Source organism: Nomascus leucogenys, chromosome 13 (assembly GCF_006542625.1).
Source record: "Nomascus leucogenys isolate Asia chromosome 13, Asia_NLE_v1, whole genome shotgun sequence".
NCBI classification, from domain to species: Eukaryota; Metazoa; Chordata; class Mammalia; order Primates; family Hylobatidae; genus Nomascus; species Nomascus leucogenys.
This window is the reverse complement of record NC_044393.1, coordinates 7,572,944-7,860,202: the sequence shown is the minus strand read 5'-3', so window position 1 is coordinate 7,860,202 and position 287,259 is coordinate 7,572,944. Positions and strand designations below refer to the sequence as shown.

General features: G+C 44.6%; 8 protein-coding genes, 1 non-coding gene and 1 pseudogene across 25 annotated transcripts; 7 read left to right on the top strand and 3 right to left on the bottom strand.

Moving 5' to 3' along the window:
* Window positions 1-67,755: 67,755 nt before the first annotated feature.
* Window positions 67,756-77,549, top strand: FAM210B (family with sequence similarity 210 member B). Its single transcript, XM_003252958.2, has 3 exons — window positions 67,756-68,064; window positions 73,960-74,135; window positions 74,947-77,549. The coding sequence occupies exons 1-3, from the start codon at window positions 67,879-67,881 to the stop codon at window positions 75,161-75,163; spliced, it is 579 nt and encodes a 192-aa protein (XP_003253006.2). The 5' UTR covers window positions 67,756-67,878; the 3' UTR covers window positions 75,164-77,549.
* A 714-nt stretch (window positions 77,550-78,263) lies between these two features.
* Window positions 78,264-101,436, bottom strand: AURKA (aurora kinase A). Of its 11 annotated transcripts, none has more exons than XM_012511925.2 (11): window positions 101,041-101,313; window positions 99,654-99,763; window positions 97,792-97,889; window positions 97,272-97,318; window positions 95,380-95,656; window positions 93,140-93,194; window positions 91,851-92,042; window positions 90,304-90,442; window positions 82,268-82,416; window positions 79,355-79,529; window positions 78,265-79,210 (listed from the first exon to the last, which is right to left on the bottom strand). In XM_012511925.2, the coding sequence occupies exons 4-11, from the start codon at window positions 97,311-97,313 to the stop codon at window positions 79,028-79,030; spliced, it is 1,212 nt and encodes a 403-aa protein (XP_012367379.1). In that variant the 5' UTR covers window positions 97,314-97,318; window positions 97,792-97,889; window positions 99,654-99,763; window positions 101,041-101,313; the 3' UTR covers window positions 78,265-79,027. The 11 variants fall into 11 exon arrangements, with proteins under 11 accessions (XP_012367378.1, XP_012367377.1, XP_030681278.1 ...); XM_030825419.1 differs by having other exon boundaries at window positions 101,266-101,313; XM_012511924.2 differs by lacking the exon at window positions 97,792-97,889 and having other exon boundaries at window positions 78,264-79,210; window positions 101,252-101,436.
* Window positions 101,437-101,469: 33 nt separating this feature from the next.
* CSTF1 (cleavage stimulation factor subunit 1) lies at window positions 101,470-113,462 on the top strand. 3 transcript variants are annotated; one of them, XM_003252966.4, is made up of 6 exons: window positions 101,470-101,638; window positions 104,626-104,826; window positions 106,308-106,585; window positions 106,745-106,942; window positions 108,069-108,459; window positions 112,675-113,462. In XM_003252966.4, exons 2-6 carry the CDS (start codon window positions 104,658-104,660, stop codon window positions 112,932-112,934), a joined length of 1,296 nt encoding a protein of 431 aa, XP_003253014.1. In that variant the 5' UTR covers window positions 101,470-101,638; window positions 104,626-104,657; the 3' UTR covers window positions 112,935-113,462. The 3 variants fall into 3 exon arrangements, with proteins under 3 accessions (XP_003253014.1, XP_003253013.1, XP_030681277.1); XM_003252965.4 differs by having other exon boundaries at window positions 101,589-101,813; XM_030825417.1 differs by lacking the exon at window positions 101,470-101,638 and having other exon boundaries at window positions 104,443-104,826.
* An 8,042-nt stretch (window positions 113,463-121,504) lies between these two features.
* On the top strand, window positions 121,505-169,676 carry CASS4 (Cas scaffold protein family member 4). Of its 4 annotated transcripts, XM_003252969.2 has the most exons (7): window positions 121,505-121,681; window positions 121,804-121,961; window positions 146,755-147,177; window positions 155,448-155,549; window positions 160,159-160,239; window positions 161,372-162,682; window positions 167,637-169,676. In XM_003252969.2, exons 2-7 carry the CDS (start codon window positions 121,926-121,928, stop codon window positions 168,042-168,044), a joined length of 2,361 nt encoding a protein of 786 aa, XP_003253017.2. In that variant the 5' UTR covers window positions 121,505-121,681; window positions 121,804-121,925; the 3' UTR covers window positions 168,045-169,676. The 4 variants fall into 4 exon arrangements, with proteins under 4 accessions (XP_003253017.2, XP_003253016.2, XP_030681606.1 ...); XM_003252968.3 differs by lacking the exon at window positions 121,505-121,681 and having other exon boundaries at window positions 121,725-121,961; XM_030825746.1 differs by lacking the exon at window positions 121,505-121,681 and having other exon boundaries at window positions 121,727-121,961; window positions 146,755-147,015.
* Window positions 168,725-168,881, bottom strand: LOC105740666 (annotated as a pseudogene).
* An 8,177-nt stretch (window positions 169,677-177,853) lies between the features above and the next one.
* RTF2 (replication termination factor 2) lies at window positions 177,854-237,691 on the top strand. 2 transcript variants are annotated; one of them, XM_030825359.1, is made up of 10 exons: window positions 177,860-178,034; window positions 182,550-182,644; window positions 183,922-184,015; window positions 186,243-186,382; window positions 193,343-193,421; window positions 227,145-227,258; window positions 230,716-230,770; window positions 230,887-230,982; window positions 231,886-232,096; window positions 237,348-237,691. In XM_030825359.1, the coding sequence occupies exons 1-9, from the start codon at window positions 177,966-177,968 to the stop codon at window positions 232,062-232,064; spliced, it is 921 nt and encodes a 306-aa protein (XP_030681219.1). In that variant the 5' UTR covers window positions 177,860-177,965; the 3' UTR covers window positions 232,065-232,096; window positions 237,348-237,691. The 2 variants fall into 2 exon arrangements, with proteins under 2 accessions (XP_003253019.1, XP_030681219.1); XM_003252971.4 differs by lacking the exon at window positions 237,348-237,691 and having other exon boundaries at window positions 177,854-178,034; window positions 231,886-232,680.
* LOC115838151 lies at window positions 184,890-184,993 on the top strand. The gene has a single exon (XR_004033192.1). It is a non-coding gene; the product is annotated as a small nucleolar RNA U13 (small nucleolar RNA).
* Window positions 204,655-237,468, bottom strand: LOC115837920 (beta-1,3-galactosyl-O-glycosyl-glycoprotein beta-1,6-N-acetylglucosaminyltransferase 7). The gene is made up of 8 exons (XM_030825358.1): window positions 237,327-237,468; window positions 227,908-228,119; window positions 227,622-227,661; window positions 225,361-225,362; window positions 218,039-218,281; window positions 209,865-210,894; window positions 208,448-208,543; window positions 204,655-205,018 (listed from the first exon to the last, which is right to left on the bottom strand). Exons 6-8 carry the CDS (start codon window positions 210,832-210,834, stop codon window positions 204,792-204,794), a joined length of 1,293 nt encoding a protein of 430 aa, XP_030681218.1. The 5' UTR covers window positions 210,835-210,894; window positions 218,039-218,281; window positions 225,361-225,362; window positions 227,622-227,661; window positions 227,908-228,119; window positions 237,327-237,468; the 3' UTR covers window positions 204,655-204,791.
* On the top strand, window positions 235,849-237,694 carry LOC100581623 (protein FAM209A). The gene is made up of 2 exons (XM_003252973.4): window positions 235,849-236,606; window positions 237,348-237,694. The coding sequence occupies exons 1-2, from the start codon at window positions 236,358-236,360 to the stop codon at window positions 237,612-237,614; spliced, it is 516 nt and encodes a 171-aa protein (XP_003253021.1). The 5' UTR covers window positions 235,849-236,357; the 3' UTR covers window positions 237,615-237,694.
* Window positions 237,695-244,690: 6,996 nt separating this feature from the next.
* FAM209B (family with sequence similarity 209 member B) lies at window positions 244,691-248,058 on the top strand. Its single transcript, XM_030825357.1, has 2 exons — window positions 244,691-245,124; window positions 247,705-248,058. The coding sequence occupies exons 1-2, from the start codon at window positions 244,876-244,878 to the stop codon at window positions 247,969-247,971; spliced, it is 516 nt and encodes a 171-aa protein (XP_030681217.1). The 5' UTR covers window positions 244,691-244,875; the 3' UTR covers window positions 247,972-248,058.
* The last annotated feature ends 39,201 nt before the right edge of the window (window positions 248,059-287,259 follow it).

The window sequence follows — 287,259 nt, the reverse complement described above, 5'->3', positions numbered from 1 at the left end:
TCCTCTGCGCACACACATTGTGCCATCAGACTTCACTTACAAAACACAAGTTCAATGACAAAACTGTTAAGAGTTTCAAGATGGCCATAGCAGGGCATTAAAACAAGAGTAAGCGCCCCTTTGAACATAGACCCCTGAGCAACTGTGCAGGTCAGATGCCCATGAAGCTGGCCCTGACTTAGGGAGAAAAAGCACTCCTTGTATGAGCACAGACGTTCTCTGTATTATTCCAGATATTTCAACCCTATCATCACCACCCAAAATCGGCAGAAAAATAAAAGGTGATGCTAAACTCAACAATCTTGCCTATCTGGTTAATTACATGTTGTTCTGCTCTCTAATGCTCCTTTTATATCCAACATCATTGAGTTGGTACAGACAGAACTGTGTGGTCCATTTGTTTCCTTGCGGGTAAATGTCCAGAAACAAATCAAGCCACTTTGTGTACCTTTGCTAAAGTTAGCTAAAGAATACTGGGCATCTGTCCCTGACCGATGGTCCACAAAGGGATGTCTCAGATTGAATGCATCAGGAACAGATCAGCCCTTATTTAGGAAGTGCCATGTAGCTTCGGCTCAGTGCTGACAACTGTTCTAAACATTTTACAAATTATCTTACTAATCCCCAGGACAACCCCAAAAGGTAAGAAATTATGATTATCTCCCATTGTATCGATGGGCAAACTGAGGTACAGAGATTAAACAATATCTGGCAACATAACTAGTAGGCAGTTGTTTAAAAGGCAGTTACAGCGGTCAAAAAGTCCAGATTATAAGAGAACCAGTCCAGTTTTTCTGACCGTGCATAACACAACCCATCTGAAAAAGGTAAACCTTCACTCAGCTCATCTGAAGCCAATTGAGGATTCCTCGAGCCCACTGGTTCTCAGCCCTTATTATACATTGTAATCACCTGGCAGCTTTTAGATAGCTGGGTGCCTGGCCTCACCCTACACCAATGAATCAGAACCTCTAGGGGTGGGACGCAGTCACCAGTCATCTGGAAAGCTCTCTAGGTGATTGCAATGAGCTGCCAAGGTTAAGAACCAGGCAAGTCTGGCCTGTTCTTCCTAGTACAGTGATAATTGACCCCCAGAAAAAGCAGATCCTCCATTCGGGAATGACATATTTTAATATAACCTGCCCACCTCTTGTTTTGTTATTGTTTTGTTTGTGTGTTTAAGAAAATACTTATTGCAGCAGAAAGAGTACTGATCTTAACATTGGCAGGACCTAGAGCAAAAGTGCAAATTGAGGTCCACATACATAAGTCTCAATACTTCAATGTTACAAAGTAGGGTAAGAAATCGTTAAATAAAATTAGTTCTATTCTCCGACCTTGACAAACATACCCACCTAACAACAAAATGGAAAATGAAAACAAAAACATATGTGTGAAGCAACAGTTCATCCAAATAACTGTGGATAGTACAAATTCAACATCAATTGTATATTCTGCCAAAGACAATGATTTCCTCTTGGGCAGGAGTGGGAATGGGAAGATGGGATTGCAAAGAATTTCTCCCTCCCTCACCAGGTCACACCATCTGGCCTCTTCCACTTTCTCGTGAAACTCACAGAAAACATGTTCTTTTCCTCATTTTGAGAGGGGAGGTCTTTCACCCCCCACCAAGATTCATCTCTTCCCCTACCTTCACCCCCACAATCTACATACCAGTGAAGAGCCCCAACATCAGGCCATGAGACTTCCCTCACCTCCTTCCACCCAAGCCTAAAACTTCTGCTCATGAGGTGCCGCAGCCCCCAACCTGCACTGACCACACCCCCAAACTTACCACCTGTTCTTCCTTTCCCTGACTCAGTCCTGCACCCTGAAGGGCCTTAGCCTCCCCTCAGGCTGATGGGGGCATCCATGGATGAGGCACTCTGGAAGAATGGATCAGGGAAGAGACACGTTCAGCCCTGGGAGAAGACATAGGGATTTAGCAAGAGGGAATTCCTTCCAGGGTCCTGGTACTAGAAGGCAGCACAAAAGAGAGGGCACGGGCTAGGGCAGGCATGTCCCCTTGACTCCACAGAATCCTCACCCCAATGTGGCCCCCACCCTGGGAGTGGGAGGGCATTGCTGGGCACAGGGACCACTCTTGCCCTGAAGACTATGCTAGCCTGAAACCTTGTCTTTCATTGTCTCTGTGGGATCTTGCAAAGAGCCTAAAGTTGCAAATAACATTTTTATCCCCACTTTGCAGTGAGAAACAGAAGCCTATTAAAGTGAATAACTTTCCAAGATTCTGCACCCACTGGATGAGGCCAGGATTTGAATTGAGCTCTCACTCTAAAGCCCACATCTCTCCCCCTCCCTGCTGTCCAAATTGGACCTCTCGTACTCGGGTCTCCACAAAACCCAGCTGCCTGGCAAACCTTCTCCCATTCCCCATACCCACTATGGCCTACTCAGCCTGAATTCACGTTGCCTATAGCAGCAAGCTTCAAATTGGAGTGTGCACACCATGAAGACTCTGGAGTCAGCCTTGAGGATAGTTTTGCTGTTGTTGTTTGGTTTGGGGGTCTTTGCTTGAGACACGGTCTCTATATTAGTCCATTCTCACACTGCTATTAAGAACTTCCCAGAGACTGGGTAATTTACAATGGAAGGAGGTTTAATTGACTCACAGTTCCACCTGGCCAGGGAGGCCTCAGGAAACTTACAATCATGGTAGAAGTGGAAGCAGGCATCTTACATGGTGCCAGGTGAGGGAGACAGTGTACATGTGAAGGAGGAACTGTCAAACACTTATAAAACCATCAGATCTTGTGAGAACTCACTATCAAGAGAACAGCATGGGGGAAACCTCCCACTAGGTTCCTCCCTCCACACATGGGGATTACAATTTGAAATGAGATTTGAGTGGGGACACAGAGCCAAACCATATCAGTCTCACTCCGTCACCCAGGCTGGAGGGCAGTGGCACGATCATGGCTCACAGTAGTCTCAACCTCCCCAGGTTCAGGTGATCCTCCCACATCAGCCTCCTGGAACTACAGATACAGCTAGCTGGGACTACAGGCACATGCCACCACACCCAGCAAAGGAATAGTTTTCAAATTATCAGTTTCCAGGTTCTCAAATCTCAAACGTGCTCACTCTAAAACTGACCTGAGAACATTCCTTCTGCCCAGGAATGCTCAAGAATCCTGCATCAACTTTTCCTCTCTCCTCCTTATTTATCTTGTTCCTTCTACATACACAGGCACGTACACACGCACACATGCACACACACAGCCTACCTCTCCCTACCCATAATTTTACTATGGTGTATCGTCCCCAGGTCCAAAAAGTCCAAAGGCATCACACAAAAGGATAATTCTCAATACTGGAGTTAAGCGTTGAGAAAATGAATAACTCTACAGCCTAGGGAATAAATCCTTCCACAATTCCAATAGCTTCCAATTCTTTGCTTTCAAAAATATTGCAGCAAGACCTAATTGAGCTGTCAGCTCATAGATCATTAAGAATAAATTTTATGGCAAATTGCCATGTGATTTTTGGCATATAGCTCAGGAGGAGCTTAAATAATTGAGTGGCATTGCTGTAACAAAATTATTTTCACGTCTATCGATTTATTCATGTGTGAACAAGGTTTCTCAGCATTTACATCTATAAAAATGCATAGTAAGAACAGAATTAATGCTGATCCCTGTATCATTAGAACAATAAGTAATTTCCTCCTTTTGAACAGCCTTTTTTAAGAAGCTGTATCCATCTTATTAAACAATGTAGTCTAATAAAATGTTACATTTATGCTTAATAATTATTTCTCAGCCAGGCGTGGTGGCTCACTCCTGTAATCCCAGCACTTTGGGAGGCCAAGGCGGGTGGATCACTTGAGGCCAGGAGTTCGAGACCAGCCTGGCCAACATGGTGAAACCCGGGCTCTGCTAAAAATACAAAAATTAGCTGGGTGTGGTGGTGCACGCCTGTAATTCCAGCTACTTGGGAGGCTGAGGCAGAGAATCGCTTGAACCTGGGAGTCAGAGGCTGCAATGAGCTGAGATCGCACCACTGCACTCCAGCCTGGGTGACAGAGCAAGACACCATCTCAAAAAAAAAAAAAAAAAAAACTCATATTGTTAATAAATTTGTGTTATGTGGCTCAATTATATTAATAACAATTGAATTTCAAATCCAACCTAGAAGAATTTCTTTAGGCACTAAAAATCTTATGGTACTAGAAAAAATATATACCATCTCCAATGTGTGTGTGTGTGTATGTGTGTGTGTGTGTGTGTGTATGTATATGTTTGCTTGTAGAGAATCATAACAGAATGATCAATAAAAGTCTTTGAAGCAGAAATATAAATTTCATTAGAGTAAGACTTTGTATGGAAATTTTTTAAATAGTAACTTCAAAGAAAAAAGAGACTGTAAAATTTTAAATAATTTTTTATACATTTTTAAATGAATAATGATGGGTTTGAACTCATTGGATATATTTAAACATGTAACTTTTTTATTTTAAAATGTCAATATTTATAATATGCCAGAAGTAATATTTTTTGCAAGGATTTGAACCTACAAATAAAAGTTTTGAATGTCAACCTCAAAATGGGTAAACAGGGGGCCAGGTTTGGTGGCTCATGCTTATAATCCCAGCACTTTCAGAGGCTGAGGCGGGCAAATCACTTGAACTCAGAAGTTCAGGACCAACCTGGGTAATATGGTGAAACCTCATCTCTACAAAAAATATAAAAACTAGCTGGGTGTGGTGGCACACACCTATATTCCCAGATGCTCGAGAGGCTGAGGTGGGAGGATGGCTTGAGCCTGGGAGGCAGAGATAGCAGTGAGCCAAGACAGCACCACTGTACTCCAGCCTGGTTGATAGAGCCCAGACCTTGTCTCAAAATTGAAAAAAAAAAAAAAAAAGGGTAGAGGGAATTCAAGTGTTATGAACTAAATGTTTGTGTTCCCCAAAATCCATATGTTGAAACGCTAATCCCCAATGTGATGGTATTAGGAGGTAAGTCTTTGGGGAGATAATTAGGTCGTGAGAGTGAAGCCCCCATGAATGAGATTACTATCCTTATAAAAGGGACTCCAGAAAACTCTCTAGCCCTCCTTCCAATGAGGAGACTGGGGTCTGCAACCTGGAAGAGGGTCCTCATCAGAACCTGACCATGCTGACTCCCTGATCTCAGATTCCCAGACTCCAGAACAGGGAGAAATCAATTTCTGTTGTTTCTAAGCCACACAGTCTAGTATTTTGTTATAGCCCCCTGACTAACACATAGCTTTTCTAAATAAGTTTGGGGTGATTTGCAAGTAAAAAACTGTGCCATTCACTTAGCCACCAGTCCCCTCCTTGGGATATGCTCTGGATTCAGGAACTATTTGGCTGACATATTTGTTGAATTTCCTTCCAGCAGCATTCTCTTCAACTAGACTTGAAGCAAAGAGTCATATGCTTTGTCATGTCCCTGTTCTCCAAAATATGGAATCAAATTGAGCCCTGATTCTAATGCCTCTTGATCCACCCTCTTGGAACCCATATATGAAGATCTGAGTTGAAATATCTGGTTATTACATGTGCACCATGGGCACTTGCTAAGCTTCTTGGGGTCACAGTTTTCTGTTTCTGTAAAACATAGACAAGGCCATGCACCTACTATATCTAAGTTACGGAATTTTTACAAGACTCAAGTAGGATCATTTTTCCTTCTAGTTTTAACTCTGATTTTTCAAGTATTACCTTGCAGCCTATTTGCCTTGTTCTGAGGTCACAGAGCCTCAAAAAAAAGTAATAAAAATCCCTTCCTGGAAAAAAAGCAATGAACCCTAAAACAAGTAAACCTATTCCCCTTTTCTTGCACAATAAGCCAAATACGGCCTAAAATTCCTTCACAAAACCCACTGATACGGTTTGGCTGTGTCCCTACCCAAATCTCATCTTGAATTGTAGCTTCCATAATTCCCACATGTCATGGGAGGCACCCAGTGGGAGATAGTTGAATCATGGGGGAGGGTCTTTCCTGTGCTGTTCACATGACAGTGAATAAGTCTTACAAGATCTGATGGTTTTATAAAGGCCAGTTCCCCTGCACAAATTCTCTCTTGTTTGCTGCCATGTAAGATGTCCCTTGCTCTTCCGCCATGATTGTGAGACTTTCCCAGCCATGTGGAACTGGGCCAATTAATTACCAGTTTATAAATTACCCAGTCTTGGATATGTCTTTATCAGCAGCATGAGAACAGACTAATACACCCACCCTCTCTAAGCTACTACCCATTCATCTGTAAGCCTACTTTCCCTCTGATGTGTTGATTATTGATTATTGAGTATGAAGTGTTTTAACCATTAAGCTTTTGATGACACCACCCTCCAGGGGAGGCAGAGCTTCACACACAGGGTCCACTACCAGAAGCGGGGGAAGATGATACCTTTTCCCTGCATCCTGGGGAAATGCGTAGTCTCCTGAACTGGAAACAAAACTGAATCCATCGAGGGCTCAGACCAAAATGCGGGGTGAAGGCACGAGGATCAGCCAGGAAGAGATCACGCTTATTTCTCAGAACCCAAGAGGTGTATCACAGATCTGCTGTCACTCATGCGGGCAAGCACAACTGCTCTCAGGCAGCAGCAATAACCTACCTGTGTCAGCGCAGGATGTTCAGAATGCAGGCACTGCCACCTGCTTTGATTTATCTCATCCCAAGCAAGGAAACAATCCAGACAGAAACTCCAGACATTCCCTCTGAAATTCTATATATGGGTTTGCTGTTAAGTCAAAGTTTGGGACTAACTGTGCTCGCATCGTTTTGGGATGAATGGAACTAACATGAACAAAAGGTGAGGATGGTCCAATCTTAGAACAGAAATGGGAGGATGGATGAAAAATCTTTTGAACATAAAATCAAAATGTAGCAAAGAGCCTCCGAGGGCTCCCCTAGGCCCTCATAAGCTCTGCATCTACCACCTCCTAGCTAAGTGACTTTGGACACATTATTTTAGCCCCTCCCCAAGCTTGTTTCCTCATCAGTAAAATGAGATAACTATAGTGTGCACCTCAAGAGGCTGTGGAAGGATTACATGAGATAAATCCAGGTAAAGTGCACAGCAATTCCTGAAGGATAAATCGAAAGTGCTTAATACACATCAGCTTGGGGATGGGGATAGTGACATTTATTCATCCACCTAATGTTCCACTACTCCCGACCTCAATCCAATAACAAGGAACTGCATTGATTTCCAAAACACAGCACAAACTGTCATGCTCCTACGTAATTTCTTATGTGGCTCACTCTGCTCAGAACCCCTTGGGCTGGCTAAGTCCTACTGGGCTTTCAAGATTCAGGTCCTGTGTCACTTCCTCCAGGAAGGCAGTGGTACATACTCTTCTTCCTTCTCATCGCCTCATAGCACCTGGCACATAACTTCATTACATTCATGTGGATCCTCTAGATTCTAAGAGGCAGAAACACTACTCAAAATGACTTAAATTGAAGAGAAAGTCCAGGGGGTAAGATCTGACTTCAGGCACAGCTGGAAATAAGAACACAGATGATTTCAGCAGGAGCCTCAGGCTGGTGTCACTCTCAGGCACCTCTCCCCTGCCAAAGCAATGGTACTGCCAGCAGTTTCAGGCTTCCATCTTTCCAGCTTACCCACCCCAGAGGATGATGCCTGTCTTTTGTGATGGTCCTAGTAGTAGGCCCAATACTGACACTCATTGGCTTAAATCGTGTTCTCATCCTGGAACAATTACTGCACCAGGAGGCAAAATGTTTTGACTGGCCACACCTAAATCATATGCCAACCCTTTGATCTAAACTGGAGGGCCAGCCACATCCAAGCTACATGATCTGCAAGTTGGAGTATATGGGGCCCCAAAGGAAAGTAGCAGCTTATAACCTGAAAAGGAGGCACAGATGGCAGGAAATCAAAAAAGCAAAAGCTCAAACACCAGATGCCAAAAACTCATCATCCTACTAACCACAATCTACTCACCATTGGTGTGCACACCCCTCCCCGCCATTGAAAACTGTTTCCCTAGGTTGGAAGCCATGTCTTGGTCATGCTTCCCCAGGGCCTAGGAGAGGGCCTGGCATAACATAGGTATGCAGTAAACATTTGTGGAATAAACAAGATGCCTTCAGTTCAGCAGTCTTTGGATTGTACCATAAATAAGAAAATAGAAAATAGAACTGGAACTCAAATATCAACCTGGAAAATGTCAAGTACCAAAATTCTCAAAGGGCGGAAATGAGTCTTCCTGGAACCTTCTTGAAAAAAAAAAAAAAAAAAACTGGCCAGTGAGTCCTAATCCCAAATTAGATACCACCTATAGACCAACAGACCCTAACTCTTCCCCCATCCACTACGGTCCCTTTCCAGGGCACGCACCCCTCTGAACAAGTGCATCCCAGCTGAGCTCATCAGGCATGTGCCAGGAGGAGATTCCTTTATTCCAGGAAGTGTTTTCCTACCTCTGAAGACCCCAATTAACTCCAGTGTGAATTCTTGCTAGTGCCTCTAATTCTTGGTGGAAAAGTTTTAGGGTGCTGTGTCTTGTACCATGGCAGGTTTTCATCAACTGCAAGACAAACTGCTCTCAATAGCTATTTAATAACAGTCACCTGCTTGCTTTTTGATGTACTGGGGTAATCCACTTTACCTTCCAAAGCCAGAAAGGTATAACCAGTTTGGAGAAACAGAGGAGAAGAGTATTAGTGCCTAAATAGTATCCCTGGTGATTGCCAGGAAAACGAAAGAAATATGCATGTATGTTTAGAATAATTTTTTTGTATAATTGCACCAGAAGAACCATGTGGACTTGGCCAAAATATGGCCCAGAGCTTATAATTAAATACTGAGAAATGTGGTGGATTTGTACAGCTTCCTTTTAGAAATGCTATTTAAATTAGCTTAAGTCACAAAGGAACATGAAGGCTCTTATATCTGGGAAGATTGCTGGAAAGTCATGGACTTATGATAAGACTGTTTGTCCCAACATTGTCAATCATTCTCTTTGCCTCATCATCTTCTCGTGCAGAAAGGCTCTTTCTGAGGCAGGACTACAGCACAAGTTTAGGCGCTCCCACAAGAAGAGAACTCCTTTCAACCATGTCAAAAGTCTATTCCAGGAAACGCTCTGATTGGACACATTTAGGTCACGCGCCCTTGGACCAATTACTGTTATCAGAAGCATGACATCCTACGATTGGCCAAGCCTCTGTAGTCAGGAGAGAGCAGGGTGATTGGTGGCCCCATAGAAGTACATAGAATAATTGGGGCGGGGGGGGCACAAAGGAGAGGCAAAGGATGCCTTGACAGAAGAGGAAGGTAGAATGCTGGGAACACACACACACTTGCACAAAACAGATGACAAACCCCTCAGAAACCACCAGTATAACAGTAACTTTTCCAGATTCCAAAGTTTATAACTCCAAGTGAAAAAGAAATTCGGTTGACAACTCAGCAATAAGGGTGCACACATTATTGTTGCTACTACCCAGTTATGGAATTATTAATATATGCCAGGCACTGACCTAAGTGCTTTGCACACATTATCTCACTCAGTATGCTGTGAAGTACTTATTATTATCCTCAGGACACAGAGGGGGAAGCTGAAGCTTAGAAAAAGGAAGTGGCTTCTTCAAGCTTACACAGCCAGTAAGTGTGGCAGCCTGGATGCAAAAACAAGGCACTTACTACAGTGCTATACCTGCTATACCATAGAGTAAAAAACAAATAAATAGAAGGCTGCAGGCACCCAATTCCCTAATACACACGTTCCCTCCAAAAGGATCAAGGGCAAAAGACAACACAATACAGAACTGAGAACATAGATTTTGAAGTCAGACAGACCCCAACTTACTAGGGTGACCTTGGACAAATTACTTATCCTCCCTGGTCTTCAGTTTCCTCATCCATAAAATGGGAAAGTAACGCCTATCCCACAACAGTGCTAAGGATAGAGATTACACACATGTATCTCAAAAACACAATGTGTCCCTTCTTCTTCCCTACTCTTCCTTGAACAAGAGGATAAATAAAAGAAAATATCCAAAATGGTCCTGATCACTTGAATAGGCAAATAAGCCCCTGACTACTGTGCAAGCTCATCTACAGATAAAAAGCCTTAAACATGCAAGTCAAAAATAATGGTAACACTTTTTGGTGGTTGGCAACTTTTCTTAAATACGAGTGTCTGCTTATGACTAGGGCATAGGGAAATAGGAATACTGGTTATTGTTCACTGGGCACCTACTATATACCAGACACTGTGATGCATGTTTTACATTTGCTATCTCATTTCATTTCACAGCAGACTTCAGAGCTTCAAGCTTAACACCTGCTCTAAATCCCTCTGTGGCTGACGGGACTATCAACTGGTCAAGCATTTACGTGCATACACTTTGCTCCTGCAACCCTCTATCTAGAAGTTAATCTTAGAGAAATAATCAGACATGCCAACAAAGATTTCTGCACAAGAAAGCTCATCATATCAGTGTATATCATTTAAAAATTCAAAAACACCCAGACATCCAACTATAGTAAAAATTAAATTAGTTGTGATCCATCTGCAGAATGAGTGTTATACAGCCCTTAAAATCAAGTTTTCCACTACCTGACTGATCGCTATCATTGCTGCTACAAGTCAAGTATTTTGCCTCTGCCAGCCACAAACAGACCTAACCAGCTGTGCCCTGAACAGAAGATCCCTTATTAAGGGCAGCCCTTAGGCAGCCATATTTTATATCACATGACCTCCATGGCCACAGTTGATTGGACCTTTGGCAAACACTGTCCACAAGAGCAGCCAATCCAGGAGCTGCCTAGTAGTGGACACCACAGTCTGGCATGAAAAAATGAAGTGGACAAACCAAAGAATACCTTCAAGAATGTGAACTAGGAAATAGGGAAAAATACTACAATTCGCTGTGGGAGCATAGCTGGGAATGCAATAATGTAGACTGGTGTAGAAATGGTACGCCAGGGTAGCCTGGATGGGTCATCCCTAATTTAAAGTTACACTGGCATGGAAATGGATTGGGTACAAATTATATAAATGGAGTGTAGTGAATGCACAAATTGGCAACCTGCTGATTTCATCAGGCCAGTAGATGTGATTTATTTGGTCACACGATGTTTTTTATATAATTTGCACTAGTTAACAACATTTAAAATTAATTTATGTAAAAACTCAAATTTCTGCCAGGTGCAGTGGCTCACGCCTGTAATCTCAACACTTTGAAGCCGAGGCGGGTGGGTCACCTGAGCGCGGGAGTTCGAGACCAGCCTGACCAACATGGAGAAACCCCGTCTCTACTACAAATACAAAATTACCCAGGCATGGTGGTGCATGCCTGTAATCCCAGCTACTCGGGAGGCTGAGGCAGGAGAAGCGCTTGAACCTGGGAGGTAGAGGTTGCAGTGAGCCGAGATCGTGTCATTGCACTCCAGCCTGGGCAACAAGAGCAAAACTCCGTCTCAAAAAAAAAAAAAAAAAAAATCAAATTTCTGATGATTTCCCCCAAAGATCAGGAACAGGCCAAACTAAACTATATGGGAGAAAAAAACAATGGTGATTGTCCCTGGTGGGGTAGGGGTGGGGAAACACTAGAAAGGCAAATGAAGGAAATTTCTAGGGTAATTATAATGTTCTACATCTTGACAGCTATTTACGTTACATAGATACATGTATTTGTCAGAATTCATTAAATGGTATATTTAAAGTATATACACTTCACCTATGTATATTTTAACTCCAAAAAGGGAGGGGAGAACTGTAAATCAATATTAAGCTCTAGTTAATGACATGCATGCTGAAGTGTGCAGGTGCAAAGTGTACTGATATCTGTAACATACTTGGAAATGCATCCAAAAATAAAATGAAATGGTAGGTAAATGCAAGGACAGATGAATACTTATGTGGTAAATCAAATAGTAAAATATTAATTCTAGCATCTCAATTTGAAATTTTTTTATAACAAAATGAAAAAGAGGCAAATTTCTAGTGGCTGCCCTCTTTAGAGAGGGCAGGTGTTCTCCAGATCAACACAATCCCCACCCACTCTTTAATGCCTGTATCAGCCTACTTCATCTCCTTATGGGACCTTCCTGTATTCCAGTGGGCAATTTCTGAAACAGAGAGCAAACAAGGCAACTAGAGAGGTGATAGAAGCAGGTACCCCAATACTAGAGTACAGACCTGTACCCTCCTATTCCCGAGGTACCCGTCACCAGGCATCTCTATCTGCCTTCTAGTTCCTTCCTTTCCAGAAGTCCAGTTGGTTGGTGTCACAGCCTGTGCTCCTCTGGAATCAGAGCCTGAGATGAAAGCTGATACGTGAGTAGTTTATTTAGAAGTGAGATTATCAGGGAGTAAAAGGAGGGACAGAGGAAACAAACAGTGACAGAGAAAGAGTCAGTACAAAAATGTGTAACTGAGTTGTCCACTGCTGAGGTGACCAGTTGCTCCACTCATGGCCCTTTCTAGAAGTCTTACAGAATGCACCTGAGAACTATCTACCTAAGGGACAAAAGAGAAGAATGTATCCCAAGAGATATCTGTTATAATCATCATGGAGGATTCCATCCAATCATCGTTGGAAGATTCCTTCCCAATATCCACTCCTCTCATTGCTTCCCTGCTGACAAATTCTCCTCGCCCCCGACTTCTTTTTTTTTTCCAGGTAGCAGCAGAGATATCTTGATCCTGGCTCCAGAGGGTGAATCATGATTGGTTAAATGTCCCATAATAATTTTATATCCTTTGCCCACTGATTTGCCTAAAGATGACCGTGAAACCCAATTCCAGTGAAAGAAATGTAAGCAAACATCTTCTAGGGCAACTTCCAGAAAACCTTTTGATTTTCTGACAAAGAAAGACTAAGTTGGAAGTATCCAAAGCCCATTTACTCATCTTTGTTCTTTCTACCTGGTACACGGAATTTATGCTTGGAGGTACAGCAGCCACATTGCAATTGGGAGGTGACAAATGTTATAACAAAGATTCTGGAAATGGTGGAGCAGAAAGGGAGAAAAATCCCAGGTCTCTGACAGCACTGGGTGTGGACTTCTACCTCTGGACTTCATATGGGAGAAAATAATACCCACTAGTTCAACCCTCTGTAGTCTGCCTTCTCTTTGCCGCTAAATGCATTCCTAACATATACTCTTGGAATTTCCCAGGTGTTCAAGAACTTACTATCAACCTTTTCCTACCCACCATTCCTTGAAGCACTTGAGCAACCATGGCCTTGTATCCAGAAAAAAAGATAATCAAAGATTTTCCATCTCAATAAATGATCTCAACTTTTTTTTGTTTTGAGACATGGTCTCGCTCTGTTGCCCAAGCTGGAGTGCAGTGGTACAATCACAGCTTACTGCAGCCTCAACCCCATGGACTCCAGTGATCCTCTGACTTCAGCCTCCTGAGTTGTTGGGGTCACAGACATGCACCACCATGACTCTTTGATGCTTGGTGACGGGGACCTCGGGAATAGGAGGGTACAGGTCTGTACTCTAGTATTGGGGTACCTGCTTCTATCACCTCTCTAGTTGCCTTGTTTGCTCTCTGTTTCAGAAATTGCCCACTGGAATCCAGGAAGGTCCCATAAGGAGATGAAGTAGACTTTTTTTTTTTTTTTTTTTTTGTAGAGACAAGGCTTTACCATGTTGCCCAGGCTGGTCTTGAACTCCTGGGCTTAAGGGATTTGCCCACCTCAGCTTCCCGAAGTGCTAGGATTACAGGTATGAGCCACCACGCCCTGTCTCTCAGATGTTTTTAAACTCTTGCCTCCTCAAAGAGTCATTGCACCCAAAGTTAGACCATGTGTGACCTGGAAGAAGACTTGATTTAGCTAAGGCAGCTGTAATAATACAGAAGAGAAAGAAACAAAAGCAAGCACCTCCACAGGGCTCAAAGCACCATTCACGAAAGAAAGTCACCTATTCCTGCTTCTCCTGGCAGTCGACTGAATTTGGAAACCTCCCATAAGGAAATCAAGCAGAAGAGTATGACATTCTATCTACCCACCCAACATGCCCATTGCTGTGAAAGATAGGGAAGCAAATGCAGACAGAGGATTTATTTAAAGAGCTGTTAGGAAAACTAGAGAAAGGCACATGAAAGTAGAGAAGAGCTTATGGCAACAAAACACCATAAAAACGCAGAAAACAGGAAAAGCTTCACTGAGTGGGACAGAAAGAGGATTATCTTGAGAAAGGCCAAAGAAGAAGTGATACTTGAACAGCAGCAAGTGGGAAGAACTGAATAGGGGCTTTAGGAGATGTGGGTTCTGGTCAGAATTCTTCTGCTTATCTTTGGGACCATGATTTCACCTCTCGAATCTTCACTGAGCATCTGCTGTGTGTCAGCTCTGCTCAGCACTTGAAAGACAGGAAGCCAGGTTCCATTAGCTGGGTGTGGTGGTGCACACCTGTAGTCCCAACTACTTTAGAGTGAGATGGGAGGACTGCTTGAGCCCAGGAGTTGAAGGCTGTCCTGACCTACAACCACACCACTGCACTCCAGCCTGGGCCACAGAGTGAGACCACGTCTCTAAAATATATTCTAAAATAAAAAACAAACCAGGTTCCTACACTCAGAGAGCTCATTTTTGCTTCTTGATTTCTCTTATTTTTCCTAGAGATCCTTGATTCTCAAATGTCCTACAAGGTGGAATATTCTGCACCAACTTCCCCAAGGTGTGTCCTGTGAAACATGCTCTTTTCTCCAGAAATGCCACAGGGAAAAAGAAAGATTCTGTGAACAGATCCGTTGGAGACAGATGTCAGTTTACGCCTTCCTCTAGACCTGTCCTGTCTAGTATAGACAAGAGGCTGTTTAAAGTTAAGTTAAAATTAAAAATTCAGTTCCTTGGTCTCAATAGCCACACTTCAGTGCTCAACAGCTATTCATGGGTAGTGGCTACCTTATTGGACAGTGCAGAGAACACTTCCACAATCACAGAAAGAACTTCTGGACGCCACTGCTATTGAAAAGTCAGGCTGACTCTGGGCATATTGCCTATGAGTTCACCCTGTTCTGCAAGGTTAAAATATATTTAAACGATAAAAAAAACTAAAATGAATTAAAAACATGTATAAGGCACACTGCCCCCATTAGAGGCTCTGAAAAAAATGATCTGCAGTAAAATAACATGCTAAATATTTCAACTGTCTTTGACATTTATTCTTTCCTACTACCGTTTAACATTACACAGTTTGATACTTCACACAAGCAGATTTTTGCAGGACATGTTTTACAGAAGGAAAACTGAGGCCAGGTGTGGTGGCTCACACCTGTAATCCCAGCACTTTGGGAGGCTGAGGCAGGTGGATCACCTGAGGTCAGGAGTTCAAGACCAGCCTGGACAACATAGTGAAACCTCATCTCTACTAAAAATACAAAAAATTAGATGGACGTGGTGGCACGCGCCTGTAATCCCAGCTCCTCAGTAGGCTGAGGTACAAGAATCGCTTTGAGGTGGAGGCTGCAGTGAGTGGAGATCACGCCACTGCACTCCAGCCTGGGTGACAGAGCGAGACTCTGTGTCAAAAAAAAAAGGAAAACTGATCAACTGCTCCTCAGTGCCTAACCACCTCTTTTCCAAGAAGCTCTTTTTTGTATTTAGATAACTTGCTATTTGCTCATTTTTTCTGGCTTTCAACTCTGCCATTTGATGAGTGCAATCAAAACCCAAAGAAAAACAACTTAAGAGAAAATGCACAAAGACAATGTTGACAAGAGCTGCTATATTTGGAGAGAAAATGAGGAACAACTAATCTACCTAGAACAAGGAAATAAATCATGAAATCAATTCTCATACATTCACTGGATAGAATACTATCTTTCCCCTACAAGTAATAGTTCTAATGTACATATGAAAAGTTGGAAATGCTTATAACCTGATATAAGTGAAAAATGAGGACACCGGGTTGCACATGTGTTATGATACTGACTGCCTAAAAACAAACTATATTTGGGGAAAAAAAGCCAAAATGTGGGCGTGTTTGTGTTTAGGTCTTAGAATTTGGGTATTTTGTTTCCTCCTTTCCTTTATTTCTCAAATGTCTTTTCAAAGCACCTAGCACTTCCAGGAAAACAATTAAAAAAAAAAAAAAACCACTGATAGAATGACAGCCAAGACGCAAGTGGGGGCTGGAGGGTTGCTGCTGATTCACTTTGGTCCATGGATTTTCTGACGCTGTTTTTATTCTATTGAAGCAATTCGGGCAGTGTCAGCTCTCCACCCCTGCTGTAAAAATGCAAAATGAGGTGGCCTCTCCCTACTCCCACTGCTCTGAGCAATTCTACATCACCCATGGCACAGAGAAGTCGCTAGGGACTCCTGTCTCCAGGCTTCCCTGATAGTTGCCTTCTCGCACCATTTCTTCCCCTTGTGGAAGCCACTACCAGCCCCATGGTCCCGCCCTCCGAGCACTGGGCCCCAAACCCTAACTGCCTCTCAAAACTCACCTCCAATTCCTCTTCATTTACATCTTTCCCATCCACTCAGCTGGATGAAGTATGTGCCCAAACTCCCAGCCCTAATTCTGGTAGAGAGTGAATAGTCAGTTTCTCTTCGCTTTCTCCCTCTTCTTTTAAAAAATTAAACACTTGATTAAACAAACAGAAAATCATTTCTTTGCAAATGCCAGCCTGCAGAAGTGTCTTCGGCAGATAGTTTTTCCAGCCAGTTCTTCTCTAATTTTTCCTTGAAACACCCACAGTTCATTTCTGCTCCCCCTGCGCCTTCCCCTAACGCCCACGACTTGGTAATAATTGGGAGGCCAGCGCCAGACTGAGTGGATTCAACAGTCATTAAGCAAAATGCAAAAGTTAAACCAGAGCCTCACTGGATCGCACAGCTGTTTCTACACCTGAAGGGGAGCCACTTTTATTAAATTATGCATCTGGTGTGCCTTTTATTTCCTCAATGAGAACATGGTTCATAAGTGGTTATGGGGATTACCTTAACCAATTAATTTCAACAATTTATAGCCTTGAGGCAATTTCACTGCATTATGTAGTGGGTGGATTGAGCATTTGAGCTTGTGAAAGAATAATGATTTGTTTTTTGAACGCTGGACATTCCGTGGGTCAGGGAACATGTCATTTGGTATGCTGTACCTGCCCAACTCTTCCGAGGCATTCTCTCACTCAAGCTGGGTTACCCCCTCAGGAGACAGAGTCACAATGTCCCTCTTTGCAGGGTTCTAATTGTGTCTACTAATCACAAAAGCCTCATATGCTCAAGAAGAAAAATAATCAATAGCTTCCTGGTTAGATTGACCAGGATAATGGGAAATGGGCTTGAGGAGGGATAGCAGATGCCAGGAGCTTGGCAGGCAGGCTTCTGGAAGGGTTTTGCTTTCAAAATCATATATAAGTAGCTGGGCCAGGCAACCTGACCTGTTGAGAAAAAGTCCTCCAAGGCCAACAGTGAAGAGTCTGACGAGCATTTCTTTTGGTTCTACTATGCACTGAGGGCAGCACAGGATGTAAGAATGAGTGAGACCCAGAGCCTGCCTGCCCTCAAAGGGCTTACAGTCTCCCAGGAACAGCTCTTGGCATAAAATAGGCTCCCATTTGTATTTGAGTACAGAAATCCTACAATTCAATGTGGTAATACAGTAAAGAAACTAAAAAGATTTCAGTGGCGGTCTGGCTTCCCTATCTACCAGCCCTGTGACCCTGGGAAATATTCTTAGCCTTTCTGCTCCTCAGTTTCCTCACCTTTAAAATTAGGATAATGACAACGTCCACTTCGTGGGGTTGTTATGGGGAGTAAATGTGTTGAGATTTTAAAAGCACTGGAACAGTATCTGGCTTAGGTTTAATTTTTTCATTCTGCTTAATGACTTGAAGGTAGATTGAGCCTGGTACTGGCCTTCCAATTATTATCAAGTCATGGGAGTTGGAGGGTACAAGGATGGACTGCAGGTGGTCCAGGAGAAAACTGCAGAGGAACCGGCTGAAAAAAAAAAATCAAAGATACATGTTCAGCCTGACATTTGCAAAGAAATTATGTTCTATTCACTTAATATTTGAGGCATAATTTAGAAATAAAAAGTCATCGAATAATTGATTATCAAATTTAAAAGTAAAGTACAAAATCAAATGCCACCATATCCTCAGTACCCAAGGGAGGGATTTTCATTATTAACATAGCTCCTGCTTCTAGAAATTCTCAGGACATGATAAATATCGAATAATATGATGAAAACCACAATATAGACAAGGCATTTAGGAGAAGCAACTATTAAAAAAAAAAGTCCTTTGTTGTATCTTGTCTATCACTCAGGATCCAGGCATTAAATAAATGGCATGCTCAAGAGAGACAATTAAAGAGGATTTAACAAAGGATCAACTTACAAAGTCATGGGCATAATTAAGGAAAATCAACAAGGAGTGGGGAAATCCCCAGGAGCCGGAAATAGCAGGAAGCCCTCTCCAGCCTGGACCTGAAGAGGCACGTGGTTGTGGGGCCCAGGACCTGGAGAGACCCAAAGCTGGAGGAAAGTGTCACCTGACAGGTGCTGTTACTTAAGGGGAGGAGCTCAGTCTGCCGTCATATGATACTGTGGCTCGAGCTTCAATCTCTTGATGGCTCCCCTTGGACAAACCCAACTGGAAACCAGGGGACGAAGGGCCATGATTGATGCAGCACACATAGGTCGTCCTGCCATGACCAAGAGCATTATGGGATTAAGAGGCACACAGAGAAAATGTGGCACATCTCAACTGTAAAATTAGCATAACATTAGTACCCTTGTCAGAGAACTATTCTGATCATTAGATAAAAAGATACATAAAGCACAGTCTCTGATACATATTAGTGCTCAATAAACGTTAGCTTATTATAGGATTATTAGTCCATATAATCAATTTACCTCTAAAGTATGGGGTATAAATACTGATGTTTTCAAATAACTGTAGAAGTGAATTCCTTCTAAAAGCCCATCTTATAATGGCCTCAGAGATTTATATTAATTAATTTATCTCTATTTATTTGTTTGTAGTGAAAAATTTGCCAAAGAAGTCATTTCAAAGGTGGCTGTTTCACCACACACACTCAAAGGAAAACATTCCTTATTTATGAGGATTTTTGTGCCTTGAATTAACATCCCCTGACCATCGAGAAAGAAACTGTTCTTACACAATAGAAATGATTTTTCCGCAAAGAACCTGCTGTTCCAAGTTTACGGAAATTGATTCAATATTTGCCCTAATTCCTGTGTCAAAATCTGGTGTAAAAAGCTTTAGGTTTATCTACAGCCTGAGACATACAATGGTCTGAGTGGTATTTCACCACAAGGGTTCCTGAAGAAAGTTTTACTAGATCTTCCCCCCCTTGAAAGCAAAAGATGAGTTTTTGAAAACTAAACTACTGATCTAAAGCTCAACACTCAAATGTAACACATAAGATTAAGATTGCTATCAATACTATTTATATTGGACGATTTTCATTTCTTGTGGTCAGTAATGCCAGGTATATCCAGGGATTTGTACCAGCCTGTGGCAACCCTAGCTGTACAGTGCGAGCAACCTATAGTTATAAGCCCTAGGTACAGAGTCTTACTAACTTTCTACTTGCCACCTGGATTCTGTGTACCTTCATCTGGAATGGGAGCCAGAGTGCCTACTTCAAATCATACCTCTACAACTTAATAACTAAATGACCTTGGGCAAATTACCCTTTCAGGGCCTCGGTTTTTCTGTCTATAAAACAGGAATAATAATAGCATGTGCCTCAAAGAGCCACTGTGAAGATTAAATGAATAAATGAATGCAAAGCACTTAGCATGGTGCCTGGCATTCATTCATTGAACAAATATTTACTGAGCATCAACTATGTGCTAAGTACTGTTTTAGGCACTGAGGTTGCAGGTAAAAAGTCCTGCCTTCCTTGATCTTCCCCAAGTAGAATTACTTGGGGAAACCAGGCTAAAAAAATAATAAACAGGCAAATTATAGAGCATGTTAGAAGGTAATGAATTTCATAGAAAAAGTAAAGCAAGAGAAAGGGCATCCAGGCAGCCAGCAAGTGTCAGGATTGTGATTTTAACAAGATATGAGGGAAGACTTCACTGAGATGACATTTTAGCTATAGCATTTGAGGATGATGAGGTGTGAGCGATGGGGATATTTGGGGAAAGAGTGTTCCAGGTGGCAGAAAATTGCCAGTGCAAAGGTCCTGAGGCAAGATACTCTCTGCCACATTCAAGGAACAGTCAGGGGGTCAAAGGGGTCAATAGTAATATATTTTGAAGGTAGAATCAGGAGGATTGGGTCAGGTGAGATGTGAAAGAAAGAGGAGTCAGGAGCGATTCCAAGGGTTTGTCTTGGGCAAGTAAAAGGGTGGCATTACCCTTTCCTGGGGACCCTTTTGTATTTTTTTTAATTTACATCCACTTTTTATTCCTTCATAGATTTTAACAATTATACACAACTTTTAACATAAAGGTAGTGAAATCTCAAGGATAAGGAGGCTATATATATATATATATATACACACACACACACACACACATATTTACACATGTATATACATATATATACACACACATACACACAGACACACACACACACACACATATATGGCTTCTTCTGTTCGTTCTTCAGGATGGAAGGAAATTTCCAAAGGGTTACAATGTGTGAGATTTAACAATGGTAAAATACATAATGAAACTTGTTTAACTGGCTCCACTTAAGACCAGGCACAGCACAACAAATACAGAACTGCATCATCTTTTTAAAATTTTGTATTGTTTTATAATGAAAAATTCCAGGATTTGATCTGGACTCTCATCTAATGCCAAAGCTGGTCCTCCACTCCATATTCCCATTCATTGGCAATTAAACCTCAGTTCCTCCAGGACACCGTGGACACAGTGGCTGAACTAACCCATCAACAGAGTATATTGAGGACACTTTCCCACTCAGCATTAATTCCTGGGCTAAGTTAGCTTGAATTAAACTCAGTGAGATGGAAGTGATTAGCCAAGGGCCCCATCACAAGTCAGAACTGGAGTTTCCAGCTTATAAAAACTCATCCTGCTTGGCATGAATAATACTTCTCCTCTAAAGCAGCAGTTCTTAACCTTCTGGAGATCTTGGGCCACTCTGAGAATCCAAAGGAAATGATAGGCCACATGCCCTGGAAACGCACCTAAGCATTCACGACTGCATAGGTCATTTCTGGAGGTTCGTAGGCTCCTCTTGAAAGCTCACCTGTAAACCTGCTCAGGAAACCTGGGCTATGAGGCAAAGTTGAAAATAACTACATTGGCTGGGTGCAGTGGCTCATGCCTGTAACCCTAGCACTTTGAGAGGCCGAGGCAGGAGGATTGCTTTAGGCTGAGAGTTCAAGACCAACCTAGCCAACACAGCAAGATCCTGTCTCTTTTAAAAAATGTTTTTTAATTATTAAAAAGAAATTTAAAAATAAGAAAATAACTAAATTTTTCCTAGATATTTGTTATTATTTTGAATAGATGATAGATATACAAGGTAGAAAAATACCAAAATAAAATAGGATAAAGGGTATTAGATGGCACACTCCTTTCTTTTAGCATCTCAGTTCTCGTGACCAGATGCATTCACCCCTAACAGGTCCTTCTGTAGACACCCAGAGATGAAGGGAGGGCTGTCCCTTGCCTTTCGCACAGAAGGTAGGTTCTTGGTATTTCTTCACTTAACTAGCTCTTATTGATCAAGACTTAGGGATCTTTTAATCTCTTGCCATTAAAGAAAATATTATGATAAATAACCTTGAACATCACTGTTTGTGCTCATTTAGGAGTATATCTGTAGCAAAAGCTCCCAGAAGTGGGATTGCAGGTCCCTAGGATGTGTGTATTTTACATTTAATAGATCTTCCAAGTTGCCCTCCAAAGGAGCTCTACCAATTTACGCTTCCACCAACAAAATTACCAAGTATTTTAAAAATACTACCACATACTTCTCAGAACTCAAACTATTAAATTTTTTAATAAAAGAAATCCATTATAATAAAATCTTTCCTGACTTCTCTTAAATAGTCCATGTTCATTCCACAAATTATTCTCACAAATAAAAAACAACAGTCTAACTCACCCATTCACACTTACCTCCGGCCAAAAAGCAAAGGCAGGCACACAGGTAAGCCTTCAGAATGCTCATCTGTTAAGAGGTACTCTTTCTTGACAACAACCCCTCCACCCCACTATTAACGGATAGATACCCAATTGTTAATATCTTATGAGAACTGAAGTTTGTTTCAATTCCAAAGGAACTTCATATGAAGAGAGAAAAGTTTAAAAGATCAAAATCCCCAGGGAAAAGAAAAAACGTCAAGGCCAGAATTCATTGTCATGTCAATTCGTTACAGTGAAGAGCTACCGACCCACAATTTCCAATGTTGCCAAAGCAATTGCTCATTAAGACAAATTGAGACCATGTCTAACCCTTCTGTTTTCCCTTCAGAGTAGAACAACCAATGCTTTCAGAATTGGATACATGGAACCAAGCACATTTAAGAATGAACAAGAAATGTATCAAATAAAGTGTATGGGGAGAAAAGTACATTTGAATATGGATGAATCAGACAAGATTCTGTCCATGAGTTGCAAGGGACTAAAGATTCAACTCTAACTGGGTTAGAAAAAAAAAAAAAGTTCATAGATAGATCACCTATCAGGCATGTTTCGATTCAGGCGTCAAACAAACACCGTCCAGGAATGGTCTCCCCCCATCTCTTGGCTCTGCCCTTCTTCACACTGACATTCTCAAAAAAAATGGTTCCCAGCAACTGCGGACGTAAATCCCATCATGGGAAAGACAGCATCTCCTCTTCTGAACACCTGAGACAAAACTGCTGGACTCTGAACCAGACCCCGAACCATGCCCATCATTGCACTGGTCCTGCACCTTAGGGGAAGGAGGAGGACAAAGTTTGTTTCCACTCTTCTTATTCCACTCTCTCTTCAGAAACATCCTCCTGGGTAAGGGAAGAATGGTTCGAAGGAAATACACTGGCTTTTTATTAGCAGGTGCTATTCGTTGTTCCCTCCTGACTCTCAAATGTCCCATTGTTATGGTTTTGCTGTGTTCCCACCCAACACTCATCTTGAATTGTAGCTCCCATAATCCCCACGTGCTGTGGGAGGGACCCGGTGGGAGATAATTGAATCATGGGGGCAATTTCCTTCTCATGGTAGTGAATACGTCTAATGAGATTTGACGGTTTTATAAGGGGAGACTCCTTTCACTTGGTTCTCATTCTCTCTTGTCTACCACCATATAAGACGTGCCTTTCACCTTCCGCTATGACTATGAGGCCTCCCCAGCCACATGGAACTGTAAGTCCATTAAACCTCTTTTTCTTTATAAATTACCCAGTCTCTAGAATATCTTTATCAGAAGTGTGAAAACAGACTAATACACCTATCAAGGAGAGCATCCTAATGCCAGCTCCATCAGGTAGCATGCCAGGGAATTATTTTAAAAATGCTCACTCTCACTTTTATTAGGGCCCCCTGATAATGCACCATTTCCTAACAGAGTTTATGACTTTCTGGTCTACACCTTGTAGGCTCCCTTAACTCTTGCCTTAAGGTTACTCTTTGGAGTCCGTTGCCCTGACTGACATCCCACTGTGGCTCACAGCCAGTTGCTTGCCACAGCATCTTCTTGACCCATGGGAAAATGGGCATTACAGTCCCAGCAACCTTAGCAAGTGCAGGGAGCTTCCTCTGCTACCTTTTCTTTCTTTCTCCTACCATTTGGAGCTGCTCTAGACAGCTCCCTGCCTTCAGGCTCCTCTAGGCAAGGAGCAGGCACCAGTACCCTTGGTCCCCAAATGCCCAAATGCCTGCATGTCAGGCTCTCCTAAACTCTCGCTTGTGTTCTGCTCCAGAAGTACTGGGGGTATGGGGTGTAAGGTCCACAGACTGTAATAATAGCCAAAAAGTAGAAACAATACAGAGGCCCATCAACTGATGATGAATGCATAAATTGTGGTACATTCATACAATGAAATATCATTCTACACTAAAAAGAAATAAAATTGGAACAACTGGATATCCACATGCAAAAGAATGAATTTGAACCTCTACCTCACAACATATACAAAAATTAACTCAAAATGGGTCAGAGACCTAAATGTAAGAGAGAAAACTATAACGCTTTTAGAAGAAAGCATAGGGGTAAATCTTCATGATTTACCCCTATGGCAATGAATTCTTAGAAATTATAACAAAAGCACAAACAACAATGAAAAAAATAAATTGGACCTCATCAAAGTTAAAAGTTCTGTTCATCAAAGGACACTTTCAAGAAAGTGAAAAGACAACTTACAGAATGGGAGAAAAAATTTAAAAGTTATATATCTAATAAAAATCTAGTATCCAGAATATATGAAGAATTATTGCAACTCAGCAAAAAGAAAAACAACCCAATTTTTAAAATAGGCAAAAGACTTGAATTGTTGTTTCTCTAGAGAAGATATACAAATGGGTACTAAGCACATGAAAATTGCTTATGACATGACATCATTAGTCATTAGGAGATGCCTTCTTACACTCACTAGAATGGCTATAACCTAAAAAATAGAAAATAAGTGATCGCACAGATGTAAACAAATCGGAACCCTTGCACGTTGCTGGTGGAAATGTAATATGGTGCTGTCACTTTAGAAGAAAATAGTTTGGCAGTTCCTCAAAAAGTTAAATATAGAATTATCACATGACTTAGCAATTCCACTCCTAGGTATTTACCCTACGGAATTGAAAACAAGTATTCAAATACTTACACACAAATGTTCACAGCAGCACTATTCACAATAGCCAAAAGGTGGAAATAACTTAAATGTCCATCAGCTAATGAATGGATAAACAAAATGTGACATATCCATACAATGGAATATTATTCAGCCACAAAAAGATAAAATACTGATATATGCTAAAACATGGATGAACCTCAATAACATTACACTAAGTGGAAAAAATAATCTAGATACAAACAGTAACATTGTATGATTCCATCCAGAACAGATAAATCCATAGAAACATAAAGCAGATTAGTGGTTGTCAGGAACTAGGAGAAGGAAAACAATGGGTAATGACTGCTTCCTGAGGATGGGGTTTCTTTTTGTACAGATGAAAATGTCTTGGAACTAGATAGAGGCAATGGGATGGTTGCAAAATATTCTGAAAGTACTAAATGCCACAAAATTGAACACTTTAAAATAGTTAATATTTTTATATTATATGAATTTTATCTCAATTTTTTAAAATAATTTTTAAGAAATAAATGAAGTACTGACACATTCTATGAAATGAATGTGCCTTGAAAACATCATGCTAAATAAAAGAAGCCCGTCACCAAGCATCACATACTGTATGATGCCAGGATAGGCAAATCTAGAGACAGAAAGCAGATTAGCTGCAGGGAGATGCAGGGCCTGGGGCATGACAGCTAAAGAGTGCATGGTTTATTTTTTAAAGAATAAAAATGTTACTGTAGCCTTGTAGTATAGTTTGAAGTCAGGTAGCGTGATGCCTCCGGCTTTGTTCTTTTGGCTTAGGATTGACTTGGCAATGAGGGCTCTTTTTTGGTTCCATATGAACTTTAAAGTAGTTTTTTCCAATTCTGTGAAGAAAGTCATTGGGCTTGATGGGGATGGCATTGAATCTATAAATTACCTTGGGCAGTATGGCCATTTTCACGATATTGATTCTTCCTACCCATGAGCATGGAATGTTCTTCCATTTGTTTGTATCCTTTTTTATTTCATTGAGCAGTGGCTTGTAGTTCTCCTTGAAGAGGTCCTTCAAATCTCTTGTAAGTTGGATTCCTAGGTATTTTATTCTCTTTGAAGCAATTGTGAATGAGAGTTCACTCATGATTTGGCTCTCTGTTTGTCTGTTATTGGTGTATAAGAATGCTTGTGATTTTTGTACATTGATTTTATATCCTGAGACTTTGCTGAAGTTGCTTATCAGCTTAAGGAGATTTTGGGCTGAGACAATGGGGTTTTCTAGATATACAATCATGTCATCTGCAAACGGGGACAATTTGACTTCTTCTTTTCCTAATTGAATGCCCTTTATTTCCTTCTCCTTCCTGATTGCCCTGGCCAGAACTTCCAACACTATGTTGAATAGGAGTGGTGAGAGAGGGCATCCCTGTCTTGTGCCAGTTTTCAAAGGGAATGCTTCACATGGTACTGGTACCAAAACAGAGATATAGACCAATGGAACAGAACAGAGCCCTCAGAAATAATGCCACATATCTACAACTATCTGATCTTTGACAAAACAGACAAAAACAAGAAATGGGGAAAGGATTCCCTATTTAATAAATGGTGCTGGGAAAACTGGCTAGCCATATGTAGAAAGCTGAAACTGGATCCCTTCCTTACACCTTATACAAAAATTAATTCAAGATGGATTAAAGACTTACATGTTAGACCTAAAACCATAAAAACCCTAGAAGAAAACCTAGGCAATACCATTCAGGACATAGGCATGGGCAAGGACTTCATGTCTAAAACACCAAAAGCAATGGCAACAAAAGCCAAAATTGACAAATGGGATCTCATTAAACTAAAGAGCTTCTGCACAGCAAAAGAAACCACCATCAGAGTGAACAGGCAACCTACAGAATGAGAGAAAATTTTTGCAAGCTACTCATCTGACAAAGGGCTAATATCCAGAGTCTATAATGAACTTAAACAAATCTACAAGAAAAAAACAAACAATCCCATCAAAAACTGGGCAAAGGATATGAACAGACACTTCTCAAAAGAAGACATTTACGCAGCCAAAAAACACATGAAAAAATGCTTATCATCACTGGCCATCAGAGAAATGCAAATCAAAATCACAATGAGATACCATCTCACACCAGTTAGAATGGTGATCATTAAAAATTCAGGAAACAACAGGTGCTGGAGAGGATGTGGAGAAAAGGAAACACTTTTACACTGTTGGTGGGACTGTAAACTAGTTCAACCATTGTGGAAGTCAGTGTGGCGATTCCTCAGGGATCTAGAACTAGAAATACCATTTGACCCAGCCATCCCATTACTGGGTATTTACCCAAAGGACTATAAATCATGCTGCTATAAAGACACATGCACACGTATGTTTACTGCAGCACTATTCACAATAGCAAAGACTTGGAACCAACCCAAATGTCCAACAATGATAGACTGGATTAAGAAAATGTGGCACATATACACCATGGAATACTATGCAGCCATAAAAAATGATGAGTTCATGTCCTTTGTAGGGACATGGATGAAGCTGGAAACCATCATTTTCAGCAGACCATCACAAGGACAAAAAACCAAACACCACATGTTCTCACTTATAGGTGGGAATTGAACAATGAGAACACATGGACACAGGAAGGGGAACATCACACACCGGGGACTGTTGTGGGGTGGGGGGAGGGGGGAGGGATAGCATTAGGAGATATACCTAATGCTAAATGACGAGTTAATGGGTGCAGCACACCAACATGGCACATGTATACATATGTAACAAACCTGCACGTTGTGCACATGTACCCTAAAACCTAAAGTATAATAATAATAATAATAAAATGAATTAAAATGTTCTAAAATCGATCAAGGTGATTGCTGCAAAACTCTATGAACATAATAATAAAAGCCATTGAATTGTATATACTTTAAATGGGTGGATGGTAAGTGAATTATAACTCAAAGAAGCTGATTAAAACTAAAACAAACAAACAAACAAACAAATGAGCTTAGAAGAAGATTGTGGCCCAGAGCCTCTGGAGAAAGAGAAATCCTGGCTAACACTTTGCATTCAGCCTGTGTATTCAGGCCCCAGTCACACTGGGCCAGATTTCTGAACTATAAAACTATCAACTAATAAGTGAGGGTTGTTTTAAGCCACTAAGCTTGTCGTAATTTGTTACACAGCAATAGAAAACTAATACATGTGCCCTTGAGCTGCAGGAGAAATTTCCAGATGGTTCTATGCATCTATGAGTTCCCAGTTTGCAGAGGAGGAGGGACTGCCGATCGATGGGATTTGCCTGGGAGGAAGACAGCCTCCCTCAAATTACTGAGCTCCACAATAATGAGAGATAGGCAGGAAGGCAGCCACCACAACCAGGCTGAAAATTGAAACCATGGAGCCACACAGCTGGGCCGATGGCACAAGGAAAATTACAAACTCAGTCCCTCTTTCTCATACACTGTCCCTGCACTTTGTTTCTTTCCTTCATAGGACTCGTGAGAATTTACACACAGATCATGTATTTTCTTCTTCCTTTATTCACCTCTGTCTCCATCACTAAAATGTAAACACCAATGGTGGACAGTTCATGTCTACCTTATTCAATATCTACTTTCCCAGCTCCCCAGAGACTGGGGAGGGGAAGGGAGAAGTAAGGAGGAGAGACGTTGGTCAACAGGTACAAAGTTATAGTTACATAGGAGGGATAAGTTCTGGTGTGCTATTGCACAGTGGGTTGAACAGCAAGGCACAGTATATTACAAAACATCTAGAAGAAAGGCTTTCTAATGTCCTTGCCACAAAGAAATAAGTGCATGGGTGACCGTTACACTAAGTACCCTCATTTGGTCATTACACAACTATATATGTATTGAAGCATCAAATTGTACACTTACCCAAAAATTACATTAAAAGTATATAAATAAGAAAAAGAGATCATGGCGGATGGGAGACAGGACTAGATTGCAGCTCCAGACAGCAGCTTGCGGAGGCTCACATTGTGAATTTCAGCTCCAGATCGACTGCAAGAACAAACCAGCAATTCCGAGAGGACCCACAGACCCTCTCAAGGAAGGGGACTGCTCCTGCAGGACCCAGGAGACACCCCAAATACTGTGAGTGCCCCAACTGTGGAAGTGGAAAAGAGAGACCCTCTTCTCCCGAACACCCACCCTCACTGGAGTAAGCTGAAGATCTGCTTGCAGCAGAAGTTTCTGACTTTACCTGGAGCTGAGGTCAATTTAGAGAGCTGAGCAAAATACAGGGGTGCAAGAAGCAGCGGAAAGGCCCTGGGAGGTCGTTGCGTCTCCTAGCAGGTCATTCCTGCCTGGCACCACAAGGATCCATCAGGAGGCTGACCAGAGGAGCAGCAGGTAAAATTCTACAGGGAGAAGGACTTCCCTAGCTGAACTTTGTAACAATTTGAACAGGGCGAGAAGCCTCCTGGCCAGAACTTGGGGGAGGATGCAAATCCGGTGTGCAGACACCACAGGTGGGGAAAGAACCAAGCCCTTCTCTTTCGCAGCTGGGAGGCGAGTAGCCTGGGGAAAGTTTTCAAGTCCATCAGGCCCTCCACCTGGAAGCGGACTCAGGACTGTTGGGGGCGGGAGGATGGGCACAGCAGGAGTGAGACCGGTCCTTCGGTTTGCATAGGAGCTGGGTGAGGCCTTTAACTGCTGACTTTCCCCCACTTCCCTGACAACCTGCATGACTCAGCAGAGGCAGCCATAATCCTGGGTACCCAACTCCAGTGATCTGGGAATCTCAGCCCTACCCCCCACAGCAGCCACAGCAAGACCTGCTCAAGAAGAGTCTGAGTTCAGACACACCTAGCCCCACCCCCACCTGATGGTCCTTCCCTGTACACCCTGGTAGCAGACGACAAAGGGTGTCCTAGGGCCCCGCTCACTGCCAGTCCCTCTCTATATTACTACAGCTGATGCTTTCTGTAAAGCACCACCTCCTGGCAGGAGGCCAACCTGCACAAAAATAGAGCATTAAACCACCAAAGCTAAGAACCCTCATGGAGTCCATTGCACCCCACTGCCACCTCCACTGGAACAGGCCCAGGTATCCACAGTTGAGAGACCCATAGATGGTTCACATCACAGGACTCTGTGCAGACAACCCCCAACACCAGCCTGGAGCCGGGTAGACTCACTGGGTGACTAGACCCAGAAGAGAGACAACAATCACTGCAGTTTGGCTTATAGGAAGCCACATCCATAGGAAAAGGGGGAGAGTACTACATCAAGGGAACACCCCATGGGACAGAAGAATCTGAACAACAGCCTTCTGCCCTAGACCTTTCCTCTGACAGAGCCTACCCAAATGAGAAGGAACCAGAAAACCAACCCTGGTAATATGACAAAACAAGGCCCTTTGACACCCCCAGAAAGTCACACAAGTTCACCAGCAATGGATCCAAACCAAGAAGAAATCCCTGACTTACCTGAAAAAGAATTCAGGAGGTTAGTAATTAAGCTAATCAGGGAGGGACCAGAGAAAGGCAAAGCCCAATGCAAGGAAATCCAAAAAATGATACAAGAAGTGAAGGGAGAAATGTCCAAGGAAATAGATGCTTAAATTAAAAAAATAATAAATTCAGGAAACTTCAGACCCACTTTTTAGAAATGTGAAATACTCTGGAAAGTCTCAGTAATAGAATTGAACAAGTAGAAGAAAGAAATTCAGAGCTCAAAGACAAGGTCTTTGAATTAATCCAATCCAACAAAGACAAAGGAAAAAGAATAAGAAAATATGAACAAAGTCTCCAATAAGTCTGGGATTATGTTAAACTAGCAAACTTAAGAATAATCGGTGTTCCTGAGAAAGTATTCTGGGGAATAATCGAGGAAAATTTCCCCAGCCTTCCTAGAGATCTGCACATCCAAATACAAGAAGCACAAAGAACACCTGGAAAATTCATCACAAAAAGATCTTCACCTAGGCACATCGTCATCAGGTTATCCAAAGTTAAGGCAAAGGAAAGAATCTTAAGAGCTGTGAGATAGAAGCATCAGGTAACCTATAAAGGAAAACCTATCAGATTAACAGTAGATTTCTCAGCAGAAACTCTACAAGCTAGAAGGAATTGGGGCCCTATCTTCAGCCTTGTCAAACAAAACAATTATCAGCCAAGAATTTTGTAGCCCCCAAAACTAAGCATCATATATGAAGGAAAGATACAGTCATTTTCAGGCAAACAAATTCTGAGAGAATTTGCCATTACCAAGTCACCACTACAAGAACTGCTAAAAGAAGCTCTAAATCTTGAAACAAATCATGGAAACACATAAAAACAGATCGTCTTTAAAGCATAAATCACACAGGACCTATAAAACAAAAATATATGTTAAAAAGCTAAAACACAAAAACAAAAACACCACAGTACACAGGCAACAAAAAGCATGATGAATGCAACGGTACCTCATGTTTCAATACTAACATTGAATGTAAATGGCCTAAATGTTCCACTTAAAAGTATACATATGTAACAAACCTGCACATTGTGCACATGTACCCTAAAACTTAAAGTATAATAATAATAAATTTTTAAAAAAGTACAGAACCGGCCTGGCACAGTGGCTCATGCCTGTAATCCCAGCACTTTGGGAGGCTGAGGTGGGTGGATCATGAGGTCAGGAGATTGAGATCATCCTGGCTAACACGGTGAAACTCCATCTCTACTAAAAATACAAAAAATTATTCGGGCATGGTGGCCGGTGCCTGTACTCCCAGCTACTCGGGAGTACAAGAGAATGGCGTGAACCCGGGAGGCAGAGCTTGTAGTGAGCAGAGATCGTGCCACTGCACCCCAGCCTGGGTGGCAGAGCGAGACTCCATCTCAAAAAAAAAAAAAAAAAAAAAAAAAAAAAAGATACAGAACCACAGAATGGCTAAGAACTAACCAAACATCAGCTGCTGTCAGAAGACTCACTTATCACATGAGGACTCACATAAACTTAAAATAAAGGAGAGGAAACAGGCATTCCATGGAAATGGACACTAAAAGCAAGAGACAAAACAAATTTTAAAGCAACAGAAGTTAAAAGAGACAAAGAGGGACGTTATATAATGGTAAAAGGCCTTCTCCAACAGGAAAATAACACAACCCTGAACATACGCAACTAACACTGGAGCTCCCAAATGTATAAAACGATTACTAATAGAACGAAGAAATGAGATAGACAGCAATGCAACAATAGGGGGGGACATCAATACTCCATTGACAGGTCATCAAGACAGAAAGTCAACCAAGAAACAATGGATTTAAACTATACCTTGGAACAAATAGACTTAACAAATATGTACAGACCATTTCATCCAACAACTGTAGAATACACATTCTATTCAACAGCACATGGAACTTTCTACAAGATAGACCATATGATAGGCCATAAAACGAGCCTCAATAAAGTTAAGGAAATTGAAATTATATCAAGCACTCTCCCTGACCACAGTGGAATAAACCTGGAAATCAACTCCAAAAGGAATCTTCAGAACCATGCAAATATATGGAAATTAAATAACCTGCTCCTGAATGAACATTGGGTCAAAAACAAAACCAAGATGGAAATTTAAAAATCATTCAAACTGAATGACAATAATGACACAACCTATCAAAACCTCTGAGATACAGCAAAGGTAGTGTTAAGAGGAAATTTCATAGCCCTGAGTGCCTACATCAAAAAGACTGAAAGAGCACTAATCGACATTCTAAGGTCACACCTCAAGGAACTAGAGAAACAAGAACAAACCAAACCCAAACCCAGCAGAAGAAAGGAAATGACCAAGATCAGAGCAGAACTAAATGAAATTGAAACAACAACAACAAAAAGAATACATAAGATAAATGAAACAAAAAGCTGGTTCTTTGAAAAGATAAATAAAATTGATAGACCATTAGCAAGATTAACCAATAAAAGAAGAGAGAAAATCCAAATAACCTCACTAAGAAATGAAACAGGAGATATTACAACTGACACCACTGAAACTCAAAAGATCATTCAAGGCTACTATGAACACCTTTATGCAAATAAGCTAGAAAACCTAGAAGAGATGGATAAATTCCTGGAAAAATACAACCCTCCTGGCTTAAATCAGGAAGAATTAGATACCCTGAACAGACCCATAACAAGCAGTGAGATTGAAATGGCAATTTTAAAATTACCAACAAAAAAAAAGTCCAGGACCAGACGATTTGGAACAGAATTCGACCAGACATTCAAAGAATTGGTACCAGTCCTTTTGACACTATTCCATGATATAGAGAAAGAAGGAATCCTCCCTAATTCATTTTATGAAGCCAGCACCACCCTAATACCAAAAACAGAGAATCAAATCAAGAACTTAACCTTTTTTACAATAGCTGCAAAAAAATAAAATAAAGTACTTAGAAACATACCTAACCAACCAGTCGAAAGACATCTACAAGGAAAACTACAAAACACTGCTGAAAGAAATCATAGATGACACAAACAAGTGGAAACACATCCCATGCTTATGGGTGGGTAGAATCAATATTGTGAAAATGACCACACTGCCAAAAGCAATCTACAAGTTCAACACAATCCCCATCAAAATACCACCATCATTCGTCACAGAATTAGAAAAAACAATTCTAAAATTTATATGGAACCAAAAAAAGAGCCCCCATAGCCAAAGCAAGACTAAGCAAAAAGAACAAATCTGGAGGCATCACACTACCTGATCTCAAACTATACTATTAGGCCATAGTCACCAAAATAGCGTGAGACTGGTATAAAAATAGGCACATAGACCAAAGGAACAGAATAGAGAACCCAGAAATAAACCCAAATACTTACAGCCAACTGATCTTCAACAAAGCAAACAAAAATATAAAGTGAGGAAAGGACACCCTTTTCAACAAATGGTGCTGGGATAATTGGCAAGCCACATGTAGGAGAATGAAACTGGAACCTCATCTCTCATCATATACAAAAATCAACTCAAGATGGATTAAGGACTTAAACATAAGACCTGTAACTGTAAAAATTCTAGAAGACAACAATGGAAAAACCCTTCTAGACATTGGCTTAGGCAAGGATTTCATGACCAGGAACCCAAAATCAAATGCAATAAAAACAAAGATAAATAGCTGGGACCTAATTAAACCAAAGAGCTTTTGCACAGCAAAAGGGACAGTCAGCAAAGTAAACAGACAACCCACAGAGTAGAAGAAAATCTTCAGAATCTATACATCTGACAAAGGACTAATATCCAGAATCTACAACAAACTCAAACAAATCAATAAAAAAAAAACAAATAATCCCATCAAAAAGTGTGCTAAGGACGTGAATAGACAATTCTCAAAAGAAGATATACAAATGGCCAACAAACATATGAAAAAATGCTCAACATCACTAATTGTCAGGGAAATGCAAATCAAAACCACAATGCGATATCACCTTACTCCTGCAAGAATGGCCATAATCAAAAAATCAAAAAACAGTAGATGTTGGCATGGATGCGATGTACAGGGAACACTTCTACACTGCTGGTGGGAAGGTAAACTAGTACAGCCACTATGGAAAACAGTGTGGAGATTCTTTAAAGAACTAAAAGTAGAACTACCATTTGATCCAGCAATCTCACTACTGGGTATCTACTCAGAGGAAAAGAAGTTGTTATTCGAAAAAGATACTTGCATACACATGTTTATAGCAGCACAGTTCACAATAGCAAAATCGTGGAACCAACTCAAAGGCTCATCAATCGACAAGTGGATAAAGAAACTGCGATATATAGATAGATAGATAGATGATAGATAGATAGATAGATAGATAGATAGATAGATAGATAGATATAGATATAGATATATAGATATAGAGAGAGAGAGATACATATATATAGAGAGAGAATATATATAGAGAGAATATATATATAATAGTAGAATACTATGCAGCCATAAAAATGAATGAATTAACAGAATTTGCAGTGACCTGGATGAGATTGGAGACTATTATTCTAAGTGGTAACTCAGGAATGGAAAAGCAAACATCATATGTTTTCACTGATATGTGGGAGCTAAGCTACAAGGACGCAATGGCATAAAAATGATACAATGGACTTTGGAAACTTATGGGGAAGAGTAGGAGGTGGGCAAGGGATAAAAGATCACAAATATGGTGCAGTGTATACATACTGCTTGGGTGAAAGGTGCACCAAAATCTCACAAATCACCATGAAAGAACTTACTTGTGTAACCAAATACCATCTGTACCCCAATAACTTATGGAAAAACAAATAAAAATTAAAATATATATGAAAAGGCTTCTTAAGAAATCAAATATTCTCAGTTTTCACAGCATCTAGTCCATGCCCAGCCCAGGTAGAGAAGAAGAGGGTCAGGGACATCTGGCTGATAGGAACCTGAGGCAGCTCACAAGGGGGAGCCCCCACTAGACAAAAAGTGCTCCCCTGCAGACCATGGGCTCCATGTGGACAGGGACCTTGTCTTGTTCACTGCTGTGTCTTCAGCACTAAGAATAGTGCCCAGTACACGATGGGCATTCAAGAAATATTGCTGAAAGAGCTAAATATTTAAACTAAAATACTAGGAGATTGTAGGTATGGGCATAGCAAGGATCTCCCCTCGAGTGGAATTCCAACTTGCAAGAGCATGCTGGTCACACTGGCAGTCCTATTAGGGTGTCTCAACCTGAGCACTATTGACATCTGGGGCCGGTCATCCCCTACAGTGGGGACTGTCCTGTGCGTCGTGGGGTGTTAGCAGCATCCCTGGCTTCTATTCTGTAGATGCCAGTACAACAACCTCCGCAAGTTGTACCAACTACATGGGTCTCCAGACTTCTCCGAAATGTCTACTGTGGGGCAAGATCACCTTCTCTTCCTCTCCACGCTCACACAGTGAGCCACCGAGTCCTACACAGCAGTGCCTAATCCATGTTAAAACATGGTCTGAGAGCCTCAGAGACTTTTGCTGGAACAAGGAAGTGCACACCAGGATGCTCTGCTTGCCTTCCTTTCCTGTATGAAATTGATCAACTCTGTTTCAGAGAAATGAGCAGGAGGCAGGAGGACTCTGCAGCTCACCACAAGGTGATTCTTGTTCCAGGCACCACCGGGGCTGGGAAAAGGCCTTGAAGCTCAAGCCATGTTGATTTCTGCAAAACTTGCCAAGTGCATTTTTCCAAGTGTATGGCTGTGGTAACATCTGGATTTGATCTGAAATAAGGACTCTCTGTCTTCTCTCACCTTGGGATGCAAAACTAATTCCAGTCTAAACCACGGTGTTTAACATTTAAAATGAAAGTTGCTAGAACAGAAGGAGTAAGCCACACCACTTTTGTGGTTACAAAAGGCTGGAGAGGAAAGAATGCTTCTTTCATCAAAAATATTACTGAATTAAAGAAAAATAAAGATCATGGTTTCTCTCACTTTGTATGTGTGTGATATTAACAAGGAACAAGCAGTGAAGAGAGCCTACAGACATCAAAGAATTTTCTAAATGACACAGTGAAGCAAGCCCCTGTACACTTAGAATCTCATTGCCCCAAGACGGATTCTTCTCTGAATTTTCTCTTTAAATACACGTGTTTAGCAGAACCGAGTCCACCTTCCTAATGAACTGCAAGGAACAGCACAGAAGTCAGTGAGGGCCTTGAGTTCAAAACAGCCTCTCACATTCACCCTTCCTCCCCTCTTTCAAACTCAAAGAGGAACAAGGGCGTTTTGATCTTAAATGTCACATCTGCTCTGTGGGGTTCCTCATCCTGCTCCTTGACAGAATATCAGAGGAAAGGTCAATCACAAGAGAATGTTCAATTCCAGATTGTGAAAGGAAAGTTCAGGTTGGTGTTCATGGAGCATTTTGCTTGAACGCGACCTATAACTTACAGGCAAGGGAGCATGCAGGGGTTAGAGAGTACTCTAGAAGGTCATTTTAAAAATATATTTCTAAGGCACAGGACATTTTCTTCGGACAAAATGTTACATAGATACTCAGTAAAAAGAAGAAATAAAAGGAGCCTTTTTCAGAGAAATGGAATGTCTAGAATCCAATGCTCAGCCTGCCACTGTTCCAAAACCTCAGCACATGTGCAAAAATAACCTGGGGCTCTCTGCTCTGGGATCTGAGGTTTCTCCTTTGGTGTTTGGTTGCTCCACAGACTTGCAAGTCACCCTCCCTGCATCTCAAGGTAGCGACTGTCTACTCGCCCTCCCGCTGCCATCCCCTTCTCACCTTCTCCACCCTGCTCTGTGCCCTAGGAGCTGACCTCTAAGAACTGTCTTGCCCAAGCTCCCTTTAACCCTGGTTTCCAGCTGGAAGTGGCCAATGGGAGGCAGCAGCAGGAGGAAAGAATGGCCACAGTATTTCTTCCCCACACATTGGTCTGCTCAAAGCACCATGGACCATGGGACTTCAACAACGGAAGTGTATTTTCTCATGATTCAAGAGGCTGGAAGTTCAGTATTAAGGTGCTGGCATGGTTGGTTTCCTCTGAGATCCCTCTCCTTGACTTGCAGGTGGATATCTCTTGCTGCCCCTTCACAGGGTCATCCTCTGTCTACGGTGCCTCCTTCGCTTCTTAGAAGGATGCTAGGCAGATTGGATTAACAGCATTCTTTTAATTCTGTCACTTTGTTAAAGACGCTATCTCTAAATACAGTCACATTCTGAAGAACAAAGGGCTAGGACTTCAACATACAAATTTGAGGGGACACCGTTCATTCCATCACTCCCCTTTCCCACCTTTCTAGGCTCTGGCCTGACAGTGGCCACACCCCCCACAGATACAGTATCTGCCAAGCAGGCCCTGCTCATGGAGACAGTTCTCCATTTCTTCCTCCACCCCCGAGTGAAGCATTTTGAAAGTTTCCTATAAAGAGTCCCTGGGAGGGACATCCTATATTGGTTCCCTCAACCCAGCCCATAGCATTGTGCATAGGTTCTTCATTCATTCTTCTCAGTTAAGCCCTTTTGAGTGGGTCTTCTAAGGAATGGCTAAGGAATGGGCTTGACCCTTCCCTAAATTGTCCCTATAATTTTGCAGCAAGATGAAAGGACCCAGGGAAGCAAGTGGTAGGTATGCGTGGGCAGTGGAGGGATTCTCAACACATTGAAGGCCCTCTTTATAACCACATCACTGGGTGATGACTTCACCTCCAATTCCAAAGTTCTGTGAAAAAACTGTTTAGATGTGTACCTGGCTGTGCGTGTGAAAGTTACAGAGCACAAAGGTATTTGCAGTAATGTGCATTTGCAAGATACGTCATCTCTATAATTTGCCTAAGACAAGGTACCTGTTCCCAACCTTGGAACTATCACACAATTAACATTTTGGCCCAGATAATTCTCTTTTGTGGGAGCTGTCTTGTGCATCATAGGATGTTCAGTAGCAACCAACTCCCAAGTTGTGGCAACCAAAAATTAAGGTTGGTGGCTGTGTGTCCTCCATTTAGGCAAGACTTGGGCAAAAGGAACCTCTGCCACAATCCCAGTGCTTTAGAAAGCCTGGCTCTCATCTTCCTCCACCCTCCCCATATTCCCCTTTCCACTAGAGGTGTCCATGCAACCAAGAGGATGTACCCACCCAGGGCCCAGAGCCCTCTTCAAGAACCCCCTCTAGTTACTTGGGTCCAGAATTCCCTGCCAAATGACCCACACCCTCTTCCAAAGACTGAGTGGGTCTCTTTCCTGGGTTTGATACCTGCTAATGTGTACAGTGACAAAGGGGTGGCTATTTGTATGGGGTATGGATGAAGCTTGGGTGTACCTGCTGATCCAGTTATTTACACGTGCATGTCCAAGCTTGCCCATGATGCAGAACAGAGCAGGAAGATAAACGGGACGTGGCCAGGCGCAATGGCTCACGCCTGTAATCCCAGCACTTTGGGAGGCCGAGGCGGGCAGATCATGAAGTCAAGAGATCTAGACAATCCTGGCTAACACAGTGAAACCCCGTCTCTACTAAAAATACAAAAAAAAATATCCGGGCATGGTGGCAGGCACCTGTAGTCCCAGCTACTCGGGAGGCGAGGCAGGAGAATGGCGCGAACCCAGGAGGCAGAACTTGCAGTGAGCCGAGATCGCACCACTGCACTCCAGCCTGGGTGACAGAGCGAGACTCTGTCTCAAAAAAAAAGATAAACGGGGAGAGCCAAGGGTAGAGGCCAGCCCTCCTCACACTGCCAAGGTCTGAGGTGAAACTCTGAGGAGTCCAAGAACTCTAAATTTAAACTTTACCTACTAGGTCATTATGGAGGTGTATTCGTGAAAGTAGAAGGCCCAGATGGTGCTATTTAGCACCCTGTCAGATTGATGCATGACTGTTAAACATGTAGATGTACAGAATGTGGATCTCCATTTATACTCTAGACAAATGTCTTATTCAAATGGCCACACAAATGTTAGGGGCAGGTGCCTGGTGCTCATATCTGAACCATCTTAGAGAGCAGGGAAGGACTGGTTCCTGGGCCATCTGGGCATATGGGGTATCTAGAAGAGCAGCCATTTTGGTACCCCAAAGTGACACATAAACATCACATTGAGCACCAAACCCTCAAGGGTGGCACTGAGGTTAGAAGAGATTTCAAGAAGCCTGGCAGCCAGATGTGAGGAACAGCACAACAGTGACCTGTGTGCATCAGTGTGTGGAGACCAGAACAAGGGGCAGTGGGCGTCTCAGAGGGCACCCAAATTAACAATGGCATCCAGAGCCATATAGCTGCAAAGTTTAATTGCTCAGCGCTGCGTAAGCCCCCAGAAACACAGACACAACATCAGAAGAGATCAATGTTCTACCACATCGGGACCAATGGGTCTTAAACTAGAAATTAAGTGGAATCAGAACAAAGTCAAGGTTTATCGCCGGCACACCTGAGTCATGTTCGAAGGGGCACTCAGGCTACACACAGGCTTTGTGCTCAGCCTCACAGCACTGTCCAGCATAGGGTACATATTTAGCAATGGTTTTTGAACTGTTGCTACTAAACCCGGGTTTTTTAATCTATCTGCATTTCAAAGTGCTTTGTTTGGATTTAGGGGTAAAAAATGTGGTCCTTGATATACCAGTGCATTAAGGTCAAGCCTTACCTAAAAACATTCACATTTTTTTCTACATAGAAGTGGAATCTAGCTTGTTGGTTGTCTGAGAGACAAAATGTATTGCTTTGTACCATTTAAATGTTAAGAGGGTTTTCATGTTTTTCTGCAAAAAACCTATTTACCCTGCACTGAGTTCCCCCGGCCTCACAGTATCACAGGTTAGGGAGTTCCCTTTCATTGGAAAGTTCTTTAGAAAATGAAATTTTCTTGCTTTGCTTTCTACCAAATTCCAAATTAATTCCAGCCCAAGGTTGAATAGATCAGATCCACGAGGTCATTGTAACTTTATATTTTATATTAAGCCTGACTACTATGAATTGAGGGCCAGCTTTGTGATATGCATGCTCCATACATTGTCTCTAATCCTCCTAGATCCCCCAAGGTAAGTAGCATTTTTCCTAACAACAGAACTGAGGCCAAGTGAAATCACATAGGAAAGCTAGAACCTGAACATAAGTCTCCATGGTCTCAAAGCCTGAACTTGCTACTACAGCATACAGCCATTGTACCCTCATTATCTGAGGTTTCAATTTGGCAATGTCCATATTTTGAGTTTTACACCATTTTCCTGCTCCTAATTGCCCAGAGTCATAGTGGACTGTGTACAAGCTTCATTTCTCCCTCCAAGGGTTTGCAGAGAAAAATTCTATTGTTTGGCCCAGGAGCCTCAGGTATCATTTAGGGTGTGGGAACAAAGTGAAATAGGTACTTCCTTTACGATGATGCCAGGCGCCTCTCCTCCATCCAGGTACAACACATCTCTGTGTCTTAGATCTTAGCTGCACCTGGGACAAAGGCTATTCTCTGCAGAAAGAAGCTAAGAGATCAGAGTAGTTGAAGGTATTGCAGGTGTGCCCATTCCAACACTGGGGCATGCCCAGCTCCTTTGGAAAACTCTTGTGAACAAGAGCCTCAGCAATTCAGGAAACTGAAGCATGCTGACAAGCAAGGGTCAAAGTAAAAAAGGTAAGAAAGAATACTTCTTTTTTTAATTAAATATGATTCATTTAGCATCGAATTCACCCTTTTAACATGTATGATTTATTCGTTTTTAGAATATTCATTAAGTTGTGCAACCATCAGCACTATCTAATTCTAGAACATTCTCATCACAACAAAAAGAAACCTCATGGCTGGGTGCGGTGGCTTATGCCTGTAGTCCCAGCACTTTGGGAGGCTGAGGCAGGTGGATCACTTGAGGTCAGGAGTTCAATACCAGCCTAGCCAACTTGGTAAAGCCCTGTCTCTGCTAAAAATACAAAAATTAGCCAGGCATGGTGGTGTGGACTTGTAGTCCCAGCTACTCATGAGGCTGAGATGGGAGAATCACTTGAACCCGGGAGGTGGAGGTTTCAGTGAGCCAAGATCGTGCCACTGCACTCCAGCCTAGGTGACAGCGAGACTCTGTCAGAAAGAAAGAAAGAAAGAAAGAAAGAAAGAAAGAAAGAAAGACCTCATGCTCATTCATAGTGACTCTCCATCTTCCTTGTCCCCCAACTCCTGTGGACCATTAACCTACTTTCAGTCTTTAATGGAGTTGCTTATTCTAAACTCTTTATGTAAATGGAATCATGCACTATTTAGCCTTTTATGTCTGGTCATTTTCACTTGCCATAATATTTTCAGTGTTTACCTGTCTTGTAATGTGTGTCCGTACTTCAGTCCTTTTTTGGCTGGATAATTTTATGGATATAGCACATTTTTAAACCATTCATTAATTGATAGACATGTAGGGTTTTTTTCCACTTTTTTACTATTATGAAAAATGCTACTAGGAAAATTTGTGTACAAGCTGTTATGTGGACATATTTCCACAATTCTTTCGGGCATATATCTAGGTTTGGAACTTCTGGATCATATGATAACTTTACGTCTATAACTTTTTGAAGAAATCCCAAACTGTTTTCCAAAACGGCCGCACCATTTTATATTCCCACCAGCAAGGCATGAAGGCTTCCATTTCTCTATATCCTTGCCAACATTTGTCATTGTTCACCTTTTTTATTATAAACACCCTAGTGGGTATAAAGTGGGTTTGGTTTTTATTTGCGTTCCCTGGAAGACTAAAGCCAATATGTGCAGTGCATGCCTTCTTTTGCAGGGAACTGTCCGTCACAGAGGTGCTGAAATCATCTGGGTTGAGGAGATGTGGCATGAGGCATCACAGCCTCTGCCTTCAAATGCTATGCCAGAATAAGACATCAGAGGAGTCTTGAAGGTACAGAAAGAATTTACCAAGTCAGCCAGGCATGGTGGCTCATGCCTGTAATCCCAGCACTTTAGTAGGCTGAGGCAGGCAGATCACTTGAAGTCAGGCATTCGAGACTAGCCTGGCCAAGGTTGTGAAATCCCATCTCTACTAAAAATACAAAAATTAGCCAGGCATGATGGCATGTGACTGTAATCCCAGCTACTCAGGAGGCTGAGGCACAAGAATCACTTGAACCCAGGAGGCAGAGGTTGCAGTGAGCCAAGATCGCGCCACTGCACTCCAGGCTGGGCAACAGAACAAGACTCTGTCAAAAAAAAAAAAAAAAAAGAATTTACCAAGTAGATGAGAGATGAAGAAGAGCATTTCAGGCAGTACAAACAGGATATGCAGAAATGTAAAGGCAGAACACAGAATGGCACATTCGACATGTTACATTAGTTCTGAAGGCTCGGTGTAGAATATGCATATGAATAGTCTCACTCTGTCACCCAGGCTGGATTGCAGTGGTGCAATCTCAGCTCACTGCAAGCTCTGCCTCCCGGGTTCACACCATTCTCCTGCCTCAGCCTCCCGAGTAGCTGGGACTACAGGTGCCCACCACCACACCTGGCTAATTTTTTGTAGTTTTAGTAGAGACGGGGTTTCACCATGTTAGCCAGGATGGTCTCAATCTCCTGACCTCATGATCCACCCACCTCGGCCTCCCAAAGTGCTGGGATTACAGGTGTGAGCCACTGTGCCCAGCCATACATAACAATATTAACCTTAAATGTAAATGGACTAAATGCCCCCAATTAAAAGACACAGACTGGCAAATTGGATAAAGAGCCAAGACCCATTAGTGTGCTGTATTCAGGAGACCCATCTCACGTGCAGAGACACACATAGGCTCAAAATAAAGTGGTGGAGGAAGATCTACCAAGCAAATGGAAAGTAAAAAAAAAAAAAAACGGGTTGCAATCCTGGTCTCTGATAAAACAGACTTTAAACCAACAAGGATCAAAAGAGACAAAGAAGTCCATTATATAATGGTAAAGGGATCAATTCAACAAGAAGAACTAAATATCCTAAATACATAAGCACCCAATACAGGAGCACCCAGATTCATAAAGCAAGTCCTTAGAGACCTACAAAAAGACTTAGACTCCCACACAAGAATAACAGGAGATGTTAACACCCCACTGTCAATATTAGACAGATTAATGAGACAGAAGGTTAACAAGGATATACCGGACTTGAACTCAGCTCTGCACCAAGCAGACCTAACAGACATCTACAGAACTCTCCACCCTGAATTAACAGAATATTCATTCTTCTCAGCACCACATTGCACTTATTCTAAAATTGACCACATAATTGGAAGTAAAGCACTCCTCAGCAAATGTAAAAGAACAGAAATCACAACAAACTGTCTCTCAGACCACAGTGCAATCAAATTAGAACTCAGGATTAAGAAAGTCACTCAAAATAGCACAACTACATGGAAACTGAACAACCTGCTCCTGAATGACTACTGGGTAAATAACAAAATGAAGGCAGAAATAAAGATATTCTTTGAAATCAATGAGAACAAACACACAATGTACCAGAATCTCTGGGATACATTTAAAGCAGTGTGTAGAGGGAAACTCATAGCACTAAATGCCCACAAGAGAAAGCAGGAAAGATCTAAAATCAACACCCTAACATCACAATTAAAAGAAACAGAGAAGCAAGAGCAAACAAATTCAAAAGCTAGCAGAAGGCAAGAAATAACTAAGATCAGAGCAGAACTGAAAGAGATAGAGACACAAAAAACCCTTCAAAAAATCAGTGAATCCAGGAGCTGGTTTTTTGAAAAGATCAACAAAATAGATAGACCGCTAGCCAGACTAATAAAGAAGAAAAGAGAGAAGAATCAAATAGATGCAATAAAAAATGATAAAGGGGATATCACCACCGATCCCACAGAAATATAAACTACCATCAGAGAATAGTATAAACACCTCCATGCAAATAAACTAGAAAATCTAGAAGAAATGCATAAATTCTGGGACACATACATCCTTCCAAGACTAAACCAGGAAGAAGTTGAATCTCTGAAGAGACCAATAACAGGCTCTGAAATTGAGGCAGTAATTAATAGCCTACCAACCAAAAAAAAGTCCAGGACCAGATGGATTCACAGCCGAATTCTACAAGAGGTACAAAGAGGAACTGGTACCATTCCTTCTGAAACTATTCCAATCAACAGAAAAAGAGGGAATCCTCTCTAACTCATTTTATGAGGCCAGCATCATCCTGATACCAAAGCCTGGCAGAGACACAACCAAAAAAGGGAATTTTAGACTAATATCCCTGGTGAACATCAATGTGAAAATCCTCAATAAAATACTGGCAAACCGAATCCAGCAGCACATCAAAAAGCTTATCCACCATGATCAAGTGGGCTTCATCCCTGGGATGCAAGGCTGGTTCAACATACACAAATCAATAAATGTAATCCAGCATATAAACAGAACCAAAGACAAAAACCACATGATTATCTCAATAGACGCAGAAAAGGCCTTCGACAAAATTCAACAGCCCTTCATGCTAAAAATTCTCAATAAACTAGGTATTGATGGAACATACCTCAAAATAATAAAAGCTATTTGTGACAAACCCACAGCCAATATCATACTGAATGGGCAAAAACTGGAAGCATTCCCTTTGAAAACCAGCACAAGACAAGTATACCCTTTCTCACCACTCCTATTCAACATAGTGTTGGAAGTTCTGGCTGGGGCAATCAGGCAAGAGAAAGAAATAAAGGGTATTCAGTTAGGAAGAGAGGAAGTCAAACTATTCCTGTTTGCAGAGGACATGATTGTATATTTAGAAAACTCCATTGTGTCAGCCCAAAACTTCCTTAAGCTGATAAGCAACTTCAGCAAACTCTCAGGATAAAAATCAGAAGCATTCCTTTACACCAATAACAGACAGAGAGCCAAATCATGAATGAACTCCCATTCACAATTGTTACAAAGAGAATAAAATACCTGGGAATCCAACTTACAAGGGATGTGTAGTATGTCTTCAAAGAGAACTACAAACCACTGCTCAATGAAATAAAAGAGAACACAAACAAATGGAAGAACATTCCGTGCTCATGGATAGGAAGAATCAATATCGTGAAAATGGCCATACCGCCCAAGGTGATTTATAGATTCAATGCCTTCCCCATCAAGCTATCAATGACTTTCTTCACAGAATTGGAAAAAACTACTTTAAAGTTCATATGGAACCAAAAAGGAGCCCACATTGCTAAGACAATCCTAAGCAGAAAGAACAAAGCTGGAGGCATCACACTACCTGACTTCAAACTACACTACAAGGCTACAGTAACCAAAACAGCACAGTACTGGTATCAAAACAGATATATAGACCAATGGAACAGAACAGAGGCCTCAGAAATAACAGCACACATCTACAACCATCTGATCTTTGACAAACCTGACAAAAACAAGAAATGGGGAAAGGATTCCCTATTTAATAAATGGTGCTGAGAAAACTGGCTAGCCATATGTAGAAAGCTGAAACTGGATCCCTTCCTTATGCCTTACACAAAAATTAATTCAAAATGGATTAAAGACTTAAATGTTAGACCTAAAACCATAAAAACCCTAGAAGAAAAGCTAGGCAATAGCATTCAGGACATAGGCATGGGCAAGGACTTCATGACTAAAAAACCAAAAGCAATGGCAACAAAAGCCAAAATAGACAAATGGGATCTAATTAAACTAAAGAGCTTCTGCACGGCAAAAGAAGCTACCATCAGGTGAACAGGCAACCTACAGAATGAGAGATCTTGGTTCACTGCAACCTCTGCCTCCCCGGTTCAAGGGATTCTCCTGCCTCAGCCTCCTGAGTAGCTGGGATTACAGGTGCCCACCACCACACTGACTAATTTTTGTATTTTTAGTAGAGATGGGGTTTCACCATGTTGCCCAGGCTGGTCTTGAACTTCTGACATCAAGTGATCCACCCGCCTCAGCCTCACAAAGTGCTAGGATTACAGGTATAAGCTACTACACCTGGCTAAGACTCTATTTTTAAACAGGACCAGAGATCATCTTCAACAAAGGAACTCACCCACTGGTACATATCCCAAGAGGAAAGCATAAATATACTGATACACTTTGGCATCTTGAATTAATTTTTGTATAAGGTGTAAGAAATCATTCCATACACTCACATTCTATTAGTATTTATTCATTTACTGAGACTTACATATGCCAAGATTGCTGCAAGCAGCCAAACGAGATTCATTCCCATCCTATAGACTTTATAGCAAGCTTGTCCAACCCACAGCCCGAGGGCTGCATGGGCTTTGAATGCAGCCCAACACAAATTCATAAACTTTCTTAAAACATTATGAGTTTTCTTGTGATTATTTGTAACTCATCAGCTGTTGTTAGTGTTAGTGTATTTAATGTATGGCCCAAGACAATTCTTCCAATGTGGCCCGGAGAAGCCAAAAGATTGGACACCCCCGCTTTATAGCATTGTTTGCAAATTGGTGATTGCCGGGGCCCCATGTAGCATTCAGAAATATTTGGTTTGACCTGTAGATTTTCTTTTTAAACTCACTGCCAACATTTAAAAATCAGGAGATTTTACATTCTTAAAACCCAGATATTCAGCTTGGATCAGTTAGCATTTTCTGTGTAACAACCAACCATTTACTCTCTCTCGATTTTGTCGTTCAGCAATTTGGGCTGGGCTCAGCCAGATGGTTCTGCTGGCCGGGGCCAGCCTGGCTGATCTCAGCTGGGCTTGTCCATGCGTGTGTAGTCAGCTGCCAGATCAGATGAGGCAGGCTGGTCAAGGGTGTCCTTGGCTGAGATGCTGTACGTGGTCTCATCTTACAGTGGACTAGCCTGGGCTTGTTCACATGATGTCACAGTTTCTAAAGACAAAAGCCGAAGGGTGCAAGACATTTTGAGGTCTGGGCTCAAACGCATGTGCCATCATTTCTGCTGTATTCTATTAGCCAGAGCAAGTGTTAGGCCAGCCCAGACTCAAGGGGTGGAGAAAGAGACTCTACCCTGGATGGGAGGGAAAGAATTTGTGGCCATTTTTGCAATCTACCACACAGTTACCTTAAGAGACCAGTGGATGTGGCCACCTCAGGCCACATGGCCAGCAGTATCCATGTGCTAGAGCCCAGAAGCAGCTTCCCTCCTTAGACGGGTGTGTTTCTCCTGCAAAAGCCTTGTCCTCGCTGCTTCACTCATTTATACGACCATCTGGCCCCATGGGCAAGGGAGGGCTTGCCATTCCTGATCCCAGAATGACCTCCCTCCTCAATGTATCCCAAAGCCATGCGCAGCCATGAACGCAACTGTTGTGCCATACCCAGAAATCACTTTTCACTTCTCAGAAAATCTCTCCCTCTACTTCCCCTATTTCCTTCCCCTGCCAATAGATGGTGGAAGAACCTGCAGTAGAAGTAGGGAGAGGTTATTCAATAACCTGAGGATTTAGAAAAAGGGCAGTTTGGGAGCCAGATAGCCTTGGGTTCTATGTTGGTTCCACTCCACTCATCATCTCTCAGTTTCCCCATCTGTAAAACTACCTGCTATGTTGCCATATTCCTCTTTGAAGATATTGTGTCAAGTCGTACGTAGTGTGTAAATGGGGACCCATTTTGACGTAATGGAAAAAATTAAGAAAAAAAGAAAACAGAAGAGTAGTTAATGTCAGTTCTCTGTTTAGCTCTGCAGCGCCCAAGCCTGATGAATTTATGACAAGCTTCCAAAAAAAGGCAAATCTGTGGCTTGCGGAGGGTCTAGAGGTTCAGTTGCCCGAGGCTGTCTTGAGGAGTTGCCTTTGGGACTCCACGAAACCTCGAAGTCTTGGGCTGCGCCTCCCCTTGCGCGGTCGGAGCCTTGGCAGAGCCTGCGGCGCCACCTCGTGGGCGAGACTGCCTGGTGCAAGGTGGTCCGGTGCCGGGACCCGCTCCTCGCCCCGCCAGGACCCGCGCTCACCTCCAAGCGGGATGCCCGCAGAGTCCTGATCCCCTAACGCCCGCTTCCGAGGCCTAGCTCTGCAGCCCCCTGCAACCATCAGATCCAGATTGCCTTCCTGCACGAGCGCGCAACTCTCAGCCTCGGAGCATGCTCGAAATGCTGATGGGAACCGTTTGAATGACTGGGCATGGGTCTACAAGAAACTCAGCTCCCAGGCCAGCCGTGGATCAGGAAGCCTCCCACGTCGGGTAGAATCCCAGGAATCCCCCCTTGCCCCCATCCTCCCTTAACTTCCCCAAGCCTGAGTTCCTTCATCTGCAAAATCGAAATGGTGATAATTCCAACACCATAGGGGTGTGACCATCTGCACCAAGCACTCAGAGCCTGGCATAGAAAGTGCAGCTCTTCTTATTAATTAGGCCTGACACTCCTCTGCATAATAGTAATGTAATAACAATAATAAAAAATAGTAGTCTTTACTGTCATCATAGTAAAATGGTAGCAGGTACGTGGGTTATGCACTTACTATCTCCCAAGCACTACGACTCTTCCGTGTATGGAACGTTTTTTGTTTGTTTTGTTTTTTGAGACCTAGTCTTGCCCTGTCACCCAGGCTGGAGTGCAGTGGCGCAATCTCGGCTCACTGCAACTTCCGGCTTCCAGGTTCAAGCAGTCCTCCTGCCTCAGCCTCCCCAATAGGTGGGATTACAGGCATGAGCCACCACTCCTGGCTAATTTTTGTATTTGTAGTAAAGACGGAGTTTCACCATGTTAGCCAGGCTGGTCTCAAACTCCTGACCTCAAGTGATCCGCCTGCCTCCGAAAGTGCTAGGATTACAGGCGTGAGCCACCACGCCCGGCTGGAACGTTTTTAAGTATCAAGCATTCCCATAAAGTCAAGAACATTGTTACCACCATTTCACTGATAAGAAAATAAACTCAGAGATATTAAGTAATTAATCCAAGGTCAACTAGCAAGCAAGCAGCAGGACCAGAACTCAAATGCCAGGTTTTCTTCTTGGACAGATATTGGCAGACCAAATCTCTCCCCACTTCCTGCCGTTTTTCTTGGTTATCTACTAAAAAGCAGAAACTAAACTAATCAAGTGGCTTTGTTTCTTCTCCACCTGTCCCACCACCCCCGCCGACACCCTTCCATGACGTTCCTCATTGCCACGCTGGCAGGGTAGCCCTGGGTACTTGTTCCCATCTTACAGAGAGAACATGCAGAAGCTAAGTGGGGCTGAGGAGTTCAGATCACTCACTTGCCACACCCAGAAACCAGTAAGTTGTTGGGGGGTGGTGGGGGGCGAACTGGAATCCAGAGCTCCAAGCCATCTCTCTCCCCAACACAGACCTGGGTCACAACCCTTGTGATCAAACCTGATTCTTTCCAAGGTGCTGCCCTTTGCAACCTTGTGAAGCTGACTGAGGGAGTTTGCTGGGCAATGCTTCCAAATTGCTGAAGGATAAATGGGAGACAGGGTATACACACACACACACATGCAAACACACACAGATATACCCCACTCCCTGGTCATCTGAGAATCAACATCACCTTACAATGTCCCTGTGTCTGAGCATTGGCCCACAGTGTTGAGGAGCTGACTAGGATGTGATTTTAGAGAAGATTGGAGCCCTGGGTTCTCACCCATTAGCTGCCTCCCGACACGTCCACTGATGTCTCACACCAACCCTGGAATACAACTTGTCCAAAGGGACAATCTTGATTTACTTCCACATGGCAGCAGTTCCCATAAATGCCTGACCATCCAGCTGGGTGCTCGGACGTGAAGTCTCTAGGGCCTCCGTGGGTCCTCCTTTCCTTGTCCCACCTCCAGGCCATCAACATTGTCACCACTAGAGCCCAAGTCATATCCTCTCTCACCCAGAATTCTGCACAACCCTCTCAATGGGTCTCCCATTTCCTGTGTTGCCTCCTCCAACTCATTCTCTACCCAGCAAGCGTCATTGGATTGTGTCATTCCCCTGATTAAAACCCCTCAACAATTACCCCCTGCAGCGAGGCTGAAATCCACATGGCCATGAGGACCTGCAGATCCGGCTTCTGGCAGTTTTTCCAAGCTGTCTCATGCTTCTTGCATCATTGCCACGCTGGCCTTCCCAGAGTGCTGCCCCCACCTCCCAACACACCAAGTTCTCTTCTTCCTTTGGAAATGCGCCATGCCATCCCCATGCTTGGCAGCCTCTTCCCACCGCAACCCCTATGTGCTCCTTCTCCCGCTCCACACAGCAAGTGCATCCTTCTGGATGAGGCCTTTCTGATCACCCAATGCCACCACAATTCATGATGCTTTCCTCACTTGGCTGTTAGTTTGTCGTGCATCACCCACACCCAACTCTAAGCTCCATAAGAGCAAGGGCCAAGCTGTCCACCCCATCACCCAGCGCCTGGCATAGCACTGGGCAAATTACAGACTCTATAAATACTTGATGAGCGAATTAATGATACAACAGCTACAAGCCCTTATAGGAGAATCACACGTGCTGACAATCAATTCTTAATATATTTTATAATAATAATAACCAACACCAATACAGCCCTGCTCTGTGCCAGGCACTATCCTAGGCACTTTACATGTGTGAATGCATTTAACCCTCCCAATAACCCCATCATGTACCCAGCATTACTATACCCATCTTGGATATGGGGTGCTGGGTACATGATGGGGTTATTGGGGGGATTAAATGCATTCATACATGTAAGGAAATTGAGGCACAGGTTAAGTAACCAGCCCAGTGTCACACAGCAAGCAGGTGGTGCAACTTTCAGCCCGAGCTTCACTCCAGGGTTCATGCCCTCAGCCTCTAGGCAACAGTGCCTAAATGTTCATCCACTAAGGAAAGGGGTGAATCCATTCTAGCACAATGCAGTGCAGCCATGTAAAGAAAGATTAAGCTGCCGGGTGAGGTGGCCCACGCCTGTAATCCCAGCACTTTGGGAGGCCGAGGCAGGTGGACAACTTGAGGTCAGGAGTTCGAGACCAGCCTGGCCAACATGGTGAAACCCCGTTTCTACTGAAAATACTATATATATATACACGTATATATATACACGTGTATATATATGCATATATACACATATATATGTGTGTGTGTGTGTATGTGTATATATATATATATATATATAGCCAGCCATGGTGGTGCACGCCTGTAACCCCAGCTATTCGAGAGGCTGAGGCAGCAGAATCTCTTAAACCCAGGAGGTGGAGGTTGCAGTGAGACAAGATCGCGCCCCTGCACTCCAGCCTAGGCGACAGAGCAAGACTCCATCTCAAAAAAAAACGCAAAAAAAAAAAAAAAAAGAAAGAAAGATTAAGCCCCTCTGCCTTTACCAGCATGGACAAATATCCCGATAGGACAGTGGGTGAATAAGCGAATACAGATCAACATGTTTTAATCCCATTTGGGGAAAAATCAAACAAAGCAACAACCAGGTATGATTGTTCATACGTAGCAACAGGGCTGGAAACACACACCGCAAGCAGCTGACTGGCCACTGCTGTGGCCTCCCGTGGTCCCTCCCTCCAGGCTCTGGGCAAGTGGTGCTCGCTCTTCAGTGAGACCCCCTGACTGCCCTTCAGAACATCTCCTGTCACGCTCTGGGCCTTTGCTCAGCTTCCTCATTATAGCACGTATTTATTTTTTTAATTCCTGTCTCTGTAAGGGTGAATAAAAATTGCGAAAGAAAAAATAATAATTTTCTGTGATGTAAAAAGAGAAAAAGACACCCTCTTTCTGTTAGAGCATTTCCTTGAGAAAACATGTAATTATCCATTCTTCCTCTGGCCTTTTGAGATGTAAATCTCTTTAAAGGCTAGATAAGCCTCTTGCAGGTTTTACAACCCAGGAATGTTTTTCTTACGGGTCTAAGAGCCTTCACTTTGAAATGTAAACATCAAGGAAGGTCATCCTTCTATCTTCCAGTCTAGATGAGAATTAAATTTAGGTGACTAGCTGCAAGTTATAACTATGTCCTTGTCACAGAGATACAAGAAGTTTATTATTCCTTTGAATAATGACAATTAACAAGCACAAATCAGCCACCCCAATTACCAAGTGAATGTAAGATAAACTATGCGTGACAAATGTGCTGTCAAATCCCCTTGCTTGAGGGTTGCATATTGTTGATCTCGGGAACATGGATGTAATGGGTCGTATCTGCTTGGCTACATGAAAGGGTGAGATTTCTTGCTGTCTTTGCAGCTTTTGAGCAGATTGCCAGTGACGTGCATTGCATTCTGGCTTAATATTTACTCACTGATAACACTGTGTTCTTTCTCTTCTGCTTTTGTGGAAGGGCTTCCTGTCTTGGCAGGGGATTTTGTCTTTCATTATATTTCCTCAACATCTCTTCCCTAGTACAGCATAAGATCCATAGGCTTTTTGTCCTTCTTGTTCACAGCCGTCCCCAGCATCGTGCCTGGCATTGAGTAGGCGCTCAAAACATGTTTATGGGATAAATAAATAAACCGACTCCCAATGTGGTTTGAATTTTTTCTTTAACAATGAGCAAGTCTCACTTATTATAATAAAAAAAATCAATTGAGCTTTTAAAAACTCTACAATTGCTAATAGAACAGGAACTGGTTTGCTTTACAGATAAAGATTTCATTTCCTGTTAATCCCCATGCTTCTCAGACATGAGTCAGTGTGCTTCAGATCGGTGTTAGTAACTACTTCAGACATTGTCATTAGCAGCCTCTGCAGACATCATACAAAAGAAAGAATACCTTCAGAACTCACACTCCCAGTTGCCCAGGTCCTTTCTAAGTACTGAGAATTGATCCCTTTCTATCTCAAAAGCACTGCAGAGAAGATTCTCAGAATGCTCAGTATCAGTACCTCAATCCTCCAAGAAGCTACCAATTTTCAATTTTCACAGTGATTGGGTTGTTTTTTTGTTTTGGTTTTTTGTTTGTTTGTTTTGGTTTTGTTTTTTTGTTTTGGGGTTTTTTTTGGTTTTTTTTTTTTTTTTTTTGGAGATGGAGCCTCGCTCTGTCACCCCGGCTGGAGCAAAGTGGCCAGTAGCTCCACCCCCGGCTCACTGAAGCCTCTGCCTCTCAGGCTCAAGTGATACTCCCATCTCAGCCTCCCAAGTAGCGAGTAGCTGGGGATTATAGGCGCCTGCCACCACGCCAGACTAATTTTTTGTATATTTGGTAGAGATGGGGTTTCATCATGTTGCCCAGGCTGGTTTCAAACTCCTGAGCTCAAGCGATCTGCCCACCTCAGTCTCCCAAAGTGCTGGGATAGCAGGCATGAGCCACTGCGCCTGGGCCACAGTGGTGTTTTTATAAGTAGCATCTCTCCCTGAGTGGTCTCATCAAATTGGACCGCTCAGGTCCTGTGCACTTCGCCCCTGCACCCACCCCAAAGCCTTCCACACTCTTCTCAGAATGAGTGGATGAAGAAAACCAAAAATGGTCATAGCACATTCTATGGTTAGTTTCCAGAAGACAGTGTACGCGCCAGGCCCTGTACCAAGCACCTTAGGTGCATTAACTCGCTTAATTCTCACAACCACCCCATGAGTTGGGTACTATTAATATCCCCAGTTTACAGATGAGAAAACGGAGGCTGCAAGATGTTGAGTGACTTGCCTAGTCACATAGTTATTGGAGGCTAAAGTGGGGACACACTCTCAGATGGCCTTGACCCCAAAGTCTCAGCTCTTAACCCCAAGCCATAAAATGCCCTTAGCCCCAAAGCAAGGAAACAAAAAAGAAAAAACTCAACCAGGCAGGAACCTGGCCAAGAGGAATCAGAATTTGTCTAAGTCACATTTTCTGAGTTCCTACCAAGTGCCAAGTATTAGCCTACACACGCTAAAGATGTCACCCAATGCGAGCCGCCCAACAGCACTGAGAGGTGTGTACTATAGCCATCGTCATTGCAGAGAGGGGACTACGAAGCTGAGGGAGGGACAGGGATCTACTAAGGCGTCACAGTGAGTTAGTGGCTAAGGCAGAATCCAATTCAGGTCCGTCCCTGCGGCCAATGTTCTTAGCCACAACTCTCCCAAAGCAATGAAGGAAAACAGAAATGACCGTCCAAATCAGTCCAAGTTCAAACAGGGACAGAGCTCCCTCAAGGCGGGCTGAGAGGAGAAAGGGGTTGTCCTGAAGTGGGCGGTGGTAGCTATCACTGCTGATGTTCTCCACACCAGCTTAAGGGACAGAGTGAATCCTCTGTCCTGGCAGTGAAGAAGCTCAAGGGTTCTTTTTGTATGCCGTCTCGTGGACAAGGGCCCCCGGCCTGTGTTTCTGCTCTGTCTTCTTTTGTGCCTAGCGCCTTGCAGATGCTCAATTAATAGTTGCTGAATTGCACGCTGACCACAAGGAGGTGAAAAAATTTTTTTAAAATAGTTACTGAACAAAGGAATTAATGCACACGTTCCCTTCTACAAGAGACCTATAGCTGGTGCTTCCACAGTGGCCAACTGAGAAGTGGTCTGCAGGGGCCTGGAATCCAGGTATCCTCCTTTGCCCTCCTCCCTTCCATGTGGCCTACAAGGCCATTTGTGTGGAGAAGGATGAAGCGGGACAAGGAGGAAAGCCTTGTGAGTGCTGATATCCTGCCTGTCCTGCACACATAGGGTTGCTTTTAATCCTTGCAGGAAGCCACAGAGGCACTTGTCATAATTTGTATATTACAGAGTAAGAAATCTGAGGTTCAAGGAGTTTACATCATTTCCCTATGGCCACTCAGCCAGTAGTTATGCCCTCTGGAAGGCAACTCTGACCTGTTTGCCTCCAAAGACCCTGCCAGTTAACCACAGAGGGAGAAGAATGAGTAGGTACTGCGCGATGGACACAAACCACACACATGATCAGTACGCAGCAAGTATGCGGTGAATGAATGAATAAATGAGTGAACAAGAATATTTCAAGAAGAGGATTACTAACAGGATTTGTTATTATAAAACGTCATGAAAAATGGAGACTGGACAAAGTCTAGTAGATTTGACAGTTAATTTCAACTTACAGTAGCAAAAAAACCAGAGGAAATCACCTATATTTCCATCTCCAGGAGATTAGGTTAATTATGGTGTATCCATACGACAAAATGCTCTACAGATTTTAAAATAATGTTCCACAATTATGGTTTTGACAGGAAACACATTCGTGATCTTTAAAATGAAAATACTGGCCGGACGCGGTGGCTCACCCCTGTAATCCCAGCACTTTGGGAGGCCAAGGCAGGTGGATCACCTGAGGTCAGGAGTTGGACACCAGCCTGCCCAACATGGGGAAACCCGGTCTCTGCTAAAAACACAAAAATTAGGCAGGCGTGATGGCATGTGCCTGTAGTCCCAGCTACACTCAGAAGGCTGAGGCAGGAGAATTGCTTGAACCTGGGAGGCAGATGTTACAGTGAGCCGAGATCGTGCCACTGCACTCCAGCCTGGGTGAGAGAGCAAGACTTGCTCTCAAAAATAAATAAATAAGCAAATAAATATAAACAAAATGAAAATGTTATGTTAGGATGCATGTGTACAGCACGACCCCATATTTATCCATGGGGTACCCTAGGACATGGGGTGCTCTGGTGCATTCTCGGTCATGTGCCCATCCCCATGACCAAAGGCCAGGTGGGAGCTGGGGCTTGCCAGCCTCAACTAACTATAGTAGGGAGGGAGGTGCATTCTCCATCAACAGAAACTCCTGGCCAAACAAAAATATCAAAACAAGTGCTAGCCATATTTCCATGGCTTGAGTCCTGTGCCCCGTGTCAGGCCCAATGCTAAAAGTACTTAGACATGAGATCTCATTTAACTTTCTGGCAACCCTTTGAGATAAGTATTATTATTTGTACCTCTTACAAGTGAGGAAGCAGAGACTTAGGTAGTTCAAGTCATTTAGCTGAAGTTCAGAGCAGAGCCGGGTTCTAAGACAAGTGTGCTTCACACCAAGGCCAGGATGTTAACCACCAAATCTTGATACAATAAGGCCTTCCTTTTACTGTATCACCCACTGCTAGGACAGTAGGGGTTTGGAATAATGAATGCAGATTGGAAATTAACAGAGAGGAGGCAAGAAGTGACATGTAGGCACAGGTGGTTGGGTGTGTCTTGGAAGGAGGGGAGGGGTGGGCGGAGGGAAGTATGCAGGGGAGTGGGGGATCCCCTTGGTCAGTCTCGGGCTTTCCCGGAGGAGGAGGGAGTGAGGGTTTGCGCTGAGAGGGCAAGCACCAGGGCAGGAAGGAGGACCTGAGGGCAGAGCTCGTCTGGAACAGTTACTGTAGAACCTGACAAAGAGAGAAGGAGAATTGGAATAAAAAATGTTCCTGCCCTCAGAAAGATTCAGGTATGGTCGGAGAATATGTAGTGGGGGAATACACAGAGCAGTTTGTCCCAAACACTGTCCACTTTTTATTTCATCAGAGTTCCTCTGCTTCTTCTCCAGAATCTGTCTTCCCACATTCCTGGGAAAACAAGCCACAACGAGCAATCAGAAGGCCCTTGGCCCCAGAGAAGATGAATAATGTGTTCTCTTAGAAACTGGGAACAAGTCGCTTCTCCCTCAAAAAGGGAACAATTCTTCCTTCTTCCTTCAGTACCTTGTCCCCTTTGCATCTCACCCCCTCACATGCACAAAGATACACACACACTCACGCACTCATGAGACTGCTTCCCACCTGCACACACACACTCCTTATCTTAACCACACTCATTACACTCATTGCTACACAGGTGTGAGTTCCTCTACCTCCCTGCCAACAGAATCCCCATTTTGTTCAGGAAGACAATGCACCTGTTCAGACCTCAACCAGGTCTGTTTCCTTTCTCCAGATCCTCAAATTCCTGACTCCCTCACAGCTGAGAATGACCATGTGACCCAGCACTCTGAGAATGACCATGTGACCCAGCACTCTGAGAATGACCATGTGGCCCAGCACTCTGAGAATGACCATGTGGCCCAGTACTCATCAATAAAACAAAGGGCTTCTCAAGGTGGGAGTAGGGCCGGTGGGGATTCCTAAAAGAGTTGCAGTTTGCTGAGGTATTGAATATGGGCACATGGATTCCCATCTCTTCCCAGTGTACCTTCCTGGAAGAGAGGTCAAAACTTTCCAGGCTCCTTTGCAGCTAGGTGTCTGGATAGGAATCTGCTCCTGCTGGTTACATGCTGATATAGTTTCAGTATTTGTCCCTGCCCAAATCTCATGTGGAAATGTAATCCCTCATGTTAAAGTTGGGGGCCTCATGGCAGGTGATTGTATCACCAGGGTAGATTTCTCATGAATGGTTTAGCACCATCCTCTTGGTGCTGTTCTTGCAGTAGTGAGTCCTCACAAGATCTGGTTGTTTAACAGCATGTGGCACCTCCCCTTCTCTCTCTTGCTCCTACTTTCACCACGTGACATGACCGCTCCTGCTTTGTTTTCCACCATGAGTAAAAGCTCCCTGAAGCCCCCCTAAAAAGTGAGCGGATGCTGGCACCTTGCTTGTACAGCCTGCAGAACCATAAGTCAATTAAACTCTGTTCCTTATAAATCACCAAGTCTCCAGTATTTCTTTTTTTTTTTTTTGGATGTGAAGTCTCGCTCTGTTGCCCAGGCTCAAGTGCAATGGTGTGATCTCGGCTCACTGCAACTTCCGCCTCCCGGGTTCAAGCAATTCTCCCAACTCAGCCTCTCGAGTAGCTGGGATTACAGGCACCCACCATCACGCCTGGCTAATTTTTGTATTTTTAGCAGAGATGGGGTTTCACCATGTTGGCTGGGCTGGTCTTGAACTCCTGACCTCAGGTGATCCACCCCCCCCCCAACCTTTGGCCTCCCAAAGTGCTGAGATTACAGGCATGAGCCAGCGCGCCCGGCCTCAGGTATTTCTTTATGCCAATGCGAGAACTAACTAATACAGATGCACTTGCACAGTGTTCCAAAGGCAGATATGAGGTGGGGGCGTCTTCCTGCAGCTTGGGCTGTCTGCTGCTAGTAAATGGTTTGTGGAGATGTGAGGGGTTTTCAGGAGCAGGTGGGCTGTTAAGACTGGGCCAGCTGCATGGTTCTACTTTCCAAAGCCCAGGATCCTGTTCTGTGGGAGCTGGGGCAGTGGCAGCGGCAGCAGCAGCCGCCTCCTGATCCCTGGATCATAGTGATACAGGGTGCACTGCCATTCATTCACTTCAGTGGTGGGCCCCTGCTGCTCTCCTGCCTGCTGGCAGCTGAAGGGCAGTTCCATTGGCTGCCCAGGGTGGCTGTGTCCAGGGAGTCTTTCCTGGGAGCCAGACTCGTGTCTACTTCTCCAGCTTTTTGAATGATTTTTCAAGCACCAATTCTCTGTGCCTAATTGCACACCAATTTTTTCCTGCCTAAAATGCAAACTCTAAAAACATTTTGTTTTTACATTTTATTTATTTTTTTGAGACAGGGTCTTACTCTGTCACACAGGCCAGAGTGCAGTGGCATGATTATGGGTCCCTGCAGACTCAACCTCCTGGGCTCAAGTGATCCTCCCAGCTCAACCACCTGAGTAGCTGGGACCACAGGTGTGCACCACCACGCCCAGCTAATTTTTGTATTTTTTGTAGAGACAAGGTTTTGCCTCTAAAAACATTTGGTTGCTTCTAATTTAACCAAAAATTGCTAGAAGGCATCAGACATGAGAAGTGTGTAAGGATAAGAGGACTCGGGGAAGACTCTATTTCTTTGATCCTCAGTTTCTTCTTCTGCAAAATGGAGACAAAGATTAGCATTATCATTACCATCAGCTAATAGTTACCGAATACTGTGGGAGATCGTATTTCCCAAAGATGATCAAAACAATATTTCCAAACCTACAAGCTCTTCCACATGAATCCTTGCCACTTTCCAAGAGGAAGAGTCTCATCTCCTCTCCCTTGAATCTGGGCTGACCTCTGACTTACTGGTAACCAATAGAGTGTGGCAGAATCAATGCTGCATGAATTCTGAGGCTAGGTCAGAAGAGGCCATTTATCTTCCTCCTGGTTCCCTTAGAAGGTTTACTCTCCAGCCGTCCATTGTTGGAATCCAGAGCCCAGGAGGTGAAAATCCTAAGCCACACAGAGAGCCCACATGCCCAACAGTCCCAGCTGAGCCTGCCCTTTGAGGCATCACAGCCCAGCTACCAGCTCATATGAGCGAAGAAACCACCAGGTCATTCCAGCCCCCAGCTGTTCAAGTCACCCCCAACCATATGAGTCTTCCCAGCTTGGGTAGACAGAGACTTTAGGTCATTGACCCTCAATAATTCCCACCTCCTGGTATCCACATCTTTCTGTAATTCCCTTCCCTTGAGTAGGAGCAGAACCTGTGACTTGTTCTAACTAATAAAATATGGCAAAGGTGATGGGATATAACTTCCTTCACTAGGTTACATTAAATGGCAAAGGTGATGATATCACTGATAATTGCATTACGTTACGTATGATTCTATCTTAGCAAACTGGAGCAATAGGCTCTCTCCCTCCCTTGCTGGCGTCAAAGCTGCCATATTGTGAACTGTATATAAAGAGGGCCATGTAGTAAGAAACTGAGAGGAGCCTCTCAGAGCTGAAAGTGGCCTGAAGACAACAGCTAGAAAGAAAGTAGGAACTTCAGTCCACAGCCACAAGAAGATTAGTTCTGCCAACAACATACAAGAGCTTGGAAGTAGATTTTTCCCAAGTTGAGCCTCTGATGAGACCACAGCCCCAGCTGACTTCTAAGTGTAGTTTGGTGAGACCTTAAGCAAAGAACCCAGTTAAGCCATATCCTGACTTCTAACCTACAGCAACTATGAGGTAATAAATGTGTGCTCTTTTAAGCCACTAAATTTGGGGTAATTTTCTATATAACAATTGATCATCCGTATACCAGCTGAGGCCCAGACACTGTGAAGCAGGAGCACATCAACTCCATGGGCCCTGTCCAAATTCCTCACCCAGAGGTTTCAAGAGCTTAGTAGATGATTGTTGTTTTTTACCACTGAAGTTTGGAGTAGTTTATTAACCAACAACAGATAAAGGGCACAAATACATTCTCTGTGCCTGTGCTGAGCCCTTTTCAACACAGGCTCTTTTAGACCTCTCAGCGAGGCTGTGGGTCAAATACGGTTATTTTCTTCATTTTATGAATGAGGAAGCTGAGGCTCAGAGATGTTAAATAACTTGTTCAAGGTCACACAAATCACATATGGATGGGATACTAAAATGAGATTATTGATATGCAAGTCTTTAACACAGCATACATTCAATTAATGACTTGACTCCTGTACCAGTTATCTACGACCACATAACAAACTACCTTCAAAACTTAGCAGCTTAGCCAGGCGCAGTGGCTCATGCCTGCAATCCCAGCACTTTGGGAGGCCGAGGTGGGCAGATCACTTGAGGCCAGGAGTTCAAGACCAACCTGACCAACATGGTAAAACCTCATCTCTACTAAAAATACAAAAATTAGCCAGGCATGGTGGTGCATGCCTGTAATCCCAGTTACTCGGGAGGCTGAGGCAGGAGAATCACTTGAACCTGGGAGGCAGAGGTTGCAGTGAGCCAAGATCGCACCATTGCACTCCAGCCTGGGCAACAGAGCAAGACTTTGTCCTCTCTCCCAACTTAGCAGCTTGAAATGATATTTATAATCTCAGCTTCTGGGAGTCAGGAATCCAGGCATGGCTTAGCTGGGTGCCTGTGGCCCAGGGTCTCTCACAGGGTTGCAATCAAGGTGTTGGCTAGGACTGTGGTTATCTCAAGGCTCAGATGGTTGAGGGGAGGGTTAATCTAATTAGCAGCTCACCTGAAGTGGCTAGCAGGCCTCAGGTCTTTGAGGGGTATTGCCCGGAAGCTGCTCTCTGTTCCTTGCCACATGGGGCTCTCCATGGGGCAGATCATGGACAAGAGAGCCAAAGGGGGTGCCCCAAACCAGAGGAGCCCCAATCTTTTGTAACCTCATCACAGTAGTGGCATTCCATCACTTTTCTGTATTTTATTTATTAGATGCAAAGATCTAGGTCCAACCTTGACCCAAGAGAAGGAGATTACACAGGAACATGAACACCAGGAGCTGAGAGTCACCAGCTTCAGGTTGCCTGCCAGAGAGCTCTGCTGGGCACTGGATTTGGCATTAGCCTTGAGTGGGTGAGAGTCAATGGTCCCCCTTTGAACACCATTGAGAGTCCATCTAAGAGTTCAAGCCAAGCCAGACTCCCTGACTTCCTGGTGTTGATTGTCTGACTTGGGAAAATGATTTTCTCTAATGAAGTTTTCATATTGCTTCTGTAAGAAAGAAAGTTGATTACCACTCTCAGCCTTTGCTCAATTGCATTTGTGACATGGAGCTAATTTTCTTTGATGACACATTATTCTCTCACTGCCATGCAAGTGTGCTTCTCATTTGTAAAATGCTGTCACCTCATTACTTGGCCATTGGAGGGTTTTAAAAGTGGCTTTCTAGAAATTATACTTCAGTTTCCATTTCAAGTAAGAACGAGATTAAGCATGAGACTTTAGTGATGCTATTTTCATATGCTTCTTTTGCCTTTCACCTCTAAAAGTCTTCCCAAGTGAGCTACATGTACTGCATACACCTCAGTTTGGGTCAGTAGTTCTTTATTTCCTCCTTACTTCACCTTCCTCTCTGAGTCTATGTTGGACCAGATGCTGGGCAGCTGCAGAAATCTCGTAGTATTTTCCTACATTTTTTCCAGGATGACACATAAAAGCCCAAGAGCCACGTGGATAACACACTTCCAGATACAGACAAAATAAGACACACACAAAATTACAGGATATAGTTCTTAACCACCACAGCAATAGTTCTTAACTACCACAGGCATTGATCACACATCAATTACAGATCAATTACGGATGCCCACTACAGGGTGCAGAGAGATGGAATGGCACATGTGGGTGTTATGGGCATGAAGTCTAATTGACCAGCTCCGTGGTGTATGAGCAGTCAGGATTTTTTTTGAAACTAAACTAAATCACAATCATCTAATCTGTAATGGCCAAAAATTCCATCCTTGTACCATGCATCACCCTCCATGGGTCAAGCAAAGATGGGGCTTCATGCTGGACAGAAGATTCTAGAATGATTCTGTCTGGACTCTACACCAGTAATGGTGGCACCAAGGGGTGATTTGAGATGTGGGGGAGCTAATAGGTGTCTATTTTGTTATTACATTTATCTTAAATATACATATATGTTATACATTATTTGTTTTTTAAAAACTGCATCATAAAAGGTTAAAATTTTAAGATCAGTTACTATTTCAAAACCTATTATCCCATCTAGGTCCTCAGAGTCCCACCACTGTGCCCCTCAGCAGGTGCCCGCACACATCCACACACACACACGTGCCCCTGCATACCCCCGGAGATTCAGCTCTAAGTAATGAATAAGCCACTTCCCACCACAGTCCCTGCCTTAAACTAGAGGAACCTGCCCCCTCCCGCTGCTCCTGCTTCTCACTCCCCAAAGGCACTGCCTTCTCTGGCTTTCTCCTTCCAAGACATCTGGAGTATTCTCCTCAATTTGCTCAAACTGCTGCAAAAGATAGCAAGAGGGACCGTCTTTAAACAACTTCTGCTGTTAGCTCCAGAACACAAAGAAGCTCGAAACTGAAAACTTAGACAATATAAAGGACTAGGCTGGGCATGGTGGCTCACCTCGGTAATCCCAGCACTTTGGGAGGCTAAGGCAGGAAGATCACCTGAGGCCAGGAGTTTGAGACCAGCCTGGCCAACATGGGGAAACCCCGTCTCTACTAAAAGTACAAAATTTAGCTGGACATGGTGGCACGTGCTGTAATTCCAGCTACTTGGGAGGCTGAGGCATGAGAATCGCTTGAATCTGGGAGGCAGAGGTTGCAGTGAGCCAAGCTTGTACCACTGCACCCTAGCATGGGTGACAGAACGAGACCCTGTCTCAAAAACAAGAGACTAAATGACTACCTAACAAATAAGGCTTTTTCATGGCATGTGCCAGTATAAGTCTTAGAACTGACAAGAAAAAAACTTTACAAATGCACAAAGTATTTCAGCAGAAATTTCACAGAAAAATAAATCCAAATGGCCAAGAAATACACAAAAAGTTTCAAGTACGTAAGTAATCAAGTGTGGTAGACAGAATAACTTTCCCCCAACAAAAGATGTGCACGTCCCAATCCACAGAAACTGTGAATGTGTCATGTTACAAGGCAAAGGAATGAAGGTTGCAGATGGAACCCTGTGACCTTCAAAAAGTTCCTTTTGGCCTGGCACAGCGGCTCACTCCTGTAATTCCAACACTTTAGGAAGTCAAGTCAGAAGGATCGCTTGAAGCCAAGAGTTCGAGACCAGCCTGGGCAACATAGAACCCATCTCTATAAAAACTAAAAAAATTAGCAGGATATGGTGGCATGCGCCTGTAGTTCCAGCTATTCAGGAGGCTGAGGCAGGAGGATTGCTTGAGCCTTGGTGGTTGAGGCTGCAGTGAGCCATGATCGTGCCACTGCACTCTAGCCTGGACAACAAAGAAAGACTCCGTCTCAAAAAAATAAAAATAAAAAATAGGACACTGTTAAATAGGCAGTAAAAATCACCATGACAACTCAAGGGAGAGAGATTAAGAAAAGAAGAAAACAGCTTCATATTTTAATACCTTGAAAGGCACTTCTTGCCTGCTTTTTTAATTATTATTTTTTATTTTACAATTTTATTTTATTTTGAGACAGGGTCTCACTGTCACCCAGGCTGGAGTGCAGGGTGTGATCATAGTTCACTGCAATCTCTGCCTCCTGGGCTCAAGCAATCCTTCCACCTCAGCCTCCGGAGTAGCTGTCACTATAGGTGCTGTCACCCCTGAGACAGCAGGAACAACCCCTCCTCTTCCTCTTCCTCTTCCTCTTCCTCCTCAGCCAACTCAATGCAAAGATGACAAGGATGAAGACCTTTTTTTTTTTTCTTAAGACGGAGTTTCGCTCTTGTTGCCCAGGCTGGAGTGCAGTGGCACGATCTCAGCACACCGCAACCTCTGCCTCTCGGGTCCAAGCAGTCCTCCTGCCTCAACCTCCCGAGTAGCTGGGATTACAGGCATGTGCCACCACACCGGGCTAATTTTTTGTATTTTTAGTAGAGATTGAGTTTCACCATGTTGGCCAGGTGGGCCTCGAACTTCTGACCTCAGGTGATCAGCCTGCCTTGGCCTTCCAAAGTGCTGAGATTACAGGCGTGAGCCACCGTGCCTGGCCTTATATGGCTGCTTTTAATGTCAGATTCTCAAATTAAGAACATAAAAGTCAGTCCTACATTTCTCTGCTAAAGACACCATTTAGAGTCAGGGTAAATAGACACTCTTGGCCGGGCGCAGTGGCTCATGCTTGTAAGTCCAGCATTTTGGGAGGCGAAGCGGGCGGATCACCTGAGGCCAGGAGTTTGAGACCAGCCTGGCCAACATGGTGAAACCCCGTCTCTACTAAAAATAGAAAAATTAGCCAGGCGTGGTGGTGCACTCCTGAGGTCCCAGATACTCAGGAGGCTGAGGCAGGAGGATCACTTGAGCTTGGGAGACAGAGGCTGCAGTGAGCTGAGATCGCACCACTGCACTCCAGCCTGGGTGACAGAGCAAGATTCCATCTCAAAACAAACAAACAAACAAACAAAAAACTCTCATTTGCTGTACTCTGCAACCTTTATGGAGTGAAATTTTGCCATTTATTCAAATTTACAAATACACATATCTTCTCACTAAGCAATTTCACTTTGAGGAATTTATTACATAGGCATACTTAAACACGGCAAGTGACAGAAGTACCCGCTGGTTCATCACAGCATGGTTTATGATCACAAGGACTGGAAAATACCCTAAATACCCTAATTGTCCACCCACAAGGGATCGGTTAAAGCATTACAGCACCCTGGAATACACTGGAACGCTAAGCAGATTTTTTTAAGAATAAGGAAGATTTTTGTGTACATATTCGGAAAACTCTAAAATATATTGGAAGCAAAAAAGTCCAGGTGAAGAACACCGTGTATACTATGCCTCACTTGGGTAAAAATAGCGATGAAAACCATTTGTAGGAATTTGCCTGCACACATGTAAAGTTTTCTAGAAGGATACGCACAAGCAACTGGTAACAGTGTTTGTCTCTAGGGAGAAAAAAATGAGGAAAACTGGTCACTGGGATAGGAAGGAAACTTGCCATTGTGTAGACTTTTTGTACCTTTAAAAATCTGAACCATGAGAATACATTATCTATTCATGAAAATGAAGAAATTAAAATAAATATAGCTCATGCATGAGCTGCTGCTCTAGAGAGACAAAGAGAGCTGACACAATAAGAAAAAAACAAAACTGTCACAAGTTCAGGCAGGCAGCAGCTCCAATACATTTTGTTAAAAGGAAAAGTTTCTTCACTTTTAGAAGAAGAAAAAAAGAACCTAAAGTCTATAATTACAGTATTATATTTACTGTCAAATTTAAAGGGAAAAACAAAATTAACTTTTTCTCTTCTCTAATAAGCATATAGCATGAATCACAAACTCAACTGCCCGTGAAGCCTGGGCAGGAAACTTAAATGAATGAAGAAGGCCTGGTGACAAGAAAATCACAGGCACTTTGGGAGGCCGAGGCAGGCGGATCACGAGGTCAGGAGATCGAGACTATCCTGGCTAACATGGTGAAACCCTGTCTCTACCAAAAATACAAAAAATTAGCCGGGCATGGTGGCGGGCACCTGTAGTCCCAGCTACTCGGGAGGCTGAGGCAGGAGAATGGCATGAAACTGGGAGGCGGAGGTTGCAGTGAGCCGAGACCACGCCACTGCACTCCAGCCTGGGCGACAGAGCGAGACTCCGCCTCAAAAAAAAAAAAAAAAGAAAGAAAGAAAGAAAATCATGGGAACCGTGAGGAAGTCGAGATCAGCTGCTATCTGGAAGCGGCACCGTCACTGGGTGACAGAGGGGCTTCAGGCAATGCATCTCTACAACATCACAGCTAACCTGTGTGCCCTCTCTGTGCACCAGGCACTGAGCGAAACCCTTTCCAAGAACTGTGTCAAAGAATTATCTCAACAATCTCATGGGGGAAAACTATTATTATCTTCATTTTACACATGAAAAGACCAAGGCTCAGAGAGGTTGAGTCACTAGTCCCAAATCACACAGCTGGACTTATAGGGCCAACCTGACAGACAATCTGCACCCTTAAGCACTCTTCCCCAGCTTCTTGCAGGCACTTAAACGGAAGGACTCCCATCCAGGGGCACTTTAGGATCTCCCTCCAACAGACCCTGTTACTTTCACAGCTATAACTCCATCTTATGTAATAAACATTTTTTAATGCATATGTGTTTAATATCATTTCTGTGCCTGTGTAAGAGCTTGGTTGAGTTGAATTGCAGTTGACTAATAGAATATTACATCTTTTGTAAAATATATTTTTCTTTTTCTAGAGAGACAGGGTCTCACTCTGTCACCCAGGCTGGAGTACAGTAGCACCATCGTGGCTCCCTGAAACCTGGACCTCCTGGGCTCAAGCAATTCTGCCTCAGCCTCCCAAGTAGTTGGGACTACAGATGCGTGCCATCACACCCGGCTAATTTATTTTTATTTTTGTAGTGACAGGGTTTTGCTATGTTGCTCAGGCTGGTCTTGAACTCCTGAGCTCAAGTAATCCTCCCACCTCAGCCTCCCAAAGTGCTTGGATTATAGGCATGAGCCATTCCACCCAGCCAGAACATCTTTATTGAAGTATAATTTACACAGCATAAAATTCATCCATTTTAAGTGTTTTTTTAAGACATAAAAAAAAGTCCCACGAGTTTTAGTTACACAGCTGCCACCATCCCTACAATCTGGGTTTAGGATCGTTCCCTCACCCCAAGACGTTCCTCCCGCTCCTTGGCAGTCAATCTCATTTCCCACTCCCAGCCCTAGGCCACCACGGATCTGTTTTAGGTCTCTATGATTTTGCCTATTCTGGGCACTTCATGTAGTGTGACTTTTGTGCCTAGATTTTTTCAGTTGGCATAAGAATGTGTGACTTTTGTGCCTAGATTTTTTCAGTTGGCGTAAGAGCTTTGAGATTCATTTATATTATGCATGTGTCAGTAGTCTGTTCCCTTTAATTGTTGCATAGCGTTCCACTGAAGGCTTGTGCCACAGAGTGTCCCAGTTTATGGACATTCCTAATTGTTGACTAATATTTATAAGATCTCTACAAACATTGGTGTCTTCACATTTTAGTCTTTGAGTGTCGAGCCTTTGTTTCTCTTGAGAAGCTACCAAGGAGTGGAGTTGCTGGGTTATATGGTTAGTGTATGTTTAACTTTTCAAGAAACTGCCACACCATCTTTCGCTTTACGTTCACGCCAACAATCTATGAGGGTCATTTAGAGGACTTTTTATTAAACATGTACTAATGTCAATTCTCATATTTACTTTCTTCTTTGGAGCTAACACGTAAACATATCTGTAATTTTTTTTCAGGTTTCACCCATTTCTGCAGGGAGAAAAGCTCATAAGCCACGGCCCTACGCCCACCTTTGTGCCCGCAGAATAAGGAAACCCACCAACTACACACCGCAATTAGAAAGCCCAAGACCCTGCAAAGACCGGCACCCACCTCCAAAGGGGCGGGGCTTGTGGGCGGAGAGGAGGCGGGGCGCGCTCCTTCAGCCCCGCCCACCAGCCCTGGACTCCGGCTCTCGAGGAGCGGAGCTAGTGGGTGAGCCAAGGGGATGTGCACACGCCTCCTCAGCCCCGCCCACCGCGCGCGCGGCGGCGCCCCTGGCGGGCGGGGCCGGGGAGGGCTCTCGCGGGGTCAGCTCCGCCCACCCTCCGCGGCCTCCGCCCGCTTCCTGGGTCAGCGGCGCGGGTGCTGCGCCTAGCTGCGCGCCATGGCCGGGTTGCTGGCGTTGCTGGGCCCGGCAAGCAGGGTGGGCGCCCGGGTCCGGCCTCGCGCCACCTGGCTCCTGGGCGCCACCGCCCCCTGCGCCCCGCCGCCCCTGGCCCTGGCCCTGCTGCCGCCCAGGCCAGACCCCCGGCTGCTCCGCACGGCGCGCGGGGACTGCCGCGGCCACCAGGTAAGCACCCCACCCCGACCCTGATCCCGGGCGGTATCCAGGTCCCCAGACGGCCGCAGCGCCGCGCCGGGGTCCGGCCACCTCCGCCAAGGACGCCTTTGCGCTTGTGGCTGCCCGGGACCGAGCTCTTCCAGGGTCCCTGAAACCCCAAATCCTTACAAGCCAAGGAAGCGATCCTCCTAGTTGACAGCCAGAGAAACTGAGGCTCGGGAAGGTGTAGCGCTCTGCCCAAGGTCGCGCAGTCTTCGGCCGAGCCCCGGGTCTGCAGAGCCTCAGCCAGGCTGGGGCGCAGCCGACTGAGTTGCAGATGGGCCTGGACTTGGTCTGAACTTCCACACGCTGCCTGCGGGGTTGTTGTCCAGGCCTTCTGGCTGGGTCTCGCTGTGTTTTGAACGCCTCCCGACGCTCGCTGCTCCTCCCTTTTCTTCTAACTGGAAGAGCAGGCGTCCTCAGGGAAGCCGCGGGCAAGGAACCCACAGTGCTGCTGATGTTTCATTTCCGTCACCTTCCGTGGGTGCTTAGTGAAAACTGGTTTTCCTTCAGAGCAGCCATACCAGCTTTCCTTTCAAGAAATCTGTCACTTTCTTCCAAGTGGGGCTTTTTAAATAAAAATAGTAGTAAATAATGAAGTCTGGCGGTCCAGGAATGGCAAGCCCAGACGCGCGCATCCGGCCTCGCAGTCTGGAGCCTCTTTGTTTGCTTGGGTGCAGACAGGGCCCCTCCATTCACCGCCCGGTGACCTCAGACCGAGCTCTGAAGGCTTTTGAGCTTGTTTTCTGACCTTTTAGAGGGCCAAAAATAGCACCTTCCCAGCAAGAGTTTGGGAGACAACTCCATGAGCTGGTGCAGGCCTCAGCGCGGTGCCGCCGGCCCAGCGAGCATCTCCTGACCGTCGTTGCCTAGCTTTTCGGTAATGAGCGGATGGGGATTGGACCCAGGCTTTCACCATGCCTCCTGCCCAGGTCAGCTTCCTTCCTTGCCTTCTCCAGTCCGACAGGTGGCGCACAGGTCTTGGGGATCCTCTCCAGAGTGGCACCTTCTGCACACACCGTGCCGCCTCCTGATGATTCTTCAGGGCCCAGCCCAGCTGTTCCTTCCTCCAGGAAGCCCTCCCTAACCACCTGTGAGGCCTCGGATGCCTCCACTGGGCCTGCTTCCACCCCATGGCTGTGGGTCTTCTCTGCACTCATCTGGAATGGCCTCTTGTCCTGCCTCTCTGTCGGCCACATTGACCTTGTCCCCAGCTCAGGCCCTGGCACTGGAGCGGTGTGTGTGTATACAGTAGCAAAGAGTTGGCCTCAGACTCCCTGGATTCCTCTCTCTACTCACTTGTTGTGTGACCTTGATCAAATTCCCTTCTCTCTATCTCAGTTCCCTCATCTGTAAAATGGGACGTTAATAATTCAGACTTCATAGAATATGAATGTAAAATGAGATATGTTCATACCTGGCATCTGGTGTGTCCTAAATTAAGGTTAGAAATGGTTATAATTGCAGTAAATATATACAGTCACAAGGCCCCAGGGCCCCGTGAGCTGTCCTTGTTTCTTCTGCACCGTGGTAAAATCAGCAGAATCCCAAGTGGGATCAGAACCTCAAAGGAGATTAGGACAAAAGATCACTCATCTGCCTGAGAAAATGCGTCCACAGCAGGGCCTGGGAGCAGTGCAGGGAGGGTCTAGGCTTGGCCAGAGCCCAGAACCTCCCCTGTTGGCTATTCTGGCCGCCCTCGTTGGGAGATAGGAGTGTGCTGCCCAGCTGGGATCGCCACATTTGCCAGGTGTTTAATTAAGAGCCAAAGAGGCCCACCCACCTCTGCCTTGGCAGGGGCGTCTCTGTAAGAGGGGTAGGGAAAGCCACAGAAGAGACCTGCCTTTTTGTCTTAACGTGATTCCATGTCCTGTAAACCGCCTAGCAGCCCTGCCTGCCTGTGCCACTTACTCCTTCCAGGGACGTAGGGGGAGCTCAGGCAGATGACTTGCTCTCCCAGAGCCCCAGTGTCCTTTTGTCTCCATCGGTTCTGGTTCCAGTGCCACCTTTTCAGGGAGACCTTCGCTGATGGCCTTATTTAACATTCCTCCTACTCCGTCTCCCGCCCCGTTGGTGTTTCTCTATGGCACTTGTCACAAGTAGCAGCCCTGGAATTTTAGTCTTCTGTTTATTGTCCCTGCCTTCCCATAAGACCATAAGCTCATTGAGGGTGGGGTTTTGTCAGTTTTTTCCATTGCTCTGTCCCCTATACTTAGAACAGTGCCTGGCACAGAGGAGACACTCATGAATACACGAGGAGTAACATAGCATGGTTGTTCAGAGCAAAGGCCTTGGACCCAGACTCAGCAAGTTTGGATCCCAGCTCTGACAGTAATCCTGTGTGATCCTCGGTAAGTTACTCAACCTCTCTGGGCTTCTCAGATCCTCTTCTGTTAAGTGGGGTTGACAGTAGTAAAGGTTGTTGTGAGGCTTATATGCATTAATATTTCCTTTTTTTAAAATTAGAGACGAGGCCGGGCGCAGTGGCTCACGCCTGTAATCCCAGCACTTTGGGAAGCCAAGGTGGGTGGATCACCTGATGTCAGGAGCTCAAGACCAGCCTGGCTAACATAGTGAAACCCCATCTCTACTAAAAATACAAATATTAGCCGGGCATGGTGGCACGTGGCTGTAGTCCCAGCTTCTCGGGAGGCTGAGGCAGGAGAATCGCTTGAACCCGGGAGGCGGAGGTTGCAGTGAGCCAAGGTCGTATCACTCCACTCCAGCCTGGGCAACAGAGCAAAAATCTGTCTGAAAAATATAAAATAATAAAGTAAAAGATATGTTGGCCAGCCTGGTCTTGAATTCCGGGCCTCAAGCAATCCTCCTACACCTCGGCTTCCCAAAGTGTTAGGATTACAAGCATGAGCCACCGTGCCCAGCCAATATTTTCAAAGTACTCAGAACAGTGCCTAGTACAAAATATACACAATATAGTGTTTATTGTTAGTATGATTTATCAACTGAAAGAAAACATGTCACTCCAAACACTGTGATCGACTTGGCAAGGTCCTTGGCTCATTCTTTAAACCTTCCTACCCCTTCTCTATTACAGGTTTTTGTACTTTAAAAAATGTTGGGGAGAGGCAGAAGGGGCATCTCACACACACTCTCACACACACTCACACATACTCTCACACACATGTGCATGCACATTGAGTACAGACAGAAGATGTGTCACGTCCTCCTGTGCATTCAGGACAGTGCCTAACACATCCCGGGTACTTAAGGCAATGTTCCACGAAGAAATGAATGTCTAAAACTTTTCCATTGCCTGCAAGTCACGCCTTCATAAATTCTTTTATTTCAGCTTCTTTAGTCTCCCCAAAGGTTAGGAAGAAAAATGGCGTGGCTCACAGTGCTTACAAATGGGTGTTTTTATCAAAACAAAAGAAAGAAAATTGTCCGGTAACTGGGTGTTCTCTAGAATATCAGAAGCCAACTGTGGTGCCAGCTAACCCGAGATTGTCCCTGTGTCTGAATGTCTTGTCCCTACCACAGTCTTGCAGTAGATTCTGCTCATTCTATAGCTGGAATCCTCGCGGCCTTTTTATTTTTATTTTTTGGCCAAAAGGAATTTCGCCAAAATAAAGACCATAAAGAAAAGGGCCCTCGCAGAGACAGCTGCACTCAGTCCAGTGAATGGACAGAATGGGGCCAGGTGTCAAGGGCATGGGTGTTTGGCCCTGTGAGGGGCTGTAGGTGGCCTCCTATCAGTCCCCACCGCCTGGCTGCTGCCCCCTCTGCCGCCTCCCTCAGCAGCTGGAGGTGGGTGGGGCTTGTTTATCAGGGAGAACCGATGCTCTCCACAGCCATCCTGGCTGGGGGTGGCAGGACTAGTCAGAAGGCTTCAAGCAAATGGGAGGTCACATGTGCTGGCCAAAGAAAGGGAGGCTGATGACATCTTCCCTCCTCCCCTCCAGAGCCTGGACGTTCTGGAAAAGTGTCTTCCTTTAAGAATGGTCATTCTGGCAGGACAGGAAAGGGGAGCCTGATGAGTACCACAGAGGCTGACACCTGGTGGTCACCTACCCAGTCACCAGTCCATGCTGCCAGTTAGCCGTCCCTCCCTCCTGAGCCTCAGTCATCCATCTGTCAAAACAGGAGCGACAAAGGTTCCTGGGTCATGAGGCAGTGAGGGATTTATGAAATGACGCCTTTGAAGTGTAAGCTCAGCTCCTGGCTTAGCAGAAGGGACCTGTCATCGGGACACTGAGGGTTTTCCTCAAATGTTCTAAAAAATCTTATGCCTCTAAAAATAACAGGGTAAAAGTGGGCCAGCTGCAGAGCCCATAACAAGAGCTGACTTCCAGCCAGGTGCTCATCACCTGCCGGGACAAGCCCCAGGACTGTCCTTAGAGAGGTCTTTTGATTAAAGTGCTCTGTTATTGAGAAGTGGTTTTTTTCCCTCCCCTAATGCGGGTGTGGTTGGTATTTTTGTTTCTCCCACAAATTCCAGGCTTGGTAGGTGCTCAGTAACTGTTAGCAGATGTCCCATGCAATCCATGATTTCTGTACAAGTCCTGGTAGGGTACTGTGCAAGAGTCGCGCCCGCTTTGTGTTTCAGGTGTCAGGTGTAAATCTTGGTTCTAGGAGTAAATCTGCCATCGCTTTTGCTGCATTAATTTTGTGTGCACCGTCCTTTTTTGATGGCATATAACATGGTTGTCACATGCTCAGGCTGTGGCCTTGGAGGGCCTGGGTTCTAATCTTGGTGACGTCAGGCTGATGACCTCACCTCACCAACCCTGTGTTGCTCCTTTGCAAAATGGGAAAAGCAGTAGTATCTACCTCTGAAGGTTGGCATGAGGGTGGAAGGGGAAAGGGTTGGAGGACCGCCTGGCTCAGAGAAAATGCTTGATAAAGGATCATTGTCCCCAAGCTTGTGAGCCCTGGTGTTTTAGTTACTATTGCTGCTGTAACAGATGAGCACATACCTGGTGGTTTAAAACAATCCACATTTACTATCTTACACTTCTGGGGGTCAGAAGTCCAAAGTGGGTCTTAATGCACTAAAGTCAAGGTCTCAGCAGAGATGGGGTCCTTCTAGAGGCTCGAATCCATGTCCTGCCTTTTCCAGCTTGAAGCTGCTTGCATTCCTTGGCTCATGGCACTTGCCTCGATTAGCCAGTAGCACCGCATCTTCAGCTCTCTCACTCTGCTTCTGTCCTCACAACCCCCTCCCCAACACTGAGTTTCCTGCCTCCCTCTTTTCACTTATAAGGACCCTTGTGATGACGTTGGTAATAATGTAGCCCAGGTAATCCGCGATCATCTCCCTATCTCAAGACCCTTAATCACATCTGCAAAGTCCTTCTGCCATGTAAGGTGACATATTCACAGATCCTGGGATTGGGACATCTTTGGAGCCATCATTCTGCCGGCCATACCTAGTTCCAGGCTTGCATTGCACTTAGTGACTAAGTTGGCTCAAACTCGGCTGACTGAGTAAGAAAGGGGTAACTGATCCACGCCTATAATCCCAGCACTTTGGGAGGCCAAGGCAGGTGGATCACCAGGTCAGGAGATCGAGACCAACCTGGCTAACACAGTGAAACCCCATCTCTACTAAAAATACAAAAAATTAGCTGGGTGTGGTGGCACGTGCCTGTAATCCCAGCTACTTGGGAGGCTGAGGCAAAAGAATTCTTTGAACCAGGGAGGCGGAGGTTGCAGTGAGCCACAATTGCGCCACTGCACTCCAGCCTGGACGACAGAGCGAGACTCTGTCTCAAAAAAAAAGGAAAGGGGTAACTGATCTCTCATTCAGCAGGAGAGAGTGTAACATTGCATGCGTGTATAAAAGCCGGTAATGACTGCCCATGCCTGCCCAAAAGCACCTCCTCTTCTCTAATTCGTACATAGGACCCCAGCCAGGCCACGGAGACAACAGGCAGCAGCGTCAGCTGCACAGAGGAGAAAAAGCAAAGCAAGACACAGCAACTGAAAAAGATTTTTCAAGAGTATGGCACTGTTGGCGTGTCATTGCACATTGGAATCTCATTAATCTCCTTGGGCATATTTTACATGATTGTGTCAAGGTAAGATTTTTGACAGTAATTAATATTTGTTTTTTCCTGTCATGTAAGATTCTATGTGAATAAGAACGTGTTTGCTAAGGCTTTTTTTTTTAAGACAGGGTCTCACTCTGCTGCCCAGGCTGGAGTGCAGTGGCACGATCACAGCTCACTGCAGTCTTGACCTCCCTGGGCTCAAGTGATCCTCCCACCTCAGCCTCCCAAGTAGCTGACACTACAGGCATGCACCACTGCATCCAGCTGATTTTGTTTTTTTGTTTTTTTTCGGGGGATGGACTCTCGCTCTGTTGCCAGACTGGAGTGCAGTGGCGTGATCTCGGCTCACTGCAAGCTCCGCCTCCCAGGTTCAAGTGATTCTCCTGCCTCAGCCTCCCAAGTAGCTGGGACTACAGTCGCATGCCACCAAGCCTGGCTAATTTTTGTCTTTTTAGTAGAGCCAGGGTTTCACCATGTTGGCCAGGATGGTCTCAATCTCTTGACGTAGTGATCTGCCCCCTCAGCCTCACAAAGTGCTGAGATTACAGGTCTGAGTCACCGCGTCAGGCCGATTTTATGTTTTTTTGTTGTTGTTGAGACAAGAGTCTTGCTATGTTGCCCAGGCTGATCTTGAACTCCTGAGCTCAAGCGGTCCTCCCACTCGGCCTCCCAAAGTGCTAGGATTACAGGCGTGAGCCACTGCACCTGGCCACTAAGACTTTTATTCATTCGGCTACTTCATTACATTTTTTAAAATACTGTAAATCTTATAGCCAAATCAATTTCTTCATTTAATCCCTTGCTGTAATAATTGTTTTCTTTGCTTCTTCCCCCCTAGTGGTGTGGACATGTCTGCAATCCTGCTGAAACTCGGATTTAAAGAGTCCCTGGTACAGTCAAAAATGGCAGCAGGCACAAGTACCTTCGTGGTGGCCTATGCAATCCACAAGCTGTTCGCGCCAGTGAGAATCAGCATTACGCTAGTCTCTGTGCCCTTGATTGTCAGATATTTTCGAAAAGTGGGATTTTTTAAACCTCCAGCTGCAAAACCTTAATGAACTCTTCAGTCGTACATACTGAAAACCTATTTCTTCTAAATTACACAATTTGGATTGGTTTTAGGGTTTTAGGGTTGTAGGGTTTCTTTTGGAGAGTTAGGGGGCTAATTGCTATGTTCTCATGGATAAACTTTGCCAGCAAAAATCAGGCTTTTGAACAATTTTAATTTTTTTGCCTCATAAATTTTGTGAATGCTATTCATTATAGGGCTTGTATATATAATCTAAAATGTCAGCAAGACATCGCAGATGGGTTAACGTCTCAAAACAAAATAGCCTACAAATGTTCCTTGTGGGAGATTTTGGCGAGGGTCTGGCTGTAAAAGCTCCAGGGGGTTAATCTTGGCTCAGTTTCCTAAAAAGCAATGATTAATTTAACTGGCTTTTAAATATCCCCTTCTGCTGATATTTGTTGTCAGCTGCCTACAGTTCAATATGCAGTGTTCACAAAACAGCTGCCAGTGCTACAATTAATGAAGCAAAACTTAATATGTAATCACAATCTAAATTAGCATCAATACTTCGACATTCATTACATTTGTTTTGGGGGAAGAAAAGTATTTCTGATATGTTTCATTGATCCCCAAACACCTTCCAATCTGGACATGATGGGGCTGATTCCAGATGGTTTTTCTGAAATTTCATTAAGGTAGGTCAGTGTCATTTGTCTCTGTTTAGGTAAAATATAAAAACCCTGCCCAGTAGCAGTGGCATCGCTTGGTTCCTGATGCCCATGTTCCAGAGGAATTTGGATACCACAAACAGCTAAGACAATCTTAGCTTTTCTAAGACAATCTTCTATCTCAAACTTCAGACATTCCAGAATTGTCATGATGTTTACACTGTCTCATTGAGTTAAAAATCCTGTTCAAGAAAAAAATATTTTGTATCACTTCTCAAAAAGGAATATTCGTAGCACTTGTCACAAATAGAAGGCAACTATGAGATAATACAAGCCAGGGAGAGGCTTGTATTACACGGCAGGTGTAATTAGTCTACTGAGCCAGCTTTACCCAATGAAGGGCATGTGTGTTAGACAGATTAGCTAAGAGTAGAAATTCAAGCATAGAGGCCAGGTGCGGTGGCTCACGCCTGTAATCCCAGCATTTGGGAGGTTGAGGCAGGCGGGTCACTTGAGGCCAGGAGTTCGAGACCAGCCTGGCCAACATGATGAAATCCCATCTCTACTATAAATACAAAAATTAGCTGGGTGTGGTGGCACACACCTGTAGTCCCAGCTACTGGAGAGGCTGAGGCAGCATTGCTTGAACCCAGGAGGTGGAGGTTGCAGTGAGCCAAGATCACACCACTGCATTCCAGCCTGGGCGACAGAGGGAGACACTGTCTCCAAAAGAAAGAAATCCCAGCGTAGATCCAAACTGAGGCACTGAGACTTCCTCCTTATAGTAGTCAGGAGCAGGGATTGAGGTAATTCTGTCCTGCGGGGTTCGGCATCATGCACGTTCCCCCTGGGCCATTCTCTGATGCAGGGCACTTGCTCCACACTCTGGGAACCCAGATTCACCAGTCTGCCCTGTCATGTAGGTGAAGGAGTTGCATTTATCTTTCTGGCTCCCAATTCCTTTAAAATTACATTTGTTGCAGAACCTCCACAAGGCTAAATAAAATAAAATTACATTTGTGACCATCAGAGAACTGAAGAAACAATTACCTGGCCGTCCTGGTTTTGCAGAGATCGGGTTGTTGACAGTTCCTGGTTGGCCCACAGCTACCCATGTCAGTTATCTCCACTAACATTTCCAAGAATCTTTGTAGGACAATTTCTCCACCTGCAAGTTCTTTCAAGTAGAACTCTTCTTTCTTTTAAGGCAATTAGCCCATTGCCAAAAGGTTTAACTGTCTTAAAGCTGTCTTTCTGAGATCTAATTCCAAGGACTTCTCCACAGCTAAGTGTGAGATGCCTCACACCAGTATTAGGTGATTCTATGGACAGAACAGAGCATTTTCATCTTGTGTTTAAAGCAATTTCTTGGCTTCGGCTCCTCACCACTTTCTGTGCCAGTCTCCCATTTACGTCCCTAGTAATGCCTATGCAAAAAAAAAAAAAGAAAAAGCTGATGGTGAAACCTGCGGGTTTAAGGGCTTAAATCTCAAATTTTGTTAGGAGTAACAGGAGTGTGCTGAGAGGGCAAGCAATAAGACAAATCATACCAAAAAGCCACATTGCTCTCTCCTAAGCCCCAACCCCACTCCACTCCTGTAGCCAGTGGTCCAAACGGAAAATAACCGAAGAAGACAAGGAGGTCAAAGGATCAGGGAACTAAGCATTATGTGAATTCACCAGCAAGATGTACAGAACGCTTGTGTTTACATTGTTTTTATGGAACTAGCAGAATAAAACTGATCTATTTTAAAAATGAAAGCCATTGTCTCTAATTTATCTGACAAAGTGAGCAGCTTAAATTCTGTGAAACATCTTTATAGTTTATGAACTTTTTTATATTCCTTCTGGTAAGCCATGGTTGTTGCTGATGAAGTGGCACTGTGACCAGTGTATTAATGTGCTACTACAATGAGCTTTTTTTTTTTTGCTTGTGTGGGATTGTCTGGGGAAACGTCCCAAGTCTCACTGGTGTCACTGGGAAAGTTAGTCACGTGATAGTAACTATAGCTTGGGAGGGTGGCACGTGAACTATTTGGGAATGTCAAAGTCAGTTCAGCTCAAGACTGAGAACCAGAAGCTCCTTTGTCCCAAGAGGGCTGGAAACTGCAGTTTTACTGAGTCGTGTTTTTAAGTTTCTCTATATTGGCCACTTTGTTATGACATATCCTGACACACCTGCTGTCCAGTTTCTTGCACTGAGCATTGGCCATGCAAGCAGATTTCTCTACTAGCCCTAAGTTCAACACTTCTACTTTTCCTTCATCACGGTCACTTTCACCGTATCTTTAGTCCCTGGACAGATGACAAAGATATAACAAATATATAAACACTATATATAATGAAGTATTAGGAGTACACCCAACAGGAGAGACCAGAAGGCTAGATGAAGGCGAGACCTGCTCCTCTCAGCCCCTGCTCATTTCCAGGCCAACAATGAACAGATGGTGGAAAGAATTACACAGTACTCCACACTGACATAGATACTTATTTATTTGCATATTTAAAGTTTACACACATGCTATGACTCCAATGTTTTAAAAAAATAAGCTCTTAACAGCTCTGAGACACATGGCGTCTTCTGTATCCCAAGCAAATCCCTAAATGGAGGTAGAGCATGTGTTCCTATTTTACACACTCTCATATGGGAGATAAGTGGTTAAGGAGGACTAGAAACCCCATCAGGCCTACCGGGGTGCCGGACAGACACACAGCATTCCTAAGGGAATGCCACCAGAGAAAAAATACAAGTCTGTACAAATATATTTTCATACTTAAAAAGAATCACATACTCATTCCAACAGCTTTACCAGGCTTGGCCAACCCAATAAGTTACACACTCACTCAGGTACTGGGAAGGTTATTGCACAGCTCCTTAACTGATCGGGTCAGGGCAAAGTGGTCACTTTCCCCAGAGCCAGACTCTGGATTTGCCTCCTGTGAAGACACCAGGCCTGGCACAGGCTGACGGGGTGGCTGCAGTCGAACTTTGCCTCCAGATTATGAACCAGTATAAGTAGCACAATTCTCGTGGCTACTTTCACTTCAGAGTGTCATGTTTATTGATGTGGAGCTTTCTGAATAGGGAGGTTAAGGCACACCTGCTCAGTAAAACAAATGTTTCTTTTGTAGCGTTCTAGATTGAGGGCAGCAGTCAATGGTAAAATAAACTTCAGTAGCATGTTCCTGACAGGTTATACGGCAGCCCTGGCTCAAGGATTTCTCCCCCTGCACGATTCCTAAGACTGTTTGCTAGTTGATTCTTTGTTTTGGCAATTTGGTGGTTTTGATGAATTTGCTGTGATCCAGGGGTGTTCAAGTACTCCTCTGAGCATTGGCCTCTGGCTGGGATTATGCTTCAACAGTCTTGAAATGAGGTCCCTGGCTCCGTCTGTTACAAAGTCAGGGAATGTGAATTCAACCTGGAGTACAACAAATGAGAAAATATGACAAAACACAGGTTAGAGAGATCAAATAGTATAGATATTCGGATCTTGGCCTGCAGTTCAGGCTGATAAGGAAAGAATTCCAGCAGATGTGCTGGGTCCTTTTCAGTTGCGTCTTACCCGTGATATTCTTTTGTAGGTCTCTTGGTATGTGTTTGCCTCAAAAGGAGGCTTCCCAACTAAAAATTCATAGCAAAGAACTCCAAGGCTCCAGAGATCCACCTTCTCATCATGCATCCGACCTTCAATCATTTCGGGGGGCAGGTAGTCCAGGGTGCCACAGAGAGTGGTCCTCCTGAAAACAGAGGGAGGCTTAGGTTGATGTGCTTCTGGTTTTATGATCACAACAGCTGCTAACAATCATTAAAGAGTCCACTAACACTGAGGACTTCCCCTGGGCCAGACCCTGTGCCCTAGGAAGTAGCTACTATTATAAATTCCCATAGGAAACCGATGAAGGGAGGTGTGTAAGGTCACACAGCTAGCCGCCAAGCTTAACCCCAAATCTGTCCAACTCCAGAACTTCCCTGAATGATCTAGAATGTAAGAAATTGAATGTATCACTACCCTATAAAAGCTGCCATGCAAAGTTCTCTGTAAATACGATTTGGATTCTACATCTGCATGTGGATATTACAGATATGCTAAGAATCTTAAGAGCCTGGTCACAATGACAACACACTAGAAACTGCCCCATTGTAACAGCACTGGGGTGGAGATGTAGATACATGCTGCCTTGTGATAGATACTTGGTACGAGTGATGCTGAAATTTTGAGGGTGGCCTATGAAGTACTCTTGCCAAAAATATTTAACCTGGCTGGGCGTGGTGGCTCATGCCTGTAATCCCAGCACTTTGGGAGGCCAAGGCAAGCGGATCATGAGGTCAGGAGATCGAGACCATCCTGGCTAACATGGTGAAACCCCATATCTACTAAAAATACAAAAAATTAGCTGGGTGTGGTGGCATGCGCCTGTAGTCCCAGCTACTCAGGAGGCTGAGGCAGGAGAATGGCGTGAACCCAGGAGGCAGAGCTTGTAGTGAGCCAAGATCGCACCACTGCACTCCAGCCTGGGCGAAAGAGCAAGACTCTGTCTCAAAAAAAAAAAAAAATGTTTTTTTAACCTGAATCTCTTCAGGCCCTGAGACCTACATTCCAGTTTTCAGCAAATACAGGGAATAAAGGTCCAAGTTAAGTGGCAACACAATCAGAAAAGTCCTCTTTAAAGTGGGAGACTGGTCTGGCTTTAGACCACAGAGACATTCCAACCACAGAGACAATCCAGCCACAGAGACAATCCAGCCACAGAGACAATCCAATACAAAGCATGGGCCTTGGTTGAGTTCTGATTTTACAAACCAGCTATAAGATGTCATGGACAATAGGAGAAATCTGAACGTGGACTAAATATTAGATACTGACAATGCTGTTAATTTTCTTAGGAGTGATCATGGTTCTAGTTATATAGGAGAATATCCTTATTTAGGAAATGCATTCTATTATAGTGCTTAAGGTTGAAGCATCATGATGTTTGCAACGTATTTTCAAGTGTTCACTAAAAAAGTAGATGCAGCCCATCTGACTAAATGGGAAAAACTGCTGAACGTAGGCACTGGATAGACAGGTATGCCATCAACTACCAATTCCGCATTTTTATCGGTTTAGGTTTTTGTAACGAAGGTTGGAAAAAAGCTGGGGACAGCAGACACCAAGCCAGAACAGTCCGTGTGGGTTCGTGTTGCTTTGTTATCAGCTGTTCTTCACCATGGATGCTGACGTGGTCACAGCCCTGGTGCTGTGTTCAGCCAGGCCTGGCACCCACTGAGCACACAAACAGTCACTCACCACTGAATTGTGACGTAGGATTAAGAAGCTACCACTCTGGTCATCTAACCCCTCCATCACCACCAACGGACTGAATCGGGGGTTCTCAAACTGAGGCAATAACCAGGAAATGATGATGATTAACATCTGGGATTCGGAGTGAAGTGACTATCGGTTATGTAAGTAATCTTTTCAAAAAGCAAGAAGCCATCTTTTCTATCACAATTCAACCGGTTAAGATACAGTTTAACTCTGCGATTCCATGAAGCCTATAATTCTTTATTCTGGTTTGTCTCACCAGATAACAGCTCCCACTAATGACAACCAGTTTAAAAAAAAAAAAAAAAAAAAAAGACTGCAATAGCAGATTCAATGCATTGCTGGGAACAATTAGAAGTGCTCTGTAACAAAAGCAAAGGGTTTCTCCCTCATAATCTATTTTAGGCTATACTTTTTTTTTAACTAGCTTGATTTTTAAGTCATCTGGCTATAATTTGAGTCCTCCTCCAAAGTTGACAAATCTTCGTCGGTAGATATATGTTTTAAAATGCCCCACTTCATGTGAAGTTTCAAAGCTTATTAAACTCAAATTTAAAACAGTAAAGATATTGTAGTTCATTTGGAAAGCTAAGATTTGAATTGTTTTGAGATTGACATCTCTGCTTCAGCTGTGAGAGGGGGGGACAAGAAAGGACTATCCCTACTACTGACAGAGGCAGACTGAAGAGAATCTCTCACCACTGCCCTCAAAGCTCCACCAAACTAATTTAGTGTGTAAAGTTCCCTGCTATGGCCTGCACTCGGAGCACTAGATCTTTGTCGGTGCTGTCCTCTGAACCATCTGCCCATCTCCTCATCCAGGAAGCAGCAGAGGTGAAGAGTTCCTCCCCGTCAACACGTGGGCACTTCACCTCTGTCATATACTTGTCCTATCTGTTGACTCATTCATCCCTTCATTAGCCTCTAAGGACATTAAGCATCTTTAACCCTAGGCCTAGAACACTGTAAATAGCCCCAAATCACCACAGAATAACATTTTCTTGCAAACCCTAGTTTATTTTGAAGCCTAAATTACTCCAAAGTACTTCTGGGTTAGCCACCTACCCCTCTTATAGCACAAAATCTACACTGAAATATTTTACATTTAGCTCATGATTAGCTCCCAGGGCTTTGGTAAACCAAACAACTTCCACCTCTAAAGTTACATACCTGGAAGATGGAGCATGTACTGACCACCCAAAATCTGCAATTTTAAGCTCTCCAGCTGATCCAAGAAGTAAGTTCTCTGGCTTAATGTCTCTATGAATAACTCTCTTCGAATGACAGTAAGACAGGGCATTTGCCAATTCTGTTATATACTGTTAAAACAATATTGAAAGCCTATGTTTTAGATTTTATATAACACAAGTTAATATTAGACATCTCTTCCGAAAGGAACACAACATAGATTTAACATGGTTTGCAGGTTTTGGCCAGGCGCAGTGGCTCACACCTGTAATCCCAGCACTTTGGGGGAACTGAGGTGGGAGGATCACTTGAGCCCAGGGGTTCAAGACCAGCCTGGGAAACATAGCAAGACTCCATCTCTACAAAAATTTAAAAATTAGCTGAGCGTGATGGTGCATGCCTGTAGTCCCAGCTACTTGGGAAGCTGAGGCAGGAGGATCGCTTGAGACCAGGAGGTCAAAGCTGCAGTGAGCCATGATCACACTTCAGCCTGGGTGACAGAGTGAGACCCTGTCTCAAAAAGGAAAAGACAAAACAAAAAATACATTTTGCAGGTTTTAAAGCAAGCATTGTAGAAATTATATAGGAGTCTACACACACACACACACACACACTCAACTGAACCAATTTACAGTGGTTAGCATGAAGTGAAATTACCCAATGCTTAGTCATCTCTGCTAATATAGCTGGTGTGATGTTGAAAAGACATTCAGCTAGTTAGAGCTAGCTCTTAGGTTGGTGCCATTTCAATGCAAAACACAGTTACTTTTGCACCAACCTCAAGTTACAACACCATACGGCAACAAACGGCCCCGCAGCCAGGAAGTAAGACAGTGCCGAAGAACTGGTAGAAATTAAGGATTCAGATGTGTAAATACTGCCTTTTTCTTTTTTAGAAAAAAAAATGAACTTTTCAAGTATAGTCAATTCCCTTTTTTAAAACCAAGATCATTCTATGACAGAAGAATTTGTTTAATGCTAAAAATTTACTTCAAGAATATCAGGAGAAAAAATTATCCTGAACAATAAACAGAAACTAAAAAGCAGTTGCACTGACATATTAAATAGCATGTTAAATTTTGGGTTACACTAAGTCAGCATAGAAGTACATAAGAAATCAGTCCTTTTGTTAATTTTATTTCCTTAAGTTACTATCTTTTTTTTTTTTTTAATAGAGGTGGGGGTCTTGCTGTGTTGACCAGGCTGGTCTCAAACTCCTGGCCTCAAGTGATCCTCCCATCTCAGCCTCACAAAGTGCCAGGATTACGGAGATGAGCCGCTGCACCCGGCCAAATTACTATCTTGTAAGAAAAGTTTTCCTGGCCAGGTGCAGTGGTTCACGCCTGTAATCCCAGCACTTTGGGAGGCCAAGATGGGTGGATCACCTGAAGTCAGGAGTTCAAGATCAGCCTGACCAACATGGTGAAACCCTGTCTCTACTAAAAATACAAAAATTAGCCAAGCGTGGTGGTGCATGCCTATAATCCCAGCTACTCAGGAGGCTGAGGCAGGAGAATTGGTTGAACCCGGGAGGTAGAGGTTGCAGTGAGCCGAGATCATGCCATTGCACTCCAGCCTGGGCAACAAGAGTGAAATTCCGTCTCAAAAAAAAAAAAAAAAAAAGCAAGAAAAAAGAAAAGTTTTACAGTCCCTATTGCTAAGACTTAGCAAACAAGTCCAGTATGTACGTATTTACTTATTTAAGAGACATGGTCTCACTCTGTCACCCAGCCTGGATTGCTATGGCATGATCATACCTCACCACTGCAGCCTTGAACTCCTGGGCTTAAGCAATCCTCCCACCTCAGCCTCCTGCCAAGTAGCTGGGACTACAGGCATGTGCCACCATGCCCAGCTAATTTTTAATCCTTTTTTTTTTTTTTTTTTTTTTTGTAGAGACAGCCTCCCCATGTTGCCTACGCTGGTCGCTAATTCCTGACCTCAAGTGATCCTCCCACCTTGGTCTTTCCAAGTGCTGAGATTACAAGCGTGAGCTACCATGCCTGGCCCAGAATTTATTTTAACATACAGATAACTTTGAATATTGAAAAAATATATTTAGCTCTGCCTAAAGTTTGAGAAGAGTTTGCTTTCTAAAGCGATTTCTAGACAGGATTGAACATTATTTTACATCAAAAAGGTTTACTAAACAGATGAGTAAAAACCAAATGTCACTGTCAGAAAAAACACTTTTCATTCTTTCAGCCCAAAACCAGAGATCAAAATTCAGACCAAAATAAACTGAAGGCAAATACAAAGAAAGCTGATCTTCTGACTACACCAACTTTTGAGTTGCTGATGCTTTAATTGCACACATTAAAGTTCGAGAGGGCAATGGATTTTACTCCTCAAATCATTTCCAGACAAGAAGCTATTAGTTTCATGATAGCCCTCTGGCACTGCCACTTCCTCCACACCTCACATGTTGTTAGATTGCAGATATGGATAGGTCACTGACATGTCACTACAATTAGTTTTATTTGAATTCATCTGAAAACGAAAACAGGTACATGTGTATTCATTCTAACTGCTAAGGAATCTAGACAGAAATGATCTTTCATTTTCTTTCAAACAGCTATCTGCTTACACCAAAACTCCATCTAGATTGAAGCCTTGGGTGTGAGGAGAGAAAACAGGGAAGTAGTATAATGTGTAATTTTGTAGTGTTGGTATAAGGTGAATCTTTTAAAGTAGGATATCAATATCAGAAACTGAAGAAAAAGATTAACTGACCCAAAACAACAAACTACAACCCACCATAAGCAAGATTACCAGGAAAAACACCAAGGGTAAAATGTGAATACCTGAGGCAGAGTCACTACCATTAATGAGCATAGATTTCCTTATTGATTTGTAAGAGAAAGTTGGCCCAAAAGATGAACTCAAAGAAATATTAACTGCCAATTAAATAAGAAGCTGATTTGTTTAGCTAATATTTTAAAAAGCAAATTAGAGATCTATTTCTACTTAGGAGATGCATAAACATTTAAGATTAAGTCTTTAAGTTTAAAACAGCATGTCATTGTTGCAGAGACAAGACCAAAGGGCCATTTGTCCATAGTAGCGTGATTTCATCAGATACTGAAAGCAAAATTACTTGAATTTAAATGCCATTTACATCAATGCCAAAAAGAAAACTAATGTCCACACTACCCGGAGATCTCCATCAAGAAACAGAAAAAAATCAAAGTAACCACCATTCAACATGCTTTATCAAGCTGCCAATCCAATAAGAAACGGCCCAAACTAAGACTCTTCAACTTCTTAAAACAAGTAATTTTAATCACATAAAAAAGAAGCAAAAAAGCACAATCATGAAAGAAAAAACTGACACATTTGGACTTTTATTAAAAATACAGCCTGGGAGGCCGGCTACAGTGGCTCACGCCTGCAATCCCAACACTCTGGGAGGCCGAGGTGGGCAAATCACCTAAGGTCAGGAGTTCGAGACCAGACTGGCCAACACGATGAAACCCCGTCTCTACTAAAAATACAAAAATTAGTTGGGCGTGGTGGCTCATGCCTGTAATCCCAGCTACTCGGGAGGCTGAGGCAGGAGAACTGCTTGAACCCACGAGGTAGAGGTTGCAGTGAGCTGAGAACCAAGATCACCCCACTGCCCTCCAGCCTAGGTGACAGAACAAGACTGTCTCAAAAAAAAAAAAAAAAAAAACAACCTGGGCAACATGGTGAGACCATGTCTATACAAAAAATACAAAAATTAGCTGGGCATTGTGGCCCCGCCTGTAGTCTCACCTACTCAGGAGGATCACTTGAGCTCAAGAGGCAGAGGCTCCAGTGAGCAGAGATTGCACCACTGCACCCCAGCCTGGGTGACAGAGTGAGACCCTTTCTCAAAAAAATAAATAAAATAAAAACAGCCTTGTGAAAGACACAGATAAGAGAACAAAAATACAAGGCACGGATTGGGAGAAAATATTTGCAAAACATGTGACAGATGACCTGCATCCAAAATATACAAAGAACTCTTAAAACTCAAAACTCAAAAAAAAAAAATGAGCACAAGATTTCAACAGGTGCCTCAAAGACGATACACAGATGGCAAATAAACACATAAAAAGATGTTCAAGGCCGGGCGCAGTGGCTCACACCTGTAATCCCAGCACTTTGGGAGTCCGAGGCAGGCGGATCACAAGGTCAAGAGATCAAGACCATCCTGGCCAACATGGTGAAACCCCATCTCTACTAAAAGTACAAAAATTAGCTGGGCATGGTGGCACATGCCTGTAGTCCCAGCTACTCAGGAGTCTGAGGCAGGAGAATCGCTTGAACCCAAGAGGCGGAGGTTGCAGTGAGCCAAAATTGCACCACTACACTCTAGCCTGGTGACAGAGCGAGACTCCACCTCAAAAAAAAAAAAAAAAAAGAGATGTTCGACATCAAATGTCATTAGGAAACTATAAATCAAAACAATGAGATACCACCACATGCCAATTAGAATGACTAAAATGCAAAACAAGAGGCCAGGTATAGTGGCTCACTCCTATAATCCCAGTATTTTGGGAGGCATGAATTACTTGAGACCAGGATTTCGAAACCGACCTGGGCAATAAGGCAAAATCTTGTGTCTACAAAAAAATACAAAAATTAGCCAGGCACGGGAGCACATGCCTGTAGTCCTAGCTACTTGGGAGGCTGAGATGGGAGGATTGCTTGAGCCAGAGAGGCAGGGAGGTTGAGGTGGGTGATCATGCCACTGCACTCCAGTCTGGGCGACAGTGAGACCTTGTCTCAAAACAAACAAAAATCCAAAACACTGACATCAAATGTTGGCAACTATGAGAAGCAAGAGGACCTCAATTCATTGGTTCTGATACCATATTACCATTGTATAATGGCATCAGGATTGTTAACCAGCTGCCCCACGGGAACCAACTTTATCAATTAGAGTGCTTATGTGCACTTCCTTTGGTCTTATAGACTCCACTCATTTCCAAAGCTGCTTGGATCAACACTTTACCCTCATGCCCTTTGGTAAGGTGGTTTCCTACATTTGTAATGCAATGTAAAATAGAATGTAAAAATCACTTGGAAGACTGACAGTTCCTCACAAAGCAAAATATAGTCTTACCATATGAGCTGGCAAAGCACTCCTAGATACGTGCCCAACTAATTTGAAGACTTATGTTTCACAAAAACCTGCATGCAAATGTTTACAGCCAAAACATGATAACTGCCAAAAACCAGAAGCAGCCAAGATATCCTTCAGTAGATGAATAAACTGAGGTACTTCCATATAATGAAACAATATGATTTTGTGATAAAAAGCAATGAACAAGCTCTCATGCCTCCAAAAATATATAGATGAATCTTCAATGCATATTGCTAAGTGGAAGAAGCCCATCTAAAAAAGCTACATACTGTTATGATTCCAATTACATGATATTCTGGAAAAGGCAATAGAGACAGTAAACAGATCAGTGGTTGCCAGAGATGGAAGGGTTGGAAGGGATGAGTAGCTGAGACACAGGATTTTTTTTCTTCTTAAGAGCAGTGAATCTATTTTGTACGTCGTAATGGTGGATACATGGCATTGTGTATTTGTCAAAATTCATAAAACTTTACAGCAAACACACAAAAATCAATCTCAGGATATGAAAATGTAAATGATTCCATCCTGGGCATGCAGATTGTGACAAAAAAAATCTCATTGCATTACAAATGTAGGAAACCACCTTACTAAAGGGCATGAGGGTAAAGTGTTGATCCAAGCAGCTTTGGAAATGAGTGGAGTCTATAAGACAAAGGCCAAAGAAAGTGCACATAAGCACTCTAATTGATAAAGTTGGTTCCCATGGGGCAGCTGGTTAACAATTCCAATACCATTATACATGTATATTGGAACTGAATAATTAAGTAAAAGGATGGTGGGCGGTGAAATCCAGGTTTCACACTTTTGGAGTGGGAGTTTACAGGTAAACAGGAGGAAGTTAAAATGAAACATGGTAATGTATTCAAGTTGAAGACGTCGGTATGAATTCATGGTACGCTTAATGAAGAGATAGATGGATACATCCATACACAGTTTACTATCCACATATATTCCCTTGCTCTGTCAGCTGAAAGCCTAGAAGTAGTGACACCATAGTAGCAATGAGTACACCAAGTGCCCAGATCTTGGTTTCTAATAACATTCTCCAAGAAAAGTTACGAGGGCTTCTCGGAGAAGTGGTTCAATTCTAGAACTGGAGCAGGAAATATACAAGATGAGGCTTGAGCATCTTGTATCAGAAAGTAAGGAAGTACAAGGCCAGGCGTGGTGGCTCACATCTGTAATCTTAGCACTTTGGGAGGCTGCGGCAGGCAGATCACCTGAGGTCAGGGGTTAGAGACCAGCCTGGCCAACATGGCAAAACCCCATCTCTACTAAAAATACAAAAATGAGCTGGGTGTGGTGGTGCATGCCTGTTAATCCTAGCTACTCAGGAGGCTGAGGCAGGAGAATCGCTTGAACCCAGGAGGTGAAGGCTGCAGTGAGCCAAGATTGCGCCACTGCACTCCAGCCTGGGTGACAGAGTGAGATTCCATCTCAAAAAAAGAAAAAAAAAAAAGTAAGGAAGTGCAAAAACAAAAACAAAAAAACCGCCCCCCACACACACAAGACAAAACTGCAATGATTTTCCCAGGAACCTGGTAAAAGAAAAAGAGCAGGCCAGGCACGGTGGCTCATGCCTGTAATCCCAGCACTTTGGGAGGCTGAGGCGGGTGGATCACAAGGTCAGGAGTTCAAGACTAGCCTGGCCAATATGGTGAAACCCCGTCTCTACTAAAAATACAAAAATTAGCCAGGCGTGGTGGCGGGTGCCTGTACTCCCAGCTACTTGGGAGGCTGAGGCAGGAGAATCGCTTCAACCTGGGAGGCGGAGGTTGCAGTAAGCCAAGATCATGCCACTGCACTCCAGCCTGGGCAACAGAGTGAGACTCTGTCTCAAAAAGAAAAAAAAAAAAAAGAAAAAAAGCTCCCAGTGGCCAAAGTTGCAATGATCTGAACCACAAAATAAAGTATTGGATTATAGCTCAAGGGATAAAATAAATACCCAGGAGTCTACATCTTTAAATAAATAAATGATTAAATAAAATAAGGGAGAACAGCCTTATCTCTGGCACAGAATTCCAGATAACTTATGGCAATACTCCATCCACTCTCTACTCCTTAAGTGTGGGCTATTCATAGTAACTTCCTTTGAAGAAATACAGCACGGAAAGGGGAGAAAATAGTAACTTTACAGTGGAGAAACTAGACAAACACTCTGTCAGTCAGAAGATCAAGCTGATATCCACAGTTAAAAGTCATAAGAGTTTACATCCCTGGTATGTGATAAGAATGCACTTTACCTCTGATCTCCCTCTCAAAAACCCCTAAGCCCAATTTAATCATGAGAAAAAACTAAGAAAACCTGAATAAAAAGTGCACTTAATAGTTATATATCAATATTGGTTCATTGATTGTGACAAATGTACCATCTTAATGCAAGATGTTAGTAGGAGAATTAGTAGGAAATTCAGTGTGGGGTATATGGGAACTCTCTGTACTGCCTTCACAATTTCTGTAAATCTAAAACTATCCTAGCCAGGCACAATGGTGTGCACCTGTAGTCCCAGCTACTTGGGAGGCTGAGGTGGAGAATCACTTGAGTCCAGCCTGGGCAACATAACAAGACCCTGTCCCTTTAAAAAAAAAAAAAAGTAAAAACTATTCTAAAATAAAACATCTATTAAAGAAAATGAGGGTGACTATCTATATACATCATGCACATTTCCATAGAAAATAGCTGTGCAAACTAGGCACAAAAGCAGACACAACATTCTACTTGGTTCTAGGCTTTATCTGTACATATGGTACAACTAAGCTATTTTGATTTTTCCACTTCAAATATTTGATATTAAGCCATCCTTACGTCCAGACAAAGCCCACTCTACTATAATGAAAGGTACATTGCTATGGAGGACAGGTATAAAGGAAACACAATTAGCCTGGACAATAAATGAACACTTACAGTAGCAGTTCTCTGCTCATCAAACTTTGCAAGTTTCTGAAGTTCTCGATAGACTGTTCCAAGTGGTGCATATTCCAGAATGAGGTAGACTCTGGTAGCGTCATGGAAATAACCATACAGTCTGAGAATATTAGGATGCCTGCAACAAAGGATAAACATTCTAACACCTGGTTTGGAGCTGACAGAAGACTATGTACTAAATGTCAAACAAACGCTTCATGAAAAACCAGTGATGTTTCACATGAAACCACACTCCAAACCCCACTTTAGAATCTGAAACTATAAATCCACTCCAAGAAAAATACATAGACCCACATATCATTTTAAAAGCATTTCAAAGTATTAATGGACCTCTGGCTTAATTAAGACTATTTCCCTCCTTTAGGCACCTTTATTCTTAGGAGGAAATTCAGCTGAATATTAATTATCTACATATTTAAAAAAGGACATGGCTGGGCACAGTGGCTCACGCCTGTAATCCCAGCACTTTGGGAGGCCGAGGCGGGAGGATCACGAGGTCAGGAGTTCGAGACCAGCCTGGCCAACATGGTGAAACCTCATCTCTACTAAAAATACAAAAATGAGCTAGGCTTGTTGGTGAATGCCCGTAATCCTAGCTACTCAGGAGGCTGAGGAAGGAGAATCGCTTTAACCTGGGAGGTGGAGGTTGCAGTGAGCCGAGATTGCGCCACTGCACTCCAGCCTGGGCAACAGAGTGAGACTCCACCTCAAAAAAATGGAAAAAAAAAAAAAAAAAAGACACGGCATTGCCACAGTAGTTTGACACCCAGACACTGTGACAGATAAAATCAGCTATCAGTAATGGCAGTAGATGGGTGCTGAGCAGACTGGGCAGGTGCAGACTGTGGCCAGCAGGAAGCAGGCAATGGGAAGCACAGCCCATGTGAGATGCCTGCCCCTCCCAGCCCTGGCCAGGTGTTGCCAGGTAGAGACAACAGGCCTGATGTGGCCAGACTTGAAGTATTAGCATCTGATTCAAATTTGAAAAACACTGAAAGAAAAAAAGGAAAAACAAAAACCCACCAGCCGTAGTCAACCTGCAGGTGGCTGCTTACAACTCCTGCATACCTCAGAATAAGGGATGCCATTACCCTTCACTGTCCACCAAAAAGACTTGCCCATATAAACTATTCCATTAACAAAACATTAAATCCTCAAGTGATTTTTCAGGATCAGAGCACTTAAGTGCTCTCTGAAAGATGACAAATTTAATCATTTTTTGTGGTACTATGAAAAGCAGGCTCTCTAAATTTATACTTTTTTTAAAAAAAAAAAGGAATACAATTTTATTTTAACATGCAGAGCATGGGAGAATCACAGGAGAATGATTATAACCCAGTGCAGTACAGAAGCTTATCTAATCTTTTTCATAGGGGAGGGGGAGGTGAGGAATGGGGCCATGCGTTTGAAGGCAGTGCCTCATAAGAGGGAGTGAATGGACCTGGGCAGTGGGAGGCTGACATTACAGGAGGGGGAGGGGTGCAGCATCGGTGAACATTCTTTTGAACATGAACCTGAAAACTCACCGAAGGTGGGACTGTATTTCTACTTCTCTTCTGAGCTGATGCTCCACTCCGGCTTTCTCCAGCTGAGCTTTAAATAACACTTTAAGAGCCAGAATAAACTTGCTTTGCTTTTCTCTTGCCAAATAGACATTACCAAACTTTCCTTTACCCAGAGGGCGACCAATTTCAAAGTCTTCCAAAGCCCACTGCCTCCTAGGAAGGAATTTGAACATTTTAGAATGTGAAGAAAACAAAGCTTTTCTAACAAATTTTCAATGAGTAGTAGACACATTCTGTAAATAATTTTATATTCCAACTTTACTCAATATGTATCCTCAGCAAGAACCAAGGCAATAACCACTATCAAAGAGCTGCCACAACATGAAACCCTGATGTCCCTAGCTGCCATCAGGGGTGAGAGTCAGTGACAAGGAGCAGTCTTGGGTTTTAGATCTGAGGCACTCTATGGGAAATGTCCCAAGCCCGTATTGTGCTCGGAGGAACAGGGCCATGACAACGCTGAAGACCATAAAAAGGATAAGTGACCAGAGAGGGAGACATGCTTCCAGATCATCTGGGGGCGTGTTTCAAACTAACCACAGCCGCTCCCTCCAGTCCCAGAGGTGCTAATTTTCTCTGGGTGGAGAAGCACTCTGGTGGTAGAGACAGAGCCACTGTTACTAATGGAAGCGGGATGGAGCCCACAGGCTAGCTGGGGCATGAGAACCAGTGGATTTAGACTCTTAGCCTCTGTTAGGCCGCTAAAAGCGAAAAGTGTCTGTGGGTTCATTCCTCGCTCCTCCCCGTACATTCTAGAGTCCAGATAGTTCAGAGACTGAGAGTAGGCTTTTAGAAAAGCCCTGGGGAAGACATTACAGCCAACCTTTATAATAAAGAACTAAAACTATAATACTGTCAAAACCCTCAGTCATATATGAGTATATAGTTCTGCAACATATTCTATTTTTTAAAAACTTGCACTTTTGTACAATAAAAAAGTACAGACACATAAACCATACGTAGTGGTTATTTCTAAGGACAGAGAGGAACTTCCACACATTTCTATAACAGATTCATACAAGCTTTTTCTAAATTTGAAAGCCATTTTTTAAAGCACTTGAGTTCCTAGTAAAATACCTCATTACACAAAATTCCATTTTTCTTTAAGATTGGAAATCTGGAAACATTTATAGCCTCTAAATGAAAATAAAGGCCTCATTTTTTTCTCCAAGAGTTCCCACAACTAAATTTGCAACGAAATAATATATTCTAGTAGAATAGTACAGAACTTTGTAAATAAGAAAGCTTACTTTTTTGATTCTTCATTTTTCTGTTTTGATGCCAGTTCCTCCTCAGGATTATTTTCTATATGGAATAAGTTAAAAACCTGTTTTTAGAATAACTATATAGGATAAGCTAAGCTGTGAATAGAGGTGAATCAAAGAATTGGTCACCAAAATATTAATGGTATGTCAAGAATGATAAACCTGGTTTTTTGGGTTTTTTTAAATTTTCCTTATAGATAAAAACGACTACTACACCCTGACTTCCATCATGTGAAGTCTTTATAGAATTTCTAAAGACGAGCAGACGTATATATAGACAGGCCCTTCTCTGACAAATTAAAGGCAGACTATGCAGGCTCTTCCGAAGCCTCAGTTTCCAAATGAAGAGCTTTTGTGGCAGAAGTACCAATCTTCCCATGCATGACAAGCTGCCACCTCGTCAACTTTTTCCCCTTACTAGGTGGGCCAGCCAACAGTCCATACCCTACATACAAATTATCACCAACATGTAGCAAAACATAAGCCAGCCACCCTCCATTATATTAGTTGCCAAGGGGAAATATAAAAATAAAAGCCACAAATTCAGCAAAATGCACAATGAACAGTTGTGCAGCAGAGGACTGGGGTAACTATTTCATTAGCCACAAGGACATATGAAACATTTCCACTGGTCTGTCTCCAACATAGCAAACTCGAACAGCATATGATGCTCTGCTCAGATATTTGCATGCAGGTCCAAACTCTTCCTCCAGGTGCCCCTGTCACATGTGCACCCCCCAACCCCCAGTTCACTAACTCAGTTAATATCAATCTAATCACCATCCCTAACTCCTCTTTACTCATCTTTCAGGTACAATTTATTGCCCAGTTCTAATGAGTCTGCATCATAAATGAGCTCTCAAATTTGTGTGCACCTTTCCATCCTGGCTTGTCTTTCGATAAGTTAACTGCTTCTGAGTCTTCGCTTCCTCCAAAGGTAAAACTGAGTTAATAACTGGCTACCTTCATGAAGTGGTTACAAGGATTGAAAGAGATGACGTGGATGAAGCACGCACTTATCTCAGAGCCTGCAGGGAATGAGCTCTCAACAGTTGGTAAATAACAGCATCCACTCTGCTCCACACAGAGGAGGTTATTGCCATCTCTGACCTCAACCTCCTTCCTGTCTGGTACTCCTAAATCCAGCGTTCTACTCCAATTTATTCAGTACTTCCACAGTAAATTTTTTTTTTTGAGACGGAGTCTCGCTCTGTCGCCCAGGCTGGAGTGCAGTGGCGCAATCTCGGCTCACTGCAAGCTCCGCCTCCCGGGTTCACGCCATTCTCCTGCCTCAGCCTCTCCGAGTAGCTGGGACTACAGGCGCCCGCCACCACGCCCGGCTAATTTTTTGTATTTTTAGTAGAGACGGGGTTTCACCGTGGTCTCGATCTCCTGACCTCGTGATCCGCCCGCCTCAGCCTCCCAAAGTGAAATTTTTTTTTTTTTTTGAGATGGAGTTTTGCTTTCGTCGCCCAGGCTAGAATGCAATGGCACGATCTCGGCTCACCACAACCTCCGCCTCCTGGGTTCAAGCGATTCTCCTGCCTCAGCCTCCCGAGTAGCTGGGATTACAGGCATGCACCACCACGCCCAGCTAATTTTTTATTTTTAGTAGAGACAGGAGTTCTCTGTGTTGGTCAGACTGGTCTCCAACTCCTGACCTCAGGTGATCCACCTGCCTCAGTCTCCCAAAGTGCTGGGATTACAGGTGTGAGCCACCGCACCTGGCCTTCCACAGTAAACTTTCTAATAGGCAAAGTTCCCTTCTGAGTTCAAAAAACCTTCAATAGCTTCCAAATGCCCTAGAGATGAGGCCCTATTCCTTAACATGGCCAGCAATGCCCATGGTGACCTCACCACAGCCTACCTCAGTTCATCCACTTCTCTGGATTTCCCCCAAACTTTAGATCTCAGTCCCTCAAGTCACTTACTACAAGCACCCTACATCCAGACTCACTAACAAGCAATCAAAAGGACACCGATTGGTGCTGTGTCCTCCCTGGGTGCCCAACTCTTCTAAGAGGGTGAGAATCAGGTCTGTATTTTTAGCATAGGTCTGGCCCATGGGCAGACACTGTTACTTCAACCCAGACACCATATTCTCTCCCCATCCTCAACAGATATAAAAGCTAAGGCTCCAAACAATAAGTGCAAGTATATACACTTGCTTTTTTAGCAACAACGACAAAGAATGACTATCCAATGAGTCTCAAAAGCTAGTTTACCAGGTGCCGATGGCAGGGGCTGCTTGCTCTTTTGGGTGTTATTCAGTGGCCTGGAGACAGGATGAGGTACACTGGTTGCCTGCAATTGCTTCTGCTTCTGATTCTGAACCGGCTTGTGGCTGGAGACAAGCTTTTGTGATTGCAAAGGAACGCGCTGGGAAGAATTTGAAGGACACAGGACCCGCTGAGCCTGGCCACTATTTGCAGGTAATGGATTCTGACAAGGAAATTGCTGAGTCACGAGAACACGTTTTGGACCTCCAACTGGAGCTGTAGCCTAGAATGGAAGAGAAAATAAACTTTCTGGTATTCATGAACACAAAAGATGATTTTGAGAATTGCACAAAGTTTGTTCTCTAGTATAGCAAAATAATGAATGTCACTGATAAGAGATGGCAGGGAAAAGGTATTTTAATCAGTACTTCCAGAGGATAGTTGGTATGTGGCTAAGAATACCCGAATGATACCTTCTACCCCCTCCAACTTCTCACCCCTAAAAATCATGCTTTATTAACAAATATCCATTAATGAAGGAGACAAACACTTTCTAAAATTTCTCAATAATTTGGAAATAGGCACTTAATTGCTATTGGCAAAAAGCTATGATACAAAAACTTTATGCCAAAATCTCAGTTCCATTGAAATTTCTTTGATAATATACGTTTAAGAAAAAGACCAAAAAAAAAAAAATCTGTCAAAACGTTCAGCAGTGGTTATCTTCATGAAGTTTTGGAAGAGTCTAAGTTTTCATATATCCAAGATTTTCCACAATAAGCTTATTACTGTACTATTGATTAACCAATGTTTCATTTTCCAAGTATTGACAAAATGGACTTGAGCAAAAAACTGACAAAGAGGAAACAAATGTAGGCACTTCAAAAAGTTATTACTAAAATGTATTATTATTATTTTTGAGATGGAGTCTCGCTCTGTCACCCAGACTGGAGAGCAGTGGCATGATCTCGGCTCACTGCAACCTCTGCCTCCCAGGTTCAAGCAATTCTCTGCCTCAGCCTCCCAAGTAGCTGGGACTACAGGCGCCCACCACCACACCTGGCTGATTTTTGGTATTTTTTAGTAGAGACAGGGTTTCACCATCTTGGCCAGGCTGTTCTTGAACTCGACCTTGTGATCCACTCTCCTTGGTCTCCCAAAGTGCTGGGATTACAGGCGTGAGCCACCGCACCCAGCCTTGAAATCTATTATTTATACGCCTGTAAGTACTGTATTACAAGCTTAAATAGTTAACTCTAACATTCTCAGCTAATCAAATTAAAAGGGGTAGGAGGGATGAGATTTCTTTCAGCTTCAACAGCTCATTTTAAGTGAGGGGCAAGTGCTAGAAATGAAAGCCTCAAAGTCCATCCCCAGCTCAATGGAATGAGTGCTCTACAAAGAGAGGGTGTTAAGACTTCCAAATACAAAGTCAGTTACTCCTGAAATTAGCACACTGTCCACAACATAGCAGGCATTCAGACAAAGACAAATAAAAAGAAACATTTTAAATGTAGAGCAATTTTGTAAATGGCCGTTATCATAGGAACTGAGAATCAAATACAGTAATTCAAGGTAGCCTTTTTCTAATTATTTTATATTTATGGCCAATTTTAAAAGTTATGAACTCCTGCTGGATGCATTATTACTATTATCCTGCATACAGTGGAGGGATATAGAAACTTAAGCAGCCAATTATAAGACAAAGCAGAACAAAAAAGCTACTCTAAGAATCAGCAAAATGTTACTCAACACGAGAAAAGTGACTAATTCATATCCGGGATCGCAGCAAGGGATCTAAATTTATAATCCAAAGTAAAGGTGGAAAGAATTCCCGACAAGACCAACCTCCATGTGGGTTTATAAATGTGAATGAGATTACAGATTATTCAATTTACCTTAACAGGCCCTGAAATGCAGTTTTCTTTAGATCGGTCCATGATGCCTGAAAAGAAAAAGAAGAACCTTTAATTTGAATAAAGCCACCTGCTTAAAGTGCTGTTGCTTGATAGGCAGTGTTACAGTTCCCTGATCAAAAGGCCTCCACAACACACAGGATTATACACTTTTTGTCCAAATGAAGCTAATGAGAGAGAGACAGGCATGTGCTTTCCCCTTCCCCTTGGGCACTGCGTCCCATCCTCTCTCACGGAGTCTTCACTCCTAATGGTCTTGCTGCTCCATCATCTCTCCTCTAACGGATCACTTCCATCCCTGTGCAGCCTGCTGACATACCTGCTACCTTAAAAAATTCCTCTTTAGGCCAGGCATGGTGGCTCACACCTGTAATCCCAGCACTTTGGGAGGCCAAGGCAGGCGGATCACCTGAGGTCAGGAGTTCAAGACCAGCCTGGCCAACATGGTAAAACCCCGTCTCTACTAAAAATACAAAAATTAGCCGAGCGTGGTGGCAGGCGCCTGTAATCCCAGCTACTCGGGAGGCTAAGGCAGGAGAATTGCTTGAACCCAGGAGGCAGAGGTTGCAGTGAGCTGAGATCACGCCACTGCACTCCAGCCTGGGGCACAAGAGCAAGATTTCATCTAAAAAAAAAATAAATAAATAAAAGTCCTCTTTATTCTATTATCATTGCTAACCATAACCCCCTCTCCTCTCCAACAGCAAAGCTCCAGAAGAACCGTCCACACTTGCCACCTCTACTCCTCTTCTCCCCTTCCCTGAGCCCATCCCCACCTGGCTTTTTTGTCTCGACCACATTGTCAGGCTCATGGCTGACACCTACTGTTGCCAAACCCAAGGGTCAATTCCACCTTCCCCGTACTTGAATCCTCAGCAGAGTCTGACAAGGTTGTCACATCTTACACTTTTTTCTTCACTTCGCTTCCAGGTTTATCTACCACCTGGTCATCCTGTCTTTCCCTCCTTGCTGGGTCAGTCTTATTTTTGCCTGATCAAGGGTCTAAGGTGACTCAAGAACGAGTCCCTGGACCCTCCACTTCTCCATCTACACCTTCACAGGGATCCATATCACCCAGTGCCTCAGCTCTAAATGCCTTCATGAGGACCACTCAACGTGCATCTTCTGCCCTAATCTCTCCTTGGACTGTCAGACTTGGATATCCAAGGATTTGCCCGGGATCTCCCAGAAATGTCTGCCAGGCACCTCAATCCTAACATATCCAAAACCGAACCTCTTCCCTTCTCCGCTTCTCACCTCCCTATTCATGGGTGCGCCCTGAGCTCAGGCCTAGAACGACTCCTCCATCTCCAATTACTCCCTAGCCGAGTACATCCGGTCTCTTTGCCTTCAATACCATCTACAGGCTGAAGACTCCCAAATATTCATTCTTCAGCCCAGACCTCTCCCCTGAAATCTTGATCTACATTTTCTACTTTCTATGCAACATCTGCACCTGATCTCAGGCATCTCCATTTTAACATGTCCCACACAGAAGTCCTAATCCCTCGCCACTCTCACCTCCCCAAATCTAGTCTCTAGACATCCCCATCTCAGTGGATGGCAAATCCATCCTGTCAGTTTCTCCGGCCAAAAGCCTTGGCATAATAACCCTTTAAGAGGTTCTCTCTCTCAAACCCTTCATCTAATCCACCAGCATATTCTGCAGGCTCTGCCTTCAAGATCACTGCTCACCACCTCTACTGCTACCACCTGGTCAAACCATAATTCTCTCACCCTTCAGTTTTTTCCAGCAGCCTCCCAGTGGCTTCCCTAATTCCACCCTTACCTCGTCATGGTCCATTCTCAACATTGAGGCCAGCAATCTCATTAACAAGTCAGATGTGTTGGTCCTTGGTTCAGAAGACCCCCATGGCTCCCAACTCAATCAAAACAATGCAAACTCCTAACCTGCATAGACAGGCCTATTGAAGTCTCACAGAACATGGACCCTAACTGCCTCTCTGACTTCATCTCCTCTTCTTGTCGACTGTGCACCAGCCACACAAGGCTCCTTTCTTTCCGCAAATAAGTCCCCTGCCATAGGCATTTGCACTTCTTGCTCCCTTTATTAGCCTCTTCCCCCAGGTGTGTAGTTCAGTCTTTCATTTCACTGAGGTTTCCTTTTTTTTGAGACAGAGTTTTGCTCTTGTTGCCCAGGCTAGAGTGCAATGGCGCAATCTCGGCTCACCTGCAACCTCCACCTCCCGGGTTCAAGCAATTCTCCTGCCTCGGCCTCCGGAGTAGCTGGGATTACAGGCATGCACCACCACGCCCAGCTAATTTTGTATTTTTAGTAGAGATGGAGTTTCTCTATGTTGGTCGGGCTTGTCTGGAACTCCCGACCTCGGGTGATCCACCCGCCTCAGCCTCCCAAAATGCTGGGATTACAAGCATGAGCCACCGCGCCCGGGCTTCACTGAAGTTTCTTATCAAATGTCCCCACACTCCAGCCTGGGCAACGGAGTGAGACCCTGTCTCAAAAAAAAAAAAAATTAAGATTACCATTTTACAATTAAGCAAATAATTCCATGATGAAGCCAGGCCCAGACTACAGGTGGGAGCCCTTATAAAAAACAGTGGGTAAGTAAAAGTTGATAAACAACAACAAGGAAATGCACACTTGTGTTAATCAAACATTTAATTTCACACATGCTCTAACGCTTTACTTCTCTTACAATTCCAAGTAGCAGTCTAATGAGATCACATAGGCCTAACAGCATTTATTCAACATTCTTCTGACAGAAGCTACAGGCATTTGCTCCAATTTATTCTACTTTTCTTTCTGGGGAAATTGAATAACAAGCAGAATGGAAGAAGATTCTAATCCAGAATTCTGGAGACAACTCCAAGGGGACTGCCCTTCAGGTGACTGTAATCTGCAACCAGATTGAAGAACCAGATGACTTTCACAGGATCCATTCAGTTCAAACCAGAAATCCTACTACTCTGAATAGAAAAGCTGATAGGCTAATAGTGCAGGAGGTTTATACGGTTTATTCCTTCCTCCCTCAGACCTGTGCATGTCTGCAGAGATGAAGGGAAGGACGAACTGAGTAGGTTGCTGAAAAACGTTTAATTCAAGGGACTAGGAAGGTTAAGGAAGAGGAGGAGACATTAGGAGAGTTCAGGACAGTGGCTACGTCTACCTCAGCCCGATGGTTCTTAGAAATGGAGACTGAGGCCTAACCCCAGGTCTCAGAAAACAGATTCTGCATTTTAACGTCCCCAGACGATTTGCATGCACCGGTCTGCATCCCTAGTCCTCAATGAAACCTAAGAATCATCTGCAGAGTTTGTTAATAACTACACACCTGGGTCCTATCCCTCAGAGATTCTGATTTACCGGGCTCTCGGTGGAGCTATATTTTTAACAAGCACTCCAAGTTGTCCCGATATAACTGCTCCAAGGTCTATGGTCTGAGAAGTACGGACCGGGAAGGCCTCTGCAAGGACGTTCTCATTCATCAATTCACCCACTCATCCAGCCAGGACAAGGGCCTTCCTAGGCTATTCTATCTAAGGCGGCCCCCGTTCAACCGCACTCCTGCTTTTCCTTTATAACGCCCACCCCAGCAGCGGGTTCTCCCTACGCTTACCGTCTGTCTCCCCACCCACTAGAACGTGAACTCCAACAGAGCAGAGACCTTCTGTGCTTTTCTTACCCAGGTGATCTCGGAGGACAAAATCCAATCCGAAGCCCACCCACCCCTCCCGCGCGTGTCAACACCACTCAACAAACCCCTTCTACCTCTAGCTGTAATAAGTAACAAGCAGTATCCTACAGGGCGCCTCGGTGCCCAGGAGCGGATGCAAAGGCGCTGGGCGGGCACAGGGCAGCGCCAACGACACTCAGGGACGGAGGAACCGACAGGGGACTTCACGCTCCGCCACTCCGACCAGCCGCCCCTTGTCCCCGCCACCCTCGTCCGCCACTGAGATATCCCCCACGGTCTACCCACCCATCGGTTCCCACCTGCGACCCAAGGACCCGAGTCTTCCAAGAGCTCAGCCGTTAGAATTCAAAGGTTCTTCTTTTTTAAATAGGAGTTAAACCCTCTAGCCAGAAAGCCGATTGGCCTGAGCTCGAGCGAGGCTGCCTTGTGATTGGTTGACAACAAACCCGACGCCTTGAGTCGCGTTTAAGGGCGCACACCGCGCGCAGGCGCACTTGCTCCCTAAGACCCCGGAAGTGGTGGAGCCAACGGCCAGCCAGACCCGTGGCAGTCCTAGCCCCAGGGTGCTCTCCGGCGTCGGCCATTTATCGGTGAGGCAACAGCTCCTTGACGTCAAGGTTGTCGCATTGGAGATAAAGTCCGAGGAGGTGAACTAACCTTTTGAACGTGCCAGTAAGTAAGATGCCGAGAAAAGCAAGAGAGAGCGGGACCGATCGATAGCGCAGCGGTCGGCTTGGCGCCCTTTCAGCGTGCGCAGTGAACGTGCGCTCGGAGCGGTCGATTGGGCAGGATTCGCGCCTCCATTTTTCCAGGAGAGAGCGGGATACCGAGAGAACCGGACCAGCTGGTACTGGGGCACGGGGAGAGTGGCCGGTGCGGTCGGCTAGGGCGTTTAGAGAAAACCATAGAAACGACTGGGGCGAGACTGGAAGAGTCGAGAGTTAGCAAGGTGGCATGCGCCTCTACTTTGTGCTTCCTAAGTTGCCCGGCTTGGCCTGCACCCCCTCCTCTTCCTCAAAGGGCCTCGCTTCCATTCCCACCCAGTCCTTAGTTCGCCTCTGCATCCAGATGGTCGCGGCGCATATAGTGAGGTGGCGTCTGTGTTCTAGCTTTTCCAACTGCGTTGTATCCGGTCCTGGATCGGGTTCTTGTCCTCGTGTGCTCACCTGCAAATTGGAGATAATTAGGCTTCTGTTTACCTGGCGAGTGAACGTTCTGTGGGAGTTGAGAAGCTAGGGCTGGGCCACTTAAAAAAAAAAAAAAAAATATATATATATATATATATATATATATATACACACACATATATACGTATACACACACGCATATATATGCACATATGTGTGTGTGTGTGTATATATATATATGTTTTTACACCCGGGATGTGCTCAGCAGAAGTGAAGAGACCGGATAGAATAGTGGTGTAAGGGAGCCAAAAATGGCTTCCCTCCATCCTTCTAGCTACCTTATTAGGACTAAGAGTTAAATTAACATAAGACAAATTAACAGATTACTGCAGGGTAAACCGGATGTGCATGTAAAGCATTGAGCTGGCATACGGAAATTATTCGAGTCATATTAACCCAACATTAAAAGTAGAATCTCTCATCAACCTTTCTTTGCCAGTCTACCCACTTGTGATTTTCATTCTTTATTGGTACTTAAGAATCTCCCATTTTTTTCGAGTAACTAAACATTGTCCATGGGACAAAAACGATATTTAATTACGTACAGGAGTCCCACAAAATACGAGACTAAGAAGTTGAAATCAGATGATTAAAGACTACATGGCATCCTGAGCTACTGAAAGGAATGAATAGAGGATTGGGGGCGGCGCGGGGCGGGGAGCAGCTGTAACACAAGTTATGGGAGGGTGAACGGAAGAAGTGTATGGTGAATCAAGTTATGCAGACAGAATAGGTGATCTTCTGGGTGGTGTCAACCTCTAATCTCTCATGTGAGTGATCCGAGTTAATCTTCCCTGGTTTATAAGGATTCGTGACAATTGAGGTATTTTTGGAGGGTCAGACTTTAGGCAGGTAAGGAAAGCATAGGGAAAGCCTCTTCCCGCCTGCTCTTCTCCAAGTGCCCTCAGTTCAAGATAATCAGCCAGCCAAAGCATCTTGTTTTCGGCTAGCATTTCCTGAACTCCTTCAGTGGTTAAGCTCAGGGATCTGGAGTTGGCAATTCTGGTGTACTTTAACCTTGGACAAGTAACTCAGCCACTTTTTACCTTGAATAGGTGTCCTGACCTCCTTGAACCCATTTCATCATCTTTATTGTGTCCCAGGATTTTCTACTCAAGCATAGAATTACTATGTTCATGTACTACTTCATATACTTGAATACATTGAATGATTTTATTCAGTGAACTGATGCTTACAAAGTACTTAACATGATGGTATCTGGCATGCAGGAAGTGCTTAATGTTATTGGTTATTAACATCATCAGTGTCATACAGTGTGTAAGAAATCAGGCTCTGGGCCAGGCGCAGTGGCTCGCGCCCGTAATCCCAGCACTTTGGGAGGCTGAGGCAGGCAAATCACAAGGTCAGGAGTTCGAGACCAGCCTGGCCTGGTGGCGGGTGCCTGTGTAGTCTCAGCTACTCGGGAGGCTGAGGCAGGAGAATAGCTTGCACCCAGGAGGTGGAGATTGCAGTGAGCCGAGATCGCGCCACTGCCCTCCAGCCTGGGCGACAGAGCAAGACTCCGTCTCAAAAAGAAAAGAAATCAGGCTCTAAGGTCACTTTTATTCTTTATTGCTGTCCCCAGACACCTGTAGCCTTTTAATACAGGTCCAAACATACACATACATAAAGGCATTGATTTTTGATAAGCAAACTATCATGTTCAACAGTTGGAGTTCTTTTTTGAATAAGCCAGAAACCATTTACAGTTTTTTGTCTCTTAAGACTGAAGGAAAACTTAGACACTTGTAAGTCAGTGCATGCACAATCCTTCCAGATTTTTACTGTTGTTTTTTTTTTTTTTTTTTCATTTTTATTGTTTTGACCTTGATTGGCAATATTTTATTGGGCAGCTCACCTATGAGCCTTTCTAACACATTTAACTTGGTTGAGTTTTTGTAGTACAGTTGCTTTTTTTGCTTCATATTTTGATTTACTGTCTAATTAGATTATATAATTACAGTAACAAGCTCAGTTGCCTTAAAACAGGTTTTGAGAATGAACATAAAAGATATTAGTAAACATACAGCTCAGCTAGTGGAACCAGCAGTCTAGGTCTTGACAAAATAGCAGCTATCTTGCATATTGCAGGTACCAGTCAATGTTTAATTAACAGAAGAAATGGAAGATTCTGGGATAGCAATAAAGAACAAAAATCCTAGGTAGGTAGTTTGGTGGAGAAGAAAAGTTGATGAGGGATTGTACCATAAATATTGGCTAACATGACTTGAATAATTTCTGTTTGCTGGGCACTGTGCTCAGGGCTTTATATGTACCACCTTGTTTAACTTCCAGTAACTTAACAGCTGAAGAACCTGAGGCTTAGAGAAATGAGGTCTCTGACCAAAGATAATGCAGCTAGTAGAGATGGGATTTGAGTTCTGCAAGATTGAGTCTGACCAAAGAGTCCTATGTTGCTTCTGTGATTTACTAGAGCCTCTACCCTTCACCATCCGTTTTCCGTTTTTGCAGCTGGCAGGGAAACTGTCTTCCTCTTCTCTAAGATGTACAGAACCAAAGTGGGCTTGAAGGACCGCCAGCAGCTCTACAAGCTGATCATTAGCCAGCTGCTATATGACGGCTACATCAGCATTGCCAATGGGCTTATCAATGAAATCAAGCCTCAGTCTGTGTGTGCACCCTCGGAGCAGCTCCTGCATCTCATCAAACTAGGTAGATTGTGAACACAAATCCATACATCCCATGGCAAGGTTTTAGATGTTTTCATATGGCAGAATTTTTCAAGATTATTCTTACTTCGTTTTAGTGCCTAGTATGTGCCGGGTACTTCAGTAAGTAAGTAGTTCAGCGTGAGTTCAGGAAGTAGCTCAGTAAGTAAGCGGTAAGCAAAGTTCAGATTATAAAGACCTTAAGCTGGTTCTGGCCTGAGGGTCTTTGTACACATTATCTGGAACACTCTGTCGTATTACTGACTTCCTTCAGATTTTACATCAAATGTCATCTGAGTTCTCTTAACCCCTTCTAAAATAATCCGACTCTTTCCTGCATTTTCCTGGTTACCCTGCCGTAGCAATCCCATTTGTTTTATAACAGTCGTTTTGAAATTTCCTTTATCATTTGGATTGTTTCCCATATGATCCTTTCCTCCCCACTTCCCACCTACTGCCCCCTTGTCAAAAAAGACTACAAGTTCCGTAAGGATCAGGACCTTGTATTATTCAGCAGTATATCCTGGAGCCTACCAGGCTAATAATAGAAAGCACTCAATGAAATATTGAATTACCAAACATGTTAATACCCTTTGACTTGGCAGTGCCAATTGTGAGCATTTCTCCTGGGGAAATAAAATGGACAAACCGCAATGCCCAACAACAACATGGAATTAGCTGTAAATTTTTAAATATCCATAAAAGTAAATACTACAACATAATTATATAGATGAATATTTATTAGCCAAGATACACTTTTGTTGTGCTTGATTAAGTGAACAAGTGAGTCACAACATGTTACACAGCATTGCTCTATTACTGTTTTGAAAAGTAAAACAGCTGTGCATGGTGAAGGATCCCTAAGAATTTATACCAATATGTTAACAGTTATTATCTCTGGGTGGTAAAATTCAAGGTCATTTTTATTTTCTTGTTCATCCACAGTGTTAATTTTTCCTCTACTAATCAACATATTATTTGATTTGTCAAGTTATTTATAAATTTTAAATGCATATTCTTGATAAACCAGTTTTTTAAAATATCAAATTTATTTCAAAAACATTTCACTAGCATTCATGTTAACAATGTAGCTCACTTAATGAGCATCAGAGCTGCTAATATATCTCAACCCTAAACATATTAAAATTTGGAGTGGAAAAAAATGGATAATTTAACTACAGAACTGCTATTTTTTGAGGTTCTGTAGTTGTAGATAAAGTAGTAAACTCCGGAGGCAAGAACCTGGGGAAGTGACTTTGTCTATTGGAGCCTAACCTTCCAGCAACCCACGTGGCCTCACAGCATGGTGAACTTTGAATAGCATGGGCAAAATACACAGTTTTGTAAAGCATTAGGTGTCATGCGACTCCAAGAAATAGGAAGTTGACACTGGTGAGCATCTTTCCAGTTTGGATCTAGAATTTTATCTTGGCCTTTTTAAAAAAACACTTGTTTTGTTACACCTTTAATTTTGATTTCTTTCAGGAATGGAAAATGATGACACCGCAGTTCAGTATGCAATTGGTCGTTCAGATACTGTTGCCCCTGGCACAGGGATTGACCTGGAATTTGATGCAGATGTTCAGACTATGTCCCCAGAGGCTTCTGAGTACGAAACATGCTATGTCACATCACATAAAGGACCGTGCCGTGTAGCTACCTATAGTAGAGATGGACAGTTAATAGCTACTGGGTCTGCTGATGCTTCGATAAAGATACTTGACACAGAGAGGATGTTGGCCAAAAGTGCCATGCCAATAGAGGTAAAAATTCCAGTCACATGCTTGCTGATTGCCTTCTGTTTTTCATTTTTGGAAAAATGAGAGCATGGTTCAAACCAGCTTTAGTTTGCTGTAGCTGTAAATTGTGTACTTGGATTCAGACATATTCTGTACCTTGAGCATCTCTTCTTGTTGGTCTAGGTCATGATGAATGAGACTGCACAACAAAATATGGAAAATCACCCAGTGATTCGAACTCTTTATGACCATGTGGATGAAGTCACATGCCTTGCTTTCCACCCAACAGAACAGATCCTGGCTTCTGGTTCAAGGGATTATACTCTTAAATTATTTGATTATTCCAAACCATCAGCAAAAAGAGCCTTCAAATACATTCAGGTAGGAATCTTTGGAACAGAGCTTTACGTTTTTTCTTAAGTACAATGAGCCATTGTACGACTGTTCTCTCTTTAAAAGTAGTCTCGGTGATCATCCTGTAAGATGCCTACAGACAGGATGCATGCCAGATGGCACGTGGATCCGATTTTTTTGGCACATAGGTCACATGCTGTCACGTACCTGCTCCCTCTGCCTGGTCAGAGGTTATAATCTGACCCTTTGGAGGGTTTGGAATCCATATCACTCTTTAAAGGGTGCAGATCCCTGTTATAAACAAAACAAGACCAGCTTCACTAATGTATAACTTACAGGAATAAAAAGAAATTCAGTTGAAGGTATTAAGTGTTTCCTGGCAGGGTGACATTTGGTGCCCTATTTTGAATATGCATTGCATATTCAACTAACGTTTTAGTTGTGGCTTCTGTCTGTTTGATAATTAAACTAGGCTGGTTGCAGTGGCTCATGTCTGTAATCCCATCACTCTGAGAAGCCAAAGTGGGAGGATCACTTGAGCCCAGAAGTTTAAGATCAGCCTGAGCAATGTGGTGAGACCTCATCTCTACAAAAAAATTCTTTTAATCAGCTGGGCATGGTGGCACGTGCCTATAGTCCCAGCTACTCAGGAGGTGGATGCAAGGATGATCATTTGAGACCAGGAGGTTGAGCCTGCAGTGAGCTATGACCATGTCACTGCACTCCAGCCTGGGCAACAGAGCAAGACCCTGTCTGCAAAAAATAATAATAAACTTAATTTTTTATTCAATATTTGCAGCCCTAGAGCAAATTAAAGAAGCTCTTAGGTACAAGTTGTACTGCAGTAACCATGCATGAATGTTGTCATTGTCTGATAATACTCCATCCTTGGTTTACTCAGTGTTCATTTGTAAATAATGAAGCTCACTTCTGTAGTTTTTGGAATAATATAACCAGTAAATATTTAGTTTTGGAAATCTATTCAAAAAATACTTTCATATATTCCAGAAAGCACTTTTTTTCCTTATGATACCTGTGTAATATCTAATAATTGTTTTATGGATTCTTTTCGTCAGGCAGATATTTTCCATATTTCCTCTGGATTTAATTGTTCACCAGTTGGTCACTTGTGTTAATGTCTCTGTCCTAACAGGAAGCTGAAATGTTACGCTCCATCTCTTTTCATCCTTCTGGAGACTTTATACTTGTCGGAACTCAGCATCCTACTCTTCGCCTTTATGATATCAACACCTTTCAATGTTTTGTCTCTTGCAATCCTCAAGATCAACACACCGATGCTATCTGTTCCGTTAATTACAATTCTAGTGCCAATATGTATGTAACTGGAAGCAAGGACGGCTGCATCAAATTATGGGATGGTGTTTCAAATCGATGCATCACAACTTTTGAGAAAGCACACGACGGTGCTGAAGTTTGTTCTGCCATTTTTTCCAAAAATTCTAAGTACATTCTCTCAAGTGGAAAAGACTCTGTAGCTAAACTTTGGGAAATATCAACAGGACGAACACTGGTCAGATACACGGGTATGTGAGAAGTTGATGTCACTTAACATTTCTGTAGCGTTTACATTTTCCAGAACTCTCTTTTAGGACCTCACAATAGAGCAACACAATAAGTCTATGCATTGAGCAAGGCACATGTTATCCCTTTCTTAGATAAGAGGAAACCAAGACTTACAGGTTAAGTCGTTTAGCCAAGGCTACACGACTTGGAAATAGAGCTGGAAATAGAACTGTGCTTTCTTTGCTCTTCTGAGCATCTCACACTGTGGACTAGGGCTGGATTCCATGCAAGTAACACTTGAGAACCTGGTGATCCATTTGTAGACTGGCCTGCCCTCTTCCCACAGAAACGTGAAAGCAATCCAGAGAAAAGTTTCCAATAGTAGATCTCAGTATTATTAATATATGCGTTCAGGAAAGAATGGCTGAGAGGGAAGATCTTATCCCATTCCTAAGAGAGCAGAGCTAACCCCCAAAGGAAACCACGTTAATTGTGAATGCAGATATAAAGTAGGCTCTGCAGACAGAAAAAAATTGCATCCATTGAATTCTCATTAATGTATGTTGGTCTCATTGGTAACAGTAGTGCCTGTGGAGTCTTTTTATAATGAAATCTATTTAAATTTATCCTATCACTAGTAGGGCTCAAGTCTGGTTATTTGATAATGTTAAAACACTGTGTCTTCTGTTCCTTGTAGCAGCAAAGACTGTTGTTTGGTAGAAAACCTCCAGAAAATTTCTGATTGTTTCCTCCATTGTGACTTATGTTTGTATCATACACTAAAATTGGCATGAGCATAACTCAGAAAAAAATCACAAGAAAACAGTACTGGAAGGGACTGGACTGTGTTAAGTTTGCGTTGAAGAGTCGGTGAAATCTCACCCACTGGGGGGCAGCATAACCTGCCTTAGATTTGTCTCATTGTAACCAAAGTTCGCTTCCCCAGCCACGTTTCTGGCTTCTGGTACAACTAGCAAATCTTAGGAAGAGCCATTTTTATCATAATTCTTGGTGACTTCATTGAAACACTTGTATAAAGTTGTTCTGAAAAATATTTATTATAAAGAACTACTTTATAATAGCGTTTGTTGCAAAAAGAAGATACAAAAGTGATCAGAGTAAATGTGAAAGTATTCCCCCTATAGAAATTATAACTATTTTAAGGGGTGTGCTGTATCTGGACAGATACACACCAGCCTACTGACAAGAGCTTATATATTTGCTCTAGGAATGTTTTGGATGTTTTATAGTAGTATGAGGTTGATTGGCTTGTTTTAGCGGGGAATAGCAGTGTGGTTTTTCAAAAATGTGATTATGCTGAATTTATGTGCAAATTCCCCTTTGCCTTTTTTCTCATTTCACAGGTCAAGCCCCTGTCATGTCAGCATGTTAAGATTTCTGTTCCCAGTTTTAATAATTAGTTAGAATTTGGGCCGGGCATGGTGGCTCACGCCTGTAATCCCAGCACTTTGGGAGGCTGAGGCGGGCAGATCACAAGGTCAGGAGTTCGAGACCAGCCTGGCCAATATGGTGAAACCCCATCTCTATGAAAAATACAAAAATTAGCCGGGCGTGGTGGCGGGCACCTGTAGTCCCAGCTACTCGGGAGGCTGAGGCAGGAGAATAGCTTGAACCTGGGAGGCGGAGGTTGCAGTGAGCCGAGATTGCGCCACTACACTGCAGCCTGGGCGACGGAGCGAGACTCCGTCTCAAAATAATAATAATAATAATAATAATAATAATAATAATAGTTAGAATTCAAAGGGTTTTTGAAATGATGAAAAGGGAAAAACTATCAAGAAAACTTTAGAAATTTGGATGCAAAAAATTAAAAGCAATATAAATAATTAAAATACAGGACTGGGGGAAAATAGTTACAGCATATATACAGATGTTAGACATTGAGTTAATATCCTTAATCTATAAAGAGAATTCAAATAGGAAAAAGATGAGTCCAAACTTGAGAGAAAAGGAGCCAAAGGACAGGAGGCTGCAGAAGAGATAAATGGTCAGGAAATGTAAGAAGCGGTGGCCAGCCTCGCCGCAGACCCGAGAAATGAATATGGGGACCTGGTTTTGTTCATCAGATTTCAGGAGTCTTAAAGTTTTATATTATCTACTGTTGATAGAGATTTGAGGAAATCATATTTTGTTGGTCAGAGAGTCAGCTGGTAAAATATTTCAGCACAGTTTGGTGTCATATCAAAATTTTAAATACACGCTTTTTGACCCACTATATCTACTCTTAGAAATTCAACCTAAAGAGGTAATTGGACAAACATGCACATGCCCATAAAAGGATGTGTGTCCCAACATCATTTGGAGTGGCTGAAAGTTAGAAACAGGATAGATGTCCAATAAGAAGCATTTAGGAAATCTGTTACGCATCCATGGACAACATACACCTTTAAAAATAAGTATGCATGCTAACATGGGCTGAGCACTCGCACACCAAAGCCCCCTGTGCATTCTCTTATTATCCTCACAGCCTTATGGGGTAGGTTCTGTAATTACCCCATGGAACAGATGAGAAAATTAAGGCTGAGGGATGTTAAGTAATTTTGCCCAGGGTCACATTAGTAAGTGTTGAACCCACATCTGACCACAGAGTTTGTGTTTTTATCCACTAAGCTGTATTCTGTCTTTACAGATCTGCACTACATATGCTTGAATATTAATAGTATATGACAAATGCTTTGACTTAAAGAAGTTACAAATGAAGCTAGGGGCTGTGGCTCACACCTGTAATCCCAGCACTTTGGGAGGCCAAGGTGGGCAGATCATCTGAGGTCAGGAGTTTGAGACCAGCCTGGCCAACATGGTGAAACCCCATCTCTACTAAAAATAGAAAAATTAGTTGAGTGTGGTGGTGCATGCCTGTAATCCCAGCTACTCAGGAGGCTGAGGCAGGAGAATTTCTTGAACCTGGGAGGCAGAGGATGCAGTGAGTCAAAATCACACCATTGCACTCCAGCTTGGGCAACAGAGTGAGACTCTATCTCAAAAAAAAAAAAAAAAAAAAAAAAAAAAAAAAAAAAAAAAGAATTTACAAGTGAGCACATAACACTTAGATATTTCGAAAGGGTATTCACCAAAGTATTGACTGTTACCTCTGATGAGTGCAATTATCAGGCAGTTTTTATTTTCCTTCTTATACTTTATTTGGTACTTTTAAACATTAAAATATGTAATTTATAGTCATAAAAAGGCTTCCTTTTGGAAAGTAGATATTCATATACTTTGTCTCAGTAATTCTGTTTATAGGAATTTACCCCTAAGGAAATAAAGCTTTCTGTACAAAGGATGTTCATTACAATGTTACTTATAATTGATATAAACTAAATGTCAGGAAGTAAAAGCATTGTTAAATAGGCCAGGCACGGTGGCTCACACCTGTAATCCCAGCACTTTGGGAGGCTGAGGCAGGTGGATCACGAGGTCAGGAGATTAAGACCATCCTGGCCTACTTGGTGAAACCGTCTCTATTAAAAATACAAAAATTGGCCAGGTGTGGTGGCGCACGCCTGTAGTCCCAGCTACTTGGGAGGCTGAGGCAGGAGAATCGCTTGAATCCGGGAGGCAGAGGTTGCAGTGAGCCGAGATCACGCCACTGCACTCCAGCCTGGTGACAGAGTGAGACTCTGTCTTAAAAAAAAAAAAAAAAAAAAAAAAAAAAAAAAAAAAAAAAAAAAAAAAAGAACACACACAAAAGAATTGTTAAATAAGTAATGGGGCTTCTAAACATGAGGCACTTTGCATCTAGTAAAAAAATTGGAAAAATGTACTCAACACAAAGTTGGTTAAAACTATAATAGAAAAATATAGTGGCACCAATTTTATATGTATTTTTAAAATGTGTTTTTATGCCTCGAAGTACATTAGGACAGTAACAGTATTGCTTCAGGTGGTCTGCTGATCTCCTTTTTTTTTTTTTTTTTTTTCCTGATACAGTCTTGCTCTTGCTCTTGCTCTTGCTCTGTTGTCTGTTGCCCAGACTGGTCTTGAACTCCTGGGCTCAAGCAGCCCTCCTTCCTCAGCCTCCCAAAGTACTGGGATTACAGACGTGACCCACTGTGCCTGGTTTGATTTTCTTTTTTGTACTTTTTCAGAGTTTCTGAAAGTGTACAAGGTGTATCACTGCAACAGGTTTAAAATCCTTTTACATTGAATGCTAGAATGTTCTGAGGGTCTAAGATGTGGACTTAGAAAGCTATCCCTCTTGGTCTCTGTGGCAGGCGCGGGTTTAAGTGGACGCCAGGTGCACCGGACACAGGCTGTGTTTAACCACACCGAGGACTATGTGTTGCTGCCCGACGAGAGGACGATCAGTCTTTGCTGCTGGGACTCGAGGACAGCCGAGCGGAGAAACCTGCTCTCACTGGGGCACAACAACATTGTACGCTGCATAGTGCACTCCCCCACCAACCCCGGGTTCATGACGTGCAGCGATGACTTCAGAGCGCGGTTTTGGTACCGGAGATCGACCACCGACTGAGCCACCCTCTCCATAGGGTTCTTTCTCGAGGACTGTGCCCTCCCCCACGTCCTGTCTCAGCTGCAGTCGTAAGTCAGTGCACCATCCTTGGCAGTTTTGCTGCCACCTCTGTCCGCGTCCTTCTTGGATTTGTATAAAAGAATCTTTTTTTACCTTGATGTAGAATCATGGTGGAAAAAGTTGAAAACACAGATCTGTGCAGTTCTACATTCACTGATTATTACAGTGTGATTTTCATCAGTTTTGTAAATACAGGACTTGCCATTTCTTTTGATCTCTTGATTGAAGGAGGATAGGGTATTAAAGTGCTTTTGACATGAGGAATTTTCATTTGGTTCTTTTGTCAACTTTCTTGCTTATTCTGCTAAACCCTCTGTGTATTTCCTTTCCAGATATATTTGAACAGATAAGTAGGCATGCAGCTCTGAGACTCCAGTTTTATGCCATATCAAAAGCATTTTCGAGAATCCCTCAATTCTATCCTGAAATGATGTTATTCTGATAATAAAGCTCAGATCTGCAACTTTATTGTTATATATTTTTCACTTCTATAAAAATTAATGGCCAGTTTTTCCTGACAATTTATAGGAACAGTATCTTTCAACATACTCCCTACATTATCCTTCAATATCTGCAATACTTGTCTTTAGTAAGTGTATTTCTGGTAAGATTATGATTTGATGAGAAACAATTGAAAAGATATCCGATCTAATTAAATTAGGTCAGCCTGCTATTGCTGTCAGGTATTGCCTGTCTTCACGAATGATTAGTATTGATTGACCTCTTAAGTGGTTTTAAGTCTTCAGTTCTCTTCAGCATGAACTAACTTCTCATCATGGAGGCACATAGTAACTGCATTCTCAGAAGATTTATGCAGTTAACCAATTGATACAAGTTTTCTTTTTCTTGAATTTTTTTTTTAATTGAGACAGAGTCTTGCTCTGTCGTCCAGGTTGGAGTGCAGTGGCGTGATCTCAGCTCACTGCAAGCTCCGCCTCGTGGTTTCACACCATTTTCCTGCCTCAGCCTCCCTAGTAGCTGGGACTACAGGCGCCCGCCACCATGTCCAGCTAATTTTTTTTTTTATTTTTTATTTTTTTTATTTTTAGTAGAGCCAGGGTTTCGCCGTGTTAGCCCGGATGGTCTCGATCTCCTGACCTTGTGATCCACCCGCCTCAGCCTCCCAAAGTGTTGGGATTACAGGCATGAGCCACCACGCCCAGCCTTCTTGAAAGTTTTTAGAACATGCCAGTACTTCTCTGGATTCAGCACTAGCAGAGTCAGATAACTCTGAACTCCCCTTGTACAAACATAAACTTTGCTTTATATTTATCCCAAAAAACAAATACCTTATGATCTGTGTAGGAGTACCTAGAAATATAATCTGGGATCATTTGATAAAAATAGTAAATAGATTGAAGTAAAAGTGATTGCTTTATATTATAGGAAGTTTTGTTTTGTTTTGTTTGTTTTGTTTTTGAGACGGAGTTTCGCTCTTGTCCCCCAGGCTGTAGTGCAATGGCGCGATCTTGGCTCGCCGCAACCTCCGCCACCTGGGTTCAAGCGATTCTCCTGCCTCAGGCTCCTGAATAAACTAGGATTACAGGCATGCGCCACCATGCCTGGCTAATTTCGTATTTTTTTTAGTAGACATGGGGTTTCTCCACGTTGGTCAGGCTGGTCTCGAACTCCAACCTCAGGTAATCCGCCCGCCTCAGCCTCCCAAAGTGCTAGGATTACAGGCGTGAGCCACCATGCACGGACCCGTTATAGGAAGTTATTGAAGTTATTGCATAAACATTCTGCTTTAGTCATCCTTGAGGATCGTTTTAACCCCTTGATCTGTAAGATTGTCTTAAGCATCTTAACATGTTACATCATAGGGTTTTAGCTCAGATTTCCAAAGAGCCATATTTTTTGGTCCATAGTGAGTGTAAATTTCCAGTTGTACTTTGCATTCTGATTCTTTGATACTTGAACTTGGCCATCTGTGGGTGCTACTCTTGTAAGACTAAAAGGCACCTACTAAATACGAACAAGGATAACCAGTATTACCAAAAACATCAACCAAACCTCCCCAGTTCTTTTTTCAGACTTTCCTTTTGCTTTCAAACTATTAAACTGAAAAGCAGAGATTTAATGTTTCCCTATTATTCTGCTTTGACTCACATACTAAAATGACCACATGGCACTCCATTGGATCTTTTCAGTTGTTCTTGAATTAAAATAATGCCCATGTTTTACAGTTTTTGGAGTAGTCTCAGCAATGGATCTGTAGTTTCAGGACCTGTATTTAAAAGATCAAGATACTTTTAGGTGTTTCAGAAGTAGCTGTTTTTTTGGTTTTTGTGGGTTTGTTTTTCATGTTTGTTTGTTTGGTTGGCTTTTGGTTTTTTTCCTTTTTAAAGGTCACAATGTTGTGAGCCTGGTGTAAATGCCAGGAATATTATATGGACTTAGTATCTCTATCTTGTTAATTGTACCACACAACACTCTGCCATTCAAATAATGAATAATATCTGGTCAGGATACGAACTTACACCCTCTGTGTTTTTGTTTTTTTTTTTAAAGATACGTGATTTCTGAAATAAACTTTGTATACAATGATAAGCTAGTTTATTTTTTTTGGAACTTACTTTGAACATTTCCCACATTTGAACATCTGTTCTCAAACAGCAGTTATGACTTTGATACTGTTCACACTTTCTTTAGTGCTTTGTTACAGAAGTCAGGTTTTGATAGCTGGATCACCTTTAGCTCTTTATCTTTGCTCCTCTGCTCTCTATGAATTTTTCTTTTTTTGAAACGAATTCTCACCCTGCCGCCCAGGCTGGAGTGCAATGGCGCGATCTGGTTTCACTGCAACCTCTGCCTCCCAGGTTCAAGCGATTCTCCTGCCTTAGCCTCCTGAGTAGCTGGGATTATAGGCGCGTGCCACCATGCCTGGCTAATTTTTTGTATCTTTAGGAGAGACAGGGTTTCGCCATGTTGGCCAGGCTGGTCTTGAACTCCTGACCTTCTGATCTGCCCGCCTTGGCCTCCCAAAGTGCTGGGATTACAGACGTGAGCCACTGTGCCCGGCCGCTCTCTATGAAGTTAAAGAACTTGAGTATAATTCAGGTTTTTGGCTTATTCAGAGAACGCTATCTTTGCTTACGCTTTGGTTTTCCTTAGGAAGAGCAATGTGAGAGAGTCCAGCCTCAGCTCTGTTACCGACTTGGTAAGTAATAGGGCAAGTCATTTTTCTGGGATACAGCTTCCTTTTCTGTGATTAAAGGGCTTAATGAAAATAATCTCCAACATGCACTTCAACCTGTAAAGCTCTTTGTTTTCACGCCTGATAATACAAACAGACTTCAGGGAGGGAGGAAGCCATTGTTCCTAAGCGGGAGACATCTGTTTCTAAAAAGGTGGCAAACCAGATATTTCGAGAGCCCTTTCAATTCAAACTTGGATAGAACTTTTTTTTAATCTCTAATAGATAGCTGAGATAGCAAGAAAAAAGGAATTCCTGAGAGGCAGAACAAAGCACAAATCCAGAGGATTCACAGTCCTGGAGCACTGAGTAGGTCAGTTCCTGTAACCTACTCATCTCTGAGCAGAAGTCAAAGCTCTGAGTCTTCATGGAGGAGGAACTTTGGTCAAGACCCAGAAAGCCTGGAACCCCAAAGGTGCCCCCTTCAGTAAAAGGATGAACTTGACAAAAACCTGCCTCAGAGAAAGACGAGGAATCTGCCTGCTTGGTGCTGGCTCGGGGGTTTTCGGAGAGAGGGTGTCTGGTGTTGGCACAAGGGAGGGTCCCCTGAGAATTCGGTCCACACGCTGTTCCTCATGCAGGTTTGGAACAATTTACGCTACCTGTACTGCTCAGAGAAAATGGGGATCTTAAAACAGTCTCCAACTGATGGTGGCCACAAGTATCTGGCAGAGGCCAGCACAAATTTTCTGTGCAAGAACACGTCTTAACCCCAGTCCTCTCTCTATCCCAGATAAACGTCTGAGGATCATGAACTCACAGTCAGGTATGTGAGGAAACAAGCCACCCTGATGAGAATCAGCAAAAATAACAGAATCAGACTTGCAAGGACCTAGCAGAATTACCAGACATAGATTATATTCAGAGCTAAAATGGGACCAAGGGGCCCGGCGTGGTGGCTCATGCCTGGAATTCCACACTTTGGGAGGCCGAGGCTGTGAGATGGCTTGAGGTCAGGAGTTCGAGACCAGCCTGGGCAATAGGGCAAAACCTCATCTCTACCAAATATACAAAAATATTAGCCAGGTGTAGTGGCGCACACCTGTAGTCCCAGCTACTCAGGAAGCTGAGGCATGAGAATCACTTGAGCCAGGGAGACGGAGGTTGCAGTGAGCCAGGATCAAGCCACTGCACTCCAGCCTGGGCAACAGAGCGAGCCTCTATATCAAAATAAAATGGGACCAAGGATTACAAAACTTGCACAAGGCCAGGCGCTGTGGCTCACACCTGTAATCTCAGCAATTTGGGAGGCTGAGACCGGCAGATCACCTGAGGCCAGGAGTTCAAAACCAGCCTGACCAACATGGAGAAACCCCATCTCCACTAAAAATACAAAAACATTAGCCGGATATGGTGGCACATGCCTGTAATCCCAGCTACTCGGGAGGCTGAGGCAGGAGCATCACTTGAACCCGGGAGGCGGAGGCTGCGGTGAGCCGAGATCGCACCATTGCACTCCAGCCTGGGCAACAAGAGCGAGACTCCATCTCAAAAAAAAAAAACTTGCACAAGGGACTGGGCAGGTCTGAGTTAAAGAATAAAACTTGTGGGCCGGGCGCGGTGGCTCACGCTTGTAATCCCAGCACTTTGAGAGGCCGAGGCGGGCGGATCACGAGGTCAGGAGATCGAGACCTGTTGAAACCCCGTCTCTAATAAAAATACAAAAAAATTAGCCGGGCGTGGTGGCGGGCCCCTGTAGTCCCAGCTACTCGGAGAGGCTGAGGCAGGAGAATGGCATGAACCCGGGAGGCAAAGCTTGCAGTGAGCCGAGATTGCGCCACTGCACTCCAGCCTGGGTGACAGAGTGAGACTCCGTCTCAAAAAAAAAAAAAAAAAAAGAATAAAACTTGTGGAAAACCACCCTATTGGAATGTTTCTCTAGCTTTCATCGTGAATTGCTTTGGCCTTTCCCTGGAGCTCTGACTGTTGGCCTTCCTGCTCCCTGACTGGGTATTTGACTCTGTGAAGCCTCTTTGACAGGCGTCTTTTGGCCAAGCGACTCCTCGCCACTGTCTGCTCCCCAGTAACGACTGCTTGCCTGGGGCATCATTTTCCCTCTGGCTTTTTCTTGCTCTCCCGCCAGCACTCAGCCTTTCCCTCCAGCTTCCTGTCCCCACTCTGTCCCCGGAGCATTTCCTTTGCATCCTTGTTTTCAATTCTTGCCCTAATTCCTTTTCCCTCCCAACCTGGGGGTCAAAACTTGGGTGATAAAACTAATCACTAATAAGTAGAGTGGCTGCAGATTCCCCAGCGCTCCCAGTATATCCTTGCACCAGAATATTTGGTGAATTTGTGGGCAATTCATGAAATTCTTTTTTTTTTTTTTTTCTTTAAGACAGTCTCACTCTGTCGCCCAGGCTGGAGTGCAGTGGTGTGATCTCCGCTCACTGCAGCCTCCACCTCCCGGGTTCAAACGATTCTTGTGCCTCAGCCTCCCAAGTAGCTGGGATTATAGGCATGCACCACCACGCTCGGCTAATTTTTGTATTTTTTGTAGAGACGGGGCTTCACCGTGTTAGCCAGGCCTGGTCTCAAGTGATCTGCCCGCCTCAGCCTCCTAAAGTTCTGGGATTACAGACCTGAGCTATCTTGCCCAGCCAATTCACGAAATTCTGCTTTGACCGAAAGAACTGTTTTTATGAATAATCTTCATGAGATTACAGCCTGAAACTTCCCGCCATGCCTTTAATGTTTTGAACATTGTAAGTCTGGTGTTCAGCTGTCCTTTATAATTCAAATATCAAGTGCCCAGTGTTTCACCACTACCAGTCAGGGAGCTTGATAGTCACATGAAAATAACATAAAAGCATACAGAAAAACATGCAAAAGCAATTTTCCTCCCTGTGCATGTATAAGGCACTATAGAAGTGAATTGGTCAGACTCACTTGTCTCAGAAAAGAAAATGTAGTCCAAAATACTGTTCTTGATCGCACATTTACCAAGAGCATTAAGATTACCTCACTAGAGTCCTCCTGACGTGGTTCCCTTGAACTCCAGCTGTTTCAGCCTTCAGACAACCGGATATTATGCAAGCACCCAGTCTCCTAGAATAATAGTTCTTGCAATGTTTGTCCACATTAAAGACTCATTTGCCTTAAAATACTAATGGATTGCAGCAAAATGTCTAAGGCGGTTTCTCATACCTTTCATTCAGAAAAACCGTAGAGGGCTCAAATAACAGACCGAGAGGTCAAGTTCCTTATTCACAAAATATCAAACTAGGTATGTAGGAGCTAGTTGATATAATTTCAGGACCAAAGCCTATCACTTTTGTGTCTTACTTTTATTTTCTAGTTCAGGTTATTTTCCCTAGAAAAAAAAAACATGCAAATTATAGCATTCTGATCTGTATTACGAGCTTAAGGGCAGGCTCTTCAGTATGGGGAAGAATCACTGCCGGGAGCTTGCCAAGTTGATGGAAACCATCTGAACTTGAGTTACTGTGGAGTCTTTTCTAAGAGACTTGAATTCAGATTCTGGGTCTGTTACTTTACTATGTGACCTTGGGCAAGTTTATCCATCCTTCCTTTTTATTACAGAGAATTTCAGACATAAACAAAAGTCAACAATACAGCAGAAACAGTGGTTTCCAGGGGCTGGGGGAAGAGGGGAATAACAAGTAACTGCTAATGGGGTAAATGTCCAGGAATTGAAAGAGGATTACTTTTTGAAATGGTTGTTGCACAACTCTGAATGTACCAAAAACCACTGAATTGTATACTTTAAAAAGGTGCATTGGCCAGGTGCGGTGGCTCACGCCTATAATCCCAGCACTTTGGGAGGCTAAGGCAGGTGGATCACAAAGTCAGGAGATCGAGACCATCCTGGCCAACATGGTGAAACCCTGTCTCTACTCAAATACAAAAAAATTAGCCGGGCATGGTGGCACGCACCTATAATCCCAGCTACTTGGGAGGCTGAGGCAGGAGAATCGCTTGAAAGCTGGAGGCAGAGGTTGCAATCAGCCAAGATTACACCACTGCACTCCAGCCTGGTGACAGAACAAGACTCCGTCTCAAAAAAAAAATAATAAAGGTGAATTTTCTGGTACCTGAATTCTATCTTAATGTAATATTAATATATTAATTATTATTAATATAATTTATATCTTAATATCTCTATGGATCTCCTCCTTGAACCAAACTGTTCATTCTGTGGGGTCATTGTTCCCTCCCTGTTGTCTGCTATCACCTGCAGCATGTCAATTACTTGGCCCTGGAAGTTAATTTCTAACAATGATAACATTTAAAAATGTGGACTGTCTTGGCCAGAAATCAGTCAGCTACTTCAGTGGGTAAATACGTCCTGGTGCTCAGACTTGTGGGGACGACACATGGGACAACCAGAGGACAAGACGCTAAGTGCTGTCTGTTGAACTTGTCTCAGAGGCGTGGTAAAAGAAAAGAAGAAAATTTAAAAAATAAAAAAATGCTGTCTGACAAGAAGAGAGTGGTGAGCGGAGACACAGCTGGCTGGGGATGGAACTTGAGCCTGGCTTGGAAGAATGGGCACCATTTTGTCTAAATAAAAATGCAGGCCGGGGCCAGGCGTGGTGGCTCACGCCTGTAATCCCAGCATTTTGAGAGGCTGAGGTGGGTGGATCACTTGAGGTCAGGAGTTTGAGACCAGCCTGGCCAACATGGTGAAGTCCCGTCTCTACTGAAAATACAAAAATTAGCCAGGCGTGGTGGCAGGTGCCTGTAATCCCAGCTGCTCTGGAGGCTGAGGCAGGAGAATCACTTGAACCCGGGAGGTGGAGGTTGCAGTGAGCCGAGATTGCGCCACTGCGCTCCCGCCTGAGTGACAGAGAAAGACTCCGTCTCAAAAAAAAAAAAAAAATGCAGACTTATTTCGCACAGTGTCTGCTATGCTGTAGGTCCTCTCTAGAGATTGGATCTGAATTTAGGAAAAGTAAAAAGAGTTGGCAAGTGATGATAAAGTGCATGAGCTAGCAGGGGTTTCAAGTACAGCACACACGATAAGTTTATTTGATTTAAGAGAGAGAATACAGGTGTGGGGCTCAGCGTAGCCCTCAGTGCAGAGCCAGTACCCAGAAGATGTTATTCATTAGGTACCGTGAGCAAAGACCAGGAGGTGAGCATGGGGTTCCGAGCAGGGAGAATGCACAACTGACAGGGTGGGTAGAGTGGAGACTGTGTCCTTTAAGGCAGCCTGCTTGACTGCTTTTATCCTGGCTGTCATAAGGCAAGTTTTAGGGAGCAGGAAGGAAGAAACGCTGACCGCCATCAGAAATTTGGCCTAGTGGCCTCTCATCAGGGAAATGAGCTTGGTCTGCTCGGTGGGAGTTGTTCCACAGAGTTCAAAGGACAAGAATGCTGTGTGTTCATACACTGAGCTCTTCAAAGTAGGAACTTCGCCCTATAAAGCAGAAGAGTGGTGTTTTTTTTCTTCTTCTTCTTTTGTGGTTTCACATAGCAGATGAGTGACAGTCTCTACTCAGAGACAAAGTGAGACGTCAGGCATTGAGGCGTGAGTGTGGCTTGTATTTCTGGTCCTCCCCTCCTTCACTGCTTTCATTTTACTCTTATCGTGCTTTCCAGAAAGTTTGCCTGCTGGGAGAGTCTTTTTGATGGTTTCCCATGTGTGGTCAGATAGCTCCATAGAATTGAGTTTCTGAGAACCAGCCAGCAGCATGCAGTGACATTGCACAATCTGCCTCTGAAGCTGGAGATATTAGCTGTAGAGCTCAGGGGAGCTGCTCCACATCACCGACATGAAGGGAACAGGCGGCGTGGACGGTGCACCCAAGGTGAGTGATGTGGGGCTGTTTGAATGGGCTCTGGCGGGGAACAGGCGGCGTGGACGGGGCACCCAAGGTGAGTGATGTGGGGCTGTTTGAATGGGCTCTGGCGGGGAACAAGCTGTGATGATTAAGGGTGTTGAGCAGCTTTAGTTGTGACTTTCTAATAAAGGCAAAGGTTGAATACCAGTGACGTGTGAGTTGGAGAAGGGAAAATTTAGCGTAAGTTTAAGTGTGGGAAATAGATGTGCTGTAAAGCTCCTTACCAGTTTACATCCAAGATGGGTGAAAATGACTTTGTAGTAGAAATCAGCTTACTTGGTTGACAGCACCGTCCATCATTTTGTGTCCAGCAAACTTCTGAAGCAAGATGTGAGTCTGCCTCAGCCCCCGCTAATTCCTTCTTTCTCTGGACGCCAAAGACGCTCAGTGCTGCTCTAACTGTCCTATTTGGTTTCTGCGCTCACCTCCCAACAGCAGAGCCCAGACCCTTGCCTGCAGCCTCCCGTGCTGAGCCCACAGTGGGCACTTACATGTTATTTTCACGTTAACTTGTGCATTATGTGAGCAAAGCTGGAGCTTTCAGACAGACTTCACGCCTGTCATGAATCAAAAAAGGTTCACTATTTAGAAAGGTGAAAGAAGCCAGGCACGGTGGCACATACCTGTACTCCCAGCTACCGGAGAGGCTGAGGTGAGAAGATTCATTCAGCCCAGAAGTTTGAGTCCAGCCTGGGCTACCTAGTGAGACCCCATCTTAAAAAAGTTAAAATGGCTACCATATTAAAAAAATTTACCCAGACATAAAGAAAGTGAAGCTCAAGGTTGTATTTTCATCTTGCTATGCCCTTTTTAAATTTTAAGTAGAACAGGAAAAAAGAAATGAAACAAGCAGTAAATGGGGAGCTTGCTTATAAAAATCAATGCTTATTTTTCATTATAATAAAAGTGACTAGTGTGGCTGGGTGCAGTGGCTCATACCTGTAATCCCAGCACTTTGGGAGGCCAAGACAGATGGATCACTTGAGGCCAGGAGTTTGAGACCACCCTGATCAACATGAAAAAACCCCATCTCCACCAAAAATACAACAATTAGCTGGGCGTGGTGGCGCATGCCTGTGATCCCGGCTACTCGGGAGGCCGAGGCACAAGAATCGCTTGAGCCTGGGAGGCAGAGGTTGCAGTGAGCTGAGATTATACCACTGCACTCCGGCCTGGGTGACAGAGCAAGACTCTGTCTCAAAAAAATAAAAAATAAAAAATAAAGAAAAAAATTGTAAAAGTCACTAGTGGAATGTGTGACTGAGTAACCCATGATAGTCTCTCTTGTATAGATTATATGTAAATATCTTAGCTACCCTAGAATTTTGTCCCCAACTACTTACTTTGAAAAATTTCAAACCATTGGAAAAAATATGGGGGGCTTGGGGATTATTCAGTAAATCCCTGCATATCCTTCACCTAGATCATTGGTTTCTGGTACTTTGTCATATTTGTGTGCATTTATTTGTGCATATTTAGACACTGGAACACACTTCGTTTTTATTGTTGTTGTTAAACTCTTTGAAAATAAATGGCCAATACAATGACGCTCCACCCCTAAACTTCATTGTGTGTCTCCAAAGAACAAGGACATTCATCTACAGAACGTAGAAGAATATCTACATATCATCATACCCAAGAACATTTCATATTTATTTAATAATGCCATTCTACTATTCAGTCCAATTCACGTTGATTTAATAATGCCATTCTACTATTCAGTCCACATTCACATTTTCCAAAATTATCCTTTTTAGCTTTTCTGGCTGTTGTTGTTTGTGTGTGTGTGTGTGTGTCTTTCTGATCCAGGTGTTGTTTGTCAATTCTCAGTTCTTAATCTAGAACAATCTACTACCTTTTTCTCTTTCATAACATTGACCTTTTTTCTAAATAGCCTGGATTTTTTTATGATTTAGACTTCTTTTTATGTACTGCTTATTCTGCCTAAATAATTTATATAGCACTTTACAATTGGGTGGGGTTTTGTTATTTAAAAAAAATATTTTTAGCAATGGGGGTATCACTCTGTTGTCCAAGCTGGACTCAAATTCCTGAACTCAGGTGATTCTTCTGCCTCAGCCTCCCAAGTACAGACTACAGGTGCACATCACCGAGCCCCACTGCAATTTGTAAATAACATGCATGTTTGCACAGAACATGTAATTGATATTCCCAGCATCCCCATGAAATTCTGCTATTAATATTATACAGATAGGCCAGGAGTGGTGGCTCATGCCTGTAATCCCACCACTTTCGGAGGCTGAAGCGGGTGGATCACCTGAGGTCAGGGGATTAGCCTGGCCAAAATGGTGAAACCCCATCTCTAGTAAAAATACAAAAAAATTAGCTGGGCATAGTGGTGCATGCCTGTATTCCCAGCTACTCGGGAGGCTGAGGCAGGAGAATCGCTTGAACCCAGGAGGTGGAGGTTGCAGTGAGCCAACATTGTGCCATTGCACTCCAGCCTGGGCAACAAGAGCGAAACGCCATCTCAAAAAAAAAAAAAAAAAAAAAAAAAAAAATATATATATATATATATATATATATAAAATAGTAGCCAACCCTTACCAATTGTCTACATGTGAGGCCCCGTGCTGAGTGCTCTACTTGCGTTTTCTCATTATTACATCCTCACAACATCCTCATGAAGCAGAGGTATTATTCTCCTGTCACAGACAAGGAAATGAGGCCTCGCTGACTTGCCCAAGGCCGTACAGCTAGTAGGTGGCAATGCCAGGAATCAACCCCAGGCAGACTAAGCTCAGCGCTCCATTCTTACCTCATTATATTCTCTCCCTTGGACCAGGGGTTGGCAAACTCTTCATAAAGAGCCAGATAGTATTTTATGCTTTGCAGGCCAAATACAATCTCTGTTGCATATGGTTGTTTGTTTATGCAATCCTTAAGATATGTACAATCATTCTTCACTCATGGGTCATCCGTCTAGATTTGGTCCACAGGCCCTTGTGTAGCAGCCTATGTCATCTCAGTTTACGTAGGCCACCCCCACCCACCCACGCAGTACCAAGAAACACCCAAGTTGTTGACGCCTAGTTCAGAGGCATCCTCAGTTAACCATTTTTTGGGTGTCCCTACAGAAACTATCAATATATCTATAAGATGCATGTTTTAAGGTTTTACACAAATAGGAGTTGTAAGTAAAGAGCTGTTGAGCTTCTTGCCTTTAACAACTACCGATACGTACTGGTGTTCAGTTCACGTTAGTGCAGTTGATCCATCTCATTAATCTTAATGCCTACATTGTTGCCCAATTGCTTTATAAATGGTAGCACAATGCTTTAAGGGGTCGTGTCATGTCAGTGGTCTTAGCTTCGGGGCATTCGCCTTTAAAACAGCCACCGCAGATAGCCTTTCAGACCCTTAAGTTCGCCTTTGTGCATCGTATGGTAAACAGGGACTGTTCTCACAAGCTGTTCCTAATTCTACCCGCTGGCCAGTAGCTCCATTGCCAGTAGAGCTGCTTTCACCTTTGTGCATGGCAGATTTTGTGTAATATGCAGACCGATTTATTCTATTTTTAAAAAATTGTTTTATAGAACGAGGCGAAATTTTTTTAAAACACATGATATTAGTGATAGGAGACACTGGCCTCAAAGGTGGTAAATTTAACACCTCATTCATTGGTTTATTGGACTCTAGCCAGCTAGTCAACTCCATTCAAGAAATACTAGAAATTTAGTTTTTGTGGTTTTTTAAAGATGGAGTTTCACCCTGTCGTCCAGGCTGGAGTGCAATGGCATGATCTTGGCTCACTGCAACCTCCACCTCCCAGGTTCAAGCAATTCTCCTGCCTCAGCCTCCCAAGTAGCTGGGAGTACAAGCATGTGTCACCATGCTCAGCTAATTTCTGTATTTTTAGTAGAGATGGGGTTTCACCATGTTGGCCAGGCTGGTCTCGAACTCCTGACCTCAAGTTATCTGCCTGTCTCAGCCTCCCAAAGTGCTGAGATTACAGGCGTGAGCCACCGCACCCAGCCAGAAATTTAGTTCTAAAAGACAAGGAGGATAAGTGGGCTTATTATATGTAAGTTCTTATTTTGGATTTTTGGTAGTTTCAAGATGCCTTAGTTATGAAAATAGAGTCTGCAATGTACTTTAGTGATTCAGTCCTGTTTGCTATAAATTCTGTTTACTTCCACGCGCGCGCGCGCGCGCGTGTGTGTGTGTATGCACACATGCCATTACAGGTAATATTGAAATTAACATCTTCATACACAGCCCTTTTTTTCCCCAATAACATTATTTTCTCACTGGAGTAAATGTCCAGGAATTGAAAGAGGATTACTGAATGAAGTAAGCATTGGCACTTATTTTCCATCATTTTCTGAGAATTTCTGATATTTGATTCTATTTTAAACCTACTTTCCCCAGTATTTTCTCTACAATCTGTACTTTCTTTTATAAAGACAGCTATGTGCTCATTCAGTTTTCTGAAGGCACTTTTCAAGCAAGCATCTTTACTATGTTACTGAAGAGTGGATGGTCCAATATTTATACCGTAAGAACATTTAAATGTGTTTATCTTTCACATTTTAAATTCAGCCTCAGTTAAAGAGCAAATCTTTTTTGTCTCTCTTCCATCTCAACTCTGAGTGGCATGGTTCTGGACCCACTCAAGAAAGATCAAGGTAAAGACGTAGAATTTTTTAAAAATTTGTCCACATTCTCAAGGTTGGTTTAAACACGACAAAATGTGGTGGCTTGGAAGTGTCTGCCACTTGCTGGGACTTGGCTTGCTTCAGTGCTTCTGGGCAAGAAAGCCTGGTGAGGCTTCGTTTGTGAGTGGAGAGCAGCTTTAGGTTCTCTTTGTACCTTTAGCAGCTCTGAGGTGGTGAGCAAGACATTTCACACTCAGTCTTTGTTGAAGGGCAAATGGGATTGTGTGCAGAAAGCTGACCTGGCCCTTGAGGGCCCATTAGATCCCACTCCCAGCAGCTCTCCTGCCTCAGTTCCTTCCCCTTCTCCCCTGCTGTTCCCCGCCTTGGATTCTCCTCTCTCTAGCAAGCGTCACCTCACCCAGAGGCCTCTCAGGACCACGCTGTGCAAATCACTTCCCCCCTACACGGGCCCACCGCCATCACTCTCATCTATCTTATCTTCAGTTATTAAGATCTGAAATTATCTCACTTTGTTTGTTCATCTGTCTTCCTCTCTGGAAACGAAATTCCATGAGGGACAGACCTGGGCTTTCTTACTCAGTGCTGCATCTCTGGTGCCTACAGCAGTGCCTGCACAAAGTAGGTGCTCAATACATGCTTTGTGGTAGTGTGTGAACGAATGGGAGCTTACAGGGAGTGCAGGTGGAGCCCTGGCTGCAGCCCCGCTGTGAGGATAGGAACAGCACTGCTTTCTAGTCAGCAGGTGTTTGGCAATGGAGGTCATTCCTGACTCTCAGCTCTCTAACCCCTACCTGGCCTCAGCCTAAGCCGCCACTCAGCCTGTTCTCTTGACAATTGTCCTCCTCCTTGTCCGTGGTCAGATGTTGCCTTAGATGCAAGCTGTTGCTATTGAAATCAAGGTCACAAAGACCTGTAGCCTCCCTCCAGCATTTCCCAGCAACTTCCTCCCTTCATCTATTCCACGAGGCAAAACAGCCCAGACACAACACCCAACTTGAAAACACAGCTCACCATCCATGGCTCAGCCATTCACCCAATACATAGTTATTGGGCTCTGGGGGTTCAGGGTAATCAAGACAGAGCTGACATTCCAATGGAGTGAGCATGACAGTGAGTAAATAGACCCATGGTTTCAGGTGGTGAGAACTGCCAGAAAGAGGAGAAAACAGGGGGATCTGACGGAGGCGATGGATGAATAAGGCCACTCTGAACACCCAAGAGATGGGAAAAGCATTCCAGGCAGAGGGAACAGCAGATGCCAAGGCCCTGCAGTGGGAAGGCATTCAGCATAGTACAGGGCCTCTATAAAGACCCATGGGGTCAAAGAAGAGTAAACCAAGAGAGAGAGTAGTCAGAAGTGAGATCTGAGGTGTAAGCAGGATAACGTAGAGCCTGGTCGGCCGTGAAGAGCTTTGAAGCCATTCTAATTGCAAAGGAAACCACCAGCCCACTTAAAGCAGGAGATGACATGATCTGATTTATGTTTTCTAGATCACTTAGGCTGCTGTGCAACAGATGGGCTGTAGGTAGGAAAGAGCAAAATCTGGTAAACGTGGAGACTTCAGTGTAAGTGGCTTCATTTTCCACTGGGGCAGTGCCCTGCTCTTCTCCATGGACACAAAGGAGAATCGTGTACTCTGTCTTTAGAAAAAATAAAACTTTTGGTGTTTGAGACTGCTGGTCGCCGTGTGGGGTGGGGAGTGGTTGTGAGCAGAAAAAATAGTAAATCAAGTAGTAGATAGCTTCTATTTATGTGTGCTATGTTTGATTCAGGAACACAATGTACCTTTCATTCCGTCAACAAATATTGAATGCCTGCTGCATGCCAGGCACTGTTCTAAATGCTTCCAAGGCCAAGTGCCTGGTCCCCTTTCTCCATATGTAGTAAATAATTATTATGACTAATAAAAAATCCATCACATACTCATTATTGGTTCCCCTGTTTAATCACCTGTAGTCTTTGAACATTTTATTTCCTATAGAGCACACTTAGGGGGAAAAAAAAGCTAAGGAGAATGCCACCATCACCCCAAAACTTAAAAGGTCTGAGAATAGACAGGCGCTTGGCTGACACGATAATGGAATGGGGAAGCAACTGTAGAATCAAAACAGGGCCGTTTTGGAATTGCGATGACTAAGGGAGGAAATGACAGGGGCCTGAAGGGGAAATAGCTTAAAAGGAGGAAGGTGGGAGGCTGGTAAGAGAGCTGCCGTGGAGGGGGAGATTAGAACACTCCAATTTGAGTTGCAGAAAAAGGAAATACGTTTTTTAGGAACCATTTCCAAACATAACACCTATAAAGCGTTTGTTCAGGGGAAGAATAGCCTTGTACACACACCTACGAAAAGCATAGTTGACACTGAGAAGACTGAGAAGAATACACGTGGCCGCCTGTTCCTGGGAAAGCATCCCCAGCTCTCAGCGTGGGAGATCCTGCACTTCCCCCGCACCACCCCCGCTCAGGCTGGAGTACCGTGGCACAATCTCAGCTCAGTGCAACGTCAGCCTCCTGGCTTAAGTGATCCTCCCACCTCAGCCTCCCAAGTAGCTGGGGCTTCAGGCATGCACCACTGTGCCCGGCTAATTTTTGTATTTTTAGCAGAGGTGGGCTTTTTTTCACCATGTTGCCCAGGCTGGTCTCGAACTCCTGTTTTTAAGTGATTTGCCCACCTCAGCTTCCCAAAGTGCTGGGATTACAGGCATGAGCCACCGTGCCCGACCAGGCTCTGCACTCTTAAAATTCCTCTAGGAGGCCAGGCACGGTGGCTCATGCCTGTAATCCCAGCACTTTGGGAGGCCAAGGCAGGTGGATCATCTGAGGTCAGGAGTTCAATACCAGCCTGACCAACATGGAGAAACCCCGTCTCTACTAAAAACACAAAAATTAGCTGGGCTTGGTGGTGCATGCCTGTAATCACAACTACTCAGGAGACTGAGGCAGGAGAATCTCTTGAACCCAGGAGGCGGAGGTTGTGGTGATCCGAAATAGCACCATTGCCCTCCAGCCTGGGCAACAAGAGCGAAAACACCATCTCAAAAACAAACGAACAAAAGAAAGCTCCTCTAAGAGATGAGTGTGGACCGTGAAAAAGTTATTCACAGGCAATTCTAGGCCACTTACCTGGCCACTCAGAGAGTTTCTCCACGAGTTTATGAGTTAGTGAATGTATTGTTCTTTTCCTTTGAACAATTGCTTCACCTTATCATCAAGAGCAGCTTTTGTTTGCTCTACGTGTTCTGGACAGCCCAGGCAGTCTGTCTTTTGTGGGGTTAGCGAGGGACGGGGGGCAAAAAAGCAGTAGGGTCATCCCTGTGTCTTGGAGGTGTTTGCCATCTGGTTAACAGTAAGTGAAAAGTGCTTTGTGGAATGTTCACTTTGGGTTCAGAAATTTTCTTTTAGAGACAGGGTCTCACTTTGTTACCCAGACTGGAGTGCAGTGGCGTTATCATAGTTCATTACAACCTCAAACTCCTGGGCTCAGGCAATCCTCCTACCTCAGCCTTCCAAGTAGCTGAGACTACAGGTGCACACCACCATATGCCCATCTAATTTTTTTTTTTTTGTAGAGATGAGGGGCTCTCCCTATATTGCCCAGGCTTGTCTCGAACTCCTGACCTCAAGCAGTCCTCCTGCCTCAGCCTCCTAAAGCACTGAGATTACAGGAGTGAGCACCACACCCAGCCCAGGTTCAAAAGTGAGAGTCTCCCCACAGTTGAAAGGGGAACAGAAGCACAAGAGTCAGTAATAATAACAAGCAACTCAAGGTCCTCCTTCCTTACACTGGTGTCCCCCAAAGTGAGGTGATTGCCAGCCACTGGGAGTCAGGGCCAGTTACATAAGACATTCTCCCTAAGCTCCCTTTGGGTATCCCAAATAAGGGTTGGGATGGGTTTATGTGTAGTCCATTATTAACAACTAAACGAACAAACCTAGTGAATTGCAATAAATTCACACCAACAGAACAAAAGAAGAAAAGCTTAAACAAAAGAGTGGCTCCTTGCTTTCCTGAAGCACCTCTAAAAATGGCCATAGAAAAATGGAAAATTTGGTGAACAAGCCTGAACCTTCACTCATTTCTCTGTGATACATTAAACAGCTTGAGCCAGCTTTGAATTCTTCCTGGTCAATCAAATGGAAAAATCACAGCCTGCAGGGGCCCTGACTGCGGGCATGCCAGAGGATTTCAAGTGTGGTGCACAGAACAGTTTTTGTACGATACTGGTGTATCTTGATGTGCATTCAAACAAACTAAAACTAGCTCATCAAACCTGTAATTTCATGGGTAACATTGCTGAGGGAGAGTTGTTTTTTAATTGACTCAATTTATTATTTTACCTAAAAAATTGTAGTGGCGCATGGCTATGACAAGAAGCAGGCAGTTGCTAGACACAACGCTTTAGAAACACAGGCTGGGGGCTGGGTGTGGTAGCTCACGCCTGTAATCCCAGCACTTTGGGAGGCTGCAGTGGGAGGATTGCTTGAGCCCAGCTGTTGGAGACCAGCCTGGGCAACATAGTGAGACTATCTCTACAAAAAATTTTAAAAATTAGCTGGGTTTGGTGGCTCATGCCCGTAGTCCTAGCTACTTGAAAGGCTGAGGTAGGAGGATCGTTCGAGCCCAGGTGTTCGAGGCTGCAGTGAGCTGTGATCGCGTCACTGCACTCCAGCCTGGGTGACAAAGTGAGACCCTGTCTCTAGAAAAGAAAAGAGAAAAAGAAACACAGGCTTAGACAAAGTTTTCTTCTAATTGGAGTTGGCATAATTGCTTATGACCCATCAAATAGCACAAAACTCCTTCTTTGTTTATACCTTTCCTCACTTTTTTCCTTAAAAAAAGAAAAAAGAAAAAGGAAAGAGGGAAGGAAAGGAAGTTAGAGAGGAAAAGCATCTGCATGTTATTTTCTCTGTAATCCCTCGGATGGCTTTCATGAACTAAGAGGTAAGAGTAAGAAAAGAAGTCATGGGAAATGTAGAATTTGCAGCTGGATGGGAACTTGGCGATTGCCCTGGGAAGCTGTCTCACTTTCAGGTGAAGAAACTGAAACCCAGAGAAGTTCTGTTACTTGCCTCCTCCTTCGGTGGGTTTTTCATGAGCATGGGTGAAATTGTCAGCCCCTTAGTATCTTAAGCAATAACTCAGGGACTTAGCTGGCAAGGAATAGACTTGGCGGTGGCAGGCAGTGGCAAGGCTGTGAATGAACACACTAGGATCTCTGGAGCACTTTGAGTTGGAGAATGCAGTCTGGTATGACATGGGCCCATCTTGGGCCACATCCATGATAATCAATTATGTGAAGGCCTGAGAGACCTTTATTGTTGCATCATTTCAATCCTGAGCTTAGATCAAGGAAACCAGTTACCTGTTCCCCCGGTGTATATTGTCAGACATACAGTAGGTGCTTGATAAATAATTGCCAATTCAATGAAGCCTTAAGTGCAGCTTAGCAAGGTCTCCATGAGCAGGGGAAGTATATTAAAGCATGTCGATCTGGGTAAGACCCAAAACTGCTGGAAAAGCACAGTATTCAGGTATCACGGAGGCAAATGTTTCATTTCCACTGGGTGGCTTTGGAATTTTCTTCTGGCCACAACCTCCTCTTCAAAGCCCCAGTAGTAGGCAGTGCCTCCTACAGCTGCAGAAGTTCCTTTAATGTGTGGCTTTTTCATCTGAATCATCACGAAGAATTCAAAGCTGACTGGGTCAGAGTTCAATGTTATCATGGAGAACCCAGTCAAAGTTTGTGCTTATTCACAGCATATGCCATTCTCCAGGATTATTTTTAGAGGTGCTAAGAAAATAAGGAACTCTCTTTTCATTAAAGTTTTTCTTTTTCTCTCATATCCCTCCTCATATCCAAGTTCACCAGGTTAATTCACTTCTTTGTCCCTGGTTTCTATGGATAAACCGGCCACAAAGGCTATTTGCATCCATTTGGATGGGAGGGAACCAATGGGAGTGTGGGAGAGAACGCGTTATGTAACCAGCCCATCCTTCCCCATGGCTGGGGTAGCAGGAAGGGCAGTGAGCCTCCCCCAGGAGCTTAGAGACCCACTGGCCAGATCCACAGTCAAGGACAGCTGCAGAGAAAGTTTAGACCCAGACCTCAGAGCATTCCTGCACAAACTTCAACAGAAAGATTTCCCTTCCCAAGCGACTTCTGCTGTTATCCAGGATATGGATAGTACTTTTTAAAATAATTTCTTTAAAGGATCAAGATGAAGGTGAATGTGAGTATCTGAGTTTCTGTCTTCTGACGTCCATTTCCTACAACTATTTGATTGCGTGGGACTCTGAGTTAACTATATAAAGGGGTCTAGAGCTTGTTATTTCCAATGCTCTCCCCTATATTAAGGAAGTAGGTAATGATGGTTTCCAAATGGCTGTCACACCATGGGAAACAATTGAAAGTTGCATCAGGTTTTGAAACCAAAAAGGAAGACCTTATATTTTTGTTTAGAAAGTTCTATTCTATTCTATTAAGTTTTGTTTTAAAGCTTAAACATTACTTTATTTTATTTATTTATTTATTTACTGAGATGGAGTGTTGCTCTGTTGCCCAGGCTGGAGTGCAGTGGAGCAATCTCAGCTCACTGCAACCTCCACCTCCCGAGTTCAAGCAATTATCCTGTCTCAGCCTCCCCAGTAGTTAGGACTACAGGCGCGCACCACCATGCCCAGCTAATGTTTGTATTTTTAGTAGAGTCTGGGTTTCACCATGTTGGCCAGGCTGGTCTTGAACTCCTGACCTCAAGTGATCCGCACACCTCGGCCTCCCAAAGTGTTGGGATTACAGACATGAGCCACTGCGCCTGGCCTTAAATGCGACTTTAAATATAAGAGTAGTTGGGAAAAGGGAGTTTCAGTTCACACTTCCAGTTAAATAACTTTCAGATCATTTTATGCACATTCTGGAGTTTTTCATTCAATAATTTTCACCTTTTTCAAAAACGGGGCTGAAGCAGAAACTCAGTTCTTTTCCTAGCCTATTTGGCAAATTAATATTAATCACAAAAAAAGGCAGCAGTTTCCCTTCAGCATGTCTCACTTAACTACTTTGCTAAGTTTTTTTTTTTAAAACAGCTCCAAGAGAAACAACTGTCCTTTATGTGAGATGATGCAAGAAACCACTTAGCTATCACCTCATTAAAAGAATTCAAAATATTTCCGATAATGAGATGCAGATTATTGAAGCAAAGCTGTCTCAAGTTTTACAACCTCATAAACTAATTCTCTCACATATTAGACATGACAAATTAAAGAGATAGTTTAATCTACTTGCAAATTCTTAAAGCAGGTTCTGGTTATGAAATATACCATTTTGCTATTTTAAGTGACAGTTCCTCATAACTTAAGGAATTTTACTTTTAAATGTAAATATTGATATGGAAAGCCACTGCAATTCAAGGGGGAAAAGAAAAGTTAAGATTACAGCTTCGGCCAGGCATGGTGGCTCACACCTGTAATCCCAGCACTTTGGGAGGCCAAGGTGGGTGGATCACCTGAGGTCAGGAGTTCGAGACCAGCCTGGCCAACATGGCGAAACCCCGTCTCTAATAAAAATACAAAAATTTGTCAGGTGTGGTGGCATGCGCCCATAGTCCCAGCTACTCGGGAAGCTGAGGCAGGAGAATCGCTTGATCCCGGGTGGCAGAGGTTGCAGTGAGCAGAGATCGCACCACTGCATTCCAGCCTGGGTGACAGAGCGAGATTCTGTCTCAAAAAACAAACAAACAAACAAAAACACAGGTTCTTTCTTGGATAACTATGTCAAAGGGGAAGGAGGCAGACGGGACAAAGAGAAGACAGGAATGAGCTGGCAAAAATGAAGGGAGGAAGGGAGAGAGAAATGAATGTTAGATGAGGGAGGAGGTGGCTGGTTGCCTGGTGCTCCCTTCTCAACTGCAGACCTCACAGCACGACTTCAGGAGTTGTAGGAGGTTTTCCAGAAGGAAAGTAGGGACATGGTTATTCTGAATGTTTTCCCCAACATCACACACATGCAATACGCAGCTACTGTGTCCTGATACTGCACATCCTAACTTTGGCCTTGGGGAACATGTCCCATCATGGGAGGCCCTCCTCTCTGGCCTGGATCTTTGTGCACAGGACCCAGATCATTCTGCAGCTGGCCAAAGGAGAGTTCAAGGAGCACTGGGATAGCAGGAAGGGCAGCAAGCCTCCCCCAGGAGCCTAGAGATCCACTCAGTGCCTCGTCAACTTGCCCGGACCAGGCCAGACAAAACTTTAAAACACTTTGAGTCTAAACTTCTGTGACTCTTAATGCACCTGCAGTTAGATCCCATTTAACAGCCATTCGTTGCCCTCTCCATGTGCTTCCACTCTGGGGCCCTACTCTCAAGGAAGAGGTAAATGCTCACAAAATCAGCTAGTTCTCAAAAACCACTCAAGTACCTTTCAGCGTCCTCCATGCTGTACACGGTCCAGGCCCTTTGAGGGATGGCCAGTGAGAAGTAGTTGATGATGTTTGGCATCCCGGAAGTTCAGGGAGGTGAGAAATCTTCCTGCGTGTGACAAACTGCTTTTGGCCAAGATTAAGATGGACTCAAAGTCAAAATTTCTTCCTATCTAATCTAGGAGTAGAAAGGGCTTGCGTAGTAACGACAAGCAGCTGCTTAAATTCACCAGCGCAGAAGTCCTCTTCTTCCAATAGAACAGGATCCTTTGTAAATTAGATTTTTATGTTGAAAAAGAGCATTTACACATGGTTTTAAAAATTCCAACTCTACAAATGAACATGGACTCACAGTGTTTTTATCTAATCCCAAACCTCTAGCTCCCCAGACCCCTGTTTCCTACCCAGAAGGGACCCTCAGTGAGTGACATAATCTTCCAGAAAGATGCTATACTTATAAAAGCATCAATGCAGAGCTATGCTCATCTTGCTCTTTTTAAAAAATTTAGTACTACATTTTGGAGACTGTCCCATTTCCATTGATATAAGCTCTACCTCATTCTTGTAATGGCTACATTGTACTCCATTATACAAATGTCTCTGTTTCTCAGCTTCATCTCCCTCTCCCAGGAGGCACTTTGCCATCTTGTATCTGCTAAGATGTCCACACCGTCTTGTGATAGAGTCTGTGCTAAGCAGAGTGGTTTGTAGGCTAAAAGAGCACACTCCAGACCCAAAACTGCCTGCCTTCCAATCCTGGCTTTGGCCCTTGATCGCTGAACTACCTTAAGCTACTTTCTCACCCTCGCTGTGCCTTAGCTTACTCATCTCCTAAATGAGATGTTAGTTATAATACCTGCTTCATAAGGTTTTTGAATATCAAATGCGGTCATCAGTGCTGACTGCTTATCCCAGTGCCTGACACAGAGTTTAGAACCCGCGAGCCATCCTGATTCCCGAGGCATTGGCTAAACAGTGGACAAGACTAACACAGTTCCTGCGTAATTAGAGTGCGACGGACACTCCTTTCAGGGCGAACAGAATGGTTTCGTGAGGGGCTACATTGAATCTAAAAGATTAAAGAGGATTTTTTCCCTCTTCTTCTTCTTCTTCTTCTTCTTCTTCTTCTTCTTCTTCTTCTTCTTCTTCTTCTTTTCTTTCCCCCTTCTTCTTCTTTCCCCCCTTCTTCTTCTTTCCCCTCCCCCCTACCCAAGACAAGGTCTCACTCTGTCTTCCAGGCTGGAGAGCAGTGGCACAATCCCGGCTTATTGCAGTCTCCACCTCCCATGTTCAAGCCATCCTCCAGCCTCAGCCTCCCAAGTAGCTGGGATTACAGGCATGTGCCACCATGCCCAGATAATTTTTATATTTTTTGTAGAGATGAGATTTCACCATGTTTCCCAGGCTGGTCTCAAACTCCTGAGTTCAAAGTGATCTGCTCACCTCAGCCTCCCAAAGTGCTGGGATTACAGGCGTGAGCCACCGCACCCAGCCAGCTTCTCCCCCTTATTTGGTTAGTTATAGGAAAGTAATACTAGCTGACACACACAGTGTGTGAGAAGTCTGTATTGTTATGTGGGGTTTGCAAAGTGAGGACCCTTTCCAGATCATCTTTGCTATAACTCCTTAAGCTAGGCATGGTGATGTGTGCCTGTAGTCCCAGCTACCTGTGAGGCTGAGGCAGGAGGATTGCTTAAGACCAGGAGTTTAAGGCTGTAGGGCACCATGATCATGCCTGTGAATAGCCACTGCATTCCAGCCAGGGCAACATAGCTAGACCCTATCTCTTTAAAAAAAAAAAAACCCTCTCTCATCCTTCTGGAGGTGACTTCACAGAATGTTGTTATGCACCAGAAATCCCTCCCAGAAGAAGTGTCTGTAGATACTTTGATTCTTCCTCAGGTTGTCCTTCCTCCTTCTGTCTTCCCTTTTTGGAGAATGTGGGTGGGAAAAATGGAGGTGGTGAGGGGATTTTTCTTATGCTCTTGGAAACTACTTTTTTTAAATAATGTCCTTTTAAAATGATGGAAAGTAAACATTCACAAGCCAACAGATAATACCGTTCTCTCTGCATTAATCTTTCCTAGCCTGTATTTGAATTTACATGAAATGAAATACTTCCAAGTACATTTGAAGGGAGACTATTGACTTGAAAGATGATCAAAGAGCCCTTTCTCCATTCTGCACTCACTCTCGATATTGAGTCTGGGCTCAGCTACCTCATAAAAATAGATGACAGAATATGTCACTGATCTCAACATAAAATATTTATAGTATATGCAGTTTTTAAAATGTGGTTTCTCTATAACTCACTATCCTCTCCTGGCCCTCAAAGGGGAAGTAGGAAGCATTCCATCACCTCGCCTGAATACTAACTAAGAATTCTTGGAAGGAAGACATGGAATCTGTGAGAAGGAAGCTGAAATGCGGAACATGGACAATTTTCAAAGAAGGATTTTAGTAGAAGAAAAATGTCCTTCTTGACCTTGGAGATCTACATCTTTGTACAGAGCAGGAGCCTAGACATCACTTACTACTCTGGCTTCTTCCACAGTTACCATCTCCACCACTAGTTTGGGGAACTTCCTTATTTACCACCTCCCACTACGGACTGGTGACCTCATTGTATGGTTTACCTTCCCAAAGGAAGAATGATATTCTAGGTTACTTGGATGGAAATGGTCTCCTGACCTCTACTTTACTATCCCATAGTTACTACTGTTTTAATTTTAGGAGCATAAGTGTTTGGTGTGGGGTGGGCTGTGAAAGATAAAACAAAGAGGAAGCAGGAAGGGGCCATGATGCTGCTCTGACCCCTGTGACAGGAAAGAGAGAAGGAGCTGGACAGAGTAGAGAGAGCCTCAAACTGTGGGGCAGCTCAGACACAGTCTTGACAACTCGACAGGGGCTTTGGGGTAAAGATTGCCCATTCAGTGAGTCCTGCATTGGGCAGAAACACCCAGGCCCCCTGACTATTAACGTTCAGTTTGCAAAGGAAATCTGGATGGGGCCTCTAAGACCTCAGCAGCGGGCTGGACTCAGCAGCAGAATGCTTCACTGGGCCCAAGGAGTGATATTTTAAGATCTGCCTGAGCATGCCACAGCCTCCACCACACCTAAATGTCTTACGCCTGACCTGTCTCACTCATGTATATTTCTTGCCCAGCTCCTATAATCCTTTGAGTTTGCTGCTCCTCCTTATAGCCGTCTCTAAACCAGCTCTTTCTGGATTTGCACACATTTGGATGTAAGAGTTGGCAGATGAGAGTAGGAAACGGACTTGGACTTGGGAAGGCCATGCAGAGTATTGGCAATAGTAGGCTTCAGTCAGATGGACGCGAGTTTGAATCCCCACTCTGCTACCTGCTGCTGCATGACCTTAGGCAGGTCATTAATCTCCCCTAGTCTCAGGTGCCACAAAGCACTAAAATGAGGCCAACAAAGCAATCAGTGTACCCCCCGACCTGCCCCCCAGCCCTGACACTCTTGAGTTTCTGTAGCTTTGCTCTTTTGAGTCAACTAAAGAGAAAGAAAATTGAAGGTAAAGCAGAGAAGAAGGCTGTGCATGTGGGCGAGTGCGCGTGGGTGCAGTCACCCGGGCGGCGTGTCCACCCTGGCCTAGAGAGGGGATTTCCATCCTAGGAACAGGGACGATGAAGCAGCGTAACCGAGGCTGCAGCAGCTGCTTCTCTCTCAGCTCATCTAAGCTGCTCCTGCCTAGAGCTGCCATGCCTGCCGATGGCTCTTATACCACCGTGGATAATGAAAGTGTGCGGGCCAGTTCCCTCTCTTCTTCTTACTTTCCCTGGCGCATTCAGCAGGGTGTCCCTCCCTTCTCTGCAGTTAAGCTCCTGCTCTTCTTCCAAGCCTCACCTCAAGTTGCATCCAGTCCTTCACCAGCTCCTCCCCAAAACTAACAAAATCCAGCCTCCGCCCTCAGCCAAGCCACAAGCATCTCCCAGCTGGACCAGATAATTGGCTTTGAACCGCCTCTCTGGCTTCCACTTGCTCCATGCACCCCGTTTTCCACCCAGTAACCACATATAAACAGCAGCCACTATGGAAATTAGGAGCCAGGGCCTTTGTTGATCTCTCTCCAGGCAACCTGGTCATTTTTCAGTTCCTCCAACTTTCCATGCGCCCCCAACACACACATAGACACTCACAGTCACACACGCCCCCTCACCCACGCACTCCGGCCTCCACACATTCCTCTTCCTCTGCCTGAATGTTCTTTATCTGACTAACACTTTATCTGACTAACTCCTTATCTAACTCCTCCTCACCCACAGATGGAAGCTTCCATGGCCACTTTCTCAGGTAAACTTTCCCTAAGCCCTCACCCATCACTACTTCCCAACTGCACTTCTAATTTTTCATAACTTCCTGTATTTTATTTATCATAACTTCCTTATTTTTTATAACTTCCTGTATTTTATTTCTCATAACTTCTTATATTTTCTTTCCATCTCACTTCCGAGAGGTGGAAACCCTGTATTTATTTCTGTGATGATCTGATTAGAATTTGTCTTCTCCACTAACATGTACATGGCATGAGATCAGAAACAGTTTTGTTCACCACAATGCCTCCAGCAGAGCCCCTGGAATAGAGATGATGCTCAATACAATCTTGGTAAATGAATGAATGAATTGCTCCCCACATTTCTGCAAGTGCAGCTAAGACCACTCTGTCCTCGGCTGCTCGGGTTTAGATGAGCACATTGCATCTGCCAGGTGTGGAAAGGTCTCCGCACTGAGGTTATCATCACCATGAAGGCAGTGAGTCTCTTATTCTTCACGTTTGTTTCCCTATCCTCCTCCCATTCTTCCTTCCAAATGTGTATTCATTTTCCTTTTCCCTCTCCCAGCTGTTGGATGAAGACAGGCATTTGAGGGAAATGTCCTTTTTGGAAATCGTTTAAGAACATTTCTTCCGTCGTACCCAGAATCTAACTGCTTGTGTACCCCACAAGGAACAAAAATGTGAACATACGTCCTCCTTCACCTCTTAAATTTCTACACAAATATTTGTGTTCCAAATTAACACTCTATTTAAGAATACCTTGTGAGTGGCCTCAGCAACCATTGCGATGGTTACTGGATGCCTTTGCAGTGGCCTGTCAACTGCTTCCACCTGTTATTCACAAAGAGCTCAGCGCAGTGCCAGGAACACGGGTGCAAGATGAGTGCTGGCTGCTGTTATTGCAATGTCCAGTGCTCCCTGCATGCCCAGCCTGAGCCCAGCCGAAAGTGGGGTGGTCAGGGGCAGCCTCTGCAGAGGGGTGACTCGAGCTGAGACCCAGAGGAGGGGGATCTGGCAGAAGAAAGTTCTGGGCAGAAGGAACAGCAAAGGAAAGGTCTGAGGTGGAAGTAAGCTCAGGGCATCTGAGAAAAGTAAGAAAACCATGTGACTGGAGGGAAATGAATGAGGGTAGAGCTGCAAACTGGGAGGCTGATCCTGCCTCGAAGCCATACTAGGAAGGTGACCTTTTGTTCTGAATGCAGTTCTAAGCAATTAGAGGTTTTTAAAATAAGAGACCAACAGGATCCAATTTATGTGTATAAAATAAAATATTCTGGCTAGTGTCTGGAGAGTGGGTTATAAGGTGAAAGAATGGATGTGAGGAACCAATTAGAGTTTAAGTGACCTTGGACAAGTCATTGGATCTCTCTGACCCTCAGTTCTCTCATCTGTAAAATGGGGATAAGAAAGTCTGCCTCTGAAATTTCACAGAAATAGGTGATATAATGACTTCAGTGCATCCAACACAAAATAGGTTCTCATTCAATATAATTCCGTTTTCCCTCCATTCCAGTTAAGGAACACCCCAAGACTTTCCACATGCATTTCATTCTTTTTTTTGTAACATTAACATTGATGGTCTTTGCTACTGAAATGCTGAGGCATAATTAATTGATTGCATGAGCTGTCCAAAGACACCCCTGTCAATTGTAATGGAACGCCATACAGTGTTTCATTCATATTGAGGGGAATTGTGTTATGGCAACATATTTAGAGTTTTCCTTTGCTGGGAGTTTACATCCTTTGAAGATGTGGTCTGCTGTCCTGAAGACAGCAGGTCAAAATTACAAAATAAATCATATATCAAGAATAAGACTGCTGCTGTTCATCTTGGACAGCTGTGGGTGCCCAGTGGGGTGGATGATAATAAAAACCCCATTGTTCTCTGGGAAAAAGTCCTTACTTTTATAATAGGCAAATCCACCAGCTAAGCTGCGTTCAATCTGGACACTTCAGAGCAGCTGCCATATTGCAACAACTGCTCTGCCTAAAGATAGGCACTATCTAATTTCTAGATAAATGCAAGCACATTTCAGATGATGGGTTTTTAAAGATTGCTTTAAATGTATTTCATGGGAATTACGATGAAATATACCATAATTATTTCATTATAGCCTCTGCAAAGGCTTTTATTTTCCCTTTTGTTCCCAATGTGGATGGTTAAAGTACAATTTTCAAAAAGGCAAAATTATGACTCTCATGCAAATATAAAATGAACTCGTCAAAGATTTTAATCAATTTTGATCAATTAATAGGGAATCAATGAAATGTTAAAACGAGGTCAAAGATCGTTGAGGATACTTGTCCAACTTGAATGAATTTATTTTTAAAAAGAGATCATTGAGGCACTAGGTAGGTATAGGAAATTTAATTAAGGAATATTAGAGTGTGATTGCAAGGCTAAGTTAAAGTCCTACAAGATAATAAACCTACAAGATAATAAACCTTTCGGATTATCGTTTCAGATAATAAACCTTTCAGATTATTGTTTTTTACTGAACGGCAATTATTTGTCTATTTAACTGGAAAAAAAATCTGCAAAGTAGCATGTAACTTTTGTAAGTCTTTTTGTGTGTGTGTGTGTGTGTGTGAGACAGGGTCTCACTTCCTCACCCAGGCTGTAGTGCAGTGGCACAATCTTGGCTCACGGCAACCTCCACCTCCTGGGTTCAAGCCATCCACCCACCTCAGCCTCCCCAGTAGCTGGGACTATAGGAGTGCACCACCACGCTGGACAATTTTTGTATTTTTTGGTGGAGACGGGGTTTCACCATGTTGGCCAGGCTGGTCTGGAACTCCTGGCTTCAAGTCATCCACATGCTTTGGCCTCCCAAAATGCTGGGATTCCAGGCATGCGCCATCACGCCCAGCCTAAGTCTTGACCTTTAATCAATACTCTTTATAAGACTCTAAAACTCTAGTCCCTTAAATACTTCATCACTGCTGGATTCTCCAAGCTCAGCACGCACATTCTTGTGAAACCTACTCCCAACACATTCGAGGGATAATGATTCCGTGTGCAGACTAGTATGCCTTGAGGTTTATCTTCTGGACATGGCTGGTGGTCAGTCTTACTGAAGGTTACCCAAAAGTGTGGGCAGGGGGGTCACAGAAAGCTTCACTCTTACCCTACTCCAGACAGAAATAGGAGTGCTCATATTGGTGTTTGTGATTTCTTACTTCTTAAAGACTTGAAAATGGGGGCGTTATGTCACACCTGTCTTTCATTCATTAACTCAACAAGTAGCTAAAGATCCCCTACTCTGTGCTGGATCATGGGATGCAGTCCAGAACAAGAGGGTGTGGCCCTCGCTCTCCTGGAGCTTACACTCTTGTGGGGAGACAGACCCTGAATGAGTTGAACCCTAATGTGACACGTACTGATGTGCAAAGGTGTTGAGAAGAAGTAAGGGAAGAACTAGTTTAGTCGAGAGGGTGTCGGGGACCCTATTTCTAAGGAAGTGACATTTAAGATAAGCCTGGAAGGATGTGTGGGATTTCACTGGGTGGAAAGCTGCTGACTGCTTTGGGGTAGAGAGAACAGCACGATTGAGGGACTCAAGCCCTCAGAAAGGGTGGCACCCTGGAGGCCAGTGAGGAAGTGATACCTATGAGGCTGGAAGCGTGGGAAGAGGCAAAATCACACAGGGCCTTGATGGTTTGGGCACAGTTTGGGCTTTGTCCAAAGAGTAGTAGGGAGCCACTGAAGGGTGGTAGAGAGGGGAGTGGCATGATCAAAATTTGTGTCCCTGAAAAACTTGAGGATGGCAACAGTGCCATATGTAATAAACATTCCATAAATGTTTGCTGAATCTGTGAAGGAACAATTGGCTGACCCAGAAAGACACCCTATGGGTTGCCTGACACCAGGAAGCACAGTCAGTGTCCATCGGCTGTAGCTCAGCTCTCTGCTTTTCAACATCATCTCATACACTCACTGGACTCAGACAAGCGATAACTTCATATCTTCCCCCTCACTTGAGGATTTCTGCTTCATCATGGAGAAGAGAGGAAATCTCTACAGGCAGGAATGCCCCTCACAATACACATGCCCCTGACTCCTTTAGGGACCTTTTTTCTATTAAAAAATGAGTTAAAAGTAGGGTACAGCAGGGAGGTGACACATTCCCCACGTTGCCTGCAAGTTATCCCCTCAGCGGCATGAGGGCTGCAGCTGATTCTGTAGTTTTGAGTAGTCCGGGTGTTGCTAAGAATGTGCTGGGAAACACTTCAAGTTTCCTTGACAAAGATTTCTAAACAAATACATCATCCAACAAAGAGGTAATGCACAGGGTAGATTAGGGTACAAGGAACTGTGCAGTCTCATTCACAGTGGGCGGAGGTGTGAATTGATTGAACTTTGCTGGAGGGCAACGTGACAGCATCCGGAGCCCTGATGGTCTCCACCCGCCGACTTCTCGCTGAAGAATTTATCCATGGAAATAAATAAGGGGAGTTGCAAATATTAGCTATAAAGATGATCATTTCAGCATTGTTTATAATAGCTAAAACTTGCAATTAGCTAAAATGTCCAAAACCAAGAAGAAAAATTATATTTCATCCGTACAATGGAAAACCAAGTCACTGTTTTAAAGGATATTTAAGAAAAATGTTTTTGACATGGGAAGATGCTCACAATTTATTATTTATTGATTTATTTATTTGAGATGGAGTCTCACTCTTGTCGCCCAGGTTGGAGTGCAGTGGCGCCATTTCAGCTCACTGCAACCTCCACCTCCCAGGTTCAAGTGATTCTTCTGCCTCAGCCTCCCAAGTAGCTGGGACCACAGGTGCACGCCACCACTCCCAGCTAATTTTTTTTTTTTTAATTTTCAGTAGAGACAGGGTTTCACCATATTGGCCAGGATGGTCTCAAACTCCTGACCTCGTCGTCCGCCCCCCTCGGCCTCCCAAAGTGCTGGGATTACAGACATGAGCCACTGCGCCTGGTCCCACAATTTATTTTTAAGTGGGGAAAAAAGCAGATTATAAAACTGTGTGTTTCATATTATGCCATTAGGTTTTAAAACTTTAATGATGACTCTAGGTGTGTATGTGAACAACTATGCAAAAGAAAAGATCTGGAAACATACAAAAACCAAAGGATTAACAGCAGTTACCTGTGGTGGCAGCACTGCAGGCATTTTAATTTTCTTCTGTTTGCTTATTATTATTTTTACTTTTTCTTTAATGAACTTTTATTACTTTTGTAGAAAGAACAAAAAGTTTTATTTACAAAAATTGTTCATGATCTCCTAGGATCTCAGCCGTTTTAGATTTTGTGGGGGCCGTTCAATGTCTTTCTGGGTGGGTGAAGGATCTGATTCCTCTTACGCTTTTTAGATAGACTTATAGTAGTGTTTCCCCAAATCCACAGAGACCTGCTTGTCTGGTTAAGATGGTATTTATCAGCATTGGTCTTCCAATTCCATTTTTGTAACAGAATAGAAATATTAGGCAAGAAGCACAATAATTTTCAACAAACATAGTGGAAGAGTTGGTCACTTTTGCTTTATTTATGAACCGTATGAACAAAGGTTAATGAGTTTAAAAGGTGTAATTAAATTTATTTAGAAAAATAAAAAACAACTGGAAGGATAAATACCAAAAATGGTGTGAATTGATATCTCTGAGTGGTGGGATTATGGGTAATTTTCATTTCCTTCTTTTATTTCTCTCTTTTTCTGTAATGAACATGTATTGATATAAAAAGGTGGGGAAAGGTGATTACTTTAAAACCTAAAGAAACAAGTTGCCTTCATGTAATTACAGTGGCAAGTTCAAATAAGAAGGGGACTCAGCCATCACTGCTGTGGTAACAAGGTGACATTTTTTAGAACTGTGTGGCTTACTGAAAGAGCATGGGTTGGAGAATTAGGAGACTGGGTTTGATCCTGGCTTTGTGACCACAGGCAAGTTACTAACCCCCTGAGTCTCTTGTCATTCACTAGTTTTTCTTTTGTTTTGTTTTGTTTTTGAGACAGAGTGTCCCTCTGTTGCCCAGGCTGGAGTGTAGTGGCATGGTCTCGGCTCATTGCAACCTCCGCCTCCAGGGTTCAAGCGACTTTCCTGACTCAGTCTCCCGAGTAACTGGGACTACAGGCATGCACCACCATGCCCAGCTAATTTTTGTATTTTTATTAGAGACAGGGTTTCACCATGTTGGCCAGGCTGGTCTTGAACTCCCGGCCTCAACTGATCTACCCTCCTCGGCCTCCCAAAGTGCTGGGATTACAGACGTGAACCACTGCGTCCAGCCTCTTGTCATTCACTTATTAATGAACATTTACTGAACATATTCTATGTACCTGGGTCTGGGCCTGACACTGGGGACAGAATAGCCAAGTGAGATGTGGGCCCAGCAGTCACAGAACTGCCAATCCAATTCAGAAGGAAAATAGCAAAAACCAGACAAAAAGCAATCTAATAGTAATAACAGTCACAGCTGCCTGTACCAAGCACTTACTAAATGCCAGGCACCTGTACATGACCGAGAGAGAGATACCCATATGTATACACAGTATATAATGGATTGCTATATATATATGTGTGTGTGTGTGTGTGTGTATATGTATATATATAGGATATATGTTGTGTACATATATATATATATCAACCCATCATATATAGTGTTTGTGTATATACATATTATATATATGTATATGTATGTGTGTGTATATATATATATATATATATATATATATCTCAACCCATTTAATTCTCACAATAACCCCATAAGGTAGGTATTACTATTACTACCATTTTACAGATGAGGAAACTGAGGCTTTAATAGGGTAGCTAATTTGCTCAAAGGTACACAGGTAGGAATTTCTACCCACTATGCACTATGCTGCACTGAACTAAATAACTACAAGGGTCATAATTTCCACAAATTAAAACAGGGCCATGACCCAGGAGTTGGAAACCAGCCTGGGCAATGGCAAAGCCCCTTCTCTACAAAAATGGAAAATGTAGCCCGGTGTGGTGGCACGCATGTGTAGTCCCAGCTACTTGGGAGGCTGGGGTGGGAGGACTGCCCGAGCCCGGGAGGTCGAGGCTGCAGTGAGCCAAGATTGCACCGCTGCACTCCAGCCTGGGCAACAGAGTGAGACCCTGTCTCAAAACCAAAAACAGACAGGGCCATGAAAGCATATTAGGACCATCCAACCTCGTCTCAGGATACAGGTAAGTCTGCCCTGAGGATGTGACATTTCACTTAGACCCCAAGGATGTGAAGGAACAAATCAGGCAAAGAGCAGGGACAAGAGCCTCTGGGGTGGAAGAAATGAAATGAAAGGGCATTATGAATTTGCTTGAAGCTTTCTAAGAGAGTGGGATTGGTGTAGCGGTCACTGGCCATGGTGCTAAGAGCAAATTCTCTTCTCCCCTCTCCACCCTCAGGCACTCCTGGCCAGGGCACTTTATGACAACTGCCCTGACTGCTCCGACGAGCTGGCTTTCAGCAGAGGGGACATCCTGACCATTCTGGAGCAACACGTGCCAGAAAGCGAGGGTTGGTGGAAGTGTTTGCTCCACGGGAGGCAAGGCCTGGCCCCTGCCAACCGCCTCCAAATCCTCACGGAGGTCGCTGCAGACAGGCCATGCCCCCCATTCCTGAGAGGCCTGGAAGAAGCTCCTGCCAGCTCAGAGGAGACCTATCAGGTGCCCACTGTACCCCGCCCTCCCACTCCAGGCTCCGTTTATGAGCAGATGAGGAGTTGGGTGGAGAGGCCCCAGCCCCCTACTGCCCAACTCTATGAATTCCCTGACCCTCCCACCAGTGCCAGAATCATCTGTGAAAAGACTCTCAGCTTTCCAAAACAGGTACGCATACTTCCACCTACTAGACATGGGTTGAGGGGCATGGAAACACCCAGGGGCCTAACTACTTCTTGAGTCATGGGTGTCCTTCAGATCAAACACGCAAAATTGGAGCCCAGATTGCTGGCGATCATGCTCAGGGAGCTTGTGTGCCAGGTTGGGGTGGAGAACTCAGCGGCCTCCACACCCTTGTCGTTGACACCCTTGGCGCCGCTGTGATTCCCCAGCTCTCCAAGGCTGGGCACACTCTGCGGGAAACGGAACGCTTCGCTGAGCTGTGTGGGAAGGCACTGAGGATGTTGATGGCAGCCTTTTCACAGGATGAAGGATCAGCAGGACTCCCAGTGACAAATGGCAAGGTGGGGTTTCCATGGGTTCAGAGGCAAGAAGTTACACATCACATTTGAAATGTATATTCCAGGCCAGGCACGGTGGCTTCCACCTATCTATATTCCCAGTACTCTGGGAGGGCGAGACAGGAGGATCATTTGAACTCAGAGTTCGGGACCAGCCTGGGCAACATAGTAAGACCCTGTCTTTACCAAAATTTAAAAATTAGCCGGCATAGTAGCACACACGTGTAGTCCCAACTACTTATGGGAGGCTGATGCAGGGGGATCGGTTGAGCCCAGGAGGTCGAGGCTGCAGTGAGCTATGATTGTGCCACTGTGCTCCAGCCTCAATGACAGTGAGAACCTGTCTCAAAAAAAAAAACAATGTATATCCCCTTCAATGCAGAAATTTTATTTCTAGAACTGCTATGGAAATATACAAGCAGGCAAATATATGTCTGGATGAGGAGGCTGTAGCCATTATGGCATAGAAAATTCAAAGAGGCCTAAAACTCAAAGAGGCCTAAACAGTTGGATTAGTTATACATAACTTGGCATATCACCACAGTAAGCTGCTGTGCAGTTGTTAAAAAAAAAAGAAGATGAGGCATTTATAAGAGGGAAGAAAGATCTATTTAAACAAAAACCAAACAGATATAAACTCAAAAAAGAGGCAGGGCACAATGGCTCATTCCTGTAATCCCAGCACTTTGGGAGGCCAAGGCGGGCAGATCACAAGATCAGGAGTTCGAGACCAGCCTGGCCAACATAGTGAAACTCCGTCTCTATTAAAATACAAAAAATTAGCTGGGCATGGTGGCAGGCACCTGTAATTCCAGCTACTCAGGAGACTGAGACAGGAGAATCACTTGTACCTGGGAGGGGGAGGTTGCACTGAGCTGAGATTGTCCCATTGCGCTCCAGCCTGAAACTCCATCTCAAAAACAAACAAACAAACAAAAAACTCTAAAAAGGAGTTCTGTATATGAGTGTGTGTATGCATGTGTGCTCTTACACTGAGACTGAGAAGAACAAGCTCCAGGGATAGTTACCCCAAGGAAGGGGAACTGGTTAAAGAGAAAACGAAAGAGGGCAGTAAGCTGGGGCCTGTATTTTATTCACTCCTGTGTCCTCGGCACCTGAGACCAGGCCTGGCCTGGGGTAGGTGCTCAATACATATCTGACAAACAAATTAGGAAGTTGATTTTTATGTCATATTGAACATGTATGACATCTGTAATTTTTTAAAATATCAATTATTTTGTTTTTTTGAGACTGGGTCTCACTCTGTCTCCCAGGCTGGAATGCAGCGTTGCAATCACTCTTCACTGCAGCCTCAAACTCGTGGCCTCCAGCAATCCTCCTGCTTCAGCCTCCCAAAGTGCTGGAATTACAGGTGTGAGCCACCATGCCTGGCCTAAAGTATCAATTTTTAAAAACAGAGGGAAAAGAGCATTCATTAAATGTGGAATGGGCTAGGCTTGGTGGCTCGTTCCTGTAATCCCAGCAGTTTGGGAGGCCAAGGCAGGAGGATTGCTTGAGCCCAGGAGTTTCAGACTAGCCTGGGCAACATAGTGAGACCTCATCTTTACTAATAATCATAAAAAATAATTAGGCAGGTGTGGTGGCAGGCACCTATAGTCCCAGCTACTCAGGAGGCTGTGGCAGCAGGACCCTTTGAGCCCAGGAGATTGAAGCTGCAGACAGCTATTATTATGGTGCCCCTGCACTCCAGCCTGGGTGACTGACCGGGACCCTATCTTAAAAAATAATAAAACAAATGCAGAATGAAAACTTTTTTTAATGAGGAAAGGAATTAAAGTAAGGAAGGAGAAAAAGAATGCGCTATTTCCCCCAATGCCCTGGCCTTCATGAGATGTTAAGATGTAGAGCAGATGTGCACAGGCCTCAGTCACTGCAGGCATTTCCTGCCATCAGATGCTTTGCTTTCAGCTCCCATGACACATACCACCCAGCCACAGCTCTGGCAGAGGGTCTTGGCAAGGTCTGTGTGCAGGGAAAGGCCACTCTCCCTGAGGCATGTGCTGTGGGGGCCCCAGGAATGTGCTACTCACCATTCAGGCTTTCTCCACACCAGCTCCCAAGGTTGTCTTCAAACAGGAAAGTGTGATTCCTTAGAAGATTTTGAATACTTTACATTTTCTAACTCCCTGGGCTACAAGACATAGAACCAGACAGTTGTTACATAGAACAGCTGCCAGCACAGGCACTTGCTACAAACACCAGGAGGAAGCTGATGGAGCCTTCTGAAGCAGTCAATGAGGTGGACACTAACTCTCTTTTCTGGAACAACTGACCCCGATCTAGGCCTGGCATGCCCAGCTGCTGTCTGAGCAGCTGACTTGGAGCAGGGCTTTGCTGAGGTTTCTTCTAAGAACAACAAGTGACATTAGCTGAAGTTAATTTGAATTTCTTCCAAAGCCATGAAAAGACAAAACAAAAAATCAATAGCAATTCCTTCCTCTCCCTGAAAGGAAAACAGACGCGCTGTCCTCTGTTGGTTGACCAGAGGACCCTCGAAGACCACTTAACAATCAGTTAAGTTTTCTGATCCACAGAAAAGGCTGGCACCTCCTCCCTGCTCATGCCACTCAATACAGTGACAGGCCCCTACAAGGTACTTAGTAAATAGCTGTTGCATGAATGAAATTGACCAAACACAACATAAGGTTTCAAAAACGTGGAGTCCGCTATCAACCGCTAGATTGACATCCGTGTGAAAGGAAAGATGAGTTTACTATTGAAACTTAACTTTGAAAAATGATCAGGGCATTAGCAATGAGATTTGCCCTTGATGTTACGTGCATCAACCATTTGAGCCCTTGCTTGTGCAGGCTGTGACAAACAACAGAAACCACAAGGAAATTCAGGGGGGGTCCCTTTAACCACTGAGCAGAGTTCTTGAGGTGGCCATAGTAAAACCCCCCGGGGGAATTTCCTGCCTTGTTTTCCTTCCTTAAGTTCTCTCCATGTCTGCCCTACCTACAAGCTTGCTCCCTTCCTAGTTATTTACTTAAAAAAAATTTTTTTTTTTTTTTGGAGACAGAGTCTCCGTCTGTCACCCAGGCTGGAGCGCAGTGGCATGATCTCGGCTCGCTGCAACCTCTGCCTCCTGGGTTCAAGAGATTCTCCTGCCTTGGCCTCCCAAGTAGCTGGGAACACAGGCTCCCACCACCACGCCTGGCTAATTTTTTTTGTATTTTTAGTAGTGACAGGGTTTTGCCATGTTGGCCAGGCTGGTCTCGAACTCCTGACCTCAGGTGATCTGCCCACCTCGGCCTCCCAAAGTGCTGGGATTACAGCCGTGAGCCACTGTGCCCAGCCTATTTACTTAAAAATTGTTTTAATTTATTGGCTGGGTGCGGTGGCTTATACCTGTAATCCCAGCAATTTGGGAGGCCAAGGCGGGTGGATCGCCTGAGGTCAGGAGTTTGAGACCAGCCTGGCCAACGTAGTGAAACCCTGTCTCTACTAAAAACACAAAAATTAGCCATGTGTGGTGGTGTGCACCTATAGTCCCAACTACTCAGGAGGCTGAGGCAGGAGACTCGCTTGAACCCAGGAAGTGGAAGTTGCAGTGAGCCGAGATCACGCCACTGCACTCCAGCTTGGGTGACAAGGGGAAAACTCTGTCTCAAAAAATAATAATAATTTTTAATTTCTTGCCTTCTCTGTGCTTGGAGTCTCTTAGCAAGAGATGTGGTCTGTGGCTTACAAGTCAGGAATGCCATCTCATTTGGCTTCTGGGGCAGCCAATGTTGCACTGGGTGATTGGGGACCTCCCAACAGCCTCTGTGTTTCTCCTTCCTCCTCTGTATTGAGAGAAGGTTGGACCCCGTCTTTTCTAAAGTCACCTTCAGTTGTACCTTTTGGTTTTTCTAAATACTTCTCTTCTTCCTCTACTCTGAGAAGGAAGGAGCTAGAAGAACTTGAAGACCAGTTAACAATCAGTTACAGATTTTCTGATCCACAGAAAAGGCAGGCATCTCCTCCCTGCTCGTGTCATCTAGCCGTTAACCCTGAGGCTAAATCCGCCCAGAAAATACATTCCAATTGGAAGTGGCTGTTGGTAGACAGGGCAACTCTGAACCACTGGTTTTGAACTGTTTTCCCATAGCAACTTCACAGGCTTGGAACACAGCCTTTGTGAGGCATTTCACGGACTCCTTTTTATATCTGTGTTGACAGTCTGTGGACTAAGAGTGGCCCCAAATTAACATCCAAGAAGGTGGAAACGTCATTTTTCTCAAGTTGTCGTAAGAGAGGCGTCTATGTGTCAGAATCAGACATCTCTATAGCTGGGTGCCATCTCTGCATATCTTTAGATTAGAACAACTCTGCATTTTACAGGGAGGACATTAATTCCCAGGGAGGTGAAACTGCTCGTGCAGCCACACAGCTGATGAAGCACGACTTCCATCACCCCCCAAAACACAGCCCTTATTCCTTGATCTTCTTTCACCTGACTCTATGGCTGACGCTATTCTTTCTGATGAACACTTTATTGAAATTTCACCTACAGATGCTAAGTTACAGCTCAGTAACTTATATCCAGACCACGAAACAACAAAACTACCACCCCAGAAGCCTCCAGTGCATTCTCTCTGTCACTTCCCCACTAGGGTAACCACTATCTTGAGCTTTGTTTTACTTTTTATCCCAACTTCCTTAATATAGTGTGCTGGCCTAATTAAAAAAAAAAAAAAAAACCCACCACATCAAGAACATACTTGACTTCAGTTTAAATTCAGAAGGGACTCTTGTATTTCAAGAGAAAAGGGCCAGATTTCCTGGTGAAACTGCTCTTGGATCCACTAGTTCCTGAACTGGAGTTTCCTTCTGTCTCCCTAAACCTTTCGAAACTGTGTTTCTCAAACATGTTCCTTAATTGATCGCCATACTGGGCCTACGTTTTCCAAGAAGCACTGGGCATTTTTGAGCTGGCTTCCTTCCATCTGAAATGTCATATGTGGGAAAGTCCCTTTGCTCTGTGGAGGTGCCCTTACAGGCAAAGGGGATCCCCACAGTCAGCCATCAGAATAAAATGGGCCTGAAGTCATGGGGAGGAATGGGCCTTGGGACAGCATTTGGAAAGGGTCTGCCAGGGGAGAAAGCTTGGTGTGTTCAAATAAGTGAGAGCTGGGAGGGAGGAGACATGGAGGTGACAGCCAGTGGTCCGGGACACTCACTCAACATCCCTGGGTGTGGCGGGTGCATAGCTTGTCAGACCAGGTAAGCAGCTTGGATTTCTGGCCTGGCGCGGTGGCTCACGCCTGTAATCCTTCCACTTTGGGAGGCCGAGGCAGGTGGATCACTTGAGGTCAGGAGTTCAAAACCATGGCCAACATGGTACTAAAAATACAAAAAAGTAGCAGGGCGTGGTGGCAGGCACCTGTAATCCCAGCTACTTGGGAGGCTGAGGCAGGAGAATCACTTGAACCTGGGAGGCGGAGGTTGCAGTGAGCTGAAATGGCACCACTGCACTCTAGCCTGTGTGACAGAACGAGACTCCATCTCTAAAAAAGAAAGAAGCTTGGATTTCATTCAAAATGCAATGGGAAACCACTGATGGGCTTGTCCACCTAGATCAATCAGCCTGAGACCACCAGGAGCAAAGTCAGGTTTACTGAGTGTAAAGAGGAAGATCAGAGAGCAGAGGAACCACGAGGCACCTCACAAACAGGAAAAGGTAGCGTCATGATGGGATGGGGAAATCTAAGCAAAGCTGTGTCTTGATAGGCTGTGCACAACAGGGCAGGGTACAGCCTAGACGAGGGCCACTCTCCCCTTGGGAACCACGAAGCGGAGATAAAGGGGGAGTCCTGGACCGGGAAACCCCTTGTCTGAAGTGCTACATGAGGGCCTGGGAATCAAGGCTGCTTCTTGGTCAATGATTGAGATTCCCCAGGCGAGAGTGGGATGTTTCATTCTTACTGAGAGCACTTTGGAGAGCTGTGCTTCGAGAGCCTAGGATTTTAGGGAACCAAGTTCCTCAGGGAGTAAGAAAGCAGTCATCACTCAACAAAGGGGGCTGTTTTGACATGCGACAGCTGCAGCGTGTCCCTGGAAGAAATGTACATCCTGTTTGCATTGCAGCTGCTTTATCTGCGTCCAGGAGTCTAGCCAGATGAATGGCAGGGTGGATTTTTACAGTGTGCTAATGTTTACCGTCCAAGCTGTACACATCCACTCACCAAAAACAGATAAATCTAGCACGTACATTCCCAGTGCTGCATCCTGGGGACACCATGATGAATAGAGGGACCCTGACCCAGTCCTCAGAAACTGCTCCTCCGCCTGCATTCCGCTCCCTCAGCTCTGCACATTGAAACCCTAACCACCCCCTGAGCCAACTTGGAAAGCCCCCTACTTAGCAACAGCTCCTTGGGCCCCCGGTGGGAAGTACATTCTCCCTGTCCTGGACTCCGGAGCTTCACCCTGTCCTCTCCTCCAGGCCCTGTCTCACTTCCCAGCCTGTGCCCAGCCTATGCTCAGACCTCATTTCCCTCTTAGACTTTAAGCCCGTGGTAGACAGCATCTTCTACTCTAGAAAAATTCACGCATTCCTAGGCCCCTCCTAGAGACGTTCTAGTTCAGGAGGTCTGGGTGGGAGCCTTGGCAGCTGTATTATTTTAAAGTTCCCCAGGGGACTCGGATCCCTGGCTGGGTTCGGAAGCTGCTCTGTGGCACCCAGTGTGGTATCCACCATTGAGCCGACATCATTGAGCTCTGGAGGATTAACTTGAATCTGAAGTTCCCATTCACAGACACAGGTTCCATGGCTGAGACCAGGTTTCCCAAAGTGGCTTGAGCAATAACTGGCCAAGTGCTCTCAATAAAATGTAAATTGGGGCCGGGTGCGGTGGCTCACGCCTGTAATCCCAGCACTTTGGGAGGCCAAGGCGGGTGGATCACCTAAGGTCGGGAGTTCGAGACCAGCCTGACCAATATGGCAAAACCGTGTCTCTACTGAAAACACAAAATTAGCCTGGCGTGGTGGCATGTGCCTGTAGTCCCAGCTACTCAGGAGGCTGAGGCAGGAGAATCACTTGAACCCAGGAGGCAGAGGTTGCAGTGAGCCGAGATTGCGCCATTGCACTCCAGCCTGGGCAACAGGAGTGAAACTCCATCTCAAAAAAAAAAAAAGTATATATATATAAATTGGATGGTCAGTCCCATCCTTTGTAGGATAAAATTCAAACTCCTTCACTGACCTGCTCTCTGTTAACCTTTCCCACTCCATCTCTCCCTCCTACCCTCCCTCACTCCTCTACATCACTTTCACATTGCCAGATTCTCTTCTGCCTCCCACTGCTGCCAGCAAAAGCTGCCAGCTGCAGCTCATCTGGTCACCTCCTGCTTCCCTGCCTCAGCCCAGGTGACGAGTCCTTAGACAGCTCTCAGGCCTCAGTTTCCTCCCAGACCTTGTTGGTTCCTCCACCTTACATTCTTAAAGTCCCCTCTGCCTATTGCGTGCATGTCTCCAGTCTCAGCCTAGCTAGATGAATGTAGATGAATAGCCCAGTATCAGAGTCACAGCCTCCTGGTCGCTAGAGAACATCAGAATCCCCTGGCAAGCTTGTTAACACTGCAGGTTCCAGCCCCTGCTCAACACCCAGAGACTCCGTCCAACCCGCGTGGGCCCAAGAATCTGCATGTTAACCTGCTTCAGGCGAACTTCCCAGGTGAGGCAGATACCAGACATCATGGACCACCTGTGAGGAAGGCTGCCTCCACCAGGGAGCCTCCCACCCGTACCCTGCTGTCTTGAGAGTGAAGAGCCTGCCATCGGGGGTGCCAGGCAACCCCCTCAGCAGTGTCCACCCAGCTGTCTCTGCTTTTGGAGAGATAACTTTGAACCTGATTGTGATCATCAGAGTGACATTTCCTTTTCCTCTGCTCTCCTCCTTTCTCTCCAAGGCCATCCTCACGCTTCCCAGACCTGCCCGGGCCTCACCGCCGACTCTGCCTTCCCAGGTGTATGACGTGCCTACCCAGCACCGGGGCCCCGTGGTCCTGAAGGTGAGCCTTGTTCAGGTGCCCCGCATCATCCAGACTTCTGCGCCCAGAGTCTGGGGTTCCTGGCATCACGCCCACATTGCATTTCAGCATTACCATGGAGGCCAGGGGCTCAGCCTCCAGAATACACATCACCACTCAGAGGCCAACTTCATAACCTCCTTTTTACCCATGGAGTCCAGTCCTGCTCCAGAAAACATTATGACTACTTGAGTTCTGAATATTTTGAAATTTTTACTTTTCATTTATAATAGATTTTTTCTTTTTATTTTTGAGATGGGGTCTTGCTCTGTTGACCAGGCTGGTCTCGAACTCCTGGCCTCAAGCAATCCTCCTATCTCAGCCTCCCAAAGTGCTGGGATTATGGGCATAAGCCACCATGCCCAGCCATTATTTATAATAGATATTTAATGTATGTATGTGTGTACACACACACACACACACACACACACACACATTTTTTTTAAATGATAGTTTGAAGGATATGCACCACAGTCTTAACATGGATTATCATTGATTATCTTAACATTGATTATCTCTGGGGGAAGAAATTTTAGTTGTTTTTTTTTTTAACTTGTTTGTATATAAGTGGAACATCACATTTGTAAGACATGCTTCATGTGATCAAAAAATAGCTTCGCTCCTTTCTTAGCCCACCCAAATGCTCTGTGGTGGCGTTCTCCCCACCCACCTACCGCTGGGATCAGTAGCTCCCAACCTTCGTTGTATGCAAAAGCATCTGAGAGCTTTAGCCATCTGGTGCCTGTGCGCCAACCCCAGAGACTGTTGAATCAGGTCTAGATGGGGCCCAAACATCAGGATTTTTAAAAGCTCTCAGGTGATTGTACTGAGCAGCCAGGATTGAGAACCACAGTTCCAGTCTAAATAAAATTTCAAGCAGGCTCTGTGACTTCCTGGTCACTCATAGGTAATAAGTCACTTTTGGCCAGGGGCGGAAGCTCCCACCTATAATCCCAGCACTTTGGGAGGCCAAGGCAGGAGGATCACTTGACGCTAGGGGTTCGAGACAAGCCTGGCCAACATGGTGAAACCCCGTCTCTCCTAAAAATACAAAAATTAGCTGGGCATGGTGGTTCACGCCTGTAGTCCCAGCTAGTAGGGAGGCTGAGGCAGGAGAATCACTTGAACCTGGAAGGTGGAGGTTGCAATGAGCTGAGATCACACCACTGTACTCCAGCCTGGGTGACAGAGCAAGACTCTGTCTGAAAAAATAAAATAAAAATCAAAAATTAAAAAAAAAGAAGTCACTTTAGCCTCACTAGGCTCAGTTGAGGAATTTAATTGTCCAGGCAATAATCAAACTTTCTAGTTTATTTAAAGCTAAAGCTCCTGCTGCCTGGCTTGGGCCTGCCTGCTGGGCTGGTCTCCAGGGACTGGCTAAGTTCTCTGCTGGTTCACCCATCTCAGGTTTCTACCCTTTCTTACTCACTGTGTGGTCTCAGACTCCTGCAGGGCTCCAAGAGGCAGGCAGGGAGAAAAGTCCTGCTCACCTGGTTCTGTTGGCAGGGGTGCTAATAGCAGTGGCCAGTGTGGCAAGCTGATTCTTTCTCTTCTGGGGCGTTCCTGTAAGTGCCCCCCACCTCCTACCCCTCACCTCCTTGCTGAGCCTCTCTTACCTGCAAGTCCATCCAGGTGGACAAATGCATCTCCTCTGGCTGCTGGCTCCTCCCTTAGCTCTGGGGCAGGCAGGTCATTTCCAGCCACATCCTCCTGAGATTTCCTGAGCCATTCCTCCCTGGCTCTTGCTCCAGCTCTTGTGTGAGCCATGCCTGGTCCATGACAAACACACAAGCTCCCTTTGCCATGACAGACTCCAGGAGCACAGGCGCTTGCCTTGGGTGCAAAAGTTATCAATGGGCCGGGCGTGGTGGCTCACGCCTGTAATCCCAGCACTTTGGGAGGCCATGGCAGGTGGATCACGAGGTCAGGAGACGGAGACCATCCTGGCTAACATGGTGAAACCCCATCTCTACTAAAAATACAAAAAATTAGCCGAGCATGGTGGTGGGCGCCTGTAGTCCAGCTACTTGGGAGGCTGAGGCAGGAGAATGGCGTGAACCCGGGAGGCAGAGCTTGCAGTGAGCCGAGATCGCGCCACTGCACTCCAGCCTGGGCAACAGAGCAAGACTCCGTCTCAAAAAAGAAAAAAAAAGGTTATCAATGAAGACACACTTGTATGACTCACTTCACTCACTTCGCCCTAATCCCAGCCCCACTAGACCCTGTCTTTATGTAAAAGTGTGACATTTTGTTCACCATGATTTTTTTTGCATTATGATTTTTTAAAATATTGCATTTTAAATAGTATTTACCTTGATGACTGAGTTTTTTGGTGCCCTCTTAATATTGTGCCCAAGGCAACTGCTTTGCTCTCCTCCCCCTGGTCCTGACCCTGAGAACAGGCCATCCACAGCACGGCTGCCACCTTCTCTCTTTTCACCTTTCCCAAGCCAGGGTCAGCCCCCATCCACTGTGACCCCAAGCTCAGGGGATACAACTCAAGTCATTGAATGGTCCCATGGGAGCACTTAATGGTTTGCTTTTGGGGAGCGAAAGGCAACCCCCACTACACTGCACCCCATTTCCCAGCTGAGAAGAGCCCTCAGGAGACTCACAGCCCAACTCCCTCTAAAGAAACCCCTTCCAATGTCCAACTATTTCTTCTTTCTTTGCAAAACCTATTTTGGTGCTCTCTTGCCTTGCTTTGCAATTTGTAACCTGTTTTTTGTATCCTAATATGTATGTTTTTTAATTACTGTACATATTACATATATAATATGTCATATCATATATATATATATATATATATCTCAAGCCACTGAAGGAGTTTGAGGAGGGGAGTGACAATCAGATTTTTAGGAAGCACACATCATCACTGGCCATCAGAGAAATGCAAATCAAAACCACCATGAGATACCATCTCACCCCAGTTAGAATGGCGATCATTAACAAGTCAGGAAATAACAGGTGCTTAGAGGATGTGGAGAAATAGGAACACTTTTACACTGCTGGTGGGACTGTAAACTAGTTCAACCATTGTTGAAGACAGTGTGGTGATTCCTCAAGGATCTAGAACTAGAAATACCATTTGACCCAGCCATCCCGTTACTGGGTATATACCCAAAGGACTATAAATCATGCTGCTATAAAGACACATGCACACATATGTTTATTGCGGCACTATTCACAATAGCAAAGACTTGGAACCAACCCAAATGTCCATCAACGATAGACTGGATTAAGAAAATGTGGCACATATACACCATGGAATACTATGCAGCCATAAAAAACGATGAGTTCATGTCCTTTGTAGGGACATGGATGAAGCTGGAAACCGTCATTCTGCACAAACTATCGCAAGGACAGAAAACCAAATAACGCATGTTCTCACTCATAGACAGGAATTGAACAATGAGAACACTTGGACACATGGTGGAGAACATCACCCACTGGGGCCTATCATGGGGTAGGGGGAGCAGGGGAGGGATAGCATTAGGAGATATACCTAATGTAAATGACGAGTTAATGGGTGTAGCACACCAACATGGCAGATGTATACATACGTAACAAACCTGCACATTGTGCACATGTACCTTAGAACTTAAAGTATAATAATAAAAAATTAATAAACTAATTACACAGATAAAAATAAATAAATAAAAATAAAAAATAAAAAAGATTTTTAGGAAGCACAGGGCCTGGCACTTAGGTCGTTGCTAAGATGCACATTTATCAAATGAGTCTCTCACACCCTGTTTTTATTGCTGTTGTGATGTGCACGTGTCATCCAGCTTCGTGTCTGGTCATTAGTGTGCACTCGTTAAATATTTGCAGAATAAATATGAATGATAAAACAGGAAAATTTCTACTGAGAAAAAGAAAGAAGACATATTAAGTCTCAATCTCATTTATCCTCTGGCTTAATTTTAAGACAAACTCAAGATAAATTACCATTTTTAATTTAGGCAACTGCAGTTAAGGCTCTGTTGTTTTCCCCCCAACCTTTGGTTGCAAAGTCTCTCTTTTTTTTGTTTTTGAGATGGAGTTTCGCTCCTGTTGCTCAGGCTGGAGTGCAATGGCACGATCTTGGCTCACCACGAGCTCCACCTCCCAGGTTCAAGTGATTCTCCTGCCTCAGCCTCCCGAGTAGCTTGGATTACAGGCATGCGCCACCATGCCAGGCTAATTTTGTATTTTTAATAGAGTTCTCCATGTTGGCCAGGCTGGTCTCGAACTCCTGACCTCAGGTGATCCGCCTGCCTCAGCCTCCCAAAGTGTTGGGATTAGAGGCATGAGCCACCGCACCCAGCCGAGAAGTCTCTTTTTAAAGCACAAAGTCCATTGTTGAATGTATACCCTGTTATGGGAAAAACTTAGGACTGTAATGTCCCCTGCGCTGCCTCAGACAAGGAAGGCGGGGGACGCGTCACCTAGATTTCCACCATTAGACCGTCATGACCAAAAGCACCAAAAAGTCTTCAGGAATTTGTGTCTTCCTTTGGAAAAAAAACATTGGAATAGGGAGCGTTTGTGATGTGTAGTCATTAGGAAAGAAACATCCAAGTTGTCTGCCTTTGTGGTCTTTCCCCAGGAGCCAGAGAAGCAGCAGTTATACGACATACCAGCCAGCCCCAGGAAGGCAGGACTCCATCCCCCAGCCAGCCAAGCAAGTGTAAGTATAAAGAGGTGCTAAGGTGCGGTGTTACGAACACATAAAAATCCTCTCAGAAATGTTATTAGCTTGGGGCCAGGCGCGGTGGCTGAAGCCTCTAATCCCAGCGCTTTGAGAGGCCAAGGCGAGTGCATCACCTGAGGTTGGGAGTTCAAGACCAGCCTGGCCAACATGGCAAAACCCCGTCTCTACTAAAAATACAAATATTGGCCAGGCGTGGTAGCGGGCGCCTGTAATCCCAGCACTTTGGGAGGCTGAAGTGGGCAGATCACTTGAGGTCAGGAGTTCAAGACCAGCCTGCCCAACGTGGTGTAACCTTGTCTCTAATAAAATACAAAAATTAAAAAAAAAAAAAGAAAGAAATGTTATTAGCTTGGTCAAAAATTAGAATGCAAATTCCTCATAACAGAGACCTTTTTGCATTTGAGGTAAAACCTCTCATTGCGCTTGTGTTCAGGAATAGGACTAATTATGTGGTTGGGATAAGTCATTTAACTTCTGTTTTTATGGGCTGGGAGTATTAAGTGAGATAATCCTGCAAAGGACCTGGGACAGTGCCTGGCACAGTGCGAGATTATGTAATGGCTTCTTATTATGACAGACCTCAGGGGCGTGCTGTGATACAGTACACTTTTATCTGTATTGGGCAAAGGACTTTATTTGAAATCTGTGTAATCTATGTTTATAATTGGATTCTACCACATGTGTCCCACAGACACACTTACACCCAAGGTCATTAGGGAACATCTTACAAGAAAGCTGGCATTTCGCCATGTCAGGGGGATGCACAGGAGTTTGGTGGATGGAAAAGAAAGGGTTGCAAGGGCATTTAGAGCAGAGAAAGCAGTTTGGGTAAAATGAAATATAGTGGCATGAGTCAGCGTTCTAAGTTCAGGGGAAAGTAAACAGCTTGGGTGGCTGGACCTGTAAGCAGATGGTGGCAGACAAGGTGGGGTCAGCGTGGTGGAAGTGGAAAGAAATGAGCCTCAAAAGAATTGTGAAGGACCTTGAGTGGTAACAGAAATTGGAGAGCCACTGAAGGAGCGGGGGAGTGATGATGAGATTTAAATAAGGCACTCGCACCCTCTTTTGAAAGCTACTAACCCGGCAACTCTGTGTGGTTCTCCCACAGGGGCAGGGTGTTCCCCTGATATCAGTGACTACCTTAAGAAGAGGCGGCTACAGCACATTACCAAATCCTCAGAAATCGGAATGGATTTATGACACTCCAGTGTCTCCAGGAAAGGCCAGCATCAGAAACACGCCTCTCACCAGCTTTGCAGAAGAATCAAGGCCCCACGCTCTCCCCAGTTCCAGCTCCACTTTCCACAATCCTCCAAGTGGCAGATCCAGGTCCCCCACTTCACAACTGAATAACAATGTGCCCAAGCAGAAAAAACTCAGTCTTCCAGAAATTCCTTCTTATGGCTTTCTTGTACCCAGAGACACATTTCCTTTAGATAAAGATGTCAGCTACAAGGTTCCTTCAAGCTTTCTGATTCCCCGAGTGGAACAGCAGAACACCAAGCCCAAAATTTACGACATCCCTAAAGCAATGTTGAGTGTTTCTCAGGCTGGGAAGGAGCTGGCGAAAGCCAAGGAGATGTCAGAGAATTCCACGGGCCATAATTCCTCATGGTTCTCCAGACGGACAACTTCCCTATCTCGTGAACTGGACAGATTATCAGGTTCCAGTTCTGACAGCGGAGCTAGCGTCGTTTCTTCGTGCTCCACCACATCCACCGACGACTCCTCCAGCTCTTCCTCGGAGGAGTCAGCAAAGGAGCTCTCCTTGGACCTGGATGTGGCCAAGGAGACAGTGAGGGCTCTGCAGCACAAGGTGGTCAGCTCTGTCGCTGGCCTGATGCTCTTTGTCAGTAGGAAGTGGAGATTCCGAGACTACCTGGAGGCCAACATTGATGCAATCCACAGGTCCACTGAGCACATAGAAGAATCTGTAAGAGAATTTCTGGATTTTGCCCGAGGAGTCCATGGGACTGCCTGTAACCTCACTGACAGTAACCTTCAGAACAGAATTCGGGACCAGATGCAGACAATCTCCAACTCCTACCGCATCCTGCTTGAAACAAAGGAAAGCTTGGATAATCGCAATTGGCCTCTGGAAGTTCTTGTGACTGACAATGTCCAGAACAGCCCAGATGACCTTGAGAGGTTTGTCATGGTGGCACGGATGCTTCCAGAAGACATCAAGAGGTTTGCCTCTATTGTCATTGCCAATGGAAGGCTCCTTTTTAAGCGGAACTGTGAAAAGGAAGAGACTGTGCAGTTGACCCCAAATGCAGAATTTAAGTGTGAAAAATGCATCCAGCCTCCCCAAAGAGAAACTGAATCGCACCAAAAGAGTACCCCTTCCACTAAGCAAAGGGAAGATGAATGCTATTCTGAACTATTAAAGAAAAATAGAGCAAATATCTGTGGACAGGTGAGTTCAGAGTTCCAAGTGATCGAAAAAGGGGCTTCAATTTTACCTGGAGTAGTGGCTACTAAGATGCTGAGACTCTTTTGATAGTGTATAGGCTTTGGGGAGACACTGGTTCCATTTTCTAGAAAATAAAATTTATGAAAGTAAAATTCTTGATGAAATCTTATTAACAAGTCAGATAAAGATAGGTCAGCAGAGGCAGATAGGTCAGTTGATTTGGATTTCTTCCGAAAACTTTTGGCGCTCAAGTTTACCATGATATTAGAATTAAAAGGGATTTTTAAATTTTTTAAAAATCTATTTTCTGAGTAGATTTTTAAAACCTCACCACCAAGTCTCCTTGCATTTTTGAAAGTTATAAATTTAGTCATTCTCAGTGTGTTTCTTAGCAACGAAAGAGGAAGTAGAAACATTCTTTCAAATTGCTCATGGTCTGATCAGCCTCCAGACTTTAGCTACTCTTAGAAATACTTTTCTGAGGCTGGGCGTGGTGGCTCATGCCTGTAATTCCAACGCTTTGGGAGGCCAACGCAGGAGGATCCCTTGAGGCAGGAGTTTGAGACCAGCCTGGCCAACATGGTGAAACCCCATCTCTACTAAAAATACAAAAATTAGCCGGGCGTGGTGGTGTGCGCCTGTAATTCCAGCTACTCAGGAGGCTGAGGCAGGAGAATCACTTGAACCCAGGAGGCAGAGGTTGCAGTGAGCTGAGATTGCACCACTGCACTCCAGCCTGGACCACAGAGCAAGACTCTGTCTCAAAAACAAAAAAAAAAAAGAAAAGACAGAAAGAAATACTTTTCTGGATGAGTTCAGACATTATAGAGCGAGATGCTTCAGTTCAGGGATTGTGAGCCTTAAGAGGCCCAGAAGTCACTTGGGGGCTGTGTCAAGGAGATAATTTGGTGCTTTCAGCCCCAACCTTTGTGTTCTGCCGAAATGCCTGGTGGTGTAGGAGCTTTAACATGTTCTAGAAATTTGGATGTTTAAAATTTACATACACATATATATAACTTTAAACAAAGCCATGTGGGTCATTATATCAGGCCATGTTGATTGGCAAAATTCAGCCTTTGGGCGGCCAAAGTCTCCTTTGGTTGAGAAAAGGAATCAGTAGGCAGAACCATCAACAGAAAATATGAGAAAGAATGCTCAAGTCTAAAGTGAACTTAAACAGTTCCACCGTAGTGTAAAACACCACTCGATTTGGTAATTTGAAGGGATTTTATTTTTCAGACATTGCCTAACTTAGAAGAGAAAGAGAAACCTATCTTAGAACAAAGGTTAGATGAAAACAAAGACTTAGGAACCATGGTGAGCCATAGCACTCACTCTCTACAGCCTCTGATTCCTACGCTCTATTGCTACATTCGTCTCATCACGCTACGGATAGGTCAACATTACAGCCATGACCCACATGGGTGAGAGTTCGTTTCTGTGATTCTTTGTCCTTTATTTTAGCAAGAGAGTCCTGGAGATCACTGAGTCTAATGAACGAACCCCAGGGAATGAAAGTGAAGCATTAACCATTACTGAAATGACTCCAGGCACTCTGCAAGGTTGTTGTGGGTGGTACTGATGGGGCTAAATAGGACTGACTCAGTTCCTCTTTGACATTCTGATTTAATGTTTCTGATTACAACAGGAAATCTTGATTTGGGGCTTGTATATCTTCAACACCTCTTTTACACTTGATGTTCTTCCTTTTTTTAAAAAAAAAAAGTCAAAGATGTTATCATTGTGCTTATTTTTATTGGTTTCCTTCTATTTGTGGTAAATGACAGTAGTTTTCCATTTACCATTTTTCACGGTTTCCTTTAAATTAATGTAAGTAAAAACAATGGGTCCATTTAAAGAAAAGGAATGAAGCCAGTAGAAGTTAAGAGGAAGGCGGAAAGAGTATAACTTGTAAGGGTTGTAAAGGTTGTCTCTGAATAACTGAAGCTTGGGAAACTTACCTAGGTTATAGGGCAGATGGGGTAGAGGGTGGAAGAAAAGGATGTCCGATGACTAGGATAAGGTCATGTACCTTCTCAGAGGCAAACTAGGACAAGAATTCAGGCCTCCTGATGCTCAGCTCCCTGAACCCCAAACACTAGTCTTTGGGCCTGCCATATTGCTGACAGTCATGCTATTTTGTTCAACATTAAGTACACCTTAGACTAGTGGTTCTCAAATTTGAGTGTATCACAATCACCTATGAGCTTTGTTAAAACTCACATGGCTGGCCGGGCACGGTGGCTCACGCCTGCAATCCCAGCACTTTGGGAGGCCCAGGCGGGTGGATCACCTGAGGTCAGGAGTTTGAGACCAGCCTGACCAACATGGTGAAACCCTGTCTCTACTAAAAATACAAAAAATTAGCTGGGCATGGTAGTGGGCACCTGTAATCCCAGCTACTTGGGAGGCTGAGGCAGGAGGATTGCTTGAACCCAGAAAGCAGAGGTTGCAATGAGCTGAGGTCGTGCCACTGCACTCCAGCCTGGGCAACAAGAACAAGACTCCGTCTCAAGAAAACAAACAAACAAAAACAAACAAACTTGCATGGCTGGGCCCCGCTCTCAGAATTTTTGATCTAGTAGGTCTGGGGTGGAGCATAATAATGTGCATTTCTAGCAAGTTTGCAGGTGATGTTGATGCTTCTGGTCTAAGGACCTCGCTTAGAAAGCCCCCGCTTTAGAGTGACGGCATTTCTCAGTGGAGGCCCGGGGCACCATTGGCCACCGGGTGGACAATTCTCCACTGCATGGTGAACCGTTCAGCATCCCAGAACCCCTGCCCGCTCACTGCCTGTAGAAGTCCCTAGTCAATGCGATAACCAAAACTATCTCCACACATTTCCAGCACCCCAAGTTAAGAATCATAGTACATTTTTCACCTCCCTACAGTTAATATTTTCACTTAAGATGCTCATAATATGATGCCTACATCATTACTTCTCGTTATTTCTAAATTCTTCTTTTTTTTTTTTTTTTTTTTTTTTTGAGACGGAGTCTCACTCTGTCACCCAGGTGGGAATGATGCAGTGGTGTGATCTCGACTCATTGCAACCTCCGCCTCACAGGTTCAGGTGATTCTCCTGCCTCAGCCTCCTGAGTAGCTGGGACTACAGGCACCCACCACCACATCCGGCTAATTTTTTGTATTTTTAGTAGAGACAGGGAGTCACCATGTTGGCCAGGCTCATCTCAAACTCCTGACCTCAAGTGACTCTCCTGCCTCAGCCTCCCAAAGTGCTGGGATTACAGGTGTGAGTCACCATGCCCAGCTCCCTTTTTTTTTTTTTTTTTTTTTTCTGAGACAGTGTTTTGCTCTGTTGCTGAGGCTAGAGTGCAGTGGTGAGATCGTGGCTCACTGCAGCCTCCACCATCCAGGTTCAATTGATTCTCCCACCTCAGCCTCCCAAGTAGCTGGGACTACAGGCCCACACCGCCATACCTGGCTAATTTTTGTTTTGTTTTGTTTTTGGTAGAGACAGAGTTTCGTATGTTGCCAAGGCTAGTTTCGAATTCCTAGGGTTAAGCAATCCTCCTGCCTCGGCCTCCCAAAGTGCTGGGATTACAAGCGTGGGTCACTGCACTCAACCTGCTTCATTCTTACACTCCCTGCTTCCAAGGTCCATCTGAACTGACATCTCAATCTTTCCTTCACTTTCTATAACAAAGACAATCATTGTTTTCATTTTCCAAATATGCAATTCTAATAATGAATGTGCTTCTTCGAAGTATACCTTCCTCCTCCTTGTCAAGTTAGACAAGGAAGTTGCCCCTCCAACCCTACCAGCCCCTGGAGACATAACCCCCTTCTGAAAAAATCAGTTGTATGCCCTATCTGTCTGAATGCTTCCGAGCTGTGAATTTTGAGATAATAGGTAAATGTGAGCATGGGAAATTTAACGGAAAAAAAGCGAGTTTCAGACCTAGAGCTCCAGATCTCTCATGTGCTAATGGAATGGCCAGAGGCAGCCTTTTCTCTTCTCTGAGCTTCACCTTTCAATTGTTACCTGGAGTTGTGGCCACTAAGTTGGGTACTGAAAATCTTTGAGAGTATGTGGGATTTGGGAGATGTTGGTTCCATTTTCCAGAAAATAAAATTCATGAATGTAAAATTTTGATGAAACCTTATTAGCAAATATGATAACTATTTTAATATTAAGGCAAAAAATAAAATAAATAATAACATTAAGGCAGATAGGTCAGGGTATTTAGTTTCTTCTGGAAATGTTGGGGGTTCTGGTATACCTTTGATACTGAAATCAGAGGATTTTTGGCTTTTCAAATTTTTTTAAATCTGTTCTTTGAGAAAATTTTAAATCTTACCAAGTTTTCCTGCATTTTTAAAAGTTACAAATTTAGCTGGGTGCAGTGGCTCACCCCTGTAATCCCAGCACTTTAGGAGGCTGAGGTGGGCGGATCATTTGAGATCAGGAGTTCAAAACCAATCTGGCCAACATGGTGAAACCCCATCTCTACTAAAAATACAAAAATTAGTTGGGTGTGGTGGCAGGTGCCTGTAATCCCAGCTACTCAGGAGGCTGAGGCAGGAGAATTGCTTGAACCCAGAAGGTGGAGGTTGCAGTAAGCTGAGATTGCATCACTGCACTCCAGCCTGGAAGACAAAGGAAAACTCTGTCTCAAAAAAAAAAAAAAGTTATAAATATAGTCATTGCCAATGTGTTTCTTAAAATGGGTTTCTTGTGGTTGGTTTATTGAGATGATTGAATACAATTATATATGTATGTATTACAATATAATATTGTATATATTATATAATTACAGTGTCTTGAAAACATTAATTGGTTAGACAACTGTTGCAGTATTGGGCTTCCCAAATCAAACCATGCTTTTAAAAAAAAAAAAATAAAGTCTTGCAAATCTAGCCAAAACAGGAAAGGGCAGACAGCCACAGCCCATTGATTGAATCTCCTATCTATTTTCTTCCTTCCCTTCTTTAGAATCCTGGCCCTCTTATACCCCAGCCTTCGAGTCAACAGACTCCTGAGAGGAAACCCCGCTTATCTGAACACTGCCGGCTGTACTTTGGGGCGCTCTTCAAAGCCATCAGCGCATTTCACGGCAGCCTCAGCAGCAGCCAGCCCGCGGAGATCATCACTCAGAGCAAGCTGGTCATCATGGTGGGACAGAAGCTGGTGGACACGCTGTGCATGGAGACCCAGGAGAGGGACGTGCGCAACGAGATCCTCCGCGGCAGCAGTCACCTCTGCAGCCTGCTCAAGGACGTAGCACTGGCCACTAAGAATGCCGTGCTCACGTACCCCAGCCCTGCTGCGCTGGGGCACCTCCAGGCGGAGGCCGAGAAGCTGGAGCAACACACGCGGCAGTTCAGAGGGACACTGGGATGAGGACTCTCTACCTCCCTTCCTCCTCTGCTCACCTCTCAGCTTCACACCCACAACTTGTGCAACTCCGTCCTGTGGGAAAAGCCAGCCAGGGCATACACCGATGAGCTGAAACAGACCTGGTGCTCAAAGCTGTTAGTACCAAGTGGCTAAGCAACCCCAGGGCATTGACTTACCCCACAGGGGGTCAGGAAAGAGAGTCAGGTATGAGGTAAAGACCTTGTGAAGTTTAGCATATATGGAGTATGCAGTATCAGCTTGAAGTGACTTCGTAGAAATAATATTTTATATTGATTAAATGTGTGCATGTTTTGTTTGTTTGTTTTTTGAGACAAAGTCTCGCTCTGTCACACAGGCTGGAGTGCAGTGGCGCGATCTCAGCTCACTGCAACCTCCGCCTTCTGGGTTGAAGCAATTCTGCCTCAGCCTCCCGAGTAGCTAGTACCACAGGCATGCGCCACCATGCCCAGCTAATTTTTGTATTTTTTTTAATGTAAGGTCTCACATATTTATTACTGAACCCAGCCAACCAATGCGTTCATAACAGATTCAGAGAGAAAAAACATATTCCCAATAAAACATGTACAACTCTCCAGAGAGTTGTGACATTTTCAGCTTGATGTGGTAACATGACTGCGACCTTCAGACAGCATAAATATGTGTGCCTTCTCGTGTGCAATTCCTTATAGGGCCAGCTTGGTTCTTCTCCAATGTCTCCTTTTGGAGTCGTACCTGATTTTATTACCAGTTTTCATCTTAATCCACTGGGGAGTGGGGGCGATTTTGTTTTAATTTCTTGGTCAGGAATCACTTAATCCTGAAAGTCTTATGAGAAGACATGGCAAGAAGCGGAGTCAAGCACACACCATGATGGCAGAGAAAGGAAGAGCTAATTTTTGTATTTTTAGTAGAGTTGGGGTTTCACCATGTTAGCCAGGCTAGTCTGGAACTCCTGACCTCAGGCCATCCCCCGCCTCAGCCTCCCAAAGTGCTGAGATTACAGGCGTGAGCCACCATTCCCGGCGTGTACCTGTTTTAAATTCACTCATTTAACACTTATGTATTGGATGCCTACTACACGCCGAGTTCTAGGTACTGGAAACATAGCAGTGTATCAGATGCCTTGCCCTCTTGGAGCTTATAATCTAGTAGGGGAGTCAGAGAGTAAAGCGATGAAGAAATACATACACAGTATAGCAGGTGCCAGGAAAAACGTAAGTAGGGGAAGCGCAAGAAAACTTATCTTAAAATGGTTAATTTTTATTGCATCCACTAGATAATAGAGTAAGTTTTTTTGTTGTTTTGAATTGAATTAGTTCTGTGAGATTGGTACAAATTATGTACGTGTCTTGCACCCATAAATATAAAATTTTTGCTATGTTACTTTAACCTAAAGATAGATGTTATATTTACGACATAACATGATCTGTTGGGTTCTCTATTAATTTATTTCATGCATTACAGATTCTGGGTTGATAAATTCAACTCAATTTGAAAAATTTTATACTTTGTCTCAAATCTGTTACAATTTATATTGGTTGGTGCAAAAGCAATTGTGGTTTTTGCCATACCATAGAAAAACCACAATTGCTTTTGCACCACCCTAATAATATTAAATATAATCATGACTTTAAACATCATTTGCAGCATTCTTTTTTTGGAAAAGCCTTTGATCTGTGTCACCCAAGTGAAGCCTCCGATGTTTATTTTTGTCACTCCCGTGCTTCTCCCTGAAGTCTGCAGGGAGATGGAGTAGAGGCTGCGCTCTTAGGCACCGGATTGGGGCTGGAAAACAAAGTCATCACCTGTGGTGGTGCAGACAGGAAGGCGTGGTGTGGACAGGATGCCCATCATTGGGCACAGATATGAGTGGCGCGGAGCTCCCCTCAACTCAAACCACCTCCTCTTCCTCTCCTTGTAGCTGAGTCCTCAGCTCACGTTGCCATGGTTACATCATCACTTCATTTTAAGTGAAGGTTTGGGTCTCCTAAATGCATAAACACCTCTACAGCTTGGAGGAGCATCTCCAGGCTGTAAGTCACCTGAAATGATACCAAGTCCAACTCCTATCTGCTACTCTTTCCTTGGTAGGCACTTGTAAAATGTTGACTGCTGGAGGCTGGTTATTTTTATTAAGTTAGTCTCAGGGTCCTTAAAAGAAGGATCCCATCTTTGTGAGGGTTGGTTCTCTACGACTGGACAGAGGCCCTCCGGGGGTCTATTCTTTGAACAGCCATGATCTGCATCAGTTAGGACTTCTCTTACAAGGGATAGAAAATCATATCCAATCTGTCTTAAGCCGTAAAGGAAATTTATTAACTCATATATCTTAACATCATCCAGAGGCAAACTAGCCGCAAGGCTGGCTGGTTTCAGGGGCTCCAACAGTGTCATCCAGGACCAGTTTCTCGGTCCCACTTGCTCTGGGTTAACCCCCATGATTGCAAGGTGGTTTTCCCAGGTTACACTCATCTTGATTCTTGGCCAGAGGAGAAGAAAAGGCCTTCATTTGGCTTGGATTGGCTTAGATCAGGTGCCTGCTCCTTAAAGCTCCATGATAAGCAGGGCATGGAACACCCAAGTTAATTTAGATCTGGAATTCCTACCCACCCCACACTCACTCTCCCATGGGTCCTGAGAGGTAACGGGATTGCTTTTTCAAGCACTGTGATGGGCCTGAGGTTTCATCTTTGAAATTAACAAGTTAGCCTGTCACCATTTCATGGATGCAGACAGAAGACATGAGATTCTGGGATCAGAGACTATGTCAGTGGTCCCCAATACCACCTCCAGGTCCAATGAGTCACCAGGAAAATTCACAGGACTCAGAATAGAGTCACACTCACAGCTGTGACTTACTATGTTGAACAGATGCAAAGTGAGATCAGCAAGGGGAAGAGGTACCCAGGGTGAAATCTAGGGGAGACCAGGCACAAGCTTCCAAGAGTTTTCCCCCAGTGGAGTCACACAGGACATGCTTAATTCGCCCCAGCAACACTTATGCCAACATGTGTGAAATGTTGTCAACCAAGAAAGCTCATGAGAGCCTCAGCAGCCAGGGTTTTACTAGGGGCTGATCAGGCGGGAAGCCTCTGTCTGGCATGAATCAAATTTCCAGACTCCTAGAAGGAAAGCAGGTGTTCAGTATGAATCATGTTGTTTGTACAAACAGTTTAGGCACAATGAGCCATTCTTATAAATTCTGGCAATGGTGGGAACCCTCCCAAAATCCAAGTTTCCATGCACCAACCGAAGGTCAACCTTGCAGGCAGGCCTTCATAAGGATATTTGTCAGGCCTGCAGTGTTCATTCTTTTGTGCATGGAGACAAAAGACTCTTTCTCCTGGCATTGCAAGCAACTTTGCTTCGCCTTCACATCATTTCCCATGTCCCCCAAGTCCCAGGGAGTGATGCAGTGGTGGGCTCAGGTGGATGCTGAACACATAGGTTTGTGACAAAGCCAAGGAACCTTAGCATAGGAATCCCCAATTTTTTTAACGGGCTCTGAGCAAATCTGACCAGGCTTGGCCTCAGAGGGAAACATCATCTTAATTACATATTTATATATGTAATATATGTTATAGCTATGCAATATAGATGTTAGATATGTAATATAGATGTTATATATGTGAGATATATATATATATATATATTTAGACAGGGTCTCGCTCTGTCGCTCAGGCTGGAATACAGTGGTGCAAACATAGCTCACTGCAGCCTCAAACTCCTGGGCTCAGGCGATCCTCTTGCCTCAACCTGCAAAACTGCTGAGATTACAGGTGCGAGCTATCGTGCCTAGCCCTCATTTTTAATATATTGCATACCAGACAAACCTGCCCTCTGCTCTGGAGGGAGACATTATCTCTGTCTTCCAAGGCTGTTGGAAGATGGTTAAACAACATCCTTTAAAAGATGGTTCACAACAAAATGCTATTGGTGCCTCTGCTCTGAATATGTGCAGAAAGGCAAGAGACCTATGGTGAACTGCGTCCCGGGACGATCCCCTAATGAAAGTCAGGAATATTGTTGGAAGAAGGTGGGATTAGGCCAGGCTTGGTGGCTCATGCCTGAAATCCCAGCACTTCAGGAGGCTAAGGCAGGAGGGTTGCATGAGCCCAGGAGTTTGAGAGCAGCCTGGGCAACAAAGCAAGACGCTGTCTCTACAAAAAAATACAAAAAAATTAGCCGGGCCTGATAGTACACACCTGTAGTCTCAGCTACTCGGGAGGCTACAGCGGGAGGATCTCTTGAGCTCAGGAATTCGAGGCTGCAGTGAGCCATGATTACACCACTACACTCCAATCTGGATGACAGAGTACGACTTCATCTCAAAAAACAGAAAATTAAAAAGAGGAGGGATTATGTGAGGAGGCAAATAAATTTTTATTGCAGTGGATAAAATTATGTTTTACGCTTAATAACAGTGGCATATATTTATTAAGTTATTACTACATTGCTGCTAAAGCACTGTTCTAATGCTTTATATTCTTTAACTTAGTCATTCATGAGTCTTTCATGGTGTTCTAATAGGTAACGAAAAGTCCTTTTTTTTTTTTTTTTTGAGATGAGTCCAAATTGAAGACCTTTGTCAACAAAGTACAAAACCACTGGGTGTAAAATAACAAAAAATGCTGCTGCTAGCTAAACGTGTTTCCTTCCTTTTTTTGAAACAGTGATTCCAGGGTGAATTTCCACTGATTAACAAGATGATTACCTCTGAAAAAACTTTCAAATAAAATTAAACACAATTTTTTAGCTTTTGGTAACTTTTTGCTGAGTATTTTTGCTTAATGCCCAGAGTTCTGTATGGTTCCCTCCCAAGGAAGGAAGAGGAAATGGTGGGTGGTGTGGTGGTAGCAACTTGACCTCAACTAAGTCAAATTTCATCAGGAGGCTGGAAGTGGTGAAGAACCCATGTTAGAGATCCTCCAGTTTGACAAGTCGTGGGGAGTCGTGTTTATGGTTTGGTGGCAACTATGTTTTTTATAAACATCTTTTTAAAAATGTTATGTTTTCCCTATGTAGGCACCCCAGCTCTCTGAAAGTTGCCCATTTGTATGTGCACTTATAAGGAGGTGAATCAAAGCGACTTGCTAATGCCCTTTTCCTTTCATTCATTCATTTCTCAAATAGTCATTGAGCACCTCCTATTTGTCCAGGCCTTTGCTGATCACTAGAGATGCTGCAGGAAACAGAACAGAGGCGCTGGAGCACGGCGCTTTCTTTCCACTCGAGGGAGATAAAAAACCAGGCAAGAGGTGGCAGAGGAGCTCTTCTGGAATCCAAAATATAAGGTGCTGCCCAAAACACTGTGTATCAAGATAAATAATATTTTGATGCAATTATTTTCAAGAAATAAAAATCAATGCAAAAAACTCCATGGTGAACAAGATGTCCAAATTTATATTTATAACATGATATTTGTGTGATAAATGGAAAGAAGAAAATAAAGCAAGATGGGGTAACGTGATGGCAGAGCAGTGCTATTTTGGATGGAGAGGTCAGGGAAGATGGCTCCAAGGAGGGGTCCCAGGAGCAGAGGGCTGGATCCCTTGAGGGGGCCAGCTGGGAACACATGAAGAGAAAGCACGTCCCTGGAGAAGGACCAGCAAGACATGTGCACAGAGGTAGGAGAGGAGGGTGGCCACTGTGGCTGGAACCTAGTAAAGAAAGGAACAGTGGCCAACATTAGCTGGGAGGGGTGGCCAGGGGCCAGTTCATTCAAAGCTTTGTATATTGCCAGAATATTTTGAATATTTCCCTAAAACTGCAAATTAAAAGTAATTTTTGTCTTGAATTATCTCAGGACTTGCCTCAGTTTTCTACTTTGTTTTAACCTTCTTTGGGTCTCCTTCCTGTGTATGACCTTAAAGGATGGTTGTAAAGTTCTTCAAACATTTTTCATATCTACTGTCTTAGTCCATTTAGTGCTGCATTAACAGAATAAGAACAGATATATTTCTTGCAGTTCTGGAGGCTGGGAACTCCAAGGTCAAGGGGCCTGCATCTGGCAAGGGCTTTTGTGCTGCATCATCCCAAGGTGGAAGGTGGAAGGGCAAGAGAGCACGGGAGGGCCGAACTCCATGTAATAACGAGTCCACTGTCTCGATCACTAACCCACTCCCAAGACAACAACATGAATCCAGTCATGAGAGCAGAGCCCTCGTGACCTAATCACCTCTTATTAGGCCCCAGCTCCCAACACTGTTGCATTGGGATTAAATTTCCAACACATGAAATTTGGGGGACACACTCAAACCATAGCAGATAGTTTAAAAAATGTTTAATGCCAACTCTTAAAATGAGTTATAGTAAGCTGCAGCTGTGGAAGAGCACATGAGCAGAGCTATCAGGAAATCAAACCTGCCATGGCTCAGAAGTCTGAAATGGGCCAGGGGCAGTGGCTCACACCTCTAATCCCAGCACTTTGGGAGGCCGAGGCAGGCAGATCACAAGGTCAGGAGTTCGAGACCAGCCTGGCCAACGTGGTGAAACCCCATCTCTACTAAAAATACAAAAAATTACCCGGGTGTGGTGGTGCGTGCCTGTAATCCCAGCACTTTGGGAGGCCAAGGAGGGTGGATCACGAGGTCAGGAGTTCGAGACCAGCCTGACCAACATGGTGAAACCCCGTCTCTTAAAAAATACAAACAATTCACTGTGCATGGTGGTGTGTGCCTGTAATTGTAACTACTCAGGAGGCTGAGGCAGGAGAATCGCTTGAACATGGGAGATGGAGGTTGCAGTGAGCCAAGATTACACCACTGTACTCTAGCCTGGGCAACAGGGTGAGGCTCTGTCCCAAAAATAAAAAATAAATAAAAAAAAGAAGTCTGAAATATTTTAGACCTACTATAAGGACTTACTGTAACAGCATTTAAAGTACTGGTTCTTAGCCTGAGATTCAGAAGGCTGTGAGTAAAATACAAACATGTATATGCTATGCGAAATGTCATATGTGCTAATCAATACTTTTCTGGAGATTTAGTTCAAAGTTTTCATCAAATTCTCAAACAGGTCCAATGACTCCCAAAAGGTTAAGACATACTGGTTTTACTAGAGGGTAATGATTTTCCTTTTTATCATTTCATTTCTCTGCTTCCCCGAAAATCCATGGCTTGGCTAGGACAAAGTTGTCTCCAAAGATGCTTGTAAGGGAATAACCTTTATTAGTTCATTCAACAAGGCAGTGGAAGAAGACGCAGACAATGATGACATCTGCTTCCCAGTAGAGCTGGGAGAATAAAACGGCTCACGTCTAATAAAGTGCTGAACACAGCACCTGACATGGCAGCCAGCTCTCAACACATATTTGCTATCAATGATAATAAACCTCACAAAAGTTCTAGCTGTGTATTGTCTGAGGCACAGAGTAGCCTAGAGACCAATATTCTAAAAGAGGAAACCAATGAGGAAGAGAAAAAAGTCCAGCTGCCTGAGCTAGAACATCAGCACAGCCAGTACTGCTGGGTTTTATCAGCAGCATTTGGGGAACCAGTCAAGTCAGACGGGCCTCATCGGAGACAGGCCCTCATCTTCTACTCCTTCTACTCAGCAGCTGTGGGACCCTGAACAAAGACAACTTACACATCTGAGTCTTGGGGTTTTCATTTGTAAAACAGGAGGGATTATACCCTCTAACTCTTAAGGTTATTGTAAGCCCAAAGTGAAACAATGCCTACAAATCTCACAGTGCACACATGGTCATGGCTTAATAAAGAGCCGCTATTTTTGTTTTTTCTTCCCCAAATGAGAAAAGAACACTGGTTTGAGTCTTTCTAAAGATGCTGGTGTTTCTGCTCTTCTGTATTTGACCTTCTGTCCTTTGCTGTGAGAAAGAACTAATCCTAGCACTCATTCCCGGGTCTCTCACGAGCTATGTGACCTTGAAGGAGTCATTTGATCTTTCCACGCTTCTGTTTCCTCACCAGTAAATGGAATTCTAATAGTACTAACCAGTTTTAGTATCTGCCAAAACTAGGCTTTTGACCCCTTTCTCAATGAATCTGTACTTACTTTTGGTTTACTGAGGAAATGTACTCATATATTGAGTGTGCCAAAGACTCTTCTAGGCACTGATGACACAATGTGGAATAAAAGTCCTGGCCGGGCTTGGTGGCTCACAGCTGTAATCCCAGCACTTTGGGAGGCCGAGGCAGGTAGATCACCTGAGGTCAGGAGTTTGAGATCAGCCTGGCCATCATGGTGAAGCCCTGTCTCTATTAAAAATACAAAAATTAGCCCGGCATGGTGGCAGGTGCCTGTAATCTCAGCTACTGGGGAGGCTGAAGCAGGAGAATCGCTTGATCCTGGGAGGTTGAGGTTGCAGTGAGCCGAGATCACATCACTGCACTCCAGTCTGGGCAACAGATCGAGACTCTGTCTAAAATAAAACAAAACAAAACAAAACAAAACGAAGTCCCTAACCTCATAGAGCTTACAGTTATTGTGGTTAGCAGAGAAATAAATCATAAATCAATCAGAGACCAACTAATTAAAGGGATTATCTTTTTAAATTCCCATTAATCACAGTAACAAGTACCCCAAGCTTACATATAGCCCTTGAAGTTTCCACATCCACATATTTTCTGGGCAATTCTTCCCAAGTAAAAAATATTTCCAGCGTTTTTATGTTTCACGTAGGTCAATAGCGTAACATCCAATCATAAAGATCTGCCTTCTTGGCAATGGAGAAATTTTCCCATCATATATATGTACAAATACATACATACATATATACATATTAATGACAGAGTCTTGCTCTGTTGCCTAGGCTGGAGTGCAGTGACATGATCATAGCTCACTGCAACCTTGAATTCCTGGGCTCAGGCAATCCTTCCTCCCCCCTCAGCCTCCGGATCCGCTAGGACTACAAAAGCTTAACACAACGCCTGGCTAATTTTTCTTTTTCTTTCAAGATGGGGTCTCACCATGTTGTCCAAGCTAACCTGGAACTCCTGGGCTCAGGTGCTCCTCCCGTCTCGGCCTCTCAAAGTGCTGGGATTATAGGCACTTTCCCATAATACTTATAATAATTAAAGGAAAAAACAGAGAAATAGACAATCGCCTAAGAGCAGACAGACAATCATGGATTTTTAGCAAGGGATTTGTGTTCTTATAGATAAAATACAGCCTGTCTCTTGGAATGGGCATGGCAACATCAGTGTATGTTTTATAAGAACTCTTACATCGTCTATTAATGATACTTGATTAATATTTTTTTAATCTGGGCTTCAGGAAACTGTGAATGAAATACACACACGCACAAACTGTATGCAAAATTTCACACACATGCCATCTACAATATGCATGGCAACACCAGAAAGTTCCAGGCATTAGGGAGGGTCTTACTTCCTAGAATCTGCTGTAACATCACTTCACAAGATTTGTTGTGAGTGCCTGAGTCACAGTTGGCGCTCAGTAAAGATGCGTTCTCCTTTTAAACACAAAAATGTCCACTGATACGGCAGATTCCGTTCATAGGCATCCTTAATCGCAGAAACAGGAGGGCGGCCCTTTTCCTCAAGGCGCTCTCAGTCCAGGGATGTGCCCGCTCTGCAGCCACACAAGCTGGCGTGGGATAGGGTCAAAGAGCGGTGGATTCGCACGGGCCGCCCACGCCCTCGCTGCCCTCCCGGAGCGTGGGCGAGTGATTCCGATTGTGCAGCAGAAACCCAGGGTCTCACGGGAAAGAGGAAACCCACCCGCGCCCAGCCTCCAAGCGACACTCTCCATGACAACAGGCACTTGGTAAAGGCCTCGCCCCGCCCCGCTACTCTGCGACTAGCGTGCCGCCCCGCCCCGCTACGCCGCGACCGGCGTGCTGCGTCACGGCAGTGCGCCGGAAGTGGCTGCGGATTTCGCCAGAAATCCCGGAAGTGAGAGCTTTAGGGTTTTGCTGCTGGGTCTGACTCCTATCTTGCGATGGGTTGCGACGGGGGAACAATTCCCAAGAGGCATGAACTGGTGAAGGGGCCGAAGAAGGTTGAGAAGGTCAGTGATGTGGGCGGGCTCTTGGGGACCGGGGGTGGTGGGAATTTGACGACCCCAGAGAACGAGAGGAAGTAAGAAGGGGGAGCCAGCGGGATTCCAGACTTGGCTGCGGTCTTTTATTCCATTCGGAGGACTCAAAATTAACAACAGTATTAAGAGTGGACATTCAATGGGTGCTGACTATTGCCATTCACTGGACAGTAATCTTAACAGGGGGTATCTCATGTAATTATCATAATAGCCCTATAGCTACATACTGTCATCCTCATTTTCAGACATGGAAGTTGAGGCTCAAAAGGAGAAAGTTGCAAAGCTAGTAAATGGCAGAGCCAGGATTTGAACCCTACCTGCGACTAGTAGCAATAATACAAATACTTAGTGTATATTGAGTTTTGTATACACTAACTTCATTTGCTCAGAGAAGCCTTCCCAAACTGTTCCCATACCACATCCTTTTATAAACTGTCTTATCGCCCTGCATACGGCTGTACGTGGTTGATTTGTATCAGTCTTCCCCGCTAGACGGTAAGTTCCTGATAGCAGAGGCTGTACCCTTTTTTTCTCTGCAACTAGCGTCATTCCTGGCACACTAAATATTTTGAATAAATGAGTGAATAATCCCTAATCTCACAAGTAATCGAGGAAATTATAATAATTTCTTTGCTACTGACAGGGACATTGAGTCCAGGGATATTCAGGTGACTAAGATCACACAGCTGGTAGGTAGTGAAGCCAGGATTCCCATCCACTTATTTGGGATTTCAAAGTTAGCACTAGTAATTACTTTTTAATGATAAAATATTTGTAAAGCACTTAGTAGAGTGCCTGGCACAGGTGGAGACTTCATGTATTCTGATTCAGGAGCTGGAGAGCTTGTTTAAAAAGGTAAACTCCTTATGTCACTATTGTATTTGAAGCATTCCAGTGGCTTCCCATCACATTAAGAATAAAATCTCGTCAGGCCCTTGAGCAGACCCTGCCTATGTTTGTGACGTCATCTTCTGCCCCTCTCCACCTCTTTCATACTGTTCTAGCTCAACAGGCCTCTTGTTCTTCAACCTGGAGTGTGAGTTCATCAATCTGAAATATTCTTCACTGAGATTGTCACATGATAAGTTTCTTTACTTCATTCAGTTCTTTACTCAAATGTCATCTGTCCACTGTAGCTGAAATGTGCCTCACTTCCAGTATTCTCTCTTCTCTTCTTTACAGTGCCTACCACTGTGTTATTTGTTTATTGTCTCTTTCCCACGTAGACAGGAACCTTGTGTGTCTTACCTCTGTAACCCCTACTATGTGTCAGCCACATAATAGACACCTAAGAAATATGTGTGAATATGAGAATGAATGAATACCCAAGAGGATGAAGGGTACCCTCTGATCATACCTATATGTAAACAGGCGAATGCTGGATAATTAGCATTCATGAGTGCTTTTTTGGCTTTCACCAAAAAAGTGTTCAGCTCAGTTTTGTTTTCTTGTGCCCAGGGCTGAAAAGGAGTAGCTTAATGAAAGGCTTGACAAGAAACAGGTGTCGGAAGAGGGTAGAAAAGAAGGAAGAGCGATTCAAAAAAGCCACAATGCCTAGGCAGGATGGATTTTTATTATAACTATTCACACAACAAATGCTTAATAAGTGGTTACCGTATATACATTGTTGTAGGCCCCCGTGATATAGCAGTGAACAAGGCAGAGTCTAGCCCTGGTGGAGCTTAACATTTCACATCAATATTGTGAAATCTGCCCTGGTTCCTAATGCAGAGCACCTAAATTCCTTGTAATTTCCTGGGTGACAGGATCATCTTTTGTTCTAATAAGGTAATTATTGGTGGGCTCCTGGATGGGGGCTGGTCACCAGAAACACCAAGCCAAGATTAGAAGCTTGGAACTTTCAGCCCCACCTCACCTCCATCCTTCAGGGAGGAGAAGAGGAATTGGACCTGGAGTTAATAATCCATCATGCCAACGTGGTGGGTCTCCATAAAGATCCCTGAAGTTGAGGGTTTGGAGATTTTCTGGGTTGCCGACCACATCCACATGCCAGGAGAGTTACCCCAACTCCATGGGGACAGCCCTGCACTTGGGACCCTTCCAGACTATACCCTATGTACTTCTTTATCTGGCTATTTATTTGTGTCCTTTAAAATGTATTTGTAATAAATCAGCAATGGTAACTAAACTGTTTTCCCACATCTGTGAGACACTAGCAAATTATCAAACCTGAGGGTGGGGTTGTGGTAGCCTTTGATTTATAGACAGAAGCACAGGTGACAACTTGAACTTGTGATTGGCATCTAAAGTCGGGGTAGGGGACAGTATTATGGGACTGAGCCCTTAACTTTTGGGATCTAAGGCCATATCCACATAGGTGGTATCGCAATTGAGTTTAATTGTAAGACATCTGGCTGCTATCAGAGAATTGGTTGGTGTGGGGAAAATCCCATACACTTTGTCAGAAGTGTTCTGGAAGTATTGAGTGTTGTGAGTGAAAGTATGGAAAAAACACTTGTCTGGCCAGGCGCGGTGGCTCACGCCTGTAATCCCAGCACTTTGGGAGGCCGAGGCGGGTGGATCACAAGGTCAGGAGATCGAGACCATCCTGGCTAACGCAGTGAAACCCCTGTTTCCACTAAAAATACAAAAAAGTAGCCGGGCGTGGTGGCAGGTGCCTGTAGTCCCGGCTACTCGGGAGGCTGAGGCAGGAGAATGGCATGAACCCAGGAGGCGGAGCTTGCAGTGAACCGAGATAGCACCACTGCACTCCAGCCTGGGCAACAGAGCAAGACTCCGTCTCAAAAAAAACAACAACAACAACAAAAATTTGTCTTTCCAGTATAGATATGTAAAAACTTAAAAGAAGAAAGACCCTAGAAAAGAAGAGAGACCCTGGTAAACACATTTTTTACTGCTTTTTGGGGGGAAACAATTTTCAAAGCTCTGGATAAGGAGTGATTTGTCACTTTTCTCCCTGTCCCCAACTCTCTGAGGTGCTTTCTGAATATAACCTAACCTCTTGGTGCCTCACTTTCCTCATCTACAAAAGTAAAAATACTAACTCATAGAGTTTTTCTGAGGATTAAAAAGTTAAGTCATGGAAACTGCTTAGCACAGTGCCTGGCACACAGTAAGCACTTAAGCAGTTTTTACTTTAAAAATTAAATTCAGAGGGCCAGGCGTGTTGGCTTACACCTGTAAACTCGGCACTTTGGGAGATTGAGGCAGGAGGATCACTTGAGCCCAGCAGTTGGAGAACAGCCTGGGCAACACAGGGAGACCTCTTAACAAAAATAAAATAAAATTAGCTGGGAATAGTGGCGCTTGCTTGTAGTCCTAGCTACTTGGGAGGCTAAAGGGGAGGATTGCTTGAGCCCAGGAGAATTGAGGCTGCAGTGAGCTGTGATTGTGCCACTGCAGCCCAGCCTGGGCAACAGAACAAGACCCTGTCTCAAAAAATAAATTAATAAAATAAATTCAGCAGGATTGTTTTTGTTTTCTCTTCCTATTTTCTTCCAAATCTGCTGTCCTGTTAAATTATTCAGGTTGGCATTTGAAGAATGGGAAAGAGTGGTGCAGTCTACACAGTGAAGGGAAAAACAAGAATGGGAAGGAGTGGGACATGGAATATGATGTATGTGAAAATGTCATTCGAGGGCCAGGGAGGGTCTTATGTCTGGATTTTCATACCGTGGATAAAGTTTGATGTATCCCTTAGTGAATAAGCCCCAAAACACTTATTTCTGTTAAATTGAACATTTTTTAAAGAATTATGTAGTCTTTCTTCTGAACTTTAAAAAAAAAATGCTTGTCTTCTCAGTTCTTAACTCTTTAAATTCTGCCGCAACTTAGCGGACTTTCCCATTGTTAGAAATTAATCTAACACACTTTTTTTTCCTCTTTTGTATGGCCTCCCTAATTTATTATTAAGATTCAAATGTTAATATTTGTATGTGGCTTGCATAAACAGTTTGATAATTTTATATAAACCCTTTTTCTTTGTACATGTCATATTTAGATGGGCCTTTATTTGATGTAGTATTAATTACTTGTGACTTTTAAAATCCTGACTTCAGCCAGGCACAGTTGCTCTTGCTTGTAATCCCAGCACTTTTTGGGTGGCTGAGATGGGCGAATCAGTTGAGTCCAAGAGTTTGAGGGCAACATGGCAAAACCATGTCTCTAGAAAAAATACAGATATTAGCCAGGCGTGGTGGTATGCACCTGTAGTCCTGGCTACTCCAGAGGCTGAGGTGGGAGGATTGCTTGAGTCCAGGAGGTGGAGGTTGCAGCGAGCAAAGATTGTGCCACTACACTCCAGCCTGGGCAACAGAGTGAGACCCCGTCTCAAAAACAAACAAACAAAACAAACAAAAAACCCAACTTCCTATGTCATTATCTTTGATTTAAAAAACAAAAATCATTACAGTGTGGTATTACTGAATATACTTTTATATGTAGAATTGTGAACCATGTGTCTTTCAGAGTTGAAAATTAATTGAATTTTTTGTTTTTTATTAGGTTGACAAAGATGCTGAATTAGTGGCCCAATGGAACTATTGTACTCTAAGTCAGGAAATATTAAGACGACCAATAGTTGCCTGTGAACTTGGCAGGTACGGTTTTTACCCTTAATCAAGATGAGTTTATTAAGTGATTTTGAGGAGAATTTTGATATGTAAATGCAGTTTTCCATTCATCAAGCATCGATTATCCCAAGCAAATTTGTGAGGCCTAGGCTGTCATTCCCTGTCTCTGAACATAGTTCTGTACTCTTCTAGTCAGTTTGGTTTATTTAATCCATGGTTTGAAAACTGAGGGGCTGGGCTGGGCGCAGTGGCTTAGACCTGTAATTCCACCACTTTGGGAGGCTGAGGAGGAAGGGTCACTTAAGTCTAGGAGTTCGAGACCAGTCTGAGCAATATAGTGAAACCCCACCTCTACGAAAAAATAAAATTAGCCAGGCATGGCTGGCATGATCCTGTAGTCCCAGCTGTTCAGGAGGCTGAGGCAGGAGGATCCTGTGAGTCTGGGAGGTTGAGGCTGTAGTAAGCTATAATTCCACCACTGCACCCCGGCCTGTGCAAAAAAAAAAAAAGCAAACTCGGGCCAATGAAAGCGAAGTTATAAGCGTAAACACGTGAAGGAGCCATGCGAGGAACAGGAGAGAATGGCAGGGAATGGAGAATACTGGAGAGTCCGTGTCCTGTCCAAAGCGGGAGCTGCCACTCAGTTCCAGCCAGTTTTTACAGCTCAGTGGTGTGGGCCCAGTGATTCCATGCCTTCTGGTTTTAATTTTTAAAGAAAAAGAGGAAATAGGTACTTACATATTAAATTTCCCAATTAAGAAAATCCTTGTTTAGGTTACATTCAGCCTTCTGACTGCCAGTTTGCCACCTTTGATTTAAACTAATTTCTGGCTGGATGCATCGGCTCATGCCTGTGATCCCAGCACTTTGGGAGGCTGAGGTGGGCGGATCACCTGAGGTCAGGAGTTTGAGACCAGCCTGGCCAATATGGTGAAACCCCATCTCTACTAAAAATACAAAAATTAGCCAGGCATGGTGGCAGGCACCTGTAATCCCAGCTACTCGGGAGGCTGAGGCAGAAGAATTGCTTGAACCCGGGAGGTGGAGGTTGCAGTGAGCTGAGATTGCACCATTGCACTCCAGCCTGGGCGACAAAAGTGAAACTCTGTCTCAAATAAATGAATAAATAATTTCCTTCTTTGTATGCTCTGGAAATAGTTGAAACAGGGTTAAATTTACTTTGTAATAATTTAGGGCATTTCTCTTATCAAATGTAAATTACTTTTGGATTGTGTTCAGTTTATTCTTCCTCCTTTGGTTATTTGAAAGTTGTTTGTTGACATAATATTCTAATACTATTGCAGACTTTATAACAAAGATGCCGTCATTGAATTTCTCTTGGACAAATCTGCAGAAAAGGCTCTTGGGAAGGCAGCATCTCACATTAAAAGCATTAAGGTAACACGAGTGATTCTGAAGTGCTGTGAGGGTCTGAAAAGTGGCTGAGGTTTATTTTATAGAATTTATACACCTTAAAGACTGAACTCAGAAATTTGGGATTCCGTTCCCACATGGCCATCTAATACAGGTATAATCTTGAGAGGTCACTTAAATCTGAAGCCACGAGTTCCACCATGCATACTTCCTACATTATAAATCTGTTGTGATTTCACCTGTGTGTTGTGCTTTGAAAATTTTGATGTTCTCTATTAATGTTGGGAGGCATTATTTTTGTAATTAAGATTCACCTACTTGGATTTTGGATTTGGAAGATACTTTTGTAGAATTAGATAATTTTATGGATCACTTAAATCATGTGGTTACCATCTGGTGATTAGAGGTTCTGATTGGCAGTTAAAGTTCTTTCATAAAAGTTGAAAAAACAAGTTTTTTTAATAAAGGAAGTTTCTTGAGAGGACACAACTTTTTAAATATGGTCAGTGGGGGAAAAACCTCAGAAAAGTAGTAAAGAATTTGAGAACCATCAGGCTAGTCAAACCTTTCATCTCACTGTAAATGACTCACTTGAGGCCACATGGCTAGCGAAGTACTTAAACCAGAACCAGATCCCCTAACTCCTAGTCTAAGGCTCTAGGTTTTGCCTTCTTTTTCTTTCTTTCTTTCGTATTATTATATTAGGCTTTTTGTTCAAATGCTGGGGTTGATTATAGGATATGTTCATTTCAGGCAAATTTGTAATTCTGAAATGTAGCTAATGATAGTGCTGTAGAAATTATTCTGATTTTAGTGGTCTTTTACCTTGTGGAAGAGAATTTATTCCTGAAAAACCTGTGGTAGTATGAATCATCTTACATCAAAAATGTGATGAACGATTCTTTAGTAGTTCGTAAGTGCTATGATTGGGTTTTCATGTGCACGTGTAAGATGTGCCTCTCTCAAACCTTGTTGTGACATCAGCACTTTACCCATCTGATGAGGAAAAAAACGCAGTTATCATTGAAATTAACTCATACAGTTCTATACTTACAATACTTGTAATATTCAGGTTTCTGTGGTTGAATCTTTAATGGAAAAAAACTCCAAGAAATTAGAACAGTAAAGAAAAAAAAGGATACAAATAAAACAATGCTAATACATAAGGTTGTCATTACCGTCAATTGATAGTTCACAAATACTCGGAGCAGAGAACTCAGTGAAACATGTGCTCATTCTCGACCAGGAAGCTGATCGTATGAATGGTGATTTGCCCTTCAAGACACTCACCTGCTCTCTAGAGTGTTGAAATCAAAATGGTCTCATTAAATATGAAGAAATGCCTCGAATGCAAAAGTAGAGTTACTGTATCAAATTCCTTATAAAGTTGGGAATTCTTGAAAACCTGAATAGCTGTGTCTTGGAGTGTGACAGTATTTTCTGGCTTATATTCTGCCTTAGCTCATTAGGCCATGGCCTCAGATCTTACTGTCTATTCAATGATTTTATATATATATATATATTTTTTTTTGTTTTTGCTTTTTTCAACGATTATATAAATGTAGATAGTCAGTAACATGAAGCAGCCTCAGAGAGGATTCATCACAGGGAGAAAGCATTCCCTTCTGGGTGGAACTCAAGCAGAGCTTTCTGTTAGTGGAGTAATTTTTTATGTAAGAAGGTACTTTTCCTTAAGTTAAAAAAATGTGTATAGTAGAAATAACTAATTTACTTGCTAGTCAGTGAATTGAAAAAATCTTGTTTTCTGTTTTCTTGTTTTTTTGAGACGGAGTTTTGTTCTTGTTGCCCAGACTGGAGTGCAATGGCACGATCTCGGCTCACTGCAACCTCCTCCTCCCGGGTTCAAGCAAGTCTCCTGCCTCAGCCTCCCGAGTAGCTGGGATTACACGCATGCTCCACCACACCCAGCTAATTTTGTATTTTTGGTAGAGACGGGGTTTCTCCATGTTGGTCAGGCTGGTCTTGAACTCCTGACCTCAGGTGATCTGCCCGCCTTGGCCATCCAAAGTGCTGGGATTACAGGCATGAGCCACCACGCCCGGCCTCATTTCCTGTTTTCTATTTATGGTTTAGTATTATATCCATGTTTCTTATGGACCAGAGGAAAGTAACTGTGAGGAAGAGATTTTGATAGGTAGGGCTGGAATAACAATTTGTTGACTTAGGTGGTTAAGGCAAAGGATGATCTATTTATCAAATGAATTGTTAAAATATTAATGGTTTTTCCCAGAATGTGACAGAGCTGAAGCTTTCTGATAATCCTGCCTGGGAAGGGGATAAAGGAAACACTAAAGGTGACAAGCACGATGACCTCCAGCGGGCGCGTTTCATCTGCCCCGTTGTGGGCCTGGAGATGAATGGCCGACACAGGTTAGTGATGGACCTGGGACAGATGATGTGGGAGGCTGGAGGAATACTGCCGGTTTTGGTGGCATTGGTGCCAGGGCTTAGCAATCATGTGGCTTGCTTTCTGGTGTCCATGGGTTTGGTAGCGCCTTGGAGGAAATGGTGCTTGGTCATGAGCACGTTCATTTCCATCAGCCATTGCTACAGGACTTCCAACGAGACCCAGCCTGGTCTGTGGCCTTCCGTTCTTGAGGTAGGGAAATAAAACCTGAAGCGAAGTGGGATTCTGAAAAGTTCTCATGTGACGCTTAGGAAACCTGAGTTTAGTTCTTAGATCATCTTTTCCTGTGGGACAGAAAGCAAAGGGCAAATGTTTCCCATCAAGCAAATCCTATTTCCTTCCAGTTAACTAATTTTTAATTTTTATTATGTTTTATAGTTTTATTTTTATCCTTTTTTTTTTTTTTTTAAAGTAGAGGTAACACTTTGTTGCCCAGGCTGGTCTTGAATTCCTGGCTTCAAGCGATCCTCCTGCCTCAGCATCCCAAAGTGCTGGGATTGTAGGCGTAAACCACCACGCCCAGCCACTAATTTTTATTTGTGTAGAGATAGGGTCTCCCTATGTTGCCCAGGTTGGATTCAAATTCCTGGCCTTTAATGATCCTCCCAAAGCGCTGGGATAACATGTGGGAGCCACTGCACCTGGTTGCAATTGCCAAAAGTTATGCAGTAGCAGACAGAGTTCTAGAACCCGTGGTTAATCAGTCAACCAAAGGCTCAAAAACATGGTAACTTGCCTTGAATTTGTAGCTAACAGATTCTCTGGCTGTAGCACCAGGAATCTTATGGTTGAGATGTGTGTAGCAGATGTAAGCAACCTGTATGTTTTCCTCTTTAAAAAATACGAAGGGTTGAATGGGTTAGTACATGCTTTTTCATAGGATGTCTCACTAAGCAAAAGCGTTAAGCCCTTCCCCCCACTGTTGAGAAGTACAGTCATACCTCGGAGATATTGTGGGTTCTATTCCAGACTACCACAATAAAACAAATATTACCGTAAAGCAAGTCACACAAAATTTTGGTTTCTTAGTACATATAAAAGTTATCTTTAGCAGGGCACAGTGGCTGCCACCTATAATCCCAGCACTTTGGGAGGCCGAGACAGGAGGATTGCTTGAGGCTAGGAGTTTGAGACCAGCCTGGGTAATATAGTGAGACCCTGTCTTTACAAAACAAAAAATTTTTTTAATTAGCCAGCCATGGTGGCATTGCACCTATAGACCTCGTGACTTGGGAGGCTGAGGCAGGAGGATTGCTTGAGCCCAGGAATTCAAGGCTGCAGTGAGGTATGATCATGCAACTGCAGAGCCTGGGTGACAGAGTGAGACCCTGTCTCAAAAAAAAAAAGTTATGTTTATACTGTAGTCTAGTCTTTTAAGTGTGCAATAGCATTATGTCTAAAAACAAAGTACCTATCTTAATTAAAAATTACTGCTAAAGAATGCTAACAATCACCTGAACCTTCAGTGAGTCATCATCTTTTTGCTGGTGGAGCCTTGATGTTGTCTTGATGTCGATGGCTGCTAACTGATCAGGGTGGTGGTTGCTGAAGGTTAGGGTGGCTGTAGCAGTGTGTTACGGTAAGACAGCAATAGCATTTGCTGCATCGATTGACTCTAACTTTCGCGAAAGATTTCTCTGTATGTAGCATGTGATGCTGTTTAATAGCATTTTACCCACAGTAGACCTTCTTTCAAAATTGGAATCAATTCTCTTAAACCCTGCAACTGCTTTATCAGTTAAGCTTATGTAATATTTCAAATCTAGCATATCAACAATATTCACAGCATCTTCGCCATGAGCAGATTCCGTCTCAAGAAACCACTTTCTTTGCTCATCCATAAAAAGCAACTCTTCATCCATTTGGGTTTTATCCTGAGATTGCAGCAATTCAGTCATCTTCAGGCTGCACTTCTCTCATTCTCTTGCCATTCTGCCACATTTGCATTACTTCCTTCACTAAAGTCTTGAACCCCTCCAAGTCGTCCATGAGGGGTGGAATCAGCTTCTTCCAAACTCGTGTTAATGTTGATATTCTGCCCTCCTCTTATGAATCACAGATTTTTTTTTTTTTTTTTTTTTTTGAGACGGAGTCCAGCTCTGTTGCCAGGTCTGGAGTGCAGTGGCACAATCTTGGCTCACTCCAACCCCCACCTCCTGGGTTCAAGTAATTCTCCTGCCTCAGTGTCCTGAGTAGCTGGGATTACAGGCGCCCGCCAGCGCGCCCAGCTAATGTTTATATTTTTAGTAGAGACAGGGTTTACCATGTTGGCCAGGCTGGTTTCAAACTCCCGACCTCAGATGATCCGCCTGCTGCAGCCTCCCAAAGTGCTGGGATTACAGGTGTGAGCTACCACAGCCGGCCAAATCACAGATGTTCTTAATGACATCTAGAATGGCGAATTCTTCCCAGAAGGTTTTCAGTTTACTTTGCCCAGATCCATCAGAGGAATGGCAGAGGAAGGCTATGGCAGCTTGGCCTTATGAAATGTATTTTTAAATAATAAGACTTTAAAGTCAAAATTCCGCCTTGATCCATGGGCTGCAGAATGGTTGTTGTGTTAGCAGCCATGAAAACAACTTTAATCTCCTTGTGCATCTCCATCAGAGTTCTTGCATGACTTAGGTGCATTATCAGTGAGCAGTGATATTTTGAAAGGAATTTTTTTTTTTTTTTTTTTTTTTGAGCAGTAAGTCTCAACATTGGGCTTAAAATATTCTGTAAGCCATGTTATAGACAGATGTGCTGTCATTCAGGCTTGGTTCTTCCATTTTGAGAGCACAGGCAGAGTAGACTTAGCATCATTCTTAAGAACCCTAGGGTTTTCAAACGGTAAATGAACATTGGCCCAACCGAAAGTCACCAGGCACGTTAGACCTTTGTGAGAGTCAGCCTGTCCTGATGCTTTGAATCCAGGCATTGACTTCTCCTTTTTAGCAGAAGTCCTGGATAGCATCTTCTTTCAATACAGGGCTATTTTATCAACACTGAAAATCTGTTGTCTAGGGTACCCATCTTTATTAATGATTTTAGCTAGATTTTCTGGAGAACTTGCTGCAGCTTCTCCATCAGCACTTGCTGCTTCACTTTGCACTTTTATGTTATGGAGATGCCTTCTTTCCCTAAACCTCATGAACCAACTTTTGCCAGTTTCCACCTCTTCCTCTGTAGCTTCCTCGCCTCTGTCAGCCTTCACAGAATTGAAGAGAATTAGGGCCTTGCTCTGGATTAGGCTTTGGCTTAAGGATATGTCACTGCGGCTAGTTTGATCTGTCCAGGCCACTAAAACTGTCTTCGTATCAGCAATATGGTTGTTTCACTTTCTTACCATTCATCTGTTCATAGAGTGGCACTTTTAATTTCCTTCAGGAACTTTCCCTTTGCATCCATAGCCTGGCTAAGTGTTTGGTTTGAGAGGCTTGATTTTGGCCTATCTTGGCTTTGGACCTGCCTTCCTCCCTAAGCTTAATCATTTCTAGCTTTTGATTTAAGGTGAGAGACATGCAACTCTTCCTTTTACTTGGACACTTAAAGGCCATTGTAGAGTTCTCAGTTGGCCTAATTTCAATATTGTTGTGTCACACGGAATAGGGAGAACTGAGAAGGAGAGAGATGGGGGAATGGCCAGTTCATGGAGCAGTCAAAACACACACATTTATTAATTGAGTTCGCCATCTTATATGAGTGTGGTTCCTGGCACCCCAAAACAATTACGAAAGTAACATCAAACGTCACTGAGCACAGATCACCATAGCAGATGTAGTAATCATGAAAACATTTGAAATGTTTGAGAATTACCAAAATGTGACACAGAGACATGACGTGAGCACATGCTGCTGAGAAGATGCTGACAAGACCTGCCAGATGCAGGATTGCCTTGAACCTTCAGTCTAAAATAATCACAATATCTGCAAAGCGCAATAAAACAAGGTATGCCTGGATCCTTAATAGCTGGTAGTCCAGACTGCCCTCTGGAATCTTCTATCAAACACACGACATATTGAAAGGTCGCATTTTTTATTACTTTCATTCAGGAAAGGGGTGGGGCAAAGCATCTCGAGTAAGTAAAAATGGTTTTATTTGAACTTTAAACAGCAGTATTTAATCTTGAGTATTCTGGCACATTGGTGTCTGTTTATTTAACAGGTGTACGTGGACACCCTTTCAATGTACCAGGCAGTGTTGCATGTGGCAGACTGTGCCAGGGAAACTAACTGTCCTGTTCTGAAATGGAACAACGAGGGGCTTCATGGATTTGGAGAGAAGTGCAGTTTAGGGCTCAAGGAGCTTTTGCTTTTAAATATTACACTCTTCTTCAAATAATCTGAATTTAAACCGCTTAGGGCTCTCTTTTAAACCACCATTGGGGTCAAGTAAGACATATTCTGGGGAACCAGACTCATTTACCTAACCATGTCCCACTTCTGTGTAGGTGTGTGTGTGTGTGTATACACACACACACACACATATGTATATGTTTGAGGTGAAAGTCACATAAAATTGGCCATTTTAAAGTATATGTTTCAGTGGCATTTAGTACATTCACAGTGTTGTACGGTCACCACCTCTATCTGGTTCCAGAACATTTTTATCACCCCAAAAGGAAAACCCTCTGCCCATTCTGTAGGCACTCCCCATTGCCAGTCTGTTTGGTCTCAATGGATTTACCTCTTCTGGATGTTTCATATGCATAGACTCATACAATATGTGACCTTTCATGTTTGGCTCCCCACTTGTCTTTAAGAAAACCGCAGCTCACCCCAGAAGAGGAACTTAGCAGAAACGAGCTCCACGATGGGGTCTCGGGTGGGGGGCCCCTGCAGCCTGTTGCTCTGATTGTGGCTTCCCCTGTTGTTTCTCCTTTGGTTTGCTGGTCAATCTCTTCTCCTTTTTCTCGTACCCAATGAATTGAGCTTTGCTTATTTTGACTTTGTCCATCTGTTATTGATAAGAGCCTCCACACTTGAAATTGATGATTGGATTAGTTCGTATACGGTCATCCCTTGATATATGTGGGAGATTGGTTCCAAGACCCCCTGTGGATACCAAAATCCATGGATGCTCAGGTCTCTGATATAAAATGGTACAGTATTTGCATATAACCTACACACATCCTCCTGTATACTTTAAATCAACTTGAGATTACTTACGATACCTAATACAATATAAATGCTGTGTAAATAGTTGTTATACTGTATTAAGGAATAATGACAAGAAAAAAGTCTGTGCACGTTCAGTATAAATGCATTCGTTTTTCCTCCCAAATATTTTTGATCGGGGTTGGTTGAATTGATAGATGCGGAATGCATGGATATAGAGGGCCAGCTGTATTTAGTAAAGTTTGTATAATAAAGACTTAAACATATAGAAAAATAGAAGTAAACTGTTAGTATAATAAAAACATTGGGCCTTTGTAAAAAGAAAAATAGCTTCCTAATAATTTGTAAGCATCTATAAAATAGGATTTTAAAAATTCTAAACAACATTCAGTGAATTTAGTGCAGTGTTATGAACTGGATTTTGGTTAGGCCAATCTGCGTCTGCTATAATCCCTGGGAAATTAGAGAAAATTTGTCCTGTGGCGTTTTTCAAGGAATGCCTAAAGTGAAATATGAAAGTGCTTTATGCTGCTGTCCAGCCGCGGTGGTGGCATTATTCGTTGTTTGATGTTTAATGCCCCCTCCCCCACACCACACACCCATAACCACGCTTCTCCACGCCTCTGCATATAGACATAGAAATCAACATGTATTCTTCCCAAACTCTCTTGGGGTCACATTATATGTATTTAATAACCTCTTTTTTTCCTTCTGTTCTGTCTACCTTGGACATATTTTCATGACCTTGAATACAGATTTACCTTCTTTTTAATATCCATTGGAGTGTTTATAATTTATTTGACCATTTCCCTACTGAGGAACATGTAGGTGGCCTCCTTCCTTTCCTTTTCACCTTGCTATACTACACAGCTTCCTGAGCACACATTTGTACGTTTGCACACTTGTGGGCATGGTTCTGTAGAAGAAACTCCACGCTTTACTTGATACTGCCAAATTGTCTTCCTAAAGTATTGTATTGTGTTGTATCCACCTGACAACAAATGTGCCTGTATCCTCATTTTCCAGCTGGATACTTTCAATCTCTTTTCTTTTTCTTTTTTTTTTTTTTTTTTTTTTTTTTTAAAGAGACAGAATCTGTCCCTGTTACCTAGGCTGGAGTGCAGTGGCACTGTCATAGCTCAGGCTATCCTCCCACCTCAGCCTCCCTAGTAGCTGGGACTGCAGGGACCCACCACCACACTTGGCTAAGTTTTTAAAAAGATTTTTTTTTAGAGATAGGTTCTCAGTATATTGCCCAGGCTAATCTCAGACTCCTGGCCTCAAGTGATCCTCCCACTTTGACCTCCCAAAGCGCTGGAATTTACAACTGTGAGCCACTGTGCCCAGCCCCAATCTCTTGAATTACTGCCTGATAGGTAAAAAATGATGTGTCATGGTTTTAAAAGGCATTTCTTTTAACATTTGAGGTTAAGAATCCTTTGGTCTTTATATATTTTTTGTGTGAACTGCATGTTAGTCCTCTTTGGCCATTTTTATTATAGTGTTGACTGTTGCTGTCTAAGACCTTTTTGAATATTCATAAAACAAGCTCTGAATCTTATATTTATTGAAAATATTTCCTCCCTGAGTTCCTGTTCTTTTGACTTTTTATGTTTGTGGTTTCGCTTTTGATCTTTTTTTTATTTTGGATATAACTGATTTCCTTTTTCTCTGCCCCTTTTCTGTGAGAACATACTGATTTTTTTAATGGAGTAAAATGTAGCTATTTTAATTTTTGTGGTTCTTGGCCTTTGTATCAACCGAATAAATGTGAATTGATCATGTGATTAATACAGTCATTCCCCCACTGGGTTATTTCTCCAGGTTCTGCTTCCTTCGGTGCTGTGGCTGTGTGTTTTCTGAGCGAGCCTTGAAAGAGATAAAAGCGGAAGTTTGCCACACGGTGAGTTCCTGACATGTAGCATTTGTTCCTTCTCCGTAGCTGAGGAAATCAGATGGTATAGGGTCCTTTCCCTCCATTTGTTCTTTCTGAAATTAGCTCTCATAAGTTGCTTTTCTGCTTCCATGGCTCTTGGTTGCTGGAAGTACAGGCTCCAGTGGCCTCTTGTCACCTGACCACTGCCTGCCAGTCCAGGTCAGACCACACGAGGGCTGTTTCCTGAACATGCCACTGCCTCAGTTTCCTCTAGCGGACCTGCTGTCCTGGAGGGCCTTCTCCCGCGTGAGCCCCCGTTCCATAGTTCTTACTTCTTCTGTGACTCCCTGGTGCTAAACCTGCTTCAACATTCCCCAAGCACCTTGTTATCTCACTCCTCCCATCGTAAAGTAATTGCGTATGTATGTGTCTGTTTCCCCACCGGACTTAGTTTTTGAGGGTAGGAAACAAGGCATGTTCATCTCTTTATCCGCAGGGCTTATTCTCTCCAGGGCATGTAGCATGCCCTCAGTAAATGCTCGCATGGGTGGCGAGTAACTAGGCATGAGAGCTAGCCTCAGCTCACGTGGAGAAAATACTGATGCTTTGCTTTAATGGCACTGCTGCTGCTGAAGCCAGAATGTGTGTGTGTCTTGGGTGTACTGCTGGCCCATCGAAAGCGTGCTGCTTCATTTGATGTCATGGATGCCAGCAGCTTCTGACTGTATTTTGCCTGTATCAACCCTGTTTGCCTGTATCAACCCTGTTTGTATTTCGTTCCCCTCCCCACTGTGTTGTTGCTCCCTGTTGTGAAAGCCAGCAGCTTTCACTGAGTGATGGGTTAGGGGCCATCGCGTCTTCTAGCCACTGATCTGTGGGATAGCATGCTGAATAAGATCCATGAAGGCCCTTGCCCTCCTGCATCCCACATTCTGATTGGAGAGAGAGACACTCAGCTAGATGAGCAAGGCAGAATCGACTGTGACCGATGCTAGGAAGGAAGGACATGAGGCCATGTGATGGAGGGAGAGAGGCTAGTGTAGTGGTGGTCGGCAGAGGCACATCTGGAGGTTTGAGCTGAGACCTGAAGGGCACGAGGGAGCCAGCTGTGCACAGCCTGAGTAGCAGCCTCTTAGGCAGCAGGAACAGCATGTGCAAAAGCTCAGAAGTGACAGAGGACTTTGCGAGTCCAGTGAACAAAGTGTGAGTGTGGAGGGCTGGTGAGGGGAGTAGATGAGATTAAAGAGTTAGGCAGGGGTCATCTCATGCAAGGCCTGGGGGCCACACTGGGGCTTATAGATTTTATTCTAAGAGCAGCAGGAAGCAAGAAGGCAGCTTTAAGCCAGACGGGATGTGCATTAATTTTATTCTAAAAATCCTAGACGTGGAGGAGGACACTGGGCGGCTCCCATTATCTAGGCCCAGAGGCAGGCAGAGGTCAGTGGGGAAGAGGTCAGTGGGGGCAGTGAGTTATGTCCAGTTTGGGGTGACTATAAATAAAGCCTTCATAGAATGAGGAGTCTGTCTTATTAAGCTTTCTTTTAAGAAGAGAAATTCAAAGAAGACATTTGGGAATTGGTTGATATTCAGCCAGAAGTATTTATTGTGGCTCCCGTGTTAAGATGATGGCATAGATTCCAAGGGAAAATAAGATTTGGATGACACGGTTCCTGCGCTCAAGGAGAGTGCAGTCCTGCAGGAATCATAAGTTATGTGAAACATCACACTCTATTTTGCTTTTTGAGGCCAGGTACCAAATAGATGGTAAAGATATTGGCACTAAGGGGCCAGAGAACTTTCTGTTGTCTACTGGTAAGAAATGGCTTTATAAAGGGAGGGGCATTTGTTCTGGGCCTCAAAGGAAGAGCACGGTTATTGGTTGCACTCCCAGGGATGGAGAGATTGCTGGTGGTAGCGGTGCTGCCCTGGGGAGGCGCACAGCCAGGCACTGGGTATCTGTATAAGGCGTTGTCTGGCAGGACAGGGACGCCCATTTTGCTGTCCTTCAGACCTCCTGCTTGCTTTCAGGAGAAAGTCTCCCTTTAATCCTCGTATGTTTGTAACACTCTCTTAACTGCCTAAGAAAGTAGAGTTTAAGCTCAGAGCTTTGGCAGGCAGGATCTAGCAAAACTGTTTGGTATGGTAACTTGATATTTATGGCAAAGAGTACTGTTTTTCTACATTTATCCTAGGAATATAAAGTTAACTGTTAGGTTGGGCACAGTGGCCCATGCCTGTAATCCCAGCACTTTGGGAGGCCGAGGCGGGTGGATCACCTGAGGTCAGGAGTTCAAGACCAGCCTGGCCAACATAGCAAAACCCTGTCTCTCCTAAAAATACAAAAATTAGCTGGGTGTGGTAGCACGCGCCTGTAATCCTGGCTGCCCGGAAGGCTGAGGCAGGAGAATTACTTGAACCTGGGAGCTGGAGGATACAGTGAGCCAAGATTGTGCCACTGCACTCCAGCCTGGGTGACAGAGTGAGACTCCATCTCAAAAATAAATAAATAAATAAATAAATAAACTTAATGCTTAAAATTAAGTAGAAACAATGGGTAGATTTAAATAAAAATATTAAGATATTGACAGTACAGTTGGCAGGGGAATGGCTGAAGTTTGCAAAACACTGTTATAAGTCCTGCTGGTACTGTGATTGGTTAGTGGGGGGAAGAGGGGAAGCAGCAGTGTTCATGGGGCGGAAGCAGCCGGGCAGCCATACTGAGATGAATGGCAGGTGTGATCGAGGCCTGGTCCTGTCAGGACTGTGGGGTGGGGTACAGGAGCAGGGAGAGAGGTCGAGGTGTGAGTCGGACTGGATTGGGGAAACCTTCAAATGCCAGAAGGAGGAGCAGGAGTTCTAGTTCTTAAGAGTTCTCAGAATCGTTGTAATGGGTGACCAGGTTTGGGGGACCTACTGATCTAAAGCAATCCAGTTTTTTTCTTACGCCCATAATAGTTCCCATCTCTTAGATGGGTGCACAGTTGTCCTTTGCGTTGGTTGGCCTAAAACATCCATACTAATAACCATGATGACACATACACAGTAAAACCTCACTGTCTGCCGAGCTTTACAGAGAAGCTGATTCTGTTCCATGGAAATACAGCATTATGAGGGAACTCTGAGATTATATCGTTGGTGCTTGGGAAATTTTACTGAAAGCTAGTAAGCTTTCAACAGTCTATACCTTGCACTTCAAGGGAAGGGAAGGAGGCAAGAGGAAAGAGGAACAGAGCCACGTCAGGATTGCACAAGGGACAGTAGAGACCAGGTGATGAACAGGAGCGTAGGCTCCTCCCGGCTCCTCATGGAGGCCACCTTGGCTGTTGCGACCTTCTGCAGTTATGACAGGACACAGGTTGAAATTCAGGAATACCTCAGGAAATTGTCTTAAAAATAAATCTATTGCCAACAGAGAATGAACGAGATTATGAGGGAATGCAGCCGGGAGCCAGTGGGAAAGTGCTCTGGGATCCTCAGTGTGTTGACCTGTGCAGGTTGGACAGAGAGAAAAGACTGAGCAAGAGCAAGAGTAAGAGTTTGGCAGCAGGAATGAGCCAGGATCCCGTGTGGGAGGCATCGCGAAGGAGGGGAGCTCAGCTGCTGGGGGTTCCTCCAGCAAGAAGGAAGCTTCGAACATGCCCTGTGTTCAAACGTGTGCACACTTTAACAAATAGAGTGCAGGATGGTAAGCATTAGACACACCTGCGAGTGTACCCAGAAGTCTACTTGAAGGAGTATAAATATAAGAAGGTAGGAAATGAAGCTGAGATTTACCACAGAAGTCAAATGATCTAAATCAGTCATTCCCAAACCAGGCTGCTCTTCAGAATCACCACAGTGGCTTATCCAGTTCCCATTTGCCATCTCAGACCCACTAAGTAAAAAGCCTTCAGGGTTGGTATGGAGCCCCATGGAGTTCTAGTTCTTAAGAGTTCTCAGAATCGTTGTAATGGGTGACCAGGTTTGGGGGACCTACTGATTGGAAGCAGTCCAGTTTTTTTGCTTACGCCCGTAATAGTAGCCATCTCTTAGATGGGTGCGCAGTTGTCCTTTGTGTTGGTTGGCCTAAAACATCCATACTAATAACCGTGATGACGCGTGCGCAGTAAAATCGCACTGTCTGCCGAGCTTCGCAGAGAAGCTGATTCTGTTCCATGGAAATACAGTGTTGCGAGGGAACTCTGACATTACATTGTTGATGCTTGGGAAATTTTACTGAAAGCTAGTAAGCTTTCAACAGTCTATACCTTGCACTTCAAGGGAAGGGAAGGAAGCAGGAGGAAAGAGGAACAGAGCCACGTCAGGATTGCACAAGGGACAGTAGAGACCAGGTGATGAACAGGAGCGTAGGCTCCTCCCGGCTCCTCATGGAGGCCGCCTTGGCTATTGTGACCTTCTGCAGTTATGACAGGACACAGGTTGACATTCAGGAATACCTCAGGAAATTGTCTGAAAAATAAATCTGTTGCCAACAAAGAATGAACGAGATAATGAATGCTTTTTACTTGTATACTGTACATCAGAGTTGCCTTTGCAGAGCTGTGTTGAATACTCTGTGCTAGTTTGCTGGGGCTGCTGTAATCAAGTACCCAAGCTGGATGACTTACCGGAAAGTCATTGTCTTATAGTTCTGGAGACTAATGTCCAAAATCAAGGTGTCATCAGGGTTAGTTTCTTCTGAGGGAAGGATCTGGTCCAGGCCTCTTGTTGGCTTCTAGATGGCCTTCGCCCTGTTCACATCGTCTTCCCTCTATCATGTCTGTCTTTGTGTCCAAATTTTCCCTTATTAGGACACCAGTCCCAATACTGGATTAGGGCCTAACTTACTGACCTCATCTTAACTAATTACATCTGCAGTGACTGTGTTTCCCAATAAGGTCACATTTTGAGGTACTAGGGCTTGGATTTCAACATATGGATTTTGCGGGGAGACATAATTCAACCCGTAATACACAATTTAGAAAATAAAATCATAGAGCGTGAGGCCAGACATGGTGGCTCACGCCTGTAATCTCAACACTTTGGGAGGCTGAGGTGGTTGGATCACTTGAGGTCAGGAGTTCGAGACCAGCCTGGCCAACATGGTGAAACCCTGTCTCTACCAAAAATACAAAAATTAGCTGGGCTTGGTGGTGCACGCCTGTAGTCCCAGCTACTTGGGAGACTGAGGCAGGAGAATCGCTTGAACCCGGGAGGTGGAAGTTGCAGTGAGCCAAGATCGTGCCACTGCACTTCAGCCAAGATAACGGCAAGGCTCTCTCAAAAAAAAAAAAAAAAAAAAAATTATAGAGCATGGGAGAGTCAGTGGCACATTAGAGTAGGAATCATTCATTTATGCATGCAACCTTAGTCTGGTCTGTGCTGCTATAACAGAATACCCAAGACTGGGTAATTTATAAAGAACAGAAGTGTATTTCCTCACAGCTCCAAAGCCTGAGAAGTTCAAGATCAAGGCACCAGCGTCTGGTGTGAGCCTTTCTGCTGGGCTGTAACATGATGAATGCATCACATGGAGAAGGAGGGAGGGAAGGAGGGAGAGAGAGAATGAGAATAAGAGGGAGCCTGCCTTGTCCTTTAATAAGGACCCCACTCCCACATCCATCCATTCGTGCAGGCAGTGTCCCCATGACCCCAACTCCTCCCATGATGCCTCGCCTCCCAACACCATGGATTAGGGATCAGGTTTCCAACACATGAACTTTAGGGGGCACATCCAAACCATAGCACAACCAGTACAGCAGTTTGGGTTCACACACCAGCTCTGGCTTTGGGAATATCACTTCACCTCTTTAACCCTCAGATTCTAATATGTAAAAGGAAGGAATTATAGTAAATTTTCAGATGCTTTTTATTTAGATCCAAAATTCTAAACAATAACATTATAAAATGAGGAAATAAATGGCGAATTCATATACTTTTATCAAGAATCAAACTCCAATTTCTAATTTCAGGTTTCTGAAGTTTGATAATACAAAGTACAGGCTGAATGTTCCTTGTCTGAAATGCTTGGGACCAGAAGTGTTTTGAATTTCAGATTTGGTTGGATTTTTGAATATTTATATAAACATAATGAGATATCTTGGGGATGGGACCCAAGTCTAAACACTGACTTTATTTAAATTTCATATACGACTTATAGAAGGTAATTTTATACAATTTATTTAATAATTTTGTACATTAATCAAAGTTTTGACTGTGACCCATCACATGAGATCAGGTGTGGAATTTCCCATTTGTGACACCAAGTTAGCACTCAGAATGTTTCAGATTTTGAAGCATTTCGGATTCTCCGATAAGGAATTCTTAACCTGTATTTTGGTCAGGGTTGGCTAACTGCTGTAATGAACAACCCCAAAGTTCCAGAGGCTAATCCAGTGGGCAGCTTTCTTCCAAGGGGAAAGATTCAGGCTCTGACCTCTTGTTTTGGCCAGAAGGAGAAGAGAACATCTCTTTTTTTGTGGGGATTTACTTTGTATTTATTCACTTATTTTATTTTATTTTTTATTATACTTTAAGTTCTAACCAACCCAAATGTCCATCAATGATAGACTGGATTAAGAAAATGTGGCACATATACACTGTGGAATACTATGCAGCCATAAAAAAGGATGAGTTCATGTCCTTTGTAGGGACATGGATGAAGATGGAAACCATCATTCTGAGCAAACTATCGCAAGGACAAAAAACCAAACACCACATGTTCTCACTCATAGGTGGGAATTGAACAATGACAACACTTGGACACAGGAAGGGGAACATCACACACCTGGGGTTGTCATGGGGAGAACATCTCTTTTAGGAGGTTGTTACGGACCAAGCCTGGAAGGGATGTGCTTGGATTCTACTCACATTATATTGGCCAGAACTCAGTCACATGGCCACACCTGCAAGGTAGCTTGGGAAATGTAGTCTAGCTGGATGCCCAGGAAGAAGAGGCAAACATTAGCCGTTCCTGCCAAACTCTGCCAAAAAGAAAAGTGATGGTGCAGTTTCAGGAACTGTAGTGCATCACAAAAGCATGAATGAAGGGAGATAAAGCCACAGTGTCAAAGTCTAAAACAAATATTTTCACTTTTTAGGTAATGTATAAAATTTAGAGAAACCAGTGTTGTAAGAATGTCAGGAACCTCAGTGGTATTTTGGGTATACATTTTCTCCACTTTTCAGTCTGCAGTTTCACCAACAATTGGCTTTTCAGTTCACTGGAAGAGACCTGAGGATTGGAAATGGCTTTGGTGCCATGTTCTAAAACAACATGGTACGCACATTGATTTCAGTAAACAGGGTCCAAAGAGATGTTGTTGCTAGGTGTTTTTGTGTTGACTATAAACAAATCGCTAGCCAAAATAATTAATTGTATTCCCTACTGTGCTGTGCACTTCTTGTAATAAGAAGAAATACATTGAAGTAATTACAGGCTGCCAAATAAATGATAGGCTTGTTACTCAAAGCACGACCCACAGACCTGCAATATTGTCATCACCTGAGAGGTTTTTTGTTTTTTGTTTTTAAGAAATGCCCACTCTACGCCAGGCACAGTGGCTGACACCTGTAATCCCAGCTTTTTGGGAGCTGAGACAGGAGGATAACTTGAGGCCAGAGTTCAAGACCAGCCTGGGCAACATAAGGAGACCCTGTTTCTACAACAAATTTTAAAATAGCCGTGGTGGCACACACCTGTAGTCCTTGAGAGGCTAGGACAGGAGGGTGGCTTGAACCCAGGAGTTCAAGGCTACAGTGAGCTGTGATGGTGCCACTGCATTCCAACCTGGGTGACACAGAGTGAGACTCTGTCTAAAAAAAAACAAAATAATAAAAAAAATAAGTTAACTAAGAAAGAGAGAGAGAGAAAAGAGAAAAAGACTGACTCTCAGGCCCTACCCCAGACGAGTTGAAATAGAATCTACATTCTAACAAGATCCTTAGATGATTTGTATGCACAGTAAAATTTGAAAAGTGCTGATGTAGGGCTGGGTGCGGTGGCTCACACTTGTAATCCCAGCACTTTGGGAGGCTGAGGTGGATGGATCACAAGGTCAGGAGATCGAGACCATCCTGGCCAACATGGTGAAACCCTGTCTCTACTAAAAATACAAAAATTAGCTGGGCATGGTGGTGTGTGCCTGTAGTCCCAGCTACTTCGGAGTCTAAGGCAGGAGAATCGCTTGAACCTGGGAGGCAGAGGTTGCAGTGAGCCGAGATTGCGCCACTGCACTCCAGCCTGGGCGACAGAGCGAGACTCCGTCTCAAAAAAAAAAAAGTGCCAATGTAGAGTACTGGAGTTGTGATCAGTAGCATTGGACTTGCTACCTCTGTGGCTTCATTTATTTAGGCTTTGTAGATAGGCGAATGGGGTGTGTGGATGTTTTAAAGTTAGAAGTCAAAAATATACCCACACTATCTACCTGCTTTTCATGGAGGGGGTGGAGCAGAAAGAAAAAGTTAAGTTAGGGAAAAGGAGTGTCGTCAGAAGTGGTCAGTGCAGCTGATTCTGGTTTTCAGGCTTTGGCCTTCTTCAGATTATCTTAGGTTTCTGCTATCTTTATAGTCTTTGTGAATATTTAGCTTCAAGTAATCAGATAAGACACAGCGTAGGCAGCCTTAAACTTTCACATGTTAATTTTGTTCTTTTACTCTACCCATGAACACACTGAGGGTCTGATCAGGAGAGAGTGAGCCTAGGCTTCTTGTTCTCATGCTCACAGAGGCTGCTGCTTTCCCTTAGTCTCCCTGGCCTGTTGCAGCTCCCTGTCTCTCAGCCCCCCTGCCCCTTAGCCTCCCTGCCTCTCGGCCTTGTTTTCCATTGCTGTCCCCACTTTCCACTGAAGCCCAGTCTCAGGCTGTTGCATTCCACCATGCATTTAGTGTACTTTTATTATTCTGCTTTATCCTGCTGTTACTGAAATGATTTTTTTTTTTTTTAGATGGAGTCTCGCTCTGTTGCCCAGGCTGAGGTGCAGTGGTGCAATCTCGGCTCACTGTAACCTCCGCCTCCTGGGTTCAAGCGATTCTCCTACCTCAGCCGCCCGAGTAGCTGGGATTACAGGTGCCCACCACCATGCCTGGTTAATTTTTTTTTTCTTTTTTGCATTTTTAGTAGAGACAGGGTTTCACCATATTGGCCAGGCTGGTCTCAAACTCCTGACCTCGTGATCTGTCCGCCTCAGCCTCCCAAAGTGCTGGGATTACAGGCATGAGCCACCACGCCTGGCCGTACTGAAATGATTTGTTCAGGACACATCTTCATTATAGCATTCAGCCTGTTGGGGGCAGGTATTTGTTTCAATTCGTGCTTCTTTGTGTGAGGTAAGGTGGTGTAGCTGCCTGGGACTCAGCAGTCACACTGCAGAGTGTAGCTGCCTCGTCCAAATCCCAGCCCCACTTTCCCAGCTATGTGGTCCCAGGAACATCCCATCGTCTGCCTGTGCCTCGATTTTCTCATCTGTTAAAAGTGTCAGCCATTCCTCTGAGCGCTTCCCCACCCAGGAGCACCCATGTCCTCCTAACAGTGCTGGTGGGCGGATGCTCTTACAGGGCCCCCTTCACAGTATGTGACTGGGTGTACCACGGTTGACATTGGAATGAAGTGAAGGCAGGCTTATGTTTTAAGTAACTTGAAAGATATAAGCTTTTTTATTGTTCCTTTAATGGGGTTTACATTCAGTTGCTGTTGAGTTGTAAAATACCGGGGACATAATCGCGGCTAATCTGAGCTTTCCGAATGAACAGCCCGTCAGCTTGTAGCCAGCTGTCGCCTTTGGGGGCGCCGTGTTTGCTGTGGAAATGTGGAGGAAGGCGGTGGAGTGTTGTCATGGGGGTCTTGTGTTCTTTTCGAAAGTCAATATTTTCCATATGTGCTTTCCTTGGATCAGATATCCAAGGGGAAGAAAGGTTTGTTTAAACAAAGGTGTTACTTTTCTCTGGTTCCTTGATGTTTGATTTCTGGGATCTGCCTTCCAAATCCCTTTTCCTTCTGTCTAGCTGTGATGTTTTCCCAGGGCTATTTCACACAGTGACTTGACTTCATTTCTATGCGTGGGAAGCTTCCACTTACTGAGATGCTTACACTTTGCGTTGGAATTATGTTTCTTTAATTTCCTCTCCTCTGGTTCCTGTGTTCCCTTTTTTCAGTCTCTTGTATGTTGTGCTGTTTAATAGTCACGCACTTCAGTTTCATATGATGCCGTATGAACTCTTTTAGAGAAAGAGGATATATATAAAGTTCTCCACAACAGTAGCGGCAGCAACAAAGTTGTGGACTTTCTAAGGGAGGAGACCCAGATCTATGAATAGAGATAATCACAGCCATTCATGTCTCAGATCTGTGCTGTTCAGCATGGTACCATTAGCCACATGTGCCTATTTAAAGGTAACTTAAGGCTGGGCGCAGTGGCTCACGCCTGTAATCCCAGCACTTTGGGAGGCCAAGGCAGGCGGATCACCTGAAGTCGGGAGTTCGAGATCAGCCTGACCAACATGGAGAAACCGCGTCTCTACTAAAAATACAAAAAAATTAGCCGGGCATGGTGGCGCGTGCCTGTAATTCCACCTATTTGGGAGGCTGAGGCAGGAGAATCGCTTGAACCTGGGAGGCAGAGATTGCGGTGAGCCGAGATCGTGCCATTGCACTCCAGCCTGGGCAACAAGAGTGAAACTCTGTCTCAAATAAATAAATAAAGGTAACTTAATTTTTAAAAAATAAATAAAAATAAAGATTCACTTTTGTAGTCGCTCTAGCCACGTTTCTAATGCCCAGGAGCCCCTGTGGCTGTGGTGAGCACTGGACAGCTCAGCTGTGGAATGTCCGCCATCACCCAAGGTGCTAGGAGACGACATGTCAAGACCGCAGACACTTGGGGCACCCTTTTTAACAAGGTGTGTTTTCTACTCCAGATGAGTTCCGTTTTACCCAAAGAAATACACTCTTCAGTATTTTTCTAGGACCGCCAGAACAGGGTTACATGGCTTGCAGCCAGTGAGGACTGTTTCAGATAAGCATATTTTCATTTTCACTGGGAGTCTGTTCTTTCTTAGTGCCTCATACACAGTAGTATCTGGGTCTTCAAAACAGGCTGTGTCATTCTTATTCCAGCTTGAGCCTGGATCCAGGTGTTTGGAGATTTTGGGTTTTCAGCAGCTTTTTACTGAAGCAGTTCGCCTTCTAAGTGCATTGCTATATGTCAGCAGTGGTAGCTTGAGTTTTTTTGTCTTGCGATTTCTTTCCCAAAGCTATAAAAGGGGCCTGTAATCAATAGTAAAGTCTTGTCAATGGCATGTTTCTGAATTCATTTTAGGAATAATTTGTATCAAGGAATCGTCTTCCCACTTCTTTGGTTCAATGTTCTCTTGTTTCAAGTCAAGGAAACAGAATGATACCAGTAAGAAAGCAGACACTCCCTAGCGGTTCAGTCTCATATTGAAATGACTCTGCTGTTGAAAATGCCAGTGTGGCTCTACAGGAACTTCTGCCTGCCTCAGCACTCCAAGTCTGTGCCGCCGCTCTAAGCAGGTGACCACAAGCGGGTCTGTCGAGTGTTCAAATTTGCTGGCAAACAGAGAAGGCGACTGAATGAGCCACAGCAGGTCTCCTGGTCCGTATACGCAGATGTCTTGGACGTAGCGGCCTGCAAAAAGAAACACAAAAACCTAGCTGCCTTTGTTTCCTCACCCATTTTATTCACACACAGAAAGTGGCACATGCTCCGTCCAGTGTCACTGGTGAGCCTCAGCTTCACCAGAGTTCATATCAAACAGCATTTACATGATTGCCTTGACAGGGACTTTTATGTTGAATTTTGAACTTATGGTGGAAAGGGGTGCATTCATTCTTTTAGTGATTTCTAAAATCTTTGTTAGTTACTGCTTTAGGTGAATACCATGGAATTTTAGCTCACCATGGGCACATGGGAGATGAGCTAGCACTCATGTGCCTGGTAAAATCTCAATTCTGATAGATTCTGAGTTCCATGAACTTCTAAGTCTTTTCATTGGTTGTAAGTAGTTCATAAGAATGGTATGGATTTTAAATAAGTCATTGCTTCTATATTTTTGGGGGACCCCAGACATGCACCACCATGCCCAGCTAATTTTTGTATTTTTTATAGAAACGGTTTCACCATGTAGGTCAGGCTGGTCTCAAACTCCGGGGCTCAAGTGATCCGCCCACCTCGGCCTCCCAAAGTGCTGGGATTACAGGTGTGAGCCGCTGTGCCTGGCACTGCTTTTTATTTGTTTTTCAGAGTGAACATTTGATACAAACATTGAAGTGGGAATTACAGGCCAGGCATGGTGGCTCACACCTGTAATCCCAGCACTTTGGGGGGCCGAGGCAGGAGAATGACTTGAGCCCAGAAGTCCGAGACCAGCCTGGGCAATAGAGTGAGATCTCATCTCTAATTTAAAAAAAAATTTTTTTTTAAGTGGGAATTAGAGTTGGAATCCAGTGGTGACTGGATTCCTTGGAGACTCAGTGACACCTTTTATGTGCTTTTGACAACCGTGTCTGGCTCTTTCTGCTCTCGCTTTTAATTCTCACAGTGACGCTCTGAAGTGGATTCCATCATCGTTCCCATTTTGCAGGTGAGGAAACAGATTAGCGAAGTGAGGTCTCGGCATATGTGTGAGAGGGAAGGAAGTCTGTTTATTTCAGAAACCTTGCTCTTTTTCTGCCCAGCTCCTTCCTGCTCTCTTTCCTCACACCAGCCCAGTAATCCTACTTTTAAAAAACCTATCTTGGCTGGGCGCAGTGGCTCATGCCTGTAATCCCAGCACTTTGGGAGGCCGAGGCGGATGGATCACAAGGGCAGGAGATCAAGACCATCCTGGCCAACATGGTGAAACCTCGTCTCTACTAAAAATACAAAAATTAGCTGGGTGTGGCGGCACGTGCCTGTAATCCCAGCCACTCAGGAGGCTGAGGCAGGAGAATCGCTTGAACCAGGGAGTCAGAGGTTGCAGTGAGCCAAGATTGCACCACTGCCCTCCAGCCTGGTGACAAAGCAAGACTCCATCTCAAAAAAAAAAAAAAAAGAAAAGAAAACCTATCTTAAGGAAATACTGTTTTTAAAAGGGGAAGGGGGTGTATGCACAAAATGTCCAGTGTTGTTTGTAAGACTGTATAAGTGGCAGCTGTTACCATGATTTAACAAATTTTACCTGATAGACATATTTGCTACAATGTGCTAGAATCTCAGTAGAGTTACATTTAACTACTTTAATATTATAAATATGGGCCAGATGCAGTGGTTCATGTCTGTAATCTCAGCACTTTGGGAGGCCAAGGCGGTAGGATCACTTGAGCCCAGGAGTTCAGGGCCAGCCTGGGCAGCATAGTGAGACCCCATCTCTACAAAGATAAAAAATTAGCTGGGCTTGGTGGCTTGCACCTGTAGTCCCAGCTACTTGGGAGACTGAAGTGGGAAGATCACTTGAGCCCAGAAAGTGGAGGCTGCAGTGAGCTATGATCATACCACCTGCGCTCCAGCCTGGGTGACAGAGCGAGACCCTGTCTCAAAAAAAAAAAAAAAAAAAAAATTACAAATATGAAGACTATCAGTGGGAGAAACTTAGGACATAAGTGAAAAGCAGCTCGGCTACGCCTTGATTATAACAATACAGCTGTGCCATTTAGACACAGATGAAGTTGAACTAGAAGGGAATACAAATAAATGGACCATTTTCAGAGCTGTGTTAATGCTATTTGGGTGATTAAAAATAAACCCTTTGTTGCTGGTTCTAATGGGATAGCCGTCCTTCTGCACGCAGAGTCGGACTGGGAACTCACGCATTGCAGTGGCAGCAGGTGGTTGCTCCCAGTCTGAGCCCCAGCCCTGCCCCTCCTCCCTGTGCCTGTGGGAGTGACTTCACTTACCTGAGCCTTGGGTTCCACATCAGTAAAGGTGAATAATAGTTTCTACCTGAGAATTGTTGTTAGGATTGAGTGCAGGCCCAAAGCTGGGACCCAGAAGATTTACCGCCTCCCTACACACCAGAGCTTGGCCCACTTTGGGTGCTGACTCTGAATGCTGGCCACGGATGGCCACGCTACTGCCTAGCTGTGAGAACTGTTTTATACTGAAGCTAGTGATGGTAAGAACTTTCTGAAGTGTTTACTTTTAGGGAATGAGGACTTTGTTAGGATTTATACTAACTAGGGTTTTTTTCAAACATTATTGAAACATTCTGATTTCATTCAGAATTCTGAATCATTACTTTATTATTGATAGTATCAACCCTCATAACTTCTTACGCCATGTGCACACCTGAGGGGCTCCTGTTTTCAGGAAGAATCCGAGCCCCCTGCTTTTTCTGAGCATTTACTGACTAGTCCTGACAAACCCAAGTGTATAATGACAGGGAGCCCCTGCTTTCTAAAGAAAGGGCAGAGCTCTTGTTAACCTGTTGTTTACCTGTCACCTTTCTACCATGTGAATGGATCCCTAATTGAATCATATCTACTTTTGAAAAAACCCCTTCACTAGAAAATTGTTCCAGCCCTCTAACTTGGTCCCTCTGCTTCAGGAGGGTGGCTGTGCACATTGGCAGCAGGACTTACTTGTCTTTGAACTAGTCTGGTATTTGATTTACATTTTTTGTCTTCAATCTGTTTATTTTAGGCCAGTCTTTTAAACAGCTGAAAAACTGAGTAAACCTAGTTTATTTTTAATATCTAGTCTACTATATTCAAACCCAAGGTCTCTACCCAAAATCACTGTTAAAATCAGTTATCGTATCTCTGTGCAGTAATAGTTCCTGCCGCTGGGTAGGAAGCCGTATGGAGACACATGGCAGGGCCTAGCTGTTGCCACAGAGGGTATATTCACTTAGGGAAATTTTATCAACCTGTATTTTTTGTGATTTATGTACTTTTCTGTATGAATCTTATATAAAAAGTTTTTTTAAAAAATTGACTCAACCTCTGCTAATTGGATCATCACTAATTCCAGATTACTTTAAACATGATCCTCGGTCTTGCCCACTAGGATTGAGGCAGCAGTTTTATAGTTGTTGTGAAATTTGAAGCCTTTTTTGTTTTGTTTTGTTTTTCTTTTTACCTTTACATCCATCATGAACATTTCCTTCCTCACTCTTCCACTTAATGGCTTGAATATTTCCTTCCCAGCCAGTGTTTGGTGTAGCACCCGGAGCATCTAAGAGGAAAACAAAACCAGCATACAGTGTGGAATCTGCTTCCCAGTTCTTTTAGTACAAGTTCTTCTGTGCTATCATTTCCATTTCCTCTAGATGAGGTAGTCAATGAGTAAAGTAGAGGGGAAAGTCCAACCTTCCTTGAGATGTTTCACTTGTGACATCTGATCAAAGGCTAGTGCTTTTGGGGGTGGGAGCGTGTACTACGCTGGCAGTAGCATCCAGGTGGACCAAGGTTGGGGATCCCCATCTTTGTACTTGGGTTTCATTTTTCAGCCCTTTCTCCATCCCTTGTTACTCCCTTGCTGTATGCAGAGTGCTCTTTGTGATTCTCTTGGGGTTCTTTGGATTGTTTTCTCTGTAACAGCCCTCGGAGATTATTTGAAAATCAAACTGGCAGTAGATATGAGATTATATAAAAAAAAAACCCTAACCAATGTCTACTGGATTCATCATACACCACTGTCTAGGCTGATTAGCTTAGTTGTTCAGGCTTGAAGCCACACTCCCTATAGGAGCCAGTCCACCTTTTACAAAGAGAAAATACTGAAGTCCACTTAAGGATGGTATCTGATTTCCCTCTACCTCTCAGAGAACCCATCTGAAGTATCAGATTTGCCACAAAATCATTACTAGCTTTAATATTTTCCATCTTACAGAGCCCTTAGCACAATGCCTGACACCAGTAGGTATCCAGGATTATTTATCAAATAAATGAAGAACTTCCTAAAGATTTATGCTCAGAATTTTCCAAACTCTCAGGAAACGCAAAATGCCACTACTTCTTTCTAGAGAGGGAACAAAAGCAGCCAGACTGGTTTGGGAACATCTTTCAGCTAACTTCAGACCCCTAAAATCAGAGAACTTCCTGTCTCCCTAAGTGGAAGGTCTTGCAAAATGTAGAACATTTACAAAGCCAAAGAAACATAGCTGAATTGAAAAAATATTCAATTTTTTCAGTAAATCTTACGGCCAGGCGTGGTGACTCACACCTGTAATCCCAGCACTTTGGGAGGCCGAGGCAGGTGGATCACCTGAGATTGGGAGTTCCAGACCAGCCTGACCAACATAGAGAAACACTGTCTCTACTAAAAATACAAAAATTAGCTGGGCATGGTGGTGGGCACCTGTAATCCCAGCTACTTGGGAGTCTGAGGCAGAATGGCGTGAACCCGGGAGGTGGAGGTTGCAGTGAGCCGAGATCGCGCCACTGCACTCCAGCCTGGGTGACAGCGTGAGACTCCGTCTCAAAATAAATAAATAAATAAATAAATCTGCTGCTGTTGCTGCTGACAGGCATCCATGTCGGTGGGTCTTTCTTACCTTTTAGTCGGTTCAGGGTCACCCAGTAGTGTTGCTCTGGGCTGTGGATGTCTTTGGACCACTGAAGCATGTCTTTTGCACGGATGTCAGTCAGTATGAACTCTACGAACTTCCTTGTAAGTACATAGTAAGCACTTCCAAAATAAATGGTTAAGTTATGGGGTGGTTTGTCTTTGAATCCGTTATTTGGAGGTGCATAGATACTTCCTTTAGGAACGAATTCGAGATGACTTTGGCTTGTCTTGGATTTAATGTGCAGTGGTTGGATTACTCCAGGGGTGATATTTTTATCACTCCATTTGCTTCTGATGTAGTGTATGATTTCTGTGTTGGTTTTGATGGGAAAATCCTGTCCACAAAGATTGATGACGTAGTTCCATTGAAATTTAGAATGCACTAGATCTTTCATACAATTAATATCTGCCTGTAGTCTTGTAAAGCCAGCATGAGCCACCTTCTCTCTCTTGGAGGAAATAAAAACGTTTTCAAAACAGTTAACCAAGGTTTGCACAGCAGTCATATACTTCTTTGGGGCCTTTTCATCAACATGAATACAATAAACATTTTGAGGTACATAAATAGCTCTGAGAAGCTTCACAAACATGGCCAGCTCCTTATGAATAGTTATAATATATGCCAAAGAGAAATCGCCCTCTTCTGCAGACAGGGGTCTGGTTATGAAATGCAGCCCCCAAGAAATCCCAGAGCAGTTTCCTGGTGTGTGTAAATGAGCATGTATTTCAGATTTATGAGGGGTTTTGCAAAATTTTGCAATTTGGGGGGCTGCCCCTTTCCCTTCAAATAAAGCGGAACACAGTTCATCTGGGTAAAAGCCACATTCTACTACTTCTGGATGGGCAGGTTCTTCCTCTGATTCCACAGGAGTTGGATTCCTTAAGTAAAGAAAAATGAAGATGCAAATGACTGCGCTCACGACAAGTCCAGACTTTGTGGCTCGAAGCTGGCTCATATCTTGAGCTCCAGGTGCATTCTTATTACCATAATTTGAGTATTTTTTCCTTTAAGCTTCCTAAAAGAACAACAGATACAATTTAGGGTGTTGTAACTCTCACCCCCAACTTTATTGAAATACACTAAACTACATATACACACCCATGAAACCATCAGTGCAATCAAGATAACAAGCATTTCCCTCACCCCTCAAAGTGTTCTTATGCTTCTTTTCATCCTCTTTCTTTCCATCCACATCTCTGGCAATTGCCCATATGCCTGCTGTCACTCTAGTTTGTCAGGGTGTGTTTAACTCTAAGAAACTGCCAAACTGTTTTCCAAAGTGGTTGTAGCAGCAGTGTATGATAGCCATTTATTATATAGCCTCTTGCATACTTGCTATGGTCAAATGTTTTAATTTTTACCTCTTAATGAGTGTGTAATGTTAGTTCCCTGTAGTTTTACTTTGCATTCCCTAATGACTAATGATATTGAGCATATTTTCATGTTATTGCCCTTATTTAGGGAGATGAAAAATCTCAAATACTCACTTTGGACATAGACACTGTCCTGTTCTGCCTTATTCAAAGTTCATTTTATGCCATTATTCTGCATATAAGACTAAATCTTTCCAACAGAAGAAGTGACAAATTAAGAGGAATTTTATGATTATACACTTAAACGTCTTGAAGTGAGTTTCTGGGTCAGGCATAGTGGCTCATGCCTGTGATCTGAGCACTTTGGGAGGCCAAGGCAGAGGATCACTTGAGCCCAGGAGTTCAAGACTAGCCTGGGCAACATAGTAAGACCCCATCTCTATAAAAAATTTAAAAATTAGCCAGATGTGGTGGTGCCCTGATTATCCCATTGCACTCCAGCCTGGGTGACAGAGTGAGACCATGTCTCCCAAAAAAAAAAAAAAGTTTGAATTATTTTTAGGAAAGATGTCATAGATTAAAAACAGTGTATCTTTATCTAATAACATTATTTGATAATCATGTAGTTGTTTGTCTTGAGTCTACAGAGGTACATGAATAGGTGTAGCAATAGCAAAAAGTGACCAAAAGGTTTCAGTTAATTAATTATTGCATGCAAGGATCATTCTCTGAAATTTAGGGAAGAAGACTGATAGGTAACATGTCAAGCTTTATATTGTTAGAAAGTATTTGTTTTTCTTGTTTATGAATCTTGACTTGGTTTCCATTAAAAGTTGCATGTTATTCCTACTTCCTGTTTTTCAGAAAACCATGTACGTGTGACTGGTATTTGAGCTCAGGTTGGACACTGGTCCCTTGCCTTTCCACATCGTTTTTACAAATGCTGTTTGGATAATGCCTCAACCAGGCAGCATTTTTAGTTATCCTTGTGTTCTTAAACTCTGAGCCAACAAAAGCTATTAACGTTGACTGTGGATTTTAAAGATGTTGTATTTATTTTCATTGTACAGTTTATTTCTACCAATTATGCTTCCAAAATAAAAAGCAGCCACTGCCGAGGTATGTCAGGCTGCAGCATGTTCCACTGGTTCAGTAAATGGTTTCTGCCCCAGACATGAAACCTTACAGCCTAATTTAAAGACATTCTTATAAATTATGTAATACTTATCTTTTTTTTTTTTTTGAGACGGAGTCTTGCTATGTAACTCAGGCTGGAGTGCAATGGTGCGATCTTGGCTCACTGCAATCTCCGCCTCCCGGGTTCAAGCGATTGTCCTGCCTCAGCCTCCCAGGTGCATTCCACCATGCCTGGCTAATTTTTGTATTTTTTTAGTAGAGACGGTTTCACCATAATGACCAGGCTGATCTCAAACTCTTGACCTGGTGATCCACCCACCTAGGCCTCCCAAAGTGCTGGGATTACAGGCGTGAGCCACTGCGCCTGGCAATACTTACGTTTATAAACATGAAACCATCATAATTTATACATTTTATATGAGATTTCTAAATTAAATTAAACAACCATAGAAATTGAATAGGAAAGAAAAATGTTCTTGAAATGAAAGTAAAGCTTTTTACTACTTCTCCTGTAAGAATTTTGATTAAAGATAAATCATGTACCATAGTTTGTCGTATCTTCCCCTGTATTATGACTTTAGTATAGGAAGAAGGGTTTGGGTTTTTTTTTTTTTTTTGTCTGTTGTTCTTTTATTTTGTTTTTCGTTTGTTTTTTGAGACAGGGTCTCACTCTGTCGCCCAGGCTGGAGTGAAGTGGCGCAGTCTCAGCTCACTGCAACCTCTGTCTCCCTGGTTCAAGCGATTCTCCTGCCTCAGCCTCCTGAGTAGCTGGGATTACAGGCATGTGCCACCACGCTAGCTAATTTCTGTATTTTTAGTAGAGATGGGGTTTCACCATGTTGGCCAGGCTGGTCTCGAACTCCTGACCTCGTGTGATCCACCCTCCTTGGCCTCCCCAAGTGCTGGGAATTTATAGGCGTGAACCACTGCGCCCGGCCTATTTTGTTTTTTTTGGTTTTCTGTTTTTTTTGTTGTTGTTGTTGTTTTTTAAGAGGAGTTTCGCTCTTGTTGCCAAGGCTGGAGTGCAATGGCGTGATCTTGGCTCACTGCAACCTCCACCTCCTGGGTTCAAGCAATTCTCCTGCCTCAGCCTCCCAAGTAGCTGGGATTACAGGCATGCACCACCACACCCAGCTAATTTTGTATTTTTGGTAGAGACGGGGTTTCACCATGTTGGTCAGCCTGGTCTCGAACTCCTGACCTCAGGTGATCCACCTGCCTCAGCCTCCCAAAGTGTTGGGATTACAGGCGTGAGCCACCTCGCCCAGCTAGTTTGTTGTTTTTAAGGTAACTTGTGAAAGCATTCTGTTCCTCCTGTCACAGAAGTGAGTTACCCCATCATCACTGCCAAATGATACCCCATGTAAATTTAGCTGTGTGCCGAGCCCAGGAGATTGGGTATTTTCAGTAGTTTACAATAATTAAATGAAGACAGGCCCCAAGGGTAGCCATTGTCCTTTGGGAAAATACCCGGGCTAAGTGTTTTTCCCTCCCCTATATAGAGACAGGGACATGGCCAGTTCAGTGTTAACCTGCTGCGGTCTTCTACCTCGCTTCCATCAGCACAGTCCCTCCCCTATATAGAGACAGGGATGTGGCCAGTTCAGTGTTAACCTGCTGCGGTCTTCTACCTTGATTCCATCAGCACAGTCCCTCCCCTATATAGAGACAGGGACATGGCCAGTTCAGTGTTAACCTGCTGCGGTCTTCTGCCTCGCTTCCATCAGCACAGTCCCCTATATAGAGACAGGGACATGGCCAGTTCAGTGTCAACCCGCTGTGGCCTTCTACCTCGCTTCCATCAGCACAGTCCCTCCCCTATATAGAGACAGGGATGTGGCCATTTCAGTGTTAACCTGCTGTGGCCTTCTACCTTGATTCCATCAGCACAGTCCCTCCCCTATATAGAGACAGGGACATGGCCAGTTCAGTGTTAACCTGCTGCGGTCTTCTGCCTCGCTTCCATCAGCACAGTCCCTCCCCTATATAGAGACAGGGACATGGCCAGTTCATGTCAACCCGCTGTGGCCTTCTACCTCGCTTCCATCAGCACAGTCCCTCCCCTATATAGAGACAGGGATGTGGCCATTTCAGTGTTAACCTGCTGTGGCCTTCTACCTCGCTTCCATCAGCACAGTCCCTCCCCTATACAGAGACAGGGATGTGGCCATTTCAGTGTTAACCTGCTGTGGCCTTCTACCTTGATTCCATCAGCACAGTCCCTCCCCTATATAGAGACAGGGATGTGGCCAGTTCAGTGTTAACCCGCTGTGGCCTTCTACCTTGGTTCCATCAGCACCAGCTTTCACCATGGCCCAGTTAAATCTTCCTCTGGCTCAGGTTCACTGTGAAACTTCAGAATGGATGCCTCCTGGACTGCCCTGCTGAGTGGGAACCAGGGTCCCCAGCAGTTTAGTTTGTCATTGTTTCAACATAAACTTTTTTTTGAGACAGGGCCTCACTCTATCACTTAGGCTGGAATGCAGTGGTGTGATCATGGCTCACCGCTGCCTCAGCCTCCTGGGATTTGGTGATCCTCCCACTTCAGCCTCCCCAGCAGCTGGGACTACAGGCATCTGGCTAATTTTTTGTAGAGACAAGGTTTTGCCACATGAGCTTTTTAAAAAAAAAAAAATCTTTTTAAAATTGACGTCTAATAATTATATATGTTTATGGAGCACAGAGTAATGTTTCAATACACACAATTTATCAGCACAAGCTTTTTAAGGCAGTCAGGCCCTCTATTGTAAATGTAGCCTTTGGAGATCTCACTGCTGTTGCTGTCACTTGAACATAACATCTAGTGGGTAATATGAAAATTCCTGGAGGAATAAACTTTTCATGGCCTGACATTTTTTTTTCCTTTTAAAATAATGGTGAACATTATTTTCAGTTTTGCAAACATTTCCTAGCAATTCCTAGTTTTTGTTGTGGCTGTTTTATTTCTATATTGTGAAGTCAACTGTTTTAATGAAAAAATAATGAAGGTTTAGTTACTAAACATGAGATTTTCTATCACTAAATTAATTTCCAGTAAATGTAGGTGCTATTTTCTAAGTGTGGGGAATATGCCTCTCGTAAAAAAGTGTTCTTACTGAGTTTTTGAACCATTTTTTCCTCCATAGAAGGATGTTTAAGACACTTATTGTAAAAGCTGTAGAAAGAGTGGCTGTTACCCTGTGTATTACGGAGTAGGTATGCAAGTTCTTTGTCTGGAACAGACCTATTTTTACGATTCCAGTGTCCTGTTTTCCTTGTGTAGTACTAGATCACAAACAGTTTCTAAAATTTGGGGGTTAGCCTGGGCAATGTAGTGAGACCCCTTCTCTACCAAAAAATTTAAAAAAATTACCCAAGTATTAGGGGTCCCAAAATTAGCCACACCTGTGGTCTCAGCTTCTCAGGAGGCTGAGGCAGGAAGATCATTTGAGCCAGGGAGGTTGAGGCTGAAGTGAGCCATGATCATGCCCACTGCACTCCAGCCTGGGCAGCAGAGTGAGACCCTGTCTCCAAAATAAAATAAATTTGGGGGTTTGCGTGTGAGAGCATCTCAAGGCTTTTTTTCGTGTACTGTCTTTCCTTAAATTGTCTTTCCTAGACCTGGTATATTTTAATACTCTTTTAGCCGTCCATATCTGCAGCCTTTGAAAGGTAGCATTGTTAAATATGTATATAGTGTACAGTGGAACAAAACAGCTTCCAAGCCATGAATAATGTTAAAGTTAACCATTCAGTTGACTGAAGCCATCTAGCATCCAAGAGATACAGTAGAGTATTTTTCAGTGGAAATCATTGTCAAACTTATGGTCAAGGATGGTGGTTAACTTTTTTCCCCTTTACGTAGTGCCAGAATCTGCACAAGAACAGGAATGATTTCCGGTTACAATTCTCAGAGTGGAATTATTTTACATTTTATGTTTTTTGTCCAAGGTTAAAGTACTTCCAGGGAGTTGTTTCAAAACACATTGCTCTTCTAATTAGAGCCAGTGCCTGTGTTCTTTTTTTCTTGTAATTCTTCTACAGTCTTCCTCTCCCGACTCCCAACAAGCCTTCACAGCCAGTAGCAAAAGTCAGCAATATGGGTTTGATATCACATTACCTCCAGAACAGTTCGTTGAAGGATATAGTCTTTGAGAATTTGTTAGGATGGGATTTCATTTGTGGTAAAGACTTTCTAGGGTGAGTTGGCAGCATCCCATATATACTCTTTTGTTGCATTTTTTTATATGTATATATTTTAAAGGAAATTCCTGTGAGTAAATAGATAATGGATGGGAACTTTTAAAAGTGAACTCAAAATATTTTGCCATATATTCTAGAATATTACCATTTTAAAGCATTAACATTAATTTAACCAGCATAAGCAGTTGATTTAGCACCCAAAGTTTCTGAGAGCTTTACTTTTCAAAAAGGGTGGGGGTTGAGGGGGGCTCAATATTGCATTTACCTTATTAGGAACCTCATATTTAGCTTCAGGAAATGGGCTTTGAATCCGGGCCCCAGTGTTAGGCTCACAGCCCTAGCACTTACGAGTCTGTTGGGCAAGTAACGGAAGCTCCCTGAGTGTCCATTTTCTTGACTGCGGACGTGGTGTATGGTAGTGTCTGCCTCACAGGTACACTGGGAGGAGGTGCAGGAGTGAAGGATGTGAGTTTCACGCTGAGCCTGGCCCTAGGAGGTGCCCTGTGCTCATTGGCACTCACCCTCGGAGTAATGTGGCCCCAAAACCGTAACTGCAGGTGCTCTCTTCACTTGTCCTAAAGTCCCTGTGGCCATGCAATGAAAATGTGGTGTCTCTTTCTCTCTGAGCTCAGAATGCCGTCCAAAGCAGCCTCAATGTTAGCACAATGTTTTCTTGAGTTATTTGAGATTATGAGTTGGACGAATTTTGAATTCAAAAGCTGTCTAACTGTCCAGTGAAATGGATGCCTTTCACAAAATGCTTATTCTTAAAACATGTATAAATTATTTCAGCCATTTTGATGGAAAGAACAAAACTGTATTTTAGGATATCCACTCAAAACAACGACAAGAAATAAAACATTTTAGTTTACAAAATGAGAGCTGAGGATTTGGACATGGCCTTGAATCTGCCTCTCATGTGAGGAGTTAACAAATGGTAGCATTTTATATTTAAAAATCTAGTTGATGCCATACTAAGAAAATATTCTACTTTTATTTTCTTTGGCTTAAACAGAAAGTGGGGGCTATTTTTGAGAGAAAAAGACACCTGCAACACCTACATTTCAAATATTACTCATATTCTAATATTTTAAAACCACAGAGCAAAGAAAAACGTAATTTACTTCAAAAAGTATACCTGTGGCCAGGTGTGGTGGCTCACACCTGTAATCCTAGCACTTCGGGAGGCTGAGGTGGGTGGATCACTTGAGGTCAGGAGTTTGAGACCAGCCTGGCCCAATCCAACATGGTGAAACACTGTCTCTACCAAAAATACAAAAATTAGCTGGGCATGGTGACGTGTGCCTGTAATCCCAGCTACTCTGGAGCCTGAGGCAGGAGAATCGCTTGAAATCAGGAGGCAGAGGTTGTAGTGAGCTGAGATTGCACTACCGCACTCCAGCCTGGGTGACAAAGTGAGACCCCGCCACACACACACACACACACACACACACACACACACACACGCACGTATACCTGCTTAACCTTTTCCATTGGTGGGTCCTGCATAGCTACTGAGACGCTTACCAGGAGAAGCCCCCTGGTTCCTGGAGTGGGAGTCCTGGCGGTGTCAGGGCCCAGCCTGGCCTTTCTCTCCCATCGGTTCCTCCCCGGCAGTGGCACCTGCTTCAGTCACTTGAGTAGAGTTGTTTGGCAGGTTTTGTTGCCATCTGTCCCTGGAGAGTTTTATTCCTGTTGGTTCTGACCTGCAGATTGAAAAGTCGTTGCTGCTTTTGCTTCTCTGAGTATTTCCTTGGGACTGGATCCTTCCTGAAAAACAAAATGAGACAACAGAAGACGCCTGACCCAGATGAAGGATGCACAGTCACTCACATTGAGAAAACTGCAGGATGAAATCATGGCATTCATAGGTCAGAGTCTTGAAATGATTTTAAATACAGGAGGCGTGATTTAGTTATCAGACCCTCTCTCATTAAGGGGATAAATAAAAGTCACTTAAAAAATCCTGTTTCTCCATAAATAGCATTCAAAAAAATCCAGACATTTCACAAGGCAGGGGCTGAGCCTTGTCTGTGCTCTGTAGCGCCCCCCAGGGTGAGTCTGCGCCACAGCACGTGGTGAAGGTGGGGTCTGACTGCACCCCTTCGCTAGGCTTTCCTCTTCCCTTTCTTCTTAACATCCTTTCCTTTTCTGGTTTTAAAGGTTCTCTGCTTGCTGGTACTCTCTGCAGGCTTGCCACAGACAGCTCTATTAAGAATATCGGCACCAAGAGACATCGATCACACACCGTAGAGATTTCTTATCTTCTATGTGCCTTGACGCCTAAGCGGGACGTGTGGTCAGATGAATACAGATTCTCTTCACCTGCTCGTGGGGTGCCTCTGAGACACATGCTGCTTTTTTGCAGAACAGATGTTGCTGTTGCCATAGCACAGAGTATTAGAAAAACACTGAGCAGACAGAATGTAGTCCCCATAATCTTCAGGGGTTACAGCATTCATGTGGCCTTCCAGTAGGGAGACCCCATACATTTTGTTTGTGTGATGTTCAGAGTCCGTGAGTTAACGTTCTGATTTTATCTAGCAAGAATCAGAAAAGGTCAGGTCCTTTTATGTGTGGAAAAGTCACATTGCCAGCTTGTGAGGTCGTGCTGTGCCTCTCTTCCCCTGCGTCTTGAATGCTTGTTTTGAAACATGCTTGCTGGGTGTGGTGGCTTATATCTATAATCCCAGCACTTTGAGAGGCCAAGGTGGAAAGATTGTTTGAGGCCAGGAGTTTGAGACCAGCCTGGAAACATAGCAAGACCCTGTCTCTACAAAAAATTCTTAAAAATTATCCGGATATGGTGGTGTGCACCTGTAGTCCTAGCTACTTAGGAGGCTAAGGTGGGAGGATTGCTTGAGTCCAGGAATTTGAGGTTACAGTGAGCTAGGATTGTACCGCTGCACTGCAGTCTGGGCAACAGAGTGAAGTGCCATCTCATAATAATAATAATAATAATAATATAATAATATTTGTCCTGTGGGTGCACCTGGACTAGACAGCAGATCTGCTCATACTGGCCCATTCCTGGGGGTCGAGGGTTGGTGCTGAGTTTCACTTCTTGTCTCACATTCTACATCTGGAAGGAGGAAGCCATTCTAAGCCAAACAGCAGTGGAAAAAGCAACTGAGGAAATGCTGGGAAGTGTTGCCCACGTTAAACGTTACACTTCCACATCGCTGCGGGAAATAACAACACAAGAAGCAAACATACTAGACGAGCTGAGCCACCCATTTCTATTGGTAATAAATGGACAGAGGGTAAATCGGCTTTATGTATAAACCTCTTATACAGATTGACTAAAGTAAAACATTTAAAAAATGAAATACCTAATAAATAAAAGGACATATGGTATAATTTACGAAACAGGTGTTGCAAATGCAGTGGGGTTTTTTAAATATTTTTTAATCCAAGCCAAAAAGGAGCTATCTCCCACGGTCACGTATGGGGATGTATATTTTCATGCAAGCTTTTGGGAGAACTGCTTGGCTTTAAAATCTCATCTCCTTCTATCCTACTTTGAAATTTTTCCTTAGGCTCTGTTCTTATTCATTCAGCAGTTATTCACTGTGTCCATTGTGGGCAGAACCCTAGGCTCCTCCCACCATGGAACATGAAGACAAAATGCCTCCTGCTTGGGTCTAACAGTGTAGTGGAGGAAACACACTGTTTTAAAAGTCAGTACAAACATGCAGACATACACTCATTTACTCTAAGCCATGGGGTACTGCACAGGAAACAAAAACAGGATTCTGTGATAGAGAATGACCATGTCTCGGAAGTGGAATTCCTAGGTCAGAGACGCATGCAGTCAGCTGTTCATCGCTAATATTATTATTGGTAAGGACAAAGATTGGGAAGCCACTATTCCATTTGTTAAAGTGATATAAATATCTAGATATATTAGCATATTGCTCCTCATTTGACCACTGTTCCCCTCTTGGCACTTTCCCTACTGGCCTTTTTAAAAATACTTTGAAAAAGCATCCAGAGGGCATATGAATATAAATATACAATTACTAGTTTGCTTTTTCCTTTAATTTATCATAAGCATTTTCTACATTGCCCCAAACTCTAACCATATAATCTTCCTTTTTGGGAATGTATTATGATTTTTTTTTTTTTTTTTGAGACGGAGTCTGGCTCTGTCTCCCAGGCTGGAGTGCAGTGGCGCGATCTCGGCTCATTGCAAGCTCCGCCTCCTGGGTTCACACCATTCTCCTGCCTCAGCCTCCCGATCAGCTGGGACTACAGGCGCCCACCACCACGCCTGGCTAATTTTTTGTGTTTTTAGTAGAGACGGGGTTTCACCGTGTTAGGATGGTCTCGATCTCCTGACCTCGTGATCTGCCCGCCTCGGCCTCCCAAAGTGCTGGGATTACAGGCGTGAGCCACCGCGCCTGGCCATATTTTGATTTTTTTAACCATTTCCCCCATTCTTTGGACATCTGAGTTATAAGCAATAAAAAGAATGAAGATAAAATTTTAAATGGATGTATAATTTCTACTGTGCAGTAACAGTACTTAAGAAAAACGCATCAGCAGGAAGATATGGGTGTTTTTTCTGTTGGTATAATACATGTTATTTACTAAAGAGGTGGGAAGCAGGTCCCTGTGGACCAGCTATGACTTTGCAGCAGCCCTACTCCCCATCTCCGCAGTAGCCCCCTACCCTTGTTTTCCCTCATCCTTCAGGGATGAACCACTGCACTCAGGTCTCTTGGGTCAAGCACCTACCCAGAACGAGTGATGGGGCCCCTAGCGGTTGGGAGGACTCTGCCCAGTCTCCAGTGGCAGTTCCTACCAAGGTCCAAGCCGTTGAGGCTCTTGAGGGTGTGGGTTTGGTGTTAATGGATCTTTTGAATTTCTGAGAGAAAGAGCAAGATTGCTCAATTTCTAATGTGAGGAGTTCCTGACTTCTTATTGTCAGTGGCCGATTCAACTTTAAAAGTACAATAAGTCTGGGTACAACACAATACAACTGTATGCAGAACAAGGTCCATGGCCTCTGAACAGTCTGATCTAGAGGAAGGAGACCGCTCACCCCGACACTGTCAGAAGGAGGGGCAGCAAGGAGTGATAGAAAGAAGCAGCAGCAGAAACCCGGGAGGAGAGAAAAAAGAAAGGTGGGGGCAGCACCCACAGGGAGCAGATTCTGGGCTCCTCCCCACCCCTGGGCCCTTTACGCCATAGCCGTGGCTCCAGGCCCCACTGGGCCTTAACTACCACCTGGTTCTGTTCCTGCAGACTCTTTTTCATTCCAAGGAAGAGACCATCTTCCAGAGCCAAGGGAAAGCTCTGCTCAGACCTCCCATAGCATGAGACTTCCCAGGGAACCTCCTCTAGCAGAGCAGGCTGTCCCTCCTCCTGTAGGCCCAGCTCTCTACAGTGATGGCTAAAAACAAGCTCCTTTTCTTCAAGGGTTGTACCAGTTAAATGCTAGATTGGGCACCTGCTTCAGTCATTCATATAACTTCCCTATGGCACCACCCTCAGGGATTTGTGGGTCAAAAAGATATCTTCAGTCGTGAAAATTTACCAGACCCGCCCTAGAAAAAAAGCTGATCTTAACCTGAAAATCACTTTTGGAGACAAGAACCACATTGAATAACCCACCTAACGCAGGGGCTGAGGAAGGTCAGCAAATGCTTGTTGGTATCTTCTGTGCATTTGGGAGATTCTGGAAAATCTTTGGCAACTTCAGGAAAAGAAAAGTACTTTTATGGCTTTTCTTGTGCTGATAATGTTTTCTACAAAAGAGATTCTGAGCATAGTATGTCTGTTACTGCTCTGGGCACAATAGGTCTGTTAAAATTACTGTTCCAGTTGTTTAAAGAATTTTGTTATTATTTGGTTGCCTGCCTTTATGTTTTTCAGAGGCAGTGTCTTATGGAGTAACTAAGTATTTTAGTTAATAACAGACCTTATCTGGCATACTTTTAAATATCTATGACTACAACATTTAATAGAGTTTTTCATAGATACTAGAAAGATAAATTTTGGTTGATCCGTTCAATATGTGACTCTTTGAAGTCATGTTACCTACACTAATCAAGATAGTGTGGTGCTGGCATGAGGATAGGCATATAGATCAACAGAATAAAATGAGGAGTCCAGAAATAAACCCTCACATGTATGGTCATTGATTTTTGACAAAAGGGCCAAGACAATTCGATGGTGGAAAGAATCGTTTTTTCAACAAGTAGTGCTGGGGTAACTGGATATCCACATGCAGAAGAAAGAATTTGGACCCTTACCTTACATTGAATGTAAAAAATAAACTCAAAGTGATCACAGACCTAAATCTGTAAGTTTTAGTTACAAACCACTTAGGAGAAACACAGGAGTAAATCACAATCTTGGGTTAGACGATGACTTATTAAATATGACACCAAAAATGTAGCAGTAAGAGAGAAAATTGGTAAGTCCAATTTCATCAAAATAAAAAACTTTTATAATTATCCAGTGTAAGATATTTTGTTATAACAGTCTTGGACTAAGACAGAACTTATATCCAGAATATGCTGTATAAAGACCTCTTAGAACGCAACATCAAAGAGACAAATAATACAATTAAGAAATGGACCAGGGATTTAAGCAGACATTTCTCCAGAGGGGGTATACAAATGGCCAGTTAGCACGTGAAAAGATGCTCAACATCACTGGTCATTTGGGAAATGCAAATTAAAACCATGGTGAGACAGCACTTCACACCCATTAGGATGGTTATAACTAAAAGGAAAAACAGCCAGTTGCAGTGGCTCACACCTGTAATCCCAGCACATTGGGAGGCGGGTGGATCACCTGAGGTCAGGAGTTCAAGACCAGCCTGGCCAACATGGTGAAATGCCATCTCTACTAAAAATACAAAAATTAACTGAGCGCGATGGCAGGGGCCTGTAATCCCAGCTACCTGGGAGGCTGAAGCAGGAGAATCGCTTGAACCCAGGAGGCAGAGGTTGCAGTGAGCCAAGATCATGCCACTGGACTCCAGCCTAGCGACAGAGTGAGATTCCATCTCAAAAAAAAAAAAAAAAAAAGAAAAAGAAAAACGATGACAGGTGTTGGGAAGGTTGTGGAGAAATGAGAATCCTCAGGCATTGCTGGTGGTAATGTAAAATGGTGCAGCCGCTTTGGAAGTTCATCATTTGAGTAAAGGCAGTTCCTCCAAAGGTTAAACATAAAGTTAACTTATGGCCAATCATCCCAATCCTAGTTATGTACGCAACAGAAATGAAAACAACTGTCCACAAAAGACTTCTATGTGAGTTTCTTAGTCTGAAAGTGGAAACAACTCTGTCAGCTGATTTGCAGGTGAAACTTTATTTGGCAATAAGAAGAAATGTAGTTCTGATCCATACCATAACATGGATAAATCTTTAAAACATTATGCTAAAATCCAGTCACAAAAAAAAAAAAACCACATATATTGTATGATTTCATTTATAGAAATGTCCAGAAGAGGCAAATTTGTAGGATGGAAAGTAGATTAATGGTTGCCTAAGACTGAGGAAAGGAGAATGGAGTGAGCGCCAGTGGGTATGGGATTTCTTTTGGAAGTGATAAAAATACTCTAAAATTAGATTATGGTGATGGTTGCACAACTCTAAAAATACTAAAAGCCACTGAATTGTACACTTCATTATGTTATGTAAATGAGGTTTCAGAAAGCCTGTTTTTTAAAAAGGCGAGTTAGGTAGCAAATGCACGTGGTACTGAAGCTGTTCCTTTTAGAGCCAGCTCTTCCCTGAGCATTGTACTGTGAGCTAAGAGATAGAACATGATTTCTGCTTCCCCCACCCCTAAAAAAAGGTTTGGGAGATAAGACGATGTAAAACAGAAACCCAGAGTGCTCTTCTAAGAGTTAGCTACAGAGTAAATAAAAGTTTGAAGAGACTTCCTCAGGCAGGGGAGAACAGAAGTTTCATAGACAAGATGATAATAGTAAGCTCACTGCTCCTCCATTTTTTATTTTTAAAAACTCGCCGCCCAACTCATAGATGGCAGAGACTATGTCTTAAGTAACACAGGGCCTACCAGCTTCAGGGTAAAATCAATGAAATTTTTAAACTGAGGCTAGGCGTGGTGGCTCACGCCTGTAATCCCAGCACTTTGGGAGGTTGAGGTGGGTGGATTACCTGAGCCCAGAAGTTCAAGATCAGCCTGGACAACATGGCAAAACCCTGTCTCTACAAAAAATACAAAAATTAGCCAGGCATGGTGGCACACACCTATAGCCCCAGCTACTCAGGAGGATGAGGTGGGAGGATGGCTTGAGCCCGGGAGATGGAGGCTGCAGTGAGCCATGATGGCGCCACTGCACTGCAGCCTGGGTGACTGAGACCTTGTCTCAAAAAAAAAAAAGTTGACATGACGATGAGTATGTTCCATAAATTAATCCTTTGAATGTTATATATGCTATGAATATTTCATTTAGCCTTTGGCTTATGTTTCTGTTGTTACTGTGACATTGTCATGTAAAAGTTTGTAATTTTTACATAGTAAAACTGATTAACCTTACTAGCTTTAGATCAGAGGTCCCCAACCCCCATACCAGTGACGGTCCATGGCCTCTTAGGAACCAGGCCGCACAACAGGAGGTGAGCTGCGGGCAAGAGAACATTAGTGCCAGAGCTCCATCACCAGCATTAGATTCTCATAGGAGCACAAACCCTGTTGTGAACTGCGCACGTGAGGGATCTAGGTTGCGTGCTGCTTATGAGAATCTAATGCCTGATGATCTGAGGTGGAACAGTTTCATCCCAAAACCTTCCCCCCACTACCCACCATCTATGGAAAGATTGTCTTCCATGAGACTGGCCCCTGGTGCAAAAAAGGTTGGGGACTGCTATTTTAGATGACATTTCCTACCCTAGTTATAAAACACATTTTCTTATAAATTCTTCTTCTTTCCTTTTTTACATCTAGGTGCTTATAACCCTAGTCCAGGGCTTCTCAACCTCAGCACAGGGGCATCTTGGCTGGGTAACTCTCTGTGGGGGGCCATGCTGTGCACTGTATGATGCTTACTGCATCCCTGGCCTCTACCCACAAGATGCCAATAGCACCTGATGTGACAGCTAAAAATGTCTCCAGACATCGCCAAATGTCCACTAGGGAGCAGGATCAACCACGCACTTGGGTTAGACCCCAGGTTTAGCCACTGCACTTGGGTTAGACGCCTCTTTTTTTTTTTTTTTGAGATGGAGTCTCACTCTGTCGCCCAGGCTGGAGTGCAGTGGCACGATCTCGGCTCACCGTAACCCCTGCCTCCCGGGTTCAAGTGATTCTGTCACCTCAGCCTCCCGAGTAGCTGGGACTAAAGGCATGTACCACCACACCCAGCACCACCACACACAGTTTTTGTATTTTTAGCAGAGACAGAGTTTTCACCATATTGGTCAGGCTGGTCTCAAACTCCTGACCTCAAATGATGATCCGCCCACCTCAGCCTCCCAAAGTGCTGGGATTACAGGCATAAGCCACTGCGCCCGGTCTTAGACCCCTCATTTTTGCAGCTGAGGAAACTGAGGCCCAGGGAAGTGGTGTGGCCTGAGCCAGGTGGCCTAGACAGATGTTGGCAGAAATCTCAATTCAAAATGCAGGACTGGGAACCTCCACTCCTGATGCTCGTTTTTTCCCTGTTTTTCCTGTCCCCAGCTGTGAGTACCTCTGCTGTGCCAGGCACTGGGTAGCTGCTGGGGCCACAGCAGGGAAGAAGGTCATGATTAGTGCCATGGAGCAAACACAGAAAGAGTGCTGGGATCCCACCAGCGACAGCATGGTCACAGGGGGCCTCTGCGGAGGTGGCTCGCTCACTGACAGCTCTGTGGGTGTGGGCATGCCTTTGGTGTGTGCGTGTGCATTTCTACCACCACGATACTGTCAGGGTGGTCTAGACCCTGCTCGCGGTCTTGTTCTGCCGGGGTGTGTTGGGGGCCCCCAACGCTGCCGTCATGCTTGGGGGTTTTCTGAAAGACTCGAGACTTCGCATATGGTTGTATTCAGCTAACATACACTGCAGCAGCGTGGTATGGATACACAGCTGGGTGTTAAGGGAAAAGGCGCAGGTAGCAGAGTCTGGAAGAATCCACGTGGGGCTTCCTTACGCGCACTCCCTCCCTCAAGGGGTTACACGAAGTGAATACTTCCCCCTGCAACGAAACTGCAACACGTGTGATGTTTTTGCCGAGGGAAGCAAATGAGAGACTCAGTACCCAGAGTTTTGGCTGAGCACTGGCTTTAACCCTCGGCCTAGCATGTTCCAGAATTCCACACTCCCATAAGGAAGGTAGGTGTCAGCATAGACCACATCGTTCATACAAAACGATCTGGTCACGGTGAGCCAAGCTACTCTTGTCAGTTAAAAAATGGCGGGAACCCTCCCAAAATCCAAGTTCTCAGACACCATCCAGGCACCAGCCTTGCAAGTGATAGCATTCTTCACCTGCTACGCTGACACTTTGCTGTGTGTGGGAGCTTTCCAAACCAAGGCTTTGACCAGAAAGCCGGTAATAGGAATTTACTCGGAGTCTGGGGGCCACGGCTAGGGGCTGAGAGTGGGGGACTGAAGCGTGGCCTCCCCACTGAGTGGTGATGGAATCTGCCCTCTCTTGTTTGCCCTCTCCAGTGTGGGGCTGCCTTCCAGGAGGATGATGTCATCGTGCTCAATGGCACCAAGGAGGATGTGGATGGGCTGAAGACAAGGATGGAGGAGAGAAGGCTGAGAGCGAAGCTGGAAAAGGTAATGGGAGTCTTCAGGTTCCGCCCAGCCCCCATCTCTGCTCCAGAGCCGACTGCAAACCACTGAACTGAGCTGGTAGCTACTTAGGGGTTTGCATGATGAAGGCGATTATTATAACCTAGAAGGGCCTGGACTGTAGAAGCAGATTCCAGCTGAGGCCCAGGCACTGCCTGGCTGTGGTGAGCACAGCGGCTCTGCTCTTCGCCGCTCAGCTTTCTCATCAGTGAAGTGGGGTAGTGACAGCATGCGAGGGCACAGAGCTGTCAGCAGGCTCCAGAGACCATGGCCGTAAAGCACTGACACTGACACGGCCTCAGGAAGCTCTTGGGGAAGGGCAGCCACCACCATTGCTGCTGTTGTCACTTGCTGTTGATTTAAGACAATACATACTCAGGTCTCATAGCTTGTAAAACAAAGGAAAAATGAAAAGTCACCATTATCCCAGCAAATGTAAGGCTCCCCTGCTGCCCAGATTGGAATGTGCTCGGGAGTGCCCTGACAGTCTGGGCTCCAGCAGGCCTGGGTGGGCCTGGGCGCCTGTGCGTCTCACCCACTCCCAGGGCGTGTGGATGCAACTCCTCAGGGTCACACTTTGAATAGCAAGGAGCTAATGAGTAGCCTTCCCAAAAATGGGGGCCAAATTCCTCACCTTCCTGAGCCCGCCCACGGGGAGAGGGAGGGTCTTTTATGGAACGTGGTGTTTCAGCGTCCAGAAGGGGGCCTGGCATCCAGAAACAGGGAAAGCATTGCTGAGTAACGTGGCAGAGCGAGCAGGCCCCAGACAATGCATCCGCCGAATTCTTCCATGCGCTGGCGATTCCCTATCCAGCAGTAAATGTTGTTCATGTTTACAGATGATAGCTATGGAATACAGGCCTTTGGTGAGTGGCAAATTTCTTATTCTTTTAAAAAAAAAAGTTGGGTTCAGGATAAGCTAGGGAGAAAACTTTATGTGATCAGAACTAAGGCAAAAGAATGCTTGAAGTGCTAGAAAATTAGCTCCAGTAGGCTGAGGACATAAAATTATGAAACAAATCGCCTGCCCTCACATGGGCATGCATTTTACCAGTGCCAGTCTGAGGCGAGAGTGATGGAGTACCTGAAGATTTTTCAGAGGTTTAGGGTTTTTAAAAAATCATAACAGAAGATAAGACAGGACCGTATCACCCTGGAATAATGTGTAATTCATGGTTGTGAGGCTTAAAAAAGCCGAGGCTTGAGCACATGGTAGCAGTATTATCGTTATGCATGGATCCAGAATGATCAGAAAGAGCCAGAGGCATTTGTATTTTCTCCTTTCATCATTTTACTTAGGTAGAAAATAATGTCTGAAAATGGCTCTGTAGTTCAAGGAACGGTGCCCAAACTCTGAATTCAGATGCCAGTAGAAACGTTCCGTGGAGCAGTATTGTAAGATGTTAATGCAACATTCATAACAACTGCTTAAAGAGTCACTTGGTAGACGGGTGTGGTGGCGCGTGCCTGTAATCCCAGCTACTGGGGAGACTTGAGGCAGGGGAATCACTTGAACCCAGAAGGTGGAGGTTGCAGTGAGCCGAGATTGCACCTCTGCACTCCAGCCTGACAGACTCTCTCTCAAAAAAAAAAAAAAAAAAAAAAAAAAAAAAAAAAAAAAAAAAAAAAAAAGCCCCTTGGCCATTTAAATGCTGTGTTCAGGTTGAAAAGTAAATACATGTATATCTTATATAAGTGTGTTAATTCTAAGTTGGTTTTCTAAATTACTATGATTTCATTATTGTAAGAGAGGAAAAAAAAAGAGGGAAACTAAGTTTGAGGTCTTTTTAACTAGGGACAGTTGCCAAAAGCCATCTCCCTGTTCTTAATTGCTACCATTGATCAAGCTCAGTTTTAAAAAACACAAAAGGGCGGCCAGGTGCTGTGGCTCACACCTGTCATCCCAGCACTTTGGGAGGCTGAGGCAAGCAGATCACTTGAGGTCAGGAGTTCGAGACCAGCCTGGCCAACATGGTGAAACCCCATCTGTACTAAAAATACAAAAATTAGCTGGATGTGGTGGCATGCGCCAGTAATCCCATCTACTCCAGAGGCTGAGGCGGGAGAATTGCTTGAACTTGGGAGATGGAGGTTGCAGTGAGCCAAGATCATACCACTGCACTCCAGCCTGGGCAACAGAGATTCTGTCTCAAACACACGCACACACACACACACACGGAAAAAATGCATTTCAAAGGAAGCTACTAGAAATGTTCATATTCCCTTTGACCATTTTGCTTTCGTGAGTTTTCTCTGTCACAGGTTTCCTGCCAAGTTAATTCAAAGCCCAGTGGGACTAGCATGCCCCTCTCTGCAAAATATTCTCCAGAGCTTCTGGGAATACCTCATAGCTACTGCTACCAGGATACCAAAATATTTCCCAAATACACTTGCAGCTGGAAGCAAGATACAACATTTCCTCTCTGACTCCTTCTTGCCTGTGCTTTTCAAATAACCTCAGCTATGAATGGAGGGCTTAGAAATAAACAGTTGTCTCTTATTTGTTTGAAGGACCGAGTATCCGTTTTCACAGATGTGAATGCTTGCATTGCATGTGTGAAATGCACAGAAGGTCTTTATGTTTTGTTATAAATCACATTGCTTGTATCTGTTAGAAATTCAAGGCCTAAGAGGTCTTTCTTTAATGCTCAGTGCTGGGAGATGGCTGAAGTAATCAGGCTGCATATCTTTAGCGCCACCTTTTGGATGCTTAGGAAATTGACATTTTAAAGCAAATCAAATGAACATAGTCCTGCTTGTCATTTCTACGATTAAATCAATTCCAACACAGCTGTGTAACCGTAGAATGGTTTGTTTATTTTATTATTGCTGATCAAAATAACTATTATGAGTAACAGAATTCTAGTGCCTAGAAATCTAACAAGAGTAGTTTTGAGTTTAGAAGAATTAGCTCAGCTGTCTTTAATATAAACTTCAAGGCCTTACACTTGAATAACAAATACCAAAGCAGTTTGACTACTTTGAAAAAAAGTTAGTGGAATGTGCAAGATTTAGTTCCTGTTTATGCTGGCTGGAGTTCACCTACCCGTATCTATCCTTCACATACCCATAACCTGTGTTACTCATTTAAGTGCGCTTTTGTATACAATTGTCACCATCAACATTGGCCCTTATTACTGAAATCTGTCGGCCTCATTTAAAATTTTTGCAAATGTGATTTGGGAGATGTAAATATAAAAGTGAGCAGCTCTGTGCAGATACATTTTTGTGTGAGGAAGAAGTGCATGACTGGTGTCACATGCAGAGGATGAAGGCTTAGGAGTTACGGAACATCAAAAGCCTTCTTCAGAGTGACTGTCTGTCTCATGTGACTGGCATCAGCCGGTCAGACGACAGGACCCCCGGGACAATGGGAAGCCACACTGACGCTGAAGTGGAGTGAATCTGAGCACCTCCTCCAACATTCTCTATCTTTTTATAGAAAACAAAGAAACCCAAGGCAGCAGAGTCTGTTTCAAAACCAGATGTCAGTGAAGGTAAGATCCTTCAAGAGATCCTTATTTTAGCAAAATATGACTCCAGGGCAGTCTGCTAATCTGTTCGTGCTTTGTTTTGCATTGTTTTTGCTTTGCCTACTTTGTTTCTTTTACAGAAGTCCCAGGGCCATCAAAAGTTAAGACAGGGAAGCCTGAAGAAGCCAGTCTTGATTCTAGAGAGAAGAGAAACAACTTGGCTCCCAAAAGCACAGGTGGGTCCTGTTGTAGCTACAGGGAGCTGTTTTGAGAAGGCTGGAAACCCAGGTGGCCGAGTCCAGGTTTCACTGGAGTGGGTGGATGGGAAGCCCAAGCCTGTCCTATGTCATGTCTCTAGAGAGTGCACTGAACTCTCTTTAGCGGGGGGGTAACTAAGAAATATTGAACACACCCTCATCAGGAGCCCTGGCAGGAGTGATGGGGGTCTGGGCACAAATGCTAGTTGTTTAGTTTCCTGTCGAGTAAGCGCTTGGTGCCAAGCAAAAGAGGCTGCGCTGAGAACTGGTTCATGTTGCACAGACTGTCAGATGGACTGTGGCTCAGGGCCTGCAGGGAATGCCCCCAGTTTCTTTACTCTTGGGGCTTTCATGGACTCCACATGTGGCTCTCAGAATCCCCTCTCTGCTGTCTCTTGACCAAGAATCAAAGTTTCTCCTAAAACTCACTCTCTTTAACTCAAAGAAAATACCATTTATTTCACAAAAAGAAAAATACAGATTCATTGTTAAGAGTGTGTGATCTTGTGCTCTAAGTAGCATCCAGGGTGGCTGACAGGCTCCCATCCCGGCTCTACGTGGGATGGCCACTGAGGTTCCTGTGTCCGTTTTCTCCCCTGGAATGCAGGCCCTGCCTCATCAGGACAATCTAAGTCATTCACGGGGCTGGGACCAGTGTCTGCGACAGAGCAAGGAGTAGTTGGTGGGACAGTAAATGATAGATGTGTTGTGCTGTGTCTGCTTTGCTGGAGTTGGCAATTATGATGATGTCCGTCAGCACCCATACAGCCAGCAAGAGAACGTCTTGGGAAAGAGTGACTGATGGGCTTCCCTTCTGATCGATGCAAAGTTTAGAATCATCTTTATCCCAACCCTGACAGTTTTGGCTCTTCATTTTTCTAGCAACAAATGAGAGCTCTTCTGGAAAAGCTGGGAAGCCTCTGTGTGGAGCCACAAAGAGGTCCATCGCTGACAGTGAAGAATCCGAGGCCTACAAGTCTCTCTTTACCACTCACAGCTCCGCCAAGCGCTCCAAGGAGGAGTCTGCCCACTGGGTCACCCACACATCCTACTGCTTCTGAAGCCCGCACTGCCACCGCTCCTGCCCCAGAAGGTTGTTTAGTTTCCACGTAGGCAGGTCGCTGTGCACCTCTGAGTGCACTGCTGTGTGTTCTCTCTATAGCTCTGTGTCATAAAGCTGTCCTGGCCAGCCTTCCAGCTGGTGTGGCCACTCTTGCTGTGAGGCATGTGGGTTCCAGGGGAGACAATGGGGCGGGCTGCACAGTGGCCCGAGGTTATGCTTGCTTCCCCCTGCAGGTGCATTTGGTCCTTTCCACGGCCAGGAAGCCCTGTGGGCTGCACTTTTTATGCTTGCAGTAACAAAAGACTCCGGAGTCCTCACCGGTGCAGAGTTGGCACATATTAACTAAAATTCTAATGATCTTGCTACCAGCAGTAAATCAAGTAGGCCAAGTGAAACTGGGCTTTAGAAAGGATGGATTTCAAATACACTGTGCCCACTAGAAGTTTGAAGGGCCTCGTCCCTCTGCTACAGCCCTGGGAGGAGCCAGGATCCTTGTTGGTCTAGCTGAATACTATTAGGAGAGTGTGCCCCATCTCATCATTTCGAAGATAGCAGAGTCTTACTTGGGCACCCAGTGATTGGGTTCAAAAATAAAGCTGGTCTGCCTCTTCTCTCCTCTGCGTTTTTATCTTTTCTACCTTCTGCTCATGCTTGGGTAAGAACATTGCAGCCGTTGCATTGGTGATTATAGGAGTCATTCCATGAAGTCAGAGGAACCCACCCTTCTCTCCTCCAGCAGATGGTAAAGGGAGAGTTGTACCCAAAAGGAGGTGCATTTTATCTACCTATAAGATGTGTTGACATCAATAGTTACTGAAACTTCTCATGGGACTCCTAATGAAGAACCAGGAACCCCAGGCCTCTGCGTGGCTTTCTACACACGGTGGTGTGACTGAGATAGTGACTGGTTCTCTATACAGACCCCGGGGCCCTGGGTTTCCTTCAGAAGCAGAAGGAGCTGTGGGAGGTGTATGGTGGAAGGTGAGCAGGCAGGTTCTGTGGGGGACACAGACACGTGGGCAGAACTCCAGGGAGAGGCCAGCAAGGGAGAACCATGTGTGGCCCTGCTTTTTCTCAAACCCAGTGTGGTTCCCGGCTTCACGGTGATGGGAAGGTTTGGCCCCAAGGATATTTTGACATTGTGAGTATAGAGCATTTTAATAAAAATTAAGTGATGAGTTTTTGTCATGGACTTTTCCAGAACAAACCTGAACTAGCCATTTAAATTCCACAATTTTCTTTACAGCCAAATTCAACCATTTTCTCATTCTTATTTCCCTTTTTCTTTTTTTTTTCTTTTTTTTTTTTTTTTTAATTTTGAAACAGGGTCTCACTCTGTCATCCAGGCTGGAGTGCAGTGGCATGATCATGGCTCACCATAGCCTCGACCTCCTAGGCTCAGGTGATCCACCCACCTCAGCTTCCCGAGTAGCTGGGATTATAGGTGCGCACTACCGCACCCGGCTAATTCTATTTTTTGTAGAGATGAGGTTTCGCCATGTTGCCCAGGCTGGTCTTAAACTCCTGGACTCAAGCAGTCTTCCCACCTCGGCCTTCCAAAGTGCTGGGATTACAGGCGTGAGCCACCCCGCCTGGGCCCCCTTTTCATTTTGTTAATTTATTTTCACAACAATCAGTTCATTCTTCAATTGGTTAACACTATTTTCTATCACTGTCTCTTCTTCCCTATTTTAATTTTACTGAGAAAACTTGATCAATCCTTTTAGTCACATTTTACTAATTATAGCTTCTGCCATTGTGAGGCATTTTTTTTTTCTTTTAATGACCATTATTTTTGCCAGGTTCAGTTTTCTTAATGTTAGCCTGAATCAGTTTTATTTTGCATTGAGTTTAATGACTGTGTCCATTTTTTTTGGTAACTGAGTCACAGCATCCTCAACACAAAAACTTCAACATCTCAAAGTCCTCTCTTTTGGCCTCTCTGAAATAAACAGGCTGTGGGCCTCCTTCCATCTGCCCTCAGGACCATCCACGCAGGAGGGATCAGGGCTTCCTTGGAGATTTCTAGCCAGCCTTTAATATTTTGCTAAGGCACCACTCTTGAAGGCTCCTGGCCAGCGTGAGGGAAGAAGGTACCTATGATCTGTGTTCCTGCTGGGCGTAAGGCCTCAGTACAGCAGCGGCTGGGGAGGGCTGATCGTTCGCATTGTTTTTAGGGCTCACTGAGCAGCCAAGCACTTGACAGGCTTCTTCCCCTGCGACTCCCCAGCCACCCGGTGCGATGGGAAGATGCCCATCCCCCAGTTTATAGGTGAGGTGCCTGAGGCCCAAAGCAGCGAGGTGAATGGCAGTTCCACCCAGCCACACCGCACCTTCTCCTCATTCAGTCCTTACCAAATGAAGGAATCAGTGGCAGTTGGGGCAGGCTCTGTGGAGTGACAAAGTAGTTCTGCAAGACTATGGCCAGGGGCAGTGGCTCATGCCTGTAATCCTAGCACTTTGGGAGGCCAAGGCATGCAGATCACCTGAGGTCAAAGAGTTTGAGGCCAGCCTGACGAACATGGTGAAACCCTGTCTCCACTAAAAATAAAAACAAATCAGCCAGGTGTTTTGGTGCACACCTGTAATCTCAGCTACTCGGGAGGCTGAGGCAGGAGAATCGCTTGAATCCAGGAGGCGGTGTACAAGCCGTGCGTTCCAGCACCCAGGATTTCTTGTTTCATGTCATTTTAAAGAACTCATGGGTTCAGGTATACCATGGAGTCCTAGGTTTATTCCCAGCCTTGGCCTCAGTTGTCAAGCCAGCTGTTCCTTCTCACTTGGGGGATTCAGCCCCTTCCCATTTTACCCACCACCTAATCATCTCCCCTGCTCTACTCAACCATCTTTTTCTGGAAACTCTTCCTGCGTAACCTAGTTTAGAGCAGTCCCCTTGTGCTAGTCTCTAAAGCTTCCTGTTCTTACACCATTTTAATCAAAGTATACTCTCTCTCTTTTTTTATTTTCTTCCTGAGATGGAGTCTCACTCTGTTGCCCGGGCTAGAGTGCAGTGGTGCGATCTCAGCTCACTGCAACCTCTGCCTCCCAGGTTCAAGCAATTCTCCTGCCTCAGCTTCCCAAGTAGCTGGGCCTACAGGCATACACCACCATGCCAGGCTAATTTTTGTATTTTTAGTAGACATGGGGTTTCACCATGTTGGCCAGGCTATTCTCGAACTCCTGACCTCAGGTGACCCACCTGCCTTGGCTTCCCGAAGTGCTGGGATTACAGGTGTGAGCCACCACACCCAGCCCAAAGTATACTCTTAACCCAGGGTGGGCACACACTGCTACAGTCAGTGATGGTGTGAGGTAATACTGAGTGGTGGGGACTGTGGAGGGCATATGGCCACCTAAAGGACGGTTTCACTTGGCTGCAGCAGAGAGACTGGTTCTATGAGGGTTTGCACCCATTGTTTTTGGACCTCCCATATTTTCAAAAGAAGCCAGAATGTGGAGTTTTAAAGTGAAATGCCCCCCAATATTTAAGTACTGACAATTTTTAAAAGCAACGTAGGCCAAACAAAACACATAGGTGAGCCGGGCGCAGTGGCTCACGCCTGTAATCCCAACACTTTAGGAGGCCGAGGCAGGTGGATCACCTGAGGTCGGAAGTTCGAGACCAGCCTGACCAACATGGAGAAACCCCGTCTCTACTAAAAATACAAAGTTAGCCAAGCGTGGTGGCGGGTGCCTGTAATCCCAGCTACTCGAGAGGCTGAGGCAGGAGAATGGCTTGAACCCGGGAGGCAGAGGTTGCGGTGAGCTGAGAATCACGCCATTGCATTCCCGTCTGGGCAACAAGAGCAAAACTCCATCCCCCGCAAAAAAAGTTTTTGTTTGTTTGAGCCATATAGGTGGCTCCAAATTTGTAGGTGGCCTGTGGTTTAATGTCTTTCTCTCCCATTTAACTCAGCTCCACGGGGCACATGGCATCTCCCTCTGCTCATCACAATGTCTGGATCAAACAAATGAAAAACAAAAACATGATGGCCTCTCTCGGCAAAGCTCCAGGGTTGGAAAGAGTCTCCTGGCAGGGAATTGGCACCCCGTCATGCCCATCCTCTCTCTCTTACTGCCTGCTGGAAATGCCCCCATCTCCCTTTGAGTCCTCCTCCCAGGCGACCCCTGTGACCTGTAACCTCTGTCCTGAAATCATCACAATGGCCAGGGTGGCCTCAGCTCAGGGCCTCTGTGACATCACCAAGGGCCTGGCACCAGGTGCCCAGTCTCCCAGGTGCGAGGGCAAGCAAACCCATCATGAGAACTCCCTTCCCCACCTCTGCTCACCATGTGGACACTGAAATGGTCCCTGGTCCTGCTTCTGTGTCTCACCTGCAGCTGTGCCTCTATGTTCTCTTCTCTGAGAGAGAAAACTAGCAAACCCCAGGGGAAGGTGCAGTACAGAGAGCACTTTCGGATTCGGCAGAATCTACCAGAGCACACCCAAGGCTGGCTGGGGAGCAAATGGCTCTGGCTTTTGTTTGTTGTTGTGCTGTTTGTGATACTGAAGTATCAAAGAGATAGTGAGAAGAATAAGGTAAGGATGGCTCCATTTTTTTTACACCATATTGATTCAATCTCAGGAGTCTCAGGGAAACGGATGTTCTAGTGAGTCTAGGCAGGACCGTTGGATATAATGAACCGACCTCATGTCCTGGGCAAAGCTGGCAAATTCACTTCATGATGTATCCTTAGTGAAGACAACAGTCCCCCGATCCACAGATACTGGGACAAACAGTGGAAGGTGACCTCTGCTTACTGGCTCACAGATTTTCTGCTTAGATGGATTTTTTCAAATGTAAGATTCAAGAACTTATGGTGTGTTTCAGAAGGTCAAAATTATTCACAGGGCCAGATTCACTGTCCCCTGCTTTTTAAATTCTTGCTAATGTTTGACTTACTACAAAATCCTGAGCTAAATGGAAATGGTATCGTTATCCCAACGAAATATGAGACCTGTGCTGAAGAGATAAAGGTGTAAGGTAGTTTGGGCTGGTCCTCAAAGTGACCACAGACAACTCTTTCAGGTAGAAAGGGAAGGGGAGGGAAAGTGTGTCCTCCCCTAGAAAGACCCAGCACTTCATAATCCTGTGCCCGAACCGATGAGAGCAGGGATCGGCGAACCCTTCCTGTAAAGGGCCAGGGGGGGTGTGAAGAGTTTCAGCTTTGTGGGCAGTATGGTCTTCCTTGCAACTACTCCAGTCTGCTGTTGTAGATGAACTGTGTCAAAACCAGCAAAGTTCACAGTATTACTCACCTTGAGTATCTTTCTTGACAGGAGCAGAGTCCTCCTGGCCTTCGAGGCAGCCAATTTCACTCTCCATTAAAGAAAAAAAGAAATGCTTCCCCCAACAAAGACTGTGCATTCAATACCTTAATCGAACTCGAGGTGGAGCTTACGAAATTTATGTCCAAAGTGCGGAATCTTAAAGGTGCCATGGCAACAGGCAGTGGCAGTAACCTCAGGCTTCGAAAGTCAGAGATGCCTGCAGATCCACGGCATATCACGATCTGTGACATATGGGGAGAAGACAGCTCTAGCTGAATGGATTTGTGTCAGGAGAGAAATAAGTTGAGTATTGACAAACTGTATGCAAACTAATAAAACTATTCTGAAGAAAAGAACTTCCACGTTTGAGATCTTGCTTCTTTTCTTTTTTTCACTAGAAGAAAAAGTGAATGTGAGACCAGTAGCCATAGCAGTGATGATTTTGTTTTTGCCTCTCTCACGTCCTCTAGAGCTGTGGGTGGTGAGAAGAGCACCGAAAGCTACATAATAGTACGTGATGAGCTCGTGCTTCCGTGCAATGGCTGCGGGTGGACGATGGAATTAGGGAAATCTGGGATAAGATGCTAATGTCATTTCCATACAAACTCTCGCTCTCTATAGTATCTATTTGTGCAAGATACAGAACTGCTTTTTATCTTTGATATATTACAAAAGACGGCGTTAATGATAGTTTTAAAATGGTAAAATGATTCAATTAGGAGGGGTGTATTCTAGAGTTATCTGATTCCCTCACCACAAGAGTCATTTCACTCATTCCATTTCAAAGGTTCCATATATTGACTTTTCCTTCTACCACACTAGCAGTTACATTTGTCAATAATTGGATTAAAAAAAAAAAAAAGGGGATGAGGCAGGAGAATCGCTCGAACCCAGGAGGCAGAGGTTGCAGTGAGATCGCACCACTGCACTCCAGCCTGGGTGACAGAGCGAGACTCCATCTCAAAAGAAAAAAAAGAGAGGCCAGGCACGGTGGCTCACACCTGTAATCTTAGCCCATTGGGAGGTCGAGGCAGGAGGACTGATTGAGCCCAGGAGTTTGAAACCACCCTGGGCAACATAGTGAGACCCCATCTCTATTATTTTAAATTAACAAAAAAGAAAAGGGAGAAAGAATTTATTCATTCTATGCCATTGGAGTTTTGGATACAAATGTGCTAACCAGGGGCTCCCAGATTAGTTGACATGTTCTTTATCCTACTTATTCAAAATGTGGGTATTTTACATGTTACTGTGGCTGATGGCATCTCTGTACATACTTAGGTGCTTGCCTAATGGTGATTTCAGTTTTCCTCTGTCCTACATTCTTTATTGATTGGAATTCTGCTATAAGAAGAGCTGTTCCTTCGCCGATGATTGATGGATGGATTTCTGTATGGACTTACAGGTGTTTTTTTGTTATTATTTTCTGGCTCCGCCTTTCCCACCTTTGGCATTAGGAGCCCCTTCGGTTTGGCACTTGTGTTCTGTGAGCAAGCTCCTTCCTCTTTTGAGCAATTCCTTACTTTCTGGCAACCCAAGATGCTCCATGCTCATCTGGTTTATTGCCTGCCTTCATCCTGGAATCAGCCACTTCCCCAAGGGGCCAGGTTCCCTTTCTTGGAGAATGGTGACCCGCCCTCCTGCAGCCAGGATCATGACTCATCTTAAAATCCTTCATTTAATTCATCTGCAAAATGTCTCTTGCCACATGAACAGCAGGCCCACAGCTCCCAGGAATTAGTGCATAGGCATCTCTGGGGCCGGTACCCAGTTGACCAGTGCTGTCACCCTCACAAGCATCAAAGTCACCCAGGGCCCAGGGAAGACCAAGACCATGAGGCAGGAGGCCATGGCTTCTGCGGCTGCAGCAGAAGCAGGAAAGGGAGGCAGGGCAGACAGCAGCCCAGACGCCTGGGGCCTCAGGGGAAGGAGGCCCTGTCTCGAAGGCATAGGCGCCCCTCAAGGGTCCCAACCCCGGGCCCTGAAGGGTGGGCAGCATCTTCCCGGGAAGAATGTGGTGGCTGGGCATGGTGGCTCATGTCTGTAATCCCAGCACTTTGGGAGGCCAAGGTGGACAGATCACCTGAGGTCAAGAGTTCAAGGCCAGCCTGGCCAACATGGTGAAAGCCCCGTCTCTATCAAAAATACAAAAATTAGCTGGGCATGGTGGAAGACACCTGTAATCCCAGCTACTCAGGAGGCTGAGGCAGGAGAATCACTTGAACCCAGGAGGTGGAGGTGGCAGTGAGCTGAGATTGCACCATTGCACTCCAGCCTGGGCAACAGAGCTAGACTCTGTCTCAAAAAAATAAATAAAAAGAATGGTTACCCAGGTGCGGTGGTGTGCACCTGTGGTCCCAGCTACTTGGGAGGCTAAGGTAGGAGCATCTTTTGGGTCTGGGAGGTCGAGGCTGCAGTGAGCCATGATTGCACCATGGTACTACAGCCTAGGTGGTGGCCTGAGACCCTGTCTTCAAAATAAAAATAAAAACAATGTTTGGGGGCTGGGCAAAGTGATTCTCACTTGTAATCTTAGCACTATGGGAGATTGGGGAAGGCAGATCACTTGAGCCCAGAGATTCAAGACCACTCTGCAAAACATGGCAAAACCCTCTCTACAAAAAAAAAAAAAAAAAAAAATTAGCCGGGCGTGGTTGCATGCACCTGTAGTCCCAGCTACTCAGGAGGTTGAGGTGGGAGGATCCCTTGAGCCCAGGAGGTGGAGGTTGCAGTGAGCTATGATTGCACCACTGCATTCCAGCCTGGGTGACAGAGCCAGACCTTGTGTCAAAAAAAAAAAAGTTGGGGTGCTTTAGTCCTTAGGAAACAGAATCTCTCTCTCTGACTTTCTGTCCTCCTTTCCCTGCCCAAGGTAGGACTCTAATCTGATTGGGAGCCCAAAGACCTCATTCGAGAGGGTCATGCTGCATACCCTAGAGGAAGGAAAGCCGCACAGAGAGACCAAGAGGAATCTGGACAGGTCCTGATGGGTTCCCCAATCAGTCAGTTAATATAAGATCTTATCAATTTTTGGCCCAATCACATTTCTTCATGATTGTGCGTCATGCCTGTTTAATGAAGCTGCCATTAAAACCTAAAAGAAGGCCCGGCATGGTGGCTCACACCTGTAATCTCAGCACTTTGGGAGGCCGAGGTGGGCGAATCACCTGAGGTCAGGAGTTTGAGACCAACCTGGCCAACAAGGTGAAACTCTGTCTCTACTAAAAATACAAAATTAGCCAGGCACAGTGGTGCCCGCCTGCAATCCCAGCTACTTGGGAGGCTGAGGCAGGAGAATCGCTTGAACCCAGGAGGTGGAGGTTGCAGTGAGCCAATATTGTGCCACTGCACTACAGCCTGAGTGACAGAGTGAGACCCTGTTTCAAAAAAAAGGAAAAAAATTATTCTTGGGCTGGATGTGGTGGCTCACACCTGTAATCCCAGCACTTTGGGAGGCCAAGGTAGGCGGATCACCCAAGGTCAGGAGTTCAAGACCACCCTGGCCAACAAAGTGAAACCCTGTCTCTACTAAAAATACAAAAATTAGCGAAGCATGGTGGTGGGTGCCTGTAATCCCAGCTACTTGGGAGACTGAGGCAGGAGAATTGCTTGAACCCTGGAGGCAGAGGCTGCAGTGAACTGAGATTGCGCCATTGCACTCCAGTGGGTGACAGCGAGACTCCATCTCAAAAATAATAATAATAATTAAAAAATAAAAATACAGTCCTGGCACAGGGGCTCACTCCTGTAATCCCAGCATTTTGGGAGGCCGAGGCAGGCGAATCACCTAAGGTCAGGAGTTTGAGACCAGCCTGGCCAACATGGTGAAACCTCATCTGTACTAAAAATACAAAAATTAGTTGGGTGTGGTGACGTGCGCCTATAATCCCAGCTACTCAGGAGGCTGAGGCAGGAGAATCTCTTGAACCCAGGAGGTGGAAGTTGCAGTGAGCCAAGATCGCCCCATTGCACTCCAGCCTGGGCGACAGAGTGAGACTCCATCTCAAAAAAAGAATAAATAAATAAATAACAAATACAAATACAAAAACTAGGCAGGCATGATGGCATGCACCTGTAGTCCCAGGTACTCAGGAGGCCGAGGAGTGAGAATCACTTGAACCTGAGAGGCGGAGGTTGCAGTGAGCTGACATAGTGCCCCTGCACTCCAGCCTGGGCGACACAGCAAGACTCTGTCTTAAAACAGCAAAAACAACAAAAATCCACTCAATCACCCACCCACCCACCCATCCATCCATCCAACCATCCACCCATCCATCCATCCATTCATCCATCCACCCACCCACGCACCCATCCATCCAACCATCCACCCATCCATCCGTCCATTCATCCATCCACCCACCCACTAACCCATCCATCCATCTACCCTCCCACCCATTCATCCATCCATTCAACAACATACTGAGTATCTACTGTACGCCATTTTGGCAAGAAGCAGGAATGGAGGACAAAGTCGTAGGCAGGAAAAGGATTCTGGAAAAGTGGTCCAGGCAAACATCAGGACAAAGGGAAGAGTTTGCTCAAGTTTGTCATATGGAGGAGCAGAGAGGATGCTGGCAGGGCAGGTGGGAATGGAGGAAGTTGGGTTTGCTGGGTTGATAAGGGCCAGATCAGACATCATTTTACAGAAGGATTCATTGAGCAACTATGGTATATACCACATGTGTTCTTTTCTTTTTCCCCTAGACTGCTCAGCAGAATTTATTTTTTTTAGAGACAGAATCTTGCTCTGTTGCCCAGGTTATAGTGCAATGTCATCATCTGAGCTCATTGCAGCCGCAACTCCTGGGCTCGAGCAATTCTCCTGCCTCAGCCTCCCAAGTAGCTAAGATTACAGGCATGCGCCACCACACTCAGCTAATTTTTTTTTTTTTTTGTATGTTTAGTAGAGACAGTGTTTCACCATGTTGGTCAGGCTGGTCTCGAACTCCTAACCTCAGATGATCTGCCCACATTGGCCTCCCAAAGTGCTGGGATTACAGGCATGAGCCACTGCCCCTGGCCATAGCTTGTAGAACTTCTTTGTCGCTCCACAGAGCTGAATACAATTTAAGGCACAGCGAAGGTGCCCAGCAGACCCTTGATTATTTCTTATGCAGCATAAAGTTCTGCTCCTCGGGAGTAAATCTGCGAATCAGAGCCTTCCTCAGGAAGATAGCTCTACAGATGACCCAGGGGAACAAGTACAAGCTGTGCGTTCCAGCACCCAGGATTTCTTGTTTCATGTCATTTTAAAGAACTCATGGGTTCAGGTATACTGTGGAGTCCTAGGTTTATTCCCAGCCTTGGCGTCAGTTGTCAAGCCAGCTGTTCCTTCTCACTTGGGGGATTCAGCCCCTTCCCATTTTACCCACCACCTCCTAATCATCTCCCCTGCTCTACTCAACCATCTTTTTCTGGAAACTCTTCCTGCATAACCTAGTTTAGAGCAGTCCCCTTGTGCTAGTCTCTAAAGCTTCCTGTTCTTATCAAAATCATTTTTTCTTTTCTTTCTTTTTTTTTTTTTTTGAGATGGAGTTTTGCTCTTGTTGCCCAGGCTGGAGTGCAATGGCACGATCTCAGCTCACTGCAACCTCTGCCTCCCAGGTTCAAGCAATTCTCCTGCCTCAGCCTCCCGAGTAGCTGGGATTACAGGCATGCACCACCATGCCCAGCTAATTTTTTTGTATTTTTAGTAGAGACGGGGTTTCTCCATGTTGGCTTGGCTGGTCTCAAACTCTCGACCTTAGGTGATCCGCCCACCTCAGCCTCCCAAAGTGCTGGGATTACAGGCATGAGCCACCGTGCCCGGCCTCTTATCACAATTTTAATCAAACTATACTCTTTTTTCTTTTCTGAGACACAGTCTCACTCTGTCACCCAGGCTGGAGTAGAGTGTCTCGATCTCAGCTCACTGCAACCTCTGCCTCCCAGGTTCAAATGATTTTCCTGCCTCAGCCTCCCAAGTAGCTGAGATTACAGGCATGCATTGCCACGCCTGGCTAATTTTTGTATTTTTAGTAGAGATGGGGTCTCGCCATCTCTACTAAAGAGATGGGGTTTAGTAGAGATGGGGTTGGCCGGGTTGGTCTGGAACTCCTGACCTCAGGTGATCTGCCCACCCCGGCCTCCCAAAGTGCTGGGATAACAGGTGTGAGCCACTGTGCCTGGCCCAATGTATACTCTTTTTTTTTCTTTTCTTTTTTTTTTTTTTGAGACCGAGCCCTGCTCTGTTGCCCAGACTGGAGTGCAGTGGTGCCATCTAAGCTCACTATAACCTCTGCTTCCCAGGTTCAACTGATTCTCCTGTCTCAGCCTCCCCAGTAGCTGGGATTACAGGCACATGCCACTACGCCCAGCTAATTTGTGTATTTTTAGTAGAGATGGGGTTTCACCATGTTGGCCAGGCTGGTCTCAAACTTCTGACCTCGGGTGATCCGCCTACCTTGGCCTCCTAAAGCGCTGGGATTACCAGTGTGAGCCACTGGGTCCGGTTCCAAAGTATACTCTTAACCCAAGGCAGGCACACGCTGCTGCTGTCAATGATGGTATGAGGTAACAGGTAGTGGTGGGGACTGTGGAGGGAATATGGCCACAGGATGGATGATTTCACTTGGCTCTAGCAGAAGACTGGTTCTATGGCAGTGTGGGTCCAGTGCTTCCAGACCTCTCATATTTTCTTTTTTTCTTTTTTCTTTTTTGAGGCAGAGTCTTGCTCTGTTGCCAGGCTGGAGTGCAGTGGCACCATCTCAGCTCATTGCAACCTCTGCCTCCTGGGTTCAAGCAATTCTCCTGCCTCAGCCTCCCAAGTAGCTGAGACCACAGGCGTGTGCCACCACATCCAACTAATTTTTGTATTTTTAGTAAAGACGGGGTTTCACCACATTGGGCAGGATGGTCTCGATCTCTTGACCTCGTAATCTGCCCACCTCAGCCTCCCAAAGTGCTGGGATTACAGGCGTGAGCCACCGCGCCCGGCCACACTCTCATATTTTCAAAGGAAGCCAGAAACCTGGACTTTTAAAGTGAAATGCCCACGGCCCCCCAACATTTAAGTACTGACAAATAATTTTTAGAAACAATGTAGGCCAAACAAAACACATAGGTGGCCCCGAGTTTGTAGGTGGCCTGTGGTTTAATATCTTTCTCTCCCATTTAACTCAGCTCCACGGGGCACATGGTATCTCCCTCTGCTCATCACAATGTCTGGATCAAACAAATGAAAAACAAAAACATGGTGGCCTCTCCCAGCAAAAGCCCCAGGGTTGGAAAGAGTCCCCTGGCAGGGAATTGGCACCTCGTCATGCCCATCCTCTCTCTCTTACTGCCTGCTGGAAATGCCCGCATCTCCCTTTGAGTCCTCCTCCCAGGCGACCCCTGTGACCTGTAACCTCTGTCCTGAAATCATCACAATGGCCAGGGTGGCCTCAGCTCAGGGCCTCTGTGACATCACCAAGGGCCTGGCACCAGGTGCCCAGTCTCCCAGGTGTGAGGGCAAGCAAACCCATCATGAGAACTCCCTTCCCCACCTCTGCTCACCATGTGGATGCTGAAATGGTCCCTGGTCCTGCTTCTGTGCCTCACCTGCAGCTGTGCCTCTATGTTCTCTTCTCTGAGAGAGAAAACTAGCGAACCCCAGGGGAAGGTGCCGTGTGGAGGGCACTTTCGGATTCGGCAGAGTCTACCAGAGTGTGCCCAAGGCTGGCTGGGGAGCAAATGGCTCTGGCTTTTGTTTGTTGTTGTGCTGTTTGTGATACTGAAGTATCAAAGAGATAGTGAGAAGAATAAGGTAAGGATGGCTCCATTTTTTTACACCATATTGATTCAATCTCAGGAGTCTCAGGGAAACGGATGTTCTAGTGAGTCTAGGTGGCACCGTTGGGTATAATGAACCGACCTCATGGTCCTGGGCAAAGTTGGTAAATTCACTTCATGATGTATCCTTAGTGAAGACAGTAGTCCCCAGATCCACAGATATTGGGACAAACAGTGGAAGGTGACCTCTAGCTTATTGGCTCAAAGTTCTTCTGGTTAGATGGATTTTTTCAAATGTAGGATAGATTCAAGAACTCAGCCGGGCGCGGTGGTTCTTGCCTGTAATCCCATCACTTCGGGAGGCGAGGGCAGTTGGATTGCCTGAGGTCGGGAGTTTGAGACCAGCCTGGCCAACATGGTGAAACCCCGTCTCTACTAAAAATACAAAAATTAGCCGGGCGTGGCGGCATGTGCCTGTAATCCCAGCTACTCGGGAGGCTGAGGCAGGAGAATGGCTTGAACCCTGGAGGCAGAGGTTGTAGTGAGCTGAGATCACACTACTGTACTCCAGCCTGGGAGTCTGAGTGAGACTCTGTCTCAAAAAAAAAAAACAAAAAACTTATGATGTGTTTTAGAAGGTCAAAATTATTCACAGGGCCAAATTCACTGTTCCCCTTGCTTTTTACATTTTTCTTAGTGTTTGACTTACTGCAAATTCCTGAGCTAAATGGAAATGATATCATCCCAACAAAATATGAGACTTCTGTAAGGAGATAAAGGTGTAGGCCAGGCACAGTGGCTCATGCCTGTAATCCCAGAACTTTGGGAGGCCGAGGTGGGCGGATCACTTGAGGTCAGGACCAGCCTGGCCAACATGGTGAAACCTCATCTTTACTAAAAATACAGAAATTAGGCCAGGCGTGGTGGCTCATGCCTGTAATCCTAGCACTTTGGGAGGCCTTGGCGGGTGAATCACAAGGTCAGGAGTTCGAGACGAGCTGGGAAACATGGTGAAACACTGTCTCTACTAAAAATACAAAACTTAGCTGGGCATAGTGGTGGGCGCCTGTAATCCCAGCTACTCAGGAGGCTGAGGCAGGAGGATCACTTGAACCCTGGAGGCAGAGGTGGCAGTGAGCCGAGATGGAGCCACTGCACTCCAGCCCAGGTGACAGAGTGAGACTCCGTCTCAAAAAAAACAAAAAAAAAGGCTGGGCGCAGTGGCTCATGCCTGTAATCCCAGCACTTTGGGAGGCCGAGGCGGACAGATCACCTGAGGTCAGGAGGTTGAGACCAGCCTGACCAACATGGAGAAAGCCCGTCTCTACTAAAAATACAAAATTAGTCAGGTGTGGTGGTGCATGCCTGTAATCCCAGCTACTCGGGAGGCTGAGGCAGGATAATCGCTTGAACCCGGGAGGTGGAGGTTGCGGTGAGCCGAAATTGCCCCATTGCCCTCCAGCCTGGGCAACAAGAGCAAAACTCCGTCTCAAAAAAAAAAAAAAAACAGAAATTAGCCAGGTGTGGTGGCACACACCTGTAATCCCAGCTACTCGGGAGACTGAGGCAGGAGAATCACTTGAACCTGGGAGGCAGAGGTTGCAGTGAGCTGACATCGTGCCACTGCACTCCAGCCTGGGCAACAAAGTGAGACTCTGTCTCCAAAAAAAAAAAAAAATTAGCTGGTATGGTGGTGGGCACCTGTAGTCCCAGCTACTTGGGAGGCTGAGGCATAAGAGTTGCTTGAACCCCAGCCAGGGGTGGTGGCTCACTCCTGTAATCCCAGCACTTTGGGAGGCTGAGGCGGGTGGATCACCGGAGGTCAGGAGTTCAAGACCAGCCTGGCCAGCATGATAAAACCCTGTCTCTACAAAAATACAAAAATTAGCTGGGCATGATGGCGGGTGCCTGTAATCCCAACTACTTGGGAGGCTGAGGCAGGAGAATCGCTGGAACCTGGGAGGCAGAGGTTGCAGTGAACCGAGCTCATGCCACTGCACTCCAGCCTGAGTGACAGGGCAAGACTCCGTCTCACACAAAAAAAGAATTGCTTGAACCCAGGAAGCAGAGGTTGCAGTGAGCCAAGATCACACCAGCATGGGTGACAGAGTGAAACTGTGTCTCAAAAACACAAACAAAAAAAAGAGATGAAAGTGTAAAGTAGTAATAGCTGGGCCTCAAAGTGACCATAAACAATTCTTTCAAGTAGAAGGAGAAAGGGAAAGAAAGCGTGTTCTCCCCTAGAAAGACCCAGCATTTCATGATCCTGTGCCCAAACTGATTACAGGAAGGACTGGCAAACTTTTTCTGTAAAGTGCCAGAAAGTGAATATTTACAGCTTTGTGGGCAGTATGGTCTTCCTTGCAACTACTCAAGTCCGCTGTTGTAACATGAAGCAGCCTTAAACAATATAGAAATGAGTGAGCATGACCATGTGCCAATAAAACTTTATTTACAAAAACAGGTGGAGGGCCAAATTTGGCCATAGTCTGCCAATGCCTGCACTCGAGCAATGCTAGAACCATCTTTTCTTAAATGAGCCCAACTCTCTTGGAACTGTGTCAAAACCAGCAAAGTCCATGATATTATTGACCTTGAATATCTTTCTCGACAGGAGCAGAGTCCTCCTGGCCTTCGAGGCTTCCCATTTCGCACTCCACTAAAGAAAAATCAAAATGCTTCACTTTACAAAGACTGTGTATTCAATACCTTAAACGAACTTGAGGTGGAGCTTGTGAAATTTGTGTCCAAAGTGCGGAATCTTAAAGGTGCCATGGCAACAGGCAGTGGCAGTAATCTCAAGCTTCGAAGGTCAGAGATGCCTGCAGATACATACCATGTCACGATCTATGACTTACGGGGAGAAGACAGCTCTAGCTGAATGGATTTGTATGTCAAAGTAGGAGAGAAATAAGTTGAATGTTGACAAACTGTATGCAAACTAATAAAACTATTCTGAAGAAAAGAACTTCCACGTTTGAGATCTTGCTTCTTTTCTTTTTTTCACTAGAAGAAAAAGTGAATGTGAGACCAGTAGCCATAGCAGTGATGGTTTCGTTTTTGCCTCTCTCACGTCCTCTAGAGCTGTGGGTGGTGAGAAGAGCACCGAAAGCTACATAATAGTACGTGATGAGCTCGTGCTTCCGTGCAATGGCTGCGGGTGGACGATGGAGTTAGGGAAATCTGGGATAAGATGCTGACGTCATTTCCATACAAACTCTCACTCTCTATAGTATCTATTTGTGCAAGACACAGAACTGCTTTTTATCTTTGATATATTACAAAAGACGGCGTTAATGATAGTTTTAAAATGGTAAAATGATTCAATTAGGAGGGGTGTATTCTAGAGTCATCTGATTCTGTCACCACAAGAGTCCTTTCACTCATTCCATTTCAAAGGTTCCATGTACTGACTTTTCCTTCTACCAAACTGGCAGTTACATTTGTCAATAGTTGGATTAAGAAAAATGGAGAGGCCGGGCATGGTGGCTCACACCTGTAATCTTAGCACTTTGGGAGGCCAAGGCGGGAGGATTGCTTGAGTCCAGGAGTTTGAAACCACCCTGGGCAACATAGTGAGATTCCTTCTCTATTATTTTTAAATTAGAAAAAAAAGGGAAAAACAATTCATCCTTTCTATATCATTGGGGTTTTGGATACAGATGTGTTAACCAGGGGCTCCCCAATCAGTTGATATGTACTTTATCATACTTATTTAAAATTTGGATATTTTACATGTTAGTGTGGCTGACTCTGCACATACTTAGGGCCGTAAGTCTCCTACTGACCCCTGAGCCCATCTTCCCTCATTTAAAAGGCCAACCTATGGCCGGGCGCGGTGGCTCAAGCCTGTAATCCCAGCACTTTGGGAGGCTGAGACAGGCAGATCACGAGGTCAAGAGTTCGAGACCATCCTGGCCAATGTGGTGAAACCCCGTCTTTACTAAAAATACAAAAATTAGCTGGGCATGGTGGCGGGCGCCTGTAGTCTCAGCTGTTTGGGAGACTGAGGCAGGAGAATCGCTTGAACCCGGGAGGCGGAGGTTGCAGTAAGCCAATATCGTGCCACTGCACTCCAGCCTGGCGACAGAGCAAGACTCTGTCTCAAAAATAAATAAATAAATTAAATTAATGGCCAACCTGATGGTTTCATAGACACACCTGTGCGTGGCTGGAGCGAACAGTTAGCTGTGGGACACCATGGAAATTCCTTTATTTCAGTTCAGTCCAAACTTCTGGTGCCTGACAGAGAAGTCCTGAATCTCTGCCACCTTCCTTTATTTGTCCACTCCCATTATTTGCACAAGGCTTTCAGGATCCTCCCTGCACAGGTGATTTTCTCCATGTGTAGGAGGTGGACCTCTTCTAAAATGTCCTTGAACATTTTGCTTTTTGTCTTAACTGTCAGCTTTCAATATGGGGGAAATGGAAGGAGCCAAGATTACTCCTTTTGCCTTCCAGATTATGAGTGTTTTCAAGCAAACCGGATTATATGAGTTATTTTCACAGCCCACTCTGAAGAAATCCAGGTAAGAAAAAGAATTGGTTTTAACCAGTAATCTCAAGATGGGGGAGGTTTTAGATTGTCTTCATTTAACCAGTAGATACTTAGATCTGCGGTCAGCAAGCTACAGCTCACAGGCCAAATTCGGCCACCTGCCTATATTTGTACAGCCTTGTGAACTAATAATGATTTTTATATTTTTTCATGGTTAAAAATATCAGGCAGGGTGTGGTGGTTTGCGCCTGTAGTACCAGCTACTCTGAAGGATGAGGCAGGAGGATTGCTTGAGCCCAGGAGTCTGAGTTCAGCCTGAGCCACATAGTGAGACCCTGTCACGCTATATATATATATATATATATATATATATATATATATAGCGACAAATATATGTATATATTTGATGACATGAAAATTACATAAAATCCAAATTTTAGCACCCATGAAGTTTTATTGGAACACAGCCACACTATTTAATTTACATATTATCTATGGCTGCTTTTGTGCCACTAAATTTCCACGTTGTCTATGGCTCTAGCTTTTGTGCTTACAATGGCAGTCTTGAATTATTGCAACAGAAACCAATATGGCCCACAAATATTTACTAACTGGCCCTTTACAGGACAAGTTTGCCAACCCCTAATTTATGCTAATCTCATATGTTAACAAGCAGAAGCTGGGCGCGGTGGCTCACATCCCAGCACTTTGGTAGGCTGAGGTGGGCGGATCACTTGAGGTCAGGAGTTCAAGACTAGCCCAGCCAACATGGGGAAACCCCGTCTCTACTAAAAATACACAATTAGTTAGGCATGGTGGTGGATGCCTGTAATCCCAGCTACTTGGGAGGCTGAGGCAGGAAAATCGCTTGAACCCAGGAGGTGGAGGTTGCAGTGAGCCGAGATCACGCCATTGCACTCCAGCCTGGGCAAGAGAGCGAGACTCCATCTCAAAACAAAATAAAACAAAAACCAGGAAATGTATTCATTAGTAGATATATTCATCTTCACAAACATATTTGTCTGGAAGACAAAAATGTAATTTTATAAAATTTTTTTTATTTTTATTTTTTGAGACAGGATCTCCCAGGTTGGAGTGCAGTGGCATGAATGACAGTGGCTCACTGCAGCCTTGACCTCCCAGGCTCCAGCAATCCTCCCACCTCAGCTTTTCCTTTTTTTTTTTTTTTTTGAGACAGAGTCTCACTCTTGTTGCCCAGGCTGGAGTGCAATGGTGCGATCTTGGCTCACTGCAACCTCTGCCTCCTGGATTCAAGCGATTCTCCTGCCTCAGCCTCCTAAGTAGCTGGGATTACAGGCATCCGCCACCACACCCGTCTAATTTTTGTACTTTCAGTAGTGATGGGGTTTCGCCATGTTGCCCAGCCTCGTCTCTAACTCCTGACCTCAGGTGATCTGCCCGCCTCGGCCTCCTAAAGTGCTGGGATTACAGGCATGAGCCACCGTGCCCGGCCCCACCTCAGCCTTCCTACTTGCTGGGACCACAGGCATGCACCACCATGCCAGGCTAATATTTTTAAGATTTTTTTTGTAGAGTCTGTTGCCCAGGCTGGTCTTGAACTCCCAAGCTCAAGTGATCCTCCTGCTCAGTCTCCCAAAGTGCTGGGATTACAGGTATGAACTACCACACCCAGCCTATAAACAGTATTTTTGTGTATAGCTCTATCTAGGGCACTAGCAACTAAAGATGGGGATCCTCCGAAAGGGGAAATTGCCAAAACTCCTTAGAGCAAGTGCACCAAGGATGTAAATTAGAACAAAATCTGCTGTACATCTGGATTTAACAATTCCTCAAAAATGGTATCCTCCATGTCTTTGGCATAGCTTAATACACACTGTGCAGACCACAGTTTTGCCTAGAAAATAGTGTTTTTTCAATCCAGTCAATTTCATGCAATATTTTCATGCTAAAATGCGTTAGATGTCATTTTTGGAGCCATATCTTAAAGTTACTCAACTCTGCTGTTATAGCATAAACTCAAATTCTGTTACCACACCCTGTGGCTTAAAAAGAGAAATTGAGGCCTGGCACGGTGTCTTATGCCTGTAATCCCAGCACTTTGGGAGACGGAGGCAGGAGTATCCCCTGAGTCTAGGAGTTCAAAACACTCCTGGGCAACATGGTGATACCCTAACTCTACACAAAATATACAGAATAGTCTGGATAATGGAGCCTTGGGAGAAAAAGTTTTAAAAAAATAAAAAGAAAAGAAAAAACAAAACAAAAACAAGCAAACAAAAAAAAACTGGTCGAGCATGGGGGTGCGTCCTGTGGTCTCAGGTACTAAGGAGGCTGAGGTGGGAGGATTACTTGAGCCTGGGAAGTAGAGGCTGCAGTGAGCCGTGATACCACCACTGCAGTCCAAACTGGGTGACAGAGTGAGACCCTGTCTCAAAAAAAATAAGACCAGGTGCTGTGGCTCATGCCTGTAATCCCAGCACTTTGGGAAGCGGAGGTGGGTGGATCACCTGAGGTCAGGAGTTCAAGACCAGCCTGGCCAACATGATGAAACCCTGTCTCTACTAAAAATCCAAAAATTAGCTGAGCATGGTGGTGTGCATCTGTAGTCCCAGCTACTCGGGAGGCTAAGCCAGGAGAATCGCTTGACCAGGGAGGTGGAGGTTGCAGTGAGCTGAGACGATGTCACTGTCCTCCAACCTGAGCAACAGAGTGAGACTCCATCTCAAAAAAAAATAAAAATTTAAAAATTTAAAAAAGAAAAGAAAATGAAAAATAGAAAGAGAAGTTGATACATAAATGATAACTGCTGATCACTGTAGTTGCCTAAATCCTAAAGTGTTTATCAGAGCAGGTTGACAGCTCAGACTGTCTGCAGAATGCATTCCCTTGCAGCTGTAGGACTCATGGCATTTTGCATCTTCAAAGCCAATAAGGAGAGTAAGATTCTAGAGCGAGTCACTAGCACAACAGGGGCCTCACAATGTGACGTCATCATGGGAGCCATGGACATCAGCTCTGCCACGCTCTACTAGGTGGAAACAAGTCACTCACGGGTGTGAATACCAGGAATGGGACCCAGCTGCAAAGAGGCGGCTCCAGCATGAGGTGATGGAGGCATCGTGCTGGTGCTAACAAAAAATTGAGCATTAGACAGGGGACATGGCCACTGCACAGGGCCTTGTTCATGAACATGGATGCAGGTGGTGGGCTAAATTCTAAGATGGTCCCAAGAGGCACTCACCTTTTGGTTTTTAGGGGGTTTTTTGTTTGTTTTTGTTTTTGAGATGGAGTTTTGCTCTTGTTGCCCAGGCTGGAGTGCAATGGCACAATCTTGGCTCACCGCAACTTCCTCCTCCGGGGTTCATGCGATTCGTTTGCCTCAGCCCCCGGAACAGCTGGGATTACAGGCATGCGCCACCACACCCGGCTAATTTTGTATTTTTAGTAGAGACGGGGTTTCTCCATGTTGGTCAGGCTGGTCTCAAACTCCTGACCTCAGATGATCCACCCGCCTTGGCCTCCCAAAGTGCTGGGATTACAGGCGTGAGCCACTGCCCCTGGCTGGCACTCACCTTTTGTAATCTTTCCCTTGAGTGTGGTGGGAGCTGTGAAGACGATGACATTGTCTTACATAAGACCCCATAGTAGCCACGAGACTTCCCTGGTGGCCTGAAGATGGAAGCTGCGGTATCGTGAGACCACGGGGGTTCCATGGTAGGGACAGGGACATGAAGGTGGCCGCTAGGACCCGAAAGAGAGCCCAGACAACAGCTGGGAAGAAAGCGTGGACTTCAGTCCTACAGCTGTAGAAATGAATTCCACCAACAACCAGTGGCTTGGAAGAGGGAGCCTGAGGCTCAGATGGTAGAGCAGCCATGACTAATACCTGATTTCTGCCTGGTGGGACCCTAAGCAGAGACCCCGCCAGCCTTACATGTACTTCTGACCCACAAAAAATGTGTGATGAGTGGGCGTTGTTGTAAGCCACTACACTTACGGCAAAGTTTTTACACAGCAATTAAAAATGAATACAACATGCATACACACACAAACACACAAAATGTTTCCATCTGCCACTTCTGATACCACAGCTGACACGTCCACCTTGCCCTTTGACCTAGTCACTGGGTCTCTGAGCCAGGGAAATGAGACCAAAGAAACAGCAGCCATGGATCCAGAATGAGAACGCCTAGTCCCTCGAAAGCAGAGGCTATGAACTATTGGCTCAGACACTAAACCTCCCCTGCCCATACCATGTTTGTTTGGCCCACAGTAATTTTTCTTAACTTTTTCTTTTGAAATAATAATAGGTTCACAGGAAGTTGCAACGGTGGCACCGAGAGGTCCCGTGTGCTCTTCACCCAGTTTCCTCCTGTGGTTGCATCTTAGGTAAGTCAATCCCAAAACCAGGGAGTTGACATGGAGCAACGTGTGCTTGCAGAGCTCTGGGCCGTTTTATCCCCCACATGGATTCGGGTAATCACCACCACCAACAAGATACAGAAGGGCTGGGCACCGTGGGGCACACCTCCCAGCACTTTGGGAGGCCTAGGTGGGAAGATCATTTGAGCCCAGGAGTTTGAGACCAGCCTGGGTAACATAGTGAGACCCTGTCTCTACAAAAAACACAAAAATTATCTGGGCATGATGGCTTGCACGTGTAGTCCTAGCTATTCAGGAAGCTGTGCAGGAGGATTGCTTGAGCCTGGGAGGTCGAGGCTGCAGTGAGCTGAGATTGCACCACTGCACTCCAGCCTGGGCAACAGAGTGAGACCCTGTCTCAAAAAAATTTTTTTAAAAACAATCTTTATGTAAAAACAAAGAAGGAAAAAAAGATACAGAAGTGTCCTGTCACCACAGGGATTTCTGTGCACCAAGCTGCCTTCCCCCACCACCCCTAACTCCTGGAACCACTAATCTCCATCTCTATAATTTTGTTCTGAGAGTGTTCTATAAGTGGAATCATACAGTCTGCGATGTTTTGAGAGGGGCTCTTTTCACTTAGCCTAACTCCCTTGAGGTCCATCCTGGTTGTTACCCACACCGTGAGTTCAAGCCTTTCTGTCACTGAGTACCACATGCCCCACTTTGTTAAACCATCCCCTTATGGAGAGACATGTGGGTTGTTTCAAAAAGCTTTGGTATTATAAACAGCTGCTATGGAGAATCACGCACAGGCTCTCGTGTGGACACGAGTCTTCATGACTCTGGGATAAATGCCCAGAAGTACAATTTCTGCATCATGGAGTAAGTGCATTTCAGCCCACGGTAATTTTTTTGAAAGTTTGAATTAGAGGCTGATAGAGTCTGACTCTGTGTCCCCACCCAAATCTCATCTTAAATTGTAATCCCCACGTGTTGGGGGACAGACCTTGTGGGAGGTGACTGAGTCCTGGGGGTGCTTCCCCAGGGCTGTTCTCATGATATTGACTGCGTTCTCATGAGACCTGATGGTTTCGTGAGGGCTTTTCTCCCCTTTGCTCTGCATTTCTGCCATGCTCCTCCTTGCTGCCACCATGTGAAGACGGATGTGTTTGCTTCCCCTTCTGCCTTGATTGTAAGTTTCCTGAGGCCTCCCCAGCCCTGTGGAATTGTGAGTCAATTAAACTTCTTTCCTTTATAAATTACCCAGTTTTGGGTACTTCTTTATAGCAGCATGAGAACGAACTATTACAGTGGCCAACATTTTACAATGAAATTTCACATTATATTCTAATATATTCTAATGGGAGAGATAGAAACCATAAGTACCCATAATATGCAAATAATTATAATGGGGGATGTAGCACAATGGATTTAAACCCTTTGTAGTTTCCCACTGTGCTCACAGTGGTGTTTAATCCCACCCCCCTGGCCTGCAGGTGCCCACAGGTCCTGGTCCCCTCCTAGCTCTGTGAATAGTCCCCTCCCAGCTGCATGTGCCAAGCTCATTTCTGCCTCAGGGACTTTGCACAGGCTTCCTTCCTTGGCGTGTTTCCTCCAGATACTACATTGCTGGCTACTAGGCTTGTGACTGTGGTCTTTGCTCAGAGGTCACCCCTCAGGGTGGCTCTCCCTGGCCGCCCAGCTAATGGGTCCTCTCCCATCTCTCCTATCACATCCTCCGACTTTCTTTTTTTCTTTTTCTTTTTCTTTTTTTTCTTTTTGCAGCACCTATTACTATGGGACATTATGCTTTCTGTTAACCCGTTTCTTGTTTCTGCCTTCTCCCCGTAGACAGGGACCGTGACATTATAATTCATAATCAGAAATAAATATTTGGTCTTCATCCCTCCCCATGTCCTGGCATCCAACTCCTAAACCCCTTGGAATTTCCAAAGTGATGTCTGGTGGCTAAGGGCACTTGGACAGCCTCAGGATGGAATAACCTGTGATTTTTTAATCACAGTTTAAAAAATCTGTAATTGGAGGGTTGGACCTTTCAGTCCCACCCTTCAGCCTCCGGGGAGGAGAGAGGGGCTGAAGGTTGAGTTGATCACCATTGACCAGGGATGTAATCAATAATGCCTATGTAATAAAGCCTCCATAAAAACCCAAGGGACAGAGTATGAGGAACCTCTGTATAGCTGAGCATCTGGAGGTTCCTGGAAGGTGGCACTCCTGAGGAGGACATGGAGGCTCTGCACCTCTTCCCCCTCGCCATGCCCTGTGTACCTCTTCCGGCTGGCTGATCATCTGTATCCCTTGCAATATCCTTTACAATAAAAAAACATGGCGGCCGGGCACGGTGGCTCACGCCTGTAATCCCAGCACTTCGGGAGGCCAAGGCGGGCGGATCACGAGGTCAAGAGATTGAGAACATCCTGGCCAACATGGTGAAACCCCGTCTCTACTAAAAATACAAAAAATCCCAGCACTTTGGGAGGCCAAGGCGGGCAGATCACGAGGTCAGGAGACCGAGACCATCCTGGCTAACACAGTGAAACCCTGTCTCTACTAAAAATACCAAAAATTAGCCAGGTGTGGTGGCAGGCGCCTGTAGTCCCAGCTACTCGGGAGGCCGAGGCAGGAGAATCACTTGAACCCGAGAGGCAGAGGTTGCAGTGAGCCGAGATTGCACCACTGCACTCCAGCCTGGGCAACAGAGCAAGACTCCATCTCAAACAAACAAACAAAAAAACATGACGAGTGTCTCCCTGAGTTCTGTGAGCCACGGTAGCAAATGAATCAAGCCAGAGAAGCAGGTCATGAAAACTCTAAATCTCTACCTGGTTGGTTAGAGATTCAGCCTGGGACTTGTGGGTGTTGCCTGAAGTGGGAGGCAGTCTTGGGGACTGAGTCTTCATCCTGTGGGATCTGATGCTATCTCCAGGTAGGTAGTGTCAGAATTGAATTGGAGAACCCCCAGCTGGTGTCTGCTGGGGAATTGCTTGATGTGTAGGAAACACCCCCACTGACACACACATATACATTATAGTAACCAGAGGTAGAATGTGGTGAGTGTGAGAGCATGAACAATGGTTTTGTTTCTCTTTTTTTTTTTTTTTTTTTTTTTGAGACAGAGTCTCACTCTGTTGCCCAGGCTGGAGTGCAGTGGCACCATCTCGGCTCACTGCAATCTCCGCCTCCTGGGTTCAAGTGATTCTCCTGCCTCAGCCTCCTGAGTAGCTGGGATTACGAGTGTGCACCACCATGCCCGGCTAATTTTTGTATTTGTAGTAGAGACAAGGTTTCGCTATGTTGGCCAGGCTGGTCTTGAACCCCTGACCTCAAGTGATCTGCCTACTTCGGCCTCCTAAAGTGCTGGGATTACAGGCATGAGCCACCGCACCCAGCCTCTCTTGTCTTTTACAGGGATGGTGTCTATTGTGTTTATTGCCATATTCTCAGCATCTGGAACAGGGCTTGGCATATAACAGGTACTCAATATAAAGTTTTAATTTTTGTTGTTTTTTGTTTGTTTGTTTGTTTGCTTTTGAGTCAGAGTCTGGCTCTGTCTCCCAGGCTGGAGTGCAGTGGCTCAATCTCAGCTCACTGCAACCTGCTCCTCCCAGGTTCAAGGATTCTCCTGTCTCAGCCTCCCAAGTAGCTGGGATTACAGGCACATACCATCACACCCGGCTAGTTTTTGTATTTTTAGTAGAAACAGGGTTTCACCATATTGATCAGGCTGGTCTCGAACTCCTGACCTCAGGCGATCCACCTGCCTTGGCCTCTCAAAGGGCTAGGATTACAGGTGTGAGCCACCGCTCCTGGCCGAGTTTTAAAAGCTGTCAGACTTACGGAAAGGTTACAATAGTGCAGAGTTCCTGTGCCCCTCTCACCCAGCTGTCTCTGAACTTAACATCCTACACAACTGCAGTACAATCGTGAAAACCAAGAAATGTGATATTGGTACAGCACCGTTAACAATTTTATTTGAATTTCCTTCATGAATAAAATTCACTCCATGAATGTGCTCTTTCTGTTCCGGAACCAGCACCCAGAATGCATTGACTTATCCCTCCTTAGTCTCCTCCAGCCTGGAACAGTCCTCAGTCTTCCCTCGTCTTTTTTTTTTTTTGAGACGGAGTCTCGCTCTGTCACCCAGGCTGGAGTGCAGTGGCGCGATCTCGGCTCACTGCAAGCTCCGCCTCCCGGGTTCACGCCATTCTCCTGCCTCAGCCTCTCTGAGTAGCTGGGACTACAGGCGCCCGCCACCGCGTCCGGCTAATTTTTTGTATTTTTAGTAGAGACGGGGTTTCACCGTGGTCTCGATCTCCTGACCTCGTGATCCGCCTGCCTCGGCCTCCCTCGTCTTTTATGACCTTGATAGCGATCAGTTGTTTGGTACAGTGGACCCTCGAGCAACACAGAAGTTAAGGGTACCCCTAGCCCCATGCTGTCAAAAACCCATGTTTAACATTTGTTTTTGTTTTTGTTTTGGAGAGAGTCGTAAATTACTCTGTCATTCAGGCTAGAGTTCAGTGGCGCAATCTCATCTTACTACAACCTCTGCCTCCCGGGTTCAAGCAATTCTCTTACCTCAGCCTCCCAAGTAGCTGGGATTACAGGCATGCACCACCACGCCCAGCTAATTTTTATATTTTTCGGTAGAGATGGGGTTTCACTGTGTTGCACAGGCTGGCCTCAAACTCCTGAGCTCAGGCAATCCATCCTCCTTGGCTTCCCAAAGTGCTAGGATTACAGGCGTGAGCCACCACGCCTGGCCACCATGTTTAACATTTGGTTTTTGTTGTTTCTGAGACAGGGTCTTGCTCTGTTACCCAAGCTGGAATGCTGTGGTGTGATCTCAGCTCATGGCAGCCTCAACCTACTGGGCTGAAATGATCCTCCCACCTCAGTTTCCTGAGTAGCTGGGACTACAGGCATGCACCACCATGCCCAGCTACTTCTTCAAAATTTTTTGTAGAAACAGGGTCTCATTATGTTGCCCAAGCGAGTTTTAAACGCCTAGGTTCAAGTGATCCTCCTACCTCAGCATCCCAAAGTGCTGAGGTTATAAGCGTGAGCCACTATGCTGGGCCCGTGTTTAACATTGGACTCCCCAAAAACATAACTACTAGTAGCCCACTACTGACTGCCTTACTGATAACATAAACAGTTGATTAATACATATTTTGTATATTATATGGATCATATACAGTATTCTTACAATAAAGTAAGCTAGAGAAAAAAATTATTCATCAATCAAAGAAGAAAAAAATACATTTACTATTCACAAAGTGGATGTGGATCATCATAAAGGTCTTTGTCCTCGTCATCTTCACACTGAGTTGGCTGAGGAGGGAGAGGAAGAGGAGGGGTGGTCTTGCTGTCTCAGGTGTGGTGGAGAAGGAAGAAAATCTGAGCATAGGTGGACCCGCAGTTCAAACACTTGTGGTTCAACACTCAATTGTACAATGAAGAACAGCGATCGGCTATTCGGTAGAATGGCAGGGTGTTTTCTCATGATGGGAACACGGTTGCGCATGTGTGGCAGTGATGCTGGGGAAGCGCTGTGGTGGCCTTCTCAGTGCCTTGGACCAGGAGTTCCTGTTGTGTTTGTGCCCCTCACAGTGGACATTAGCTGTGCTCATTGGACGATACTGGTGTTCACTGGGCTATGATGGGTGTCTGCTCTGCAAGGGTATTTTCCCCCTTGTTGTTAATAAATGCATTCGGGGAACTACCTTGAATTTGCACCAATCCTGCCTCCTTAGCCTTCCACCCACTAAGCTGAGCATGCATTGCTGGGCCTTGGCTGCAACAATTATTTCCGCAGGGTTTGGTGCTTGCCTATTGGCGATTTCAATTTTCCTCTCCTTCTACATTTTTTATTGATTGGAATTCTGCTGTAAGGAAGAGCTGTTCCTTCGCTGTTGATTGATGGATGGATTTCAGTATGGACTTACGGGTGTTTATTTTATTCTATTAACATCTGATATTTTTGTTATTTTCTGGCTTCAACCTTACCACCTTTGGCATTAGGAGCTCCTTCGGGTTGGCACTTGTATTCTGTGAGCAAGCTCCTTCCTCTTCTGAGCAATTCGTTACTTTCTGGCAACCCAAGATGCTCCATGCTCATCTGGTTCATTGCTTGCCTTCATCCTGGAATCAGCCACTTCCCCAAGGGGCCAGGTTCCTTTTCTTGGAGGGTGGTGTTTAGAAGCCAGGACCTGGTTACTGGGTGTGCTTGTTGCTGTTGGGCTGCTGTTGCTCTTAGGCCATCTTGTAGGAAATATAAATGGGCGTATGAAGCCTCTCCCCGAACGCAGCTATGGTTCTGCATCTGTCTGGGTGTATGAATGTGAGATACCATGATTCTATGCTGACCTCTCCAATTCTAGGAAGACACTTCAGGTTCATTCCAGCCGTCCTCCTTCCCCTTCTTTACAGCTTCTTTCCCCAACAGCAGGAAACCTGGCTTTCATGATCTATATTTACTTATATGTTTGATATAGTTTGGATCTATGTCCGTGCTGCAATCTCATGTCGAAGTGTAATCCCCCGTGTTGGAGGTAGGGCATGGTGAGAGGTGATTGGATCATGGGGGTGGACTTCTCATGAATGGTTTAGCACCATCCCCTTGGTGCTGTTCTCATGACAGCGAGTTCTTGTGAGATCTGGTTGTTTAAAAGCGTGTGGCACCTCCCCTCACCCCCTTGCTCCTCTTCTGGCCATGTGATGTAGCTACCCCCCCCTTTGCCTTCCACCATGATTGTAAGTTTCCTGAGGCCTTCCTAGAAGTCCAGCAGATGCCAGCACCATGCTTCCTTTACAGCCTGCAGAACTGTGAGCCAGTTAAACCTCTTTTCTTTACAAATTACCCAGTCTCAGGTATTTCTTTATAGCAATCCTACTACAGTGTTCAATTCTAGTACACACATAAAGAGTTGCAAACCCATAGCCCATTAAGAACATATGTATTAACTAGATTGCACATTTGGGGACAGCTCATTTCATCTTGAGCCTCACAGTATCCAGTCACGATGTTATCTTCCCAAGTAACTTAGTGTGGCTGGGCATGGTAGCTCACGCCTGTAATCCCAGCATGTTGGGAGGCCAAGGAGGGGCAGATCACTTGAGGTCAGAGTTCAAGACCAGCCTGACCAACATGGTGAAACCCCATCTCTACTAAAAACACAAAAATTAGCCGGGCATGGTGGCACGCACCTGTAATCCCAGATACTCAGGACGCTGAGATGGGACAATCACTTGAACCCAAAAGGTGGAGGTTGCAGTCAGCCGAGATCATGCTACTGCACTCCAGCCTGGGTGACAGAGCGAGACTCAGTTTCAAAACAAAAAACAAACAAAAAAAAACCAGAGTTACTTAATGAGTTTTTCCTTCCCTGGCCCCTTCAGGTGGTTGTGTTACTTATTTGTTATTATTTGTAGTTTTGCGTGTTTTTTAGAGACAGTGTCTTGCGCTGTTGCCCATGCTGGGGTGCAGAGGTATGATTATAGTTCACTGCAGCCTTGACCTCCCGGACTCAAGCTATCCTCTCACCTCGGCCTCCTGAGTAGCTGGAACTACAGGTGTGCAACACCATGCCTGGCTATTTTATTTTTATTTTTTTGTAGAGATGGGGTCTCATTTCATTTGTTATTTGTTAGGTTCATTTGTAAGTGTTTGTATTTCATTTTGGGTTCCTTTTGGATATGTGAAGTTATGTGAAGTATCATGATTAGCCTAAGAGTCAGGGAGAGATACATCCAGAGAAGTGTCTCTTTCCTCATTCCTGCTCCCTGTACCATTCCCTCCTTCCCACCTCCCTCCCATACAGCCAGCGGAAGTAACCAGTCTCTTTGGTTTCTGCTTTATTCCTCCTGTACTTTTTGTGTTTCACAAACAAGCAGATACAAATGTATTTTCTTCTGTGTCCTTCTTTCTTGCATGAAGAGTAGATACTATGGGCCTGCCACGGTGGCTCACACCTGTAATCCCAGCACTTTGGGAGGCCGAGGTGGGTGGATCACCTGAGGTCAGGAGTTCAAGACCAGACTGGCCAACATGGTGAAACTCTGTCTCTACTAAAAATACAAAATTTTGCTGGGCATGGTGGCACACGCCTGTAATCCCAGCTACTTAAAATGCTGAGGCACAAGGATTGCTTGCCCCTGGGAGGCAGAGGTTGCAGTGAGCCGAGATCTCACCACTGCACTCCAGCCTAGGCAACAGAGCGAGACTCCATCTCAAAAAAAAAAAAGAGTAGACACTATGGATATTCTTCTGGACTTTGCTCTTTTTTGCTTAGCAGTATGTCCACAGGTTACTCCGTGTCAGCTCACAGAGGTCTTTCTCTTCCTTTTTTCTAGTTGTACAGAACTTCATTGTGTGAACGTGCCATAGTTTACACAGCCATGCTCTCAGATATGAACACGCAGGGAGCATCCAAACATTTGAAATTACAAACAATGATGCAGTGCCTAACCTGGTGCCTATGTATTTTGGTATTGCTGAAGCTGTAATTTCAGCGTAGATACCTGGAAGAGTGATTGTCGGTTAGAAAGGTAAGTGCATATGCAGTTTTGTTAGGTATTGCCAAATTTCCCTTTAAAAGGATTGTGCCAGTTTGCATTCTCACAAGAGATGCTAGTACAAGTGTTGAGACTGACATGTGGCTAGCCGTCTGGAGAGCTGGCTGACATCTCACCCCGCAGCATCAATGTTAGAACCGGTGCTTATGCGGCTTGCAGTTACTAGAGAGAGCCACTAGATGGCAGATACAGCCCATCACAGACAACAGTGAGCACACCTTTTTCCGGATTTTGCTTCAGGGGCCTTTGATAACAATTGTGTAAGTTGAAGTAATAGAATGTTTCTAAATGACTAATAACACAACAACTAGCTGTTTTGTAGGTTGCTTTTTGTTTTTTTGAGACAGTCTCGCTCTCTTGGGCAGGCTGGAGTGCAGTAGCGTGATCTTGGCTCACTGCAGCCTCTACCTAACCTTCGAGTCCAAATGATCCTCCTGCCTCAGCCTCCCAAGTAGCTGGACTACAGGCACATGCCACCACGCCCAGCTAATTTTATTAATTTTTTGTAGATACAGGGTTTCACTATGTTGCCCAGGCTGGTCTCAAACTCCTGGCCTCAAGTGATCCTCCTGTCTCGGCCTCCCAAAGTGCTGGGATTACAGGCGTGAGCCACTGCTCAGGCCACAACTAGCATTTGTAATACTAGTAGTAACAGTAACATTATTTTTATTAGAAAGTAACATTTTTCATTTGATTATTCATTCATACAATAAGTGTATATTTGTTCTATGTGCTGTTATAGGCACTGGGATGAAGAGATTTAAAAACAAACACACACAACCATCAGCCTGCAGAGAGCTTTCATTCTCCTGGGGGAGAGAGACAGTAAGGAAATACAAAAGCCAAATACATAGTCTACTGGGGGGCGTAGGTGCTATGGAGAAAGCACAGAAGGGGAATAGGGTGTGTGTGCGTACCTGTGTGCACATATATGTGCATGCGTGCATGTGTGTGTGTGTACATGTGTGTGTGTGTATGTGGTGAGCAGGGCAGTTAGTTTACAACCTTAAACAATGTGATCAGGGAAGAGCTCACTGAGAAGCAGCTGACTGAGAGAGGAAGCTGTAAGGACAAACTGGGAGGGGAGGGTTTACGGCGGGAGAAATGGGCCAGCAGAGAGCCTGCAGCGGGAGCAGCCTGGCATGATAGAGGCGCCAGTGCAGGGAGGGAGGCGCGAGCAGCGATGGAGCGGGGTGTGGACCATGGAGGCCCTGTAGGCTACTGAAAGGACTGTGGATTTGTCCTCGTGAGAAAGGAGAGCCATGGGAGAGTAAATCAAATCCCTCAGAAGCCCAGAAGGCGGCTGTCCTCAGCTCACTCCTCTCACTGCAGATCACCCATTCACCAGGTACTTACTGATGGCTACCACGGGCCAGACGTGATCCCAGGATTTGATCATGAGAGGAGCTTGTGTCAGAGTGTGTGAACCAGAGCAATTCCATCTTAAACAGGAGCTGGGTAAAATGAGGCTGAAACCTACTGGGCTGCATTCCCAGATGGTGAAGGCATTCTAAGTCACAGGATGAGATAGGAGGTCAGCACAAAATACAGGTCATAAAGACCTTGCTGATAAAACAGGTTGCAGTAAAGGAGCCAGCCAAAACCCACCAAAACGAAAATAGCAAAAAGAATGACCTCCGGTCGTCCTCACTGCTACACTCCCACCAGCACCATGACAGTTTACAAATGCCATGGCAACATCAGGAAGTTACCCTATATGGTCTAAAAGGGGGAGGCATGAATAACCCACCCCTTGTTTAGCATATCATCAAGAAATAACCATAAAAATGAACAACCAGCAGCCCTCAGAGCTGTTCTGTCTATGGAGTAGCCATTCTTTTATTCCTTCACTTTCCTAATAAACTTGCTTTCACTTTACTCTGTGGACTCGCCCTGAATTCTTTCTTGCACGAGATCCAAGAACCCTCTCTGGGGGTCTGGATCAGGACCCCTTTCCTGTAACACTTGGACTGTGGACCCAGTGGGCTCTGACAATCTGGGGGTGGCGGCAACAAGCCTTCCTCCCCAGAAAGGGCACGCGTGCAGTCAGGAAGGGCTGTGCACCACTCTGAAATGGACCAGAAGGTCTATGGAGGCCATTGGCAGAAAACTAGCCTGTGCAGGGTGCCCTTCAGCGGGTCCTCAGGCTCTGATCACGTTTGAGCTACTTAACAGTTCTGTAGGCTGGGCGCAGTGGCTCATGTCTGTAATCCCAGCACTTTGGGAGGCGGAGGTGGGCAGATAACCTGAGGTCAGAAGTTTAAGACCAGCCTGGCCAACATGGTGAAACCTCATCTCTACTAAAAATACAAAAATTAGCCAGGTGTGGTGGCAGGTGCCTGCAATCCTAACCACTCAGGAGGCTGAGGCAGGAGAATCACTTGAGTCAGGGAGGTGGAGGCTGCAGTGAACTTAGATCACGCCACTGCCCTCTGGCCTGGGCGACAGAGTGAGACTTTATCTCAAAAAAAGAAAAGAAAAAAGGGGACAGAAACTGTGTGACTTGGACAGTGGGCACAACTTTGGGTTCCCCATCCTGCCCATCCAGCCTGGTCTCAGCCCACCTACCTTGCCAGACATCCATTCATTCTCTAAATATTAACTGACTCCCATGAGCCAAGCAGGCTCTCAGCACTGAGCATGCAGAGGTAATAGAATCCTATGAGTGGTCAGCCTCTTAGAGGCTGTTAGACAACAGGGAGCAGACAACAGCAATGACACGTGAATATACAATAGCATGTCAGGAGAAGATCAGCCTAGAAAGAAGGATGCACCAGGAAGAGGGGCTCCTGAGCTTCATGGTCAGGGCAGACCTTTAAGAGGACACTTTGGAACAGAGCATGCACAGCAAGTGCAAAGGTCCTGAGCCCCGCTCCTTCCTACCAAGGATACACACTGCCCTTAATTACACATTCATTACCATTGCAACTGGGTTTCTGACTCACAGCATGAAAGGAGATGCTTCGGGAGGGCAGAACCCACCATCCCATCGGGTCTCCACTGCCAAGCCTAGGCAATGCCTGGCTCACAGTAAATGCTTAATAAATGAGTTATTATAATAATACAAAAATATAAATGAGTTATTATAACTCATTTATCATATAACTAATATTAAATATTAGTTTTATATATTACATAATTAATATAACAAACATAACTAATAATTTGGCGATGTGACCTCAAAACATTAACCAAATTTTTTTTTTTTTTTTTTTTTGAGACAGGGTCTCAATCTCTCACCCAGGCTGGAGTACAATGATGTGGTCTTGGCTCACTGCAGCCTCAATCTCCTGGGCTGAAGTGATCCTCCAACTTCAGCCCCCTGAGTAGCTGGGACTACAGGTGCATACCACCACGCCTGGCTAATTTTTAAATTTTTTGTAGAGACAGGGGTCTCACTTTGTTGCATAGGCTGGTCTCAAACTCCTGAACTCAAGCCATCCTCCTGCCTTGGCCTCCCAAACTGCTAGGATTACAGGCATAAGCCACTGCACCTGGCCACTCGATACATAAACTAAGATATTAATTTGCATAAGCCAACCTTACTATATTAGCCCTTATCTTCCATTAGTTCTCCCATTTCCTGGTCACTTTCCTACAATTTATCATTGCTTGAAACCCAAACCTTATTTCCTTTGTTAAAATGCTATATAAGGTCAGGCGCAGTGGTTCACACCTGTAATCCCAGCACTTTGGGAGCCCAAGGGGGATGGATCATCTGAGGTCAGGAGTTTGAGACCAGCCTGGCCAACATGGCGAAACCCTGTCTCTACTAGAAATAGAAAAATTAGCCGGGCGTGTTGGCGGTGCCTGTAGTCCCAGCTACTCAGGAGGCTGAGACAGGAGAATGGCTTGAGCACGGGAGGCAGAAGTTGCAGTGAGCTGAGATCACACCACTGCACTGTAGCCTGGGCAACAGAGCAAGACTCTGTGTCAAAAAAAAAAAAAAAGTTATATAAGCCTGAATCTAACCATTTCTTTGAGTTTTACTTCTTTTCTATAAATTCTCATGCATGTAAATATTAACAAAAATTATATGCTTTTTCTCCTGTTAATCTGTCTTTTTTTTCTTTTTCTTTTTTTTTTTTTTTGAGACGGAGTCTCACTCTGTTGCCCAGGCTGGAGTGCAGTGGCGCAATCTCAGCTCACTGCAAGCTCCACCTCCAGGGTTCAAGCCATTCTCCTGCCTCAGCCTCCCGAGTAGCTGGGACTACAGGTGGCCACCACCACTCCCGGCTAATTTTTTGTATTTTTAGTAGAGATGGGGTTTCACTATGTTAGCCAGGATGGTCTCGATCTCCTGACCTCGTGATCCGCCCGCCTTGGCCTCCCAAAGTGCTGGGATTACAGGCGTGAGCCACTGAGCGCGGCCTAATCTGTCTTTTGTTACTTTAATTTGCAGATCCCAGGTACTGAGCCAAAGAGGGTAGACAAAAAGTTTTTCCTGCTTAACATATTCAACTCTCTACCCTCAATATATCTGGCTGTTATTATTCTGGTTTACATGTATCATAATTTAACCAGTTCCCTACTGGTGGATGTCTAGGTTTCCCCGATGTTTTGTTATTACGAACACATATGGTACACGTTTTTCTAGATTGGGCAGGGTTTGCTGATCTCCACTTCAAGCAGCACAACCACCATCTGCCAGTGCTGGGGTTTACTCTTACAGTCAGCAAACACTGTTGGCACAGCCAGTCAGAGAAACTGAAAACAGAAAGCAGAAATGGCTTACACTGGACTAATTTTAGAATTTCTAAGTACATTTAAGTGATGACTCATCCCACTTAAATTCAAAGCTGTTTGTTGTGCCATCTGGCTCATCAGAACATGAAAGACTTCTCCCGCAACCTGGAAAAAGGCCAGAGAGGAAGAGAACGGAGGAGTCAACCCCCTGGGAATGCTGACTGAGTGTTCGCTCCCCGCGGACAGGAATGGCACTGCATGAATAGGCTGCAGTATGTCTGGGCCTGTTTTTTTTTCATAAAATGTTCCCTTTTTTTTTTTTTCTTATTACAAAGCAATGCAACAAAAAGCACAAGAAATCGAAAAGGAAAAAATAGATACATTGAACTTCATCAAAATGAAAAACTTTTGTGCTTCAAAGGAAATGGAAAGTAAGTGAAAAAACAACTAAGGGAATGGAAGAAAATATTCTCAAATCATCATCTAACAAAGGTTGTGTTAGTCTGTTCAGGTTTCTGTAACAAAATATCATTTCAGGTCACCAGGTGGCTTAAACAGCAGACTCAGCTGGCCCTCCATATCCACGGGTTTCAGGCCTTCGACTTCAACCAGTCTCAAAGAACAAATATTTTTAAAAGCCAACACGGCCGAGTGCGGTGGCTCATGCCTGTAATCATAGTACTTTGGGAGGCCAAGGCGGGGGGATCACTTGAGGTCAGGAGTTCAAGACCAGCCTGGCCAACACATAGTGAAACCCTGTCTCTACTAAAAATACAAAAATTAGCTGGGTGTGGTGGGGTGCGCCTGTAATCCCAGCTACTTGGGAGGCTGAGGCAGGCGGATCAGGAGGTCAGGAGATCGAGACCATCCTGGCTAACATGGTGAAACCCCGTCTGTACTAAAAATATAAAAAATTAGCCAGGCCTGGTGGCGGGCGCCTGTAGTCCCAGCTACTCGGGAGGCTGAGGCAGGAGAATGGCGTGAACCTGGGAGGCGGAGCTTGCAGTGAGCCGAGATCACACCACTGCACTCCAGCCTGGGTGACAGACCAAGACTCTGTCTCAAAAAAAAAAAAAAAAAAAAAAAATTTAAAACAATGTAGCATATTGTTTTAAACTATTTAAACTACAATTACTTACATAGTATTTACATTTATAAGTAATCTAGAGATCATTTAAAGATCATTTAAAGTACACAGGAGGATATGTGTAAGTTATGCGCGAATACTACACAATTTTATATCAGGGAACTGAGCATCTTTGTTTTTTTTTGTTGTTTTTTTTTTTTTGAGACGGAGTCTCGCTCTGTCGCCCAGGCTGGAGTGCAGTGGCGCAATCTCGGCTCACTGCAAGCTCCGCCTCCCGGGTTCACGCCATTCCTGCCTCAGCCTCCCGAGTAGCTGGGACTACAGGCGCCCACCACCATGCCTGGCTAATTTTTTTTTGTATTTTTAGTAGAGACGGGGTTTCACCATGGTCTCGATCTCCTGACCTCGTGATCCACCCACCTCGGCCTCCCAAAGTGCTGGGATTACAAGCGCGAGCCACCGCGCCCGGCCGTGAGACTGAGTCTTGCTCTGTCACCCAGGCTGGAGTGCAGTGGCATGATCTCAGCTTACTACAACCTCCACCTTCTGGGCTCAAGCAATCCTCCTGCCTCAGCCTCCTGAGTAGCTGGAACTACAGGCATGCGCCACCATGCCTGGCTAATTTTTGTATTTTTAGTAGAGATGAGGTTTCACCACACTGGCCAAGCTGGTCTTGAACTCCTGGCCTAACGTGATTCACCTGTCTTGGCCTCCCAAAGTGCTGGGATTACAGGCGTGAACCACTGTGTCAGACAGAGTAGACTCTGTCTTAAAGAAAAAAAAAGCTTTGGTGCCACTCCATGCCACGTGGAGAGAAATGTGGCATTCAGGAGGGAAGGCTCCCAGACACTTAACTCTCCACTCCAGGCCAGCTGTCTGGAGGCACCAGGGCTTTGTCAACGCATAGATGAGGAGTCAGCCATTGAGTGTGACAGTGTGAGGCAGTGGGGAAGGCATAGAAGCTGGAAGCTGGAAGTCCTGCCTTCCTAAACCAGAGCTGCTTCTTACCAGCTGTGTTACCTTAAGTAGGTCCCTTAACCTCTCGGAATCTCATTGCAAAGTACGGTTCGAATGGAGCAGGATCATTGAGAGGATTCAGTGAAGTATTTACCCTTGAAACCCTTAGCATGGAGCCTGGCACGTACCAGGTGCTTAGGAACAATCCTTCATTATCACACCAAAAAAGGTGCTGTAGACACCCAAGGAAACAAAATCCCTTCGATAAAGAATTTTAAAATTTTAGTCTTATGAACCGTACTGTGTATTCTCCTGCCTTCTTGACAGAATAGACTGAACATCCTTTAACCTTTTTTGATGGTGCAAGATCATCTCTTATAAGACAAAAATTCAGGCCGGGCATGGTGGCTCATGTCTGTAATCCCAGCACTTTGGTAGGCTGAGGTGGGTAGATGGCTTCGGTCCAGGAGTTCGAGACTAGCCTGGGCAACATAAGTGAGACCCTGTCTCTACAAAAAAATACAAAACTTAGCCAGATGTTTTGGTGTGCACCTGTGGTCCCAGCTACTCAAGAGGCTGACGTGGAAAGATGGTTTGAGCCCGGGAGGCAGAGGTTGCAGTGAGCCAAGATTTTGCCACTGCACTCCAGCCTGGTGACAGAGCAGGACTCCATCTCAAAAAAAGAAAGGCAAAAGTTCCCTCAGAGTGCAAAGCTTGCCAGTATTTAGAAATCCAACATTAGTCTTCATTCAGCAACAAAAGTCATTCATTTGCCAAACATGAACTTTCCCTAGAACTCCATATTTCTTGGGACGTGTGAGACACTGCCAGAATAATTATTCAAGCACTGTGTGGGCCAGGTGTGGTGGCTTACGCCTGTAATCCCAACACTTTGAGAAGCCGAGGCAAGAGGATTGCTTGAGCTCAGGAGCTCGAGACCAGCCTGGCAACATGGTGAAAGCCTGTATCCATTGAAAAAAAAAAATTAGCCAAGTGTAATGGTGCCCTCTTGGAGTCCCAGCTACTCAGGAGGCTAAGGCGGGAGGATCATTTAAGCCCAGGAGATCGAGGCTGCAGTGAGCTGTGATCTACCACTGCACTCCAGCCTGGGTGACAGAGCAAGACCCTGTCTTAAAAAAAAAAAAAAAAAGAGAAAAAGAAAAAGAAAAAAGAAAAGAATGAATGGGAGGGCCAGGCGCGGTGGCTCATGCCTGTAATCCCAGCACTTTGGGAGGCCAAGGGCGGGTGGATCACAAGGTCAAGAGATCAAGACCATCCTGGCCAACATGGTGAAACCCTGTCTCTACTAAAAATACAAAAATTAGCCGGGCGTGGTGGCGGGTGCCTGCAGTCCCAGCTACTGGGGAGGCTGAGGCAGGAGAATCACTTGAACCAGGGAGGCGGAGGTTGCAGTGAGCCGAGATCGCGCCACTGCACTCCAGCCTGGCGACAGAGTGAGACTCCGTCTCAAAAAAAAAAGAATGAGTGAGATAATAGCTAGAAGGGGAAACAACCACTGGGCCAATGATGAACAAAATATGAGCTGTCTGCACAATGAGGTATTACCTAGCCATAAAAAGAAATGAAGTATGGCTGGGCGCGGTGGCTCATGCCTGTAATCCCAGCACTTTGGGAGTGGGAGGTGGGCGGATTACCTGAGGTCAGGAGTTCGAGATCAGCCTGGCTAACATGGTGAAACCCCGTCTCTACTAAATACACAAAATTAGCTGGGCGTGGTGGCGCACGCCTGTAATCCCAGCTACTCCGGAGGCCAAGGCAGGAGAATCGCTTGAACCCTGGAGGCAGAGGTTGCAGTGAGCTGGGATCGTGCCACTGCACTCCAACCTGGGCGACAGTGAGACTCCGTCTCAAAAAAAAAGAAGTACTGGTACCTGCAACAGACACAAAAGCCACATATTATATGATTCCATGTGTGTGAAATGTCCAGAAGAGGCAAATCCATAGAGCTGGCAAGTAGAATGGTGACTGCCAAGAGCTTAGGAGAGGAAGGGCTAATGGCCTTGAGGTTCTTTTTAAGGTGATGAACATGTTTATTTGGAGACAGGATCTCATTGAGTTTCCCAGGCTGGAGTGCAGTTGTGTGGTCACAGCTCACTGCAGTCTCAACCTCCTGGGCTAAAGTGCTCCTGCCATCTCAGCCTCCCGAGCAGCTTGGACCACAGGCCTGAACCATCACCCCCAGCTAATTTTTTCTATTTTTTGTAGAGGCAAGGTCTCACTATGTTGCCCAGGCTGCTCTCAAACTCCTGGGATCAAGCGATCCTCCTGCCTTAGCCTCCCAACATGCTGGGATTATAGGCGTGAGCCACCATGCCTGGCCCCTACTCATCCTTTTTTTTTTTTTTTTTTTTAAGATGGAGTCTTGCTGTGTCGCTCAGGCTGGAGTGAAGTGGCACAACCTTGGCTCACTGCAACCTCCGCCTCCCAAGTTCAAGCAATTCTCCTGCCTCAGCCTCCCGAGTAGCTGGGATTACAGGCGCCCGCCACCACGCCCGGCTAATTTTTGTATTTTTAGTAGAGATGGCGTTTCACCATGTTGGCCAGGCTGGTCTCGAAATCCTGACCTCAGGTGATCCACCCGCCTCAGCCTCCCAAAGTGCTGGGATTACAGGCATGAGCCACTGCGCCCAGCCGCTCCTACTCATTCTTAATCACACCACCTGACTTTCTCCACATTGATCACGTTAGGATATTATCCTCTTTATTTACAGAAAATCCGTGTCCCTCTTCAGCGCACTGGACTCTTCTGCGCACTGGATGCTCCATGCAGGCACTAAGTTTTGTCTGACTTACCACTGGTTGTATGCCCTGCACACAGCTGGTGAATGAGTGATTGGAAACACACCTGCTCCCTTGATTTAGGCCTCTGGGAAACAAGGGCATGGTAAACTCAGGAAGAAGAAAGACCTCGTACTTTCCAGGTAGGAAAAATCCTTTGGTGTGGCCGTGAGACACTGCATTCTTCTTGGCCACAGCTCCCTCTGCTTTGAGAATCACATAATCAACTTTATCTTTCTCTGAATCGTTCACATAAAAGGGAGGCGTTGGAACACAAGGTGGAAATGGGTGTGTTGGGGGTGGCTGAGGAAGTCGGGGCAGGAGGAGCCACTGTTTCTGGGAGTGAATTCCTGAAACTTGCTGGTCCCACCAAGACGCAAATCTCGCAGCAGTTTTCGCAGTTGTCCTGTGGAAGAAGGAGGATCCCACTCCAGGCCCGGGTCAGAATTCTGATAATCCCCTCTGATCAGGTTTTTTAAATTTTATTTTTATTTTTTGTGGTTTGGGGAAGATTTGCCAACCGTATCCTCTTTTCTAGCAAGGAAAATTTGTATCTGCCCAATGAAATCAGGAATTTAACTTCATTCATTCAACAGTTATTTAATTCTATTCTCTACTAGATTCCTACAGCTGCTGTAACCCTAAAGTACCGCAAACTGGGTGGCTTAAAACAACAACGCATGGCCAGGCGCAGTGGCTCACGCCTGTAATCCCAGCACTTTGGGAGGCCGAGGTGGGCAGATCACCTGAGGTCAGGAGTTCAAGACCAGCCTGGCCAAAACGGTGAAACCCCGTCTCTGCTAAAAATACAAAAAAAAAATTAGCCAGGCACGATGGTGGCGCACGGCTGCAATTCCAGCTACTCGGGATGCTGAGGCAGGAGAATTGCTTGAACCCGGGAGGCGGAGGTTGCAGTGAGAGCGAGACTCCATCCCAAACAAAACAAAACAAAACAAAACAAAACACCCCAGCAACAACAGACATGTATCCTCTCACAGTTCTGGAGGCCAGAAGTCTGAAATCAAACGACCAGCAGGGCCACGTTCTCCCTCCTCAGGCCCTTGGGGAGAATGTTTCTCTGCCTTTCCCTTTGCTGCTGGTGTTGTTGGCAGCTCTTGGCACTTTTTGGGTGTAGGCTCATCACTCCAGCACCTGCCCTGGGGTCACATGGCTCTCTCCTCATTGTGCCTCTTCTTTTTTTTTTATTTTTGAGACAGGATCTCACTCTGTGGCCCAGGCTGGAATGCAGTGGGCACAGTCTCAGCTCACTGCAACCTCCTCCTCCCCAGGCTCAAGTGATCCTCCTACGTCAGCCTCCCGAGTAGCTGGGACTTCAGGCTCATGCCACCAAGCCCCGCTAATTTTTTGTATTTTTAGTAGAGAGAGCAGTTTACCATGTTGCCCAGGCTGGTCTCGAACGCCTGAGCTCAAGTGATACACTTGTCTCAGCCTCCCACAGTGCTGAGATTACAGGTGTGAGCCACTGGGCCGGGCCCTCCGTCTCTTTTTTTTTTTCTTTTAAAACAAAACAAAACGAAACAAAACAAAAAAATTTATTTTAAGTTCAGGGGTACATGTGCAGCTTTGTAATACAGGTAAACTTGTGTCACGGGGGTTTGTTTTACAGATTATTAGATTATTTCATCACCCAGGTATTAAGCTAGTATCCATTAGTTATTTTTTCTTTTTTTTTTTTTTGAGACGGAGTTTCACTCTTGTTGCCCAGACTGGAGTGCAATGGTGCCATCTCGGATTACTGCAACCTCCGCCTCCCAGGTTCAAGCGATTCTCCTGTCTCAGCCTCCCGAGTAGCTGGGATTACAGGTGCGTGCCACCACACCTGGCTAATATTTGTATTTTTAGTAGAGATGGGGTTTAATCATATTGGTCAGGCTGGTCTCAAACTCCTGACCTCAGGTGATCTGCCCACCTCAGCCTCCCAAAGTGCTGGGATTACAGGCGTGAGCCACCATGGCCAGCCTAGTTATTTTTTCTGATCCTCTCCTTCCTCCCACCCTCCACCCTTTGACAGACCCCAGTGTGTGTTGTTCCCCTCTGTGTGTCCATGTGTTCTCATCATTTAGCTCCCATTTGTGAGAATATGCAGTATTTGGTTTTCTGTTCCTGCATTAGTTTGCTAAAGATAATGACTTCTAGCTCCATCCATGTCCCTGCAAAGGACATGATGTCATTCCTTTTAATGGCTGCCTGGTATTCCATGGTCTATATGTAGCACATTTTCTTTATCCAGTCTATCACTGATGGGCATTGAGGTTGACTCCATGTCTTTGCTATTGTGAACAGTACTGCAGTCCTTTTCTTCTAAGGATACCAGTCATATTGGATTATGGGTCCACTCTCATCCAGTATAACCTCATCTTAAACGATATCTTAATTACATCTTCCAAGAAATAAGGTCACACTCACAGGTACTAGGTACTGGGGTTAGGACTTCAATGTAGGTTTTTGGGAGAAAATATTCAATGCCTAACACAACTTTGCCAAGAGAAAAATCTTACTGAAATTTTAATTGGAATTACATTCCATTTATATCATAATTGGGGGATTTTGACTTTTTTTTTTTTTTTTTTTTTGAGATGTAGTCTCGCTCTGTCGCCCAGGCTGGAGTGCAGGGGCATGATCTCAGCTCACTGCAATCTCCGCCTCCCACGTTCAAGCAATTCTCCTGCCTCAGCCTCCCATGTAGCTGGGACTACAGGCGCCCGCCACCGTGCCTGGCTAATTTTTGTATTTTTGGTAGAGATGGGGTTTCACCATGTTGGTCAGGCTGGTCTCGAACTCCCGACCTCAGGTGATCCTCCTGCCTCAGCCTCCCAAAGTGCTGGGATTACAGGCGTGAGCCACTGCTCCCGGCAACTTTTTCTTTTCTTTTTTTTTTTTTTTTTTTTTTTTTAGATGGAGTCTTGCTCTGTCACCCAGACTGGAGGGTAGTGGCGCCATCTTAGCTCACTGCAACCTCTGCCTCCTGGGTTCAAGCTGTCCTCCCACTTCAGCCTCCCAAGTAGCTAGAACCTGGAACCACAGGCGTGCGCCACCACAGCTGGATAATTTTTTAATGATGTATAGGGACAGGGTCTTGCTATGTTACCCAGGCTTGTCTTGAACACCCGGGCTCAAGTGATTCTCCTGTGTCAGCCTCCCAAAGTGCTGAGATTATAGGTGTGAGTCACTGAGTCCACGCTGATTTTGACTTTTTCCTTCCTTCCTCTTTTTTTTTTTTTAGATGAAGTATCACTCTTGTTGCCCAATCTGGAGTGCAATGGCGCGATCTCGGTGCACTGCAACCTCCGCCTCCTGGGTTCAAGCAATTCTCTTGCTTCAGCCTCCCAAGTAGCTGGGATTTCAGGCATGTGCTACCACACTCGACAAATTTTGTATTTTCAGTAGAGACAGGGTTTCACCAGATTGGTCAAGCTGGTCTCAAACTCTTGACCCCAAGTGATCCACCTGCCTCGGCCTCCCAAAGTGCTGGGATTCCAGGCATGAGCCACTGCACCCGGCCTCTTTGACTTTTTCTTACTCGAGAACTCTTATGTCTCTTTTTTTGTTTCTAGTTTATGTCATGTCGTTCAATAAGATTTTATTATTTTCCTCATAAAGCCCATGACTTTCCTCTTAAATTTATTACTTTTTTTGTTTTTGAGACAGAGTCTCACTCTGTTGCCCAGTCTGGAGTGCAGTGGCGCAGTCTCAGCTTACTACAACCTCTGCCCCCCGGGTTCAAGCGATTCTCCTGCCTCAGCCTCCAAGTAGCAGGGATTATAGGCGCCCACCACCATGCCTGGCTAATTTTTGTATTTTTAGTAGAGATGGGGTTTTCGCTTGCTGGCCAGGCTGATCTCAAACTCCTGACCTTAGGTGATTCACCCACTCCACCTCCCAAAGTGCTAGGATTACAGATGTGAGCCACCACGCCCAGCCAAATTTATTTCTAAGTGTTTCATAGTTTCTGTCTGCAAGCTGAATGAAAATTTTTTTAATTTAAATTTCTAGATGTTTATTGCTACAGTGTGGGAAAACTATTGTGTGGTTTTTTTTTTGTTTTTTTTTTTTTTTAAGATGGAGTCTCACTCTATCGCCCAGGCTGGAAGGTAGTGGCTTGTTCTGGGCTCACTGCCACCTCTGCCTCCTGGGTTCAAGTGATTCTCCTGCTTCAGCCTCACTAGTAGCTGTGATTACAGGTACCCACCACCACACCTGTCTAATTTTTGTATTTTTCGTAGAAATGGGGTTTTGCCATGTTGGCCAGGCTGGTCTGGAATTACTGACCTCAGGCAATCCACCCACCTCCACCTCCCAGAGTGCTGGGATTACAGAAGTGAGCCACCATGCCCAGCCTAGTTTGATGTATATTTATCTTGAGACTAGCCACCTAACCAAACTTTCTTATTTGTTCCAGGGTTTTAAAAAAAATAACTAGTATGTTTTGAGTTTTCTAAGCACACAATCCTATAAATAGAGAAATTATTGAATGTTGCATCTTAGAATATTTTGCAGGATAGGAAAAATAACCTAGGGCTATCTATCAGCTGGCTGTAACAGCTTTCCACAAGGTAGTGTTAACTAAGGAAAGCAAGAGGTAAGAAAGAATGCTTAATATAATCTCAGTTTTGAAAAACGATGAGTAGGCCGGGTGCGGTGGCTCACTCCTGTAATCCCAGCACTTTGGGAGGCTGAGGCTGGCGGATCACTTGAGGTCAGGAGTTCTGGATCAGCCTGGCCAATGTGGTGAAATGCCGTCTCTACTAAAAATACAAAAACTAGCCGTGCGTGGTGGCAGGTGCCTGTAATCTCAGCTACTCAGGAGGCTGAGGCAGAAGAATTCCTTGAACACAGGAGGTGGAGGTTTGCAGTGAATCGAGATCACACCATTGCACTCCAGCCTGGATGATAGAGCCAGGCCCCGACTCAAAGAAAAGGCTGGGCGCAGTGGCTCACACCTGTAATCCCAGCACTTTGGGAGGCCGAGGTGGGCGGATCACGAGGTCAGGGGTTTGAGACCAGCCTGGCCAACATGGTGAAACCCTGTCTCTTCTAAAAATACAAATGTAGCTGGTGTGGTGGCACGTGCCTGTAGTCCCAGCTACTCGGGAGGCTGAGGCAGGAGAATCACTTGAACCCGGCAGGCGGAGGTTGCAGTGAGCCTAGCTGCACCACTGCACTCCAGCCTGGGTGACAGAGCAAGACACTGTTTTAAAAAAAACAACAACAAACAACAACAACAACAACAAAACAAGTAAAAGGCAATATGTGTGTATTAGGACATATGTTTTTTTCTTTGGTTTTTTGTTTTTGTTTTGTTTTTTGAGACACAGTTTCACTCTTGTTGCTCCGGCTGGAGTGCAATGCGCAATCTTGGATCACTGCAACCTCCCGCTCCCAGGTTCAAGCGATTCTCCTGCCTCAGCCTCCCAGGTAGCTGGGATTACAGGCATGCGCCACCACACCCAGCTAATTTTTTGTATTTTTAGTAGAGACGGGGTTTCGCCATGTTTGTCAGGCTGGTCTTGAACTCCTGACCTCAGGTAATCCGACTGCCTCGGCCTCCCAAAGTGCTGGGATTACAGGAGTGAGCCACGGCACCTGGCCAGGATATATGTTTTGTATATGATTTTACATTCATAGAGAAAATACAGAATTTTAGGTTGTTAACATGAGCCACTTTGTCTAGGTGGGGAACTAACATGGGGGCAGAAAGGAGAAGAGAAGGAGATAAGCAGAAAGTGAAATTAAACAACCTGCCAAAAAATCCAAAATCATTATGACATGGTCACATTTATGCATGTATGTGATTTATGTGTGTGTATACATATATATTTGTATATACGTTCATAGAAATTTAAAATAATTTATTTTTATTTTTATTTTTTCTTTTGGAGATGGGGTCTTGTTACGTTCCCCAGGCTGGTCTCAAACTCCTGGGCTCAAGCGATGCTCCCACCTTGGCCTCACAAAGTGCTGGGATTACAGGAGTGAGCCACTGCACCTGGCCTAAACATTTTTTTTTTTTTTCAGATGGGGTTTTATGCTGTTACCCAGGTTGGAGTGCAGTGGTGCCATTTCAGCTCACTGCAAACTCTGCCTCCCAGGCTCAAGTGATCCTGCCACCTCAGCCTCCTGAGTAGCTGGGACCACAGGCATACCCCACTGTATGTGGCTAATTTTTTGTATTTTTGGTAGAGACAGTTTCACCATGTTGTCTAAGCTGGTCTTGAACTTCTGAGCTCAGGCCGTCCGCCCACCTCAGCCTCCCAAAGTGCTGGGACTACAGGCGTGAGCCACCGTGACTGGCCCTAAAATAATTTTTAAATGAACACAAAAACAAGCAAACAAGCAAGATGTTGATAAAGTGGCTATTGAAGACAGGCCTTGGCTGGGTTCTGGAATAGCCGAGATGAGGAAGCCTGCACCCTCAAGGATGCCCCACAGAGAACCTCTGACTGCTGGTGACAGGAGGAATGCAATGACATCGGAGGGTCCCACTCACCAGCATCCATGCCCTGTGTTGTCACAGCAGCCCAATTGTCTTTTGGGGAACCACCTCATCTCCCCATCCCATCTCTATCACCTGCACCGTGTATCATCTTGGTGGGACCATCAAGCAAGACACTGCCCAGTGGCCCAGTGCGGTGTGGCTCACGCCTGTAATCCTAGCACTTTGGGAGGCTGAGGTAGGCAGATCACTTGAGGTCAGGAGTTTGTGACCAGCCTGGCCAACATGGTGAAACGCCATCTCTACTAAAAATACAAAAATTAGCCAGGCATGGTGGCAGGCACCTGTAATCCCAGCTGCTTGGGAGGCTGAGGCAAGAGAATTGCTTGAACCCAGGAGGCAGAGGTTGCAGTGAGCCGAGATCACACCATTGCACTCTAGTCTGGGCAACAAGAGCAAAACTCTGTCTCAAAAAAAAGGAACGCTATGCTCAGCCCCAGCACAGGTGGCTGAGTGTTCAGGGCAGCCAGCCAGATGCTCCCCTGGAAATGTGACTCAGGAATGAAGGGCCAAACACAGTTGAGCCCAAGCACTGAACACGAAGCCCTCTTGGTCTTGCTCCTTAAAACCAGGAGGCTGGGCATGGTGGCTCACGCCTGTAATCCCAGCACTTTGGGAAGCTGAGGCAGGTGGATCACCTGAGGTCTGGGGTTTGAGACCAGCCTGGCTAACATGGTGAAACCTTGTTTCTACTAAAAATACAAAAAGTTAGCCAGGTGTGGTGGTGCACGCCTACAATCCCAGCTACTCGGGAGGCTGAGGCAAAAGAATCACTTGAACCCGGGAGACGGAGGTTGCAGTGAGCTGAGATTGCACCAGTGCAGTCCAGCCTGGGTGACAGAGTGAAACTCTGTCTCAAACAAACAAACAAACAAACAAACAAACCACACTAAATACTCTAATTATGAGAACGCAAAGTGAAAGCTGGAGCAAGCAGAATTAAGGCTTAAGAGGAGGGTGGGTCTGGATCTGGGAGGATCACAAAAGCAAGCCAACTCCTCCAGCTCTGAGGGAGACCAGCTTGCAGTTAGACACAACTGAGGGAAATGGGCGGACACTTCCTGTATCTTTCAGGTCTAAGCCCCAGAGAAAGCAAGTCACTGGATCAGGAACCATGGTCTCCTGGATCCAAATCTAGGCTTTTCTCCCAGAAAGGGCACCTGCCGGGGATGCCTGGTCTAGGTGGTGGAGGCTGGGTGGCTCGCCGTTCTGCGGTTTCCATCTTCCTGGAGAGTTTATTCCCTCACGTTGATGATGACGAAAGGGTGGGGCTTCTTCAAGTTGGCTGCTTCATTGGTTTGTGATCCACCCAGTGTACTCGGAGAGCTTCTCACCACACTTTTTCTGTAATTGGCCAGAAATAGTAAATATTTTAGGCTTTGTGGGCCATCTGTTCTCTGCCACAGCGCTAGACTTTGTTGTAATGACAGCAGCCATACTGTTTACATATTATCTGTGGCAGCTTTTGAGACCATATGGAGTACAAAGCCTAAAATTTGCTATCTGGTTCTTTACAGAAGAAGTTTGCCAACCCTGCCGTATAGTATGAACATCTTTCTTACCACCATCTTTTTTTGAGATGAAGTCTTGCTATGTTGCCCAGGCTGGAAACAAACTCCCGGGACCAAGAGATCCTCCCCATTCAGCCTCAAGTAGCTGGGACTAAAGGCGCATCGCCAAGCCCTGCTGCTTACCACCATTTTTTTTTTGAGATGGAGTCTCACTCTGTTGCCCAGGCTGGAGTGCAATGGTGCGATCTCAGCTCACTGCAACCTCCACCATCCGGGTTGAAGTGATTCTCCTGCCTCAGCCTCCTGAGTAGCTGGGATTACAGGGGTGCGCCACCATGCCCGGCTAATTTTTATGTTTTTAGTAGAGACGGGGTTTCTCCATGTTGGCCAGGCTGTTACCACCATTTTTAATGGGTGCATTTTGTTTCCCTTCCACCAATGCTTCCAAAGCTGCTTAGTAATGACATTCAAAACAGAATTTGCCAACATAAGACACCTTTTGAATAGCAATAGGAAAAATGTCTGCAAATCCTGACTTCTCTACCTGCCCTGCCCTGGTGTCTAAGCTCCGACAGGCTGAAAAATGGGCATTTTCTAAGTCATTTCTCCTGACCCAAGATCTTTAAACTCTGCAAACCTGTAAATTAGGCCACCTGCTGAGCAATCCTGTAGGCCCTGTCCTAAGGTGACTAAAGTCTCTTCTTTTCCCTGTAACCTGGTCCCGTTCACATGAAGCTATTTTTCAGCTATTGGCAAAAAGCTCCTTAAAATCTATTTTTCCCTTTAATTATAGTTTACAGCTGGTCTTACTGAAAGCAAAGAATTTATTGCTTGCCCAGGGCCATTAAAGATCAAGCTGGGTTAGGGGGTCTCCTGGCTGAATCCAGGGAGGAGGGTTTAAGACAGAGGCTATTTCCAAACCAGTTTTTCTAGTTCCCAGGCACTCTCCGGATTCTTCTCTGGGTTTACTTTTCTTAGGTGGAAACCCTACCTAGATTTGCAAATGACATGGAGCTCTTTGTCACCCAAGATCCCTTGGGGCTCCTGGGTCAGTCATTGTTTGGAAAGTGTTGCCTCTTAGGCTTTTCTATTTTTATAAAAGAGGGATTACTGTCTTTGCTCCCTTGGACTACTGCCAAGTTTTCTTGGTGGCATTTTCACTTGATAAATATGAGCCTTTCTGCTCCTGACCCAGAAGAGTGCTTCTCCTAGCAGTCTCAGGAGTTTCAGACCTAGTTATACCCCTGCATTTATCGCCTCAGACATGTTAAATGCAGATGTCACCTCCCAACCAACTTTTAGATACATTGGTGAAGCCAGAAAGATATAAAAGATTATCATAATGCTAATTTTTTTAATGTACAGAACTGCGCTTTTTAATCTTTAATTTTGGAGTTTTAGCCACAACTCCTTTAAAATAAAATAATATTATAATTTTTATTTTTAATTGTTAACTTTTATTTTTTTTGAGATGGAGTTTCGCTCTTGTTGCCCAGGCTGGAGTGCAATGGCGCGATCTTGGCTCACCGCAAACTCTGCCTCCCGGTTTCAAGCGATTCTCCTGCCTCAGCCTCCCTAGTAGCTGGGATTACAGGCATGTGCACCACGCCCAGCTAAGTTTGTATTTTCAGCAGAGACAGGGTTTCTCCATGTTGGTCAGGCTGGTCTCGAACTCCCGATCTCAGGTGATCCACCCGCCTCGGCCTCCCAAAGTGTTGGGATTACAGGTGTGAGCCACTGCACCCGGCCTATAATTTTTTATTATTAAATGATCATTAGAGAATAAATAACACTGTAGGACACATTTTTCCCTTCCATTTTTTTTTTCTTTTTAGATGGAGTCTTGCTCTGTCACCCAGGCTGGAGTGCAGTGGTATCACCTCGGCTCACTGCATCCTCTGCCTCCTGGCTTCAAGCAATTCTCATGCCTCGGCCTCCCAGTAGCTAGGATTACAGGTGTGCAACAGGCCCAGCTAATTTTTGTAATTTAGTAGAGGCAGGATATCACTATGTTGGCCAGGCTAGCCTTGAACTCCTGACCTCAAGTGATCAACCCGCCTCAGCCTTCCAAAGTGCTAGGATTACAGGCATGAGCCACTGTGCCAGGCCCCCCATTTTTTTTTTTTTTTTTTTTTTTTTTTGAGACAGCGTCTTGTTCTGTCGCCCAAGCTGGAGTGCATTGTTCCATCATGGCTCACCGCAGCCTCGACCTCCAGGGCTCAAGCAATCCTCCCACCTCAGCCTCCCCAGTAGCTGGGATTACAGGAGTGCACAACCCCTCACCCAGCTAATTTTTGTATTTTTTGTAGAGCCAGCGTTTTGCCATGTTGCCCAGGCTGGTATTCAATGTCTAGGCTCAGGTGATCCTTCTGCCTCGGCCTCCCAAAGTGCTGGGATTACAGGCATGAGCCACCGCACCTGGCCAAATCCAAGGATTTTTTTTGTATCCACGGGTGGATCCTGGAACCACTGCGCCAGGGATACTGAGGAATGATTATACAGAAAAAGGAAATTTTCTGTATACAAGGAGAGACCAGTTGGAAACACCTCAGCATTTGCCTTATTTGAACACAGTTTAAACATTTGGCTGCCTGCAACTAACTGAAGCTCAGCTAGCTATTTGTTAAAAGAATATACTCCTAATTTAGCCTCTCAGTTAATTTATGTATTAAGTTAGGTTACAGTTCATTACATAAAGGCCAAAGTATGGAAGCCTCCTCAGGCCAAATTTAGTTTAATTTAACAATTCCTCCCTTTTGTCAGTCTCAATTTTGAGAGACTGATCAAAACCTTGACACTACTCTCTGTCACCATCATCCGACTAAATACGGAACTTAGTCTCTGTATACGATTCACAAGTCACAGGCCGGGCGCAGTGGCTCACGCCTGTAATCCCAGCACTTTGGGAGGCCGAGGCGGGCGGATCACGAGGTCAGGAGATCAAGACCATCCAGGCTAACACGGTGAAACCCCATCTCTACTAAAAATACAAAAAATTAGCTGGGTGTGGTGGCGGGCGCCTGTAGTCCCAGCTACTCGGGAGGCTGAGGCAGGAGAATGGCGTGAACCTGGGAGTCGGAGCTTGCAGTGAGCCAAGATTGCGTCACTGCACTCCAGCCTGGGCGACAGAGCAAGAGTCTGTCTCAAAACAAAACAAAACAAAACAACAACAAAAAAAAAATTCACAAGTCACGACAGTTGAACAATTCTTTATCTTCTTGCAGCTCTGGTTCAAATGAGACTGTTCAACATTTGACGACTGATTGTATACAAACATTTAAGACGTGAGAGGATACGGTGCACCAAGAGGACTATTATAATGGCTGTCAGGAGGGTTACACCAAAAAGCCTGAAGTATACTCCTTAACAAAGGCTTGTAGGAACTGAACCCATCCAAATCAAAGCTCAGACAACGTAGACAGCTCAATAGTATTTGAGTCCATCTGGCCGTGGTCTGTATTCTGGATTTGATGGCAATTAAGGACCATAGTTTGGTATAAAATGTCCTGATTTAAAGAGGTATCTGTTTTTGTTGTTAGCCTGATAATACAGGCTGTAGTAATCTAGAGACTTACCAAGAGAACATGAAGATGAGAAAACCTTGGAAACGCCAAGCTGACCATCCACCGCTGAGGAGGCCTGCGGACCAACTGGTGGCTGCTCCCATAAACACATCATCTGTTCCTTTTCCTTGAGAAATTTTCTTTTTTATTGTTGTTGTTACATTGGCAATTGTTTTTTTTTTTTTTTTTAGATAGAGTCTCGCTCTGTCACCCAGGCTGGAGTGCAGTGATGCGATCTTGGCTCACTGCAAGCTCTGCCTTCCGGGTTAAAGCAATTCCTGTGCCTCAGCTGCCCGAGCAGCTGGGATTACAGATGCACACCACCATGCCTGGCTAATTTTTGTATTTTTAGTAGAGACGAGGTTTTTGCCATGTTGGCCAGGCTGGTCTCGAACTCCTGGTCTCAAGTGATCCTCCCAACTCGGCCTCCCAAGGTGCTGGGATTACAGGCATGAGCCACTGCACTCGGCCATGTCTTGAGAAACTTTCTTAGTGTATTTGGTAGCAGTATCTAAAGAAACAACAGTATCAGCCACCTTTTTTTGTTTTTTTGGAGTCGGGGGGCGGTGAACAGAGTCTCACTCTGTCACCCAGGCTGGAGTGTGCAATCTCAGCTCACTGCAACCTCTGCCTCTGGGGTTCAAGCAATTATCCTGCCTCAGCCTCTTGAGTAGCTGGGATTACAGGTGCACGCCACCATGCCCAGATAATTTTTGTATTTTTAGTAGAGACAGGGTTTCACCATGTTGGTCAGGCTGGTCTCAAACTCCTGACGTCATGAGCCGCCCACTCACCCTCCCAAAGTGCTGGGATTACAGGCGTAAGCCACTGTGCCCAGCCTTCAGCCACCTTTTTAATTAAGCTTTCCGTAGTAGGAAAATCAAAAGAAAAATAGATAGAACATTCCGTTTTCTTAAAAACCATATACAAGGCTCCAACTTGAGACAGAAGGAGATCTAAAGCAGGATGCTCTGCTAGGTGTTTTCGTTGAACACATGTATTATCACCCACCTTTTAGAAAGTGGCAGAAATCTACCCCTCTGAACAGCGGGGAGGTCTGGCTAACTGCAAGGTCCAAGACGTTTCCCCAATTTACAGATGAGTGTTAAATTCTATACTACTAGTGCCCCACAACTGCCAAGAATGAGCCTCCAGAAACCTCACTGGAATCTTTCCTGGAGGAAACTAACTTGTCTTCATAAACCACATAATTGCTCAGGTTTTTGCTAAAGCATAAATCTTAGCTAAGGCCATTCATAAACTATGGTCCCATGGATTTTCCTGGAGAGTAAAGGAAAGGATTAAGACAGCAAAAAATGAGAAAGAAAAGAAAAAGAATGCTGGGTGTGGTGGCTCATGCCTGTAATCCCAGCACCTTGGGAGGCCGAGGTGGATGGATCACCTGAGTTCGGGGGGAGTTCGAGACCAGCCTGACCAACATGGAAAAACCCCCTGTCTACTAAAAAAATTAGTTGAGCATGGTGGTGCATGCCTGTAATTCCAGCTACTTTGGAGGCTGAGGCAGGAGAATTGCTTGAACTCGGGAGGTGGAGGTTGCGGTGAGCTGAGATCACGCCATTGCACTCCAGCGTGGGCAACCAAAAGTGAAACTCTGTCAAAAAAAAAAAAGAAAGAAAGAAAGAGAGAGAGAAGGAAGGAGGGAAGGAAGGAAGGAAGGAGGGAGGGAGGGAGGGAATAAGGCTTTCCTGATGGCAGAGAGGCTTTGATCTTGGAAAAGCCGTCCAGGTCTAGAACACCATCTGCTTCTAGGGAGAAATTTTCCCCAGCTCACTTTACACTGAAGTCTCTAATGGAGGCCGGAAGCAGTGGCTCACACCTGTAATCCCAGCACTTTGAGAGGCCAAGATGGGTGGATAACTTGAGGGTCAGGTGTTCGAGACCAGCCTGACCAACATGGTAAAACCCCACTCCTGGTATCAATTTTCTGTGTTAGTTTGTTCTCACACTGCTATAAAGAACTACTTGAGACTGGGTAATTTATGAAGAAAATTAATTTAACTAACTCACAGTTCTGCAAAGTTAATGGGAAGCATGACTGTGAGGCCTCGGGAAACTGACAATCAGCAGAAGGTGAAGGGGAAGCAAGCACCTTCTTCACAATGGCAGCAGGAGAAGGAGATAGTGAAGACGGAACCGCCACACACTTTTGTTTACTTTTTTTAAAATTTATTTTTTTGAGACGGAGTTTCACTCTTGTTGTCCAGGCTGGAGTGCAATGGCACGATCATGGCTCGCCGCAACCTCCGCCTCCCTGGTTCAAGCAATTCTCCTGTGTCAGCCTCCCATGTAGCTGGGGTTACAGGCGTGCGCCACCACACCCAGCTAATTTTTGTATTTTTAGTAGAGACGGGGTTTCACCATGTTGGTCAGGCTGGTCTCGAACTCCTGACCTCATCCTCCCAAAGTGCTGGGATTACAGGCGTGAGCCACTGCACCCGGCCTGAATTTACTTTAATTTAACAGAATGCAATTGTGGGCAATGAGATAAAGAGGAAAATGTTCTGACATTTCTAGAAATTTGCTCACACCTAGATGGAATCTTACTTTCTTTCATTATCTCACCTGATACTCATAAAAACTTTGTGAAAAGGACTTTTGAGGAGTACTAATATTTAGGAGAGTTGGGCAGATGAAGAACTAACAAAGGTAAACAATCGAAAGATCCAAGAAGCCAAGTGACGTTATTGTTTCAAAGAGGCACCGCTCCACAATTTCAAAGGCTTGGGAGGCCGAGTTGGGAGGGTCACTTAAGACCAGGAGTTCGAGACCAGCCTGGCCAACATGGCAAAAACCTCGTCTCTACTAAAAATACAAAAATTAGCCAGGCATGGTGGTGTGCATCTGTAATCCCAGCTGCTCGGGCAGCTGAGGCACAGGAATCGCTTTAACCTGGAAGGCAGAGCTTGCAGTGAGCTTGCAGTGAGAAATTAAGAATAAGAAGGTGACCTGTGCGTGGCTGCTAGATGAATAAAATGGAGGCTATTAGTGAGCTTGGTACCTTTCTTGAGCCGTATTGCTTATTCATATCTCATTCCATTTGTCCTGATATTCTGCCCAGAAGGCTGGGACCATGCTTTGCACATGGCAAGTGCCTATTTTACGTCTGTTAATAGCAGTTTTGCTGAGTGACTGAAACCAGAGACTTAGCAGAGATGGGTGTGCTCAAAGTTGGCCTCCACTCTATTCCCATTACAAAGCAAAATACAATACAAAGCAAAATTCCCATTACAAAAACTCATTGCCAGACAGTTCTACTGATAGGAATTTGTCCTAAAGACAGTTCCCCCAAAGCCTGAGATGCTCTACTTACAAGGATATTAATTACAATGCTATTTGTAATAGCAAAAGGTGGGAAACCACCTAAATTCCACCAACTAGAGATTGTGCAATAAGCTGCAAAGCCTCCAGTCAATGGGGCAATAGGATGCCCCTTTAAGAAAGAACAAGGCTGGCTGGGCGTGGTGGCTCACACCTGTAATCCCAGCACTCTGGGAGGCCGAGGCGGGCAGATCACCTGGGGTTCAGGGGTTCCAGATCAGCCGGGCCAACGTGGTGAAACCTCGTCTCTAATAAAAATACAAAAATTAG

Bases quoted from the DNA above. Each gene is read 5' to 3' on its own strand.
- CASS4 (XM_003252969.2), top strand. From the start codon at position 121,926: ATGAAGGGAACAGGCGGCGTGGACGGTGCACCCAAG. The intron at 155,550-160,158 runs GTGAGCCTTGTT...GTCTTTCCCCAG, and splicing joins GGGGCCCCGTGGTCCTGAAG to GAGCCAGAGAAGCAGCAGTT. The intron at 160,240-161,371 runs GTAAGTATAAAG...GTTCTCCCACAG, and splicing joins CCCCAGCCAGCCAAGCAAGT to GGGCAGGGTGTTCCCCTGAT.
- AURKA (XM_012511921.2), bottom strand. The intron at 95,657-97,271 runs GTAAATTGAATA...CTTCCATTCTAG, and splicing joins GCATTTCAGGGCCTGTTAAG to GCTACAGCTCCAGTTGGAGG. The intron at 93,195-95,379 runs GTAAACTAGCTT...TATTCCATATAG, and splicing joins GCCCCTGCCATCGGCACCTG to AAAATAATCCTGAGGAGGAA.
- FAM209B (XM_030825357.1), top strand. From the start codon at position 244,876: ATGTGGATGCTGAAATGGTCCCTGGTCCTGCTTCTGTGCCTCACCTGC. The intron at 245,125-247,704 runs GTAAGGATGGCT...CTTTCTCGACAG, and splicing joins GAGATAGTGAGAAGAATAAG to GAGCAGAGTCCTCCTGGCCT.
- FAM210B (XM_003252958.2), top strand. From the start codon at position 67,879: ATGGCCGGGTTGCTGGCGTTGCTGGGCCCGGCAAGCAGGGTGGGCGCC. The intron at 68,065-73,959 runs GTAAGCACCCCA...ATTCGTACATAG, and splicing joins GGGACTGCCGCGGCCACCAG to GACCCCAGCCAGGCCACGGA. The intron at 74,136-74,946 runs GTAAGATTTTTG...CTTCCCCCCTAG, and splicing joins TTTTACATGATTGTGTCAAG to TGGTGTGGACATGTCTGCAA.
- LOC100581623 (XM_003252973.4), top strand. From the start codon at position 236,358: ATGTGGACACTGAAATGGTCCCTGGTCCTGCTTCTGTGTCTCACCTGC. The intron at 236,607-237,347 runs GTAAGGATGGCT...CTTTCTTGACAG, and splicing joins GAGATAGTGAGAAGAATAAG to GAGCAGAGTCCTCCTGGCCT.
- CSTF1 (XM_003252966.4), top strand. From the start codon at position 104,658: ATGTACAGAACCAAAGTGGGCTTGAAGGACCGCCAGCAGCTCTACAAG. The intron at 104,827-106,307 runs GTAGATTGTGAA...GATTTCTTTCAG, and splicing joins CCTGCATCTCATCAAACTAG to GAATGGAAAATGATGACACC. The intron at 106,586-106,744 runs GTAAAAATTCCA...TTGTTGGTCTAG, and splicing joins AAAGTGCCATGCCAATAGAG to GTCATGATGAATGAGACTGC.
- RTF2 (XM_030825359.1), top strand. From the start codon at position 177,966: ATGGGTTGCGACGGGGGAACAATTCCCAAGAGGCATGAACTGGTGAAG. The intron at 178,035-182,549 runs GTCAGTGATGTG...GTTTTTTATTAG, and splicing joins GGCCGAAGAAGGTTGAGAAG to GTTGACAAAGATGCTGAATT. The intron at 230,983-231,885 runs GTGGGTCCTGTT...TCATTTTTCTAG, and splicing joins CTTGGCTCCCAAAAGCACAG to CAACAAATGAGAGCTCTTCT.
- LOC115837920 (XM_030825358.1), bottom strand. From the start codon at position 210,834: ATGAGCCAGCTTCGAGCCACAAAGTCTGGACTTGTCGTGAGCGCAGTC. The intron at 208,544-209,864 runs GTAAGAAAGACC...TTTTCCTCTTAG, and splicing joins GACCCTGAACCGACTAAAAG to ATGCTCCGGGTGCTACACCA. The intron at 205,019-208,447 runs GTAAAAAGAAAA...TTCTTTTTGCAG, and splicing joins TGTTCATGATGGATGTAAAG to GCCGCTACGTCCAAGACATC.